This window comes from Arvicanthis niloticus, chromosome 20, assembly GCF_011762505.2.
Source record: "Arvicanthis niloticus isolate mArvNil1 chromosome 20, mArvNil1.pat.X, whole genome shotgun sequence".
Classification (NCBI taxonomy): Eukaryota; Metazoa; Chordata; class Mammalia; order Rodentia; family Muridae; genus Arvicanthis; species Arvicanthis niloticus.
The window spans coordinates 6323918-6612275 of NC_047677.1; the positions used below are offsets into that span (position 1 = coordinate 6323918).

The window sequence follows — 288358 nt, forward strand, 5'->3', positions numbered from 1 at the left end:
CCCCTACCTCCCCACCTGTGAAACTCGGGGCAGACCTGAGTTAAATAGGGAGGGAGGGGGAAAGGGCTGGGGAAGAATGCTTAATTGGCTCCGCCCTCTGGCCTTCAGGCATCTCATTAGTATGTAAATCTCTCTAGGGCCTGAGGCCTGTAGTCTCTGCCCTCTACCTGTGCTCTTTGGTCAGGGCTTCATTGCCCGGAGCATGGCTGAAGAGTGCAGGTCAATGGAGTTCCACGCTATGTGTTAGAAGCCTGGATTCTGGGAGCGCAGTGGAATGGATGCCCGTCCCTTACAGGCAATGGACACCTGTTGGGTCTCTGGGCTTTCCAGCCAGGGCATCTACCAAATCCAGCCATCCTATCACGGTCCTACACACTATGTATGTACACGCTTGGTACCCACAGAGACCAGAAACTGGTGTTGGATCTCCTGGGACTGGAGTTACGGATGTTTGTGAGCTGCTTTGTGGGTTCTGTGAACTGAACTTGATCCACTGCAGAGCAACAAGTGCTCCTAACAGATGAGCCATCTCTTAGGCCCTTTAATTTAAGTTTTTGAAACAATCGCTCATTGAACCTGGGGTATGTGGATTTTGGCTGGGCTGTGTCTAATGAGCTGCAGTGCCTAGCTTTTACTTAGGTACTGGAAATCAGAAGTCAAGTCTTCATGTTTGTAGGAGGCAATCTGTCATCTGAGCTATCTTCCCAGCTCCCACCTTCCCATTTGGAAGCCCTCATCACATGTCTATACTTTCCCATATTCGCAGGTTACTTAGAACAGCTCATATACTAAGAGCTGTATGGTTGCTTCTTCGATAAAAAAAAATGTATGTCTTCTCTTTAGACTGTCCACAGAGCAAGATGTTCTTGGGTTTGCATCAATGAAATTCATTTACAACAAAATGTAATTATCACTTGTGTTGAAATGTTCTTCTATTTACATTTTGTAAAAGCCAAACCCCAATAAAAGGTCATTTGGAACATTCTTAGGGGCATGTCTCAGAAACCTAAAGGCCGGGGTTGTATGTAACTCAGTGCTAAAATCGTTGCCTAGCATGTACAAGCCTGGAATGATGGTTAATAATGATTAGCAACTAACTTGACAGAAGCTGGAATCATTTAAAAGGCAAGTTTGGGGGCAAACCTATAAGAAACTATCTGGGTCAGCCTCTGGGAATAGCTGAGGGAGTATCTTGATTAGGTTGGGATGGAAGACCCACCCTAAAGCTGGGTAGCACCCGCTCCCTGGCCTCCAATCCTGGACTACACCGAGGCTTCCTGAGCATTAGACCCATCATTCTCTGCTTCCTAACATCAGATGCAACATGACCAGCTCCCTCAAGTTCCTGCTGCCAGCATTTATTTCCCTGTCATGATAAACTGTATCTTGGACAGTAAGCCAAAGTAAAACTTATCTCCCTTAAGTTGCTTTTATCAGAGAATCTTCTCAGAGTAAGACAAAAATAACTAATAGACCCAGCATGCACAATTATTATAGATTAGGAGGTTTATAAATTTTAACACTGTATTATGAATATTAAAGACAGGCAATTTAATCTATTGTTCTTGTTAGGGTCTTCTTGCTGGGGTAAAACAATCACCACAACCTATTTGGGAAGGAAAGGGTTTATTTTGTCTTACAAGTTAGAGCCCACTATCAAGCAGAGATCCTGGAAGGACAATGCTTGCTGACTTATTCCCACGGCTTGCTCAGCTTGCTCTCTTACACACCCAGTTCACCTGCCCAGAAGTGGCACCACCCATAGTAGGCTGGGCCCTCCACAACTGATCATTAATCAAGGAATCTGGCCACAGACCAATCCAGTAGACAGTTCCCTAATTGTGTTCCTTCTTCCCAGGTGATTCTAGTTTTGTCAAGTTGACAAAAATTAACCAGCACAGTAATGATGTATCATAGGCCTCGCTGTAGGTGAAAGCCAGTCATAGGCTGAGCCTAACTTTCCCAGTTTGTTTTACATGTTTGTAAAGCAGTTGCCCTTTGCAGAGAGGTCAGTATATAAGTGTATAAGCTGAATAGTAAAAATAAAATAACTTAGAGTGAAGAGCCCCATACTCGGGAGACCCTTCCTCAAGCCTCCGGAATCGCGACCCCCCCAAAATCACAAGAAACCATACCTGGATGCAATCAGCAGAGGTTTATTAGGGGAGGAGCCGGCGGTCAAAAACGACATGCTCTTTAGCTCCAAGAGCAGGGTTTTTGGCCACGTGTGGTGGGTTAAAGGGTCTTTTATAGCATGGGGTGGGGGGAGGAAGGCATTTTCGCGCGCTTACACATGATTGGATATTTCAAACATCAGCAACTTGCAGAACTGGCAGAACTTGTAGAAACTCGGACCTCCCAGAAAAGGGAGGGAGAGAGAAGTAAACACCAGATAGCCCATTACTCAGTTGGGCTTGTTTGGACTTGTCTGGGCACGCCCTTGCATGCCTTTATTTTTTTGTCACCCTGCCCCTGCAGGAGCTTAATATTTTTATTATGACTATATTTAACAAATTGTTGGTGGTCTTTGCTGACCATGAATTTTTGTTATTGTTACAATGCTGCTTTCAAATTTTGTTCTCACATTCCCTACTCCTTTAGTTTGGAATAACTTTAATCTTAAAGTTAACGATCAGTATCTTCTATCTTGTCTCTTATAATCTCATCTCTTTGTCTTAACATCATTAATTGAACAGTATCTATTTTAGTTTTAATAAAAGTTAGCAATCTATTTATGACACATGGGCCTAAACCTAAAAGTAAAAAAAATAATTATTATCAAGAGACCGGCCACAACAGAGAGTAGGGTCCTCAACCTCAAGGGCACTTATTGAACTAACTTTGTTGTGTCTCTCTATCTGTCTCTGGTCTAATCTTTCTCTAAGTCTCTGCATTGAGTCTTAGACTATCCCAGTGTGATCAGCATAAAAACAACAATCTTCTTTGAGGGCTGCATATAGTCCTCTATCTTTAAGAAACAGCAAGTCTAATCTTTTTCTGTTCTGCAGAACAATATCTGAAAGGGAAGTACTGATTGTTCTAAGGCTCTCAAATCTATATCAATGGCAGCTCTTAGCTATTGGAAATAACAGGGTGTCTGTATTAGTGTAGTAGTACCTGTTTTCATTTCTGCGGCCACTCCAAGTCTCAGTATGATAGCTAGGGTCAAAGAAATAGGCTCTCTGCAGAAGTGTCTAGGGCGTATCTCAAACTCACATTTAAAAATGCCTTCAGGGTGGTAATAAACCTAGGAGACTAGCTAGACAAGTACACAATAATCTTTGACCTCATCAAAGACAGAAGTAGATATATAAAGGGTTAATCTTGGACTGTAAACTCACCATTTATCATTTTTAGGCACTAAGTATCTGTTATCAGGACTCCTTGGGCTCTATTTTACTGACTAGGGGTCTCAAAACACCTTTTTTTTTTCTTTGTAACACACTTTTAAAGTTGTCTTCTGACTTTTTCACATTTTGTGGCACATAGCTGTCTATATATATATAAAATCACATATATAATAAAGAGAAATTGCAAAAGGAACAAATCTATATAACTCTAGATTCACATTTCAACTTCAATCTTGTAATCACAAGCTGTCATTTAACCTTGGGTGTACACACACTAAGTCCCACCCTCCAAGGCAGGATTTTCCCTGTGCCTCTGGGGTGGTCTCAGGAGTCAAGGCCTGCTGCTTTTTTAGCCTTGTAGAATAGCAGAAGACCTGGAGCTAAAGAGTAGGGGGTTGTTCAGGCATCTGGATCTTCTCCAGTTGGCATCAGTCACAGGTGGTGATGGTGAACTTTAAGGAGGTCGGATGGTCCACAGCACCAGGAACAGTCTTTTAGTACCCTGAAAAATCATTTCTCACACAAATGGGCATTCTGGGTATGGAGCAAGGACAAGGGACACTCTAGCCAGCGCCAGTTCCCAAGGGTAGTTTAATTTTAGGGTCCTGTATATTCTCTCTACCTGTCCTGAGCTTTGGAGACAATATAAACAGTGGATCTATAATTCCTGTCTTATCTTAAAACTGCTCTCTGATTTAATTACCTAGGACACTTGAAACCTCGGGAAGGTCCCTATTCTAGGCTGTTTTCTCCTAGGTATTTCTTGTTTATTCTAAGTCTTATTATTTCTCTGGCTCAGAACCTAAGGTCCCTTATACGCTTTAAGTCTCTCGGCTACTTGGTTGTACTCATATTTATAAGAGTCCATCTGTGTATTTAGCCTGGTAAATCCTTTGCTTTCTGGGGAGTATAGTTCTTCCTTCTTGTGTGCACTATTATCTCTTTTTTCTCTAGATAGTATCTGGCAGGATGGCTAGCAGTCTGAGTTCTTTCTCTTATTCTGTGCTTTAAGTGAGGCCATCTCTTAGGCCCACAACTGGAACAGGCTCCCATATCAAGACACTTGATTTGTCCAGTTATTGTCTCAGGCCACTGAGTCTCCTCCCTTTTGGTGTCCTGGGCAACGAGTACTCACAGTTGCTGGCTTCATCAGGGTTTTCTCTCTTGGTATGTAGTCCTGCAGACATGTGCTGTGGCAACAAAAGCATACCTGTTGTCCATGCCGATGTTGGTCTTCTTGTCAGCCCCAAGTTCCAAGGTTGTTCTCTGCACTGATGATCTCAGGGGTAGGGAGTCAGTCCAGATGACATTTGTGTCCACCACAGTAGTGCTGGCTTGCCTCTGACCAGCATGGAGAAAACTGCTCCCGTCTGTAAAACACGTTACCTCGGCTCCCGGCTGGAGTCAGTAGGTGAAGCCTTTCCTCTATCCGTGAGTTCTTGTCAGTTAGTTGCAGCCTGTCTGGGCCCCAATCCTGGGGAGTAAGTCTCAACCCAACAGAGGGTAGGAACAGTCTAGGATGACCATAAATGAATGGGATACCCAGCCCATCTCTTAGTCCACCATTTTCGGGTAGTCCATAAATATATTTTGGCCCATTGGCCTGGAGGAGGACCCTGTCTATCTTAATCGCTGTCTTCACACAGAGCTAATATCTTCACCATCTGGGATGTTTTTCAAGGCCTGGGATTTCTTGGCCCTGGCTTTTATTTGTTAGGGCACTCTTGGACCCGAAGCTGGCTCCTTCACTTGTAATGTGCACACTGGTTTTTTTTTTTTTTTTTTTTTTTTTCTCTAGACTATCTTTTTCACTCTTTTCCTCTAGACTTTCACAGCAACTTACAGTAAACCTTTTATTTTTTAATCTCTTCTCTATTCTTTTCTTTTAGACTTTCCCAGCAACTTTTCTCTACTCTTTAACCTTCTCTGACTTACTATTATCACCAATAATTTTAACCCTGTCTATGATCCCATCTATCTTATCTTTTTTTTTTTTTATTCTTTTCCTTTTTCCCTGATATAGTATAGTATACTTCCTAAATCTTTCAATGACTCATTTTGTAGTCTCTCTAGCCTCTGAAGCCTTGTCTACACTGACAGAATGTCTCTAGCTCTCTCAAGATCTGTCAATGGAATCTGGCGTGGGCCTTTGGGTGTCTCTTACCTTCTGTAACCCACTGTTGACCACAGCCTGATCAATTGATGGGGTCCCCATGTCTGAGGGAACATTCTTTTCGGTGTCTTCTCTTGTTTTCTACTCCTGAAGGCCAGAACCTATAAGGGTCTTGTGGAAGAAAGGCTCTTATCTTATTTATTACTTTAATTACCTGTAAAAGCAGTAAATAGTCTTTTAGGACTCTGTACAAACTAATGTATCTGTGAGGCTGCATGACTGCTGTTTACATTATATTAGAGACCACAACCTAATTTAGTCTGTAAACAGTACCTTGTCCACAGGTGTAATGTGAGCTCACCTCTGAAGCTCTAAGAAAGAAATCAAATCAGAACGAATAGCCTTATTTATAGCATTTCACAGTAAGGACTATTACGATGTTTAAAGGTTTACACAGTATTAACATTTTTTTTAAAAAGCAACTTGAGTTACATTTGACACTTATTTGAATTTAACTTTTAACAAAATAGAAACTTTGGTAGAAGTGATATATAACAAGAACAACAAAGTAAACATTTTTATGTCTAACATAAGAGCACAAGTCTTTACCACTTTTTTAATTTTATCTTGTCAAAACTCTCATCTTTGAATCAAATCTTAATAAAAATTTCATATAAATAATGAAATTGTCTCAAACAGTAATGGCTAGAAAATTTATCAAAACTGAAGCATGCATATATATATATATATATATATATATATATATATATATATATAGACTCAGGACAGCCTGTAACTTTTAAGCTGTAATTTTAGAAAAAAACAAAACATTTTTTTATTTATTAAACTGGGAAAAAATCATTGTCAACTTTTTTATTATAGAAGCTAAAAAAACTGTTGCCCCCCCCCCCTTTCTTTTTTTTTTTTTTTTTCTGCTTTCTGCTGGTGCCCTTCTCCTAGCCACAAAGCAGGGTGAATTATCAGTTTTTTTGTGTAAAAGAAGACTGCCTCACAAGTAAGTTTTAAACTAAAATTAAGTAAGCAGTTTTAACCAATTTTTTTTGTTTTTTTTTTTTTTTTGTTTTTTTTTTTTTAAACAATTATAACTTTCAGGTGAATAATCTTGCTGCGGCTGTTTTATCCAGCATGGCTCAAGGAAGATGTCTGTCTCCTCCGCCAGGTTTTTTTATCATCTGGGCTCTACCTATTTTTATAGGCAGCAGATGGAAAGCTGCCAATTTGTTACAGCAGCGACCTTGGGGTCCCCTGCATAGCCACACACACACTCAATTAGGTAGCTGTTGTATCCTATCTCCTCCGTAGCCTCCGCTAACAGCAGAGAAACAGAATCTTTTCTTGGCTATAAGCTGTGAGACAGGACCTGCTTGTCTTACTGCTCTGCAGCAGCACTCACCAGCTGCTCTATCTCTTTTTAACTTAGGATGTTTTACACAGTAATTTCAGTCCAGAAGGAAAGAAAAGAAACGACGATCGTCAGTCAGAGTCTAAGAACATATAAACTAAATAACACAGATTACTCACCCCTGCCACGGGCGGCACAGAAAACACAGATAGCTCACCCCTGCCACGGGTGGCATAAACAACACAGATATCGCACCCCTGCCACGGGTGGCACAGAAAACACAGACAAACACACCCGGCCACGTCGGCCAAACGCGACCTCAGACGGAGAAGCACACCACGTCTTCTCCTCCAGATGGAGACTCCGTCTCCCAGATTCAGAAACTCAACAGTTGAATCTCTCAACCGCCCGGCCGAATCCCTCGACCGTCAGATGGTCAAATCCCTTGACCTAGCTGGCTCTCCCAGCTCTTCTAGGGCGTCCCCTAGGGTTGTAGCCTGTCCTCGGGTCCACAGACACAGAAACCAAAACACAGAGACATAGACAGCAGCGCTGCACTCAGACACACTCTACTCATTGTCTCCTCTCGAAACGAATGGTTTACTGCCCCTCACGAGACAGAAACAGCTGCCAGTCCAAACCGAAGTGCACTTTTCAGAAACCAAATAATCTAGACAGACGGGCACAAACAACTTAGAAATCAAATAACTTAAACAAACCTAGACAAAACAGCACGCAATTTAGGCAACCCTATCACACGAGAAAGCAGACGATTTGGACAAAAGGTCACACAACAACTAGACAGAAAAAAACCGCGGTGTCCCTTTACCTCCCAGCGTGGTTCTTGGATTAAGGTGGTCGCATATCCCGGACGAGCCCCCAAATGAAGAGCCCCATACTCGGGAGACCCTTCCTCAAGCCTCCGGAATCGCGACCCCCCCAAAATCACAAGAAACCATACCTGGATGCAATCAGCAGAGGTTTATTAGGGGAGGAGCCGGCGGTCAAAAACGACATGCTCTTTAGCTCCAAGAGCAGGGTTTTTGGCCACGTGTGGTGGGTTAAAGGGTCTTTTATAGCATGGGGTGGGGGGAGGAAGGCATTTTCGCGCGCTTACACATGATTGGATATTTCAAACATCAGCAACTTGCAGAACTGGCAGAACTTGTAGAAACTCGGACCTCCCAGAAAAGGGAGGGAGAGAGAAGTAAACACCAGATAGCCCATTACTCAGTTGGGCTTGTTTGGACTTGTCTGGGCACGCCCTTGCATGCCTTTATTTTTTGTCACCCTGCCCCTGCAGGAGCTTAATATTTTTATTATGACTATATTTAACAAATTGTTGGTGGTCTTTGCTGACCATGAATTTTTGTTATTGTTACAATGCTGCTTTCAAATTTTGTTCTCACAAGAGCAGTTGATAAGTTTGGATCTTTCCTACCAGAGTCTCTGCTTGAGCACGCCTCTCCAGTTCTGTTAAATACTAAGTCTCTTTCTAACTTTCCACAGCTTCCTAATAATGTCTGATAAAAACTTGAGTAAATAAATCTAAACTGGTAACCCAAAAGAATTCAATTTCCCCTTTTCCAAGTTTTCAGAAGAATTGAAATGTTGCAAAACTTCAGGCTTATTTCAAAAATAGATAAGAATATGGGTCATCACACAAATTTGTACAAGATATGATTCCCTAGATGCCAAATACATACGGAAAGTTCTATCTGGTTTTATCCTGCCAAAGCACACAGACATTTCTAGGAAAAGTTCAAAGAAAGCCAAGGCTATCACCGTCCTTTAGTGACCCTGATGCCCAACACCAGTCGACTCAGGCTTTAACAGCATGCCACAAAAGGATACATCCCCGAGGGAGTATGAGAAAGCTGTATCAGTGTCAAGTAGAATGACTTTCCTTATTTCCTTTGTAACTACAGTGTGAGTGAGCCTTTGTTCCGGCTGGGGATGAGACTGGAGCCCTGACTGCAGTGCAGCCTGTTGGGCAAGGGATCCAGCTGTCCCAAGGCTTGACAGCTGTAGATTCCTTTCCTCACACTAGACGCTGTATGAATGGACAACATGTCCAATCCAAGGCATAGTTAAGTGGAAGGTTTTCACTATAGATGTGAAGGAGAAGATAGTCAGAGGCATCTGAAAGAGTCCAGAGTAGAGTAATAGACTGAACATGGCCATGAGAAGAGAGTAGGGAGAAAGTCATGAAGAGAAAGAGTGGACCAAGAGCATGAGACAAAAAGGAGGGAGCACAGCTGAAATAGCAGGGTTATAAGTGAGAAGGCTAGGCTGATGCCATGACAGGCTTCAAGTTGGCAGCTAAGGAGACTAGGCCTAAATCTCTATCTTCAAGAACTGGGCAAGTCCAGGTAAGTCCAGTCCTGCTACTTGGTCTGAGACAGCAGCAGTTTCCAGACTTCTTCAGCAAGTTTTCAGCCCCCACACCCAGGTACTGAAATGTCCATAGAGATGGACCCAACAGATTAACATAGAGGACACCTAACCCAGAATTCCCTAATGTGCTTTAAATCAGTTCTGCAAACTCACTTGGTTGTCACTCTATTCAGGTAGGGTAGTGGGAGAGTCCAGTATGCTGGACTTCTGCAGGATAAAATACTGCAGGTTAAAACACTCTTTGCGTTTACATACGATCTGAGTCTGGGATATCATTCTTCGGTGAATCATGGTCCCTTAAATAAGGAGAATAGATAGCTAGGTGAGGAAGCGCATGAGCTGGAGGAAGTTTGAAGGTGGGTGAGACAATGAGAAAAGCCAGGATACAGGATCACAGGTATTCTGAGGGAGCCTGGAAGCCAGCAAGAGCTTTCGCATGCTAATCGCTTAGTTCCTTCTGCCAGAGAAAGGGGAAATGACCCAACTGGTAGATGGGAATCAGCTTCACAACAACTGCCAGAATATGGGGGAAGGTGGAGTTTCCTCTGGACCTGACACAAACTATTTTCCTATAGTTAAAAGGGAAGAGATATCCAATGGGAATTAGTAAGAAACCCTGGCTGCTCAAGCAAAGTTCTGTTTTCAGACACACTCCTTCAAGGATGAGAACCCACTCCCTCTACAATGTGTTACTGAGGACTAGGGTCTTGCACAGGCTAGGCGCGAGCTCTACCACTGGACTATATGTGTAGTCCTCTTTTGTGGTATGCATGTGTGCTTCCTCCTTCAGGGTGTGAAGATGCAGATTCACACCAGGCTGAAAGGATGAACGGGTTGGAGGTGGAGCATAGAAGGGGTGGGTCTGCAAGATCCCAGTCCAGGTGGGAGTGAAAGCCAGAGAGGAGAGAAGGCCTTCTCCAAAAATTTTAAATAAAACAGATGATCTTAGCTTGTGCACATACCTTTATTTGGGGAAAGCTTGTATGTATTCACTTTATTCGGGGTGGACAAGGGCTATATGTGAACCTTAAAGAGTGGGAAGGAGTTTTCAGAGTGAACGAAGTCACTGGCTGGGGTTTAAAGTGCTGTGAATTTTTAGTTTGTCTGGAGAAGCATTCCAGGAATCCCAGGTACTTGCTGGGCAGGTTCTTATCCGCAAAGAAGTTGAACTTGAACTGGTAGGTGTTAGCATTCTGTCTAAGCTCCGCCCCACAGTTACCTGGCAACAGCCAGGTATGCCTGCCTCACTATAAAAGGAGCTGCTTGCCCCTCCTCTCTCTCTCTTGCTCTTGCCTTTCTGCTCCAGCTCTCTCTCCATTCCCTTCTCCCCTCTCTTTCTACTTGCTCATGGCCCACACATGACCAGCCTCAACTTCTCTACACACACTCTCTCTGCCTTTCTCTGCCTCCATTACCCTCTCAATGCCCTGAATAAACTATTCTATACCTTCGTCTAGAGGCTGGTCCCTCAGGGGGAAGGGATGCCTCAGCATGGGCCCACAAATGACACACCCTCTTCCCCCATACCTGACTTCACCTTTATAGAACATAACCCCCCCTTTATCTTTTTATAAACACATTATATGAAGCCATTCTTATCAGCAGTTGAACTTGAACTTGTAGGTCTGCCAAGGACTACTTGACCTTCCTGGGTAGAGGGTGTGAGGGCTCAGGCTCTCCAGACAAGGTCAGAGAAGGGCAAGCCTTGCTGGTGAAATGCATCCTCCACTTTGCACCAAGCTCAGAGAGCAATCTGGACCTGGTAGAGTGTGACCTTAATTATCAGGTTTTCCCCACCGTGCTTTTCACTATTATTTTATGACTGGGAAATTAGCTTGCTCAGACTGGCTGTGAACTCACTAAGTTAACCCTTGTCAAATTCTCCTGCCTCAGACCTCAAGTGGCTAGGCTGACAGGTGTACACCACTAAGCTTGGTGAGACAGTATCTTTTATTATGGAAACTTTTCTCCAGTTCACAACTGTTCAAGTGATAGAATCATGTGCCATATACTAGAAGTTTGGTGAGTAATGGGCCAAGTTTCTTGCTGTGGCTTCATAAAACCACGATTATGAAGCATTCATACTTGCAATGACGCTGATAAATGTGTCAGTGTGGCTTACGCCTGTGATCCCAGCACGGGGAGGCTAAGGCTGAAAAATGCCATGAGCTTGAGGCCAACTTGAGTTACATGTGAATTTCAAGCCAGCCTGGGCAAGACCATGTCTTAAAACAAGCAAGCAACAACAACAAAAATAAAATAAACTTCTCCTGCTCAAGGTATAGACACACTCAATACATATAGTTATGAACACTGTATAACACTTGATAGTAGATGACTGCTACTTATCCATGTACTTACTGTTAGTATTTCTTCTAGGTGCCACTCCACAGTTACCTGGCAACAGCTAGGTCTGCCTGATTCAGTATAAAAGGGGCTGCTTGCTCCTCCTCACTCTCTTCTCTTTTACTCTCTTCCTCCTTTGTCCCTTCTCTCCCCATTTCCCTCTCTCCATGTGTTCATGGTCGGCCTCTACTCCTCTCCTACCCCACCTTCTGCTTTCTGTCTCTACTACCCCCTCAACTCCCCTCCCCACACCCTGAATAAACTTTATTCTATACTCTACTCCTCCTATGTGGCTGGTACCTTAGGGGGAAGGGACGTTTCAGCATAGGCCGGCAGAGGCACCCCCTTCCCTCACACCACGCCATACCTTCACCAAACATATCCCTGGCTTCTTTGTGTGTGTGTGTGTGTGTGTGTGTGTGTGTGTGTGTGTGTGTGTGAGAGAGAGAGAGAGAGAGAGAGAGAGAGAGAGAGAGAGAGCTCATATAGTATAAGCTGGTCTTGATCTCACTATGCAAGCAAGAATGACCTTGGAATCCTGATTCTCCTACTTCATCCCAGCCTCCCTCATATTATGGACTAAAAACCCCAGCTAAAATAAGTTAGACATTCCTTCCTTAAAAAAACAAAACCCCTCAAAAGAAACCATGTTTGTTAGGAGCCGCAGTGAGCGTGACAGCATCCGCCATTACAAGATGGCGCGGGCATCCTGTGCTCCCACAAGTAAACAACTAACTGCGCAGGTGCAAAAGGCAAAAGTGCGCCAAAGTCACTGCCCATCCCGGGGCGTATTATGGGGTGATGAGTGAACAGCCAATCAGAAGTGAACACGCCACTCTAGGGTACATATAGCAGTGCCTTTCCCGGGCTTTGGGTCTTTGGGTCTTTCCGATTCTGCTGATACAAGAATAAAGCCTCGCTGTAGTAACCACCTGAACACTGCCTCACGTGTCTCTTTCGAGGGCGAAGGGGACTCGAAAAGGGGCGCGGAACACATGTTGAAGCCAGGCATGGTGGCACATGAACCTGTAATCAGGACTCGGAAGATGGAGGCAGGAGGATAAGAAGTTCAAGGCTATCTTCAGCTACAATCACTTTGTAAACCAGAATGAGTTATTGCATGAGACCCTATCTCAGAAAACAAAACATAACAAAATGGAAGCCATGTTGAATGACTGACTTGTATCATTTTGGCTTCATTAAGTACATTCAATGTTCACAAAACAAAACTGCTCAGTGATTTCTCAGTGGAAGAAATTATCACATCCATTCTTAATTAAAGGGTTCCTAAAGTCCATTAGAATCACAGAGAAGCACGAAGCCCTATGCCCCTCTCAGCTCTAGGTCACCTCCATCTCAGAATTCTGAGTTGGAAAGTAGTAGACAGTCTGCTTCAGGACCTGAGCCATGGACTGAAAAGGGGGCAGTCCCAAGCCCCATAGTATTCATTAGAGAAGGTTTTGCATCCTGAATCAAGAGGTGGAGAAATTTGGGAAGGGAGACAGCTCTGTTCAAAAGGGCTTGAAGATCGCAACTATCTGTGGGAAAGAGGGCAGAAACTGTCCTTCATTGGGGACTTGTTTCTTCATATCTATTTCATGTGTAAAACAACCTGCATGTACGTATGTACATGACTATACACAATGTGTGCCTGGTGACTGCTTAGGAATCAGAGCCACATTCACGCTGGGAACCAAACCCAGGTCTTCTGTTGTTGGGAGCCGACTTTTAGCAGAAAGCGGCTATCAGCTTTGCAACCATCTTGAGCCATACATATACCCTGACATGAGACTTGGATTACAATAGCCTACAACAGCTGAGCACACTCTGATAACATCTTGTTTTAGATACCCAGGACTTTCATGGGTGTGTGAGATTAAAGGTGTGTGAGATTAAAGGTGTGTAACTTAAGAGTGTGACTTAGAGATGAGATTTAGAGACAAGACCTAAGGGCACGATTAAAGGCATGACCAAAAGGCATGGCTTAGAAGTGAGACATATAAAAAGAGAATAATTTGGAGTAACAGAGATTGAGTACAACTAGGAACTAAGAACTAGGAACTCAAGACTTGGGACTTGAACTAGGAAGAGAGACTGAAGAATAAACGGGATTGAAACACACTCTGTCTGGTCTCCATTCTTCGAGTCCGTCCTCACTCTCTCTCTTGCTGAACCCCGACCCTAGGACCGAAACGGCAGCTTGGGCCGGGATACAGTGGATGACAAGGGTAGAGTGGAGAGGGCCCCAACATTTTTGGTGCTCGAATGTGGGACTAGTGTGGTTCTCAACATTCTGTAAGAGCAGTAAGTACTTGTAATTGCTGAGCCATCTGTTAGGAACTGTCACATTCCAGGACCAGGTGCACCCCCATTTGACTTCAGTGATTCAGTGTCCTCAAAAGTCACTGAATTCGACACATTTCCACTATCACCAATGAATCAAGTTGTGTACTCCTTATAAAGCTCCAGCCATCACAGTCAGCCCTCATCGCCTTGTTCTGCTGAGAGGCAACCTTCTCCCCCTCTTCCCAATAAATCTCCTGCATGTGGAGTCTGTTTCATGGTTGTTAGTATTCTGTATAAACTCCACCTTCACAGTTACCTGGCAACCGCCAGGTAGGCCTGGTCCACTATAAAAGGGGCTGCTTGCCCCTTCCTCACTCTCTTACCCTCTCTCTCTTACTCTCTTACTCTTAATCTCTTACCCTCTTGCCTCTCTGTCCCCTCCCCCCTTCTCTTCCTCTCTCTCTACGTGGTCATGGCTGGCCTCTACTTCTCTTCTTTCTCTCTCTTCTTCTTCTTCCATCTTCTTCCCCCCACCTTTGCCCTATCTCCTGAATAAACCTCCCCCGCTTGGAACCGTGTGGTCTAGAGTGATCTGTTTGCTGCACTTGGACGTCTGAGATAACAACACTGGTGCATTGGACCAGGAATCGAAAACTTCAAGAACCTTCATACTGCAGGCTACTGCAGCTGCTGGCTGCTATAACCAGGCAGGACCGACGCCATGTGGCCTGCCTCTACCACTGCTGCAACCGCCTCTATGCCAGGTGGACTCCATCGCCACTGCCTGCCATCACCGACCATGTGAATTTCCACCGCTGCTGCAGACTAACTCCGGCTGCGGCCCACCACGTAGTACTCCGCCACGTGGGTTAGGCAGCCAGACAGGCCCACACAGACCTCGAGGTTCCATTTTCCTGATACCAGACTGCATAATCCTGCAAACACACGCCGACATATTGATTGGTAAGGAGATTCCAATTCTCAGGAGGAACCCTAGACGCCCAAATAAGGCCTGGCCAGCCTTCCCTGGGCTGAGAGGTGTTGGCATTTCACTGCCCCAGTCCATATGACTGGCCTCCTAGCTGAACTACTACTTAGGACATTGGCCAATGGGTGACTCCCCCTTCAAAAGCAGTTTACAGTCTCCCCCCCAACCCCCAAGCTCTTGCAGCTGCCAGGAATCTTGGTACCAGGTTGAACTGCTTTCTGAGATCTCCACGAGTTCGCCGAGGCCCCTAGATTTTTCTCGTGACACCTGATTATCTAGGCTGTTGCCTGATTTATTACCGACTTTTCTATCGGGACGCCAATATGAATAGCTTGGTAAGCCACCCCCCCCCGTAACCCAATGGGTGCTACATTGTCTTCGACTGCACCCCAGACACCCCATTGGGTTGTCTCCTTAAAAACCTCAGATATCTAAAATTAACGCCTGATTTGAGGTCTTCCAAATTGATACATCTCTGCAATGAAGTCTGGACTCGGTATCCTCTAGATAATGGTTTAAAATGGCCACCTAATGGCACACTAGGCCCAGTCATTTTAAAGGGTCTTCATACATACATACAGCAGTCTGGTAAATAGAACAATTCCCTATATCCAAGCATTCATCTACTTTCACTCTAATCCCTCCATGTGTTCTGCCTGTTCCCCACCCCAGGATTTTTTTAGCCATCCGCCACTGATCAGAGAAACCATCCACATGGTCTCAAGAAAGACTTCTTGAGCTCAGAGCTAACCCTTTTCTTCCCTGACCCTCGTTCTAGAACTCCTCTTGGGTGAGACACTTTCCCTCTCCCCTTGAGACAGTTTCTTGATCGCAGCTGAGTACCCCAGGTCCAGCCTGGACAGACTGTTCTCTCTTTCAGGAGCACTGGCTCCAAGCTCTAGTTCCTAGAGTGTCTCCCCTAGGGGTCAGTCCACCGCCTGCTAACGTAGGCCTCTTCTCCTGCTCCTCCGTCATTTGAGGCCGGCTGTGACCATTTAGTTCAGCCAGTTTGCCTGAAAAGCAGCGGGTGCAGGACCCTGCTTGCTCCCTTCCCTACCTTGCCTCCTCCTGTCATTTGTGGCCAGCTGCAGCCATTTAGTTCAGCTGGTTCGCCTGAAGCAGCGGGTCCGGGACCTGGCTTGCTCCCTTCCCCTCTGTGTTCCTTAGTTCTGCTCTGGGTCTACTCCTTACATTCTGCCAGGGACCCTCTCTGAGATTTGTTTCCCCATGTGTGTAACCACCTGTGCAAAGGGCTTGGCTGCCCGCACATTCGAGGGAGTCTCTCTCTCTCTCTCTCTCTCTCTCTCTCTCTCTCTCTCTCTCTCTCTGCCCGGGACCTGTAAAGTGAGTGTTAGCGGTGCCTTCCGCCACAAGAACAGCTAACATGAACGTTGCTGTGATATGGAACTTGTGCCTGCTTTTCCTTGCCCACTACAGACTCTTTAGCCGCCAGAGGCACTGGGCAGTGACTTCCAGCTGCTAGTAGGAAGTCCCGCCCTGCCACCACAGCAGGACCTGACCTGCAGCACCAGTAGCCCACAGCCCCGACCCACCAGCAGTATGATTCTATGCTACTGTTGCCAGCTTTTTTGTTCTGGTCCTAGCCAAATGTTTCTTTGCTGATACAAGAATGTGCTTTTCTCTACCTACACAACCTGCCAAAGTTACTTAAGACTCTTTCCTACCCTGTCTTAATAGATTTTTTACTACTGCTATTAAATTCTATTCAGTTACAATTAATCCTTATTGGCTCTCAATCTTGTCAGAAGTCTGCTAATAATATATTTAAGTTTATAGCCGACAGAATTCCCAAAGCCTCTAACAGTTGACCCAAGATGGTTTCAGAAGACTTGGACACCTAGAAGATACAGCCTGGATTGCATGCGATGATACAGTCACTAACAAATGCAGTGGGCTAAACTGGATGCTCTGATTCAAATGACTTAGCTAAACTAAGGTAAGTAATTTTTCATGTCATGCGTATCCATTCCACAGAGAAAAAGCCCTGTGTCTTCTGCACTTAGAAGCCAAACTGACTTCACCCAAGAGACTATGGAGACCACGGGAACTGTTGGCTAGTGGACTCTGTCATTTTTTAAAATAATATATAACTGGTAGATTATTGTTTACTCTTCGACTTCTGACTACATTGACAGCTAAGCTTTCACAGATATTATCTGTTACCTCATTACCTAAACTCAGTTGCCATCAATTAAATGCTTCATATTTTCTCTTCTTGCTATGCCACTGTCCTAATATTATCTGAGTTTGTATAACTCTACCTCTAATAAAACATTCCACTATACTATCCAACAAAGGTTCATCTTAAAGACTGCTCGTGTTATTAACTCATGCTGTTATCTCTTTTGTAAACTTACAAGCTACAGGAAACCCACTCAGATCTACCTCTCATGGACCAAATAGATGCCATTCAGATAAGTACACCTGCCTAAATTTCCCACTTACTACCTATTCCAAAGGGTGGGATCCCTCCGGATTTCAAGTGTATATCTTAGAAAAAATTTTCTTTCCCCCAAATGTACTTAATCTTATTCCCTACATCTTGTCAAGTCCAGGCACATCCAGAACAGCTCCAGAGAAGCAACCTCTAGATGCTCCATCTCCTGTCACACACACACAGATGCTTCTACTGGACCTGTTCCTTCTGACCTATTCTCATATGGGCTCCATAGACCTTGAACAGCAGGAAACAGCCAACTCTCCTACGACCGGACAAACATCCCCCATACCCATTCTTCTAGGTTCCCCCTAGGGACACGTCGCCCCCAATGCCAGCAGGAAGTAGCCAGATATCACAACAACCCTATTCCTGCTTCACTGTCACCTCTTTCTAATTTTTCTTTTTTAATTAGACCAAAATGGGGGAATGTTAGTATTCTGTCTAAACTCCACTTCACAGTTACCTGGCAACCGCCAGGTAGGCTTGGTCCACTATAAAAGGGGCTGCTTGCCCCCTCCTCACTCTCTCAATCTCTTATTCTCTTACCCTCTTGCCTCTCTGTCTCCTCACCACTTCTCTTCCTCTCTCTCCACGTGGTCATGACCAGCCTCTACTTCTCTTCTTCCTCTTCTTCTCTTCTTCTCCTCCTCCTCTTCTTCTTCTTCTTCTTCTTCTTCTTCTTCTTCTTCTTCTTCTTCTTCTTCTTCTTCTTCTTCTTCTTCTTCTTCTTCTTCTTCTTTCTCTCTCTCTCTCTCTCTCTCTCTCTCTCTCTGTCTCTCTCTCTCTCTCTCTCTCTCTCTCTCTGTCTCTCTCTCTCTCTCTCCATGGGCCCACTGAGACATCCCCTTCCCCATACCTCTCCACACACCCACAGAACATAATCTCTTTATCTCTTTATCTTTTTATAAACACTTCAATGGTATGATGTTGATGGCGTTCCTAGGCCTCAAAAACTCTAATACCATCTCTCCAGCCCCTCAGTCAGGGACTTTAAAAAACATCATCTCCTGCCAAACAACACTCAGACACTTTGACTTGACTCTGTGCTGGTGCCCCCTTCTGTGGCCAAGTTCAACAAACGTTTTGCTTTTGCACATCGTTTAAATTCATCATTATTACAGAGTGAGGGAAGAGTCTTGTTTCTCACATCCAAGCATGGCCCTGCTGTTAAGTGTTGTTTGCCTGATCTTCACTGAGTAGTTTCCACTTGATTTTTGAGAGGAGGTTCTCCTATACTTAAGCATTTGAAAAAGTAAAATTTTTACTGTCAACTCAAATGAGAGCTCAAGAGCTCTTAATTTTGACCATCTTATTATACCACATAATTTTGACTGTGCTGGTTTTACTCTGTCTCAGGCAGTGTTCTTTGACTGGCAAAGTTGTTTCCATTTCAAAGTCAGGCTGAGCCCCACATTTCTAATTTCTAATTTCTAATTCTAAATTCTAATTTAGAATTCGGGCACACACTTTCTAAGGAGGTCTGGTTCTTGGCCAGCAGTGTTGTGCATGAAACCCAGCATCTAAGTCTTTCTTTGTTACTGCCTGCTTCCTCCCTTCTTCCTCCCTCTCTCTTTTTCCTTCTGAGTCTAGGTCTCATGTAGGGCAGTCTGGCCTACAACTTATTCTGTAGCTAAGGAAGCTGTAAAACTTCCTGCCTCCACATCCCCAGTGCAAGTACTGATGTTACAAGTGCGCTTGTCCAGACCCAGTCCAGGGATGCTAAGCAAGCATTTTAACAACCAAAACACCTTCCCAGCCCTGTAACCTCTACTCTTATCTGTGTGTCAAGTTCCAGCTTACAATTCAATCACAAATCTCCAAGTGACTGGAGATTAATTAGGTTGGCAGAAAAAAACAGGGAAGAAATCATTTTTACTTCCCGTAAGTAATTGGCAGCCCTGAATCAAGGGAAGAGCTATTTAGTGATACTAAAAAGTACAACATTGTAGCATCTGTCAGCAGATTTGAAACCAAGTCCTCACAGACCAGCACAGCAGGAGCTTCCTATCTTTAGTGCATCCCCCGTCTGCTACATCCGCAGCTGGAAAGGAAACCCTTTATTTCTGCGCATGAATAAAACAAAGCTGTGCTATCAACTGCCTGCTGCAGGCCAACCTGGAATCCGTGCTTTGGCCATCTGGGCAGCAGTTCATGTCTCTTCTCCATAGACTGTTCTGCCCTTGCATTGCAAGGCAATGAGTGCAGAACTACAAACAATCCCAGGTTGTTTCTGGTGGGTATGTGTTTTGATTTTGGAGTTAAATGACTAAGTTGCTAGCTATCTTTTGGGTGAAAGGGTCCCCTGAACAACATTAAGAAAGCAGCCCCTTCCTTACTTTCCCCCCCTTTGAGACTTGTCACAAATTAAAAGGAACAAGAGAAATGCCTCTCCAAACCCCACATTAGCCACACAAAGCCACTTCTGAACTACATATATAATTTTCAGGACAGATAAGAACATGCCAGGTGGGGCTCAGTGGCCTGCCTTGGGAACGACACTAGCAGGGCTAGCCACTTGGCACACTGTCAGCTGTCAAGAAAGTGGTACCCAGCATGGTCCAGCTTTGTGCTAAAAGGGCATGCTGATGAGACAATGACAATCACCAGAGATACTGAGGCTGCACTTAAGATTTCTGCCTATTCCTCATCTTGGTTTTCAATGCAATGAAATGGTAGGGTTTGCCCAGGCTCCTTAATTGCAGCAAGGTCATTGTACAAAATTATAGAATTTTCAGAGCCATTTTCTTTGAAAAAGGAGAATTAGCATGAAAAAAGAGACAGTCCAGGGTTGTGCCATTAAAACCATAGTCACGGAACAATATAAGCGGTGCCCCTGGTGAAATTTTGGTCTCTGGTTCTCAGACAAAAATCAGTTAACACATAACAAATGGAGCCAAAGAGATTCCTAGACAAAGGCACAGCTTTCCTTGGGGTTCAGGGACACAAAGTGAAGACTTGCCACCCAGGTCAGCACAGCGCCCTACCAAGCCATCCAATTGAATGGCAATTAAATCAGTGTTTCCAGGGAAGTAGCTTTTCCTTCCTGGAGGCTACGGTTATGTTAATGAATACCATAGGGAGACATTTAGGCAAATCCAGCCTTTCATATGCTGAAAATTCCTTTCAAGGTTCTGTGGTTTTAACTTCCAAAAGCTTAAGAATTTTACTATTTACTCCCTTGGGTCTGAGAGGAGAACTATTTGTAAAACAAATATTTTACTACTTGTAAAAGCTTCTGAGTTTTTGTTTTCTCTCTTTAGAATTAAAAACAAAACCTAAGAATCATAATGACAAGATGCTACTGCAGTGTGCTAAATACCTACCATCCATGAAACTTAGAAGAAATCTGATGTGAAAAACAATAACAACAACAACAACAAACAAACAAACCAAAAAAAACCCCCATAGCTGCTACCTTTTCCATTTATCTTGTTTTTAGTGTGGTATAAACATTAACAGTTAGTGTAAAAGTACTTGTAAGTTATTGACAATGGTTAAAAATATATGTTGGGGGTGGAGATACAGGAAATGGAGTCCTGATTTCCGATGGCTCAAAACACAGAGCAAAACAGGAATCCTCCAACTGACTGTTTACTTCCACCACAGACCACCCTGGCTTCTTTCTCAGAGGAATCCTACTGGCAAGCTCTGTGACTCATTTCTCAAGCAACCTCTGTTTGGTCCCAGGATGCTTGAATGTGGAGAGTCCCGTTGAAGTGCCTGTTTCCTCCAGCAAGAGACACACATGAGTCACAAGCTTGGGGTGTAACACACAAGGCAAGAGCTCAGATGACCTTTGTCACACTGCACTGGGATGGTGTGGTGCTTAAGGAAAAGCCCACTTCTGGAGTCAAATGTTCACTTGAATCCTAAGTGCCAGGTGAACGTTAAGCAAGTTCCTTGGCCTCCTTGAGCTTCCTTATGCACAGTGGCTAGTAACAGAATCCATGTAATAGACTTACTCAGAGGAGAGAATCGGGAACAAGCAGGTTCTAAGTCCTGTACACACAGATAAGTGTTGGGTCACATGTATCTCCAATCCTGTTTCATAGATTTCCACACTTAAATGGAAAGCCAAGCTGTTAAGTTTCAAACAGAGATACGCTGCTGAGGTGCCTATTTAATATCTCAAAATTTGAGTTCTCTCTGTCTCTCCCCTTCTGTCCATCCATCTCTGTCTCTCTATCTTCAAGGAGACTCCTCTGGCCTCGTCCTCTGAGACTGTCGAACTGTTCCCGAATAATCCTGCTTTTATATTTTTAATTTGGCTTGAATTGACCTATTACGTTGGTGGAAAAACCTATTACAAGCTTCCCTTAAATGAAGATATCTGCAGACAGTAAAGTCCCGATGTGATTCCTCCTTTGGTGTGAATGCAGTGACATTCACGTTTCTCTTCCGTAAGAAGTCAGCTTTAGATATCTGCTGAGAAATAAAACTACATTTGACACTGTTTGAGCATCTGAAATGGCAGGGCTATAGTAACACTCAAGGATAAGGGAGGATGAGTAAAGGTGAAACAATTGTCCAAGGCTGAAATAGGAGTTCTGCTACAGCACGGGGGAACTGGAGCTGCCGGACGGCAGAGATCTTTCTAGAACAGGTGATCTCTGACTAGGAACCTGATATATGAAAGGTGAGAGAGAGAGAGAAAGAGTGTGTGTGTGTGCTGCGTGAGTTTGTGAAGGAACAGGAGAGCCAGGGGAAGAGATATCAACACATAGAAAGCTGTACGAAGTGTTAGAGTATCTTGGTTATGAAATGCGACTCCTGAGTTTGAGAATGACCTGGCTGGTCACAGGAGAGTCTTGGCTTGGCAAGCAATTTTAGGAAGGACAGACTGCAGGAGACAGCCCCACACCCTGCAACAAGTTCCTCATTCCCAAACCCCTAACCTTGCCCCAATAAAGGGTCCCAGCTAGCTTTCTACCTAGGCAGATCCTTAAGTTTCCGGAAACCTCCACCCGACACCCCCTCCCCTTCCCTTGCTGCCCCTTCCTATGTCTTCTAGTAATCACAGTCTTGTCTGTTGAAGGTCAGACTCTTGTATCTTTTTCAGCCTTGTCTTGTCTCTTTACACTGCCTCAGAAATCTAACCGGATGCAGTTAGAGGAACAAACATAGGCCTAGAGATAGGGGTGGGGTTTAGAGGTAAGGCTATCTAGAAGACTGTCGAGTAAAAGCCTGAATTCCACACTACCATGTTTCTGCAGATGCTAGGACACAATGATTGGTTGATAGACTGATTGATTGATTTTTAGGTTTTGAGACAGGGTTTCTGTGTAGCCCAGGCTGTCCTGGAACTCAGAGATCTACTTGCCTCTGCCTCCCAAGTGTTGCCATTAAAGGTGTGTGCCACCATGCCCTACACAAAACATAACAATTTTTAAGATAAAAAAAATTATGACAATATTTAACACTATTTAAATGGCCTAGAAAACAGTGAAAGTTGGCAAGGAAAGAGGAGAGTCAATTAGTTTTTCAAGAAGTACAGGTTGATTCTCCCTTAAGTGCTTGGGACCAAGTGTCTGAGTCTAAGGCATCTGCATCCTAGTATTTGTATGGGGTTTACCAGCTTAGCATTCCTAATGGCAAACCCAGAAGCTAAAGAGCTCTGAAATCCAAAACATTTTAGAATCTTTTGTTTACCTATATGTGTATGGGTACGCATGTGTACAAGTACATTCTCACCCCTTGATGGCTCTCTACCATATATGGTGAGCTCATCTCTCACCTGAACCCAGACCTGATGGATTCAGAGAGTTTAGGTAGCCAATCTGCTCCAAGGGATTCCCCAACCCTGCCTCCTGTGTATGGGCTGCAATACATTAAACCTGGCATTTCCATTTCCATTTGGGGATCAGACCTGTGGCTCTGCGGCCACAGTGTACCTGCTGAGCCATCACCTCCTCATTCCCTCCTACTCCATCCCTCTGTGTCATATCGGGGAACAAGAAGTTCCTGAAGTGCAGAATTCGGGATACAGATTTTGATTGGGTTGCTCACTCCACCTGTATGTTTCAAGGTAAATGTATTCATTCCCAGAACTGGCTCTGCTATCTGAATTGAGTCTCTACTGTTTCATAAGCATAAATAAATATAGGATGAGCTGTTTTTCTAAAGCCTTCTTCTTAAAAACCTTCTTCCCCTTCCATCTCCACAGTTCTATTTGAATAACAACACATACTGGTTATTGAAAGAAACTTTGTGTGAAACGCCCCAGAATTGGTACAGTTTTGAGTAGGAAAAAAAAAAGTCCCAATTGGAAAAGACATTGAAAGGGGAGGCAAAGAAAGGTGATGCTGACATCATAAATCACATGTCTGAAACACATGCCGCTCACAGACCCAAATGTTGAAAAATGCTATAAAGATGTCTTCTAATGATTACAATCTATTGATTTAATTTTTCCATTTACTTGCTTTTTGAGGCATGGTTTTGTAGTCCAGAATGGCCTCAATCTTCCTTTGTAGCTAGCTGAGGATGACCTTGAACTCTAAGTCGCCTGCCTCTATTTCAAGTCCTAGGATTAAGAGCATGCACAAGCCGGGCAGTGGTGGCGCACGCCTTTTATCCCAGCACTTGGGAGGCAGAGGCAGGCGGATTTCTGAGTTTGAGGCCACCCTGGTCTACAGAGTTAGTTCCAGGACAGCCAGGGCTGCACAGAAAAACCCTGTCTCGAAAAACCAAAAAAAGAGCATGCACAAGTCACCAAGCCAAAGAGTACCATGCCAGGTATGGTGGCTGTTGAATGTAATTAAAGAACTTGAGAGACTGAGGCAGTAGGATTGCTGCAAGTTCAAAACCAGCTAGGGCTACACAGTTAATTCCAGGCTAGCTTAAGTTAGAGTGAGACTCTGTCTCAAGACAGATGGTTAAAAATGCAGTATCTGAATTTAATCACAAGGGACATCAAAGCAACCTAAACTCACAGGCACTGTACAAAATAACTGGGTAGCACTAGTCAAACTGCACAAAAGACAAACACAGGCCGAGGAACTATTCTTGATTATAGGAGACCAAGGAGCCGCAGCAGCTAAATGCTCCCCAGTCCAGATGAGAAAGAGAACATTATCCATCATTCTTCCTTCCTTCCTCTTCAGACAGTGTCACTATGTAAGTCTGGCTGTAACTGGCATGAAGACCAGGCTGTCTTGATTTTTTTGATTCCAGCTGATTCTTCAGCACAGTATCGGTCCATCCAGCAAAGCAAACCACTTTAGTGGTTGTGGTCTCTCAACTCACAGATCAAATTTACAGAGCTCTGCCTTGTCCCTGCTTCTGAGTGCTGGGATTAAGTACATTTTGTCTTAACTGTTGCAGTTTTTACTATTTCAAAGGCATTTGAAAGGGTCATTCTCTTAACACAGCGACACACACACACAGTACTGTGATAGTTTGGTAGTTTGTCAATTTGACACAGCCACAGTTATCTAAGAAGCCGGAATCATTTCTCAGATAGAAAAAAATGTCAACATAAAACTGACTTGTAGAAGCCTGGCAGTGGTGTTACATGCTTTAATCCCAGCACTTGAGAGGCAAAGACAGGAGGACCTCTGAGTTCAAGGCCAGCATGGTCTACAAAGCAAGTTCCAGGACAGTCAAGGCTACACAGAGAAACACAATCTCGAAAACAACTACAACAAAAACTGACTTGTAGAAAATTCTGTGAGGACATTTCCTTAATTAGTAGTTGATGTGTAAGGACCAACCCAGTTCATTTTCAATGGCGACACCCATGGCCAGATGGTCCTGTTGAGTATAAAAAAATTAGGCTGAGCAAGCCAGTTCCTGCCGTGGGTTCCTGCCCTGACACGAGTGACGGAGTGTGACCTGAGAGTTGTAAGCTGAAATAAACCCTTTTCTCCTCTGTGGCAGAAATTTCCCTGTCCAATCTATTTACAGGGGGAGGACTGTGATTGGACAGGGGAAAGGGAGGCGGAGCTAAGGGTAGCAGAGAGGGAGACATAAGGGAGAGCAAAGAAAGTGAAATGGAGGCAGACGTGAACCTGTTTGGCTTTAGTAGTCTCAGGTAGTTATGTATATCAAAAGTTAGGATAATTGGGATAACTTGTCTAAATTGGGTGGACATCTTGTGTATTGAATTTTTATTGACATATTAAATCCATTGGTTAAGTTATAAGCATTAAGAGTTTTGATTTACCGGGTGATGGGTGTGGTGGTTGATCACGGGGTGGCCAATCATGGCGTGGGGCCAGCATGGCTGTGAGGGAAGCTCTGGGACTCCGGCCCTGCCGGAGAGCCTGCCAAGATGAGGACACCCGGCTGGGGTAGGGCAGCCCAGTGATGCCAGCATTAGTGAGGGAACGTGACAGCTAAGCTGGGAGCCAGCCACATGCTTCTTTTCTAATACCTCCCGCTACATTCCCTAAGCTGCTTTCGGTCATTTTCTTTTTTAAATCATATCAACAGAAAGCCTAATTGCTGCGACAGACCAACCATGTTTTAGGGAGGACTATGGAAGAACTTCAGAACATTGGGTTGGAAAAGCCATTGAGTCTTCATAGCTTAATGAGCTTAGAAGACAAGACTATTGAGAGTCTTCTATTGAGAGACAAGACTATGTAGACGATGGAGACCTGGCTTGTGAAGTTTCAGAAGTAAGTTTGAAAGTACTTCGAAGATCCTTATCATGGCCGCTTGATACTAAATTAATAATCTGTGGTTCTGGTCGGCAGGGATGAAAGAGCTGGTTGTGATTAACGAGAGACCACAACCACTAAGTGAAACTTTGCTTTGCCTGGATAATCGGTACTGATCAGCTGGTGCTGAAGAATCAGCTGGGATTAAGAAATCTTTGGGTAATGTTTCCTCTAGGCAACAACACAGAAGCTGAGGTCCAGAAGCAGCTATGACTGTACTTTGTGCTGGCAGCTTAACGTCTAAGGTGTAGAGAGGTGGTACTGGTTTTAAAGGCATGAGGGAACAGTGAAATTGAGGCTTGGCATCAGATGGCAGGATAAGAGTTCCCAAAGTCTCCAGACTCCAGGAGACGCTATTAGTGAAGGTACAGTCCAATTGCAAGAGAGACCCAGAATTTGAGATGCCAGTAGCATGGGATTCATCATAGGAACAGAAGAACATAAAGAAGGCCAGCTGTGGAGTAGTTTCAGCCGGAGTCTAGGAGATAAGCTGTGTATGCTGCTGAGAGTGGGGCAGGAGAAGTGGCCTTCGAAGACAGTGATTGCGTGGCAGGCATCAAGTACCAAGCACTTTCCTCTTTTCACTGTTGAAATTTGGTTTTGCTTTGATTTGATTGTGACTGTGAACTCTTGAAATAAGGGTATTTAACCTAGTTTTTATTTGTTTTATATGAATGTAAAGAGAATTTTGGTTTCTTTAAAGAACATACAAATAAGAATGTTTTCATTTTAATCCCAGGTGTAGGATATGGGACTGCTTCAGATTGTCCAGAAGAATTGACTTAGAAGGGGTGTGATTTGCACAGCTAATTGTGTGTTGTTTGGAATTCTGAGAGCTTTTTACAGGGTATATAAATGCTAGGGTCCCAGAGGTGGTGTGTGAGGGGGTGTTGTTAGATGTTGTTGGTCTGTGGGTCCAAGTCCACTCCCCTGCTAAGTAAGACCCCACTCTTGGGTGAGGTCTGTATTCTGGGAGTTTGACTGTGCTTATTCCATGCTGCAGCTGGGGAGGGTGTTGGGCCATATAAAAATGCCAAGACATCGCTCTTGGGGTGGGAAAGTGCAGTCTTAGGTGTGGGAAAGCTGGAGTTGGTTTGGGGGTCCCAAGGCCTGCTACGAAGCTGAGGCCATGGGTTTCTCAGACTCTCAGACATCCAGGTGCTGCTGGAGTCAAGGAAGAGCAGAGAGTAGGGTTAGAGACTGAAGGCTGGGGACAGCGGCTAGCCGGGAGTTGGGGGGAGGGGTGCAGAAAGCCGAGCTCTGGCTTGTCCTATTGGCATTGTCCTTAGCTTGGCAGAGGCAGGCTTGGTGGCAGTTGTGGCTGGGAGCACAGTGAGGTCTTCTATGGGAGAATTAAGCATCGGCTCAGTAGCTGAATGCCTTCTCCATGGCTCCCCATGGCAGATTTTGATGGAGACAGTCCATGGTTCCAAACAGTTAATTGGTTGTTCATGGCAGAAAATGGATGCATAATGTATCCTATCCACTTCTCATGGTGGACCTGAGATTAAATACCTTTTGTAGAGAGGACTGTCTGGGAAGGGAAGCTTATTGGCTAAGCCCTCTGGGCCTCCAGGTACCTCATTAGCACAGAGAACTCTGTTTTGGGTCTATATGACCATAGCACATGTTTCTTTTATGTGAGGATCATGGTGCGTGATCCAAGTCAGGATCTGGCAGGGAGCAGGGAGTCGCCTAAGTCTCAGGTGTGTGCCCGCCGAGTCTCCGGGTCTCAACCTGCTCTACCTTAGCAAACTTCCTGGCATGATTTTACATCCCACATCAGTCAAGGTTTGTAAAGTAGTCATGTGCAAAGAAACAAGAAGATACCCTGAAGGCAGAGATCAAGCTTGCCCCAAGGAACTTGATGTCTTTCATCAGCAGGAAGCAGTCAAATGATGTCACCGGCCTTTCCAACTCCTGACTTTATTCAGGAATCTCTTTTCTTTCTTTCTTTCTTTCTTTCTTTCTTTCTTTCTTTCTTTCTTTCTTTTTTTTTTTTTATCATTTTTATTTCTCTTACCTAGTGTTAAAGGATTGAAAGGGTGGAAGAAAAAGTGTATATTTGTGTACCATGTACACACCTGGTGGGGCCTGAAGAGGCCAAAAAAAAGGAGTCAGATCTCCTGGAACTAGAATTACAGATGGTTGTGAACCGCTCTGTGGCTTCTGGGAATTCAACCCATGTCATCTGGAAGAACAATCAGTGCTCTTAACTGAGACTTCTTTCCTGCACCAGACTTTGGATATTTTAGAGAGACTTTGAACTTTTAAAGAGACTTTGAATATAGTCAACTTTTAAAGTATTTATATTTTTAAAGACTGTGGGACTTTTAAACATTGGAATGCTTTATATTATTAGGAACAAATGGGAAGAGAAAGGTTATAACCAAACAGTGATGTGTTTGTGTGTCAGGGTGAAAGGGGGACAGTTGTTCTGGTTAGTTTTTTGTTTTGTTTTGCCAACTTGACTGTGGTGGTTTGAATATGCTCCGCCCACGTGAAGTGGCACTATTAGGATTGGTGGCCTTGTTGGAGGAAGTGCATCACTGTGCTTTGAAGCTCCACCCAGTGGGAAAGTGACTCTCCTCCTAGCTGCATGGGCGAAAGTTTGTTCCTGGATGAAGATGTAGAATTCTCAGCTCCTTCAGCATCATGCCTGCCCAGACACTGCTGTGCTTCCAGCCATGATAATGGATTGAACCTCAGAACTCGTAAGCTAGCCCCAATTAAATGTTGTCCTTCATAAGAGCTGCCTTGGACATGGTGTCCATTCACAGCAATGAAACCCAACTAAAACACTGACAGAAGCTATAATCATTTGAGAAGAACCACAACTGAGAAAATGCCTCCATAAAACTGGTGTGTAAGGAAGTCTATGGGGATTTTCCTTCATTAATGATTGATGTAGGGGCCCAGCCTACTGTGGGTGGTACCACCTCTGCCTGTGTGGTCCTGGGCTATATAAAATAGCAGTCTGAGCAAGTTGTGCAGAACAAGCATTCCTTCCCGGCCTTTCTGCTTCAACTCTTGCCTTGAGTTCCTGCCCTGACTTCCCTGAGTGAGGAAATGTGATCTAAGAGTTATAAGCACAAATAAACCTTGTCCTTCCCAAGTTTGCTTTTTGGCCATGGTGTTTTATCACAGCAATAGAAACCCAAATGAAGACAAATATCTTCTAACTGACGAATGAACTGGAGAATCAGCCATAGTCATAACACACAACAAGCACCACCCCATCTTGTCTGCATAGGCCTTTTTACAGCAACCATCTCCAGTGTGTATTTGTAAAATTCCTATAAAATGGATGGAGGAGGTGGTATTCATATTTATTGAGAGCTCATTTTGTTGCAAAGAACATGGTGGCCCCCCCCACTGTTTGTGTGTGTTGCATTCCTGAGTGTAAGAGAGTTTAAAGAAGCCAGAGGTTGATGTTGAGATGTCTTTCCTTTTCTTATACCTTCCTTTGAGACAGAGCCTGAACCTGAAGTTCATTGAGTTATACTAAGTGACCATCAAGTTCCAGGACCACTGTCTCCACCATACTGGGGTTACAGGCACTTGCCTCCATGCCTGCCTTTTACATGGGTTCTGGGTATCCAAACTCAGGCCTATAAACTGCTTGTGCAGCAATTACTTTAACTACCAAGCCACCTCCCCAACCTCCTCAAAAATGTTAAAAATGCCCAAAGTATGATTCAAGCAATGAACCATCAAAAGTTAACTGGCCACTAATGAAACCTGTCCAGCTTAAGCACATTCACAATAGCTAACATGAGCACATCCCAAGAATGTGGACTCTTGGCATAGCTGGCCAATACTCATGCCAGAAAATGTTACTCTTTTTCAAAACATTAACCCTACATTTCAAAATACCAACAACTCTAAGTCATAATATCCATTACCAGTGGGTTTTTAACAATTAGTTGGTTAATGAAAAGTACTGAACTGTTTGAACTCAAAGAACCCAGCTGTTTCAGTCACATACGAAACTGCTAGAGGTGACATCTTTCAGAACTGCAGGAGTCATTCCAGAACTTGTGGTCCCTACTGAATGCACTTCTGTGGCCATTCTCTAACATAGCTACAGGTCTCTGGGACCCTGTGGCCACACAGCTGCTGAAGCCCCAAACCTTCCCAGGGATGGAGCAACTGGACACAGAACTGGCCCCTGCCAAGGCTCAGGTTACAGGAGGACAAAGTGTTTCTGCCTTCTCTTTCTGCATTCCCAGTGGAAGTTCAAACTGACCCGGGGTCTATTTTAACTCAGTTAAAGCATATGCCGGGCTAGTGGTTTCCGTCAAAGAAAATCTTTAAAGCAGCCACAAAAGAAGAACACTGAACATTGATAAACATGTTGTCTTAACATCGCTAACTAAATTACTACTTATCCCTTGTGTTTGAGAAAAATCGCTGCACAGCATGCTAATGGGGTGGTCCAGCTCAGAAGCCAGGGCTCATGCAGCACAAGGCAGCCTTGAATTGAGTATGTACTGAAGGATGGCCTGACCCTATTGCCTCCACCTCCCAAGTGCTAGATTACAGACCTGTGCTGCTTTATCCCCATCCCCCACCTCCCATTCACTGGCTTTGTTTGAATGACAGAGGGAAGAGCAACAGATATCTGTGTCTTTCAGCCACAAAAATATAGAAACAAATTCTTCCCTCAGTCCTTAATAATCTAGGCATGTAGTCCCTATCATGCTACCAAATCTCAGTGTGAATTCATTTATCTGTCGAATAGGAAATTAATAAGAGTTACCCAAGGATTCATGTGTGCATCGTAGAAAATGAGTCAGGGCCACTTATACCCAACACATTGAATATGCCCATTTTAATGAACACAAATCCTGTTTGTAAAAGACAAATACAACTTTATAAAGAAAAATAAACTTTAAAGAGTAATAATTATCTTTTATCACTATGCCAAACCAGAATTCAGTACCCATTTCTCAGTAAAGAACCCACATCTTTAAAAATTCAAAAAACCTAGGGTTGGAGATGTAGTTCAGTTGGCAGAGTGCTTATCCAGCATGCATGATCTCTAGCACCAAATAACTCAGGGATGGTGGTTCATGCCTATCACCCCAGTGCTCCATAGCCAATGAAATGGATGGATTATCCTTGGCTATAATAAATTAAAGACCAGCCTGGACTACAGGAAATTCTGCTTCCAAACAAAACAAAACAAAACAAAACAAAACAAAAACAAAAACAAAAAACAAAAAACAAAACAACAACAACAAAAAACCCAAAGAATCTAAACATATAGATGAAAAGATTTGTTCAAGATTTTTTCTTTGGTTTCCAATTATCTAACTGCAAGGTGTCTTCTGGGGCTTAGGATCAAAAGGCCACCATGATGGTGGATTAGATACTTTGCTGTTGCCGTGATTGCTGACAGAAGCAACTTAAAGGAGAAAGGGTTCCTTTTCCCTCACAGTTCAAGCTAAGTCTAGTTGCAGGCAGCTGGTCACATTGCATCCACAGTCTGGAATCAGACAGTGATAAATGCTCACACTTTAAAAAAAAAAAAAAAAAAAAAAATTCAGTGTGTAGTTTGGTAAATTTTCCCACCTCAAGGAATTTTCATGCCCAGAAAATTTGTCACCATATTGATTCCATATTCTGTAAAAGTTGACCATCAATATTAACCACCAAAGATGATTATCTCAGGCATAACCAGAGTACTATAGCACAAGAAACTGATTTTCAAAGGTTATTTAGGAAAATTCCCTTTATGCAGTTGTCCCTTCTCCTGAAAACTGACTTAAGTCTTAGGTGAGCGTTCTTCCCTAACTTCCTCTGTGTCTCTGCTCAGATGTTTCCATACTGGAAGGACCCACCTGACTACCCCATTGATATTATCATAAAACAGGTTCCTCCTGCTATAGGATTCCTTCCTTTTTGTTCTCACTACCTGTCACATTATAAATGTGTCTTTTCCCCAGGAGTAATCTCCATGACAGGAATTGTTTGTTCACAGAATATAACTCAGCTTCACAGAATGTCTAAACCACAGTTGCTACAAGTTAAGTACTGGCCAAGTAAAGGAATGTGTATGTTTTAGTCAAACATCACATTTCTGATTCAGTTTCCTGCAAGAGAGAAATTTAAATGAATCTCCTGAGACACATGGGGCAGACATATAATATCTCCTTTACTGTTTCAGCTTTCCAAGCAAGTGCATCTATGTTAGCCTGCATGCAAGTTACCCTGAGAGTTTACACAAATCAAGGTTCTCTTACAGATCCCCAGGCTATGCTCCTAACCCAACACACTGCCTGCCTTTCTCCCATCTCACTTTCTCTCATTCAGATCTTACATGTTTACAGATCCCAACACCCCTTCCTTACCATACTGATCTGTTGCACTGCTGAAGAGGAGATAGTCGGAAGTGCAGGTCTTGGACTCAATGTTCAAATCTCCCAATCTCAGAATCAGTCTTTTCCCCTTCGGGACTGTGATGATCTTTTCGCACACAGTATGATTGGGGTAAGTTCCTGGATAATTCTTAGATGTTATTGTGCCACTGTCCTGAGAGGTCACTATGTGCCCACAGCCATCACCTGGTAAAGAAGAAAGAACACAAGATGTAATTGGTTCCTACCAAGAGCAGGACTCTTCTACACTCTTCAACTTGAAACTTCTTCACTTTGTTTTTTGTTGTTGTTGTTGTTGTTGTTTTGTTTTCGTTTTCCTGAGAAAAGGAAGGGCTAAACAACAAAGCCTGTGCATGAATCATGCACTGTATCTCATTTCAAGATGTCCCATTTTTGGTCCCGGGTTTCACCTAATGAACTCAGGGGGTTTCATGCTCTGAATTAGATGAAGACCTTAAAAAAACATAAAATTTGTTTTCCTGGTTGTCTACCCTGCTCAAAAGACCCTGGCCTTTTACCACACATTTGTCAAGCCACTCTAAAGCCAATGAATAATAATTTATAACTTCAGAGTGATGCTGGTGAGTGAAAGATGTTCCTGATAGAATTTATATTAATACAGACAGGACTTTGTTTAGGTCCAAGTCTCTTAGCTGAACAACTATTCCACATTTATATCCCAATTACTGTGACTGTTATGGATCCAAAGATTTCTCACAGACTCAGGCAATCAGAAAACATCAATATTTTACTGTGTGTAGTGTTCTAGACATGGTAGTCATGGTCATAACTACTGTGGAATCATATAAAACCAGCAAGGGCTGCTTCAGGGAACTTGAGTCCTTCATTTGATAACTGTAATTCTAGGTGACATGTGCTTTATCTATTCTAGGTGACATGTGCTATATCTATTCTAGGTGACATGTGCTCCTAAACACAATGTTGAAAAAGCATGTAGGAGAAAGGCAATACATTTCCACAAATTTTATAAATAACTTGCTAAAACAAGAAGTTACCTTAAGATGATTTTGAATAGTAAAGTTTTGAAAAGTGAAGTGAAAACACATGTTTTCTAGGGCACAAGACTACAGGTGACCTGAACTGATATTTTATAGCACATTTGTAGGATAAATGAGGTGCTTCACTAATGTTATGCATATTAAGAAAAATATTAGTCAAGTTTCCTGACAAATGGGTTTTGCCAGGTGCCTAATGATGATCCAGGATTTTCTTTTCTGCCTCCTGCTGAGTGGAACTAAGAGTCAGGGTCACCCAAGAAGACAGGCACCATGCTCTGATTTAAAAAGCAAAACTCATCTTCAAATCAGTGAAAAATTGACAGCCATGATGAACTCCACCTGCTCTGGTCTTCCAGTGTTGTATAAAGGCAATATGGGGATTGATTCTAGGCCCTGCCCTGCCCTGCCCTGCTCTGCCCCGCCCCGCCCTTCCCTTCCCTCCACTCCCTCCCCTTCATCAATTAACCAACAGATTGCACTGGCTGATGTAACCAAATGCATGTAACTAAGGGCTCTTGAACCAAGCTAACTGCAAGATGAATAGACTGCATTTGGAAGAAGAAGAAGAAGAAGAAGAAGAAGAAGAAGAAGAAGAAGAAGAAGAAGAAGAAGAAGAAGAGGAGGAGGAGGAGGAGGAGGAGGAGGAGGAGGAGGAGGAGGAGGAGGAGGAGGAGGAGGAGGAGGAGGAGGAGGAAGAAGAAGAAGAAGAAGAAGAAGAAGAAGAAGAAGAAGAAGAAGAAGAAGAAGAAGAAGAAGAAGAAGAAGAAGAAAACAACTACTAGTGAACCTTGATGTCTAGGAAGGTAAGCTGGTGGGTAACAGAGAGCTACAGAACTTTCTGAGTATGGAGTTCATGAAACCGTATGGTTAACCAGGTATGGTAACACATACCATTAATCTAGCACTTGGGGAGCTGAAGCTTCAGGGCCATGAATTCAAGGCCAACTTGAGCTCTACGGTGAGTTCAAAGCTAGTGTGGGCTATAAATTATGACTCTGTCTCAAAACACAAAAACAAATAAAGAACAGGCATTAGGAAAAGATGGGCATCCTAGCTGGATACTGTTGGGAACCTACAGTAGGCAAGAGTTTGAGGAGTACTGAGAATGGGAAGCTAGAGGGAAACAGTTCCGGCCTCACAAAGCCACACAGGGTAGATAGGAGGAGACAAAACAGTGGAGGTTTGGAATCCAAGTGTTTGGAAGGCTGAAGCAGCCAGGGAGGCCAACACAATGTATCAGTTTGGTGGACAAGTTTGGGGTGATTGCTAAATTATCTGGGCTCTTGAGAAGCTGTAAGTATAAAACTGAAAATTATACTGAAGAGAGGCGTATTGTACAAAGGCATATAGTAAATCATGCTTTGATTTAACATTTGAATTATTGCCTGCTTTCAAAGGTTTTAATGAAAAACAAAATTTATATTTTTTATCAGAAAACTAGAAGCTATGTCAATCACATGATTATATATGTATATATATATGTGTGTGTATATATATATGTGTGTGTGTATACACACACACACACACACACACACACACACACACATATATATATATATATATATATATATATATATATATATATATATATTCATCCTCACAGGTCTAGAGAAATAATTACTAACCCTTTAAAGGGGGTCAACATCCTAGTCCCCCATCACCCAAGATCCCTGTTACTTATTTTTACTCCTTAACCTTACCTTTGTAGGTTGATTTTGAGCATCCAGAAAAGTCAGCCCTGGGGTAACAAGCATAGGACCCACAAAACGACCCACTATACATATAACTATCTCTGCTATCAAGAAGTAGCCTAGCCAACCATTTAAATGTTTTCCCTTTCCATTTTGTACAATTATTCTCTAAGAAGAGAAGAGATAGAAAAACTTAAAGATAACACAGGGCTGTTAGGAAGGCTCTGTATAAAAGCATCGACTCCCCAAAGTTCTCTCTCTCTCTCTCTCTCTCTCTCTCTCTCTCTCTCTCTCTCGCACGCGCGCGCGCGCACACACACACACACACACACAGAGGGGACACTTTATATACACATAACAGGAAGTTTTTAAACAAGAAAAGGAAGAAAGTACTATTTTTGCAGCCAGACGTCTACTGATTTATGTAGGGCTGAAATGGCATGCAGTTTGAAATTTGCCTTCAATACTTAATACAAAAGGGGAGGGAGAGGCAGGATAAATGAGAAGGTAGTTGTTGTGACTTGCTGGGAAGTTTGCACAGCGCTGAAAGATTCTAAACGTGATCAAAGTGACTGGGCTGGAGCTCAGTGGGACAGTGCCTGTCTCAGGCTCTGAGCTCAATCCCCACCACAGTATAACAGAAAATGTAATAAAGTCGATGTTTTAAGGAAACCAATAAAATCAAAGTTTTATGAAGTGTTGGAGTTTTATGAAGTGTTGGAGGCAGAGAGGGCTGAAGCAGGCTTGAGTAGTGGTGACAGCCAGAATGAACTGCCACCTGCCTAACTTCAAAGCAGACAGGAGAAAGAGAAAGAGGAAGCATGACCACAGGGCATCTGTCTGCTCTTCAAAAGCATCAGCAAGAAAATGTTTATCTTTTCCTTCCTTTGAACTGGAACTTAATTGCCAAAGCACAGGATGACCAAACTAGTACCTTTCCTTTTCCGCCCAGACAGAAACTGCCTTTCCCACTACACCGTATTTATCCCATGGTGGTCCCTTTACTATAGGCCTAAAGTCTGGGTACCAGTCAAAAGCTGCTGCCGCACCAGGACAATGACCAGCCAATCCCTTAAAACAATTTACAAAATAAAACTGAAGAAGGCTGGGAGTTCAAGGCCAGCCACAGCTACATAACCAGTTTAAGCCAGCTTAGGCTCGAGAAAGATGCTGGAGATGAGGTGAGTGAGAGGGGGAGTTGGAAGCAGATGTGAGCCAAGAATAAACAAAATATATCTTTTTTTTTCTCTTCTCCTCCTGATCATAGCTACAAGATGACCCCAAACAAACAAACAAACAACAGGACTCAGCACATAAAGACCATAGCTTCTGCAGCTGACTCCATTGCTAAGTGCACGATGTACAAGCACAGAGACAGGGCCATTACAAAGTTTATGATTGGCCCATAGAGGGCGCTGCCCTAAGCAAGTATCTTTGCTGCTTATGTGCCACCAGGGATCTACATCAGGTTATAGCAGGATGGTCTACAATGACCAAACAAATTCCCTCCACCAAGTAGGTTCCAGGAATTAAGTTTAGGCTGTCAGCCTTGGTGGCAAGCTCTTGTACTTGGCCAAGCTATTTCATTAGAACCCTCAAAGTGATCTGTACACAGAAGTGCATTCCCTCTCTCTGAACACTCACAAACAATAGTCATTAAAAAAGAAGAGTTAAGGGCTGACAAGATAGCTTGTTGTGTAAAGATGTCTACCCTACTGCCAAGACTGAGGACCCAGATTAAAGATGATGGGAAAGAATCAATGCCCCCAAGTTATCCTCTGATCGCATAAGATCAGATCGCATCCATCAGTACTTGGAAAGTGGAAGCAAAAGGACCAGGAGTTCTAGGTCATCCTTGGCTATGTACCAAGTTTGAGGGAGATCTTGACTTAAAAATGTGTGTGTGAAGCCGGGCAGTGGTGGCGCACGCCTTTAATCCCAGCACTTGGGAGGCAGAGGCAGGCAGATTTCTGAGTTGGAGGCCAGCCTGGTCTACAGAGTGAGTTCCAGGACAGCCAGGGCTGTGCAGAAAAACCTTGTCTTGAAAAACCAAAAAAAAAAAAAAAAAAAAAAAAAAAAAAAATGTGTGTGTGTGTGTGTGTGTGTGTTTGTATATACAATATATAATGTGTATGTCTAGTATAAGTTTCCAAGTATTTTCAGCTTATGTATTATACATTTATCTTCTTACATTTTTACAATATTGTATATTTATCGGTTGGCTATCCATGCTCACATGGCATGGCACATGTTGTGGTTTTGAGATCACAGAAAATGATATTTGGGAGTTCTCTCCTCCTACCATGTGGACTCTGAGAATCAAACTCACATCACTGTGCTTGGCAAGCAGCCGCTACCCACTGAGCCACCTCACTGGAACCTCGGCTTTTTCACGTGAACACACCCAAATCAGGAAAGCAATACAAAAAGACCAAATTCAAATGATTTCTGTGTGACAGTTAAGTGTACTTTAGCATGAACCAGATAGTATAGATGGCAAAATTGCTCCATAAATCAATAAGCTCAGATGTCATTAAAAATTCATGCTAGGAATGATGAAGCTCTCTGGCTTCAAGGAGTTCACAGTCACCAGAAAGATATTAACGAGTAATTTTTCTTTTGAGTCAGAGGTCCGCACATCTTAGACTAACCATGAAACTCACTGTAGAACTGAGGGTGGTCTTGAATGTATCCTCCTGCCTCTACCTCCACTCAGTACTGGGATTACAGGTGTGCACCCAATGCCTGATTTATACTGGTTCTGGGATGGAACCCAGGACTTTGTGCATGCTGGGTAATCATGCTGCCAACTGAGCAGCATTCCAGCCTTATCAAGTAAGGCTTGAGGGTAAAGCTTCGAGTTCAAAGCCATAGATACACACTTAACATCTATCCTACCTATGGCTAAGAACAGTCTTCTCGTCATTAACACTGGTCATTCAGGAAGACGAATATGAGATATTTTCTAAATAAGCTGAATCCTAGATCCTCGTCTACAGGAACAATCTTTTTATTTAGTCTATTCTAGTTCCTCCCAGTAGGAAAGGAAGACAGAACCTTCCTTAAACAGCCCCTTCCCTTTGATAAGATACATGTTTCACAAACAGAAAAGCAAATTAGGAGAACTTGTGGATTAGACCTTCTCTAAAAAAGAGAAGGACGTAGGAGAAAACTTGGTGGCTGGGGAGACAGCTCAGTCAATATGGAGCTTGCTGTGCAACCACAAGGACCTCAGTTCACATCCCCAGCACCCAGCTCAAGGCCGGCTATGGTAGCTCTTATCTGCAGTCCCAGTGTTGGGTGATCTCTGGAGCTCAGCGGTGTCTGAGTGGTTCTCAACCTTCCCAATGCTGTGACCCTTTAATACAGTCCCTCATGTTTTGGTGACCACCCCCCCAACCATAAAATTACTTTCTTTACTACTTCATAATTGTAATGTTGTTGCTGTTATGAATCATAATGTACATATCTGTTTTCCAATGGTCTTAGGTGACTCACCACCCCCTCCTCCCAAAGGGTAGCAACCCACAGGTTGAAAACTGCTGAATGGATGAACTTCAAGTTCAGTGAGAGAACCAGTCTCAAACAAACCAGGGGACTGGCACCATACACTTGTCAAAAGCCAATGAACTGTGAATCATAAGCCTAAGCCTTCAGGCAAGGTTAAGAGGGTTAGGGAATACTATTGACACTGCTAAATTGGTGGCTTGTCAAACTGCTTTCTGAAGGCTTAGAAAATACAGATAAGTGTTGCTCTCAGCCTTAGTATTTTTTTTTTTTTTTTTTTTTTTTTTTTTTTTTTTTTTGCAGAGGGCAAGGTCTAAAGGGCTGAGAATAAGTGACTAAGTGACTGCTTCATGTCCAGTCATAAAGGGATCATCTGGGGCTGGAGAGATGGCTCAGCAGTTATGAGAACTGACTGCTCTTCCAGAGGTCCTGAGTTCTAATCCCAGCAACCACATGGTGGCTCACAACCCTCTATAATGAGATCTGATGCCCTCTTCTGGTGTGTCTGAAGACAGCAACAGTGTACTCACATAAAATAAATCAATCAATAAATTTTTTAAAGAAAAATATTTATAAAGGGGGGGGGCAATTTATATCACTACCCCCAGGGCTCAGGGAACATAGTGAAAGAAGGAGAGGAAAGAATGGAAGAGCCGGAGGACGACCAGGAATTCCGAAAAAGGTTGTTTCTGGACAGGACAAAGCTGTTACAGTCATGAACTCACAACAGCTGTGGTTACCTGTTGTGGTTGTTTGAATGGGTTTGGCCCCCATAGATTCACGTGTTTGAACATTTGGCCATAGGGAGTGGCACTGTTAGAAGGTGTGGCCTTACTGGAAGAAGTGCATCACTGAATAGTCTGGCTTTGAGGGTCAGGCCCCGCCCAGAGTAGGTAAGAGTCTCCTCCTGGCTGCTTTCTAATCAAGATGTAGAACTCCCAGCTTCATCTCCAGCATCATGTCGGCCTGGATGCTGCCAAGCTTCCTACCATGATGATAAGGGACTAAACATCTGAAACTGTAAGCCAGCCCCAATTAAATGTTGTCCTTTAGAAGAGTTGACATGGTCATGATGTCCCTTCACAGTAATAAAACCCAAACTAAGTCAGAAGTACAAGTTGTGCACAAGATGGAGTTCATCAACATTCTAGTGTGGATAAGGGAGAGGCTTGTGAGGCCCCCTGGGGAAGGAGCCACTGGCAAATGATGGCTGCCATCATTTGAAGAAAAATGAATGGGAATCATTTTTCTTCAGTGCTATAGCCACTAGCAAGAAGTCTATTGGGCAGTAAATAGCGCCTTTCCACACACACTTATGCAAGCTACTCCAATTAAACTTAGTGGGACACACACACACACACACACACACACACACACACACACCACACACATATGCACATGGAGAAAGAAAAAGGGGGGATTCCAGAGAGTAGAAGAGAGGTAAAAGAAGGTAATGAGGATGAATATAATCAAAGTGAATATAAAATATTGTGAAGAAATAAGTAAATAAATACATATCTTTACAAAAGGTGGGCAATGAGGAAGCATGACATAGACTTCTAGTTTCCACATGTACATGCACATATGTACTTACACATGCATTCATATGCACACACACATGAACATATGCTAAACCTATAAGCATAGAAAGCTTTTCATGGGTTTTTACTTGTGGAAGAATTATTTGGGTAATGGGGAGTGAATATTGCACAATACAAATACTTTCAGACTGATTTGTAGTAGTTCCTAGATTAAAACCAGAAGCCTATTTTATTATGACCCATATGGATTTACCACAGTTTAGGCACACACACACACACACACACACACACACACACACACACGTACATGCACATAAACCACACAACAAACTTTATGGATCCAACCCTTCCAGTGGATGTAACCCACTGTCCTGCTTCCCAGATGATTCCTCTTGGCAACTCACTAAAAGCATACTGGTTTTGCCTCCTGAACCTGCATTACTGATCAGTTCCAACCAGTAATTTGGGAAAGAGTGCTCTGAGATACTGTGAGGCTGAAACCACGTCTAGAGACATGAGTTCATTACGGCTCCATCTGGGCTCCTCTAATATTCGAGTTACGACAGGTCTCCTCATACACAATCACCCAGGTGTGGGTGTGAGAAAACTGCTTCCCATGTCTGAGATCAAACGAGCTCTCGATGGCTGCAATCTTTTCAACCACAAAGGCAAGCTTGCAATCATTACCACATTCTTTGTCTAGTGGTGAGGCAGCCAGATTCCCAAGGTATCACTAATTCTGCTGTGAACCAGACTCTTAGAAGCTTTGCTGTTGTCCAACTGTGCTCACCTATGCTTTATGTACTGCCAAGAGAAATGGAGAAACAAAGCTGGCAAGAACCACTGCACTTCTCAACCTATGGCTTGTTACCTGTTAGGGGGGTCGGTAGACCGGCCCTTTCTCCCTTTCTCAGGTTGCCTAAGACCACTGAAAACCACAGATATTTACACTATGATTCATAAGAGTAACAAAGCTATAGTTACGCAGAGCAACGAAAACCATTTTATGGCTGAGGGTCACCATGGCATGAGGAACTGTATTAAAGGGTTGCAACATTAGGAATGTTGACAGCTTGGCCGGGCAGTGGTGGCGCACGCCTTTTATCCCAGCACTTGGGAGGCAGAGGCAGGTAGATTTCTGAGTTCGAGGCCAGCCTGGTCTACAGAGTGAGTTCCAGGGCAGCCAGGGCTACACAGAGAAACCCTGTCTCAAAAAAATAAATAAATAAATAAAATAAAATAAATAAAACAAACAAACAAACAAACAAACAAACAAAAGGAATGTTGTTGACAGCCACTGGCTTAGCAGGTAAAGGTGCTTGAGACAAAAGCCTGATGCGCTGAGGCTAACTCCCAGAACTCAGGTAAAAATGGAAGAACAAGACTCTACAAAGTTGTCTTCTGATAGCCACAAACCTGTGGATGGCAGTACACACCCCTATCCGCAATAACAATAACTTAGTTCAAGTTCTCCTTCCTCCCAACAGTAAGTGCTACATCCATTTGACAAAAAGATCCTGAAGCCATCTTAACAAGGCAGTCAAAGGCTGGCAAGATGGCTCAGCTAGCTGGTAGAGGTGCTTGTCACGCAAGCTTGGTGACCTGAGTTCATCCTTGGAATCCACATAAAGGTGGACAGAAAACTGACTCTATGAAATAGTCATCTGAGATCCACAGGGTGACATGGCATGAACTGCACACACACACACACACACACAGACACACACACACACACACACACACGTGCACACATGTACACTCACACACAGAAACATACACAGATACAAGAAATAATTTTAAAAAACTATAATATTTTTAAGAGGCTTCCTAACTCATCAATGATAGTCATTTCCCTGTAAAGAAATCTTTCAACTAAAGGTGTCTGTGTTCTCTTTCTTTCTTTCTTTCTTTCTTTCTTTCTTTCTTTCTTTCTTTCTTTCTTTCTTTCTTTCTTTCTTTCTGGTTTTTCGAGACAGGGTTTCTCTGTGTAGCCCTGGCTGTCCTGGAACTCACTCTGTAGACCAGGCTGGCCTTGAACTCAGAAATCCGCCTGCCTCTGCTTCCCAAGCGCTGGGATTAAAGGCGTGCGCCATCACCACCCGGCCACAACTTACTTCTAACAGTAATTCTTTAAAAATTTAAAAATATGGGGCTGGAAGATGGCTCAGAGGTTATTAACACTGGCTGCTCTTCCAGAGGACCTGGGTTCAATTCCCAGCATCCACATGGCAGCTCACAACTGTTTATAACTCCAGTTGCAGGGAATCTGACACCTTCACACAGAGACGCCGGCAAAATACCGATGCACATTTTATATATTAAATACCTATGTTTTTAAAGAATTTAAAAAATATTATTATTGTATGTGCATGTATGCATGTTCAAATGGTTTTTGGGGGGCAGAGCATGTCATGGTATGTGTGTACAGAGCAGAGGACAAACTCTGTGGAATTGACTTTATCCATCCACCATTTACACAGGTTCCAGGGATTGAACTCAGCTCTCTTAAATTCATGAACTTTTTTTTCATCTATAGTTGTTACACACATAATGTATATACATAGATATCCCTAAACACATAAACACCAACCTGTTCAGCCTGCACGATGCTGTTTGTTCTTGTGTTTTCAGGGCTGACCTTTTGGAATTGGATAACCAGTTGGTCTGCTCTTCCTACTCTCAGGATTCCTTAGTTACCTGAAGTTCGTTGTGTGGGGTCGAGGCCTCCTCTTTCCGCATCAGTGTTAGCACGTTTATTTTTGTCCCTGTTCGGCTCATGTTTAGGCAGCCATGTTGGTGAGACTTTATGGATGCCTATAATTATTTTCTTTAAAGCGACAGTTGTCTTTGTTCACAAAGGTGATAATAATCTAACACCTCAGGGAGCTTAAGGTTTTAAAAGGCAAACAAATATGTGTGTCTCAAATCTCATGTTAAGTTAGTTTAACTTAAAATACCCAGGCAATTATTTGCATTAAATTTGCCATTAATAAGTAAAAAAGAAAATCATATTTTCAAGAAACAAAATTACAAAATATCTTTATACAGCACATCCAAGAAGCTTACTTAGTGTTATTAAGTCAGTAGCATCTACTAACCAATGCCAGGCTGGGAAAATGGCTTTACCCAGGGGGGAGAGCAGAGGAAAAACAAAAATTACTTTGATGATTTGATTGCATTGATCACCACCAGAATGCCAACAGGTGCAACTACAATTCCATATATTTTTTAATTGAAAATGCAAGTTGGGTGTGGTGATGCTTGCCTTTAATTAACCCCAGCACTCAACAGGCAGAGACAAGAGAATTTAAGGCCAGCCTGGTCTACAGAGCGAGTTCCGGCACAGCCAGGGACATAGAGAGAAACCCTGTAGAAACATCATCCATCTTCCCCCTGCCCCCTACACAAAAGGAAAGCAAATGCTTTTTTTTTTTTTTTCCATATAATATATTCTGATCATGGTTTCCTCTCCCTCCTCTTCTTCCAGTACAACTAGCAAAATTTTCTAGCTTCTTTAATTACTTCCACATCTTTGAAAAGGCACAAAGATCAGGGATTATAACCCTGCCTGATGCAGACCATGGGGCTTTAGGTGACTTCGTACAATATACCTATCTGAGTTCCTTCTTCCTCAGCTATAGTATAGAGACAGGATGGTACCCACATCACAGGATCACCAGGAATATTAGACACAGGCACAGGGCTGGAAGTGATAGCTACGGAGGGTGCAGCCACCGGGACTGGAATCCAAGGCTATTCTCTTTATAGCAAGGCAAGGCCCTGTCTCCAACTAACAAAACAAGGAACAGAGGCAACAACACATTAAGGACTTCAGCTGGTCATGGGGCTCGGGAGAGAGGGGACTGAGCAGTTAAAAGCACTTGCTGCTTTTCTAGAGGACCCCAGTTTAAAATACATCTTTAAATTAAAAACAACAACAAAAAAATAGATGGGCATGTCTGGTGGCACGTGCCTGTAATCCCAGCACTCAGAAGACTCAGGTCATTGTTCAGTTCAAGCCCAGACTAGACCGTGCCTTAAAGGAACAAAAATAACCTCCCCCCGGCCCCCATCAATATTACATTTATTTATTTGTAATAAAATATGGAAGCCAGAAGACAACTTGTGGAAGCTTTCCATCTACCATGTGGATTACAAGGATTTAACCCACTGAGCCAGTGGGTTAAAGGGCCAGTGTGGAGAAGTGAACTTTTGTTTTTTAAGAGCTCTAAAAATGGAGCTAGTGAGATGACTTGGCGGTTAAGAGCACTGACTGCTCTTCCGGAGGTCATGAGTTCAAATCCCAGCAACCACATGGTGGCTCACAACCATTCATAATGAGATCTGATGTCCTCTTATGGGCTGTAGTGTACTTGCATATAATAAATAAATAAATAAACAAACAAACAAATAAATGCCAGAGGGAGAAGGGAAGGGAGAAAAAGAGCTCTAAAAATGATACTGAAACTGAACTATGTGATTTGACACTCAAAAGCCAGTGTGTGATACACACACACACACACACACACACACACACACACACACACAATTAGGTGACTGCTCCAAATACATTATTCACTGGCTCAACTGAGAAGTCACCCATGTCTGTGTATCAGTTTTCCTCATCTTTAAATTACAAGGTGTGGTTACAGATAAATGAGGCTGTGTGTGCTCAAACTGCTGAAAAAGTCAGATTAGAATATACTCCCCAGTATTTATCTAATGCCTACTTAATGCCAGGTTAGCATAGCCCAAAAGTCCTGGTATCTCTGGTTCTAGTATTTGGGGCATTGATATTGAGGTCATACCATCATCTTTGAGGAGTACAAGGCCAGATTGGGCTACATAGCAAGGCCAGACTGTGTCTCAAAACAAACAAAAGAAAAACAAGCATAGCAACAGCCATGCATTAGGAAGTCAAGCTGGGCGTGTACAGCAGCACATATATGGAATCCCAGCACTGAGATAAACTAACTTGCAGAATCCCTTCTTCCACTGTACCACGCATATGCAAAGGCCCTTGCTCAGTGAAGCCTGGACTGTTTCCCAGGGAACTCATTCTTCCTTGAGCATCTCCTGGGACCAGAATTCTGTGGAATACACTGGTGCCCTGGAGGAGTCTCTCACACTGAGATGGACAGAGAAGCCATCATAGGGCTTCTGGGGTTAAAGGGCCAGTGTGGAGAAGTGAACTTTTGATCTTTAAGAGTTCTAAAAATGATAAAATTTGAACTATGTGATTTGACATTCAAAAGCAAGACTTTTCCCACTGATGTTATTACTAACTTATAAATCTTTGGAAACATTACCCAAAGTTAAAAAAAAAAAAAAAAGCGCAAGAAGTTTCTTAATTTTATGGATGAAATCATAGGAAAAAAAAACCTGTTGTATAGAAAAAAGAAAAACCTCCAAAACAACATGTACTAAATATTTATTTTTTATCTTATGTATATGAATCTTTTTGCTTGCATGTATGTATGTGCACCACATGAATTCCTGGTGCCTGTGGAGTCCAGAAGAGGGCATCTGATCTCCTCGAACTGGAGTTTGAGCAGCTGGGGACAGAACTCAGGTTCGCTGAGGATTCAACCCGCTGTTCCTCCAATTGAGGACTAATCAAGAAATCTTGGCCAGATATGATGAAATGGGCCCATACCTTAGCATTAATGAAGCTAAAGAATGACCACTGAGAGTTCAAGGCCAGCCTGACATCTCAGTGAGATGCGCCCTCAAAACTCTGAAAAACAACCGGAGGAGGAGGAGATGAGGAGATAGAGGAGGAGAGCGGGCGGGCAGGCAGGCAGGCAAGTGGCATATAAGCAAGCAGGGGTAGGGCTTAGTGAGCATAGTGAAGCATGCAGAAGCTCCGGGGTTAGTCCCCCAAACTGCATAAATGGGCATGGTGGATGGGGTGGGAGTGGGGGGCTCACACATACAATCTCAGCTCTTGAGTCAAGAATATCAAGATTTTTAGGTCCCAGATTATGTTGGGATTATTTAGTGAGTTCCAGGGGAGTGAGTTCTGGATACATGAGATCCTACATTCAAAAATAAGTAAATCAGTAACTAAATAGGAGGAGGTTTCTAGAATATATGCTTTATTTTTTTTTCTTTTTATTATTTATTATGCCTACAGGTGAGGTCAAAGGAAAATTTGTGGGAATCTGTTCTGTCCTTCTACCATGTAGGTCCCAGGTACTTAGCTCAGTTGCTCAGACTTGATAGCAAGTACTCACTGCTTGGCTCACAGCTCAAGAATATGCATGCTTTCTAATGTTGATTCTACATTAAGTAAGATACCAGAAAGTATTCAAGTGACTTTTTCTGTGGAATCTAGATATCCAAGTATTCTCAAGTACAGAGCTACTCTGGATTACAGAGGTTGTTGTAAGTGTCCACATTTATCTTTCACATGTGCAAGTGATTTTCATTCTGTATTTATAGTTTTCAAAAAGTAAATAAGAAAGCTCAGTGTAGTGGTGAGAACTGAACTTCATCCAGCATTTTAGGGTTGTCTTAGGGTTTAACTGCTGTGAAGAGACCCCATGACCAAGGCAACTCATAACAGAAAACATTTAACTGGAGCTGGCTTAGATTTCCAGAGGTTTAGTCCATTACTATCATGGTGGGCAGCATGGCAGCACGGTGCTGAAGAAGGAGCTTTGAGAGTTCTATATTTTGATCCACAGGCAAAAGGAGATAGTATGTCACACTGGGCATAGCTTAACCATAGATAACTGAAAGCCTGCCCCCACAGTAACATTTATTTCAACAAGGCCACACCTCCTGATAGTGGCACTCCCCATGGGCCAAGCATTCAATCACATGAGAGCCATTTCTATTCAAACCACCACATTCCACTCCCTAACACCCCCCCCTTGTAACCATAACATAATGCAAAATGCACTTTGTACAACTTCAAACGTCCCCATAGTCTCTCAGTTTCAACAATGTTTAAAAGTTCAAAGTCTCTTCTTAGATTTGTGCAACCTAACTGTAAACCCCTATCAAATCATGATGATGGGGATGATGATGAAACAGATCACAAACTTCCTACGTATAACAGCACAGGTTATACAGGATTACTGTATCAAAACAGAGGGAAGAGAGGATAGTGAGGAAATACTGGACCAAAGCAAGACCAAAAACAACCTGGACGAACTCCAAGTTCTGCATCTCCGTGTCCTGTGTCGAAAATGCTCTTCAGATCTCCAATTCCTTTTGGCTTTGTTGACTGCAATATACACTTCTTTCCCTTGGACTGGTTCCACTTCCTGTTAGTCTACTCACTTCCCTCCGCAGGTATCGCAGGGTTCTGGCATCTCTAATCTTTTGGAGTCACTAAGGCAATCCAGTCTTTACCTTTACAGTCTCACACAATGAAGGGACAGCCCTGCCACACACCTGACCTCAGTGTCTTTCCTTCTTCGTATAGATTCCATAACCCCTTTCTTCTGTCCTTGTCTCTAAAGCCAGAACCACATGACCAAAGCTGCCAAGTTCTGGGGCTTGCTGGGGCTGGAATATGTCCCCCCCCCCCTTCAATTACATCTTCACCAACTTTCTGTTTTCAATGCTTTCCTTCACAGCTTGGGTATCCTGGAAGTTGCTCTGTAAACCAGACTGATCTTGAACTCAGAGACCCACTTGCCACCATCTCCTGAGTGCGGGCATTAAAGACGCCACACCTTGACCTCAACTGTTCTTTAACTCCTTTGCACCAGATGGAATCTTAGCTGGGTGGGGTTTTCCCCCAAGTTCACCACTCCCTTTTTTCTATTTCTTAAGCTATTTATCTTGAAGATAGGACATAGCTCCATTGGTGCCCCCTTTCTTCTCAGTCTCTGTTTTGTACTTTCTCCTTGCTCAGTTTACTCCTTCTCATCAGAATGTTTTCATAAAAGTGAACAGTAGTAACCACACAACAGGGTCCATAGTAGGCTGTTTAGAGATTTCCTTTGCTATTGTAGATAACCTAAATCTCTTCACTTTAGCCCCAGGCAGACTCTTTAGACAAGGGCAAAAAGCAGCTACATTCATCACCAAAATATCACAAGAACAATCTCTAAGCAACATACTAAAATTCTTCTCCTCTGGAACCTCTTGAGCCAGGCCCTCACAGTTCAAACCACTCTCAGCATCACTGTCTTCCATGGCTCTACTAGTACAGCTCATTAGGTGATGCTTAAAGCATTCCATTGCTTCCCTAACCCAAAGCTCCCAATCAACATTCCTCCAAACAAAAGCAAGCTCAGGTCTACCACAACAACACCGCACCCCAGCCCCTGGTACACTCTTAGTTACAGTCTTATTGCTGTGAAAAGACACCATGACCAAGGCATATCTTATAACAAAAAAACATTTAACTGGGACTGGCTAAGTTCACTGGGAAGGTTTAGTCCATTTTCATCATGGTGGGAAGTATGACAGCATCCAGGCAGACATGGTGCTGAAGGAACAGATAGTTCTGAAACCTGAAAGCAGCACCGGGTGTGGCTTGAGCCTAAAAGACCTCAAAGCCCACCCCCACAGTGACACACTTACTCCAACAAGGCCACACTTCTAATTAGTACCATTCCCTATAGGCCAAGCAACAAACACATGAGTCTATGGGGTCCATACCTAGTCAAAACCACACAGGTGTAGACGAAGGAGGATCAGGAGTTCAAGGCCATCTTCAGTCACACAGTAAGTTAAAGGTCAGCCTGTACTACATGAGACCCTGTCTCAAAGAAACAACGTTGGGCCATTGAGATGGCTCAGCGGGTATGGGTGCTTTGCTGAGCAAGTCTGATCTCTGAATCTCTTGAACTCATGTAAAGGTGGAAGGAGAGAACCAATTCCACAAAGCTGTCATCTGTCCTCCTTCACGCCTCCCCTTCCCAACAATAAAAAAATAAACAAAGTTTTAAAACAGCAACAAAATCAATAAGAACAAAAAAAAAAAATGGTGGGGGGGGAGGGGCGTTAATCACAGAAAGAATAGTGTAGGGGCCCTTGCCAAGAACCAGAATTTACCATGTAAATTCTAAAATATGACAGACAGAATATTCTACGGACTCTACACTATACATCATTTTAATAGATGATGACGACGGTTCACTTCATATGCATACACATAAAACAAGTAATATCTCAGATATCCAAGAACACACTCCATAGTCTAAAGCATCCTTCCAACAAAACACAGAAGAAGCCCAGTCCCTCTTTACCACAGATCCCTCCCATCACTGGTATCTGGTGTGTGAGGTAGATACAGTTTTGACCAGCATAACTGAGCCCATGGGACTGACAGAATATGAACCTATTTTAACTCTAAAGACCACAGAACAGAATCACTGTACCTGGCAGCCACCTTTGCCCAAACTGCCTAAGATCACTGAGTAACTGGAGAGAGGTTTAGGAGGCTGCCCAGGCTCCCAGTCCTGGGATTCATGCCTCTTTTTGCCATTTGCAGTTGCATTCTTGTGTCTTAAAATGACACAAGCAGCCAGGCTTATAGCCCACACCTATCATCTAATCACCCCAGAGGCTTAGGGAAAAGGATTGTTATTAAGTTTGTGGCCAACCTACGCTACATACTAAGTTCTACCCCAGCCTGGGCTACACTGTGAGGTTGTAGCTCAAACCAAACCAAACCAAACCAAGCCAAACCAAAACAAACCAAAACAAAATCAAACAAACCAAACAGACAGATCAAAAAAACAAAACAAAACAAAATTTGGAGAAAATAGTCATGTTTAATTCAGAGTTTCTTTTAAAAATTACATGAGAAATTATTACCCTTTCTTTTGAATTATTCAAGTACTCTTTACTAGACCAGTCAGGAAATTGTCTACTGAGAAGCATTACTTCACTTCCAGCAGAGGTCCTTCATTTTGCTTCCAATCATGTGGTCCCTAAAAGACACTCTGAAATGACGGGCTTGTGGGTTAAAACACTGTCCCTAAAATTTCACCGCTGACAATCACCTGGAGAGCTTGCTAAAGCTCAGGATTTGGAAATTTTTACATTTCTAAACATTCTTTGTAATAATTATCCTGCTGGCCCTGCCAAATGCACTCAGAGAAGGAAGAAGAAACTAAAAGAGTCCTCGATATTAATAGGGATTTTGAAATGAATCTTTTAAAAACTTAAAGTGTTTGAATTACCTGTCTGGGGTAGCTTTATCCGCAATTTCTACTCGTAAGACTGGAACACAGTACTGCCAACTTGCTGATACTCGTTCCGACTCAGAATAAGTGATGTGTAAGTCAACAAAGCACAACCACCAGGTCCAGAGCCACTCTGCTATCCATGAATGTCAACTACGGTCTGAGCAGACATAAATGACATGTATAGGGAAAGCCATCGTGTTGACTGACCAGAGAATAGCATCAGTGGGGGGAGACGGAGCATCTAGTAAGGTATAAAGCACAAGGCTTGAGGGGGAAAAATAAGCCTAAAAATGTGCTACCGTTCCAGTCCTGAAAACTGCATGGCCTTTGTGTATTCCGCAATTTGACTTTATCACGGTGTCACAGAAGCGAACGGTTAGCTATTAATTAGGATTTTTCAAGAGTCAAATGTGATTACGCCTGGGAGAAAACAAAGACTGTTAATTTAAAGCTTGGTTACACAAATTACCCTCTGGCATCGGGTTCCTCCAAAATTTCTTTAAGCAGCTCTCCCCTGGGCACAAGCATACAATGGTTTCCTTGTGTAAGCAGGGACTATGTGAAGGCATTTGGGATTGTAAGCAATGTCCCTGCACCCTATTTTACACGCACAAAGTGCATATGCTCAAGTATAAAGGACTCTGTCTTTCTAAATCTCAGTCTTTTTATAGCTTTCAAGATTACTGTAATTGAATTAGATGGAAAAACAACAACAATGTTGAATCAGAATGCAGGAGGGGTACACACCTGTAATCTCAGGATTTGGGAGGCTGAAGAGCCATGGCAGGTTGAAGGCCAACAAGGACTACAGAGTAGACCCTGTTTTCAAGTTAAAAAAAAAAAAAAAAAAAAAAAAAAAAAAAAAAAAGGGCCAGCCTGGAGAAACATGCTGGTAATCCTGGCACTGAGGTGGAAGCAAGAGGATCACACTTAAGGTCACCCATGATGACCACATGGCCAATTCAAGGCCAGCCTGAGATACAGGGGGTTCTATAAAAAAGGCTATAAATTTTACTGTTCTTCATAAATATTTATATTTGTATTTTGTTTCTACCTAATATTTAACAAAAATAAACACTAAACAATGCACCTCCATGACTAATGTCACTAATGCCTAATTATTACCCTCACATGACCTCACATATGCACACATCCATGTCTCTCAGGGGAGCCACTAGGTCACCTGCCCTACTTCCATGGCGGCAAGTGCCTAACTCACAGCAATTGTCCATTGGGTGCCTCAAAGAGGGCCCCGAAACCTCAGAGTGTCCAGAGCTGAACTTTGCTGTTCTCTGGAACACAGACATGTTTTTTGTGGTGCGGATCTGCAGTGTCTATCAAAGCTGGCTATTGAAGGCTTGGTCCCCAGTGCGGCAGGATTGGAGATGAGCTTCTGTGAACTGCTTAGAAGATGAGGGCTCTGGCTTCACCAATGGATTAATCCATGGAAGAATTCGTAGATTAATGACATCCTGGAAATGACAGGAAATTTTTGAGGTGAGGTCTGAAGGACACAGGTTCCCAGGGCTGGCTTTCACAGGGTGTATGGTGCCCCTGGTTCCTTGTTCATTTGTTTCTGCCTCCTGACTGCACTGTGAGTGCGTCTATTCCACCACATACTCCTAAATTCTGCCTCGCTACAAGCCCAGAAAATAACCCAGTGGTTAACCTTAGGCTGAAACATTTAAAACCATGAGCTAAAGTAAATCCTCCTCATGTATGTTCTTCCTTGTCTCCTGCTGGAAATGGCAGAGGGCTGGCACACAGGTGTTTCCTAAGGCTGTACAAACAGTGCCATATACTAATGCAGTTGAAAATACCTTTGTGAATTTTACTCTTTCTCTCTTCCTTCCAAACCTCAGCTGAGGTAGAGTAACTGCCCCAGCCAGACACTGACTCAGGAGATAGTTAATCTGAAGCCATTATCTAACAGACTCTGTACCATGTACTAGTGGTAAAATAATCAGTCTTGGACTCAGGAATTTGAGTGACTTCTCCAGCCAGTCCTTCATCCCTGGACAACGCCTCTTCAATCCTCACTCCCTCTTAAAATAAATCACAAGTCTCGCTTGGCTCTGGATTCAGTGTGCCAGGCCTCAGAGGTTCAACTTTATTTCTATTCTGAGTTACACACACACACACACACACACACACACACACACACACACACCATTAAATAAGTGTCCCATGCCAAGGGTGATATGTAGGAGGAGCTAAGGTGGGAGGAGTATGGAGAGGAAGAGGAGGAGTAAGGAGAGAAGGAGGAGGAGAGGAGAAGCTAGGTGATGAGAGAAAGAGAGAGGAGGGAACATGGAGGCGGATGTTCACATGTCTCCGCCAGTCAAAGATAGTTGATATATCTAGGTTGGGTATTGGGTTACACTTCTGATTGAGCATTACCAAACTTATAAAGCCTTTGATTAACATTTAAAAAAATGTATACAAGCAAAAAGGAGAAGGGGGCATGGGATAGGGGTTTTCAAGGAAGGAGAAATGGGGAAAGGGGATGGCATCTGAAATGTAAATAAAATATCCAATAAAAAACAAATTAAAAAAAAGTGTCCCCTGCCACACAAGACAAGCAACTATATAGTTTTTCATGTATACAAAACAAAAAATTAACATATGAAAGATGACATCAATGTGAGTCTTCCATGGTAGGAATTACTTCATAATCTAATTTTTAAGAATCTTCCTGGCCTCTAATGGCATTTAACCTTTCGTCCTTGGTGCCAGACTTCTCACACTTGAGCAAGTTCATTTTCATTTACTTGGTGTGTGTACATTCGAGAGGGTAGGTCATGCTTGCCTTGTTGTACATGTCAAAGCCAGAGAACAAGCTGTGGGAGTTAGTTCTCTCCTTTTATCATGTGTGTCCCAAGGATCGAACTTGGGTTGTCTTGTTTGGCAGCAGGCAAATTACTGGCCAAGCCGTCTCACCAGCCTGAGTTCTATTAAATCCTCACTCTCATACTGTTTGCCCACTAACAACTGTTGAGTCAGACAATCTCATTATTTTTCCATGTTCAGGTTTTGATTCTCAACCAGGCAGATTGGAGCCTCAGCAAGAGATGAGTATATGATTCTACCACCTTCTCACCCCATCCTCGTGAGCTCAACCCTACTCCAGGTACCGTTCAACACACAACCTTCTCCTGTACCTTACAGTCCAGTAGGAAGAAAGACACACACATTGATAAAAATGTAAATGGTCAAGTTCTCTAAAGAAAACAGAATGGAGGGAGGGGATATGGGGCTCTGGGAATCGGACAGGGCTTCCAGTGTGGTGGTTTGAATATGCTTGGCCCATGGGAAGTGACACTATGGGGGATCAAGAGTTTAAGGTCATTTTTACCTAACAAGAGAGTTAAAGACCAGCCTGCATTACAAAACAAAACAAACAACAACAACCAGACCAAGAGAAAAACAAACCAAAATGTTCAAGAAATACACCCCATAATTCCTCATAAATGATAAGAGGTCTAACTTTCAAAGTGTGGGTTTTTCATGATTTTCAACTCTATACCACAAAGTTAATGGGTTCAAACTTTGAAAAATTACCAAAGCCCATGAAAGATTATTCAGGGTTCAAATCCTGCTGTAAGGACATCCTGTGAGTTGCTGGCTAACTTCTTGAACATGGCTTCTTTTTTTTTTTTTGTTCCCAGATCTGAGGTACAACTGTGTTTCTGAATACTGCAAATCATTCACTCCACCAGAGCCAAGAGCTTTGGGCAGATTGTTCTGCTGGCACATTTCCTTCTGTGCTGGGCTTGCATGTCAAGGGCATGCACATAAAGCTAAGCATGCCAAGGGAGCTGGGCTTGGTAAACACAATGAGTGGAAGCAACAGATGCACCTACAGAAAAGAACTTCATCACACTTTCTTTTTACTCTCTTCTTTCCACTAATTAGGAAATGGCTTGGAAGTACCTCCTAAACACAAGGGGATTGTTCAGTTCAACTCAGAAGTCTTCATGGAGTGTCTTTAGTAGATGCTTATGGTGAGCACGACAGGGACTGGAACGCAGGCTGCAGGACTGGCTGAGCCTTGGGGCAAGGGAACTGTCCCTGGACAGATAAGATCCAGGAAGGTCAGCATGAAGGCACATTGGTGTAGGAGGTGCCAAAATAAACTTGTACTTATTATTTTAAAAAGCCACTTCCCGAAGATATCAAATATTAGCAGGTCACACGTCGACCCAAATGAAATTACTGATGAAGATTAGACAATAACAATACAACAGCAATAAATCATGAGTTGGCCGCGGCTTTTAAAGCAATTTGTAAGCATCCAGGAGATGTTCTTCAAAGTAACAACTGCTTGCTTTCATTTTTGCCAATATTTAAATCACCAGGAAGAAATCAGAACACCCCCCCCCCCCCCCACATACACGTTTTTGGTGAATCAGGATTTTTAGATTCCGAACATAATCTGCATGTTACAGTCAAGAACTCAGAGGAGACGTGGCTACCCTGCAGAAGGGCTGCACTAGAGTGAGTCAGGAAACATTCTGGGATGGATAACACAGAGGCTCCATCCCTATTTAAGGAACTATTGGCAGGTGGATTGCTGAGGGAAAAGGGTCATTTTTCTTCAGTGGTGTAAGTACTGGGAAATTACCCATGTTCCAGTGAAGCCTACAGTCACGCTCATGCAAGCAACTCAAATGAACTCAGTGGATTCAAACAGATGTGTTGGTTAGAGGGGGACTTGTTGGGCGAAAGAGGGGGTCAGAAGTAGTAAGAAAGGGCAATGGGGGTGAAAATGACCAAACTGCAAGTCGTATTTGTAGGAATTGTCAAAGAATAAGTACAGAATACCTTAAGAGAATTAAGGGCATTTTATCCTCTCGAACTGAGATAATAAGGCTGGATTAAATCCAAGCAAACAGATGGAAGCAAACAGAATCAATACAAATGAGCAAGTTATATGCCATATTGTTTAAAATTGTAAACACCATTTGAAATAGTTTATGGAAATACAGACCCTCAGGAGAGAGAGTCCCAGTGAACAGGCAAAAGAAAGGGACCGGTGCTGGGCAAGCACAGTGTAGAAGGTCTGATTTTAAGAAACTGAATGGGGGGGGGGAGGGCGGTCTGGAAAGATGGCTCAGTGGTTAAGAGCACTGGCTGTCGTTCCAGAGGACCTGAGTTCAATTCCCAGCATGAACATTGTGGCTCCCAACCATCTGTAATAGGATCTGATACCCTCTTCTGTTATGCAGGACACTTCTATACATGAAATACATAAATAAAGAAATAAATAAATCTAAAAAAGAGTTATATTATAGAAAAAGAAAAGAAACTGAATAAACAAGCAGCACCCATATAAAAGAATCAGAGCAGCCCCATGAGGCCACCAGACGCTAATACAAAAATGTTTGAATAATATCACAGACTAGCATCAGAAGTAACTTAGGTGGAAACAGTGTAGTGGCCCATGCCTGTAATGAAAGTCTGAGGCAGAAGGATCAATCACAAGTCTGAGGCCATCCAAGAGCTATAAAGTCAAGCCTGGGCCACAGCCAAACCCTGTGTGTTTAAACAAAACAAAACAGTACAACAAATAAATAGGATGAGGGAGCTCCAGCTATAAAGCTTCCATGGGTATTGGTAGCTAGGCAGATCCAGGAGACTGTGTAACCAGGAAGCCCCAAACTCCAGGAACAAAGGTCCAAGTCAATGTAGTAAGCTAAAATTTAAGCATTGAGAGCACAGACTTCAGATCTAACACTACCCAACTGTGGTGGCTTGCATAAAAATGGCCCCATAGGCACATAGGGAGTGGCACTATTAGGAGGTGTGGCCATGGAAGAAACCGTGCATCATTAGGGAGTGGGTTTTGGGGCCTCAGAATCTCAAGCCAGTTCACTCTGCGACCCGTGGAACAAGATGTACAACTGTCAGCTCGTTCTCCTGCACCATGTCTGCCTGCACACTACCATGCATCATGCCATGATGATAACAGACTAAACCTCTGAACTATAAGCCAGTTCCAGTTAAGCCTTTTCCTTTCTAAGAGTTGCCGTGGTCATGGTATCTCTTCACGGCAATAGAAACCCAAGCTAAAACACCAACCCCATAACTTGGACCCTGAAGCAAATCCCTAGACCTAAAATCTGTATAGACATTTATATTTATGAACACTTGAAAAATGTGTCCTACCATGTACTCCGGAAGATCACTGATGTGAAAACTACTTTAAAACTTATAAAAGCCACATGTGGTGGTGCAGGCTGCAATCCTAGCACTTGGGAGATAGGAGCAGGATTAGGATAGGAGCTGGAGGACCATAATTGGTTACATAGCAAGTGTGAGGATAGCCTTGCTACATAGTGAATTCTAGGCCATTCTGGGATACAGAGTGATTGAGACCTTGCCCCAAAAACAAAAAACAGGGCTGATATGTAAAGGGGTTTGCTGCCACGTCAGAGGACCTGAGCTTGATTCCCTGGAGTCCACTTGGTGGAAGGATTCCTGCAAACTGTCCTCTTATCTCCACACATATGCACCCAGAACCCAGAGAATAAAAAATGAGAGTCTAAAGAAAAACAACCCAACAATACTTTTGTAGTAAATATCCCAAACTTAAGTTTTGCCTTGGGTGTGTGAATTCCCACACTTGTTTGGTTGGTTGGTTGCTATTTTAACAGACTCTTGCAGTGCAGTCCTGCTTGGCCACACATTTACTATGTAATCCAGACTAGCCTTAAACTGAAGGCAATTGTCCTGCCTCTGTTTCCAAAGTGCCTCAGCTAAAAGTGAGTGAGTGTTCATTTAAAGTCCCAAACGCATAGGATGTTCCACAATAACCCCAATGACAGCATCTCCCATCAGTCAAAGGCAACAAGGTCTAAAATCTGAAGCTGGCGGAGATTCTAAACAATCATCTTCTGAAGTACTCACTTAGCCCAGGCAAGCCTTTTCTTGTAGAGGACCTGCTGGGAGGCCAACTCACAGACTACAAAGTGCTCTCCACCACTACACCATTGTCAGAGGCTGAGGAAAGAGGATCAGGCATTCCAGCTAAACAGTGAGTTCGAAGCAGGAAGTCTACAAAAGATCCTGTCTCTAATAAATAAACAAAAAGCAAGAAAGGAAACTAGGAAGAAAAAAAAATATGAATGAGCTGTGGCAGTTAAGAGATGACAGAGCTCCAGCAGAGGAGCAGTTCCCAGCACCCACATCAACTGGTTCTACTCACAGGGGCTTCTGTGCACTCACGTGCACATACCCACATTCGTAGACATAATTTAAAACAACGTAAAAAAATTAATAAGAAATAGGCAAAAGCCAGAAACAAATAAAACAGCCAACTGAGCTGGATATAGTGGCTTGTGCCTATAATCCCAGCACTTGAACAGGATCGCTATGAATTCAAGAGTAGTCTGTGTTCCACGTGAGTTTCAGGCTAGCCTGGGGTACAAAATAAAGCCCCGTCTCAAACAGCAAATATTAATAATAACAAGAAATTAAATAAAAATTTTAAAAATGGGGTTGCAAAGATGTCTCAGGGGTTAAAAGCACACACTGTTCTCTCAGAGGACCCAAGCTTGGTTCCCAGTACCCACACCTACCTGTAACTGCAGGTCCAAGAGATCAGACACTTCTGGTCTCTGTGGGCATATGTATTCAACATACCTATATCTCAACCCAGACACAAATACACACAATTAAAATTATCTGTATTATTTAAAACCCACACCGTTCGTAAAATGTTACATTTTTTAAACATCGACTTGAGAGAGTGTCTTCAGTTATTAAAACATTCAGTGGCTGGAATATAGTTCGGTTGTTGGAAGGCTTACCTTGCACAGAATTCCCAGCACCGCCAAAACCCAAAGAAAACACCACGTTTATAAAGCATTCATAAAATCTTACACAGTGCAAATCTAACTAACACACGGTAGACTATGTTACAGTAACTAAAGAAAATAACTACACTTTTGCTTTTTGTTCTTCATGCTACCAACATGTTCAATGTTTGGGTGAACAAATACATTGTTCAATGAAGAAAAATTCCAGCGATGAGTTAAGCTTCGATTTCTGTTCCCGCCCCCCAGAAAGCATAGCGGGGGCGGGAGTGGTATTCAAGTATTCTGCATAAACTCACTGCCATTAATTAACCCCAGTTACAGAGGAGCAAAGGCAGGAACGGAGAGAAACAAAAACCGAAAGAAACAAAACAAAAAAAAAACTACAGAAAGCTGGCCCGTCCTAACTAAGGAGAACTAATTAAAGCAGATTAATGAAGTAAAGCCATGTAGGGCTGGGAAACCAGTTTCCTGCTTTTATCTGGTGAACTGAGAGTAAATTCGGTGGCGCTGAAAGCCAAAGATCGACTACAGAGGAAAAGCAGCCTGGGCCGCAGTCGCCTCGCTCAAATACCCTTGAGGGTCCTCAAGGTTCCAACTCCGGTCGCCAGCCGGACAAGTGTGAGGCGGCGGGGGCCCGGTCTGCAGTCGGCTCTGAGGCAGCCCCGCAGGAGCACCCCCATTTGCAGGCAGAGATCGGGAGCTGGCGGGGCAACGCCGGGCGCGCACCCGGGGCCAGGCCACTAGCACCCGCCGGGAAGGGTCGGGAAGTCTCAGAACTAAGTGGCCGGGCGGGGACACCGCGAAGGCAGCCGGGGAGCAGGCGCCAAGCTGCCGGGCTCCTTTATGGGGGCGGAGGGGAACGGGGGAAGAAGTATCGGGGAGCGATTCCGAATGCACCCGCTGACTTCAGTCCATCCCCCGTCTGGCGGAGACCTCCCGCCCCTCGGCAGGCTCCTCCGAGGCCCACAGCACAGCTCTCCCGGAGCCCCGGGTCCCCGCGGTCACTCACCCAGCTCCTCCGCCTGCAACGGGAGCGGAGTGCACAGGGCGAGCAGCAGCGCCAGGACACCCGGCCCACCGGCCCCGGTCCCCATGGCCACGCCGGACTCCAGACCCTCAGGATCGGCCTTTCGGCCCGGCCCTACGCCGCCGCTGCCCGCTTGGGGCAGCCTCCTTCGCGGCCCGGCGCGGCGCGGGCACCCGGCACCAATCCCTCTGGGCGGCCCGCGCCCGCGAGAGGGCGTGTCCTCCCCGCCCCGCCCCCTCCCTGGGGTGACCAGAGGCACCGCCGGTCTCCCAAGGGTGGGGGGCAGTTCTGTCCCCATCTCACCCCGCCCCCACGCCACCTGCCCGGATTCACGTGAAAATGAAAATCAAAAGTTCACCTGGCGCGCAGGCCCGCGGGAGCCCCGCGGCTCAGAGACTCCGCCCCTCCGGCACTGTCAGCTCCACCCTAAATCTCGTCTGCCAAGGCTATACAAGGCACCTGAAATCTGATGGGATGGTGGCAGTGGCTCATAAAACACAGTTCAAGTTCATTCAGTCTTCATTCATTCATTCATTCATTCATAGTCTCTCTATCTCCATCTCTTCTCTCTCTTCATTCATTCCGTTATTTAACTCAACAGTCTACATTGCTGGGTGCTTAAATCCACGGGGCATTTGCAGAGTTTAGAAATAATCGCTCACTACAAATTGTATGTAACCTGTGTAACATGGAAAGTGTATTTGGAGCACATTTGGAGAGATCTAATTAGTTGGGTGGTGAGAAGGCAGCGAGGGAGCAATGCCCTCTCCGTGAGTAAAAGCAGAGAACTGAGTTCCTTTCCAGGTCGTTCAGAGGATTAAAGAATGAAAAAGAGGCTAGTCGTAGCTAGAGCTCGGTAGATAGGTGAGTGCCTGGCCAAATGTGGGAACAGAAGTGCAGAGTAGGGCCAGTAAGAGATACTGTAAGCTGCAGTGTCCTCAGAGAAGCCCGGAAAACTTCAGACTAAGCAGTGATGGAGGAGCCTCTTTGAGGTGGTGGGAAGGTCTTGAGAGAGGCTGGATGGACCGGGGAAGGGTTTGGAGGCCATTACTGAGTCGTTCAGTTGGGGTCCTGGCCGTGAAACTGGATAGAGAAAGGGTTAAGGACTGTCCCCTTTAGTTCCCCCTAACCTTCCTCTGCGAGGCCACAGCCTTAGCTCTAATTCTTGCACACCACCTCGTGGCCTCTGGGAATTATTACATCTAGAAGCGCAATGGGGGAGGGGGGTCGCTAGGCGGCTGAGGAAGGTCAGACCCTCCAAGGCCAAGTGATCTATGGAATCTTCTCCACTCCCCAACTCCAAGTCTAACCTGGCAGATATGGATAACTTTTTGCCTTAAAAACGTTCTGTTGTTGTTTTGAGGTTGAGGTTTGTCGTCTGTGTTGAGAGGGTTTCTCTTTGTATCCCTGGCTGGTATTGAGATTAGTAAGTAGCAGGAGGCTGACCTTGAACTTCCCATCCTTCTTCCCCCACCTCTCAGAGTTAGGGGAATACAGGCCCTCACATCCTGTCTGGTTTACACTTTAACTTTTGAGATTCACAGTGTGATTTGGCAGTGGACTTTGCACCTTCCTCTGTGGCAACCTCAGAGGAAAGAATTCCAGCTTTCCAACTGAGCTTTACTGAGATCTGAGTCCAGAGCCAGCCTCTGACTGGGACAGATTTACTTGCCTTCTGGTTAACTCTCCCCGGTTGTCATAGAGAGGAAATAACTATGTGTATAAAGATCTGGAGTGTAAAGGAGGTACTTAAACAGTAGGCTTATGTTCAAATCAAAAGTAAATAGACTTTCATGAAAATATTGAGTATCTTCACACACACCATAGAAAGTTACCTCGATAAGGAAACATTTACCAATTTCACTTTCTTGTTTCCTTTTTCCCTTCAAAAAATAATTTTTTGTTTTGCTTTGTTTGGGATAAAACATAACTTTGTAGGTCTGGCTGCCCTGGAACTCACAGATACTCACCTGCCTCTGTTTCCCAGATGCTAAGATTAATTTGACTCCCAAAAATTTTAATTAAAAATTTTAAAGTCACATTTTTATTTGTTTTGTGTGTCTGTGTGGGTCCACACATGTGGAAGAGAGGGGTGTTCGTGAGGGTTCTGTCTTTCCACTTTGCAGGACCCCAGACTTGAACTCAGGTCAGTCTGGCTTGACCCTTTATCTGCTGAGCAGCTCACTGGCCACGTCCTTTCTCTGAAGTTTATTTCTAAGAAAGTGAATTTGGACAGCTGCTGGCTGCCTCTAACAAGTTCATATCTGAAGACGACCAGGAGCTTTGTTGACCGGAATCCACTGAGTCAGGCGGGCCCTGGTAACCTTTTTCATCTCAGTCACTACTTTGATATGAATAGTTTTATCTTTCCATATTGAAATCTCCACCCAGATAAAGGGAAAGATTTAGGATCTGGAGGTGAGGAGGACCCACTAACTTCCACTATACCATCCTTTTCTCAAACACGAAGAAAAATTTCTCTTAAAAAAAAAAAAAACAAACAAAAACCACAGAGGTCAGTGGCAGGACTTCACTGACAGCCTGAGCTATAGCGTGAGGATATGTCTCAGAGAAAAAGCTCTGTCACCTCAAAGCTAGGTGGGGTGACATATGCTTTTAGTCCCAGCACTTAAGTACACGAAAGCAAACTCATGCCATAAAATGAAAATAAATTCTTTTTTGAACGATTTTTTTGTTTTTATTTTTAATGGAGCCACATAAGGCAATGCATAGCTTAAAAAAAAAAAAAACAGAAACAAAAGCAAATAAAAAAAAAACCTCTTTCATACAATAGAAATAACTTAGAGTAGTAAGAACATAGTCTGATCTCAACATTGACAGGAGAGGGAGGAATGACCTGGATGTAGCTCAGTAGAATGGACTGACAAATGTAAGTGTATAACCACTATTATATTTTTCTATATAATGAGATAAAGAAGCATCGCTAAACTGATATATCAAACCACAAATTCTTATATCAAGCGTATACCCCTATTTTAATCTTAAGAGTTCACCTAGATTTTTTTTCAAAAGGATTTTAGACTATTTATTTTTATTTTCTGTGTATGAGTCTTTTGTGTGTGTGTGTGTGTGTGTGTGTGTGTGTATACGTGTATGTACACTGTGTGTAAGCCTGGTGCCTAAGGATGGCCAGAAGAGAGGTCAGATCCTCTTGGAACTGGAGTTATGATAGTTGTGAGTTGCCATGTGGGTGTTCTGAATCAGGGTTCTCTGTACGAGCAGCATGTGTTCTTAACCATCACCTCTTCTATCCAGATCCTTCCTTTTTGACTTTTTGCTGTTGTTTTCCTAAACAGGGTTTCTCTCTGTAGGGCTGAGTGAGTCCCAGGGACTCACTCTGATGACCAGGCTGGCCTCAAACTCAGAGATCTGCCTGTCTCTGCCTCCCAAGTGCAGGAATTAAAAGCATGCACCACCATAGCTGGTTTCATTTTGATTTTTTTTTTTTAAATCTAAGGAATTATAAAATCCCCAACTAAGTTTCTCTAAGGGAAACAGTACTCACCTGGATGAGTCCCACAGTAAGGTGGAAAACAGTTGTAGGGAGGGGTCTCTCATCAGCGATTGACATAGCAATCCCTCTATTAACCATCCACTATTCATTGTGCGTATCTTATTGCAATGTATGCTTGCTTTCATTAGCCGTCTATTAAGACAGGAGAAGATAAGGTCCTACCTTATTTGTGCATATAATATATATGTCTTATCTTCCTTTAATAAGAGAAATTAAATAGAAATGCAAATCTAATATGTTTCAAAAGTAAGTAGAAAACTTCAAAATGGACTTTGGTTCAGTCTGATGACCTAGTCAATTTTATCTTTAACCTAGACTGACCCTGAGATATAAAATGTAATGGCCGTGAAGATGAGACCCCAGATATAAAATAGAAACCCTACAGGTATCTGTCTCCTGCTACCAAGCATGGACAGAAACAAAGTCTTACTGTTGTGATTTTGAGATAAGATCCTCTACAGTTTGTCCTGGATGTCTGATGTTAGCTTGCTATCTATCCAAGGATGGCCTTGAACTCTTGATACTTCTCAGCACTAACCCTAAAGCTCTACATTACCACACCCAGCTTCCCTGTTGATTAAAAACAAAACAACTTGTTGCTGATAGCCATTGGGAAGCCACCTTGTCTAGGTCTGGAAAGAATTCTTGAGTACTATAGGTTATCGTGGGAAAATATTAGCCTTAAATTTTCTTCCTTCTCAGCCTAGATACTAGATTTTTGGTTCTGGAGCTGTTCTCTCTACTCAGGCTAGCGGGTTCTTCAGCTTCCAGATGATTCTCCTGTCTCCACTGTCATTACATCAGCCCTTTTATCTATCTATCTATCTATCTATCTATCTATCTATCTATCTATCTATCCTTTGCCTCCTACCTTCACGGGGTAATTTAAACTTACAACATAGCTTCAGCCTTTATATTGGAAACTCAGTCTTCCCCTGACCACTTTGGGCTTCGGATGCCTAAGGGAACTTCGTATTGTATTCTGTTTTGAGGGCTTCAGTGTCAGTATCTTAATTTCCGACTATGTTATCCAATGTATTGTTTCCTTGTGTGAGAACTTTAGAATTACCATAAAATAAAACACTGGAAAGAATGTCCTTGAGTTTTTACATTATACCCAAATGTCCACAACAAGATAGAACTCAGTGAATATCTTGTTACATCCATGTTGGTCTACAGATACTGAATTAATTTTGGTGTCTGCCTTAGAGACTTGGCTTTAGCTTGAGTTGTGAATTTTCAGATAAGTTAGATGATATACTCTCTCTTCTTCATACTCACTGAAAGAGGCAAGTGGATAGTTCTTGTTCGAGGTGCCATTATGCTAGCTGGTTACCTCTATAAACCCCAAACCAAGACCGAACAAGATTTTTCCTATAAAAGCAAGAGTATTATTTTCAGATAGATTCGACCTGTCATATGAATTTGTTATCTCTGTTGACAAATTTATTGTACAACTTGATTGTGAAGCAAAAAAAAAAAAAATCAAAGTAAACTTTTCTAAGAAACACAGCTATATTATATGTGTCAGAGAGAGCAAATGGCAACCAGAAGGAAAAGTAACTTTGAAAATTTGAATTTGTGTGTGATGATAACAGTATGTGGTACCCCATACCATGTGTGTGTGTGTGCATGAGTACGTGCATGCTATGGGGTATGTGTGTGTGGATGTCAGAACAACTTTTGAGAGTTGATTCTAACCTTCCACCCTGTTCATCGTAGGGTCCAAACCCAGATTGTCAGGCTTGGCAACAACTGTTTTTCTTACCCAGTAAGCCATCTCGGTGACCCTAAAGATGTATATTCTGCATGTCTGGAGTGAGATGATGCTTACCTATAATTTCAGCACTTAAGTGGTAGAGGTTGTGAGATCAGTATATAAAGTGAGGTCATGACCACTCCATGGTATGGTTGAGGAGAAGATATGAGGAAGAATACAGTCAGAGGCATCTGGAAGAGTCTAGAGCAGGGAGAAATTAGTAGATTAAACACAGCCAGCAGACTGGACCTGGCCATTAGAGGAGAGAGGGGGAGAGCAAGAGAGGAAGAAGAAAGAAACAAGGAAAACAGAGAGAGGACCAAAATAGAGGGATGTCTTAGTTATGGTTTCTATTGCTATGAAAAAACACCATGACCAGGAATGGTTGTAAAGGAAAGCATTTAACTGGGAGTTGGCTTACAGTTCAGAGGTTTAGTCCAATGTCATCGGAGCAGGAAACATGGCAGCATGCAGGTGGACATGGTGTTGAAGAAGGAGCTGAGAGTTCTACATCTGGATCGGCAAGCAGCAGGAGAGACTAAGCACTGACTTGAGCATCTGAGACCTTGAATCCCACCTCCACAGAGACACACTTCCTCCAAGAAGACCATATCTACTCCAACAAGGCCACACCTAATACTGCTTTTCCCTATGAACCTATGGAAGCCATTTTTATTCAGACCACTACAGACAGCCAAGAGAATAAGGGGCAAGCCAACCAAGAGGGCTTGGCTGAAATGGTAAGTGCGGGTGTGGTAAGAACTGAGAGAAGCCATGAGCCCAAGGCCAGCATGCACTTTGGTATGCTAATAGGCACCACAGTCATCTGTCCCCAGTTTTGACAGTCAGAAGTTCAAGGGCATCTCTAGCTGTACATCACCAGCCTGCTTCAAATGAAACCTATTTTTAAAAATATTAAAAGCCAAGAACACACACCACACACACAAATTGATGTTATATAAACATTCAAGTAACCGTATTGACCACATCGATACTGTTGCCTACAGAAAAAGGAGAGGGCAGAAAAGATATGGAGTGCACAATAATTAAGGAGTGGCCTTATGTCCATATTCATTGTCTACTTTCCAGTGAGGATGGTTACACAGCTTTGGCACTGAAGGTAAAGGGGGGAAGGGAAAAAGAAACAAGTGGAGGCTGGTTATTAGAAACTGAAAGCTAGGCAGTCCGTGTAAACAAAGGCTGAGAAGCAAAGCCAATGAGAAAGACACTTGACACATGAGCAGCTTTCAGCTCACCCCCTTTGGAAACAAGTTCTCAGCATATGGGTCTACTTCAACTCAAGAGTTACCTATAGTCAGGAGGGTACATCATGCCTGCAGTTTAGTAAGTAACCCCACTAGGCCCCATGTTTCAGGCAGAGATTCACTATTGCCAGAATCTTCCTCAAATAAGCACAGACAGCAATGAGAGGTGAAGAGAGGAGATAAACCAGGCAAGCTCCTGAAAGAACTTGTTATCTGGTCCATTTTTATATTCTCACTTTATACTCTAAGACCACAAGGTGGGCAGGCAAGCAAGCAAGCTTTTATGGAAGCGTACATGCCAGTTAGCAAGTTGTTAAGGGCAATGCCACATTGTTGCAGCTTTTCCTCCAAGTCATTCTGTTCCAGGTAGCAAGTGAAATTATGTTTGGCAAACAGGCAGTACAAGCAGCGCTTTCAGTAAATTACTAAAAAAAAAATAAAATAAAATCAGTGTCTAAAATTGGTGTTTTCTATTATATCACTAGGAGGAGCTTCCTTCTCTCTCTGACAGGGTCTCCAGCTTCCCAGGCAAGCCTCAAACTTGTTATGTAGCAGAGAATGACCTTACATTTCTGATCCTCCTGACTTTCTGAGTGCTGTGATGGGAGGTGTAAGCCATTACTTGAAGCCACTATTTTATGGGTCAAATTCCGTAGCAGTTGGTGAGGAAGATAAGAACTGTTTATTAGGATCATCCAATTCATTGGCGTGCGGAGCCACCGCTCTGAGATAGCCTGGAGTTGCTGTCCTTCCTGACAGCCAGTTTCCCCACTGTCTTACCTTCTGGACCAATGTACTGCCTGGTCTCAGCAGAAAGCATGATAGGGGATGAGTGGTAAAGGCCATGTTCTCGCTCTCCCAAAAACAGGAAAGCAGTTGGTGGTGCCTCTTATCAAGACTGCTGGCTGGGTTTGTGGCTTACGAGTAAAACCCAGTTTTCAGGTCAAGCAAGCCAATTACCTAGGTTTCCCCAGCTACTTTCAATTATTATTATGTGACCAAGGTTATGTGATACTAGACAAGTAGAAGGGGCACAAGGGGCATGCTGGGGACATGGGAACAAAGGTCAGTGAAGAAATCAGTGAGGGCCAAAGAGCCCTGAAAACCCATAGCAATTACAGGGGATCTCCACAGCTCATGATTGATTTCCACTCAACATATTTGACTCGTTATATTCTTTTTTAAAGTTTATTTATTATATGTAAGTATACTGTAGCTGTCTTCAGACATCCCATAAGAAGGCATCAGATCTCATTACAGATGGTTGTGAACCATCATGTGGTTGTTGGGATTTGAACTCAGGACCTCTGGAAGAGCAGTCAGTGTTCTTAACCACTGAGCCATCTCATCAGCCCCTACTCATTGTATTCCTAATACACTGCCCCTTGCTTATGTGCTTGTTTATTGATTGGCCGATTGGGACCAAGACTCACATTTTCTACACTGGCCTCGAACTCACTATATAGCCAAGAATGACTATAAATCCCAGATCCTCCTGTGACTGCCTCTCATCTGCTGAGACTGAAGTCATGCCTTATGATGGTCCATTACTGTGTGTCTTAGTTAGGGTTTTACTTCTGTGAACAGGCACCATGACCAAGGCAAGTCTTTTAAATGATAACATTTAATTAGGGCTGGCTTACAGGTTTAGAGGTTCAGTCCATTATCATCAAGGCAGGAACATGGCAGCATCCAGACAGGCATGGTGCAGGAGGAGCTGAGAGTTCTCCATTTTCATCTGAAGGCTGCTAGCAGAATACTGGCTACCAGGCAGCTAGGATGAGGGTCTTAAAGCCCACACCCACAGTGACACACCTACTCCAACAAGGCCACACCTACTCCAACAGAGTCACACCTTCTAATAGTGCCACTCCCTGAGTTGAACATATACAAACCATCACAGTGTGCTTCTAGTAATTGAGCCCAGGGCTTCCTGCTTGCTAAGAGAGTATTTTGCCAACTGAAATACACCTCCAGTACCAAAGCAGATAATGAAATTAAGGTTTGCTTGTTTTACCTCTCAGCCCTGGGATTTGAACCTGGGAACTTTAAACATGCTAGGCAAGTATTCTACCACTGAGCTACATCCCAGTATATTTGTATAACCATTTTCTAAACTCAGTAACAGGCATGTACCACCATCCTCAGTTTATGCATTGCTGAAGATTGAACACAGGACCATGTGTGGAGCATCAGGCGAGCTACCAACCGAGCTGCATTCCCAGGCAGATTTATTTGAAACAAGGTTTTATGTAGCCTAACCTGGCATTTAACTTGCTATGTAGGTGAGAATAGCCTTGAATTCCTGATCCATCTGTCTCTACCTCACAATCACTGAGATTATAGGTATAAGGCTTAGGTTGTTACTAATTTTTTAAAATTAGACTAAAATGACATTTGAAATGGTTAACTTCAAGTATTTAAGAATTCACACATAATTTATATTCTATTTAATTTTATTTAAGTGTATCTCAGCAATAAAGCTGAGCCCATTTATTATGGTACTGTTCAAGTTGTCTTTCTGTTGCTAAGGTAAAAATACCAAACTTGGGGAGTTGTCATAGTCATTATTCTGTTGTTGTGAAGACACACCCCCATGACCATGACAACTCTTATGAAGAAAAAGTATTTAACTGAGGCTTGCTTACAATTTCAGAGGGTTAATTCATTATCAACTAGTGGAATATAAGCAGACACAGTGCTGGAGGCACTGAGAGTTCTACATCTAGTTCCACAGGCAGAGAGAGAGAGAGAGAGAGAGAGAGAGAGAGAGAGAGAGAGAGAGAGAGAGAGAGAGAGAGAGAGACTGGGGCCTGGCTTGAACATTTGAAACCCCAAAGCCCACCCCCAGTGACACACTTCCTCCAACAAAGCTGAACCTACTCTAACAAGGCCACACCTCATCCATGTCAAATAGCAACACTCTCCAATGCTAAAGCATCCAAATCTCAGAGCCTATGGAGAGCCATTCTCCTTTAAACCACTGCAGGAGGGAACTGCTTATGCTTCCATGTCACAGTCCATCACCGAAGGGCAGGAACTGAAGTACAGATCCTGGAGGGTGGAGAAGCTGCTTCCTGGCTTGTTCCCCGTGGCTTGCTCAGTTTGCTTTTTTATACAGGCCAGGACCTTCCTTTTTAGGGGTGGTATTGCTCACAATGCCTTGGGCTCTTCCACTACAATCATTAATCAAGAAAATATCACACAGACACTCTGGCAGGCCAGTCTGACAAAAAATTTAGCAGCACTGTGGTCTGCTGTCAAGTTCACTACCCAGCCCAGACTGACTTCCAACGCTCCATCTTCTTGTGAATATGTTTAGTTCAGGATAAAGACCTGCACCACCACACTTGGCTTCCAACTTGTTTCTAAAAATAAAATAAAATAAAATAAAATCACTTAATCATGTAGTTGATTCAAACAGACTTGTCTTCCTTCAGCCAGGCAGTGCCACACTCTGTTATAATGCACACTGGAAGTTGAGGCAGAATTGCTATGAGTGTTTGAGGCCTGTCTGGGGCTACTTTGGTGAGACCCTGACTCAGGCAAACAGTAAAGAAATGGCTAGAGAGACAGCTCATAGTTAAGAGCACTTAGGGGCTGGAGAGATGGCTCAGAGGATCTGATACCTCTTCTGACCTCCATAACCACCATGGTACATTGTATACATACATACATACATGCAGTCAAAACACACATATAAAATAATACATCTTAAAAATTAAAAAAGATGTATCTTTACTGTGACTCATTGTACTGAAGCTCTTATTGAATATACAGAATGCTATAAATGTATGGCGCATGGATATTATTTATTTTTCCAAGACAGGATCTCTATTCATCCCTAGGTGTATGAAACTCACTAGATAGACTCACTCAGAGATCTCTCTGCCTCTGGAGTTCAGGAATTAAAGGTATGTGTCACTGTAACCCACATACATGTTTTTATATTATCCAAGCATAGACTTTTGTCAGAAGAAACCAAGATAAATAGGAACGTGTAATAAATTTATGACATACACTTCACAGATTTACAAACATTTTTCCATCCTAGAATGATAGATCTTTTCTTCCCCGCACCCCCTTGAGACAGAGTCCCACTGTTTAGCCCTGGTTGGCTTGGAATTATGCAGACAAAGTTGGTCTCATGTTCCTGCTGCTGCCTTCTGAGTGCATCACCATACCTGGCTTATAGTAATGTTTTCATTTTGTCTCGTTTTTTTGACACAGGATCTTACTCAGTAGCTCAGGCTGGACACAAGTTCAGGTGCTGGAAGTACAGGTATTGTGTGAACTGTTACATCAAATTGCACACATATGGGGGTGAGAGAGCTCAGCTGGTACCTGTGCTTGCCACAAAGCCTGAAGATCTGCGTTCCATCCTGGGAACCTACATGGAAGGAGAGAACCAACTCCTCCAATTTGTCTGTCTGTGATTTCCAGGCACAAAGCCCACTGGAGCACTGTCACCAAGCCCACATTAAATAAGTAAATGTAACGAGAATTATTAAAAACCAAAACCACAGGGGCTGGAGTATCAGCTCAGGGCACTCAGTTGCAGGAGGTTTGGGGGAAAGGGGTGCCTCTGTGGGTCCATGCTGAAGCATCCTTTCCCCCTCTGAGGTGCCAGACACATGATTCAGGGCATGGGGGAGGGGAGTTGAGAGGGCAGAGAGAGAAAGAGAGAGAGGTAAAGAGAGAGAGAGAGAGAGAGAGAGAGAGAGAGAGAGAGAGAGAGAGAGAATGGGGATAGTTGAGATAAAGGGGGGAGGGAAGGAGGGAGAGAGAGAGAATAGAGGAGTAGAGGCTGGCCATGAGCATGTGGAGAAAGAGGGGGGAGGAGAATGAGGGAAGAGGGAAGAGGGTAAGGGAGCAAGGGCAAGAGAAAGGAGGGGGCAAGCAGCCCCTTTAAAGTGAGACAGGAGCACCTGGCTATTGCCAGGCAACTGTGGGGCGGAGCCTAGACTAATCTGCCAACATCTACTCCTCCAAAGGTCAATTCCCAGCAACCCCATGGTGGCTCATAATCATCTCTAATGGGATCTGATGCCTCTTCTGGTGTGTCTGAAGACAGCCACAATTATATAACATATATAAAATAAATAAATCTAAAAAAAAAATAGATGTGTGTCACCACGACCTGATGAGACACATTTTTAAAAATTTATAAAAATAAATCTTTAAAAAGCAAAACCAAAACCACCCGTAGCTAGACACACAATGCCTCACACAAAGAACGAACTAGCTTTCTGCTCCCCTCCCGTTTTGTGACTGGGCAGCTCAAGCTGGGATTGCAGGTGTGAGCCACCACACCCAGACTAACTTCTTTCTAATACCTTTCCCTCAGGTAGCCATTGTTATGTTTGGAGTGAGTTCTTCCAGTAAGTTCAACATATGGCTTTGAGTTTTACTTTAGGAACGTTGCTGGTTAAGTGTTATTATTATATCATAGTGTGCTGGCCATCATACAAATGAAAACTTGAATACAGATACAATTTGGTTTAAAATGTGTGGTATGAACTTGGAAGAGGTATGAATGGACTCTTTGATTTCATTCTTTTGCACAAGAAAAGCTGGTCAGGCTGGTTTTTCTCGGGGTTTACGTAGTATTCCTGGCACGGCTCGTCTTTCCCAAAATTCTTATCTACCTTGTGAAAACATGCTTTGTGTTAACTGTATATTTTTGCTTGGTAGTTCTAGGGCAAATAACTTTATTATATTTCTCTTTGTAGGAAAAAGGCCAAACCATCTTGTTGCTCTGATGGGATGAAAGCAAGAGCCATCTCTGGCAGTCAGGAAATACTTTTCATTTTAAACCTAATTGTTATGTAATATATATATATATATTTGATACTTGATACTTTCATGTATATACATCATTACATTTTTCTCATTCTTCTTTACCTATTGTCCTCTTCCATCCCTCCTTGCTCCTTCTGTTACCCTTTCTTCCCATTCTCATGTTATATACACACACATGTATATATACATACACACATATAGTGTCATATATGAGACATATATATTTCTCATGTCATATATATGTATGTATATATGTATACTTATATCTTCATGTATACTTATATCTTCAGATCTAGAGCTGCATATGAGATACAGCATTTTCTTTCTTCTCCCCATCATCTGCTCTTGTTTTCCTCTTTCTCCTTCCCCCTACGTGTTTGGTCTTCATGCCATGTATATTGGAACATGAGAAGCTGTAGAAATGGACATTTAAAATCTCAAAACAAGTTTGGCGTGGTGGCTCACACATGTAATCCCAGTACTCTGGAGGGTACCAGAGGAGGCTTGCTGTGAGCTTGGGACGAGCCTAAAGATTTTAACCTGGCTCTGCTTCCTGACCACAAAGTGACACCCTGGCCTCCCACTCCTTTTGATACCTCCAATGTCAGCATAGTATATGTCCTTTTGAATTGGGCTCACAGTTAAACACATTACATTGGGTCTCAGAAGATACTTTGCAATTAAACAAACAAACAAACAAACAAAAAACCCCAATTCTGTTGTGAATGCTGGAGAAAATGTCTGGGAGTGGGTCTTGAGGTCTAATAGTTGGTCCAGTCTCACTTCGTGGTCACCCTCTTTGGCTGTAGATGCATTGTGACCAGTTGGCTTCCTGCTTGTCTTGCCCTGTCCTTCCTGTCATGATGAGACGTATCCACACTCTGTCCCCACATAAATGTAAGCCAGAAGAATCCCTTTCTTACTTAAATAACCTTTTGTCAAGTATTTTGTTACAGGAACAAGAAAGAAAGGGACATAACCAAGTGTCCTTTAGAGGAGATGCAAACTGCCCTGGCAAATAAAAATCTCCAAGCATATTTCTTCCCAACAATAAAAGAAAAGAACTTAAATTTGTAAGCCAAATGGTGTGGTGCATGTCTATAATCCTAGCTCCGGAAAGACTGTAGCAGAAAGATCAGCAGTTCAACGCCTGCATCTGGAACCCAGTGACTTCTAAGTTGGTCTGGCAAAAAGTCAGACCTGCCACACAAAACCAAACCAAGTCAGAAGACCAAGGCAACAAACAGAAAGCACATATTCTCTCTGGCTTTCCTAGATTAGGGCTCCGTTGTCTCTACGCTTGGATTTATTCCAGCAACGCTGTGAGAAATGTCTGAGTCCACGCAGGCAAACACAAGCTGCTAAGATGAACTGCAGAGTCGTGGAGAGGAAAGCGCATGGCTACAGGAGGAGGAACCATCAGGCGCCTTCTATTCCGCAGCCATTGTGAACCTTGCGGGGAAAGGAAAACAGCACAAGACTTCCCTACATGGTTCAGATTGGGTCAGTGTAGGAGAGGCTGAACCGATGCTCAGTACAGAGGGCTTGGCTTGTCCAGTGTCTCAGTCGGCTCAAACGTGGCTTTGGATTGCCCCACCCCCTTCTCCGTTAGTATATAGACAAATTAAAATCGTTCCCAACTCCTAACTCTAAAGCTGGGAGAGGACCACAAGTCTGTAATCCCAGTACTTGGGTAGCAGAGACAGATGGATCTCTGTGAGTTTGGGGCAGCCTGGTTTAGAGTGAGTTTTAAGACAGAATTGTGTAGAGATCCTGTCTCAAAAACCCAAATCCAAACCCAAACAAGAGACAAAGTAAATTCCAGCTCCAACTGTTGGCAGGGAAAAAAAATATACACTTCTTCTAAACTTTCTTGAGCGAACACACACACACACACACACACACACACACACACACACACACTCCAGCGTACACACGTGTATCAAGCTGGTAGACACTGGATTTACGCTAACAGTGCCTGAGCAAACCCAGGATTGTATTTGTCTCCCCCTTTCTCTTTTATCTGTTAAGAAAGCTGTAGAAGGGAAATGGTCCTGGACTTATCCCAACATTCAGGAGCCAGAGGTAGGTGGATCTTTGTGAGATCTAGGTCAGCCTGGTCCTACATAGTAAGTTGTAGGCCACCAGGGCTGCATAATGAGACCCTTTCCCAATGTTAAGAGAGAGAAAAAAAAGTATTGTAGGAGGGGTTTAGCATTCAATGAGAGGTTGTTCTAAGATTATTATTATTTTTTTTTTACAGACTAAGAATTTTGGGCCAAATCAGGCAGTAGTGGGGCATGCCTTTAATCTCAGCTCTTAAGAGGCAGAGGTAGGCGAATCTCTGAGTTTGAGACTAGGCTGGTCTACAGAGTGAGTTACAGGACAGCTAGAGCTACACAGAGAGACCCGTCTTGACAACACCATCACCATCATCAAAAAGGAAAGGAAGAAAGAAAGAAAGAAAGAAAGAAAGAAAGAAAGAAAGAAAGAAAGAGAGAAAGAAATAAAGAAAGGTAGAACAAAAGAAAGAAAGAAAGAAAGAAAGAAAGAAAGAAAGAAAGAAAGAAAGAAAGAAAACTTTGGTTCAGTAAGATGTCTCCGTGTGTAAAGATATTTATTGTCAAGTTAATCAGGGTGGAATGAGAGAGTAGACTTTGGAAAGCTTTCTTCTGCCTTCCACACAAGAGCTGAGCCACGGCAAGGCCTGCGTGCATATTCATGTGTGTGTGTATGTTCATGTGTGTGTGTGTGTGGTAAGGGGGGCATGCGAGTGGAAATTACTTTTGTAAGTAAGGAAGTTACTTTTTCTTCTTTGCATATGTGTATCAGACCTGTGTGGGAGCCTTTGGACACCCCCCAAAATGGACATCTCATCTCCCTGCAACTAGAGTTACAAAGGGTCATAGTCCACGATGTGGATCCTGGGAACTGAAGATGGGTCTTCTGCCAGAGCGCTAGTCACTCTTAACCAATAAGCCTTTTCTTAAGCTATTTAAAAAATCCTCTTTTTTTTTTTTTTTTAAATTTGAGACAGAGTACCATGTAGCTCAAACTGGTCTCAGCCAAAAGTGATGTTGAATTTCCCATCCCTCTGCTTCTACCTCTCCAGTACTGTGTTTATAGGCATGTGGCACTAACACCCAGTTTATATGGTGCATGCTAGACAAATACTGTATCAACCAAGCTTTGCCCCAGCCATTTTATTTATTTATTTATTTATTTATTTATTTATTTATTTATTTATTTAAGTCAGGGTCATGTGCTGGGATGTATAGACATTTGCAACCTAAATATCCTATTTTGGTATGTATATATTTGTATAACTTAAATATCCTATCTGGGGATGTACAGGCATGCTCATCCATGCCTGTGTTAAATGAAAGGAGAGGTAAAGGAGTCCACAAAATGTCATGAGCATGTGCAGTACAAAAGGTGATTTTGTGTGTATGACAAAAGGCTGAAAATATTTAATTTTGTGATGTTAAGGCATCTATAATTCTATGAAATTCTATAATTCTGTCAGAAAAAATCTTTACGATGTTTTGTAAAAGACTTGAATCAATTATAGTCATTGGGCTGTTTGTTCAACTTCCCTGTCTTTTCTTCAGCGGAGTTTGGAGATGGACAGTAGTTATGGAATAGGAGGAAGCCATTGCTCTCATAGGCCATTGCCTCTGTAAGAGCACATAAGTGACCCAAAGATGTTTTATTAGTTCTGCTTTGAGTCTCTGGAGTGCTACACTGCCACCCTGTGGAGCTGAGACTTTCAGCGTGAGCAAGGTCGGCTCTGCATAGCTAGTACTAGAAATTTACACAAGATGCACTCTAAAGCAAGAACACAGGAAAATACCATGTTTTGCCAATTATGCAAGAATTAAGATAAGGATTGCTTTCTGCAGGTAAATGGAGGTATATAAAATAATAAGTTACCTTGTGAGTCAGTTTCTTTGAACATTTGCTTGAACAGAAACCATAAACCTCATGAAAGAAAGAAGTGGGTTTTCTGTTTTCTTCTGCACTAAGTCCCAATAGAGGATGACCTCATGTTTCATTTTGTTTGTAATTAAACATTTTTCAGAACCCCACGTGTGGGTACTGGGAGAGCTCCAACAGTTGGAGCCCAATCAATTTCCTTAAGTTCAAAATAGGTGTTGTGTGATGCAGGGATTCAGACTTCTTTTGTTTCTAACAGTTTGTTACAGACGTAAGGGAGCTTATATAGAATTCTGCTTAGAATAATAGAACGCCCGGAGGCATTAGCTGTCAATGAATCTAACGTGGGGTGTGGTGGCTCATCTTCACTTGGGAGACAGCAGAAGGAGGATCAAGAGTTCAAGGCTAGCCTCAGCTACATAGAGAGTCCAGGGTCAACCTTGAGACTGCATAAAAGCCTGTCTCAAAATAAAACTAAAAGAAAAAAACAAACAAACACTAAGAACTCAGCAGATCTAATGTTATTAGCAACATGCTAAACTAACCAAATATCTGTCGATCTTTGAGTAGACAATTGAAGGTGGCATATTCACATAGAAGAATATTGTCAGGGCTGAGGACACATTTCAGTGGTACAGGGTTTGCCAACATAAATATGGCTCTGGGTTCAGTCCTCAGAACCAAAGAAAATGAAAGGAAAAAATATATTTTAACAATAAAATGCAATGAAGTTCAAGCATGGGCACTCTGTGAAAGAACCTTAAATATTTTATACTAGTGTCCGGAGAAATGGTTCAGCGGCTATGAACACGTACTGGCTGATCTTCCAGAGGACTTGGGTTCGATTCCTAGTGTCCTCATGGTGGATCACAAACATCCATAACTCTAGTCAGAGAATCTGACACCCTCTCTGGCCTCCTTGGGCATAGGAATGCAAGTGATGCACAAATATATATGTGGGTCCCCTGCCCTCGTCAGTCATTGCATACTGGTGGTCTCAGGATGCTGAGGAGACGGGGAGCAGGATCTCAGGTGGTAGTGAGTATGAACAACCCGGGTAGACTGTTTCAGAGGGCAGCTCATTTATTGAAATAGTGGGACTAGTTCATATAGCTCGAGCTGTGGGTCAGGGGCAGGACGAGGAAGGAAGTGCGCCAGTGGGCCCAGTGACCTTCCAAGCTTATCAGTTAGATTAGCAGACTGCAACTCACAAGATTTCTGAGAAGCCAGTTCTCTGGTGTAAAAACCGAAGTTTAACTAACTTTATCATGAAGTGGCCTTTGTTTCTATAGGTTTGAATAGGCCCAAGCCTGATTTGGGTATGAGGTAGCCCCTCTCCTGCCATGCTCTCTGAGAAATATCTAAGGTATCATCTGGCTTGGGAATTTAAGAAGTGTATTTGATCAAAATAACAAATATACCCAATAAGTTATAATAAAACCAGTATACTCAGTGAAAGAAGCCAGACACAAAGACCACATATTATATAGTTGATTTATATGGAATATCTACATTAGATACATTCATACTGTTTACCAAGGACTAGAGGCAGAGGGAATGAGATGTGTTGGTTAATAGGTTAATAGGAATCCATTTCTGTTTGGCTGATGAAAATATTTCAGAATTTGACAATAGTGCTTATTATATAGCTCTGTAAATTTACTGAACATCACTAGACAGTACACATTAAATAAGAGAACTGTATGGCATGTGAATTATATCTGGAGAAAGGTTTTCAGAAGTGAATAAATACTGGCCATCATGCTCTCACTGTGGCCAACTGTGAGCAAGAAAGAAGCTTCCAAGGAAGCAGAATTTAAGAACATAATTTGACATGTATGTCAAAGTTTTTACAACTGACTTACAGGTCTATAAATTAGTGACAATTGGAGAGAGAAAAGTAACCAGCATTGTTTTTCACAATTGACTTTCAGGTCTGTAAATTAGTGACAATTGGAGAGAGAAGAGAAGCCAGCACTTTCAAATACAACCTCAGTGTGCTTAGAACTGGAGACTTCCTGTCCACAGGTACATCTCAGTTCAGCTTCCGGCGAGATCATCCTGCTGTCCAAGGCTCCATTGCTCACCCAAGAATCATGTTCACCAAGTTGAGGTGGAGTGACAAAGGAGAGGTGGTCTTATAGAGATATGGTAGATGTTCTCAGACACTTACTGATGTTTTACCAGGCACTGACCAAGCTCTGAGTCCAGGTGAAGGAGGGGAAGACACTCATCTCAAGTTATTCTGAGATATTATTCTGGTTGACTCTTACTGGAAAAGAGTTTGCACCCCCAGGCTCTCAAGAACTAGTCAGGGTTTTGCATGACGGGATCTCCAGTGTTCCAGAGGTCAGAACATAGACAAGATGTGATGGCCTCAAGAGTCCTTTTTTTGGGGGGTGGGGGGAAGGGAGATTCCTTTCTCTTTGTGTTTTCCTTTAACTAAAAATCACACTTATTGGGGCTAGAGAGATGCCTCAGTGATTAAGATCACTAGCTGCTCTTCCAGAGGACCTAGGTTCATATCTTAGTACCCGCACGGCAGCTCACAATTATCTGTAATTAACTCCAGTGTCTTTTCTGACCTCTGTGGGCACTGTGTGCTCAGTGGTACACAGACACAGGCAAACACTCATACACATAAAATAAAAGTAAGTAAAATCCCCAAAATTAAGTAAGCTGCATTTACTAATTTACCTATGTGTGTCCACATGGAGGTCAGAGGGACACAATTTGTGGGTGGTTTTTCTTCTTCCACCATGCTCTGGGTATTGGTAACAAGCACCTCTACCCACTGAGCATCTGGTTCTCCTGTTCCTTTTCCCGCATGCTGTTTGTTCTTTAATCATCTTTTCCCTTCTGGCTACCCACTGAGCATTATTGTTAATACTATTGATCCATAGAACTAGATTATGCCCTGTATTTAAAATGCAGTCATTTTTTCCCCTAGTGCTCCAGAGCATGGGCCATTAGCACAGGCTTTACAGTTCAGCGTTGGTCTTTCCTACCGACTCCTTCTCTATTTCATCAAATCATCTTTAAATTTCATGAGCTTCATAAGGCAGGTGCTCATCACCCTTAGGCACTGGTTATTGCAGGGTGGTCCATGGGTTTTGCATGCTGGACACTTGTTTCACATGAGCAAAGTCATTCTTAGAGAGGAGCCTTTGAGGTGAAGGGCAACATTCTCCTTAGTATTTGTCCCCTGACATTGCTGTTTCCTACTCTTTCCTGTCAACAGTCCCCCCAATTGAAAGTCTCCACATGAAAGAATCTATGGGAGGAAAAACATGGAACAGTTCCCAAATGCCTCAGCGTGGCCTGAACTCAGACCCCCAAGACGGTGTCACGGCACTTCTGCTTGGTGCTGTGCTTAAATGTGAAGGGTGCTGAGGGGACAAAGAGTATGAGAATTTGCTCATTTCCAGGTAGGTGTTCTTGCCAGAAAGAACCAGCCACAGTCCCAAGTAAGTTTCAGGAGAGGGAAATGAAGTGTGTTTGCTGTCATCATCCAGGCTGATACTAAGGTGAGTCAAGTTACTGCAGGACAAAATGTATACCTGGTTGGAAAGAAATCATGCAGAACTTACCCACAAGTCATTCTGAGAACTTAAGAGGGGGGTTGAAGTCACTTCCACAAGAATGAGGAAAGAAGAGAGCAGATGAGAGAAAATCCCAGTAGATCCTCTATTGGAATTTGCTACTATATTGAGCCTGGAAAAATGTATATGAACCCAGTAAGAAGTAGAACGTACCCCAAGTGTGGTGGTATACATCTGTAACTCTAGCACTTGGGAGGTACAGACAGGAGGATCTGGAGTTCGAGGTCACCCTCAACTACACAGTGAGTTCAAGTTTTGCCTTCACTACAGGAGACCTTGTTTTAAAATAAACTAAGCAATATTAACAGATTTTTAACATTAATAATTAATCATGCTGCTATGCCATAAAACTAGAGTGATTTATTAATCTATTTACCTGAGCTGAGAAGAAAGCTCTAAAAAAAAACCATCAGGCATGCTGGCATGTTGGTGCTCACTAGCAATTCGGCACCTAGGAGGATGAAGCAAGAGGATTATTATGCGTTCCAGGTCAACATGGACTACAGAGGGATAGTGAGATGAGTCATTGGGTACAGGTGCTTGCAGAAAGAAAACATGAGTTTGATCCCAGGAACTCATGTAAATATGGAAGGAGAAAACCAACTCCACAAAGTTGTCCTCTGAACCACATGTATACTGTAACAAACATGCCACTGTACATACATCACACACACACAAACACACACAATGATGATGATTATGATAGCAATGGTGATTGATGATGATGATTGATAATGATTGATAATGAGAAGTGGAAACTTGGTTTCTGTGGAAAGTCAACTATGTCAAATAATGTTTTGCTGGGGCACAAAGTTGCAAGGATGTTTTGTTAAAACAGACACACGAAAGAATGTGTCTCTGAAGCAGACACAGGTGAGAGGATGCATGATTTTCAGAAGGATTATTAATAGCCCCTCAGATCGAGGGAGCTCAAGCATTGGTTCACTTTGCTCCTCCTCGTTATTCTTTGCTGGCGACATGCATGTATTGGTCTGACTTATATTGTGTTGCTGAGCTTCGCTTGTGGTGACTCATAGAGAGAAACTTGCCCAAGAACTTCTCGAGAGGTTACTGATGCTTCTTGCTGCTTTTGCGGACTCGGCCTGGTTGGCAAGCCTCGAAGTTTCTTCTGGATTGAACTTCAGTTGCTGATTTGTGTGTGGTGTCTGCCTGGTGGACTGAGAACAATGAAGATTGGCATTGCCCCAAAGAATTAAACAGGTATACTTCCCCCGTATCCTAATAACCTTTCTTTCCTCCTACCTTTCGTAGGTGGTGGGCTACAGGGGAGGTTGAGCCCTTATTAAAGTAGATTGAACAAAAATTATGCCTACAGTGATGGTGATGATGATGTTTGATGACTGCTGATGGTTGTTGATGATGATGATGAAGAAGAAGAACAACCCAACTGGGTATGGTAGCATGTTCTTTTAATTCAGCACTTGGTAGGTACAGGATTGGGAATTTAGTGATTCCTCTTGAGCACATTGTGAGTTTGATCTGAGCAAAATAAAATCATGTCTTAAAAAAAAAAAAACCAACAAATAAAGACAATAACAAAGCAACAACAACAACAACAAAACTAACCAAACCAACCAGCCAACCAAATCTAAAAACATAAAACCAAAACTGAGCATGTACTGTGTGGTGGCACTTTCCTGGAATCTCAAAATTTGGGAGGCGGAGGGAAGGAGGAGGAGGAGGAGGAGGAGGAGGAGGAGGAGGAGGAGGAGGAGGAGAAGGAGGAGGAGGAGAAGGAGGAGTTCAAAGCTAATCTGGGCTATAGATCAAAACTATGTCTCACCAACAAAGTAATACCTAGGTTCAGTAGCTCATGCCTATAACACTAGCTTTTGGAAAGTACAGGCAGGAGGATCAAGGCCATTCTTGGATATATAGCAAGCTCATCGACAGCTTGGGATATATGATTTTTGTTTCAAAAAACCTAAGGAAAAAAACAGAAGTAAAAGAGAGTGAAGGAAGAAAAAAAGAGAGAAAGGAAAGAGAGACGCTCAGATAAAAATAAACTGTCTAAACAAGCAAGCCATGAAATGAGGCTTTGAACAGATATTTTGGTGACTGCAGATATAAAATCAACTAAAACGGTGGATCAATGACTTGGGTGGCTGATATACTTTGTGTCATAGACACTATAGATAATACTGAAACACAGACCATAGTGCTATGGCCAGGGTACTGTAGTTAAGTAAGAATGTTTATATGTGTATACACACACACACACACACACACACACACACACACACACACACACACACACACACACACGTGTATATGTATATATGGTCCCATATATACTAGACAACACCCTACCAAAGAAACTGCATCCCTACTCTCAACATTAAATGTTCACTTATACTATTACAATGAAAGTCAGGCTACGGTAGCCTTGCCAGGTTTGGATCTTGCTATGTAAATCTTGCTTGCCCTGAACATGTGGCCTGTGCTACATGAGACCTTGACTCAAACAAACAAAAAGCTCTGTGTCAACCCAGAACTCACAAAGCCACTAAAACCACTGTGAGTGATGAGTAGATTTCAAAAGAAGGAAATTAAACTTGGATATACTAAAATTAAGAAGTCATGTCTTTGTAAAGTCACTATTGCAGACCTCCTCTCTCTCCATGAAAACTTTAAAAATAGCAACCTTAATAGATGCTTCAAGGCAGTTTACTTCTGGCCCTAGGCATGTAATGATTTATTTATTTTTTGTGCATTGGTATTTTGCCTGCATTGGTGTCTTGTATCATCTGGAACTAGAGTTACATGTAGGTGCTGGGAATTGGACCCAGACCCTCTGGAAGAGCAGCTAGCGCTCTAAAGCACTGAGCCATCTTCCAGCCCCAGGCCCTAGGCATGTAACAGGCTGCCTAGCCAGGTTTCTTAGCAATGCTGTGGCTAGAGCCCAGATCCTCTGGCTTTGCTCTTGCCTTCATTTGTTCTGTTGCCTGTGAGCCATCCTAATCTATACAAAGAGTTTTTGAACAGGAAAGTAAACATTGCATCTTTCTATGGCAGAAGGGTTTTGCAAGCATTGTGCATTGTGAAATTTCATTGTTTCTATGAGGACTGAATGAAAGCTTTGTCTCAAATAACCCTGGTAAATAGCGGCAAGTTCATCTAAAGGGACTGAAGAAAGACATGCAGGCCTTTTCTGAATCTGGTCGGTGTCCTAGTTCTTGTATGTACAGAACTTGTGTCATTTACAGAGGCTTTAGGACTGTAAAACACAATGCTTTGCTCTCATCTGCTCGAGCTTTTTCACTTCTAAGTGGTCCAAGGGCTCTCATGAAAGCATGTGAGTATCGAAATCCCTTCACCAACTATAATTAGCGAAAGAGAACAACGTCAGGTCTTTATTTGAGCAACAGAAAAGGTGAAGCAGGGGACAAGAAGAATGAAGTACATGACACCAACTAACATCGTGTTCTACTGCCTGCATTTGAACTTTGAGAACTATCTCTGGATTCATCAAAAACTGAACACTGTTACTATAATATTATTTTTTCCAGAAATGAGAACTATAATGGGAGTACTTCTTCCTCAATTTTAACAAATGTGTTAACATATTTAGGTAGACATCATAAAAAGATGAATGGGTAAATTAAGAATGATTCTAAGATTCCATCTTACACCTGTCAGAATGGCTAAAATAAAAAAACTCAAGAGACAGCTGATGCTGACGAGAGTGTGGAACAAGGGCAACACCCTTCTGTTGCTGCTGAAAGTGAAAATTTGTGCAACCACTGGGGCAATCAATTTGATGGCTTCTCAGATAATTAGGGATAGTTCTACCTCAGGACCCAGCTATGCCTCTCCTGGGCATATACCCAAAATATGCTCTACCATACCCAAGGACAATTGCTCAATTATGTTTATAGCAGCTTAATTCGTAATCACCAGGAACTGGAAACTATCCAGATGTCTCTCAACCGAAGAGTGGATAAAGAAAATGTGGTTCATTTATACAACATACTATTCAGCTATTAAAAACAAGAACATCAAGAATTTTGCAGGCAAATGGATAAAACTCAAAAATATCATCCTGAGGTGACCCAGACCCAAAAGGACATGCATGGTATGTACTCACTTATAAGTAGATATTAGTCATAAATTACAGGATAACCACACTATATTCCACAGACCCAAAGAAGCTAAACAGGAAGGAAAGCCCAAGGGAGAATGCTTGAATCTTACTCAGAAAGGGAAATAAGATAGATATTGGAGGTGGATGGAGAGGGGGAACTGGGAAGGAGATGGTAATGGGAACAGGGTAGGGTGGGTGAGAGGGGGTATCAGGTGTAGGGAGAGCCAGGAGAGAGGGCTGGGAGAATGAATGGAAATCAGTGACAGGTGTGGGGCAGAACTCTAGGATGTGGCAGAGACCTGTGATGGGAGAGACTCCAGGGAGTCTATGAAAGTGACTCCAGCTGAGACTCAGTGGTGGGGGATATGGAGCCTAGTGCGGCCAGTAGGACTCCCAGTGAAGAAATAAGGACACCAACTCACCCACAAAACCTTTAACTCCAAATTTGCCCTGCCCACATGAAGTGCAGAGACAAAGACGAAGCAGAGACTGATGGAATGGCTGGCCCAACTTGAAACCCATTCTGTGGACAAGAGCCAACCCCTGACACTATTAATGATGTTCTGTTATGCTTGCAGACTGGAGCCTAGCATAACTGTCCTCTGAGAGGCTCCACCCAACAACTGACTGAAACATACAGAGACCCATAGTTGAACATCAGGTGGAGCTTGGGAAGTCATGCGCTAGAGTGAGGGATAGAACTGATCCAGCCCGATGGGTCAAGGACACCACAAGAAGACTTACAGAGTCAACTAACCTAGACCCATGGGGGCTCACAGAGACTGAACCAACAACCAAAGAGTATGCAGGCACTGGAAATAGGCCCCCTATACATTTTTAGCAAGTGGACAGCTTGGTCTTTATGTGGGTTCCCATGACAATTGAAGCAGAGGCTGTCCCTGACTCAGTTACCTCCCATTGGATCCCTTCTATCTGGACTGCCTTGGAGAGGTTGGACTTAGTCATGCTTGGACTGGATGTCCCAGGGCAGGGTGGTACCCAAGCAGGGGGCGAGGAGGGAGCTTCCCTTTCTCTGAGGTGACAGGGAGGTGGTAGTAGTGGGGGAGGGATTTGTAAGAGTGGGACTAGAGTAGAGGAGAGAGGGGTGGCTGCTACTGGGATGTAAAGTGAATAAATAAATTAATGAAAAAATAAAAAAGAATATTCATGGCCAGGCTTGGTGGCACACTCAAAGGTCAGTATAATAACTGCAGACAAGGGTCCTTGTCTAAAATTAAGGAATATTCACTACAACACCCAACACTATGGTAGGTTGACATATTCACAAGTTTCATGTATTATGAGTTTTACAGGAATATATATCCAAACTTCATTAGAAAAACAAATAAATAGATAGATAAATAAATGTTTACACAGACAGACCATGAACTCTTAACATACATGGCTTCAAGTGCAATAATTTTTAAGAGCAGAAATTTGAAATATTCTTATTTTTCTTATTTCTAGATCAACACTAGTGTGCAGTTTTTATTTGTTTTGGGATAAGCTTTACATAGCTCAGGGTGGCCTCAAACTCACTATGTAGCTGAGGTGCCCTTGCACCTGGGATTGTCTTGTGTCTACCTCCCAAAGTTAGGATTGGAGGTATGCACTACCACACCTATCTTGTAAATCAATGTTTTTTAGTTTAGTTTTTGAGTCTATAATAAATATTCATGGTACAAAATTTAAATGAGTCAAGATCTCCCGCTTTCTTTTTGATTATTCACATACATCATGGTAACTAATATTGAAGATGTGTGATTGAGGAACTGGTTTTTGTGTGTAATTGAAACTTTTGTATATTAAAACTATGAAAATGATGACTACTTTTGTGGTGGAAGATCGTCTTTTCCAGAAGTAGAACAATAATTGCTAACATGTTTTTCTGGAATCTTGTGTCTCTTTCATATCAATAAGACAGGGGCATAATTTCTCTCTTCCAAAATCTGGGCAGGTGTGTAACTCTGGTTACCAGTGGAATGCAGCAAATATGACTCCATGATTTTTAAAGACAGCACAGCTCATGCTTACACACACACACACACACACACACACACACACACACACACACACACCCCACACACATTAGTTTTTTTAAGACAAATTTCTCTGTGTAACTCTTGCTGTCTTAGAACTTGTAGACCAGGCTGGCCTCATCCTCAGAGTTCTACCTGTCTCTGCCTCCCTAATGCTGGGATTAATGCTCCCTAATGCTGGGTGTACATCACCACTCCCCCACTCCTCTTGTATATATATTTGTGACAGAGTTTGACATAGCCCAGGTGGCTTCAAAGTCACCATGCAGTCAAAACTGGCATTGAATTCCTGATCTCCTTGCCTCCAAATTCTTAACTCTGGGATTATGGGCCAGTGCCACCATCCTTGGCATACTCTCCTGCCTCAGCTTCTTGAATGCTGAAATTATAGGTCATGTCACCAAGCTTGGCTAATTTTTCTTGATGTGAATAGATATAGCAAATATCTTTAAACACACAAGTCCTGATACTCTTTTGAAATTATGTGCTCATGAGATTGCAAAACCCAGAGCAAACACTCAATCTTCAAGTTATAGCACATTTTCATACCCCCAGCAATAGTCAAATAAATGAATGTCTTAAGTTTTCAGGCCACATTTGGTGGCCTATTTTGTTAGTGAAGTAAAACTTACAAGTGTTGTTTATGCTATCAAGACAAAAGGCACTGGTGATTCAAGTGAAGAAAATTAAAGATTTATGTATTGTAATTTCATGGGTATGAATATTTTGCCTGCATGCATATATGTGCACCATCTGTATGCAGTGCCCATGGAGACCAGAAGAGGGGATCAGATCCTATAAAACTGGAGTTACAGATGGTTTGAGCTGTTGTGTGGGAGCTGTGATCAGAACCTGGGTCCTTTACAAGAGCCTCAGGTACTCTTAACAACTGAGTGATCTCTCTGTGACTGCCACCAAATACAGATTACAATTTTAATTTGTAAGAGGGTAAAAATTATTTTCTTCAGAAAGATGTACAGATTCCTATAATCAAGAAACAGAGTAGCTGAATATTCTGTTCTTTATTGAGTATTTCTGAAAAACACAGCAGCCTAACAAAGAACACGTGGGCAGAAGGGGAAGATTTCTTTTTTCTTTTTATTGGTTATTTTATTTATTTACATTTTAAATGTTATCCTCATCCCAGTTTCCCTTCTGCAAACCACCTATCCCATCCCCACTTCCCCCTGCTTCTATGAGGGAGCTCCCCCACCCACCCACTCCTGCCTCCCTAACATTCTCCTACATTGGGGCATCGAGTCTTCACAGGACCCAGGGCCTCCCCTCCCACTGATGCCAGATAAGGCAATTCTCTGCTCCACAAGCAGCTGGAACCATGAGCACTCTTTGGTTGGTGGTTTTAGTCCCTGGGAGTATGTGGGGAGGGGTCTAGTTGGTTGCTATTGTTGTTTTTCCTATGGGGTTGCACCCCTCTTCAGCTCCTTCAGTCCTTCCCTTAACTCTTCCATTGGGGTCCCCATGTTCAGTCTGATGGTTGGCTGTGAGCATCCGCATCTGTATTGGTCAGGCTCTGGCAGAGCCTCTCAGGGGATCAGTATACCAGGCTCCTATCAGCAAGTGGTTCTTGGCATCAGCAATAGTGTCTGGGTTTGGTGTCTTCAGATGGGATGGATCCCTAGGTGGCACAGTCTCTAGATCACCTTTCCTTCATAGAATCTCATAAAATTGAAAAGCTTCTGTAAGACAAAAGACATTTCATCAGATCGAAATGGCAACCTATAGATTGGGAAAAAGATCTTTACCTATCCTACATCTGATAGAGGGCTAACATCCAATATATACAAAGAACTCAAGAAGTTAGACTCCGGAGAACCAAATAACTTTATTTAAAAATCGGGTACAGAGCTAAAAAAAAAAAATTCTCAACTGAGGAATCTCGAATGGCTGAGAAGCACTTAAAGAAATGTTTAACATCCTTAGTCATCAGGCAAATACAAATCAAAAGAACCCTGAGATTCCACCTCACACCAGTCAGAATGCCTAAGATCAAAATCTCAGGTGACAGCAGATGCTGGTGAGAATGTAGAGAAAGAGGAACACTGCTTCATTGCTGGTGGGATTGCAAGCTGGTACAACCATTCTGGAAATCAGTTTGGCGGTTCCTCAGAAAATTGGACATCGTACTACTTCAGGGGAAGATAATTTTGTTTTAAGAAAACAAAATTTGGGTGGTTAAGTATGGGGTCAGTCACGTCTCATGCTTGTTTTATTGCAGTCAGTGTTAACATTTACCAAGAAGACATGCAACTGCAGACAAGTCCTCATGTCTGTGTTGCTGAGAACTTGGGTCCCTGGCTAAAGATTAAACAATATTTGCTATTGTCGACTGAAGACAGAAAGGCAGCTCATTTGCCACTTCAAATTGTTATTAAAGAGACCATTACTGGGTTGGTGGGATGGCAGTGAGTAAAAGCACTTACTGTCAAGTCTGATGACCTGAGTTCAACCCCTGGAACCCAAGTGATTGAAGGAGAGAAGCAGTTCCCACAGTTGTCCTCTGACCACCACACACTCACTGTGGCACATATATACTAAATATAGTGATAACATTAACAATGATAACAATTATAATAAAACCACTATCGCACACTTGAAATATGGAGGCAGGAGAATTAAAAATTCAAGGTTAAAGCTGGGTGTGGTGGAGCATGCCTTTTATTCCAGCACTTGAGAAGCAGAGGCAGGTGTATTTTTGAGTTCAAGGCCAGGCTGGTCTACAAAGTGAGTTCCAGGACAGTAAGGTCTACAGGGAGAAATCCTGTCTTGAAAAACCAAGAAAAAAAAATTCAAGGTTGGATTCTAATCCCAACATTTGAGAGGAAAAGGTAGGTGTATCTCTCTGAGTTTAAGGCCAGCTTGGTCTACATTGTCAGTTCCAGATCAGTCAGGGCTATATAGTAAGGCCCTGTCTCAAACAAACAAACAAACAAACAAACAACAACAACAACAACAGAATTCAGAGTTGGGACCTGGGACATAAATTGGTAAAGTCCAAGCCCAGCATGTTAGAGGCCCAGGGTTTGATTCTCAGCGCACCAAGAACTGGATATGGTGGTACTCACACCTGTAATCCCAGCATTCCATAGGAAGAGGCAAGGTGGTGGTGGTCATGGTGGAGGAGGAAAAGGGGGAAGAAGGGGAGGGGGAAGAGGAGGGAGAGGAGAAGAGGAGTACGAGAATAGATGACTCAAAGGTTAAGTGTGCTGCCTGCTCTTCCAGAGGTCCTCAGTTCAATTCCCAGCAACCACATGGTGGCTCATAACCATCAGCTAATGAGATCTGGTGCCCTCTTCTGGCATGTAAGTGTACACAAAGGCAGAATTATCTATCTATCTATCTATCTATCTATCTATCTATCTATCTATCTATCTATCATAAATCTTTAAAAATATGGAAGAGTCAGGAGGGGCAGAAATTCAAAGTTATCCTCAACTACATAGGGACTTGAAGACTAATCTAGGCATAGGAAATTCTGTCTGGGGGCTGGGGGATGGTGTAGAGAAACCAGAGTCGATCTATCCAGAATGACTGAATTCTGTAGCTTGCAGATTTTAAATTCTTTGTTGTAGCTTCACTTGAACTTTGTCTGGGTAATAGACCCATAGAGATTCTGTACCATGTACAAGGCACTATACTTGTAAGTATCTTAGTTCTCTATGGTGCTTGGGTTCTGTCTCAATATACCTGATAAGGCAGTGTTTTAGTTAATATGTAGTAAAATTCTGAGAGTTCTTTAACAAACTTCCTTGCCTTGAACTTGGCCTCAGAGAACATGTCTAGTAGCTTTCAGCTTCTTTTTTCTCTTTCAAAAAAAAAAGTGTTTGGTTTCAAAACATTCCTATTTTCTTCTCTAACTCACTGCTTACTATTAAAGCTTCCAGTTTTTAAAATAGTTATGAGATACGGTTTGCTAAGCATGCACAGTCAAAACCCAATTTCCTGCATAGCTCAGTCAACCTCAAAGAACTGCGGGTGGCTGGCTGACCGACCTAAGTGTTCTGCGTCAGGATTGTGTGGCCCGGCTGGCTGGAAAGCAATCTAAGTTCCTGCTGTTTATTTTGCATGTGGAGAGCTTTTCCATAATCTAACCTTTAGCCAGGGAACGTCTTTCATCATGGGAGCAAAAGGAAGCTGAACTATAAAATAGCTTTGCTGTGATGTTCCAGGCTATCTAAAATCCAAAGGTCTAAACTACCGGCCTCAATATTCTTTTAAGAGAGAATGATATTCTAACAAAAACCCAGAAAACCCACTAGTCACACTTGCAACTGAAGTATGAAGCCTAAAGAATTTTTAAAGCAAGATGGAGATATGAGGGCACCAGCTGTGTAGGAAGCCAGCCCTCCTGAGTGATGAAGAGCATCCACTGGCTCACCCCGAAACCTGTGAACTTTGTGGTCCTTGGGTGCATATGGATCTCTGTGGCGCAGGGTACAGTTCTGAGCAGCTGCCTAACGTCCTGTGTAACTAACCTGGTAAGTTTCACCGACTTTTGTCTTTGCAGAGATTAGAACACAATCCCACTTGTAACTCACAGGTTTGTTTTCTTTTCATGACAAGGTCGCAAAGAAAGCTGCTTCTTGTCCCCTCCCTTTCCCCCTGAAGGTAGGAGAAATATATAGCTTCAAAATATAAGGAAGAATATTTTATTTAATTGTTTTCAAGTTCTAGATTTTTCAGGGGGAATGAGAGGCCTTAAATAAAATCAAATTTTACAAACTGTAAAATATTCTACTTAGTAATTTACTATAAATTATTAATATTTGTTTAAAATATAAAACAGGCTTTTGGTACACTTTAAACTTTCTGTTTCCCAGTTAGTTAGCAGTGATTGTATTATGGATGGATTGCTCACTAGGAAGCAGGTGCAGAGGCTAGATACACATTTTGTGTCAAAAGACAAAATTATTTATGTCTATTTCTTCCTAAGAATTCATCAGGTTTGACTAATCAGTTTTGACATGAACATTTTTTCTTTCTTATTGTTGTCCCTTTTGTCTGTATTGTCTGATATTGCCCCAAAAGTGACTTAAGTGTGCTTAAAACAGCCATTACGTTTATTTTTAACTTTTATATTTATAAATTAACTTGAAAAACCAAAAGCTGTAACCAGGAAGAAATGCATTGTTCCTATCTAAGGGTTAAATAACATGATAGATTAGGTATGTCATTTTGTACCCTTCTTATAAAGTAACAAAGTGTCTAACACTGTACTCATTCTTAAACTGGAGTATTCAAGGTAGAGCTATCTAGAAGATTAGAAAAGGGTGTTACACATATATGTTTTAATTTAAGTAAAGCAGTAGGTTGTTGCCCAGGCAAACTGTAGATAGTAGCAATTTAGAAAGAGGTTACAGAAGTCTTAGCCAAAATCTCATTGCATAGGATGCAGACAGGTTTGCTTTGGCTTTTTGTAGTTATGCTACAAACTTAGAAGTAGAAATCAGGTATTGTGAGGGAGGCCGAGGCAGGAGGGCCAGGAATGTCATGCCAGTCTAGCCTACAGGAACTGTATGGGACTACAGTCTTCTGCCCTAAAAGAAACCTCTTCATTCACTTCCTGATAAGTCAATGGATATGTGGCAAAATATGTACATATGTCTATACACATATGTTTAAATGATAAAGAGGAAAGAATAAAGACTGGTAGTTCTTCTGTCAGCCCTTGATATTTTTCTCAAACATATCTTGACATGTATGTTGTGTGTATATATAATTTTTTTGAGACAGAGGTTCACTTTGTAATCAAAGTTGGTCCCAAACTCCTGGCAATCCTCCTGCTCCAGCCTGCTTAGGATTAGAATTACAGTAGCAAGCTACTATGGCTGGCTTAAACGTATTTAGAATTTTACATACAATCATTTCATTTCACCTTATATTATGGATTTCCCTTTAGATCCTGAAGTCCTTTGGAATAAGGTCTCTGACACATTTAGAGAGCTCTATCAAGAGCGCAGACCACTGCAGGATGTCCATTTCCTTACTCTGGACACTGACTTTGATTATTTTTGCAAACCACAGTCTTCATTTTGTTTCTCTGTCTCCTTATTGTTGCTCTCTCTGTGTGGGCTCCATGCCCTCAGGGTTTGGCAGCCCGAACAGACAGTCAGTTCCTTTGTTGAGCTGCCTTCCTGTTCACCACCTACAGAGGAGGGCACAGCCCCTGAGGTGGCCATTGTAAGAGACACAGTCTGCTGGTTTGACCAGTAAATGTAATAAAGTGTTCTGAGCTGAGCCTCCCACGCAGGTTTGGGAGGGACAGAAGTAGGTGGATGGACAACTGAGCGTCGCCACTGTGAGGCATGAGAGACTCTCGCCTTAGTATTATTCCCTGCCATCCTTTTTAATGTGGGCATTTGCTGTGAAGGACATCTTTGCTATCTAGATCTTGAATAAAAGAATGTTAGGATTAAGTCAAGCATGGTGATTCATACCTATAACCCTAGCAGTCAGGAGGCAGATGCAGAATCAGGACAGGTTTGAAACCAGCCTAGGCTAGAGAGTGAGCTCCAGGATACACTGGGATACAGAGTGAAAGAGACAGTGAAAACAAGCCAACCACAGAAAAGAATGTTAGAATTGCTGGGAAAAGCCTGAGCTCTGTGCTTGAGCAGTGGGGATTTTGTGTTGACTGAGAGACTCTGTGTGAGCTCAATATATTACTGGCCTTATATTTCAATCCTAGATGCCATGTGCTCGAGGAAAAAAAAAAGTCAATCTTCTCAAGACTATTAACATTATGAGATGGCTTATAAAATAGAATCAATCAATCAATCAATCAATCAGTCAAACAAACAACTCTCCCCCAAAGATTCATAGTCAAATAAGTTGTAGAATTGCATTTTGCTGTAGATCCTCAGGCCACAGCAGAAATTTTTTTAATGGTTTATTTTATGTATATGAGTACACTGTTGCTGTCTTCAGACATGCCAGAGGAGGGCATCAGATCCCATTACGGATGGTTGTGAGCCACCGTATGGTTGCTGGGAATTGAACTCAGGACCTCTGGAAGAACAGTTGGTGCTCTTAACCACTGAGCCATCTCTCCAGCTCCCACAGCAGAAAATTAAAGGCTTAGATTTATCACAATTTTCTCAGTTTTAAAAATGAGTTAACAACTGAGGACTAAGTTCAGGACTTAGCAGTGCCAGTTCTATTCAGTAGACTCTCTGGAAATCTGTATAACCCCAATTTTGCAGTGACTGGAGCTGGAAAGTCAACAGGGTCAGTACGATGTGACCAGTGCCCTCGGGGACATTGCAGTATGCTGACATGCTCATGTTTTGATCACTAGACAGTTAAAAATTATTCATGTATTGTATTGTAGTTTCATAGCATTGACGAATTAGACAATAATAATGATACAGCTTAAAATTTACCAACCAGGAACCGACTAAAAGACTATTAGAAAACACAAGCTTCAGGAGGCTGCTCTGTTTTTTTTTTTTAAATCAATTTTTAATGTTTTTAAATTTTTTAATGTTTAAAAATTAAAAATTAAACATTAAAAATTTAATGTTTAAGCCAGGCAGTGGTGGTGCACTCCTTTAATCCCAGCACTTGGGAGGCAGAGGCAGGCAGATTTCTGAGTTCAAGGCCAGCCTGGTCTACAGAGTGAGTTCCAGGACAGCCAGCGCTACACAAAGAAACCCTGTCTCGAAAAACCAAAATAATAATAATAATAATAATAATAATAATAATAATAATAATAATAATAATGTTTAAAAAATCAATGCCTTTTTTGTATGTCAACATAAAACATTAAAAAACAACAAAACCAAGATAACTGGGTTGGGGTGCACGCAGGAGAGGCTCCTTAGTGGTTAAGAGTGTGCACTGCCCTTGCAGAGCCCTCAAGCTTGTTTCTTAACCGAGGCTCTAAGCCAGGGTCTAACCCAGCCCAAACCCAGGTTTCGGGGCTCACAACTACTCCAGCTCCAGGGAAATCTGATTCCTCTAGTCCATGATTACCTGTATTCGAGTGCACACTAGAATCCCCTCCCCACACATAATTTAAAATTATAAAAAAACAAATCTTAATAAGATAATGGAGTAATTCTCAAATTCTGTGCACCATCTAGAAGTGTGCATAGCTTGTTTTCATGTAGAAATAGATTGGCCAGTAAAAAGGAAAACGATCCAAGTCTAAAGCTGTGTACATCAGGAGTGAGGGTGAAGTTGACAGTTCATTCTCTGTTGCTACTTATTTATTTATTTATTTATTTACTTATTCACTTTACATCCAGATTGCAGCCCCCTTTCCTCCCAGTCCCACCTCCCAAGACCCTTCATCCATCCCTCTTCCCTTCACCTCTGAGAAGGCAGAGGTCCCCTCCCAGGGAAACCAAGCCACCCTGGCACCTCAAATCACTGCAGGACTTCCTCCTCAACTGCAGCCAGACAAGACAGCCCAGTTAGGGAAGCAGGATCCAGAGGCAGGCAACAGAGTTAGGGGCAGCCCCACTACAGTTGTTTCGGGACTTGCATGAAGATCAAGCTGCACTTCTGCTCCATATGTGTGTGTGTGGGGAAATAGTTTCAACCCTTGTATGCTCTTTGGTTGATGGTTTAGTCTCTGGGAGCCCCAAATATCCAGGACAGTTGACTCTGTTGATCTTATTTTGGAGTCCTTATCCCCCAACCCCATTTCCCTAATCCTTCCTCCAATTCTTCCCCAAGACTTCCAGAGCTCTGTCTAATGTTTGGCTGTGGGTCTCTGCATCTGTTTTGGTCAGCTGCTGGATGAAGCCTCTCAGAGGACAGTTATACTAGGCTCCTGTATGTAATCTAGGCTGACAGATACAAACATAACCTGAGGCTCCAGGGTAGTTGAAATAGGAAGGCGGGACAACCATGTTGTCCAAAGAGATTGTTCAGCACATTTCCCTGAAAATTGGAAAAGATTACTAATGCATTTATTTATGTCACTCTCACACAGGGTACCTATGTTTCCAGGCCAGCAGTGACAAATATAGTGGTCAACAATGTCTTCATATGTAGCATCATTGTGATTAGGCTTTGACCCACAAAGAGGCATCAAGGTCTCACAGTGTGCCCCTGTGAATCCACACCCTGTGCAGTCATTGGAGATGCACAAAATCACTTAAAACAGGAATATGATTAGCTGCAGAAAAGAACTTTAGGGCTAGTGAGATGGCTAAGTGGGCAGAGATGTTCGAGCCAAGCCTAGTGACCTGGGCTCAGTCCCCAGGACCCATATGGTAGAAGGAGAGAACCCACTCTTACAGATTTGGCTATGACTGCCACATCTGTCCTGTGACATGCTCAAGCCACCACCCAATAAATGTAATAATTATAAACTGCCAAAATGCATGTGACAATAGTCAACCTCAGGTCAAGCAAAGAACTGGAAAGGGAAAACTAATAAATTATTTCTGCTCTTAGCTTGATAAAGAGATAAGTATTTATGAAAAATGCTCATGGTTAACAAAGGTGTGGGTAAGCTGGGGTCAGCATTCACTATAGATTAGGAGGTAAATTATAACTTTAAAGGAAATAATTTATTAATAAATATCAAAGATGATTTTTTTTTAGCCCTGCACATCAAAAGATGATTTTTTTTTTTTTTAGCCCTGAACATTAAGAAACTTATTTGAGATTATTCGATCAGGAGTCTGTGTGAAAAGCTGCATATAGCAAGCTTGCACCAGGTGAGGCTAGATACTTAAAAGCCTGCACTGAATTGGAATTTTTATTTTTTTTTATTTTTTTTTTTTTTTTGAGACAGAGTTTCTCTGTGTAGCTCTAGCTGTCCTGGAACTCATCCTGTAGACCAGGCTGGCTCAAACTAAGAGATCCCCTAGCTTTTTCCTTCTGAGTGCTAGGACTGAAGGTGTGTGCTACCATTACCTGGCTAAAATTCTTAAAAAATTAAATCTATGTGTTTATATTTGGCAGTGCTGTGCTTGAACCTAGAGCCTTGCGAATGGCAAGCTAGCGCTGTACCACCGGGTCACACACCAACTCTACTTTTTAATTGATATATAAAAACATAAAAAATTGTTTTATAGTAGTGCATTATTTGATTGAATTTTCTCAGAATGTTATGAGTTTAATCTTTTTCATTTTTTTTTTGTGGAGAAGTTTTTATTCTTTTTTAATTATTTATTTTTATCTTATACGCCTTGGTGTTTTGCCTGCATGTGTATCTGTGTGAAGGTGTCAGAACTCCTGGAGCTGGAGTTACAGACAGTTATGTGTTGCCATGTGGGTGCTTGGAATTGAAACCAGAAGAGCAGTCAGTGCTCTCTTAACTGTTGAGCTGTTTCTCCAGTCCATAGTTGCTGTTGTGTGTGTTTGTGTGTGTGTGTGTGTGTACTTGCGTGTTTTGAGTCACAGTCTCACTCTCTGGCCCGGAATTTGAATCAATCCTCTTGTCTTAGACACCTGAATGCTGGGATTATAGATCTGAAGCACCCTAAGTGGATTATGTATCAGGTATTAGTCTTCTTATACTTGGGATGAGAAATATTAAGTCAAGCATTTCTCTTAAGGAGCAAGTATATGTTAAAATGAGTTTAAATGCAGAGCAGGCCACTTAGTGCCATTAGTGAGGGAGGAAATTGATTTGTTCCAGCTCAGGTGCCAGAGTAGAGAAGGCTGTGCCAAGGAGTAAGTGTTGCAACAGTCAAGAGGGGCTGTGATGTGGGGCCATGTTTGTGGGCTGGAGGTAGATAACTGGAGCAAGTGGAGCTTTGCAGGAAGAGCTGAAGGTCCAAAGTTCGGAGAAAGAGGCCGTAGGGTGTTTCTAAGGAACATAGCTTGCCTGTACCTCGAAATGGGAACTCAAGCAGTTTAACAAACCTCTTTGGACCTCAGCTGTAAAACAGGGTTAGTTATAGACCATGTTTTGTAGGGTTGTTGAGACCGCTTATTGAGATGTAGCATAAAATGGCTCTAAAAGTACCTGAAGTAGGAATGATTCTATAAAGGTGAGCTCTAATGATTATGAGAGGGACAGTGAATGAATGGAGGTAGGGAAAATAGCTGACACAATTCACTTCTTCAGAATACCACAAAGGATCCTCCTTGCCCAAAGCACTTGACTGCCATTCTGTGCAGCTGGCTGAATTTCCTCTCTACAAGCGACACCGGGAAGCAGGCTTGTTGCTCTAAGGCTTTGTGGCCATCAGGAGTCTCCTGCTTCTGTTTTAACATGGACACAAACTGAACTCAGCATCTTCTATTTTGCCTCTATAAGTTCACATAGTTTTTGAAGGGATGGGGAGATAATAAATTACAAATCAGTTATCTTCTATTTGAATTCATATCATTAGGATTTAATCATCCTTTAGGAATCAAAACTTCATTTTGAACAAGTTCAGGGAAGCGAAGTCCTATTAGACATTTAGAAGCCTGGTATGGTGGCTCATGCTTATAATCCCAACACTGTAGAGATAGAGGCAGGGGATTAGGATATTAAGATTAGGAAGGCTCACTTACTCCCTGTCTACCAGGGCCAGAACTACTGTGCTGCCTAGGCAAAGTTCGGGGCCTGCTCTTCTGAGTGCCATGTGGTCCCCAAGAGCTGCCTGGATCAGGGATGTTCCTAAGTTCTCTAGTGGTAATTTGAGCCCCGGGCATTGATACCCCACCCTTGCTGTTGCATAGCCACAGACTCAGACATGGCCCTCAGCAACAGTTGGGGCTTGGGCCTCACCATGGCCCCAGATGGTGGGACTGGCCACTCCTTTCTACACTCAGGTCTCTAGTTCCATCTGTCTTCACAGTGCTCAAGCTGCTCCGGTTCTCTTTCTTTCCCATCTGACCACCGCATACTCACACATTGTGGTGGCTTCCACTGCAGCATGGCCAGAGAGCTGGCAGGCCCCTGGGCGTTTGTACCATGTGGATGCCTAGTGTGGATGCCTAGTGCCTGCAGAGGCCAGAAGAGGGCATCAGATTCCTAGGATCTGGAGTCACAGGTAGTTGTGGCTACCATGTAGGTACTCAGAATCGAACCCCATGTTTTCTAAAAGAGCCAGTCAGTATCTCTCCAGTCCCACAAATGCCTTCTTAAAAGTTTCAAATATGTGAGAAATGAAGAGAGAAATTGTGTGTTTGTTTTGTTTGTTTGTTTTTTCAAGGTAGGGTTTCTCTGTGTAGCCCTGGCTGTTCTGGAACTTACTTTGTAGACCATGCTGGCCTCAAACTCAGATCCACTTGGCTCTGCCTCCCAAGTGCTGGCATTAAAGACATGCACCATCACTGCTTGGCTGATAATTTATGTTTTATTAAATATGACATTCCAAATTTGTGGAATTACTCAGTAACCCATAGTTACTAGATAATAAAAAAAAAAAAGAAAGAAAATTGAAAATAGTTCTTTTTCTAATTCAGGAGACCTAATCCACAGGTTCACTTAACTCGCCATGACACTCTGTTGTCCTTTCAGAGCCAGGTTCTCATGCCTATCCTTGCAGATGCTGTGGAATTTCTAGGTACTACATATGTGATTTGCATCAGATTAGATGACTTGAAAACACTTGGCAAGTCACTCTACCATTGGGAAACATTCCATTCCAGGAAGACTGTTTAAAAAAGTGTAATGGTACATTGGTGGGTTATTGATGGTATTGATGATGTTGATGGTGTTGATTGTGTTTATTGCTCCTTCTTCATCGCAGGGCAGGCAGCGTGACAGTGGCACACCTTACAATCTGAGTGAGGCGGTGAGTCATCATTTCTATTGTCAAGAACTTGCAGTCTGTGTTGGTTAAAAAAAAAAGGAATATTGGTCTGTTTTATCACAATAAGAGTAATTGCTAAAGTCTCAATTACTCACCTTTGGTGAAAAAAGTTCTATTGAAAACTGAGAAGCCTGAGTTATAGAATTCATTAAAAATGAAATGTGTTAAAGTAGAAAAAAGTGAAGAACTAATACACACTCATGATTTTCGCCTACACAGGTGACTTGGGATAAATTACTTAATATTTTATCATTTGATGTCTGATGACAAAAGGTTGGGCTATACAGCTCTTGTATCTTTCAGCAATTATGTTTTGTGGTTTTATTACTTTTCTGCACGTAGATTCACTTATCCAACAAATGTTTATAGGCTCAACGCGAGTATGTGAAGGCATTGGGCTAGGTGGAAGAAGTGTACAACTGGGACTTGTGTTTGAAGGAACCACAAACCTTTCAGACACATACATAAAACCATGAACAGAAAACATAACAGTGTTGTTATTATGGGATAAATAAGAGGTCACATAGAAGATCAGTGTACCTCACTTGCCTGTAAGGCCTTCAAACTAAGAGGAAGAGCTTTCCAGTACAAAGATTTTTAGACTTTTTCCCACTTGAGACCCTTTTTCCTCTAAGGAGATATCACATGATCTTGGTGTATATGGGAAAATGATGTAAATCTTAATAGGAGAGAGCTCAGTGGGAAGAGATGCCAGCCACTAACTTGACCAGCTGAGTTCAATTTCCAAGGCCATCATGGTTGGAAGAAAAGAACTAACTCCTGTAGGTGGGCACTTGGAACTGAACCTAAATCTTCTGCAAGAGCAATAAATGCTCTCAACCATTGAACCATTTCCCTCACCCTTTAGTCAAATATTTGATTCTATAAGATGTATGGCATCTTTAGCATTTTCCAAAACTGACAGCTATTTTGATTTTATAATTGTCAATGCTAAAATACATTTTTGTATAAACATGTAATATAAAATGGTGGGCCACTTCAGAAATGATTAGGAATTCTCTACTAATCCCAAGTCAGAATTCAAAGACCAAATGTAGAAAAATTAAGTTTGTTCTTTGATAATTATATACATGCATATAATATATCTGATTATTTCCTCTTCCCTTTTCCCATCTCTGTTCAAACTCTATAAATCCCCACTTACCCATAGTCTCTTTCCTAGATCCATGACTTTCGGTTTGGTTTTGGGACTCATTTAGTGTAAACATCTATGTGACTGTTGGATTAGAACTATTTATCCTTTCTAATGCTGATCCTCTTTAACGCAGTTCCTTATGTTGTGGTGACCCCAGGTATAAAATTATTTCATTGCTACTTCATAACTTTCATTTTGATGCTGTTATGAATCATAATGTAAATATTTGAGATGAAGGATATCAGCTATGAAACCCCCATGAAAAAGTCATTAGACTCCCAAAGAGGTTGTGACCCACAGGTTAAGAGCCACTGCCTTTTCAGGCCTGTCATTTCCCCTACCACCAGTTTTTGACCAGGTTTACAATTGTACACTTTTCTAGAGAGACCTTAAATCCATTAGAGAGGAATTATTTATCCCCACAACAGTAGTACCGCTACTGCACAAGTGGCCAAACATCAACTTTTAAAATCAAGAAGTCTAACAATATAATTTAAAGAAACACTAATTTGCTACTTCATGTTGGATAATTGTTTTATTTTTCTTCTGCTGTGATCAGAAACCATGATGAAGGCAACTTATAGAAGAAGGAATATATTTGGGGCTTTCAGTTCAGACTGCTAGAGTCCATGACCATCATGGCGGGGAGTACAGCAGTAGGCAGGCATGGTGTGGAGCAACAGCTGAGAGCTCCTATCTTGAGAAACAATCGCAGGGCAGAGAGAGCCAGTCTCCTTCAACAAGGCCACACCTCCTAATCCTTCCCAAACAGTTCCACCAACCAGGGACTAAGTACTTAAGAATATGAGCCTATGGGGCCATTTTCATTCAAACAGAAATGATGATAGAAAATTATAAAAGTCACTTAAAAAAACTTAAATCATTATGTTTTTATGAGAACAGAAAACTTTGTATAAACAACTTGGAAAAAACCCCAATGCTATTCATACTATAAAAGTCCTGAATCTGAGCTGAGTTGAGTTCCGGAGCATTCTCTGATGCTATGTGATGTGTCAACACACATGTTGTAAAGTGTTCATATCATGTGCTTAGAAGTGAGGCTACAGAGAAGTCATACAATGCAACATGGGTGAGTGCTTCTAGAAATATCTTAGATTCATTACATATAGGATTCTAAATTAATTTTGAACATTTAGAAATCTTTTTCCCTTGCCAATTTTTTATGACTCCTCATTCAAGAGAGACTATGACTTATAATTTAAGAAACAGTGTTCAGCCAGTTAAGATGATGAATCTGCAGTAAAAAGTACTTGCCACTAAGCCTTATGACTTGAATTTGATACCTTGAACTCACATGGAAGAAAAGGAGAATTGACTCCAAGAAACCATCCTCTGATATCCACATCACACACACACACACACACACACACACACACACACACACACACCACATACACACACACACATAATAAAAATGAAGCTGCATTATAGAAAGAAGAGAAGGTGAAAGCATAAATCAGATAGAATGAAGTGTGTGTTAACTGTTATACTAACTTGCCCAGGAAATGAGAATGTTGGATACCATACTTGGCAATTTGGTGTTGATATACAAGACAATGGAGAAAGATGAATTAAAATTAAGGGAATGTTATGGCCAGGTGCTTTATTTTTAAAATAGAATTTAACTATGTAGCCCTGGCTGGCCTGAAACTTGCTATATAGACCAGGCTAGCCTCCAGGTCATAATGATCCACTTGTCTCTGTCTCCCAGTATTGGGATTAAAGTTGTAAGCCACCATGCCTGGGCCACATTTGGTTTTTAGAAAGATCTTCTCCAAGAGGCAAGTGAGAGGGGTGGTCCATGAGCTTTTGGCAAGTGGTGAAGGGCATATTACAGCCGAGACTACGAGTCTAGAGGCCAGAAAGAACTTGGGTCAGCAGGACTGGAGGACGCCCTCCATGTTCATGGAATGAGGGTGAAGAGTTTAGAGAAAAAAAATGTCTGGGATCTTAGTTTCGGCAACACCAACATGCAAACGGGAGATGCGCGGTGTGAGGGACCCTGTGTGTCACATGCTGACTCTGTAGGGAGAGGAAGGTGCAGGTGTCTAACGAGAGAGGGCATGGCATAGACAAAGTGGGAGGCATGAGCCATCTGTGCACCAGGAGACCAGGACAGCCATAGGATGACATTTGAGAGCAGCTTTGGCATAAAAGCAGCCATAATTCAACAGATTTAAAAATGGTCTACCTAGTAGTTTTGACAGTTTACCTTGTTGGGACCCCTGGTTTTGAGTCTTGCTGGTTATATGGGCGCAGATGGAGACTCATGGTATGCTTCTTGTTTAGCTGCCCTGGACTTTACCTGCTGCCATCTATCTAGTGAACAGGGTATTGGATGTTCTTAAGGGCTTTATCCTGTCCAAGGATGAACTTCACTCTGTTTCCCTGCCAGCTTGCAGTGAGCCACACTGTGCTCCAGCCTGTCTGCAGATATATAGCTCTGATTAAAAGTCCCACTCAAATCCTTGAGGGGTCTTAGCTTTTTCAGTAGAGTTTTATTTCTAAGATACAAGGTGGTACTTTTCATTCTTATGTACTTTCCAGGGACAAAAAGTCTCATTTCTCCATTCACAGCTGTGTTTCATCTCTTGTAGTGCATCCAAGGATGTCAGTTTTGGAACTCTGTAGATCAGGAAAAGTGTGCTTTAAAGTGTGTAAGTATTACTTTTTGTTACATATTTTTAAGACAGGGTCTTGTGTAGCCCAGGCTGGCTTCAAACTCACATGTAGCTAAGAATGATCTTAACTTTCCGACCTACCTCCATGATTACATGATTATATGATTACAGTCATGTACCACCACATCAGCGATGTGGCTACCAGGGATTGAACCTGAGCCAGCAATCTACCAACTGAACCATATCCCAGCCTCCTAATACCTTTTTTTTGTTGTTCTTGTTACTGAGCCAAATTATAACTATGGCATTTTTAAAAGGATATTAAAGTTGGTTTTGGCAATCCAGGTCTGTGGTCCAGTCACTCCAGAGACAGAAGTAGGAGAATGCCTTGGTATTTGAACCCAGCCTGCGAAACAAACATCATGAGTCTCTATAAAAATATAAACTAATTCTCTACATATACACTTTCATATTTTTTCTTGTTTTGCCGACCTCAACAATAAAAGTTTTTATGCACATACCCACTTGTGGCTTTGTGAATTACAGAATACAATTTTGCAAAAGGAGGAACATTTGACATCTGGTCTGAGTTATTCTTACATATCATTACAAATTGCAACTTAATTATTTGTCTAGTTATCTGTTTAATGTAATTTATACCACTATGTGAGTTCCTCCAGGGTAGAAAGCACTCTACCATTTTTACACCATTTTTCCTCCATTGACCAGAGTGGAACACAAAGCAGGCACTAACTAACTCTTGCTGAGTGCATGAGTGGGGATACCATTTGTTTCCAGGCAACCATTCAGGAAGCCAATGAGGACAGAAGAACCCGCTGGCTTTGTTAGCTAGAGCTATTGATGGCTTTCAATTTAGTCTGTCTCTCTTGAGCTTCAGCTGCCTTCCAGTATGCTTAGAGTTTTCTAGTAGATAACTCACTTTATTATTCCTAGTGATGCAAACATATTTTTTGAGCTATTGACACACTGGTTTACCTATACTCTCTCCCTCTCCTCCCTCTCCCTCTCCCTCTCCCTCTCCCTCTCCCTCTCCCTCTCCCTCTCCCTCTCCCTCTCCCTCTCCCTCTCCCTCTCCCTCTCCCTCTCCCTCTCCCTCTCCCTCTCCCTCTCCCTCTCCCTCTCCCTCTCCCTCTCCCTCTCCCTCTCCCTCTCCCTCTCCCTCTCCCTCTCCCTCTCCCTCTCCCTCTCCCTCTCCCTCTCCCTCCCCCTCCCCCTCCCCCTCCCCCTCCCCCTCCCCTCCCCTCCCCCCCCCCTCCCCCTCCCCCTCCCCCTCCCCCTCCCCCTCCCCCTCCCCCTCCCCCCCCTCTCTCTGCAAGGTTTCCATATGCTCTTGAATTCGAGACCCTCCCGCATCAGCCTCAAGTGCTGGGATTACAGGCATGTGCCATCATGCCCACATGAACTCCTATTTGTTAGTTTTTCTGCTGATTAATACTGTTGGAAAAAAATTCTGTTGGAGGAAATGCACAGCTGATTTACTAAAGTTATCTGTGACTTTCACGACCTTACATAACTTTTCTTTCTTTCTGTTTTTTTCAATGCAGAATGACACATATGCCACTATTTGTGAGGTGAGTTCACAATCACTTGCAAAGAAAATATGTTCAGACCCAAGTCTGTATTCTTAGACTGCGAAAACCTACTAAAGGAAGATGAAGAAAATTTCAGTCACAAATCTATTTGTTTATTTCTTTCTATGGGAAGGGTTTAATGGGAGAATCTAATCCAGTCTTGGCACAGACACTTGCTGTTTTCTATATCTGTATGTCTATGTAAGTTTTTATTAATATATATGTGCATATATACAAATTCATATATGTATATGTACATATATGTATATATGCATTCACACATACACATACACATATATAAATAAATGTATATGTACATACACACACATATATGTTATTTATTTTGTGTTTGTGTTGGATAGGTGGATGTGTTCATGCACGTGTGTGGAAAATCAGAGGACAATTTGCCGGGGTCGTTCTCCCCTTCTGCCACATGGGTTCTTGGATGGAAATCCACTTGTCAGCTTTGCCGCAAACCCCTTAAATCACTGGGCCATCTTTCTCCAAACACAGAGTGCTCTGCCATACATATTTACATCACATTAAATGAGACATGTTAGGTCAAGTGTGGTGGTGTACATCTGTATTATGTACACTTAGAAGGTAGGGGCAGGAGGATCATACAATCCAAAAAATAAAACTAAAGAACAGAAAAAAAAACCCCAAAACAAAGAGAACCCTTTAATTCCATTCCTGTATTAGCCAAAATCCTTTGCCAACACGTTGAATAACGTTTTCTTCTGCTTATCTGCTAAGAAGTGCATTATTTTTCAGTTTTAAAACCTGGGAAGGCAAGATGGCTCAGTGAGAAAAGGAACTTGCTGCCAAATCTCATGGCCTGGGTTTGATACTAGGAAGCCACATGGTGAAAGGAGAGAATTGACTCCTGTAAACTGTCCTATGATTTATATCTTTAGGCCATGGCATGAGCTTCCACCTCAATGAATGAACGAATAAATAAATAAATAAATAAATAAATAAATAAAATAATAAAAGTGTTGTTATGCTCGACCTAGGTGCCCTGAAACCAGAGCTGAAACTATGTTACCTTTCCCGTAGCAGGATATGCATGATTACTCATGAATAAACATCAAGGCAAAAATATTCCTTCTTAACAGGAAGTGAAGCTATACGCTGGGGCTTTAAACACTCAATAGTCAGTGGCTATACGACTTTCCCTGCCAGGGGTAGAGTTGGGGTTTAACTGACGTGAAACAGAGTGAGAAATTTGTCCCAAAGGTGAACAGATGAGGATTTCCCCTAATGAGATGGAAAAACCAAATTTCCTCAGAACCCTATTATATGATTAAAGCAACATTCCTTTTAAATGACAGCCATTAGAAGGATCGTGCCAGTCAGGGAAACAAAGGAGAGTCTCACATGTCAATCATTGTGCTTCCTGTTGGTCCATGCTTATATAATGTGATTCTTTTTCTCCACAAGAGTTTTAATTCAGTTATCCATACCTTTTGGAATCAAACACTTTCATCAGGGATGTTTCTAGCATGGGTGCTTTGTATTATGTAGTCTTTGGAGGTAAAGCTTAGAAATGATGACTTCGCAGAATAGAACCTAGAAAATGGCGATACCACGTGAGCTGCAACATTCTCGATCATTTAAAACGTAAAGTGTATCTATGACAATGTCTTAGCCTTTTGATGGAGGGTAAATGCAAACTTCCTTATTTCTGGGAGCCTTTTTTTTTTTTTTTTTGTATTTTATAATTTCCATTTGACAGCCTCACTGTCCCTCGTCTGACCCAACCTGAGTCCCTTTCCCCACATTCTCTGTGCCAGACACCGTGGCGTCAGCTCTTCTATAACTGTAGACGGCCCTTTCTGAATCTAGAGGTTTATCTACGCCACGAACACCATCACAACCTCTGCTCCTTCTACTTGCTCAAGTCTTAGTTGAGAGTCACCTCTGTACTGTTCCAGCTGATCACACTAAAGGAAGCTTCCTAGTCACACCCCGTGGCTTTGCTCTTCTTGCTTCTTGTGCCTGTTGCCCCGACACAAACCAGTACTACCATGCTCAGCCACGTTCCTTTTTGTCTGAGGTGTTTGCTTTAAACTTGTCATTCATTTATTCTATATCCCTTTCTAAGACGGTGTAAATTCCGCAAAAGTAGGAAACTATGTTGTTTGCTTCCATGTTCTTATAGCCGAGAACAATACTGAGAACAAAAAAAGAAATTCAATAAATATTCTTGAGTGAATGAAAGCTCTTTTAGAAAAGAATGTTGCAATTCACATGGAGGTTACAGGGGTGTTTCTTCCTTGTGCTTAGAAAATTATGAAAGGTGCAAGCAGCCTATGAGCCAGTCTGGGAAGCCAAGGGATAATAAAGATGGTCTCACTACTATGGGCAACTGATAGTGAGGATAGACTCGAATATGGCAGTTGGATGAGGTCCTTGGGCAGAAGAGTGTTGGCAGCCCAGTATCCTGGAGTAGATGGTTATAAAAGTCAGCGGTTCTCAGCCTGTGGGGCATATCAGATATCTTGCATATCAGATACTTATATTATGATTCCTTACAGTAGCAAAATTACAGTTATGAAGTGGCAACTAAATAATTTTGTGGTGGTGGGGTCACTACAATATGAGGAATTGAATTAAAGGGTCACAGAGTTAGGAAGGTTTAGCATGGTCTGGCTTAGTTCTGTGCAGTGTGAACTGCTTCGAAACAACCACCTCTATGTTCACCCCAGGCACCTTAGGCTTGGGAAATGCTGGCTGCCTTCATCCTAAAGTCTGATGTTGCTTTGCCTTCATGAGTGGGGTAGCATTGCTGATAGTTTAGCCTCCACTTGGGATAATGTTTAAACTCTTAGATTGATGAAAAGTTTATTCTATGTTTCCCCTGGAAAAAATATACAGGAAAAATAGGGTCACAATTTCCTTTTTTTTTTTTTTTTCCCTAGATGGCCTATATTTTCAACCAACATACATTTTTAAACAAAGTCCTTTGTTTTTTGAAAGAAAAATGCTCATTTTTTGAAATGCTTCTGTTGCCTGGTGGTTTGTACTTTCTCCACACTGGGTAGTCTTGCTAAATGAGCTTTACTCAAATCTCCAAAGAGGATGTGACAAATAACTGAACCTTTAAGTTAAACAATCCCAAGCCCAAAGCATGGTATTTGAATTAATCCTTAACTAAGCAAACCCAGGCTTATCGGTCCCTACTTCCTTTCAGTGCACAGTTCAAACATCTTCAAGTTAATATTTGCATGTTACCGCTCTTTCTTCCAGGGCAGGTGCATTGTGCTATGGTTTCTGCCATCATCCTAAGAACTGACAGTTCCTGGTATTGCAATTATAAACTAGAGAATACCAGGAAGATGGAGCACAGCCTCTCTAGATTTTTACAATGTGTGCTTTCCCCCTATGGGTTTCTTTTCTCTGCAGCTAAGGGTGAAAAATCCCAAGTTGTGGGTAATTTGGGTTTCAGTCCTCAAATATGTACCCTGCTTTTTGCTTTAATGAGATAAGGTGTCCATTGTTATTAGGCTGTTGGAGACCTTAAAAGTTAGCATTGGTATGAAGATAGCCATTAGAATATTGAGTATTGTATAATTGGTAGTCAATTTTTAATTCTATGGATAGTAGGAAAAATACTACAAATAGAAAATAAAATGCATTATCTTGAGCTGGAATTTTAGTTTTTCAGATCATCAAAAAACTTTGACCAAGATAGTAAAAATAAAATTGGACTATTAAGTTCAGAGTTTTTTGTTTGTTTGTTTTTGTTTTGTTTTCCTCAAACTATAGAATGACAGGGCCACAGAATGAATTCAATAGATCAAGAGTCACCAAAATGAAACAAAACTAATTAAAATGTATAAGGCACCCTGCAGGGTTTCTTCTTGGAAAGAGGAAAATGTTCTAAAATCAAATTGTGTCAACGATGACTCAATTTTGGAAATTACTAAAACCCGCCAGAACTTCTGTACGCCCTAAACGAGTGCGCTCTTTCTCGTTCTTTTTCTCTCTCTGTTTGAGACAGGTTCTTATATAGTATAGGCTCCCCCACACTTGTTGAGTAGCTAAGGACGGCCTTGAACTACTGCCTCTACCTGGAAAGTGTGTGCCACCTCGCCTTACTTATAAAGTTAGAGAAGGCATTTAGGTTCCTGATTTTGGTTGAAGTTTATCAGCAAACATGGCACCGAGGCTGAACTGACCCATGCCACCTGTCTTTCACAGAGGGAGTCCTGTGAGGTCGGCTGCAGCAGTGCGGAGGGGAGCTATGAAGAGGAAGTGATGGGTAAGAAATCACTGCCGATAATCTCTGCCACCTGGGATTTATTCCCATGCAAGGCTAAGGAGCGTCTGTCAAACCACACACTCCTGCATCTCAATAGCATAGAAAATGTTTGTCTATGAGACTTGCGTGGCTCTCACCTGTAGAGCTAGCACCCAGAAGGCTGAGGTAGGATGACTGCAGCAAGTTTAAGGTCAGCCTGGGCTGCAGAGTCCTGTCTCAAAAACCAAAAACTGTCTCTGCCAGTGTTTCTATATGAAAAAGTTCTGTCATTTCAAATACTAAGGCCATGCTGATGAAGAGCCAGTAACCTCTTGTAGATAAAATACAGGAAATGTGAATCATGACTGATACTAAGGGCAGTACTTTGTCTTCAACATCAGACTGTCTGTCTGTCTGTCTATCTGTCTATCTATCTATCTATCTATCTATCTATCTATCTATCTATCTATCTATCTATCCATGCATTTAAGATAGGTTCTCAGGGCCCAAATGGCCTTGGGTTTAATATGTAGCTAAGGGAGACCTTGAACTCTTAATTCTCCTGCCTCTACTTCTGTTCTCCTGGGAATAATGTACCACTGTACTCAGTTTTATGGGGTTCTTGGGATCAAATTACAGGTTCTTGCGCATGTTAGGCAAGCACTCTACTGATGAGCTACATGCCCATCCCAAGCCCTGTTATCCTAATGAGGGGCACTACATCCTGGACAGACTGACTTGATATCAAGGAAGGCTGCTGTTTGGATGAGCTGAAGGTATCAGAATAATTTATTTAATGTGAAGTACATTGTTCAGCTAGTAGTTATTCAAAAAACTTACTATGTGGGTGTAACTCAGAAAAGGCAGGAGGAATTTGTAAGTGTATAGAAGCTAAGCCTCCCAGGGCTGGATTTGGAATGGGTGGAAAGCTTGTGTGTGTATATATATATATATATATATGTGTGTGTGTGTCTGTGTGTGTGTGTGTCTGTGTGTGTGTGTCTGTGTGTGTGTGCCTAAACAAGTGGCTTTGCCCCAATGCACTGATTCTCCAGTGATATCTGATGTGCCAGAACTTTGGTAAGTCAAGCCTGCATGTTCCATAAGCTTTCATTTCAGAAGCTTGTGTTTACCCCACTGGCTGTTGGGAATTTGGAGGAGAGCGTTGCTTGCTGTCTTAATATACTCTGCCCTTTAGTATCTCATAAACAAAAGAAACAGAAAACTATACTCTATTTCTGTAAAGGGGTAGAGCTGTGGCATTTTTTCCATCTTTGTTGTGAAGATTAACTATAGATAAAATCTGTATTTGTGACTTCCAAATGGTACATAGAAGTACCCCAAAGACATAACAGAAGCACCCTAGGGCATCATAACATTCTCAGAGGGGGTTACAGGATAGTTTCAGTCCCAAGGGATACAGGGTGAGTGGACATCCACTGGATGCTGGTGGCTCTGCTGCTCAGTTATGGTTCATGGAATAACAGGAGATCCCACTGTACTCTTTCTATGATATCATAGTTAATAAGGCTGAGACTTTTGGTGATATCTAATATAACAAAACTTTCATAAAAAAACTAAGTGCAAGACAGGAATCCATTATGGCAATACTCAATTAGATTACCCACACCAGAGAAGTTATGAAGTATTTAAGGGGCAAATGATTGTCATTAACATACAGTAACTTTTATTTAACGGTGAAATAAATATGTAATTTGGCCCTTTAAAATGTCTGCTCTTTAAAGTTTCTAAATTAAATTTATTTACTTTAATTTTGAAAAGATGTATTATTTTTAATTATGTGTATACGTGTGTCCATGTGTGAGTTTGTGCATATGAATAAAGGTGCCCTTAGAGGCCAGAAGGTCAAATCTCCTGGTGGTGAAGTGACACCTAGTTGTGAGCCATTAGGCTTGGGTGCTGGGAACTGAACTCAGGTTTTTTGTAAGATTATGAGGTGCTCCTAATCACCGAGCCATCTCTTCAGTCCCTAAGTTGTGTGTGTATCCGTGTCCTAGCATGCTTGTGGAGTTTAGAGAGCAACTTGTAGGAGTTGGTTCTCTCCTTTCATCGTTCATGTGCTGTGAATTGAACTAGGGTCCTTAGATTCAGCAGCCAGCGCCCTTACCGTCTATGCCATGCTGGCAAGATCTTTTTGCTGCCTCGTTGTAGTTGTTTGTTCTAAGAGAAGACTCACCTGTAGCTTAGGCTGGACTGAAACCCTCATTGTGTAGCTGAGCCTTAGACTTGGCAATCTGCAGCCTGCCTAAGACTCATGAATGTTGGTATTATAGCTATGAGGTACCAGGCCTGGCTAATGTGCCACTGTTTCAAGAATCTGCTAAGTTGTTAGGATACACACAGTTCTGAAATCACAATGTTTAATAGAGCAAATGGTCAGAGAATTCATTTGTTCCAAAGAACCATAAAAAATTTACTAAAAACCAAGAATGTCAGAACTGAAAAAGGTGTAAACCTGATTCATAACTTTAAAAAAATGTTTTATAATTATATTAGCAGCTTAGTTACATACATTTCCCAGAATATAAGATAATCAACTTTTTGCTTAAATTTCTCATCTGCTTCTGATCTGTGCAATATGGCTTGCATGATGGATGGGTCAAGACTAGGTAAAGGGCCCATACACCTAGGTCTGTCTATAAGTAAGTGGGGCCCCAAAAGAAGACTGAGCAGTCTCAGAACACTGTTGCTTGCTTGAGATAAAAAGAGAAAAGCTACCTTGAATATAATTTATTGCTCAGGTGTGTTATTGAGCAGGAGAGAACTGGACAAATCAGGCACATCCATCCACAGGAGTGATTAGTGAATGAAATGTTTCCTCCCCAGAAAGCACAGAGCTTCCTACAGCACCGTTTGCATCTTCCATTGGAAGTCATGGTGTGACATTACGATGGAACCCTGCCAACATCTCTGGAGTAAAATACATCATTCAATGGAAGTATTCCCAACTTCCAGGAAGCTGGACCTACACAGAGGTAAGTAAAGCTATTTCCTTATCTAAATGAAGACATTTTGTCCCTAAATTATTCGAAGCTCCAAAATATTATGCCTTCCTCACCTGTGGTTTTGGTTTGCAAAATGTCAGTTGCCTGTGCTCAAATAGTTCTTAAAATGTTTAAATGAAAAATTATTTGAAAAAAATAAAGGATTGAAACCAGTTGTGGTGGAATAGGGATACAATCCCAACACTCTGTGGACTGAGGATTGTGAGTCTGAGGCCAATCTGGGCAAGCTTCCATTGGGGGTTCAGAGGAATATCTCCCATAGATAAAGAAAATGACTTATTGACATTAATGCATTCTAGCACAGATTAAGAATTATGGTTGGATTAAGTGATACTTAATCTCTGCTACTCTAGGAGAAGCATATATTCTGCAAATATAATTCCTTCAGCAGAGCATCATAGAACCACTTTTACTATTGATAATTCTCTGCCTTGCCTTTAAAAGGGATTCCAGCTTGGGTGAAGGGCAGAAGGGAGATTCTCACAGGGGTATGTTCTAATTTAGAAATGTAGGGTATGGTAGCCTTTCAGGATGGCCACTTTCAGGAAAGCATGAGCAAGTTTATAAAAAGAAAAATTCACCCAAGATACCAAATATAGTAACATGAGAATATTCAAGTAAATTCTTAGGTTAAGTGCTGAATAACTAAAACCTTAGCTTTTCTGTTTTGAAGAAGGGGAAGATGGTGTGAATAGTGCCGACTGATGTTTAAAAGCTCAGCTCCTGGTCTGTTTCACAGCCAGAAGGATCTGGGCAGCCCCATCTCCAATGGCTCACCTGTCTTCCACAAATTAACCTGAACTCCATGTCCCAATGGGGCAACAGGTGTTGACTTTTGTCTCTTCTGTATCTAGACTGTGTCCAAGCTCTCATTCACAGTGGAACCCCTGCATCCATTCACGGAATATATTTTTCGAGTGGGTTGGATCTTCACAGCCCAGCTGCATCTTTATTCCTCTCCAAGTCCCAGTTACAGAACTCATCCTTATGGAGGTAGGCATATATATATATATATATATATATATATATATATATATATATATATACACACACACACCACTTGTAACATAAGGACATGATTCTGAAGCTTTGGTTTCATTTGTTTCTGTTTTAAGCAATGAAAGAAATGGAGTCCTTCGGTATTCCATGTGTTCATTGAGCTTTTAACTTTGTGCCTGGTAACATTTACAACTCTTCAGTGATCAAAACAATGACCCCTGCTCTTGCTGAGTCCACATTTTCTTTAAAGGGAAATGTGGTCATGACTTAACATGTAAGGGGTGTTGGTTAGTTATTGTTAACTTGATACAAACTAGAATCACTAGGAAGAGGAACCTCAATAGGAGAACTTCGTTCATCAGGTTGGCCCGTGGCAGCATTTTCTTGATTAATGGTTGATGCGGGAGGGCTCAGCCCACTGTGGCTGATGCCACCCCTGGGTGAATGGTCCAGGGTTGTATAAGAGAGCAGGCTGACGAAGCCAAGGGTAGCAAGCCAGTAAGTAGCACTTCTTTGCTTCAGCTCATGCCTAAGGTTTCTGCCTTGAGTTCCTACCCTGATTCCTCTTTGTGATGCGCTGTAACTGTAAGCCAGAATAAACCAGTTCTTCCCCCCAAATACTGTTTTTATCAGTGTTTGAAGGTTTTAATAAAAACCCAAACTAAGACAGAAATTGATCTTAGAGAGTAGACTGTGACAGACCTGGAAACAGGAATATGCCAGTGTGTTGGAGTGAGTGAATGAGACACTCACTGCTGGGACAAAGGAGGAGCTGTATGTTTTACTTTAATCCACAGCACTGCAAGCATGGCCCTAACCCAGCATCTCATCTTAGGCTCTAAGGGGAAATGTCAGAGAATAATCAGTAGAGGTGGTCATAGAATCTCTGAGACCTAATTACCAAAGAAATGACACTCATGAAGGATGGAGACCTGCCCCCAACTAATTTCATCAGGTTGCCAGCTCTAGTTCATCTTCTGCTGATGAGATACTCAGATACTTATGTTCATAACTACTGCCTTATATTCCCTTTGGCCAAAAGAATGATATGATTTTAGTTGGTATTAGTGCCCTTTTCCCTTGGGCTATTCCAAAGAGAACTCTATCTCCAACCAAGAGAAATGTTTATCAGACAAGTTATTACTTTAAAAAGAGACAACTTGTGTGTGTGTGTGTGTGTGTGTGTGTGTGTGTGTGTGTGAGAGAGAGAGAGAGAGAGAGAGAGAGAGAGAGAGAGAGAGAGAGAGAGAGAGAGAGAGAGAGATTTGGATAGCCATCCTTTCTTGCTGTGTGTTGGTTTTTAACTTGTTTGAAATGGAGCAGATCATATCTGAGTGTTGACTCTAATGAGTTGCTGTTGACATACTGATTCTAATTCAGTGGGAGGTCATTTCTTTTTTTCCTTTCACATAGAAGTACACAGAGGGAAGGAGAAACACCAAGATGTTTGTGTCTGCTAATGATTAGTGTGAGAGTTTGGGGGGGATTGTATCAGAGGAATGCTATGAAGCTTATGGAAAGACCTTCTAAAGACAATCCAGTGTGACAGATGAACCATCTCACTCCTACTACTTCTAGTCCACCAATGGGGGGCAGAACATTTGCCAAAAGTGTTCAGAAGGAGAGAACTCTACTCAAATTCAAAGACATTAAAACACCATTCTGTGGAGAGAGGAGATACACTATTCCATGGGGCTAAGATGCAATTAATAGGTGGAGACATGGAACAAAGTTGGGCTGGTGAATCATTTGTTGGCCTTTCTGCAAGAAGCATGTAGAATCTGTGGGTAAATGATTCATCATTTAATTCATGTTCCCTTCATCCACAGCAGGGGTACGGTGTGAATGAGGTTGCCAGGCAGGGCTCTCAGGGACTTTGGAGGGCTGTAAAGGAGGTATCATCTAGATTGTTAGGGCAGATAGTAGTACAAGAGAGGCAGATCATTCCAGTTCCTGCTTATCTGAAGCACATTTTCATCTGGAACTAGTTAGGCCATAGCTCATGAAGGAAAAAGCCCCATGATGTGCTTTGGTCATCTTGTGATAATTACTGACTCTCTTTGATGCAGACTCTCCTCTTCTCATGTGCCTTCCTCCCACCGTTCCCTTAAAGCTCCAGAGGGTTTTGACAGCTCTTTGTCTAGGAGATAGGTTCTATTCAAGTCTCCGATACTGTGTTATTTCATAAGTTAAAATTGAGGAAATGAAACAGTCTTAGTATTGTTCAGTACTTAGCTGGTATGATTAAGATAGCAAGAATTCCAGCTCAAAATTTCTAACTCCCATCCCTCAGTCACATTTTTCAGTATTAATCAAAAGATCTTATTTCTGTCACCTTTGAACACATTTTTTTCCTTATTCTAGTCTAAGAGCATAGAAATCTGCACTTGGCACTCTCACTGTGTCATTCGTTATCTCCCCAGTTCCAGAAACTGCACCTTTCATCGTGAACATCGAAAGCTCCAGCCCTGACACTGTGGAGGTCAGCTGGGCTCCACCCTACTTCCCAGGTGGACCTATTTTGGGTTATAATTTAAGGCTGATCAGTAAAAATCACAAATTAGATTCAGGGACACAGAGAACCAGTTTCCAGTTTTATTCTACTCTTCCAAACACCACCTACAGGTAAGAGATAAACAGAGAAATAACACCAGCCTTAATGCAGGCATGCTGATGATTTAGGGAAGCTGGCTAAAACTCAGTGAAGTGTATTCGGAGACATGCCACTGACTCCATTCCATTGTGCTGAAGTTGTACTTTTTCTCAAGTTTGCATGTGTATTAGATCACACAGTTCTAAGCAAAAATGTTTTCAATATGTCAGAGGATACTTATAAATATGAAGCAATAATAACATATATACCATGGCTATAATTTGTTTATTTAATCAAACATGAAAAAAAATGAGGAGGTAAAATTCTGTTAGTGGTACTTTTTATTAACCACCGAGGATTATTTTATTGTTAACCTCTCTGGCATTTACTAAGACTTCTTCAAACACGGGGGAAATGGAGGTCATGCAGATAGCTGAGTTTGCTTTTTGACCTCAGTGACCCTCAACTGGTCCGTGGGGAATGCAAACAAGGATGTGATTGATGGTCTCAAGGTGCTGGGCAGTGGCTCTGAGTAACTAGATCTACGCACTACCACAGGGTCTTTAAATAGAATCTCTGTTGCCCCTATATTTATCTCATGTTCACAACATGCCATGTGAAACACATCTCTCCAAATTGTTTTTGGAATAGGTTTTCTATCGCAGCAGTCAATGAAGTTGGTGAGGGGCCAGAAGCACAATCTATAATTACCACTCCATCCCCAGCAGGTATGGTCTAGGCTTCTCCTTTTTGTTACATACGGATAAATGTTGACTGGGGTAAAGGTCAGAGTTCAGAGGTCATATGGAAGTCCTCAAGATCCCTTAACTTCATGCATGTTCTTTTTGTGGTACCTGATAATTTCTAATTTTACATTATTCTACATATTTGATAAATAGGTTAGATAGACAAATATTAGGATGTTGAGGTTTTGAGAAACAATGAAAAAAGTAAGCATTTTAAGAAAGATGGCTTCAAACAAATTCTTGGTTTTAAAAGTTTAAATCAATAGGCATGGTAATTTGCATTCACAAATTGAGGAGTTACATATAAGCTTTTTTATCTTGACATTGCTTCACATGTATATTTTTACATCAGACATTTTCCCAGGCTGCTTTAATGTTTTAAGTATATATAAACATTAAGACTTTAAATATTAACTTTTTGAAAATTTCAGTCTGTGGAGTTTTCTTATTTTTTGTAAGTATTCTTTTTTGGTCATTATTATTATTATTATTATTATTTGGTTTTTTGAGACAGGGTTTCTCTGTGTAGCCCTGGCTATCCTGGAACTCACTCTGTAGACCAGGCTGGCCTCGAACTCAGAAATCCACCTGCCTCTGCCTCTCAAGTGCTGGGATTAAAGGCATGTGCCACCACTACCCGGCTTGGTTATTGTTTTTAAACAATTACCTTGAGAGGTTGAAAACTACTGGTACTTACAAGAGCAAATGCTTTCTAAGAAGCACTGGCTAATTTTTTGGTAGAAATGAGTTAAGAGTTTTGACTAACTCAAGGACCCAAAATCCCTTTAGAGTGTTCTCTACTTTCAGAACTCCATCTGCTGACTTGACTATCCCTCGCCCCAATCTGCATACAACTATGCCAGAGGTATTAGATGTCATTTATTATCAGCCAATATTTTTTGGCTGTTCCTAGACTCTAGGAAAAGAGAGGTATTCTTGTCATGCAGGAAGCATGTCCAAAGGAAAAGCTAAACATAGAACAAGGTTTAGGTTGCTAGTGATTATTGCTTACATTTATTCATTGTCTGGGAAGTGTCTATCACCAATGGACCTTGCGTTAGTTTCCAGACGAACAGGATATCAGAGCTCTGTAGCCTTCACATTTTATTTCAAGACTTTTTTTTTCTGCTTGAAAAAGAGAAAAGTTGAAGGCAACACCTTCAACATAGCTAGTGTTATGATTTAACTTCTATTGGAACAAGGATGTTAAGATGGTGTAATATGTCACATGATATGTTCACAGAGTTCTACTTGACTGTCATCATATTTTCTACCCCAGCCATGGGTTTATGGAGATTATGCCACAGTTGCATAATGTACTCTAAAGTAACTCTAGAAAATTTGGTCAGTCTTTATTTTTTTTTTAAGTGCTATCTCCCTTGTGTAGAACTAAAACGTTTTGTGTTGGTTTGTGTATGGTTGATCAGTCTGCCTATAAATCATGTTTTTTTTTTTTTCAGTTCAAGAAGAAGAACAATGGCTCTTTTTATCCAGAAAAACTTCTCTAAGAAAGAGGTCTTTGAAGTACTTAGTAGATGAAGCACATTGCCTTTGGTCAGATGCTATACATCATAATATTACAGGTCAGTCTAACAGAATCATGTCTCTTTACTATAAAAAGAAATACTTGGAATTTCTGGAAGAAAACGTTTGGAATAGGGGACTATTAAAAGTTGCTCTTGGATCCCAGAGCTAGGTATGGTTCATCTGTTTCTAAGTTGTTGATCACTGGGATCCCATAGATTCCTGAAAGGTTGTAGGATATTGTCAATGCTCCTGGTCATCCTCCAGAACTTGATAGAAGACACAGTTTTCAAAGACACCCATACTTTAGTCATAGAACATGGAGAAATCAGACCCTGTACTGGCCTGGAAGCTTTATCCTTTCTGGGTAGCTTTCAGAGTGCCGAGATGGGCAAAGGACACTTCAGAGTGACTATTGGAAAACTGTCCTCTGGATAAGCAGTTGTGCATATGAACTCAGTGAATGTGACCAAATGTACGAGACCTAAGCAAGATCAAGCCAGAAAAATTCTCAGCATGAATGGGGGCGGGTTCAAAAATCTTCTAAGAGGAGCTATTGACAACTGCTGTCTGTGGGGAGACAGAGAGGGACTGTCCTTCCATGACCCCCGAGACACTGCCCATATCCAGAAGTGGCTCTATCTCCATGCACATACTGGCAACACTATGGGGACACAGAGGGATTAGAAAAAGAATACACAACGAAAGAGTGGTTGGGATAGAGGAAGAATCAACAGGGGAGTGAATGGGGGATAGATTTGATCCAAAGACATTTATGAAACTCTCAGGCAATAAAATAATGTCCAAAAATGCTTTTGTGTCTAGGGATGTAACACAGATAGGGCATGTGCTTAAACATGTCTGAGTGAGGCCTTGGAGAACTTCTTCAGCAAGAAACAAACAACCCTATATCAAGTCCACTCTACCCCTAAGTTTTCCAGTGTTTCTAAAGTTTACTCTCTTGAATATTTGTGGACTATACTATTCTAAATTCTCCTAGTATTTTTATAGACATTATGAAAATACCCAACATATTTGTACATATAAGTTGAATGTACTAGAAGAATTTAGAAGGATACTTTTATATTATATGAACTTCTATTTGACTTTAACAAATATTAATGACAAGTTTGCTTCAGTCTAAGTTTTTCTGTCCCTAGAGACATTTAACCACATTTATGTGTTTGCTTGGCTCTTCTAGGAATATCAGTCAATGCTCAGCAGCAGGTGGTTTATTTCTCAGAAGGAACCATCATATGGATGAAGGGGGCTACCAACATGTCTGATTTGTCTGACCTGAGGATTTTTTACAAAGGCTCAGGTCTAGTCTCTTCTATCTCCATAGACTGGCTTTACCAAAGGATGTATTTCATCATGGATAAACTGGTTAGTTGGAGTGAATATGACTAGTTAGTTGGAGGGAATATGACTAGTTATCAATACTAACGAGCATATCTGGTGGTATCCATAGGCTTGTCTCACTGATTACTGACTTTAGATACTAGATTAGCAATGAATAATGGACTTAATTTATGAAATGGTCTACCTTTGACTTAGTGGAAGCCAGTTCTGGTCTACTATTAAGTCATCATTATTTGTGGCTTTTCATGGTTACAAGTTTTTTTATTAATGATAATTTATCTGCTTGTTGACACTGTGTGAGATTGCCCATCATGGGCAAAGTCCACTGCAAGCATCTTTAATTATGTGGTAACCTGGGTTTATTTTAGTGGGTCTCTGAAAATATGTCAATACTGGAATCTTTGAGAAGATATTCTCCCTGTGTTTCCAGTTTTCATTTTATAAGTGCATGTTTATTGCAATGAACAAAGACATTTGTTCATGAAGCCCAGAAGCTCTTTGCACAAGTTTTAAAAATAATTGGGTACCTCCACAAACCAAGGAAAGCATACGTATTATTGGTGCTAATAGAATATAAGCTGATTAGGACATAAGAGAAATGTTTCTTTTGGTTTTTAAATACTGAGAATTTTTGTGTAGCCTTAGCTGGCCCATTATCCACAATCTTTCTGCCTCAGCCTCCTCAGCTTTGGTATTACAGCTATGCACCAATTAAATTCCCCTTAAATGCATTTTTATAAGTCCATAGTCATTGTCACAATTTCAAACACTGAACTGCACAGGCAGGAAGTACTTGGCGGCTAAGATGAATGCAGTCAGACATTAATCCTATTGGTGTATTTTTTTTTCTTCTAGGTATATGTCTGTGACTTAGAGAATTGCTCAAATTTTGAGGAAATTACTCCATTCTCTATTATTGCACCTCAGAAAGTTGTGGTTGATTCCTATAATGGGTAAGTGTTAGCCTTGTAAACACGAGTTCTCTTCCACTGGCAAAAATCTCTGTGAAGCTCTCTTATGAACAGAACGCTATGACACCCAAAGAGTCCATGTGAGTGCCTCATTTTAGGTCAATTTAATTAAAATTGCTTTCAAATTTGGTTGCCTCCTCTTCTACAGCAAACTACAGTTACATGTTAATGACCTTTTGTTAGAGACCTTGGGACCACGACTCTAGTCCAAGACTTGACTCTACTTTATGATGGGAGTCAGCACCTCACTGCTCTCGTTAACAGCCACTATATGAAGCTACTTCCTTATGTGCCTCTGTAGCTGAGCCATACAGCTGTATTTCGTCTCCTGGTCTAGCTCTTCCATCTATCAGGAGGCTGACTTAATAAGTAGGCTGCTAAACATCCATCCTCATGTGATGGGATTTGATGGTTGAGAACAAGTACACACTTCAAGTATAAGACTCCTTTTCTCTGATATAAAAAAATGAAACAGACAGCAAACAAACAAACAAACAAACAACAAAATCCCCACAGATTTGGGCTCAGTCATGCTGCTTGGTTGCAGTGAGCTCCTTAACAAGCAAGTCTGTCTCATTACTTTTGACAACAAGCTGTATCATCCTGAGAATGAAATGAAGACACTTTATGTTAAATGTTCATGAGTGTGTTTTGACAAAACTATAGAAAGTTATTTTCGGGGTTATTTCTTAAATATGACTAAAAGCAACAAACTCTTTACTAATAAGGATGCCCATTGTGAGTAAGATTAAACATTTTTTTTCCTTATTGTGGGAATAAATTGGTTTTCATTTTAAATGAAATAAAAACTGCAGAGCATATTTTTTTTCTTACATTGACATTCCCAGGAAAAGATTTCTCATTGTTAAAGTCAAGCTTTCCTACCCATATTCTTGAAAACTTTAGGAATTTCTTGTGTGTGTGTGTGTGTGTGTGTGTGTGTGTGTGTGATGTGTGCATGCTTTTCTGTGTGTGAGAGTACACATGATGAATGCATGCCACAGAGCATACAGAAGGGCACATGTGTGGTGGTCAGATGACAACCACCCCTAGTGCTTGTCCTCACTCAGACAAGTATCCTGTTCTCTCTTCGCCAGCTGGCCTGTGAACTTCCAGGGATTCTCAAGACTCTCTCATCTTGCCTTAGGAACATAGTCATGCTCCTGCTGCAGGCTTCATTGGGGTTCCAGCTATTTAAACAAAGGTCCCTGGGCAGCAAGCATTTTTACTCACTGAGCAATATCTCTAGCCATGTAAATGTATTTTTTTTTTCATTTTAGGTTTTAATTCCTGAATTATAAATTTTTTTTGAGCTTCTGATTCTCCTGTCTCCATCTCCCAAGGTTTGGGATTACATGTGTAGACCATGATGTCTCGCTTCATGAGGGATTGGGTATTGAACTCAGGCCTTCTTGCATGCTAGGAAAGCAATTTACTAAGTGAGCCACATCTCTAACCCAAAGTGTAGGTTTATAAACCAAACCAAACCAAACCAAACCAAACCAAACCAAACCAAACCAAACCAAACCAAACCAAACCAAAGAAATAACTCCCCAAACACCGTGTTATAGGATAAGCCCTGTGGACTTTCTAGATCTTTTTAAATAATTTTTTTTGAGACAGGTTCTCAATGTAGCCCTGGATGGGCTGGTACTCACTGCATAGGCCAAGCTGGTCTCATGGATACCTGCCCCCCTCTGCCTCCAGACTGTAGAGTCAAAGGCATGTACCACCACAATCAACCTCCCGATTTAAAAAAAAATCACTTTATTGTGATGAAGGTATTATATTGCAACGAGTCTGCAAATAAATACCAACCACTCAAATGCTTGCCCAGCACCAGGCTCTCCCCTGCTCCCCTGCTCTGAACTATGCAGTTAGGGTGGCTATTCTGAGTAGTGGAGCTTCACAAAGGGTTTTATATTTCCACTATTAATTACATCTTTATTTGCTTTTCCAGCACAAAAAGGAAAGCTATGACACATTTGAAACTAGAAAAAAATTATATATATATGATTCATGCGTCCTTTTGACTGCATTTCATCCTTCCTCATATTATGATGCTGCCCTTTCTTAGGCTCCTTTTTAAATGTTAAACTGCACCTACACTCACAGCTGTTTATGCATATGTACGTACACAGTACGCTAGGATCCACATATGAGGGAGAACAGGTGCTATTTTCTGTCTGAGATTGAGTAACTCAGTTTCCATACTCATCCATTTTCCTACAAATTTCATGGTTTCATTTTTCTTGACAACTGAATATTATTACTGAATAATATTAAAAATATCCCATTTGGTATGTGTCCCATATTTTTATTATCCATTCTAGATGGATTTCACTTCCTTGCTATGACAAGCAGTACAGTAATAAACACAGGTACAATATCACTATGGTTCTCTGGAATACATACTCAGGAGTGGAATACCTGGATTATATGGCACTTCTGTTTTTAACTTTAAAATTGTAAATGTAAACTGATTTTTATAATGGCTGTATTAATTTGCTTGCCTACTGCAATGAATAAGTGTTCCTCTTTTTGTATTCCCTCTTCAACATTTGTTGTCAGATTTCTTGATGACAACCATTTAGACTGTGGTAAGGTGGCATCTCAACGTAGTTGTAAGTTGCATTTCCTTCATGGCTAGAGATGCTGAACACTTTAAAAATAGCTACTGGCCACTTGTACTTCTTTGGAAAACTGTCTATTGGACTCATTGGCCTATTTATTGATTGGTAGTTCTATTTCCTTCGTATTTGTTTTCTGCAATTCTTTGTAAATTCTTGATTTTTACCCCCCCCCCCTTTCTGAAGTGTGGCTGGTGAAGATTTTCTTCCTCTCAGGGGGGGTGTCAGCTTGCTCTGTTGATAGTGTACTTTCCTCTGCATATACTTTAGAACCATGTAGTCCTGTCTACTGATACTTGGAGCTAGTTCCTATTCTGTTTAGAAAGTCCTTCCCTACCCAGTGTCGTGAAGAATATTCTGTTTTCGTCTAGAATTTTCTATTTTTAAGTCCTTTTTATCCATCTGAGACAGGTGTGTGTGTGTGTGTGTGTGTGTGTGTGTGTGTGTCGCTTACTGTCCTAAAACTAGCTCTGTAGACCAGACTGGCCTCCAGCTCCCAGTGCTGGGATTAAAGGTGCACCACCTGCCTCCAGACTGTTGGATTTAAAGGCATGGGCCATCACAACAAACCTCCCAATTAAAAAAATCCACCACTGTGTGGTTTTTAAAGTTTTAAATGAAAAGTTTAATTATTAGCCACACCACCTGAATGCACCCAGTCCCGTCTGGTCCAGGTCTGATTTCTTTCCTTTGTGAGGGTCTAAGAGCATTTGGAATGTATGGAATGCTCTGTTGGTGGTGGCTACAGAACATAAGTCATTCTGTGGATAATGAGCTTCACTCACCAAGTCAGCCTTCCTAGGATAGCACAGTGAGATAATCCACGGCATCTCTTTCCCACTAGAACAACATGGATTTATGCTTAGATTTTTGAAGCAGGACCTGAAACTATCATGAGAATTAGGATTTATACTAATTTGTTTGTACTTAGCTTGTTTCTAAGCTCTTTCTCTCAATAATCATTTTATCCTAGGGTAGATCCTTTTGCTAGACAGGGAAGTTGGGACACAAGTTGATCCAGTAATCATATAAGCTGCTTGTCGATGAATCAGGATAGGACCCACTGCATCAGGCCCTGCCTTCTGGTCTTCTTTACCATGACAGGATAGTTTCTATAAAAATCAGCGTGCGTCTTTCAGCACATTTGTGGTCTTACAGGAGATGTAACATGTGCAGCCGTTTGCAGCTGTCCTGGCGTTCACGGTTTCATACTTCATGCAATTAGTTTTGCACCATTGCATCATGCCCTTGAGGAGTTTCAACTTGACATGAACCTTGACCCTTCCCTTCATCTCAACCTCTTGTGTTCTCCCTCCCACTTCTGTCTTCTTTTTCTCACTCTTCTTCCTTCCTTTCTTTCCTCTCCCCATAGTGATCCGGGATGAAGCTCTGCTTTCTTCCCTGCCACAGTTTGAGGACTGCACTTCCTTAACCCAGACCACTTTTCTTTAAGGTTCTCCAGATAGGTTTAACAAGTTTTGAATTTCACAGAGTAGACAATCACGAGCCATTTCGTTTGTTCACTACCGTTCTCCGTTGATGCAAACAGTCTTGACTTATATCTCAAAGTGAGTTTGTGTCTCAGGGTTCTACCTTAGGCTGGAACATGGGCACAGTTTTAAAGATTTGGGAAGATCAATAAGAGGAATGAGTGGACTGAGTAATGAGAAGGAAAAAATGACTTAATAGTTGTGATGCAAGTTGTAATGTAAAAAGATATGGGGTTATGACAAAATATATTAAACTGTATGAACTCACTAGCATCTATTTTCACAAACACAAATTCTAAATCATCTATAAATAAATGATTTTATATACCAGTTAAATTAAAAAAATAGTTATTTTCTATGTGTGAGTGTTTTGCTTACCTGTATGTCTGTGCACCAATTATATGCCTGGTTTCTGAGGGAGCCAGAAGAAGGGTATCATATCTCTTAGACCTGAAGTTATTGATGGTAACTATGTGGGTGCTTGGAATTGAATTCAGGTCCTTTAGAAGAGCAGCAAGTGCTCTTAACTGCTGAACCATTTTTCTAGTCCCATTGGTTAAAAATTTACTTTGATTTTCTGTTGAATATTGAGCCATGTATTTTATTTTTCCATGTTATAAGATTACCTGCTCACAGCTATGACTAGACCTCACATAGGATATACGTCTTCAAAATGTATTTATTTTATTTTTGTGTGTGTATGTGTGTGTGCATTTGAGGACAGGTCCCTTCAGAGGTTATTTGCTTGAAATCCTCTGGAGTTACAAGCTGTTGTGAGCGGGTACCCTGTTGCCCCCTGATAGGGGTACTGGGAATAGAACTCCTGTTCTCTGAGGTAGTAGAAAGTACTCTTAACCACTGAGCCAACTCTTTAGCCCCTTGGACATGCATCTTTATTTATTTTTTTTCTTTTTCTTTTTTTATTGAATATTTTATTTACATTTCAGATGCCATCCCCTTTCCCCATTTCCCCTACCTAGAAAACCCCTATCCCATGTCCCCTTTTCTTTTTTGCTTTTATACAATTTTTAAAAAATGTTAATCAAAGGCTTTATAAGTTTGGTAATGCTCAATCAGAAGTGTAACCCGATACCCAACCTAGAAATACCAACTATCTTTGACTGGTGGAGACAAGTGAACATCAGCCTTCATGTCCGCCCCCCCCTTCTCTCTCTTTCTCTCTCTCTCATCACTTAGCTTCTCCTCTCCTTCTTCTTCTCCTCTCCTTGCTCCTTCTCTTCCTCTCAGTACTCCTCCCACCTTAGCTTGCAGAATAGTCGACTGGTTATATCTGCTTAGACAGAGTAATCAGCCCTTAATAATTCTGGATCACTAAGGTCTGTCAGATGACTCTGGGCCAGAAGGCTGAAGATTTGATGCTCCAACGTTCTGTAGTATAGAGAGTGTCCAGGTGTTCAGCGGTCTCTATAAATTGGCTAAGTTTTAGAAGCTATGCTTTGTGCTTCCCATAATTTCAGTTAACTCAGTCATTCTGGATTTCTGACAGGGTTGAAAACTTATAGTCTCATCGACAATCCTGGCTATTTACTTTGAGAGAAAAGATCTGAGTGGTTGGTTTTCAGCTGACATTCATTCTGAAGCCAAGAAAAAAAGCCAGGTTCAGAACTAAGTGTTTTAGTTAGGAGAGATGACAGAGGATCTGGTTAGTCAACAAAATGATGGACTGGGTATTAGGACTATCTTGTGCCTCACTGGTACAAATAGGCATAATTATGCTCTAATTGTATTTTGAGACATGCATCTTTAATTCTTCTGCTGGCTTACTTCTCTTGATAGTTGGGTTGCCCTGCTCAGCATCTTTGATCACTTGTTGGGTACTTCTTTCCTGTTTGCAAAATGAAACACTTGTATTTGCTTGACTCACTTATAGACAGATACCATCAAAAGCTTAGGACACTTCAGATACAAAGTAGTCTTGTTAATTGGAACAAAATACAAATGGCTTAAATGTTTTTTTTCTTTCTATTTATCATTGTCAATGTATGAAAAAATTTATTGTCAGAATTTGACTTAAGAATTTGGATAGTCTAGAGGAAATGTGTTTAGAAATTGTGTGTGTGTGTACTTGTCTGCTTGTGTACACATGGTGACTAGAGGTCAAAGTTGGGTGCCCTCTTCTATCATACTTTGCTTTTTGTGAGACAGTCTCTCACTGAACCCACAGCTTGGCATTTTCTGGTAGGCTGGTTTGCCAATGAGCCTCCAGGATTTACATCCCCACTCTCACTGGAGTTTCTGGTGTGCACAGCTGTGGTTGGCTTTTACAAGGCTTCTGGGGATCCACATTCACCTCTTCATGCTTACCTGGAAATACTTGACTCACTTGACGATGGTTTAGAAATTTTCTCCAGCCCTAGCTATGTGAATTTCACATAATACGCTTACCTCTCAAATCTTCAGAGATACTTTTTAGTCTTAACTCTGGTTCCTCATAAAGTCCCTTAGAAGCATTAAAAGACGGAACATTATAAAAGAGGATGGAGTTCCCAACTTCTGACTGTAACCAGTAGAGCATATGTCCAGCTCTGACCTTTGTCATTTTGCCCCTTGGGAAGTCATGGTACATGGTACTGGTTGAATAAAGCAATTAGCCTGGAAGGTTACAAAGCTACCCCTGTGCTGATTTATATTAGGCTTCTTTGTCTCCCTGTCAGGTATGTCTTTTATCTCCTGAGAGACGGCGTTTACAGAGTCAATCTCCCTTCGACATCTGGCAGGGACACCAAAGCTGTGCATATTGTGGAGAGTGGCACATTAAAGGACTTTGCAGTAAAGCCACAGTCCAAGCGAATCATTTACTTCAATGACACTACACAAGTCTTCATGTCAACGTTTCTGGATGGCTCAGCTTTCCACCGGGTCCTGCCTTGGGTCCCCCTTGTGAATGTGAAGAGCTTTGCTTGTGAAAACAATGATTTCCTCATCACAGATGGCAAGGCCATTTTTCAGCAAGACTCCCTGTCTTTCAATGAGTTCATCGTGGGATGTGACTTGAGTCACATAGAAGAATTTGGGTTTGGTAACTTGGCCATCTTTGGCTCCTCTGTCCAGTCGCACCCTCTGCCAGGACATCCACAGGAGGTCTCAGTACTGTTTGGTTCCCGAGAGGCCCTTATTCAGTGGAAGCCTCCTGCTCTCGCCATAGGAGCCAGTGAGCATTTATCTTGCATTTATTGTTAGACTTGTAGTAGGAGGGTCTTCATACTCCATGGGCAGACCACAAAAGAATAGCCCATCCACTTTTGGACATATGAGATGTATTGGCTTTCTAGTTTGGTGACTAGTCAGGTGGATGCACACTCCAGCTGGGGGCTTGCATGAATTCCAGCCATTCCCCAGAGTTTTTTAAAACTTGACTCTCTATCTCTGGACACACAGAATGCATATGGTAGCAAGCAAGTAGGCTCTGGAACATTTTAGGGGAAAAAAAGGGTGTCTTAGTTAAGAGTTTATTGCTGTAAAGAGACAACATGACCATGGCAACTCTTAGATAGGAAACATTTAATTGGGACTGACTAACCATTCAGAGGTTTAGTGCATTATCATCATGGTGGGAAACATGGTGCATACAGGTAGATCTGTTGCTCCAGAGGTACTTGAGAGTTCTATGTCCAGATGGGCAAGGCAGCAGGAAGAGACAGTGAGCCACCAGGCCTGGTTTGAGCTTCTGAAACCTCAAAGCCCACCCCCAGTGACACACTTCCTCCAACAAGACCATACCTCCAATAATGCCAGTCCCTATGAGTCTATGGGGGACATTTTTATCTTTTGCATTTATTTACTTATTTATTCACTTTATATCCTGATCTCTGTCCTCTTCCCAGTTCCCCACTTACACAGTCCCCTTTCCTACCCCTCCTCTTCTCATCTGAGGAGGGAGAGGCCCCCTCTGGGTAAGAAGCCACTCTGGTATATCAAGTCACCGCATGATTAAGCACATCCTTTCCCACAGGGCAGCCCAGTAGGGGAACAGGATTCACAGGCAAGCAACAGGGTCAGAGGTAGCCCTGCTCTAGTTGCTGGGCAACCTACATAAAGACCAAGCTGCACATCTGTTACATATATGTGTGTGGGTGGGGGGTAGGGCTAGGTCCAGCCCATGTATGCTTTTGGTTGGTGGTTTATTCTTTGGGAGCTTATGGGGGGCCATTTTCATTCAGACCACAGCAAATGATAAATGATTCCAGCTTTGTGAACAGATGGTCTCTGTCATCACTGCTGAACTTTGTGCTGCCGTGGAAGCAGCTACAGACCAGCTGTAAATGGATAGCTGAAGCTGTGTTTGAGCATAACTTTCCTGACTAAAACAGGCAGTGAACAGCTTTGCTCTGTGGATCACCCTTTGCCAGCCTCTGATCCATGAGTCTGTAATATTTAGTAAACTTTGACAATTTTTAACCTCATGCAAGCTAATTATGCCTGTTTGCTCCATACCTCCAACAGTAGCTGAGAATGAGGGTTGGAGATGTAGTTCAGTTGATCAAGTTCTTGCCTACCACACACCAAGCCCTGAGTTCAATCCCCAGCAATGCATAAACTGGATGTGGTGGGACACACCTGGAATTCAGGAGTTAGAACTAGGAGAGTTAGAAATTCAAGCTCAGGCCTGGAGAGACCCGAGCTCAGGGGTTAAGAGCACTGACTGTTCTTCCAGAGGTCCTGAGTTTAATTCCCGGCAACCACGTGGTGGCTCACAACAATCTGTAATAGGATCAGATGCTCTCTTCTGGTGTGTCTGAAGACAGTGACAGTGATAGTGTACTCACATAAAATAAATAAATAAATAAATAAATAAATATTTTTAAAAAAGAAGTTCAAAATCAGGTCATTCTCAGCTATGTGGTATGTTTGAGGCTAGCTTGGGCTACATGAGGATACCTCCTCCTCCCAATCTTTCACACACACATTGAGAATGAATCGGCAGGCTATATTTTCCCCCCAAGTTGATTTTGCTTCCCATAATTATGTTACTTTTGTTTTTTTTTTTTTAAATTCAGAGCCTGGTTATACCTGGTAGTGTTATCCAGAATCCCTCTAACATGTAGAATGACAGTCTTAGCTGGGGATGGTGGCACATATTTATAATCTTAGCTCTTGAGAGGTTGAGGCAGGAAGATTTATAAATTCAAGGCAAGCCTGGGCTACATGGTGAAATCCCAACTCAAGCTGTTTTTAAAAGTACACTCTCAGAGCCTTACTTGCTGGAAATACTGTCTCCTTTCATAAAGCTAAGGAAGTGGCTTGGGAGGAATGGGCACTCTTGTCACCTTTACCATCCTACTGACCCAGTTAGTAGAATAAACACAACTACTAATTGCTTTGCTTTTGAGATAGGTTAATGATCGGTTTTTGAGACTTCCTTGGTCTGTCTTCATGGTGTCATTCTGGACAATGACAATATTTAACTCTTTAGGTCCTTCCGCCTGGCAGAACTGGACTTATGAGGTCAAAGTTTCCTCCCAGGACATTCCTGAAATCACTCAAGTTTTTTCAAATATAAGTGGGACCATGCTTAATGTACCCGAGCTGCAAAGTTCTACAAAGTACACAGTTTCTGTGAGAGCAAGTTCTCCTAAAGGCCCAGGTCCCTGGTCAGAACCCTCAGTGGGTACCACCTTGGTCCCAGGTAAGATGTTATGGGTCTAGAAAGTGATTTGAACAATAAGAGCGTGGCCTGAGTGTCCTTTACAGTTTCTTGCTTCAAATGTTATCAAAAGATAAGAATGAGCAGCGTTGATCTCTTGAGGGTGAATTTTCAGTCTGAGATCAGGGGATCAAATAAACCATTGTAACGATTTGTATTTCTTACCTGATATCTCATACACTTCAAGACAGATTTGAAGAACACTCATTTTCATCTTCATTGATTTCTTCTTAGTTTAGTCTTCTATTAGGTCTTGGAGAATTTGAAAGGTCTATGAGTAACTTGGAATTTCACTATCCTGGCTGGAAGAAATGCACATATATATGTATATATGTATATATATATTCATATTTATCATAATTGCTTCTGGATTCTCAGAATGAGATAATAGAAAAAAGTCACTGTGGGTAGGGAGGGTGGCTGTGGTGATAGCTGAGTGACCACAGGTCACTGGTATGGCACGGTGAGTCACTCTTATAGAGGTTGCATGAGTGTGTCTCCCTCTTTATATTATGTTTCAAATATTTATGTAAAAATAAGAATAACATGTAACAAGATAGATGATTCTACTAAGCAGATGAAATTGCTTATGTTATTCTGTAATAGTTTCTCAAAATGTTGATATTTTACGTTAAAAAAAAGCATGCTCTAGTTGGGTGTGCTGACACACATCTTTAACCACAGCACTTGGGAAGCAGAAGCAAGCAGATCTCTATGAGTTTGACGCCAGCCTGGTGTTACATAGAGAAACCCTGCCTTTAAAAAAGTTATGCGTTGTGTGATATTTCTTTCCTTTTATTTTACCGTATAGCTACCGAGCCACCATTCATCATGGCTGTGAAAGAAGACGGGCTCTGGAGCAAACCACTCAGTAGTTTTGGCCCAGGAGAATTCCTGTCCTCTGACATAGGAAACGTGTCAGGTAGACACCCTCTCTCATCCAGGTGTAGGTTCCTACTCCTGTACCTTGCCAGGTGACTCAGCAAAGAGAGAACACTGAGTTCCGGCTACCAGGGCAGCCATGACACAGGGGTTTTGCCAGTGCTATTGTTGAGAAAGTTTCTTAGGTAGGGATGTTATTAACTGTGACGACTTCAGAAGGGCTTCAACTGATGCTCATGAGTTTCAATGTGCCAGTATTGTCCCTCAAGAGCCACCTGTCTTGCTCGGCTAAGACACACTTTCTTAAATGATTTGCTGCGGCTTTGTTACAGGACTAGAACAGGGAGCTTGCTGCATAGCATTTTAAACAGAGCATTGGGAGAAACTGTTGACGGAGGAGGACTTTGAGCTTGCGCCAGGGCACGATTGCTGGAAGTGTTCTTTCTAAAGTGGTGTGACAACGATCTTGCCTGAAGACGATCTCTTCTGTAGTTACCTACTTATTTTGTATTTTGACTTGGTCCTTAAGCTGACAACAGCATTTCCACCCAACAAGACTAAGGGTGAAGGACTTAGTCCTTCTTCTGGACTAAGAAGGTCAGAGTGATGATAGTGGAAAGAGTGTGACCTGGAGTTGTTTGCAAACTTGGTTCCTTCTTGATCTTTGAGGCCTCAGACAGAACAGACAGTCTCATGGGATCTAAGAAAATGATAGTTTTCTTATTTGCCATCACTGCTTCGGGAGTTAAATTAGATCACAAAGCACCTCGGACAATGCCAGACAGATGTTCTGTGTGGTTTTGTTCCTCTTCCAGGACCGAGGGGTTGAGATTCGGAGCTTATTTTACTGAAATACTCTTTTTAGTGTGTGTGAGACCATAAAGCTCTGGTTGGCTTGGGACACTTTATATAGAGCAGGCTGGCCTCAAATATGCAGCCATCTAACTGCCACCAACTCCCAAGTACTGGGCTTAAAGTCCTGCCTGCACCACCACAACCAGCCCTTACTGAAATATGCTTGATAGACCTGTAAGTTCTCATGAATAGCTATGCCAGTACAATAGTTTACAGGCATCAGGGTGATAGACTCATTCCACTTCTATTAGCACACATGGAGATAAGTGCTGTTTGTTTGTCTCTGTTTTGAGATATGGATTGGTACAACAACAGCCTCTACTACAGCGACACAAAAGGCAACGTTTACGTGCGGCCTCTGAATGGGATGGATATCTCAGAGAATTATCACATACCCAGCATCGTAGGAGCTGGTGCTTTGGCCTTTGAATGGCTGGGCCACTTTCTCTACTGGGCTGGGAAGACATATGTGGTAAGTGAGACCCTGGCACCTTGGGTGCTCTAAAGTAAATGCCTGCCCATTTCAGTGACTTGCATGACAGTGAGCCATTTCTCCAGGCCCGGGGACGAATATTTTAAGAATAAAAAATACAACTCCTGGCATGTAATATATACTCAATAATTATGAGAATTAAAATCAGGGCAACATGTAATAAAGAGGAGCAAGGAGAAGGCTCATCCTCTATAAGACATGTAGACCAGTCTGGTATGAGATCTAGTCCAGCCATGGCTACCTAGAGAGACCCTGAAAAAAAAGAAGGTATTCATAGGCATGCTGACTGGATATATAATTATGAATACTGAATGTTTTAGCTCAACTTACTTCTCTTAGGCCAGAAGAGTTCAGATATAAATCAGTTCTATGGAGATATTTTGCCATGTCTGTTTGCTGCCAGTTTCCAAGGCTTTAGTTAGCCAGCACCACAGACTGCTGATAAATGTCTGTGGTTGAATGAGTAAATGAACATATGAATGAGGGAGAGAACTTACTAATGGTTGGATTTCACCATTCAGAAATGGTGATGCCATTTGAAAAGAATTATCTGGCAATACTGTCATGTTTTCTAGATCCAAAGGCAGTCTGTGTTGACGGGACACACGGACATTGTGACTCACGTGAAGTTGTTGGTGAATGACATGGCTGTGGATTCAGTTGGTGGCTATCTGTATTGGACAACACTCTACTCAGTTGAAAGCACCAGACTCAATGGAGAAAGTTCTCTTGTACTACAGGCTCAGCCCTGGCTCTCTGGAAAAAAGGTGACAAAATAAAAATAAGATGTAATTATTTAATGACACTAAGTGGTCATTCTATCGTAATGACAGTGCTGCTTCCACTTACTTTAGTTGAGGTAGAACTAGAATGAGATCACCATAATAACTAGCATTTCCCTACACCTTATTTAGGGGTCAGAACTGATTAATTACTCAGTTCAGATATAATACAGAGATTTTTGTAGTTTGCCTTATCCTGAGTGGGTCCACATTGGGCACTGTTTTAATGTTAATACATGTATACAATGCACTCTGATTCCTTCTTTATTCATTTCTCTCACATCTCTATCAATCCCCACTTGTTCCTATCAGTTGCCTTCTTAGATTCATGGCTTCTGGGATTTGTTTGGTGACTGATTTAATTTATCCAGGACCATCGGTATCTCATTGGGTTGGAACTGTGTGTTGGAGCCAAGTGGGATCATGAATGGATACATAACTAAAGGCAATGTTCCTTCTCTTCCCAAATCTATAGAAGCCAATAGTTCAATGGTGAGGGGTAGGGGCCCCTGAGTTCATCCTCCATGTGTGCCCGTTGAAGGGCACATTCTTGTGTGAACTGGGTGTAGGCATCCTTAACTGTTGAGTTCATGAGACCAATCGCTGTGTTTCACCTAGAAGACATCATTTGATAGCTTTTGGCTCTAACTTCCAGTCGTTGCATTCTTTCTACCTGTGTTATGAAACGCTACCTGAGCCTCAGAGGACATTGAATACATGTCTTGCAAAGGGCTGAGCAATCATTTCTAACTTATTCTCAACTCCTTGGGCAGCCATTGACCTCTACATTTTCCATTGTTTGTAGGTTTAAATTTTTCAAAATCTACTTTAATTAGTGTTCTTAAATGCTTCAACCTCCCTTCTAGCCCACCAGAGGTAGCAGAGAAAGAAGGTTAATAGGAAACAGGGTTGTGGACTTGTTTAGAAGTTGTACTTTGGGCAAGTCCAGTCTTTGTTGTCACAATATCAGCAGTCCAATTGAGTAGCAAACACCAAACACAAATCAGCAGCAATACTTGATCCAGCAGAAACTGCAAGGCTCCACTGAATTGGCCCTAGTCAGCAGAAGCTACAAGACTCAGCAGAATATCACACGAGAAGTGAAGACAAACGAAGACTGTGTGTGCTATGGACACCTCCACTATTCTCAGCTATTTGGAACACATCTATAAAAGCCAAAGAAAGCAACAAACAGAAAGATCCCTTCAATAGTTTGTCTGTCTCATGCACTGTATTTCCTAGAACAAACAGTATTTCCTCAGGGCCCACCTAGACAGATATGAAACTAAGATGCGGGTTTCAATAAGAAGACAAAGAAAAGGTAATAATGGGTAGTTTTCACATTTTACCTAGCAACGAGGCTTTATATACACTTGTTTATCTAATTATAGCATAGGAACACTCTGCATGTATACATCTTTACAAACTGTGTCAGAATGCTTTTGAATGCAATCAACAGAAAATACATTAGTTATTTTTAGTGTTTTGGAGAAGGGGTAGAGTCACACACAGCTTAGGCTAGCCTTCGACTTTCTATGTAGCAGAGGCTGTCCTTGAACTCCTGGTCTTCTGGCCTCCACTTTCCGAGTACTGGGATTCCAGTCATCTGACCCTTGTGGCAAACTGGAATTATGTGGGGGAATTTTAAAGCATCTTTGAGATTCAGTGTCACCCCCAGGGATCATAATATGATAAGGTGAAACCTAGTAATTGAGATAAAATTTCTATTGTTCAGTATTCTCAGGGAACAACTGGTTTAAGCAACAACAAAAGTCTCTCCCCTGTGTGACTAAAGAGTGTAAAGTTACAGCTAGTTTTAGGCAAGGCTTGATGCAAATTCTATTTCAAACTGAGCAGCTCAGGAGTGGGTTAGGAATTGTACTCTGTAAAAGTTTGGGGTCTGCTCAGCTGAGAACCACACTTTGAGACCCACCAGAACTAAGTGCATAAAACGGAATACCTGGTCTTTCTTCTGCCTTTTAAAGAATTTTAGGGGATCTATGTATATTTCCATAAAGTATATTTATATGATTTCGATATTGAGTGAAGGTAAAAATCCCTGAGTTCATTATTCAAAAGATGTTAAGAAGTCTGTAGTTAAAGTCTGACCTATTCACAAAGGTATATTTTAATCTGTATTTGATTCACTTTCTTCTCATTTTTGCAACATGGAGAATTGAACAGATGTTTTCATGCATGCTAGGGAAGTACTGTACAACTGAGCTATGTCCTCAGGCCTGGCTCACTTTCCTGCCTTATTTTCTGTTCAGGTTATTGCTCTAACACTAGACCTCAGTGATGGGCTCCTGTACTGGCTGGTGCAGGACAATCAGTGTATTCATCTGTACACAGCTGTTCTTCGAGGATGGAGGTAAGATGATCCCTGGAAGGCTCGAAGAGAATGCCCTGTCTGTCTAAATATGTCTTTTTATTTCCTGAAAAAGCCCTGATGAAAGGAGATAGGCTTCATCTATACACAGAATTTTTGGTATTATGCTCATTTTTATAAACAGTTAAATGAGCGATTATTCTTTGTATTCAGGCTTGCCTTCTGCTTGAGTATTAACCTATACCAATAGTAAATTCATTCATTCACAAAGCGGAGTGGGCATAATCACGTGGGCATGCAGACTTTTATTGTTGTTTTTGTTGATGGTTTTATGTGAACTGGATTTCAGGTGAGATGACTGAACGAAGTTATTAGGTAGATCAGAAGGATGTTTTCCCAGGCCAGTTACTATTATGTGTATCTGTGGATTGGAGTTCTTATAAATGTTAGAATGGAGCCATTCATCCTGGATAAACATCCACAAATTCTTTTGTCTTTGTCTGTCTGCTTTTCCAACCTCCTCCGATAGACTTTCTTCTTCTTCTTCTTCTTCTTCTTCTTCTTCTTCTTCTTCTTCTTCTTCTTCTTCTTCTTCTTCTTCTTCTTCTTCTTCTTCTTCTTCTTCTTCTTCTTTTTTAAAAGCAAACTTATAATTGTGCTGTCTCCAGTGTTGGGTTATTGTAAGTCCTTGGTGACTCAAAGACCTCTGTATCCTTTCATATGGCCTCATTGAACCTTTTGAACAAATAGCAATTTTTGACCATTATTTTGTGGCATTCTTTCTGGATAGGACCTTTTTCCTAAGGCATGCAAGAACTTAGCACTAGGTCTTTCTTTCTTGACTGCAAGTGTTATGGAAACATAAAACAAACTACATGTAAACAATTTAGGTTGTGATTGTTAGTGTTACCCAGACCCCAAGGATTTGTTCAAGCCTGAAACTTTTGTATATTCTTGCAATATATATATATATATATATATATATATAATTATTAATAATAAGAAAATTTGGTTTAAGTTTGGTAATTTAAGAAAAAATTTTATAAATCTATTTAATATGAAAGTAAGTAAACATGTTGAAAGTTGTTGCAAATTTCTTTTTCGGTTATGTGTTCACAGATATGCATGTATTTATTTAGAAGCACATAATTTCATGAGTGCTTGTATCTCCTAGTCCTCCCTCTCAGTCCAGATGCACATTCATTGGTATTATGTTTTAACAGTGGTGGGGATGCTACCATCACAGAGTTTGCAGCCTGGAGTACTTCTGAAATTTCCCAGAATGCACTGATGTACTACAGTGGTAGACTCTTCTGGATCAATGGCTTTAGGATCATTACAGCACAGGAAATAGGTCAGAGAACCAGTGTGTCTGTTTCGGAGCCAGCAAAATTCATTCAGTTCACAATTATACAGACATCTCTCAAGCCTCTACCAGGTACAACATTTTATCTATATCTATTGCTTTCATGCTTCTCTTCAATAGATATTTTGATAGATACTCTCTCTCTTTCAACATAAGTAACTCTTAAGAAGAAAATTAATTTTTTATTTGTATATGGCAAATTTAATCTTAAACAAAATTATAGCCTGCAAAAGTTAAAAACAGTTCTAAAGATACTTTAAAAGAATGGAAACATTTGACATTTATTTGTTTGTTTGGAGACAAGGTCTTGTGTAGCCAAGATTGACCTAGGAGTCATTTCCTAGCTGGGACAGTCTTTAAAATTCTGATTTAAACTTAAATTCCTCTGCTTCCACCTTCTGGCAAGATTACAGGCATACACCACCAAGCCTGGTTTTAATTCTAAGTATTAGTAATTTCTGCTGGGTTTCCATGATTCTGTGCTTACTTTTCTTACCATTTCTTTCTTTTTAATTCCACAGGAAACTTTTCCTCTACTCCCAAGGTTATCCCAGATTCTGTTCAGGAGTCTTCATTTCGAATTGAAGGACACACTTCAAGCTTCCAAATCCTGTGGAACGAGCCCCCTGCAGTGGACTGGGGCATCATTTTTTACAGTGTGGAATTTAGCACTCATTCTAAGGTACGATGCTGGTTCAGTGCTATTTCCTGAAGGACCTTCCTCATCATGTAGCCATGTACATATGGTTTGCACACTTAGCCAAGCACACCTGTTTGGTTGTTTTGTCCCAGCATGTGGTTTCTAAGCAAACCCCACAAGAACACATGTGAACACCCTTGAGAAAAATGCACAGTAGTCTCTGGTCAGTGATAATTAACAGTTCTGACTCGGGTTTAACTGGTTTATCTCAGAACCATAACCATGATCAAAATTTGCATGTCTAAGATTTCAAGTCTTGATTTTAGAAGTAAACCAAAATTTAGAAATTTTTGTTGGTTATGAGTATAAAAATTAATATTTTTTTTCTCTAAAAATGTTTTGTGCTTGTATTTTAGTTCCTGGCTATTGAACAACAGTCTTTACCTGTTTTTACTGTGGAAGGGCTGGAGCCCTATGCCTTGTTTAATCTTTCTGTCACTCCTTATACGTACTGGGGAAAGGGCCAAAAAACATCTCTATCATTTCGTGCACCTGAATCAGGTAAATTTAAAAAAGAAAATTAAAACAATAATAAACAATTTTTTTTCTTTGCCTGGTCTGGAATGGATAGTTAATACTAGTTAAAATAAGTTTCACTTTTATAGAAGTGTATAGGTTCAATGATCCTTCAATGACTTTGTGGAGATTAGAATAGTGAAATTAAATCCTTAAATATATTCCAAAGATGAATAGTTGAAAGATTAAGAACTATTGTTTTGTACTGTAGTGATATTTAAGAGGCAAAATATGCTTCAGGAATGTCTATAAAGCATCTTACTAGATGGATGGGCTCTGAAGAGCAATAGGTATTAACAATGCTGGCAACTCAGGGTTCTGAGGACAAGTAACTGGCATCCAGATTTTGTGCTTCTTAGAAATATATTTGAAAAAAAAAACATCAGCCTTATCTGCACAGGTGTATATCTCTTTGAAGTATACCAAGAATACTTACAGGCACCACACTTACATTAAAAATGTATTACCACCTATGCTTGATCCCCACATAGCACTAAGGTACACAAGACAGGTGTTATAATCTTGACTGTGGAAGTGAGAAAGGAAGCCCACTAGAGACTTGTGTGGAATAGCTGCTGAGCGGCAGGAACCTAATCCAGAGTTTTTGCTGGAGTTTCATTAATCTCACTGAAGGCATTTTTTGGCAAATATTGGTTAGTGATTGTATCATACTAATTTACCTTCTATAAACTTCTGGTAGAAGACCCAGCAAGTAGTAAGAGTTCAGTAGACAGAGAGATCCACTCAGAAGTGAACTTTTTATGGCACAATTTATTCAATAATACTTACCAATGAATCTCATGATAGGAACATAGTGGAAAATGGGCAATATTCTGCCCCAGGTAGCATTTGGATCAAGGTAGGCTTTAACATTGTCTTGGGCTTCCAGCTTTGGTGGTGCAGTTCTGTGGACATGAACTTGATTGTATCCCCGAGGGGATCCTCTAGAGGCCTATGACATCTGACAGATATTGAGAGTAGTAAGGAAGAATAAAGGGATTTGGTCCAAACCTCAGAATATTTGTGATATAGCAAACAATTATTTAGGCTCCCTGATCGTTATTAAGTCCTAGAATACTTCCTCTTAAGTAAGGAATAGGAATAGTTTATTTTTATGGAGTGTGGAAATGAATATATCTACTTCTAGTATAATAGAAACAAGGCCATGATAACCAAATTGAGAAACATGGACTGTAGCAGTCAAATAATGTTATAAAATCGTCAACTCTGTCAACATACTTCAAGTATTCCCAGAAGAGGGAGATGTACATGAATTGATGTGATTGCAAAGGTTTTTCAGTGCAGAAACATTAGCTGGATTGTGAGAGATGGTGTGAGAAGAGATAGGTCTTAACTACTGTTAGTTCATTATCATCATAGCAGGGAGCATGGTGGCCCACAGGTTGGCATAGCCCTGAATCTGAGAGCTTAATGTACTGATTCATGGGCATCAGGGAGAAAGAGGGACACTGCACCTGGCATGGGCTTTTGAAACCTCAAAGTCTGTCACCCCAAGTGGCACACTTTCTTCAACAAGGCCACATGGATTCTAACAAGGCCATACCTCCTAATTCTACTATGCATTCAAATATATAAGCAATATAAATATATATTTATATATATTTATATTATATATATTTATAAATACATAATATAATATATAAATATATATAATATATAAATATATATTATATATTTATATATAATTTATATATAAATTATATTAATTATAATAATAATAATATATATATATCCAAACTACCTCAAGGTATCATATGATAAGAGATGTACAGTGTAAAAGGAACTGCAGGTAGAATAGAGGTGTGAGTGAGGAACACTAGGAAGCAATGGGCCCGGAAATGGAGAAGGTGTGAGACCTTGCCAAGGACTTTCAAGACAGAAGAAGGATACATAGAATAGAAAGACTCAGGAATGCATAGCTTGGTTCAGCTGTAGCATAGCTGAGGATGGAATGCTCAAGCCATACTCTTGGGAGATCTGTTAGCCAATTCCACCACTTTCTGCTTCCTTTAAGGTTAGCATAATGAAGGTCAGAACCCATATATGCTGTAGTTTACCCCCTGAACTGGGTGAATAATCATTGCCTCCCTTCTTAACAATTAACATCAGGTAAACTGCTCTAGGATGAGAGTGGACGTTATACTTTCTTAAGAATAACCAGTCACCTTCCATTTGTTTGGGGGCACAGATGAGAAAGATGAGCTTGAATACTAGTAATAGGACATTGGGTAGGGTATAAGGACATCTTTGGATAGGATGTAAGGACATCATAAAGACTGTGGAAATATTAATATGGGCTTCTGAAGAAAACTGTAGATTATTACTCTAAAGTAGAGCCTTATGAATGAGAACAATGAACTTTAATTTTCTGGAATGAGAAATGCTTTTTGCCAAGAGGTCCACACCATGATCATGGGTTATAAAATTCAGCCTTGTGGTACATCTTCCCTGTCTGTGTGTCTACTCTTCAGTTCCATCAGCACCAGAGAACCCCAGAATATTTATATTGTCAAGTGGAAGATACACCAAGAAGAATGAAGTTGTGGTAGAGTTTAGGTGGAATAAGCCTAAGCATGAAAATGGCGTGCTAACCAAATTTGAAATCTTCTATCATATATCTAACCAAAGTGGCACAAATAGATCAACTGAAGACTGGATGTCTGCCAGTGTTACACCTCCAGTGATGTCTTTTCAACCTGAGGCCATGAGTCCTGGGTATACTGTTGCCTTCCAGGTAGGAGAGAGAAAGCAGAGATAGACACCCTTTTGATTTTTAGAAGTTATTTTCATTATTTTAAATCATGTTCTTGCATTTCTGCATGTACATATGCACACATATGTGGAGGTGCCTATAGAGGCCAGAGACACTGGATCCCTGGAATAGAGTTACAGGTAGTTGTGAGTCCCCCCGTGAGTACTGGGAACTGAATTTGGGTCCCTGAAAGAACAATAATTGCTCTTCATTATCTCCCCAGCTCCTGGGCTTTATAATCTTGATTTTTTTTTTGGTTGGGAGTCTAGCATTTAATGGCAGAGCCATCTTTCCAGCCCTGTGATAGAAATTTTAATAGTGTAATGATGGGTGGCTGCACTAAGACTTCTTACCTTGGCCTGGTGGTGGTGGTCCACGCCTTTAACATCAGCACTTGGGAGGCAGAGGAAGAGGAATCTTTGTAAGTCCAAGGCAAGTTTGATCTACAAACTGAAGGACTACACAGAGAAACCCTGTCTCAAAAAAACTAAAAACCAAACCAAACCAAACCAAAAAGGAATTTCTACACTGTTAATAATTTAATTTCACTGTGAGCAGAGAAATCAAGTGGTCAGAAATACATAGGGCAAAGAGTACAGCTTAGGTAAAGGATATTTTGACAACAGTCTTGCATTCAGAGTATTGTGTTTGAGTACTCATAGGCTACCTACCATGATCAATTGCTTTGTACTTATTATCACAATTGATCCCTGGGCCTGTCAGCTAAGTCCCAAGGCTGTTTGACTAGGCAATGATACGCCACATAATCCTGACCCAGACTCTACTCCTAGGTAGCTATGTGGATCCAAAATGAATGTATATAAAATACATACTTACTTTCAAATATAAGGAGGCTTGATTATTTTCTCCTTCTAATCCTCCTTTTAGGAAGTATAGGCAGTTTAAACTACCATAATTTATACAATTTTGTGTCTGTTAACTATTTTATATAACCTGATCTTGGAAACAGTTGAAGACCATGTATTTATTTAAAAATACTTAATTGATGAGTAAGCATTGTATATGTTTCAGGTATGATGACTATTGATTAGTTCCAGGTGTGGTGGCTAGTGACTAGTTGTGCCAGTAATGGGGAATGACTGACACAATCAAATTGATCAGTACATTAGCACACCTGTGTTACATAATAGTTCTCCACGCAAAGGAGATACTTACCATTCTTCATTTTTTTTACATCAGAAAACCAACTGTGGGTACAGCCCAATATTTTCTCCCTCAGTCATTTATTACAATATGCTTAGACATTAACGATGACTTCAAACTATTTATAATTAATATTAAGTGTATACAGTAAATATTTTGTAATTTATCAGTCACATAATTTACTGCTAATGAGAACATCTATGAATATATTTTTACTTTTTCTTCCTTTTTCTTTCTTTAGGTTCGAGTCTTCACATCCAAAGGGCCAGGGCCATTTTCTGATATAGTAATGTCTAAAACATCAGGTATTTGTTATCTAAAAATCTATAAATGACAATTTAAAAGTATACATTTTTTATTGGTATGTTTAAAAGTAGGAATGGCAGCTCTGGGTTAAAAATTAAAGTCAGATAAAATACTTTTTTTCCCCCACACCGAAGTAGTCTGAAGAAACTTAGAATCAGAGGTCCTAAGAGTTTTTTGTTGAGCCTGACATGTTAGACGGACCTGAAGTGGCCCATGGATTTTCAACATGGCTGGTGGTTTCTAACCTGAAGCTTGTTTCTTATGTGTACTGTCTGTTTTTCACTTGCAGAAATCAAGCCATGTCCATATCTCATATCTCTTCTCGGCAATAAGATTGTGTTTCTAGACATGGATCAAAATCAAGCTGTGTGGACATTTTCCCTGGAGGGAGACGTCAGCACAGTGGGGTACACAGCAGATAATGAAATGGGGTATTTTGCTCAAGGGGACTCACTCTTCCTTCTGAATTTGCACAATCATTCCAGCTCCAAGGTATTTCCCTTTGTGATTCCTTTGAAGTGAAGGATGTAATTAAAATGGTTGGCCAATGGGGAAGCCTTTGAGATTAGAATGGTTGAAATAGCAACTAAATGTGTGGTAATTTAGCCATACATAAATACAGAAAGGGTTTGTGCATGTGTTAGTCAAGACTGGTTATTGGGTTTAAGGTACAGTTCTTGCTTCTCGAGCTACTGAGGATGTTAGCTTCTTTTAGAACAAGTATCTGAGAGAATCAACCTAAAGAGAAAAGAGAAAGTTTTCTTTTGACTCAGTTTTAGAAGCTTCATCTACAGTCCTTTGGCCTTGTTGGTTTGAGCCTGTAGTAAGCACGTACTTCATGGTAGGTAGTGCCCCGAGCAGTTCAGCTGTTCATCTCTTATTCAAGAGAGGACAGAAAGAAAGAGGCCAGAATTCCACAGTCCCATAGCCAGTGACCCCAAGACTCCTCATAAAGCACCCCCTTTAAAAGGCTTACTTCTCAATAGCTGCAAGGTTTGGACCATGTCTTCAACACATGGGCTTGTGAGGGTTGGACCTCCTAGATCTGAACTCTACCAGGAGACAAAACATTACAGTCCTTGATCTTCACAAAGCGTTGTGACTAATATAATGTTGTGGGGAATATACAGCGTGAAAAAATGGCTAGAGTACAGTTATCTCAACATAGAATGAGTGAGGCTTGGTGTTACAGACAGGTTCAATGAGTAATGATATGAACAGTTAAGGAAGTGCACAAATGGATGACCCCTCTTCTTGTCTGTCCCCCATGTTAAGCTTTTTCAGGATGTGCTGGTTTCTGACATTGCAGTTATTGCTGTTGATTGGATTGCAAGGCACCTCTACTTTGCTCTGAAAACATCACAAAATGGAACACAGATATTCGATGTTGACCTTGAACACAAGGTGAAATCTCCCAGGGAGATGAAGACTTGCAAAAGACATACAACAATAATTTCTTTCTCTATATATCCTCTTTTAAGGTATGAATATCTTCATTGCAATGAAAGATATATAGATTTTAATGTAGTATCACTGCTTAATATTGGAAGCTAACGATGGAAAACTAAGATGCTTATTTTTTTGTTTTGTAGAGGGGATCACATAGTGCATACTGACACTGAACTGGCTGGGTAGCCATTGATGACCAGAACTCCCTCCCTAGCTTCCTGTTTTAGCTACTGGGTGCCAGGACTACATGGTTGGGAGCTGCATTAAATTATAATAAATAATTCTGAGCCAAGATTGGTGGTCCAGATGAGTCATTCCAATTACTCAGAAGCCAGAGGCAGGAGCATTGTGGGTACAAGGCCAACCACCGTGATTTAGTGAGACTCCCTAACTCAAAATGTAGAAAATAAGAGTAGGAAGTAAGTCTCAGAGATAGGATTCTAATCTAGACTCCAGGCTTCATCTCTAGCATACACATTTTGATTCCCACAACTAACAGTTAAGCTTATAATCTTAACACACATTTAAAATTTGACTAATACACAGGCTAATTAGCAGAAGGAAGAGCATAACCAATTTTTATATGGGTGAATTTTATAACAGTGGCAGGTGGTAAAGACAAGATGTAGATGTGACCAAGACAGGATGGGCTTCACAGGAGGCCAGCAGCTGTGGCCCAATGAGAGCTCTTCTGGGTTTGTCTATCTTCATAAAGTTCATACCTTCATAATATAGTCTTCAGACTATATTATTAAGCAGCTGAGTGTCAATTTTTCTAGCTTGGAAAGGATGCTTTTAATTGTACCAAAAGCATGGGCATGAGCCATTTTGAAACTAAGTTGTTTATTGGCATTAAGAAACAGAAATAGACACCAGTTCTTGATGAAGCTTGGTGAAAAAAAGTTATCTTTGATTGGGCTCTGAGGAAAGAACTTGCACCAGGAGGATACTGTGCCATCAGCATGGGCAAAAGAGACCCCAGCAAGATGTGGACAAAATGTCCTGGTAGGACTTCTTTATGCACACCGACCAAGAGGAAGACAAGAAGCACCCTAACTCCTCAGTCAACAAGTCTAATATCTTTAGAGCCCAGGGTGTTGGCTGTAACACATTATTTAAAACAAACAAACAAACAAACAAACAAACACCACTGGGCATCACTGAGTTGGACTTCCTGTGACCTTCTCTATTTCAGAAGGAAGTCATTTGATGTTTGGAAATAATTACTCCCAAGGCTGCACTTGTCTTCTTATGCATGGTTGATCTTCGTTAGAAAGTAATATTTGAAGTGACATGTTTTTCTTCATTAAGTTAAAGGAATGTTCCCCCTCTTCCTAACAGTCGCTTGTATTGGACAGAAGTTTCAGATCTGGGCCATCAGATGTTCTACTGCAATATTAGCAATCACACCTTGCATCACGTTCTGCAACCCAAGGCCTCAAACCAGCATGGAAGGAGCCAATGTTCTTGTAACGTGACAGAATCTGAGTTAAGTGGGGCAATGACTGTGGATACCTCTGACCCAGACAGACCATGGATATACTTTACCAAAGGGCAAGAGATCTGGGCCATGGATCTGGAGGGATGTCAGTGTTGGCAAGTCATCATGGTACCTGCTATCCCTGGTAATGTGTTGATGTATTCATATCTTCTCCTCTTCTTTTTGATGATAGGTTCCACGTAACCCAGGGTGGCCAGAAATTCACTCAATAGCCAAGGATGCCTTTGAACTTCGATTTTCCTTCCTTTACCTCCCAAGAGCTTGGATTACAGATGTGTGTCACCAGGTTTAGTTTCATGAAGTGCTGGCTATCAAACCCAGTAGTGTGTGTTAGGCAATCTCAGTTGAGCTATATTCCCAGCATGTATATCCACATTTATAACAGCAGTTTCTCTTGTCCGTTAGAAAGGGCTTGCAGAGGTTGGGGAGATGGTTCGATTAAACAGGGAGATCTCTATGTTTAGGAGAATTGATGAACTCTGGGTTCATAAATTATAATCTTAGCTTCCATAGTGGCACATGTTTTTAATCCCAGTACTTGGGCGGTAGAAACAGGCAGATCTCTGTGAGTTTGAGGACAGTCTGGTTTATGTAGTGATTCCAAGACAGACAGCCAGGACTACATAGAAAAATCCTGTATAAAACAACAACAACAACAACAACAACAACAACAACAACAACAACAACAACAACAAACTAGACCAAAATAAAACAAAACAAAAACCAAATTATAATCTTAATCCTCACAGTATTTGACTAGTCTAAAAATGGGCTAGTTACTAGAAAGAAACCCATAGCAAATTGACCTCTGGCCTCTTTATATGCACACAAGTGCACACAAACGTATGTGCTCACACTCATGCATACATACAGAAGCATAAACACATGTATATATGTATATACCATAAGAGATCACAAAACAAACAAAACAAATTTAAAAGGAGTATTATTGCAGGTTTAGATAAATTGATCAATCTGCAGAACTTTTTTTTTTTTTCAAGCACGAGGACCTAAGCTTGAGTTTCTTCTACATACATCTGTAATCCTGCAGTGGCATGATGGGAAGCAGACAGGCAGAAAGGCAGAGAGGCAGAGAGGCAGAGAGGCAGAGAGGCAGAGGCTGGTGAGTTACTAGAAGCTCATCAGTCAGCTAATATAAGCTATTTGGTCATGGTCCAGACTAAAGGAAGTTGCAATGCCAATGTTTACTTTGATTTCACTGGGTCCAAAAAAGGTGAGAAAACATTGTTGAGCCAAATGGCATAACATACTTTTTTTTTTTAATGTTGAAAGGTTTAAAACTTCGCAGTTTTCTTAGCAAAAAAGTAACTTCATATATTATTTAGAGCAGAAAACTTAAGGTGCTTAATTCTATGTTATTTTGTTTAATTTTTTATCCTTTAATGTTTTCTTTGTGTTTTGAATCATCAGGAAAAAGAATCATTAGCTTAACCGTGGATGGGGAGTCTATATATTGGATCACGACAACAAAGGATGACACACGAATTTATCAAGCAAAGAAGGGAAGCGGGCTCATCCTCTCCCAGGTGAAGGCCCCTGGGAGTAAGCATATCTTGGCTTACAGTTCAGCTCTGCAGCCTTTTCCAGGTAATAGAGTCGTCCACACAACATGCTTGTTCCCTTTCAAGGCTTTCTGTCCCTCCAGTCTCTGTTAGGCCCTCACTTCTACCCAACAAACAGCCTGCCTGCTGTTTACCCTGACTCACAAATGTACACAGCTTGGACTGCAGTAGGCAACGTTAGAAATGGGAGCCTATGACCTGTTCTGTCCACTTGTCCTCCATCTCTTCTTTGTGGTTTAGGCCTTTCAGTAGTGTCAAAAGCATTGCACAAAGCCTCTGCTCTCTTGCAAAGTCAAGTACTGTGTTTGTAGATCTATAATGTATTATGTATTACATACTAAGATTAAATAGACTGCCTTGTAAGACACATTATAAGAAGTTCTTTAGAGAGAAGGAAAATGACTTGGGTCAGAAGCTCAGATCTATGTTATGATAGAGGAATTTCAGAGAAGTGAGTAGTGGAAGAAAACAAGAATGATTATTTTTCTTAGTTGTTCTAAATGTAAGGTTGTTGACATTAATATCAACAGTGATTTTATTATGCCGTGTGTGTGTGTGTATGTGTGTGTGCTTATAATTGTGTGCATGTGTTTTTACAGCTACAATCCTTGTCTTTTAACTTGGATAGGAAATAAAGAGCACATTGAGTGAGGAAGGAGAAATAACACAGTGTTCACCTACAGATGACGTGATCAACTACACAGAAAATCTGGAAAAGCTAGCAAGAACATTTCTCCCAAAACTCACAAGTTATCTGGCAAGTCCGTAGAATGCTGCAAATTCAATTTTTTCAGAAACAAACAAGTCAAATTTGCAATAAAGTGAGACTATTTGTGTTAGCAGCTCCCCAAATGAAATACTTGTACATAAATCTAACAAAATATTTACAAACCATAAATGACAAATTCTACCAAATTCAGGTGGGAGTACTAAAAAGAAAATGAAGTAAATGTTCCGAGAGATTACGTTCATGGATATGAAGTCAAGATGTCACTTCTCCCTAATTTGATCTGTCAGTGCAATACAGTCTTTCAGCATCGAGGAAACAATCTGTGGTATTGAGAAGCACACTGTAATGTTTGTATGAAGATTAAAAAAGAAACTAACATAATATCAAAGGAAAAGTATAACATCAATAAGTATGAACTAACCTGAAGACTATCTACAAAGTTATAGTTATCAAGGCCCTAAGGCATTGAAAGACAGTGAATATAACTAAATAAACAATAGTGTAACTACACAGCTTGGAAACAGATCCTCATAAACACAGTCAAGGAAATCTTTGACAAGGAAATGTTGGGGATAAAAGTAATATAATGACGAAAGGAGAATATTTATAACAAGTTAAGTTAGAAAAAACCTTTTAATCAACATAAAAATTAGTTCATGGTGAACTATAAACCTAAAGGTTTATATTTGGAAAAAAAAAAGAGCCATGAAATTGTAAAAGATGTGGAGAAAACACACAAGCATAGAGGCAATGAAAGAAAGCAAACTGAAAAGATCTCCTCTCCTATTATATGACTGCAACTGCATGACATTCTGCAAATGCAGAAATCACAGCCACAGTGTGTTGATTGGCTTTATCAACTTGATACCAGCTAGAGTCACCTGGGAAGAGAGCATTCCTCCATTGGGGAATTATTTCTATCAGACTGGCCTGTGGGTCGCCATCTTTTTCTTCTTTTATTGAAAATAGTTTTTTTCTCATATAAAATATTTTGGGTACAATTTCCCCTCCCTCTACTTTTGTCTCCCATCTGGACCCACCCCTTTTCTGTTTCTCAGCATGTTCTTAGCTGCTATTTGACGTAGGAGGGTCCAGCCCACTGTGGGTGACACCATCCTTATGCAGGTGTGTCTGGGGAGAATAAAGAAAGCAGGCGAGCAAGCCAGAGGAAGCAAGACAAAAACAGTGTCCTGTTTTAGCCTCTTGCTTCAGTTCCTGCTGTGGCTTCCCCAAATAACAGACACCCAAATAACAGGGTGAAGCCAAATAACCCTTTCTTTTCCTAGCTGGTTTTGGTAAGGATTTTTCATAGCAACTAAGAAGAAAACTAGGACAGACAGGTAGTAATGGAATCAGTGGTCACTGGGGTTGAGGAGAAAAGGGATATGTAGGTAGAGCACAGAGTGTATTTAAGGTAGTGAAATGCCTCTGTAGGATTCTGTAAGGGTAGGACCATGCCATAAGACATTTTCTAAATCATCAAACATACAACATTCAACAGAGAAGCCTGATATAAACTATTCCCTTTAGGCAATAATATTTTCCAGTAGGCTCATTGACTGTAAATCAGATGGTGCTTTGAGGGGCGTTATTGGTAATGAGGGAGTCTATGCATTTATTGGAACATATATGTGAGAGCTCTCTAATTTCATATCAATTTTGCTGTGAACCCCAGACTGCACTAGCAAAAAATGTTGATTAAGAAAAGAAAATGCTAGGCCTTTGCCTGCAAGCATAGCAGAATATTATTAATAGTGTCAAGGATTGGTCCTCTCCCATGGAATGGGTCTCAAGTTGGACCAGTCATTGGTTGGTCATTTCCTCAATCTCTGCTCCATCTTTATCCCTTCACACCCTGTAGGCAGGATAAATTTGGGGTTGAAGGTTTGTTGATCAGTTGGTGTCCACCCTCCACTGGAAGTCCTGTGTGGCTCCAGGAGGAAGCCACTTGATCAGGGGTTGGGGGCCTACAATTGGAATGTAAAGTGAATAAATAAATAAACGAATGGAAAAGTTGATACAAATATGTGAGCAATTAGTAAAATAACTCAATTAAAGACTCCACCAAAACAATGAAATATTCAAAAATTTAAATTTTGTCTGCATGATAGTTACATGTTCTGAATTACAGAGTTGGGCTTTGTAAGTCAAGCAGAAGAGCAAATTGTAGCACAAAATAAATACTAGAGTATAAGCTTGTGGTTAAACAAGGAAATAAAGCAACCAATGTGCACGGGGCGGGGGGGGGGGTGGAGGAATGAAAACAAGATGCAATCTCTGTTTGCCGTTGAAATACAGCCCCAACACATACCTAACAGAAAAGGTCCTAAGGTTAGCATGAGTTTTTACTACAGAAACTCATTACAGTCTAAGATGCTATCAGTGTGGAAGCTTCCCCTTTACCCAGCTGGTCTTTGGGAAGAGTGCTTTACCCCCATCTGCTGGAGACTTTAGGCAATTACTAGTTTCTTTGCTTCTTCAAGATGTAAAGGATTTGAAAAATGGAACAATGGAAGGAAGATGGGGGGGGGGGGTGGACAGGGAGTAAAATCTTTCCTTCTGTGCCAAATGACATTTCCAACATTTTAATATATCTACCATATTAGTTGAATAAAAACAAATAACATTACTCTTTGAGTAAGTTATTTTGCCCCATTTTTTCCTAATATAAGGATCACATTGCTTATTTAGACCAGAAGTTAGCACAAATGAATAGCATCATGTGACTGAAGAGGGGCCCATTCTGTATCATTAGTGAAATCATCTTTCTCCAAATCCTCAGGCCTTCCCAGTGTCCTCAAAGTTAGAATCAGGGGTTGTTTGTGCACCCCCTCTTCTCAGGAATCAAAGGTGTAGGTTGAGCTGAGTATGCTTTGCTCACTTTGGAATCCAGAACTGGAATCTCCACATTAGGGTCATTTCCCAACAGCTTATGATCTATGATAGTAGATAACATTCAGTTGAAACGTGGAGCATCAGGAAGTAGAACGATACGTAAATATCTGTGAATTAGAAAACTCTCTCTGTAGCAAAACTGGAGTCACCTTCTCAAGAGCGTGGAGGTGTGAGCTCAATCAAATATTTGGTGCTTAGACATTCCTCTTCTAAGTTTCTTGTTAGATGCAAGGGATGCATTTATAGTTTGCAAGCACCAGTTAGTAAAGATTGTAGCTAAAATGTATCACTCTCTCTTCTGGAACTCTGGGCAAGCCCAGTCTGAGATTCCAAAGCTCCACATTCTACTGGTGGACCAAGCAATAAAGTATCAAACTAAAAATGAATGTGTCTAGTGTCGTGGTGGAAGAACACAGGTCTGTGGTGGGGACACAGACGTCATGCTCTCCCCTGTGTTAGAGCAGAGTCAGGGCTTCCCTAGAGATATGATACATGAAGAAGATCATTCCAGACTGTGGAGGGAGCCTCCACCAGGGGACAGACAGGTGGGAACCTAGCATAGCTTGCAGACAGTACAATGTGAGCAGAATAAAGTGTAACTTTGCAGAGTTAAGAGTTGTTGTCAAGAGATAAGACAGAACAGTGGACAGGAGATGTAAACTCTAGTAGACAATGGGACAATGGGAGTAGGTAGAGAATTGTTAGGTTTCAGATTGATGATTGATGTGGGAGCCTATTATAGGTGATGCCTCCCTTGGGTGGGTGGTCCTGGACTGTATAAGAAAGGAGGCTGAGCAAGGTACAAGGAGCAAACAAGTGTTTCTACATGGCCCCAGTGTCAGTTCCTGCTTCCAGGCTCCTGTGTTCAGTTCCTGACTTGGATTCCCTCAGTGACAGATTATAAAGTCTGTACAGCATAAATAAGCCCCATTTCCCCTTAAAATTGGTTTTTAATCGGTGTTTTATTACAGCAACAGAGCAGCAAACTAACACAGAAATTGGCAGCCTCTTCTAGGCCGAAGCTCCAAAATACACCTGTAGTTCCCTCCAAGAAAGGCTGTCAATTCGACAAGGAGTCAATTCTACTGGGTAGTTTATGTCAACTTAACACAATGTCACTGAGAAGAAGGAACCTCAGCTGAGGAATTGCCTCCAAAAGACTGAGTGGTGGCCATGTCTGTGAGGTATCTTGTCCATTAGTGATTGTTATAGAAAGGCTTAGCCCACTGTGGGAAGTGCTACTCTTGGGCAGGTGGTCCTTCCTGGGCTATACAAGAAAGTAGATGGAGTTACCCATGAGGCTCAAGCTACTAAGCAGTATTAATACATGGAGTTTGCTTTCAAGTCCTGCCTCCATGTTTCTGACGTGGTTTCCCTTGATGGTGGATTATAAGCTGCAAGCTGAAATAAATCTCTTCCGTTGCTTTTGATCAATGTTTTCTCACAGTAGCGGGCACAAGCTAGAAGAAAGGAAACCGTCATTGTGCTGTGGTGTGGATGGGCTAGAACACACATTCCTTCCTATTCCTATTGTAGTTGATGTGACTGCTGCTTCCTCAGGGTTCAGGGTGTGACATATCTGGTTGGGTGTTGTACGTAGGTACTCTCTCATGCCATCAGGACCGTGATTTCTGGTTTTCCTACATTTTTTTTTTTTTTTTTTTGAGACATGGTCTGTCTAGGTACTTGAAGTTAGTCTTGAACCCATTATGTCATCCAAGCTTACCTCAAACTCTTTTTTTTATTTTAATGCCTTTATTAGCATATATTAATTATACACAGCAGTGGGCTACATTATGGCATTTTCATACACGTACGTAGCATACTTTGATCGTACCCACACAATTCCTTCTCTTAGTCTTTCACTCTTGCTAATATTCTTCCTCCTCATCTACTGTTTTATATGATTTTAAAGTTTTTTTTATTTACTCATGTGTGTGTGTGTGTGTGTGTGTGTGTGTGTGTGTGTGTGAATGCAGGTGCATGCTTGTCATGATGTGTTTGTAGAGGTCAGAGGACAATTTTTAGGAGTCCTTTCTCTTTTACTGTGGATTCTGGGGATCCAACTCAGGCTGTCAGGTTCGTAGGAAGTGCCCTTACCCTCTATGCCATCTTGCCAGACCCCATCCCCTAATTTTCTACTTACCTGTCTTTTATTTTTTTTGTAAACCAATGAATTTCACTAGCGTTATTTACAGTTGTATGCATCAGAGCATGTATACTTATCGGTGACCCTATCACCAAATAAAATATCTCCTTCTTATCAACCATTATTTGTATATAAATCTTTATAGAGACTCTATGAGCCTTTCGCACTTTAATGACTAGGTGTGAACACGTCAAATTTTGTGATGATCCTATGCAGGTGGTCACAGCTACAGCGAATTTAAGAGTGCAATAACATGGCACACACAATTGTTAGCATCAAACCCTTGACCCTTTTGAGCCTCTGCCTCCCAAGCGCTTTTATGACAAGCATGTGCCACCATGCCTGTAATAAAGCCTCAAGCTTTGCTAGTATGTCTTCTAGTAAGTTCTTACAAGATTGCTCTTGCTCCTAGTGATATGGTGGCTGCATCTTAGTCAGGGAGATATTGAGGGTCAGGGATGTCTTGCAGAATATTTGCCCTTCATTATCAGCTAGGCAAATGCCACTTTGGAAGGTTCACAAAGTAGACACCTACCAAGACCGTGCAATTGCACTTTGGAAGATGAGTTTTCTCTGGGTGTGCTATCCTAAACATAAGACATGTGAGTGTAGAGAAAAGGAGGAGTGCACGGAGGAGGATCGAGAATAGTGTGCCAAAGCCAGGGTCTCAAAGTAGACACACTATCAAAAGCCTCTCATATTTATCATTTCAATTTAAAGTTCTGTGTACTTCACAAAGTTGTCTCTAACATTTGCTATTACCCTTGTTAGATGAACCTACTATTCCTTTTTTCTTATTGTTTTAGATAAAGGATATCTGTCTCTAGCTTCAGATATGGTAGAAGCAACTATATTGAATGCCACCAACACCAGCCTCACACTCCAATTACCTCCAGTCAAGACAAACCTCACGTGGCACGGTATTACCAGCCCCACGTCAACGTACCTGGTTTACTATACAGAAGCTAACAGGGCGAACAGCTCTGACAGGAAATACAGAATGCTGGTAAGCCAGGAGCTGGCTGCTTTTGTCTCTATAAGATGCTCTTACTTGATGTAAACCTTTTAATCATGTGTTCTGACAAAGATATTTTAAGCTTCTTTGTTTAAAAATTTTTTTCCAGTCAGTGACTGATCAAAGCATATTGGTTTCTAGCCTTCTTGCCTGGGAATAAGTTCAACATTAGGGAAACTTATTAACACTAGCTATGGGTTGTCATGGTAACTGTTTCTTGCAGGTCCCGAGAGAACAAAATTTATTTCCCTCTGTAATTGTCCCCAAGAGTGATAGAGCCTTTTCCTAGGACCTAGTTGTGTGGAATAGTAGACATGCAGTAGACAGTGCATTCATTTTTTTTCTCTCTGTCTCTGAGACATCATTTTACTGTATAGTACTAACTGGCAGAGAACTAGCCCCATAGCCCAGGCTAGCCTTGTGTTTACTGTGGGATGCCTTGCCTCTGGTGTAATATATGACATTACAGGCACATATCACTGTGCCTGGATGTAGCTGTTTCTTGGATGAATGAATTAACACTATTCACCTCAATACCAGTGTATTTGGTTGCCCTTTGGTCATTAGCATAAAGGAATAACCTGTGTTCCACATTTTCCTTTGTAATTGTTTTATTTAACCAATTTAAAGAAGGGAAATTGACCATCAGCCTTAGGCATTAGATACTGTGTGTTGCCATAAAGTGTACATTATGCTAAAGAAGCTATGTCACAGTGCAGGGCATTTTTTTTTGTATTAGACCAACTATAGTTTCCTGTCTATAAATTGATTAAGCCAAGTGTAAGTCAGGTACTCTTCACCTTGGCTTCACACAAGACATCAGTCAGGATTTCCAAGAGTGGTACCCAAGCACATGTACAGAAACCTTGGAGGGTTTAAAGCACAGGCAGCATTGAGAAGCAGAGCCTCCAGGATGTTGCTTAGTCCAAAAGACTTGATTTCTGAGAATGTTTAACTGCACTTATTTGATCTTTCATTATGTTCACATAACTTTGCAAACTGACAATCCCACATTGCGAGACAACGAGAATAAAATGCTGTTTCTCGTCCGGATCTCACCACCTTGTGTGTGTGGGAGTCATTCCATATTTGCTGAGAGTAGCCAGCTAATCATCTGTCACTAATTCATGGAGACAGCAAACAAGTCAAGTCTGTTAGATTAAGACAGTAGTATCAAGCAGTTCAGAATAACTGTTTTCAGTCATTTGTATGAAATACAAGAATTGAATAGTTAATGAAAAATTCAATGACAGGAATCACAGGAGAATGTAGCCCGGATTGAAGGTCTGCAGCCATTTTCTACGTATGTGATTCAGATAGCTGTGAAGAACTATTACTCAGATCCTTTAGAACATTTACCTCTGGGAAAAGAGATTCAAGGAAAAACTAAAAGTGGAGGTGAGTTATGGGATGCTGTAGGATTCTAGTGTGGAATTCTATGATATGCATAATGTCCATGTCTGTATTTTTCTTCTGAACTCTAAGTAATCACCATTATGGGGGTGCTTAAAGTTCAATAAGAACTGTGAACTCTGAGAAAACACCTGAGCGACTTGACCCTGGCTCTAACCCTTGACAGGACTGAGTCCAGCAAAGCACAAAGAAACTAGAAGGTAAGACATCAAAAATGTAGATTGACCAAGAAGCACATGCAGTGTCACTCTCCTCTCATGTAATCAGAGGTTTCTGCATATGTGACAGGATAAGAAAACCAAGATATAATGTGAATTTTGCCCAGTGCCCTGGGGCTTAAAATAATACAGCCTCACAGTCTTCGAAATAGAAGATTGAGACTCCGAAGGCTGGAAATCGTTTCTCTCAGCTGTTTTTGATGGTTGTCACAAAGCTTTCTCGAATTTCATAGTTCATCACTGCCTGTAGACTTGATCTGGGGTCAGAGAATGATTTGGTCATTAGGCAAAAATAGACAACATCTTTTCAGGCAGCCTGCTCACTTCCCATTATGTAAGTGGCCAACTTTCCTTTGGGCCTCTGTAACTCGCTCTGCTCACATGATAGCACTGTTCCTCAACTGACTCTTGTTTCTTTCCACCACCTAGCGATGTTGCAATGTCCCTTATCCTTCAATACTGTTTATTTCAGTGCCCGGGGCAGTTTGTCATATCAACACAACAGTGCTGTCGGACACCAGTCTCCATGTATTCTGGACAGAGTCGCATAAGCCAAACGGACCCAAAGAGTCAGTCCGCTATCAGCTGGTTGTGTCATACCTGGCTCCAATTCCTGAGACTCCTCTAAGACAGGGTGAATTTCCAAGTGCCAGGCTTTCTCTACTTGTCACTAAACTATCTGGTGGACAACTCTATGTGCTGAAGGTATTAAGTGTCCTGGGCACATTTTTTTTTTTTTGTTAATTGGTTATTTTATTTATTTACACTTCAAATATTGTCCCCCTTCCAGTTCTCCCTTCTGCAAATTCCCCATCCCATCCTGCTCCCCTTTGACTCTAAGAGGGTGCTTCCCCACCCACCCACCCACTCCTACTTCACCCCTCTAGCATCCCCTAATGCTGGGGCATCAAGCCTCCGTAGGACCAAGGGCCTCCCCTCCCATTGATGCCACATAAGGCCATCCTCTGCTACATATGTAGCTGGAGCCATGGACCTATCCATGTATACTTTTTGATTGGTAGTTTAGTCCTTGGAAGCTCTGGGGGGGGGGGGGAGTCCAGTTAGTTGATATTGTTGTCCTTCCTAAGGGGGTAGCAATCCCCTTCAGCTCCATCAGTCCTTCCATTAAACTCTTCCATTGGGGTCCCCAGGCTCAGTCAGATGGATATCTTCATCTGTCTTAGTCAAATGCTTTTGCAGAGCCTCTCAGAGGTCAGCCATGCCAGACTCCAGTATGTGAGCACTTCTTGGCATCGACAGTAGTATCTGGGTTTGGTGTCTGCAGAAGGGATGGATCTCAAGGTGGGGTGGTTTATACATGGCTTTCCCTTCAGTCTCTGCTCCATTTTTGTCCCTGTGTTTCATTTAGACAGGAACAATTCTGGGTTAAAATTTTGAGATGTGTGGGTGGTTCCATCCCTCAACTGGGGACCATGCCTATCTACTGGAGGTGGTCTCTTCAGGTTCTATATCCCCTCTGTTGGGTATTTCAGCTAATGCCGTCCCTGTTGGGTCCTGGGAACCCCTGGCTTCCCTGTTGTCTGGGACTTTCTAGTGGTTGTCCACTCTGCCCCCCCATTCTCCACCCCCTACTGCTACATATTTCTGTTCATTCTGCTGACCCTCTGGACTTCTCTCCTATCTCTTCCCATACCTGATTCTGCTCCCCTTTCCTCCCTCCCTCTTCTCTCCCTCCCAAGTCCCTCTTTCTTTCTACTTCCCTGTCCTGGGCACTTCTAATTGCCATATTTAAGATCATGTTCTGAGAAAACTAAGATGCTTTTTCTTATTTATTTATTATTTATTTTTAACAAAAAGGTTCTGGCCTGCCACCCGGAGGAAATGTGGTGTACTGAGAGTCATCCTGTCAGTGTCAACATGTTTGACACACCGGAGAAACCTTCTGCCTTGGTTCCAGAGAACACTAGTCTGCAGTTAGATTGGAAGGCTCCGTCTAACGTTAACCTCACCAGATTTTGGTTTGAACTCCAGAAGGTAGACTTTTGATGCAAATCCTTGTTTTATGATCTGCAATAATCTGGAAAATTTTTTTTGTATGACTAGAATGTTCTCTTGTAAAAATCAACAATGCTTGCCAACATTTATTGTCTCAGATTGGCATGAGAAGCAGTAAATTATCCGGGTAAAGTTCTGTCCAAAATAGCATTCAAGGTTCAGTTTGCTTTGAAGGGATGGCAGTGTGACTCAAGGGTAAAGGTGTTTATTGTCAAGCCTGAGGTCTTGAGTTTGATCCATGGGACTCACAGAGAAGAAGGAGAGAATCTGTTCTCACAGATTTTCTTCTGATTTCTAGACACAAGTCTTGGCACAGGTGTATCTCCACTCCCACTCCCTCCCACATTAAATAAATGCAATAAAAATGTGACTTTCAGAAGACTCATATAGGGGCTGGGGATATAGCTCAGGACTTAAGAGCTCTGACTACTACTCCAGGGGACCCAATTCAATCCCCACATGGCTACTCACAGCTGTCCCAGGGGATCTGACTCTGTCTTCCGGCCTTCAAAGAGAACCAGGAACATACATGGTGTATGGACATAGATTCAGGCCAACCACTCTTACACATAAGATTATAAGAACATGTAAGTCATCTTACTGATTTTATATTAAGTAAAATATGAATTATTAATAAACTTTATTTATATGTTTTCACCTTTAAAATCCATCACAATGGGATGTTTTCTATGAAAAATATACTAAGCCAATGAGCAAAAAGCCAAAACCAAGTTTAGAAGTGTGCTTTCAACATTTAAGTAGGGTAGAGCAACAGAAGAGGATGAAGTGTGAAGCCGCTTTATTCCCAAACAGTTTACTGTGAATGCATCAAGTTTAAAATGTTTCTTTATTCAGAATTCTTGATGATTTATTAAATCAACACCGAAGCTGATGTTTAAGATGTCAGTTAACTGGGCCCTGTACAGGAAGTTCACACTGGCTTTCACAGTGCTGCACCAAGAATAGATTATTAAGATTTTGTAATTGTTGTTTGCTGTTTTTACCAATGCTTAGTTGTGCACATGTCTGTATGTTCACAGGCTTATGTAAAGGCTGTTTGAGACCATCTTGTTTTGGAGTTAAAGCAAATTAGAACTGTAGAGATCTTACATTTAAAAACAAGTCAAATTGTTCCCTTTTTGCACATTTATTTTTTGAAACAAAAATTTAATTGATTATTTAATAATTTACTACATGACCACTACATATTTGATAGCGTTCACACCATTCCCCTCTCTTACCTCCTCCCACTTCTTCTTGACAATTTCATAGATGGATATTTTCTATTTTGACCTCATCTCTCTGCCACTCCTCTTTCTTAGGCCCTCCCCCAGGCCCCCAGAAATCCCCTTTCTAAAACATCCTCCTCCTCCTTTAGAGTTTATCTTAGTAACCTGCTGAGTTTAAGCAGGGTTGCTTTCTTGTACACAGCATGGAGCTATTTACTGGATCGTGGTCAACTCACCTGTGTCTCTATTCTTGAAGAAAAATAACCCCTTTACCCAGGCAACCAATAATTATGAGTAGCTCATCAGCTAGGGGAGGGATGCCAAGTGTCTCTTTCCCACCTGCGCTCACATGTTGACAATGATCTTGTTCTTATTCAATCCCCTTCTGCTGCCCTCTGTGTCTGTTTCTTGTCCAACAGTAGCCCCCTCTGCTTTTATGTCACCTACATTCCACTGTTTCCTTAAAGTTTCTCCCTCCCATGTCATGGTCTCTTTTCTCTTTGTAGGTTTTTAAAATGTACTACACACACACACACACACACACACACACGCATGTATATCATATATCATATATATATACATAAATGTATATATATCATACACACACATGTGTGTGTGATTTTACTCTTTTTGGATAAGAGTGAGGAAATAGAGGATCAAGTACTGAGTATTGAGTATGTAGCCTTTTTTCTTTTTTTTATACTGAAATTGTTTTAATGACTTACCTATTTGAAGTGATGACTTTATAAAAGTAAAAATAAATTGGAGAGATTGGAGGGTTATTCTCTTTTGGACTTATAAACTTAATTCAGTTCAGTGTAAAGTCAAGGGGAGAGGATACTGCTGCTGCTTCTCAGATTGGAGAAGATGCGAGGCATAACACTGGGTAGGTAACTCATTGTTGGGATGAGAAGACACAGACTGAGATAGATACTATAATGAGTCATATGCCACCAGTGAGGGCATGTCTGCAAAGAAGAGTCCCAGGGCTGACACACCCCTAGAACAGTTCTACTTGGGTGATGTCCACCCAAGGAAGGAGCATGAGTCATTAAGTCAACCGTCCCATTGCTCAACATCTGGGGAGGACAGCAGACAGGGCCCTCCTGGTCCAGTCCTCATGGCATCAAGGAAGTGAGTTCACTGCTACACTTTCTCTGTCCACCTATTTTTTTCAGTACAGAGCCATCATGGACCACATTGAGAAAGCCATGAGGCTACTTGAGTGTGTGGCAATACACACTTTTAATTACAGCTTGTGGAAGGAGGTAGGAGAATCATGAGTTTGAGACCATCCTGGACCATATACAGCAAGACTCTGCTCTTGAAAAATGACATCATGAAGGTCACAGTAGTCCTTTGTGTTTATGTGATCATTTGTAGTACAGGTGCAGGAACAGAATGGAAGGCTCTGCCTCTGAACGGTGGATAGATGACCTCCAGTTGGAAGCTCCATCCCTTTTGAGCAACTTGAACTTGTCTCTTAATGACAAGATTGCTGGCAACGATCCCATAAACCCACATTGGGACTCTTGGAGGATGAACAGTGAGGGAAGATAAAGATCCCTTTTAATTAAACTTTTCTTTATAAATAGAAGAACAATACGGTAAAATTTGTCATTATGACACACTTTCCATGCCGGCACAATAAAGACATCAGAACATAAGCTGAGGATTTATTTATTTGTTTGTTTTGAGATAAACTTGTATCCAGCCTATGCTAGTCTTGAATTTTTATATAGCCAGACATAACCTTTGACTTTGAACTTCTGATTCTTCCTTCTGTCCCACCTTCTGCATTCTAGGATTAAGGTGTACACCACCTCACCTGGACTGTGATGTTGGGGAGGTGCCGGTGCATTATTATTTTTTACTTCTGTCCCTATCCGAGAAACAACAATAGCATCTCCTTCCCCCTGAGTTTACATTGAACTGCATTAGGTTTACTTAAGTCCAAAAGAGAACAATCCTTCAATCTCTTCAGTGTAGCCTTATTTTTATAAGGTCACCATTTCAAATAGGCAGCTCATTAAAACAGTTTCAATGTAAAAAATATGTATAATAGGTAGGCACTTTACCAACTTAGCTACACTCCCAGACCCCAAGCTATTTTTTATCTGTACCCTGAATTACATAGATTTAAAAAAAATATCTAAAAAGTGTATTTAAGTAGAAAACATGCCATTTAAAATTGGGGGAAAATTTGGCTTGTTTTAAAAGAAGTCCATTGAATTGTGTTTTTCCTCTTTGTTTTATTTTGTTTTCTACTGAAATTACATATTTCTGAAGTTTTGATATATAAGATACTATAGGCTAGACAATCTCCAAAACTGCACAGACAGCCATGCAGTCTCTCTGGGGTAGCCTTTACCCCTGCTCTTGTTAGCTTCTGACAAAGGGATGGTTCCAATTCCCTGTGATTTTTTTCTGGGATAGCCCACTAGAGCAGCCAAGTTAGTGGTCTGGCCAGAGTTCACTACTGCAGTGAGGCCAGTCAGCTGCCAGTTCTCCAGCAAGTGCTCCCAATAACCATCTCACCTGCATTTTAGGAGCCTTGCTGATGCTGTAGATCGCTGAGTCCCCTAGTCCAGTCACTAAAGGTAATTTATATACCATATTGTTAAGAAGGCGGGACCTAACTAGTTAAAGATTTTAGCTGGAAGTAAACACTCTCTCTTTCCCTCCTTTCCTTCCTCCTCCCCCTCCTCTACCCTGTCCTCTCTCCTTATTCACCTTTCCCTCCCTCTTACACACACACACACACACACACACACACACACACACCCACACACATTCAGCTTGAATACACATTGCATTGAATGGTCTGCTTCATTAAGCCATTTCATTATGTGTCAGTGGGATCGTTATATTCATGAGTTCAGTGCAAGCAGTGCCTTGAATAACATTTCTGCTGCTTACTATTTTATTTCCTCTCTTCTTTATAGCACCCCCTTTTTGTAACACGGTGGTCTGTCTCTTGAAATTGCAATAGAAGATATTTCTAACTTTAACAGAAACTAGTGTAAAGTGCCTATTTGATATAATAAGACTTCATGAGGGCTGAATGAAAAAGTAGATGCAGAGGAGAGGTTATTTATGGAAACTGACCTTAGGAAACATTTCCAAGGGAAAGACACTAAGAACTCTTGACAAAATGCCATAGCCTTTGTCTTTCTTATTTGTATACAAAAGCAAAACAACAACAACAACAACAACAAAACCCCACTCAACATTGTCAAGTAATGTTTTTTAAGGACCTAAATAGAAAGATTTCTTAAATTAATTATTTTATTTATTTACATTCCAAATGTTGCCCCTTCAGGGTCTTCTCTCCCAGAGTTTGTCACCCCTTCTTTCTTCCCCTTTGCCAGGTGAGAGGGTGCTTCCCCTGCTACATCCCCCTTCCCTGGGGCATCAAGTCTTTACAGCATCAGGTGCATCCTCTCCCACTGAGAACAGACAAGGCAGTCCTCTGCTACATATGTGTATATGTATGTGTGTGTGTGGGCGTTCAGGGACCAGCCCATGTAAACTCTTTGGTTGGTGGCTTAGTTTCTGGGAGCTTTGAGGGTTCTGGGTTTGTTGATACTGTTGGTTTTTCTATGGGGGTGCTATCTCCTTCACCTCCTTCAATACTTCTCCTAACTCTTACACAGGGGTCTCAAACAGAAAAATTTTTAAAAAGTGATTTCACACAGAGAAGAAGCTTCACTTAGTTGAACTTAATAACTATCATGTGTAAAGTGGAATGAGAGGGAGCTTTCCTGTACTTAATGTCTAACCTGACGTGGATTGTGTATGGTGGGCCAGAGTTTCCCTTTTCGGAGGAATTTAGGTTCCTGGGGATGTGTATAAAGCATAGTCAGCACGTATCTGAAGACAGTGTTAGAGAAAAATCCCAAATGTTTTGGCTTGTCGATGGACTTCAGCAGAGAACCAAAGCATATAACATGACAAGTTTAAAGTGAACAAGTCCCTGTACTTGAGGATCTCCTTGTGTGAGTCTGTCCTTGTTCCTCTACTGTGACTTCCATTCTTAGCCATCCGCCTTAGCATGAGTGTCCGCACCTAGGGAGAGCAGCACGTCTCAGCTTTGAATCTCCATTGGACAGGCTTAGGGACACTTCGGTTAAAAGGGGCCATTCATCTAATTATAACCTGAGATAAGAAACAACGGGGCTATGTGTGATAAGGGTAATGATTGGCACTAAACAGTGTAAAGAAATTCTCACTTTTAATGTAAACAAATTTATGTAAGTTTTAATCAACATCTTCTGAAGAGTTTCTGAAAAGAGTAAAAATCTTAGTTATACTTCTTTCTTCTAGTGGAAATATAATGAGTTTTACCATGTCAAGGCTTCATGCAGCCAAGGTCCAGTTTATGCCTGCAACATCACAGATCTACAGCCTTACACTCCTTATAACATCCGAGTGGTGGTGGTCTATATGACAGGAGAAAATAGCTCCTCGATTCCAGAAAGCTTCAAGACAAAAGGTAGGCATTAGCATATATTGTTAGCACGCATTATTACCTAATACATGAGCATATATGTGTAATGAAAACATCTCTGCTCTTTTCTCCTCTCTCAATTCCACCAATCACATTCTAGAAGCACACATTTATTTTAAGAAATTATATCTATTTTCCTTTATATATGCTAGTGTTTTGTCTGACTCTTTATATGTATACCTTCCTATGCAGTTACCAGGTTCCAATGTTAGAAAGAAGAGGGTGTTGGACCTCCTAGAACTATATAGTTACATATGGCTGTGAGTCACCACATGGGTACTGGGAACAGAAACTGGATCCTTTATATGACTAGCAAGTGCCCTTAACCTCTAAGCCATCTCTATTGCCCTCAAATGTTTTCCTGGAGAGCCATTACTATGTCTGTAGCATAAGTGAATAAACCGAGGAGTTAGGAGTCATTACAGGAAGGAGCAAGAATATACTGGCTAGGGTTTGTAGGATCCTGAGATGGGCAAAGCTATTTCTTTTTTCAGTTTTCTGATATCCTCTTTAGCTATTGTTTTGTAGCAAGAACTATATTAAACAGAGTAACTGGATGCCCAAGAAATACATACAAAATAAATTTTATAGTCCAAATGATAAAAATGAAGAAATAACGGAGCTGGAGAGATGGCTCAGTGGTTAAGAGCACTGGCTGCTCTTCTGGAGATCCGGAGTTCAATTTCCAGCAACCACATGGTGGTTCACAGCCATCGGTAATGGGATCCAATGTCCTCTTTTGTTGTGTGTAGAGACAGTTACAGTGTACTCATATACATAAAACAAATACATCTTAAACAAACAAACAAACAGACAAACAAACAAACACAAACCAAGCCAAGTCCTACAATTCTGTTTGACTAAGATTCTGAACACCATAACTCCAGGTTGATTCTTGAAAAAGTATAGGGCAAAGTTTCCAAAAGTGTGACTGTTTTAAAATTTGTATTTATCACTTATTTTGTATTGAGATAAGAGATATGATTAGTGTTAGCCCACTGAGTAGCCTACCCATTGTTAATGAAAGGCTCGGATATTCACGTAAAAATATGTGCTTCATGGTTGGGGAGACAGCACTAGCAGAAAAGTGCTTACCAGGTAAATGGGGGATCTGGGTTCAGTTCCCAGAACCTGTACCAGACATCTGGATGTGGTAGAGCATGTGTAATCCTGGTGCTATGGCATGTGGACACAGGTAGATCTCTCAGACTCCTCAAGCACCCAGTCTAGCCCGGTGAACGAGTACTAAAGCAATGAGTAATTCTCTCAAAAAAGTAATGTGTGTGGTAACTGAAGACCAAAACTTGAGGTTGACCTCTGGCTTCCATATAAATAAGCACTTGTATACATACATACACACACACACACACACACACACACACACACGGGGGGGGGGAGAGAGAGAGAGAGAGAGAGAGAGAGAGAGAGAGAGAGAACTTTCAGAATATTTCTTTAAAACATTTATCATCTTCAGCATATTCCAGAGAAAGATAACTAATGCAAAATATTTTGTATCTCTAATGTGTCTGTTAATTCTCTGTTTATTTCCATCAAGCTGGAGTCCCAAGCAAACCAGGCACTCCCAAGTTACTAGAAGGGACTAAAAATTCAATCCAATGGGAGAAAGCTGAAGATAATGGGAACAGATTGATGTACTACACCCTTGAGGTCAGGTACGAGTCAACTGGTGCCCTTGAGGTCAGATAAGTATCAACCAGTGCCTGATGTGTCACAAGAACTAAGCAGTCAGTTACAAGGTGGTCAAACGCAATAATTCTGTCAAAGTACATTTATATAGAAAAATGAATCTTTACAAATTTTCCTACATTTCATGATGTTCTTTGCTCATTTCCTAAAGTCAGCCTTGACCTTCTTAATTACAATACACACCATGTCACTCTGAGAACTCTGCAACTGCTCATTCAAACTTCACAGAAGCTACTCCCTAGAGTTTACGCAACTGATATTTACTTAATATCCATTCTGCTTATGAAGCTGGGCTGACGTTTGGTGTCAGACAATGAGTGTGTGTAAACCGATAAATTTTGTTTTGGCAAAGTTGGATTCTCTTAGGTGAAAACTGGCAGATAGATAGGCATTCTTTTTTTTTCAGAGTCTGAGACAAGGGAGATGATTGAAATGATATGAAGTCAATAGGTCTGCGGGCTTTTCTGTCTGATGTCAACAGATGAGTGTGTTTCCAAAGACTGAGAATCTGCTGTCGCCTAAAACCAGCAGCTGAGAAGCATGTGTACCTTCAGACCCAGCCAGTTTGCAGAGTTCAGTGAGGGAACTGGCCCAGAAGGACTGACCTCGTGCCAGCCCAAGGGGAGAAATCCAAATTCCAAAAACACTCCACTCACAGGACTATGAAGCCATCTTTAAGAGGCTCCAAGGACAGAAGTCACTTCCATAATTATAGTCCTGGCAACGTGCGCTTTGGGTCTATTTTTGCTTTGTCTTTACTCTGGCATCCCTAGAACCTCAGAAAATTTTCTGCTCATGTTAGGAAATTCTTTGGGCTACATTTTTAGTTACAATTTTCAAGAAATAGTTTGTCACTGTTTTTCATATACAGTAAAACATGCTTAAGAACTATCTTGGCTGCCTTTGACTTTACCCTTGTTGGGACTCCTTAGTGTGTTCCCCTCAGTAAGACCATAAGTGTATAATTTTACCTAAATAGCCCTGGAGCTCCATTATTGCTATTATGATATCAACACTATAGGGCAGGAGGAAGTGTGGTCATATGATTAGCTCTAAGTTATATCTTGAGAAAGGATACTCTAGTTAGACTCTACACTTTTTTTAACCTCTCCCTCCCTTCCACTCATACATACTGATAATTTTGGTGGCCGAACTACTTGTCTATGCACTAACTTATTAAGTATTATAATATTGTCCTTGCAATTTAAAATTCTACATGTTATCTAAATATGGCATAAGTCAATTACAAGTGACATAGGAGACAGAAAAATTAAAAAAATATATATAAGCCAAGTATGGTATTCACACCTGTAATCCAAGAACTCAGATGGCAAGGTTGGAAGGATCATGTGTTCAAGGACATCCTGTCTGCTGAAAAAGCTCTATTTAAAAAACCCAACCAACCAACCAAGCCACCAACCAACCAACCAACCAACCAACCAACTAACCAACCAACCAACCAACCAACCAAACAAACAAACAAACAAACAAACAAACAAACAAAAAGACTAGGGAGATGGCTCAGTGGATAAGAGTACTGAGAAAACATAAGGACTTGAGTTTGAATCCCTAGACCCCACATAAAAAGCCAGGTGTGGCTATGTACATGCCTATAACACTGTCCTATGACAGGTGGATGCAGCTTCACTGGGGCTTGCTGGCTACCAGTCTACCTTCAGGTTTAGTGAAGGCAGAAAGTGATGGGGCAGGACACCCAATGTCTTCCTATGTTGTGGACAATAGTGCAGGGCAATATACACACATGCACATATACACCACATATACATGCAGAAAAGAAAAGAAAAGATTAAAAATGGAAAAGGAAGAAGTGCAAAATTTTGAACTAAAAACTGTGAAGTAATTATGTGTTTGGAGATGAGCAATTCCCTGCATTTTAAACAGTAGGAATGGGGATCACCAGCCTTTTCTTTTTGTGGGTTGAATTGGTTTGCTCATGACTCACTAAGACTTTAATAAACATACTGTGTTCTGCAGCAAATCGTGAAGCAGAGGTAATGTCAAGGGTTAAGTGTATGATAAGTAACTAGAAATAATAACCCCACACTGTTTTATGTATGGTCAGTGTCTATTAATCTACTGTTTTGCAGAAAAGGCGTTTCAAATGATTCACAGAACCAGAGTTTAACGTGGAAGGCTGTGTTTAATGGGTCCTGCAGTAGCATTTGCACATGGAGGTCAAAAAACCTCAAAGGAACATTTCAGTTCAGAGCAGTAGCTGTGAATGAGATTGGATTTGGAGAATATAGTGAAATCAGTGAAGATATTACACTAGTGGAAGGTATGTTAACATATCTGTCTATACACTAATTTATTACACAAATAATTAGTGCCAAAGATAGATACACACTTAGTGTTAGCAACAGACATAAACAGACAAGGTGGCTGAATAACCAACCATACAAGCTACTGAATGGTTCAATTCATTCGGTGTATTCTTCTTAAACTTTTATATTTTTGCTTTGATTTCTTCTGGTTTTATTGAGATGGCATTTTTCTGTGGAACAGCTCTGGCTGTCCAGGAACTCATTTTGTAGAACGGGCTGGCCTTAAACTCCTGAGAGCTGGAATTAAAGGCATGTGTCACCATGCCTAGCCTTAAAACTTCATTCTTATCACTTCTCAGTAATAGGTGGTCACTCCTGACTGTCTACCATCCTAATTCCATGCTCTTACACAGACTTCCAAGAGTGTCTGTTATCTGCCCTCTGTCTTTTTGGCCATGTGTAGTATCTACTTGTTACTGCTCTCTTTTACCTGAGAGACTTAGAATGACTCTGTGTCTTTCTTCTTATCTATTTGTTCCATTTCGTCCTACCTTTGCTTATGTATTTCTTAACATCTATGTACTAAAAAACAAAACAAAACAAAACAAAACAAAACAAAAAACCCTGACCAGAGTCAGCTTGGGGATATATGAGTTTATAGTTAGGTTATAGGACTCAGGTTATAGTCCACAAGCAAGGGAAGGCGAGTCTGGAACTCAAGATGGAAAGCCAGAGGTAGGAACTGAAGCAGAAACCACAGAGAAAAGCAGCTGGATTGCTTGCCTCTGAGCTCACATCTGGCTACCTTCCTTATGAATCCTGGGCCCAGCTGCCTGGGGTTGTTGGTACCAGAGTGAGCTAGGTCATTCTCCATTCATCAGAAACTAAAAAAAAAAAAAAAAAAAAAAATGCCCACACAGACATACCCATGAACATCTGAGTGATGCAATTCTTTAATTGGAGGTCCATCCATTTTCTTGGGTGTGTCAAGTAGACAACAAAACTAGTCAGGACTTATAGGCTGGAAACTTCAGTGGCACATTTGATATCTCTCTCTCTCTCTCTCTCTCTCTTTCTCTCTCTCGTCAACAACTTCAATTGATTTCAATTGATGTCAATTTCTCTTTTTAAAAAATTACATTTATTTCTTTGCTTATGTGCATGTGTGGACATTTGCCCGCCATAGTAATGTATGTTCAGGTAGAGAACAACTTCTAAGAGTTGGTTCTCTCTTCCTACTTGGGTCACAGGGATCAAACTCCAGTTAGTAGACTTGGTGGCAAACACCTTTACCTTGCTTGCTTGCTGGCTCATCATCTTAATTCCTCACTGATCAATTCTCACATCTCTATTTTTACATTGGCTTTCTTGATTTAAGATATCCTTTCTTGTCTGTGCTCTCAGCTTAACCATACTGCTGACAGTTTAGCTCATGAACAAGACAAATACTTAGCCCATCTTTGAGTGATGTGAAATGGCTCCACTTACTGATTTCACGGTGGCATGTAAACCCTCCTAGGACCAGCCCCCACACTGCCATGTGGTTCATGTTCCTAGCATCTGTCCATGTGATGAAGCTTTTTCATTAGGTCTTTGGCCTTATTTTTCCTTCAGCCACAAAGACCAGCCTACACCTCCCATGAATCCCTTACTTGGGGTTTCCCTTTTGCCACTGGTGCTGGTTAGATGATTCTTTTTCTGAATAGACTTCATCATGATCTTTATTTGTATGCAATATCACTAGAATCTTTATGTCTTTCACTTTCTTTTTGTTTTTTTATTAGATATCATATTTACATTTCAGATTTTATCCCCTTTGCCCCATTCCCCCCCCCATCCAGGAACCCCCTATCCCATCCCACTTCTCCTGCTTCTTGCCCCCACCTGCCCCCCACTCCCACCTCCCCACCCTTGAATTCCCCCCCAACTCAGTGTCCAGCCTTCATGGGACCAAGGATCTCCTTTCCCACCTATGCCCAACAAGGCCATCCTCCCCTACATATACAGCTGGAGTCATGGGTCCCTCCCTATGTGCTCCCAGGCTGATGGTTTAAACTCTGGGGAGCTCTGGTTCATTGGTATTATTACTCTCCTCATGGGGCCACAAACCCTTTCAGCTCCTTCAGTCTTCTCTCTAACTCCTCCATTGGGAAACCCTTGATCAGATCAATGGTTAGCTGTGAACATCTGCCTCTGAATATGTCAGACTCTGGCAGACCTCTTGTCAGCATGCACTTCCTGACATCCACATCAGAGTCTACCTTTGGTGACTGCACATGGGATGAATACCCAGGTGAAATGGTCTCCAGATGTCCTGTCCTTTAATTTCTGTCCCACAGTTTGTCTCCATATTTTCTCCCTTGAGTATTTTGTTACTCCTTCTAAGTAGGTCCAAGGCACTCACACTTGGTCTTCCTTCTTCATGAGCTTCATGTGGTCTGTGAGTTAAATCTTGGCTATTTCAAGCTTTTGGGCTAATATCCACTTATCAGTGAGTAAATTCCATGTGTGTTCTTTTGTGATTGGGTTATCTCACTCAGGATGATATTTTCTAGTTCCATCCATTTACCTAAGAATTTCTCAAATTCATTATTTTTAATAGCTGAGTAATACTCCATTGTGTAAATGTACCACTAAGTCTGACTTTTCATACTTTCACTGTATTCTTGAAGTGATTCTCAGTTTATATGACCTGTGTATTTCTCTCTCTCTCTCTCTCTCTCTCTCTCTCTCTCTCTCTCTCTCTCTCTCCACGCACACGCCCTCTCTCTCTCTCTCTCTCTCTCTCTCTCTCTCTCTCTATCTCACTCACTCGCTCTCTCACTCTCTCTCTCTCTCTCTCTCTCTCTCTCTCTCTCTCTCTCTCTCTCTCTGTGGTGGTGTGTGTGTGTGTGTGTGTATTGAGCCCTGGACTTTGCACATTCAAAGTAAGCATTCTATCACTGGCTACATTTTCAGTACTGTAACATCAAGGAATTTAACCTCATTTATTTCACTTATTGATTTTACTGTAAGATCCCCTCAGCCCCTGAGATAGGGTTTCTTTGTGTAGCCCTGGCTGTCCTGGAACTCACTCTGGAGACCAGGCTGGCTTTGAACTCACAGAGTTCAGGAGGAGTGCCTCTGCCTCCTGAGTGCTGGAATTACATGCGTGCACCACCACCACTGGCTTACTTTTAGGTTCTTACTAGCATATGTTAATTATGAATACTAATAAGTTTCATTGTGACATTTTCATACAAATATATATTTTGATCTTAGTAACCACATCAATACTTTCTCTCATCCTTCTGCTAGTCACTAGCCTTTCACTTCAAGGCCTAAGTTAAAGGAGCCCATTGTCTTGCACAGTTGATATACCTCAGGCAAAAATAAACTATTTGCCCTTTATACATACATGTCACACAAAGCTTCAATCATTCTGGGCCATCAAGATGACTCAGTGGGTAAAGGCACGTGCTGCTAAGTCTGATGGTTTGAGTCTGCTCCCTGGAATCTCCATAATAGAAGAAGAAAATCATTCCCCAGTTTACTGACCTCCAAATTCGAGTCCTGGCAGGCAAGTACATGTACATACACATATAGGCATCACATATACACAAACACGTAAGTAAATAAATGCAATATAAAAAAAATGTAAAATGTCCAGGAGAGCTTGCTCAACAGTTTAGAGCACTTGCTCTTGTAGAGGATCTGGGTTTGATTCTCATCACCACATGGTGGTTCATAGCCATCTGTAATTGCAGACTCCCTGGGGATTTGATGTCCTCTTCTGGCCTCAACAGAAACATCATGCACTTGGTACACATATATACGTGAATACAGAACATTCATACACATAAAATTAGAAGCCATTATACGTATTAATATTATAGTCAGCCTTGGCTAGACAATTTCTGAAAAGACCAGAGAAGTAGATGGTTTAGGTTTCACAAGTTACACCTGTTCTCTGTAGCTACCTGTCCTCCTCCTCCGCCTCCTCCTCCTCCTCCTCCTCCGCCTCCTCCTCCTCTTCCTCTTCGTCTTCCTCTTCGTTCTCTTCCTCCTCCTGCTTCTCTTACTCTTCTTTTCACTTCTTCCCTTTTCTTCTTTCTAAATTTTTTTTTTAAATGTAAAATGTATTCTTAGCTCATGGGAAGTTTTAAAAAGCTACAGCCAGGTTTGTTCCATAGGCTGGAGTTTGCCAGGCTGGGGCCTGTATGCTTGTTTCCTCTGTAACAGCATACCACCAAAGATACTCAACCATATTTTCATGTTGGTATTCCTTAGACTAGTGGCTATGGAAAGAAATGGGTTTGTGCATCTAATGGAAAATAATGAGTATCAGCTATTTTTAATATATGAAGATAACAATTTCTTTGTCCCAAATTCCTTAAACTGATCATACATTGTTGTTGTTTTTGTCATTGTAAAGTACATTGGGTGGGTATGGTTCAGTGAGATGATAGTGACATAGAAAAGGGGGACGCAGCGACTTTGATTTCTGCTGGGTACACACTCTCAACATTGTTGCTTGCAAACTGCCAACTGCTAAGCAACCATCTCATAGAAACTTGAGAGGAGCAGGCTTTTGCTGGCCTGTGTGTGTGTGTGTGTGTGTGTGTGTGTGTGTGTGTGTGTGTGTGAGATAAATGGGAGGGACAATTTGGGTTTTTGTGTGAATTAATTTCTTTTCGAACTTCCATCTTTAGATGTCTTTTGGATAACAGAAACAAGTTTTATACTTACTATCATAGTTGGGATATTTCTGGTTGCTACAGTCCCACTGACCTTTGGTGAGTATCATAGATTTTACAAGTGGGTAATAAATTGTTTATTAGATCATACTGACTGATTTATCTTTCAGTGTATCTAATTTAATACATGAAACATAACCTTATTAAATAAGTTCATAAAGTTCACAGCATTGCCCCTGGCTGTCTTTTCTTAGCCACCAACTTCTATGATTTTTTTTTTATTTAATCAAGGGATGTGCTAGTTTTCTTTCACATAAAGGTTTATTTTGGCTCACAGTTTTGAAGGTGTTGGTTAATGATTAAGTATCCTTGTTGCTTTGGGTGTGCAGCAGCCCTTCATGACAAGAGTGTGATGTAGTAATATCCACATCTCACAGCTAGAAATAGAAGAGAAAGAGAATGGAGCTGGGGTCCCAGCATCATCTCCAAGAGCATGTCCTCCATACAAGAAGTCCTCCCATTAGGGCCTAACCTCTGTATCCCAAAGATGTCAAGCTGAGGGCTAGGCTTTAACATGTGCACCTTTGAGGAATACTCTGGACACAAACCTCACCATGGGGCAACTATCTCATGGCTAATACAGCAGAATATATAATATGTACTTAAGATATAACTATTTGTGAAGATACTCTATTTTAGCTTGCTGTAAAACCGTGCTTGTTTCTGAGTGGCTATTTCAAGTGTTCTGTGACTTGTAGGTTAGAATATAAATAAAAGTAACCATAGATACAAAAATAGTGTAGGATTAATGGTAGGCTACTGTGAGTCACTGGTTGGGATAGCTTTGGTCCCCAAGCAGACAGCTCAATTTGGAATGAATAGGGCCTCTCACAGGAGACCAATTTCTGGCCTGTGGGACTTATTCTTGCTTTTTGATGACTCAAAGGCTTACTTCAAAACCCCGTTCATTTACAAAAGATTGAAAAGCAGCAGAGTTAGGTCAGATAGCTATTTCCTATAATTTATTTTATGTTAATATGTTGTTATTCCTTAAAGCTCTCCAACTTTTTAATGTTTAATTACAATATAAACATAGAAAACCCAAAATAGATTATGAAAAGTTGGGCCCAGAGGGGTATCACCATGATCATACATTCTGGCTTATTCCTGTTGTATAATCAATATTGACACATCACATTTGTTCAATTGCCTACACGTCTTGGTTTAGGTTATAAGATACGTGAGCTTTTCATGTACTGTTGATACTGAGCGTGCTCCCCTACACAGAATACCAGAAAAGGAATTCTAACACACATTCAGAAAGCTGTGGCTTATTGTGTTTAGTAGAGAAAGTTACAAGGCAAAGGAAAAGCTACAAACCCAAGGTTAGATTCTCTCTTTCTTTCTAAATAAATAAATAAGTAAATAAATAAATATAGATACATTTAATTAAATTTCCCAATCAATTTTTTTTCTCCAGTGTGATTGGAGGTAAAAGGTTTCAGGCAACACTTCGAACCTGAACTGAGGTTTCATTTAAAGAAAAATCCACCCAGCCATTTTCTGAGTGGGAACCCAGAGATGGACCTGGCTACGGAGTCCATCAGCCTGGCCAGTATTAACTAAAGCTTGCTTCAAACTTGGAAAAAGAATCCACCCAGATAACACATATGAATTCTTCAGTTAAGAGGGGTAGCTAATCTTTTGTGCGGAGCCTGCTAGGATTTTAACTTGTGGTTCCAGGGAGTCTGCATATGGCCCAGCTGATGCCTCTAGAGTTTCATATCTGACTGTGGTATATGTGGCAGTTGGCATAGAGGCTTGTCTGCTTGTCTGCTTTCTGCTGGGAGGCATGTTACACAAGGGAAACTTCATCTCACCTTTGCTTGTCTATTTCTCCATCACTACTGCTTGGGCCCATGACTCTAGTGGATGAAGATGAGACCATTTCAGTGTTTTGTGTGCTTTTGAGACATTCTGCAGATCTCTGACATTCTCAGGACGTGAAGGTCTTTATTGTGCTTGGAATTTGTGGACTTTGGGTGGAGCTAAGCTAATTCAGGTTTTACTTTTGTTGGTGGCATATGTGGTTTTACCAGTAGGAATGTGTGAGTGCATGAGCAAAGACTAAGTTATTAAAATAATGAAAAGTAGCAATTCTCCAGGAATTGCATTGTGCTGAGGGCTCTGTAAAATTGAAACAAAGGCTTAAGTAAGTACTGGCAGTCTGTGGGTTAGTGAGAGGCTATATCTGATATGCAACACGAACCTCATGCCAGGAAAAGAAGCTACAAACTATTCTCAGTGACTCCAGGAGCTTGTTCTTTAATAATGGAGGTAAGACATACATGTTTGAAAAGATGCATCAGGATGTTATGGCATGAGATGTAGGTTACAGTGACATGGAAGAGTGCTGACAGCCACAGTTGGACTTTTAGGGTTATTGGCAAGAGGTGAACAGATTAGCAGAAGAATAAGGCAGAGTCTCTCAATGAGGATGTCTGGATGAGAGTGTGTGATGCGTAGAAAAGCGCTTTGTTAAAGATGCTGGAAGCCCTCCTGTGCAGTCCCCCAGATGGAATGCTACTTGAGTAAAACTATCAGATATGCAAGGAACTAAGAAAAAAGGTTGACTTTTTAAAATTGATTTTGGGGGGTGGGAAGCAGAGCTGACTAAAGTGTAGAATAGGCTGGTCTGGAATGTGTGCTCCTGCTGCCTCAACCTCCCAAGTACTCAGATTCTAGGTGGGCACCCCATGCAAAAGTTCAAATTTTAATAAATCATTTCCAAAGCATTTTTGATGATTTTGATGTCTGTAGTCTTACTGACATAATTGTATTTTAATCTTTATCAAAGACTTTTTTATCATTATGAAAGCTGAGCATGATGTGGAAAGGGGGGAATACAAACCACAAGTTCTACAAGTATGCAGGACCAATGCTGCTGTTTATTACAGACATTTTCTACATACTACATACTACTACAGACATACTTTCTTTTGTATTTCTGTCTCTGAATTGCAGTGAAAAAGTATCAGAGTTTGAACAGTGCTGAGCTTTCGTTTTTGAGGCGGCCACCCAACTCTGGGAAAGCTAAACATTGCAAAGGAGCATACGTCTTTCATGTGTTTGCATATATGCATGTGTGCTTATGTGTGTGCATGTACATATGTATGCACATGAGTGAACACATGTTCATGTGAGTGTGCATGTGTGTGCGCACACATGTATATTTATGTGTGGAGAAAAGGGGTTAAGATCAAAAGTCTTTTTTTATCCCTATCTACTTTATTTTTTGAGACAGTCTCTCATTGAAGCTAGAGTTCACTGATAAGGTAGGCTGTTTGTCTTTCAGGTTCCCAAGATCTGCCTGTCTCTGACCTCTACCTCCAACACTGGGGTTATACATGTGTGCTACATACTCAGCATTTAACTGGGTGCTGGGGATCCAGACCAGGTCCTCGTGCTTGTGCAGCAAGTGTTTTGTTGCTGAGTCATCTCTCCAGCTCTGACATACACATTTCTGCCTTACACATCACACTGCTGATGTTTTACACTCGATCTTAGCCAAAGGGCTGAGAGATAAACTGGAAGCATCTTAAATGTGCTTAAATTGTGTTGGAAGCGTTCCTTCAGATCTACTGGAGTGTGATGGCAATGTCTGGATGCACAGGATTGTTTCATTAATAAATATTTTGCAAGTTTTAGAACTTAGTTTGGTTCTAACTTACAGATAATTTTGAGAAGTGCATTCTAATGGCATACTTCAAAGTTTATTTGTAGTTGTAAGCAATATAGTTAATTCTGTGTTTAAAAGTGTACGACTTGTGTGGCGTTTGTATGGAATTTTACCCAGATTTAATTTAAAACTTTTTATCACAGGAATATTTTAAAATCAAACTGGCATCCTGCCAACAGTGTTTAGCCATACATGTGTCTTTAAAACACACTACCATTTTTTTAAGGGGAAAAAGTAATATTTTACTTAATAAATTGTCTGTTTTCTTTGTAGTCTGGCATAGAAGCTTGAAAAATCACAAAGCATCCAAGGAAGGCCTCTCAGTTCTCAACGACAACGACAAAGAGTTGGCTGAGCTTCGAGGCCTGGTGGCTGGAGTGGGACTGGCCAATGCCTGCTATGCAGTACAGTATGTGGCCCAGGTCATCTTCTTGAATTACACAGGCAGAGTGTGGGCCCAGTAACAAGGGTGTCCACGTAGTCCCACATTTCCCAGGGATTTTCAGGTGTCATTGTCAGTAACATTTGCTGCTAGTCTCAACTATGGGTTGTGACAAAATCATGAACTATATGGTTATCCTATAAGAAAAATAGAGACAAATCCATTGCCTTCCGTTGTTTAATTTTGTGACTCAAAAATCAACTTAAGGAGAAATTATTGTGAAAAGACCATGTGGTAATGTAGTTAACTGAACTGGCAGAAGAGACCGAGGAAGGGAAAATTCTAAAGGGCTTGCATGTATCTTATTATTCCACTGTAGAAGCTGTATGATGATCACTCACAGTGTCTCTTTAAGACAGATGAGTTTAAAACCTTAAGGAAATAAGAAAATTAAGGAAAAATAAGTATTTATTTGCAAGAGATACTATGTCATACTCTCTGTAAAAAGAATCCTATGGTCATAGGCCTTGCCTTCTGAAATCTACAAAACAGGATTTATTTATTTTTATTAATCATTTATTTATTTGCATCCCAGATGTGGTCCCCCTCCTGATCCCCCTTTCATACTTCTTCCCCCATCCTCCTTCCTCTTCTCTTCTGAGAGGGCACCCCTCCCCCCACCCCCATAAACAGAATTTAAAGTAGATACAGACATGAATCAAAGCAGCTCTTCAGAAGTGTTTTTGTTGTTGTTGTTGTTATTTTTAGAAAACACTGTGTATCTGATATTTAAGTTTCTTCCTGGGCCTGGAGAGATGATTCAGTAGTTAAGCGCATTGGCTGCCCTTACAGAGAACCAGAGTTCAATTTTCAGCACCTATATGCCAGGTTATAACTGTCTGTAACTCTAGTTTCAAGGGACCAGACACCCTCACACAGGCATACATACTGGCAAAACATCAATCGAAGTGCATAAAATAAAAATAAATGAATCACTTTTTAAAAAACGATTCTTGCAAAACTAAATAAAACAAAACAAATCTCAATGTGTACTTAATTTAGATTAAGTACCAACATCACAATCTTCCCAGGTGAAGACTGGACTTTTGAAGGCTAAAGTAGTGGTGGAGGAGCTGACTTTTTGGCCATAGTAAATCCTGTTTGGCATGAGAGCAGGTATGTGAGACAGATGAAGTGAATACTCCAGGGCCCAGCTGCTTCTGTTGCTATTTTCTTCATCTGTAGTAGCTTTTCCATAGATCTGCAACCTAGAGCATTTTATAACTCCATGTTTTGAGAGGAGCAGCTGCCATGGAAGCCTTGGGGTAGCTTCTGCCTTCATGCTTCTATAGAAATGTCAGTGTCCTGTAAAGTGACATGCTCTGTGTAAAAGCGGAGAGAGTAAAAGAGTGTTGGGTCATGGAATTCCCCATTACCCTATTAGAATGTGCAAGGCCACCAAGCACTGAGATCTCTCAATTTCTTTCAAATACAAAGATGTAAACCTAAGGCCCTTGGGGGAAAACAAACATACTGTTATTTTACAGTACTCTTCCAACCCAAGAGGAGATTGAAAATCTTCCTGCCTTCCCTCGAGAAAAGCTGAGCCTTCGCCTTTTGTTGGGAAGTGGAGCTTTCGGAGAAGTGTATGAAGGCACAGCTGTAGACATCCTAGGAGTGGGAAGTGGAGAAATCAAAGTGGCTGTGAAGGTAATATGGATCTCCAGATCCTCTCATGGATATGACTACATAAACATCCAGGGCTACTGGTTTAAAAGACGCCTTCTAGCACAGTTAGCAAGATGTGTTGTATGTCTCACAACAGAATTTCCATCTACTTACTAATAAAGAAATGAGAAAAGTTTAAGGTGATGAATATGCTAGTGGCCTGGATTTGTCCCTTACCCAATGGACATAGAACTCAAAACATCACATTATACAGCAAAATTATATACAAATAGTATGTCAACTAAAAACTAGGATAAATCTGGGGCTGGAGAGTATGCTCAATGATTAAGAGTACTTGTTGCTCTTACAGAACTTGGGTTTTGTTCTTAGAACCTACATGATGGTTACAACCATCTATCTCCAGGTCCAGAGGATCCCAACACCCTTTTCTGACCTCCAATGACATCAGGTATACATGTGGTACATATACATACAAGCAGACAAAACACTCACACACATAAAATAAAATAAATGAACATTTAAAAACTGAGACAACCCCCAGAGTTATTAAATAAACAGGCTGGCAAGCCAAGGATGGGTAAGATTCTTCACAGAGCCTTACCAAACTAAGACATAAGTACATTGCTTTTGATAATGCATATTCCATGATGGGTAAGGAAGGCATTCTTGGCAGAACTACCTAAGACAGGGTCAGTCTTGTTTATGAAATGAAAAAGGGGGAGAGGTGGAGAGCTTTGGGGGCTGCTTGACAAGAATCTGACATGGGCCAAGGACAATGAAGTGGGCTTCAGGCAGGAATCTGATATTAGGCTAGAACAAAGAAGTAATTTCAGGCAGAAATCTAAATGTTAGGCTAGAACAAGGAAGCAGACTTCAGACATGAAAATGACTTTGGGCTAGGACAGAAAAGTAGGCTCAGATATTTTGGTCATCCTGATAAACCCTTAGAAACAGTAATCATGAGGTTTTGTTTATTACCTTGCTTGTTTTTTGACTATTGGTGTTTATTGTCTTGCTTGTTCCTAGACTATTTGCAGCTATTGTATTGCTAGTTCCTCAACCTAGAACCTAGAACTGACCTTAATACATGCATGTAATTAAAATGGTATAAAAGCAAAAAGGAGGAGGAGGGATGGGAAAGGGGTTTCTAGGGAGGGGAAATGGGGAAATGGGATCACGTTTGAAATGTAAATAAATAAAATATTCAATAAAAAAGAGAGAGACAGAAAAAAACTGAGACAAAATTTAAAGAAAAGTGTCAGAATGTAGAAATCTGTCATTAGCTACAAAAGCTTATTTCCCCAATATTTTCCCCATTTCTTTTATAGGCTTTTAAAAAGGAGAATATATTCAGGCTTTATGTTACTATTAAGGCTAACAATTGCTGGGCAGTGGTGGCGCAGGCCTTTAATCCCAGCACTTGGGAGGCAGAGGCAGGTGGATTTCTGAGTTCGAGGCCAGCCTGGTCTACAGAGTGAGTTCCAGGACAGCCAGGGCTATACAGAGAAACCCTGTCTTGAAAAACAATGAAAAAAAAAAAAAAAAGGCTAACAATTAGGTAAGACCTGGCAGAGTTTAATTTCTCATTAAGAATACTCTGAGAGGGGGCTCCATTTGTAGAGTATTTGCCTAGTACTTCAAAAGCACTGAATTTGAGACCCAGCACTGCATAAAACAAGGTGTGCTATGCATACCTGTATTCCCAATAATACATAGAAAAAAAGCAGGGGGAATTGAAGTTCATGGTCATGTTTGGCTGCATATAGATTCAGAGGTCAGCCTGGGCTGCATCAGATAGCTTCTCAAAACAGCAATAAGAATATATTTCACATGAACTAGAACTGTACAGTACATTCTTAAGGTCTCTGTTGCAGCTGGTGAATTCTGACCTTGGAGCTCAATCAACGTGAGTAAATATGTAAACAAATGAGTTTTCCCCACTGAGCTTTACTTATAACCATTGAAATCTGAATTTCCTATGTCATGAGATAGTATTATCTTTCTGATTTTCCCAACCGTTTAAGAGCATAGAGGCTGGTTTCAGTCTCCGTGTTGTACTGACATAGTCGACAGAACTATGGCATGGGTTACAGTCTGCACCTGCCCATAGGCCGTGATTACTACCAAACATCTGACGAATTTTTAGGGAAATACAACATGTACTCTCATATTTTGGTAACATTTCCTTTCGACAGAGGACTGAGCAATCTTGTATGATTAAATATTGTGGTCACTATTTAATAGTGATTTCTGCTTTAAGGATGACCAACCTATGTTGGTAAAAATTCTCTGCATTTCCAAATTATAGGCTTGAAAGTTTCTTTAACTTCCTCTGGTCTGAGCCCATTAAACAAATATTTATTTTCTTATGTGCTGAGATGACTACTGGCCAGCACTTGTGCCAAGTGAGAGTTGCTATTTCTGAAATCCATTTTTCACTTCATTCTTGCTTGTTGTCTCATAATGACAGCGTGAGTGCCAAGAATTAGGAAGGCATTACCTCCTCATTAGGACCAGGGAGAGGAGGTAGGATCCTTTATACGTATTGTTAAGGAAGGGGGAAGTTTTCTAGAAACCTCTCCACCACACCAGTTTCTCTCTTATGTTTCATTGCCTGGAACTGAAACTTAATGGCAAAGAGATTGGAGAACCAGCTCAGGCTGACCTCCTGTGATTTATTAAAGAACTAACCCAGGCTGGACTCCAGTGGCTTATGGCAGAGAGACTGATGAACTAGCCCAGGCTGGCCTCCCATGATTTACGACAAAGAGATTGGAGAACCAGCTCATGCTGCCCTCCCATGACTTATGACAGAGAGATTAGAGACTTTCAGAATTGATTCTCACAATTAACTTACATTTATTGAATAGTAACACGCAACTTTCCTCCAAAAAGAAAACAATCCAACCCAACCCAACCAACCAACCAACCAACCAAACAAACAAACAAACAAAAAAACTAGAAAGAACTAGGAAGTGATTTCAAGTAAGGTGGGAAAGCAGATACTGAGAAGAAAACCTGAAAATATCCTGACCCATTAATGCCCAAAATAGTGTTTTAAATTTTTTCTATAGTTCTATATATGGAGAGAGGGCTCAACCATTAGGAACACTGGCGACTCTTCTAGGAGATCTGGTTTTGATTATCAAAATTCATATGTCAGCTCACAACCATTTGTCACTCTAATCCAAGGGGCTCCAGTGATCTCTTCTGAATTCCACAGGCACTGTGCGCTCGTGTTGTACCAACATACTTATAGGCAAGAGACATACACATAAAGTAAATAGATAGTATAGTAATTAAAAAATCCCACAAAATAAGAAACATTCATTTTTCAGAGGGACCTTACATAATTGTTACTCAACCCCTAATCTAGTTCACTGAGATAGTCTTGATTAAAAAGTAGCAATAATGGTAGTTTTAGAGACCACACACGGTAGCAACAGGTGAGCACAGATCATATGCACATGTATATCTGTTATTTAGTTCCAGATATCAGAGTAGATATTGCAAAAACAAAAACAAAAGCAAAGCATAAGAAAACCAAAAAAAAAAAAAATCAAACACACACACACACACACACACACACACACACACACACACACACCAACAAAGAAGATGAAACAAGCAACAAAACAAAATAAAACAAACCTTGTCTCCACTAATACACTGGGTTCCCAGTGTCTGATTTCTGACTTGCCTCCATTTCTTGCAGACCTTGAAGCAGGGTTCAACAGACCAGGAGAAGATTGAGTTCCTGAAGGAGGCACACCTGATGAGGTATTGCATAGCTCAAGCAGTGACTTCCTCTGACAAGTATGGATTGGAATATCTCCTTTCTCTTTGGACTTTTAACACCTCAAATGACCCCGTAACAATCAGATCATCCTGAAAATAAATGTGGACAAAAAACTTTAAAAGGAAACACCCCTGTAGCATTAAATATTCCATAGAAGCCAATCTTCAGAGCCTGGGTAGGCAGTTCTCAGGCAAACTGTCCTCCCATCTCTCATCTCCAATTAAGAGTATATTCTGCAAGCCAATTCTGAGGCTCTTTTGCTTTTACAACGTGCCTATTCTTAATGAGGGATAACGGGTCAAACAGACCCAGGAAGAATGTTCTTTCATGTGTTCTGATATTAGCAAGAATGTCTTGCCTAGGAACTGGTCGGCCAGGTTCCAGCAGGTGGCAGTCATGAGAGCTACTCAAGGACATCTTAAGGAGAAGCAGCAGGAGGCAGAGGCTCATGGGAAGTCAAGCTGGGTCCTCTAGTGAGACTTGGGCCTTTCTCACTCTGGTGTCTTCACAACCCAGAGGCCCAAACCTGAGGATCTGAGTTGTTTCTCTGAAAGGGAAAGGACATTTGACACAATTGTGATGACACAGACACGCTTTCACCTATCTCTTGAAGAAAGCTATTAGTCAAAATTGCTTTCTTTTCGTATCATAAAACCCATATAGTGAGAAACATTATTTCTTCTAAAACCCCTTCTATTCTACTCAGATGCACTGGCCACTAGGGGTTGCTGTTAGACGTCCATGTTAGAAGTCTGACCATAGCTCAGAACAGACCACTCCAGCCCACACATTTCCAAGGAGGGGAGGTTTATTCAGGAGATAGGGCAAAGGTGCGGGGAAGAAGATGGGAGAAGAGAGAGGAAGAACAGAAGTAGAGGCCGGCCATGACCACGTGGAGAGAGAGGAAGAAAAGGGGAAGGGGGAGGGGACAGAGAAGCTAGAGGCAAGAGAGTAAGAGGGTAAGAGATTAAGAGATTAAGAGAGAGAGGAGGGGGCAAGCAGCCCCTTTTATAGTGGATCAGGCCTACCTGGCTGTTGCCAGGTAACTGTGGGGAGGAGCATACCTGGCTGTTATCAGGTAACTGTGGAGGTGGAGTTTAGACAGAATACTAACAGTTGCCATGTTCCATCCTGAAGGCCAGCACGGGACAGAGGCAAGCTTTTCTTCTTAAAGTTAGTGAGGCCTTTGAAAGGATGCTCTGGGCAAAAACTGCTCTATTCCATGTAGACCCCAGCTGGGACCGCTATCACTGCCATGTCATCTGGCTTGTGTCTTTTTACTTTCCAGCAAGTTTAATCACCCCAACATTCTGAAGCAGTTGGGAGTCTGTCTGCTGGATGAACCCCAGTACATTATTCTGGAACTGATGGAAGGGGGAGACCTTCTAAGCTATCTGCGCAAAGCTCGGGGCACAACGGTAGGTAGGCGGTGTCGTCTGCAGTTTTGGCTTCCTAATGCAAATAGCTAGAACTTCCTGTTGATTTTCTTCAAGTTCAATGCACAGCAGCTTTAGCTGGTGGGAGAAACTCTGAAGGCAGCTATAAAAAGAAAGTGCACGTCTTCTTCATGTTAGATTAGGATAATTAGAACCCGGAGCTAATACCTGAGCCTGATTTTAGTACTTAATGAAAAAACAACCTCTTATAAATAGAAGGGCACGCCCACCCCAGCATAGGAATTACGTGGAATTACTCTGTTTATCCCCAAATTTATTTCCAATGTTAAAGTCTACTAACCTTTGCTGTTGGATGGATCTGCTGATCTTGATCTTGCTGGGATCAGGGATAGCTTGTCATCTTCAGGATGACAGAGCTATTTGGATTTTCTTTTTGCTCATTTTCCCTCTTTTATTGAAAGTAGATTTTTTTTCTCAAATTGTATATCCTGATTACAGTTTCCCCTCCCTCTATTCCCCCCAAGTTCTTCCCTTACTCCCCTCTCCCAGATCCGCTCTCTTTCTGTCTCTCATTAGAAAACAAACAGGTGTCTAAGGTATTATGATATGATATGATATGATATAATAAGATAAAAACTATCAGGAAAGAACTGGACAAAACAAACAGAAGGAAAAGAGTCCTATTGACCATTCCTACTCCCCACTGACCCAATGGCACGAGAATCATTCAGAGACCCAAATTCAGTAATCCCATTTAAAAAAATTCTACATGCAAATGATCTATAGTGTGAAAAGTGATAAACAGACTATATGAGACAAGGAATTTCCGAAGATGCAGATGCCCTCAGTAGACATTGGAGGCTTCCTGTTGCCTATTCTCTCTCCATCACTTACTGTTAGTCTGTTTCTCCAGTGAGGCTCCCTTAAAGGAGACTTTGATTTTCAAGCAGTTATCAATTGGAGATAGCTTCTGGGTTAAGGATAGAGGGATATGTCTACTTCCCCTTTCAGCTCTAGGGCCTCCATCTGATGCAGATCCATGCAGGCCCTGTGCATGCTGCTATGGTCTCTGTGACTTCATGTGTGCATCAGTCCTGTTGATTTAGAGGTCTTGTTTCTTGGTGACCTCTAACGAGATCTAAAACTTATTTTGGGTGAAGCCGAACTCTTGACTTTATGCATCCTCTGTCATTCCATCTACCCAGTGTTCTGTTTGCTCTCCTCCCCCAGACATCTACCCCTAAAACCCTGCTCTCCAAGTCTCTTGATGGTTCCAGGTCATCCACCTGTCTCCAGTGCTCGGCACACTGTAGATCCAGGAACTATTCTGGCATGCTGGATGAAGCTAGGAAATCACCTTTCTGCAGGATCATACTTTATACCTTGGATGAGAAGACAAGAGGCAAAGCACTGAAATTTAAAGCTATAGAGTTAAAACACTCATTTTCTTTTTAAAGCACCATATGGCTAAGCAGAATATGTAGCAAGGTGAATAGTGTAAAAACCAGGAGGCTGTGCACAGTTTCATACACACTTCCAAGCCTGCAGATGTCTCTTGGTACTTGCCTGTTTTCTCCAGTGCTCTGATTATGCTGGTGCCTAGTGTCTTTTCAGTTTGAAGGGAAATCTATGCACTTTCTAAGATGGAAGAGACTTTAACATAGACTTCCTCACACACCTGCCTCACCACACACAGGAGGGGTTTTTCCTCATTCTCCAGTGGTTACTGGACTTTCCCAGTTATCAGTATCCGTGTTTGCATCTGTGTGAGGTTTCATCATTGCATGCAGCTGAGTGAGCCAAGTATCATGACTGGAGAGCTTTATTTCATTCTCCTCATCTGTGGGCTAGTTTCTACGCACTATGTGGTGTTTTCCTTGTCATTTGCTTTTTTTCTATTTACTCTCTGATGGAGTTATATAACTTAGAATGATGACTGAGCGCTTCAGTTTATTTCTTGAACACTTCCTTCCTGGAGTCATTGCAGATGCGTGCTCCAGGATAGCCATAGTTCGCTATCCTGGGACTTATCATACTCATTATGGAAAACAAGATGCTGTTGGGTGCTGTGTCCCATATGACAATACCACACATGCTCCATCCCTTTGTGATTATTCCTTTGTGACCAGTCATCTTCATATATGAGTACTCAAAAGCACTATGCTAGAACCAGCAGCTTGGATCACTTTCTTGTTTCTTGTTGCTGGGGTGGCAGCATAAATATTAACAGCAGCGAGGCCCAGAAATGGTTGCTTAGCTTTTCACTCTGGGACAGTAGCACTGTTACCCATGAATTGAAGCATTGAATCAAACACTTCCTATTTTATTTTATTTTTTTTTTAAGTTTTGATTTTCTAGGATCATACTGAGATGGAAAAGCATGAAAACAATTATGTAAAAGTAAACCTGATGCTTTCCAAATGTAGTCAAATTTGTCTACTTCTCTTTGGGTTGTAATGGAAGAACAGTGGAGATTGTGACTTTTACTCTAAAGGAACTTTTCACATGGCATTTTATTAATAAATAGCGTATGGGAAATTTCAAAGTCCTTGCAGGTAGGCCATAGTTACACATTGTCTGTGTCTTTCTATGTCATTCATGTAAGGGAGAAAACAGGAAAAGCAATTAGCATGGAATACATTGCTGGAGCATGGAGGAAGGAGTGTAATTTCCCATTGGGAAAAGCTGAGGTAGCTTACCTGGAAGACTTAGTATGTTTTGGACAAAACTAAGGAAGAATATGTAAGTTTAGCAAACATTTCTTCATTGAATGATGAACATTTGCAGGGATAGACCTTGATTAAGCTTTAATATGGCTAGAGAGTTCAGCAAGACACAAGTGGCAGGTGATGGTAGCATCTAATGTTAAGGGGGCCAAATATGGGGTGAAGGGGTAACCCAGCTTGTTATAAGGGATAAGAGACATGGTTAAGGATTCAGGCAGGCAGCATTATGGAAATTGTATTAGAAGAGTAGTCATAACCAACATGAAGTTTAAGAGAGTCATAACGTGTTTACAAGTAAAGTGGGGTTTGCCCATAGTATTCTGTTCACACAATAGCTAGTCAGCCAGTCAGGATATCTGACAGGATTAAGACATAGGCCATGACATAAGAACCTAGTACCATGACATAAGGACCTGATTTAGAAGGGGTATCACTATGTCCTTGCTATATATAGGCTATTACTTATCTTATTTTCAATCTTGAAAGGTCAGTTGTACTAAATTTATTTTATATATAAGAAAATTGTCTTCTTAATTAATTTAAGCAAATTCAAGGAATTAGTAGTAGAACTATATTTCAAATCTACAGATATAGCATTCGTATATTTCCCCCTTGAGCTTTTGTAATCCAAATAAATATTCCTTTAGGACAGCAGGATATAGTTGGTGAGTGAACCATGGGTAGAAAGGAGCCATGGGGCCATGATGGCATTCTGTCCTAGAATATGAAGATGACCTCCACTTCTGTGACATGAGCAAAGCAGTGGGGCAGCACTTGACAGCACCTTTGCACAAGTAATTGACAGAATGTAAGATCATGTGGGGTTGGGAGTCATTGAGATGCTAAGTGAAGGTTGTGGGCACTATCAAGAGTAGGGGTCTATTCTAGCGAGGAAAGAATAGTTTGGAGAAGAGAGGGGGGTTAAAAAACACAGAGCAGATGTAAGGAAGGGCAAACAGTTGAAAAAACTAAAGTGCAGCTTCTGAGAGGAGAAGCAAAGGGAAAATTAATGGGCATATAGAGTCTGATGCAGCCTGGGGCTGCCATGAGGCTGTGCCCAACATCTGATAATCCGGTTCTACAGGAAGTGAGGCACAACCAGGGAGTTAATGAAAAGACAAGAGGCTGGACACATGGGAAGTCTTTGGATGCAACAGATTAGGGATGATAAAGGCCTGGACCAAGGTAATTGCAGGGATATGGAAAGGCTCAATGTATGACCATGGCCTCCAGGCAGCAACTTGGAATTTTCTCCATCTGCTACTAATAAAAATTTTGACTGGCTTTTGTTTTCCACTAGAATTCCTTGCAATGAGTATAAGCTTGTCTACACTTGTGCTGGCTCTTATAGATAAAAAGTAGTCTAGAAAGATAATATTACTAACAATTTACATGGGGGGGGGTCTTATGAAGAACAATCCTATTGTCCTGACTAAAACAATCAAAAGGCATGAAACCAATCATTAACCTAGCCAACACGGGTTATTATTTTTAACCGTTTGTTGATAATTCTATAAGTTCAGACACTTTAATTTATTAAGTACTTATTGTATGTTAGCAATATTATATGTCTTATTTTAAATCTTGAAGACACCGTTGTACTAGGCCCATTTTACATACAAGAAAAGTGCTTAATCAATAAGAAAACTCACCTATTGGTGGCAGAACTAGATTTCAAATTTATAAACATAGCTTGCTACCATGTATGTTTGTATGTTTTCCTCTTGAGTTCTTGTAACCATAACAAAATTTCTTTAGCACATCATACACTCGTGTACATAGTCACATATGCATATGTATTCATATGTATTCATACATTTGTGTATGGACTTTGTGACAGGCAGAAAATTACATATAATGTTTCCTCTATCTCTTATAGTTTCATGGTCCTTCACTCACCTTGGTTGACCTTGTAGAGCTGTGTGTAGATATTTCAAAAGGCTGTGTCTACTTGGAGCAGATGCACTTCATTCACAGGTACAATGAAATTCTGGAAACAAGATTATTGGGTAGTCACATGACAACCATGTGTAGTTTGGGTAGCCTACACTAGAGAGTTAAACACATCCATTACTTCAGAGTGCCAGCATTATTGTAAAGGGTCTCTGTACTAGTTACTTTTCTCATTGCTATGAGAAAAGCAATGTGCAACAAATGTAACTTGAGGAAGAGAGGGAAGGCTTATTTTACTTATATTTTGAGAGAACAGTCCATCATGTTACGGGAGTCATGGCAGCAGGAGTGTGTGGTGACTGGTCACATTGAATCTGTACTCAGGAAGCAGAAGGAAATAAATGCTGGTCCTTCCATGGCTTTCCCATTTTATTTAATCTGGGACCATACCCTATAGCTGTCCACAATTAGAGTGGACAACTAACCCAATATGGAAACTTCTTTACAGACATGCCCAGAGATCTATTTCCTAAGTGAGTCTGGATCTTTTTAAATTGTCAATCAATATTAATCACCAGGTATCTCTCTTCTTTCCAGACCTTCTAGCCTTGTGTGATCTCTGGAATACTTGTTTATTATTATCAAATGTAACTTCTACTTTAGGGATCTGGCAGCTCGGAATTGCCTTGTATCAGTGAGAGACTATACCAGTCCTCGGATAGTCAAGATTGGTGACTTTGGATTGGCAAGGGAAATATATAAAAACGATTATTATAGAAAGAGAGGGGAAGGCCTGCTTCCTGTTCGGTGGATGGCTCCTGAAAATTTGATGGACGGAATCTTCACTTCTCAGTCTGATGTATGGTGAGCTAAATTGGACACAGAATAATGAGGGCAAAAACTTAAATATCTGCATGTCTATTTTAAATTGTATTTTATTTAGTTTCTCTCTCTCTCTCTCTCTCTCTCTGTCTCTCTCTCTCTTCTGTCCTCTATCTCTTTGATATGTGTATATGCGTTGTAGGGATCTCTCTCTGTGTGTCTCTGTCTCTCTCTGATATTTGTATATATGTGTGTAGGAATCTCTCTCTCACACACATACACACATAGGTGTATGTGTGTGTGTGTGTAGGAAAATTTAGTGACTCACCTGAACCTAGTGGTCCAGGATAACTATTATAGATCTTAGATCCTTTGCACCCCTCTCTCAATTCTTTCATCATCAATCTTAAAATTCTATATGAAATAGACTCATTTATTTCAAGCATTTTGCTATTCACCAAAGGTGTATATATTTGCAGCTATGGTGTATACAAAGGTTTCATATTGGCAGAAATGGTACATATCCATAATGTTCATGTGCCCCCAATACCCCCCTGCAGCGGATGTCATCACTAGTTTATAAATAGACTTGAAATCATGGATCATGAAAACATGTCGGACACTGGGAAAGTTGGTTTTGATTATTTGAGTTTTGCTTGTTGGTTCCCCGCTTTTGATTCGAGCTGCTAAAAAGTTTGTCGATTTGTTCAGTGAATTTTAAGCCATAGGAGAAATTGTATGGGAGAAACTTTATCCTTAGCAACCTGTTTTCATTTATGATTCTTCTCCATGTTTGTCATCATTTCATCTTCTTCAGATTTAGGTTGGGGGAGGAAATGGTGACAAGCTCTCCTGCTCTCCTCCATGCTTGTCTGCTTGTGCTTTTTGTGTGCTTGTATCTCTGTGAACATGTGCTCCTGTGCTGCACGGAGCTCTGGCTCTTTGTATCTGTGCTACCATGCCAAGCCTTTTTTTTATCATCTTTGAAATGTGGTTCATCCACAGAGTCTTTCTTGTTCTACTTTTTCTTAATATTAACCTCCTTTTAAGTCTCCTATTTGCTTTTTATAAGGCCAATAATGCCAATCACAAAGTAGCCCCCATAGCCTCAGGAATAATGATGTTGGAGAAGCTACTGTAAACCTGATGTTTGTAATAAATATAATTAAAGGGAACCCTTTAACATCCTAGGTCCTTTGGAATTTTGGTTTGGGAGATTTTAACTCTTGGTCATCAACCTTATCCAGCGCATTCCAACCTTGATGTTTTAAACTATGTGCAAGCAGGAGGGAGACTGGAGCCACCAAGAAATTGTCCTGATGATCTGTAAGTTAATTATGTTAACGTAAGCACCCCCAAAACAGAAACATGTGCATATGCAGTCTTAGGGCTCCCTGGTATGGCTTGTTAAAAGAAAACCTGGGATTTATATATTTGTACATCCCACATAAAATATAAACTGAGGGTGGAATTTGATTTAGTCAATACATTATGGTTTTTTAAAAATATATACATGTTGAATTTTACTTCAATACAAAATCTTGAAGAGTAGAATATATTTGTAGTCATAGTAAGTAAATTCAAATAAATATCTCTCTCTCCATGTGTGTGCATGTGTGTGTGTATATATAGTTCTTCATTTTACTTTGAGAATCTTTATTTGCATACTATCTTAATCTTTGCCTTAAAATAGTGTATTACATAAAAATATATTAGTTAAAAGTTCAATTGTGTTTTTGATGTAGCTTATACTGATCAATGGGATACAGTACTAAAAATTGTATAGACATATTTGTTTATACACTTAACACAAAATTACTGTGATATACAGTAATACACAACTATATATAATGTTGTACCACACAATAACTTGGTCAAACTAATCCTGGCCACTATTGAGTTCTAACAGTAACCCCTCAAGTGCGAGTGATTTGAGCTTAATTACAAAATAAAAACAATTCAGCTATGCTGAATACACATTCACTTCCCAATATCAACAGAAATATCTGGCCATGTAACTTTTTCTAAGGGGTGTTTTACCCAAAATGTTTATAAAAAAACAAACAAACAAAAACCCCCAATAAATAATGAGGAAGTATTACACATACACCTGCTAAGCCAAACATCACGTGTGTACAGAGGTCTTTATGCCAGGGCCACAGCTCTTGTGCATCTTGGAATGTACTCTGGATGAGATGGTAGAGGCAGCAGTCAGATGGCCAGCCAGCACGTAATAAAGTGCTAAACTGTGTGGTACAGACAAATGCAAAAGGAATTAGCAGTATGCGGATGCACACCATGGCTGCACTGCCTTGACTGCACTGTGTTATTTTGAGGACTATTTAGACGTGAGCCAAAGAATGATTCAGAGCTGGGCACCTTGGTTGGCTGTTGTACTGGGGAGTGTTTCTGCATTATTTCAATCTTCCAGCTAAAAGATATAATTTATCACAAGTGGCTGATTCAGCCTTGCAACCTTTCAGACATGTACACAACCAGGCCACATTTGATAGCAGCACCTTAAACTGAATCCTGAGTCTTTTGGGGGGGACAATGGGAAAAAAATCTTTAACTTAAAGAAATTATGCCAGACATTTAATTTAGGACTAGAGGGGAGAAAATAAGTATGTCCAAACATGTAATACATTTTAATTACACAGTTGGAAAACTAATCACTATTTTCTACCTCCTACTCATATCTCAAACACTCAGAAATTCATTCTAGAATTTTAATTACACAATGTGTTCCTTATGCTCTTATAATTGTGTCTTTCATGTCATTACCTTCCACCAGGAGGATGCAACATGACTCATAATAATCATGCAATACTTTTGAATAGGCTTTTAAGAAATGGATTATTGAATTATACTTTTTCCCTGTGTTCATTTATTTTTGTATGATGGAGCTGAGGGCAAGTTGATTTGTTGTATCTCAGATTTTGCTATATTCAAAGGTATTAAAATTCAGGAGGGGGAATAAGTAATAGAATGCTTTTATTAGGAGTCTGGGGAGAGGATGACATTTTGTATATTCTCAGTAGAATGCAATATTAAACTATTTTTTTTCCTTTTTAAAAATCAAAACCAGATTTTTTTTTCATATGACATATTCTGGTTATGGTTACCCTTCCCCAACTCCTCCCAGATTATTTCCAACTCCCCACCCATCAAAATCCATATCTGTTTTGATTTCTCTCATTAGAAACAGACAGCTAAAAGATGTCGTAATGAAATAAGACAAAATAAAAACAAACTAAACAGATTCGGCCAAAAGAAATGCACACGAAGTAGCCTTCAACGAAAAGCACAAGAGACACAAATCGACGCAGAGGCACACACACAACACATACAGATTTCTCATAGAAACCATCCTATATAGGCAAAAGACCTGTAGGGTAAGAAAAAAAAAAAGGCCAAAACAAAGCATTATTGGAAAAAGTAAAAACAAATAATCAAAACCCTCCAAAAATACCATTGAATGTTGATGTACTTTTTATATATACTTTCCTGAAACCAAGATTGCTCATTGGTGGTTTTGAGATTAATTTGAACATCATTTAAAAAGTGAGCAATAGTTCCAACTTCATGACTCTGCAGAACCCTGGGAAGAGTTCAGAGCCACCACAGAAACAAGCTGTACTGGGAAGCAGAGCCCTCGTGCCATTCAATCTGGCCATGGCCTTAAGTTGTCATGATAAAGATTAACTACTCTCCTTGGAGCCCAGGAGGAACTAAGTTTTATTTGAAGTGCGGCTCTGAGATCACAGGCCCAGCTTAGAGGCTGAAAGTCTGTGCTGAGCCACATTGCACCTTCCACTCACCACCTAAATACTCAGCACCTGGATAATTCCTGGGGCAGGTGAGCTCTGATACCCCGCTCTCCTCAGCTATTGCTGGAATGTGGAGTTCAGAGCACTCCTGTACTCTGTTTGGAGGCTCAGGTGTACAGAGGAAAGCCCAGTCAATGGTGTTCTCTCTAGACTTTACTGTGAACAACCACCACACCATTTCTGTGAAGAAATAGGATCAAAGGGAAATTCTGCTGTAAGCAAGAGCTTTTTGGGGCCCTGAGATGGACACATCACAATGGCAGACTTGTTGCAGAGACCCTCAGATGTAGGACATAACAATGGCAGGCTGGGGAGTTGTAACGTTATTTTAACGCTTAAAAATATTCAGCTCAATTATAAGTCTCTCTGGGATTGGACACAATGAAAAGAGGGATTCTTGAACTTTGTATTTTATGTGTTTTATTTAAATAGTTACAGACACTTGCCTGCTTAAATGTAAAAGATGCTGACATTTTCCTCTGTTGAACTTCAATGACTTTGTGAATCCAAGGACTGTAATATGCATGAAGAGTAATACTGAACACAACTAACGAGTCTCATGCTATTTTGGAACAAAACAAAACAAAAGCAAAGATGTAAAGAAGATCAAAGGATCACATTAGTGAGTGGAGGGATTTGAAGCCCAATACGTAGCCAAATGAATTACTCCAAGTATAGCGGGTTCTCTCCTAGAATTAGAACAAGCATCCCACACAAATTTAGACAAACCCAAGAAATAGCAAATGCATCTAGGATAATGCACTTGGGTATTTGTCACTGTGCCTTTAGAGGTATGTAATGTACAGTACTAAGCACTGACGTGAACATTGGAAAGAAGACACCCCCAGCTGCAGCTGTAATTGTTAATTTACTTGAAAGACCTGAGTAAAGCTTTCTTAGGATTATTAAATTCTTAAAAGCCTCTTCATTTCATCCCCTTGCCAGTTTATTGCTTGCTATTCGAGCCTACATTCTTTACTTTTAGATGTTGCAGCTTTATGTAACTCCTCTCTCCTCAGTCTATGTCTGTTTCCAACTCCCAGGACAGACGGTTCTTGTATATCATGTTTTGGCCTCTAGAAGGTTAAGACTGATGACTAAGGCAAGTTAAAAGCCTTCCTAGATAAAAACACTGAGCATACCTATGTAAAGAAATCATGTATATATAAAATAAGAGGCACCACTTCTGGAGGGCAGAGTAGGTGTGTGGGTGATGGGCAGTAAGTATCAGCCCTGGGGATGGCTGCCTTGACTCTCTTCTCTCTTCTTCCTCTTCCTTCCACGCCTCCAAGTAGTGTCCATTAAATAGGTTGCAGATAGGATAAAACTTTGTAACTGAAGTGTGATGGCTTGACATATTTTGTCAGAATCTAGGCAATCATCTCTATTCTCAGAAATGCTGCCTCAAGAATCACTTCATTTTCTCATCTTAATTCTTAAGAAAATGTCTAGATTAGCCATCCAGATTATATTTTAATTATGCCTTAGGATCCACAGTCTGCTATCAATTATAATCTTACCTGTAATGCTCTAGCTGTGAAATGGATGGGTCAGCTCTGCACCTAAAAGGCACAGATTATAAACGGGCAGAGGAGGTGATAGATTTTGTCATTCATTTTTTAAAATCAGATATGATTCTAACAAAGTAAAAATAAAGAGAAGTCTGGCATTTTGTAGCCAGACCATCCATCCCTTGAAGGCACCAGAACAGTCCATAGAAAACATCGAATGTTGTTTTCTCAGAATACCTTGACACTTAGCACTAATGTGGATTTGACCTATATATCTAGAAATGAAAGAAATTCAAGTGGAGTTTTTATTGTACTGTATTCAAGACTGCATTGTAGTTCCTAAAATAGATAAATACAATACCTATAATGACTTGCGGGTGATTGCCGTCTAGTGCTTGAATATAATTCTGTTCCAGTCTCATTGTCAATGACTTAGTCCAAATTATAATATTTCTTAGCCTTTGGCCAGTAGCTTCCACCTGACTCCTGTACAATCCAATTGCCGCCTGTCAGCTAGAATGGTTCTTTAAAGGTGCAGAGTGTATACCTTAAGACCTCCGATAGCTCCTCTTGGTTTGCGAGACTTGCAGGATCCTGCTTTCCCTTCTAATGGCATTTCATTCTTCCACCTCCAACCTTTCTTACCTTCTTGCAGATTTTAAAATGTGCCCAGATCTTTCCAAATGTAGGGCTTTGCACATGCCATCTTGTATTGCCTGACTTCTGCACATACCCTGATCCAATGATTAGCATGTTCTCTCCCTACACGTTCACAGGCTTAAGTGGCACCTGTGCAGAAGGGCCCCTCTTTCTGTGAGAAACTCACCAGAAATATTCCCATCCACTAGAACATGTGTTTGCTTTCTTTTGTACCTTTTGAAGCACATAACACAATTTGAATTACATAAATTTTCTATTGATGTAGTAGTGCTAATACTTTTAAATATTTCCCAGTTTATATTTATTTATCCATCCCTCTGTGAAAATCAAAAAAAAAAAAAAAAGAAAAGAAAAGAAAAGAAAAGAAAAGAAAAAAGAAAGCATGTACTTGGTCGTACTGTCTTCTAGACATGACGGGGAAGCTGCAACCATGGAATCTTAACAATACCCTTGCCTAAACAGGAACTGCTCAATTTGATTTCTGAACATGGACTGGAAAGTTTTCTAAGGTCCTACCCCTAGATGAAGAGCTACAGGAATCAACAGCTGGTGAGAGAGAGTCAGCTTTTTCTAGGAATGAGCACCTTAGCCTCAAATGGTCAGCCATAAACACACACACACACACACCCACGACGCTAAATGAACTCCATAGGTACATGTATGTATACATGTGTGTAACAATAAAATTTTAAAATAGTTATTAAAATTGTATTGCATATAATAAAATGTTATTGTGTGTAATAAAACAATAATTTAAATTTAAAATAAAACTTTAAAAAGAAAAGTTTATAAAATTGTTGAGAAGGAGTGGGGAGCATGGGAGGGGCTGGAGAAGGGATGGAAATGGTGTATACATGGTACTCATGTATGAAATTCTCAAAAATAATTAGATGTTTGAAAAGTTTGTAGCTCAGAAAACCAGTGATGGAGGTGGCAGAGCTGACCAGACACTTAGACTCTTATTAATGTATTAACATATAAAATACCAGTCTGAGCCACTGAAACAATGTTAACTATTACACTGTTAAAGAAATGAGCAGAAGCTTCGTTGCTTGTAAGTTTTGGACTAATGTGGGAAGAAGAGAACTTCATAGAACTTCAAGGCCAGGAACAACACTGCTGCCTTCACCTTTGCGGGGATGACCCAGAGAGCATTGAACAAATGATCCCCCACTTTGATACGGGAAGACTGATCTTTGTTAAGAAGGTAGAATGGCGGCATACCAGACAGAAAAATCAAGTTTGCACTTCCAGACTTCCTTTGCTTCTCATATGCTGTGAACTCTTTGTTCAGAGTTAGATATTTACACAGATAGCCTCATGTGGGGCTCCAGCAGAAACAAGTGTGGTTTTCCTGATATTTGTCTACAGTTCCAAGTTATAACAGAGTCATAGAGAAGCCCAAGCCTAGAGACAACAGACATCTTGCTCAAGGAAGAGGATCCCTGAGACCCAGCAGAGCTACCAGAGAGTCTGTTGTGGATGTAGGATGGATGATCAGTTCTGGAGGCTAGGAAAGATCACTCATGGTGGCGGTACACACCAATACACAGACCTCTTTCTTCCCTGGCAGATACCATGATACTATGTGGAAAGAAGGGTGGGACTAGCTCAGAAATGAGACAAGCTAAATTATTATAGAAAAATGTGACCATTATTTAAAAAGATGTTTTAGAGTGGTGAACTGAATTAGATCATATAGGACATTATCTTAAGCTATTATTTTCTTTTAGGTGGGAACTCTGTAAAAGATCTAATTAGAGATAATATTTAGAGAGTTACCTCTCCCACCCCCATTCATTTGATTTGCAGTGTGATAAATTGTCACTCTTTTTCATTTACCACACATGTCACCTATGAAGACAAAAGCCCTACTTGTGGAAACCCTAGCTCCAAATGTTATGCTGGTGTAAAACAAGTGTCTAATAAACCTACAGTGAGTCAATGGATGCATGCTGTTGAGTGCTGTATGGGAAAGGCAATTCAGTCAACCTGCTACGTATGTCTGGTGAACTGAGAATGTCCGAATTATTCTTTGAAGTATATGAGGAAATAATCCTGAGCTCAAATCTGGGTTCCTTCTCTCATTCTGCTACTGGACATCTATTTAGCCTGTAACGAACCTTAGATTTTGTTATGTTGTTCTGTGAAGTTAAAAAAACAACCCCCATGCTTCTTCAACAGTTTTTCCTTGATCTGCTAAATAAACATTCCTGAGCGTCCATATACCCATCTGTTAACTTAGATTGACTACCACTGAGATAATGTCAACATTTGTATTAAACATGGGGAGCTGGATACAACTCTGGCTCTCTAACATGTCCTTTCTGGGACTATCAGTTGCAACATTGTGTCATCATGTACTTTCTCATCTTTATCCATATGTCCAGGTGGAATTTAATGTCCCAATGCTGGGCTCAAGAACCTGACCAAAGACCCACTTTTCATAACATTCAAGATCAGCTTCAGTTCTTCAGAAATGTTTCCTTAAACAATGTTTCTCACTGTGGAGAAGCAGCTTCTGCCAGGGGAGTCATCAACAAAGGCTTTGAAGGTGAGATTGCTTCTGTAGAATTTTCTCCCCAGTGTTACAATGTTTTTCCCAAGGTTACAATGGAATCTACATAGCAGGTACTTTAGAGTAGGTAATAATAATAATAATAATAATAATAATAATAATACGCTGGCATCATCATTATGCTGTTTGTTGTGAACCTCTTTGGAAAATGCCTTGTATTGTGTTTTAAAATTAAAGAAAGAGATTATACTAAGGTAGTAAAAAGGAAAGTTTGTATGCTGGGCTGTTTCCCTTCTGTCTGTTCATGGCCTCCCTACCTTTCATCAGTTGTATTTCAACTGCAGAGTTGAGTTTAGATAATTATAGACTTTCTGTTTATGGCACATTATCATCATTGGTCTCTGCAGGGCTTCTGCCTTATTTTGTTTATCTCTTTAGTCCGTTTGTCTCCATATTCTTCTCTGGTTCTACTTCCTCCATTCACCACCCCCACCTCCTGCCAAGCAGCCATTCTAATTACTTTAATGAACATCTTTCTATTTGTATGTTTTCCGAAAAATATGGAGTTTGGTATGCATGAATGTGAGGGACTGGCACTACAAGTTGGTGGGCATAATAGGAGATAACAGAAAAGGAAGGAAAACCCCAAGGTAGTGTTGTCATGGAAACCCAAAGTACAATGAGCAGCTAGTGAAGGATTGAGTGGGTGAATTCTACAAAAATAGCCACTCTTCCAGAACTTACAGTTGATCTGTATTTTATTATTTATTTAATTATTCTAAATTTTTTTTTGAGACAGGGCTTTATATAGCTCAAGCTGGCCTCACACTCTCTATGTAACTGAGGATGGCTTCTGCCTTAATTAGGGTTTCTATTGCTGTGAAGAGCCACTATGACTATGGCAACTCTTATTTTAAAAAATGTATTTAATTGGGTCTGGCTTGCAGTTCAAAGGTTTAGTCCATTGTCATCATGATGGGGATGATGGCAGCATGCAGGCAGATATGGTGCTAAAAAAGTAGCTGAAAGTCTGTATCAGATCCAAAGGCGGCAGGGAGAGAACTGTCACACTAGGCTTGAGCATCTGAGACCTCACAGCCCAACCTCTGGAGACATACCTCCTTCAACAAAGCCATACCTCCTAAAAGTGCCACTCACTATGGCCCTATGGGGGCCATTTTCACTAAAAACCACCACAACTTTGAATTAGAAACCTTCTTACCGCACTGCAAAAGTGCTAAGATTAGAAGTGTGATGGGCTCTACTTGCAATATATTTAAAAAAATTTATGATCAGGCTAGCCCTTCTTGTCCTGGGAATATTTTATTCCTGCCCATTGTGTTAAAGCTTATCTTTAACAACATCAACATGTTGGCAGCTATGGCTTAAGCTTGAAAGTGGACCCCCAGACAGAGTTATTAAATCAACAGGCTGGCAAGCCAAGGACAGGTAAGATTCTGCACAGAGCCTTACCAACCTAAGACATAAGTGCATTGCCTTTGATAATGCATATTCTATGATGGGTAAAAAAGGCTTTCTTGTCAGAATGACCTAACACAGGCTCAGTCTTGTTAACAAAATAAAAAGGGGGGAGAGATGGAGAACCTTTGGGGCTGCTTAGCAAGAAGCTGACATGGGCCAAGGACAAGGAAATGGGCTGCTTGACAGGAATATGACATTGGCCAAGGACAAGGAAGTAGGCTTCAAGCAGGAATCTGACATTAGGCTAGAACAAAGAAGTAATCTCAGGCAGGAATCTAAATATTAGGCCAGAACAAAGAAGTAGTTTCAGACAGGATTCTAAATTTTAGGCTAGAACAAGGAAGTAGGCTTCAGACATGAAAATGACCTTGGGCTAGGATAGAGAAGTTGGCTCAGATACTTTAGTCATCCTGATCAGCCTTTAGAAACAGTGACCACGGGAGTGTTCATGTAACTGGGCTTAATGCCTTGCTTTTTCTTTGACTATTTGTGTTTATTGCATTGCTTGTTCCCTGACTATTTGCATCTATTATATTGCTAGACCCTCAACCTAGAACTGACCTTATTACATTCATGTAATCAAAATGGTATAAAAGCATAAAGGAAGAGGGGGTATAGGATAGGGGTTTCTAGGGAGGGGAAACGGGGAAAAAGGATGACATCTGTAATGTAAATAAATAAAATATCCAATAAATAATTTATGTTTTTTACTCATGGAATCTTTCCTACCAGGTGTGATATATATATATATATATATATATATATATATATATATATATATATATATCACAGAGGATGCTTCAGTAGGCCTGAGAGGTTATCTTTTTCTAAGGCTCTAATAGAAATTTCCACAGACCTATTAACAGTTAACCTGTGAGGCTAAGAGAGGAAACAAATGATGCTGACATCAAAGTATCTTCACACACGCTTAGGGTTGTGCCTCAACAAAGGGCTGTATAGCCAAGGAGAACAGACGAGCTTATTCTGACTGCTTGCTAGAAATCACGCATCATTTTGGTTTGATTATACCCAATAGATTTGAATACTAGATGTTGTCAGAGATGGTTGAAATTCTAAATATGAGCAATAAAGTCCAATGTAGGGGCCAATTTCTAAAATCCCAGCACTTAGTAGGCAGAGATCTTATCACAGTTTAAAAGGCAACTGCATCTACATAGGGGGTTCCAGGAAAGCCAGACCTTGTTTCCAAAAAACAAAATGAAACAAATAAATATCATTAACAAAATCAGAGTAGACAGTGGACATAAGCATGCAGAATAATAAGGCAGGAATCATTAACAGACAAACTATAATGATCTAAAGAGTAATCTGGACTGATAGAAATCTAACTGTAGTAAAAGAGAAATAATTTTTCTGCTGTTTGAAGTTAAGGAACGGAAAGAAGTTCAGAACCACTAGAATCTTTGACGCCCAAGATTATGATTGAAGAAAAGAGGCAGGAATGAGAGAAGAAACCCAGTGAAGAGTGAGGTTTGCATATTTGCAAAACTGTAAATGCTGAAGCAGTTTCTGTAAGGCAAACTGAACATAATCATTATTTACAATATGAGAGAAGTAATTTGTTACTTTGCAGACTAATGAGTGTACTTAACACAGCGTCAAAGGTGTCTGTCTTTAAGAAACCAACAAAGGCACTGGAAGGACTTTTTCCATTTTTTTTTTTTTTTTAATGAAGCACTGTAGGATTACAGCAATAATAGCAGCAATGCCATGTCTATGCTCTGGTTCTGGTTCTACTGATCAAATGGGGGGAAGGAGGTTGGAAGGGGAGGTGGGAACAAGAGAGAGAGAGAGAGAGAGAGAGAGAGAGAGAGAGAGAGAGAGAGAGAGAGAGAGAAATTAGTAACGTATCTGGGCACCTAGTAAAAATATCCCAGTGACTTCATCCCAACATTTGTGTAAACATCACCTCACCAGCTCAAAGAGTTCTACAGGAAACAAATCGCAATGCCCTGTGCTGTTCTAAACATAGCCAGTCAGCCGGCATATGTCTCGCCTCTAAATACCCTGTCTTACTCGGAAGTTTTTATTTTAATATTTCCCTCCCAAAGAGGTTCCTGAGTGCCTGCCACCTTTGTTCAGAATATTTGTCTTAGTTTTGATCTGTAGGTTTTTGTGGTGAATACTTTTTGAAAAGAAGTATCAAAACAACCTTCTCCATCACCACCATCGCTCCAGAGCTCTTTATGCAACAAGATGTATTAATTGCTAAAAGCTTGCCAGGGTCAAGTTACTAAATATTGCTGCCAGCTCTCTGAACCAATGAAGTAGGTAGTTAATGGTTTTTCTTAGGCACACAGAAGTATAATTTGCAAAAAGAAATTTATTTGTTTCATATGACTAATTTTTTTTTATTCTCTCAAACTCATCAAAGCAAAAATAATTAAAGTTATGCTTGGTGGAAGCACTCCAACACACTGTTGAATGGATTAAATGGATGTCAGTGAAACAGCTAAGAAGAGTGGAGAGCTGCAAACTGTAGAGTTACCCGTGTGGTTTCTCTAAGCCTTTTAAGACTGTCTTAATGAAGAGCAAGTCCACTGGAGCTGCTGAATGACTCAATGTTAAAGATATTATTTCTTGATGGTTTCTCTTGCTATTATTATAGATAGCAAGTTATTTTTTATGTCTGTAGTACATACTGGCAATACCCAGTTAGTAGAAATTGGGTTGTCCCTTGGTATTCAGAATTTAGGTATTAGGCAAAGTAGGCATCTCATCAAGGGTCCACTGTTCTTGCTGATTCTCACACAGCATGGAAATTGAAACCACCTCTCAGAGAGACACAACAGGACACAAACTCATTCTAGCTGGATGCCCTTAAGCATGTCACTGAACTCCTTCGTGCCTCATCTCCCTCATCTGTTAAATGCAGACAATAGCACTACCTAACCAATAGAAAAAAATGAGTTAACACATGACTATGGCTTAAAATATTGCTCAGTGCATAACTAGGGCTCTATAAGGGTTAACTTGAACAATACTCAAAATAACTACTACTATCCTTCATGTCACCATCCTCCTCCTCCTTTACCTTGCCACCCAACTTATCCAGGTGTGCATTCTTTCCCTTGTGTGCACTGTTGAAGGTGACCAGCCACATTGGAGTCCTGTTGTTACTTCACTGAGCACAAAGGCCTCTCAAGCCTTTTTCTGGTCTCTCTTCTGAATGCTGTTAGAATAACCATGCAGCTGAGCCAGCACAGGGATAAAGGAGGATGCAGGCCTAGTGGCACAGTCATGTTACCCCTGAATTTGGGAGGAGGCTGATACAGAAGGGCTGTGAGGTCAAGTCTTACAGAACAACAGGGACATACTTTAGAGGTACATGACTCAGGGAGCATGCTTAAGGCCCTAGGTTCAAATCTCCTGTACTGTGGCAAAGAAGAAAAACAAAACAAAACAAAACAAAATGGAAGAGCTATGGACGGTGTTCTTATTTAATCTGTGTGTCTGCTAGAATCTTACCTCATTCATGGGTATTTTGTAACCGCTATTTAAAACAGCAGCTCATTTGCATGCTGTTATTAGGCCCTTTCTCTGCCCCACTGCTCTCCATTGTCTACTGGTTCACTGTCCATCTCTTTCCATCTGAATGTAAATTTTAAAGAGCAATGACTCTCTATTACAGATAAGCAGTGCATGCTTCACTCCTGGTAGACTGTATATCTTATATATTACCTTAACAAGCAATGCCTGGCGTGGGGCTTCTAACTTTCATCACAAGGCAGTGACCTGCTTCATCTGTTTCTCATGTATGCAGTATCACACAATTTTATATAGTCTTTTATGTAATTACACATCAGCACCTACAGTGACATGTCTACTTCTCTTCTAGAGAGCCATAGACTAAAGGACAGGGAACATGTGCTATTTACATTTGTTTTTGTAACATTTAGCTGTCTTCATAAGATAATGCCAAGCAAATTTTATATGTATATATAAAATATATATTATATAATATAATCATATATATATATATAATTTGCTTGGCATTATCTTTATTTTATATTTTATTTTATATTTTATATAAATATAATATATGATATAATATATCATATACCATATATATCATATATGACATATGTGATATATCATATATTATATATCATATATCATATGATATAGTATGATCATATATTATATAACATATAATATGATATATTAGATATATCATATGATATATATCATATATCATATATATTTAATATATTATATATTATATATTATATATGCATATACATACATATATCCCAGTTCATAAACACACACATATATGTATATATATGCATATATATTTATATATAATTACAAACAAAATAAGTTAGGCAGACACTGCAGTAACTTCTATACTCTCTCACAGGTGAAGATGATGAAGTGGTTGCTTTGAATTCAGATGACACGATGCCAGTGGCGTTGATGGAAACCAAAAACCAAGAAGGATTAAATTATATGGTGCCTGCCACAAAATGTAGCCAAGGTGAGGGAAGTTATGAGGGTCCTCTAGGCCCTAAGGAATCTGGGTTGCGTGATCTGAAGAAAGACAAGAAGCAACCACGGGCAGACAAAGACTTCTGCCAGGAACCACAGGTGGCTTTCAGCTCTCCTGGCCAGTCCGAAGGCCTGAATTATGCCTGTCTTGCTCACAGCAGACATGGAGATGTGTCTGAATAATAGTGTCTCGTAGGAAACACAGCACTGAGATCAACATCGCGTTAAGTTACTTGCAGAAAAGAATAAAGGTGTGGTGGCAGGCTAGACTCTGAATTGACACAGCGAAGTTTCTAAGTTCTGATCTTGGTTCCAACAGCCATTTGGTTTCATTCTTCGATCTCTTTACCAGTGATCTAACCTTCAGTGGATTATCAGAGAAACCTTTGTGTGTGTGGAATCCCAGGACAAATCTTAAGTCTGGGAAGAAATCATTACTGTCCCTCTCCACTGAAGCCCTTTCCTACGGAGCACTGCCCACCCTGCTGTGCAGTAAAACATCTTCCCAAACAGGTAGTGACAGGAATATGTTCATGCAAGGATGCAGATTGGAGTGCAGCAGGCGTCTGCTGAGGACCACCTGAACTGCAGATTACCTTAAAGAGGATGCAGGAAACAATTAGAGACACATACAGGAGGGGGCAGCCCGTGTGCCCTGAGAAATCATCTGTCATGCTATTATTCCAATAAAGTATTCCCTTTAATCATCACTGTAAACTCTTTTGTATTTTGGGAGCTTGGATGAACAGCTTAGGCATAGCAAAAAAAAAAAAAAAAAAAAAAAAAAAAAAAAAAAAAACGGGACCACAAAAACCTCTGGATCTTAACGTTTGACATTTTGTGGTCTTAAGGTGGCACAAAAATTCTCTTGTGATTTAAAAAATGATTTTTAATCTATTTTTTATTTTGTGTGTATGAGCGTTTGCCTGCCAGAAGGCACATGTACCACATGCCTGGTGTCCTCAGAGGCCTGAAGGGTGTGTTGGTGTTCCTGGAATTGGAGTTACAGATGGCTGTGCGCTGCCACAGTGGGTGATGGGAACTGACCTGCATTGCCCAGAAGAACAGACAGCTCACCTAACCACTGTCTTGTGATTTTTATGCCATCATGAAAACGAAACTAATGTAAGGAGTATTTTTGGGAGAAGGGCCTGGGATACAGCTCAGTGAAGAGCACCTGACTAGCATGAATGAACCCTGTGGTTGTTCCCAGCACCGCACACACATGCGTTCACACTCACTCATCATTTGTTTTGTCAGACCTATTTTATATTAAAAATCTAGAGTAAATTATCCTTAAAACCAAATGTTAGTGATTGTACACTTTTAATTCAAACTTTTTAATATTTATCACCTGCATAGAATAATAAACGACTACAGGAGAACAACCGAAACAATGCACAGGAAAACACTTTGCTTAGGGACAAGTTGGCCTTAGCAGTTACACAGTTACATCTTAGGCCTTGAGTGGTGCAGTAGCTACACCTATGTTTCTAGCCTATGTCCTCAGCATTAGGGGCACACCTTCCACCTCTGGGGGTGGAAATCAGAGAGAATAGCAAAAACTGGGTATGTTCTGGGAGTCTCTTGGACCAACCTGGCCAACAACTGAAAAGAGAGCTTCCTGTGTCTGGTGTTGGGATTTTTGTTAGGTGGCTTATGGCTCTTGGAGAGAGTATTATCAGATCAGATGAGAACATTTTCATTTAAACTACTTAATATTCTATATACAGAATTATGTGTGTTATAGGGTTTCTACAGACAGCTAATAGTATGACTCCTTAGGACATTTTTAGACATTCTTACTGTGATTTCCCCTTCCTTACTCCTTTCTTCAGTACCCTCCCTTTCCCTAACTTCAAGCTCTTCTTTTCTCCATTCCCTTACTCAGAACACGCGGACCCTGCTACTTCTCTCTCTACTGTTTCCCCGACTTCCTACCCCAGCACTGGTTCCCTTTTATTTTCCTGTTTTCTGCAGTTACTCCAGGATATGCGTTCACATCTGCAGACTTGGAGCCTCAGGTGAAAGAGAACACGTGCCATTTGTCTTTCTGGGTTTAGGTGACCTCACACAAAATGATCTTTTCTAGTTCTTGCAAAGTCTGAGAATTCATTTTTCTTTACAGCTGAATAGTATTCCATAGTGTATATATGCCATATTTTCATTATCAAACAATATTATTATCTGATTTTATTTTATTGTCAAACAATATTATTGTTTTACATTTTTCATTAGTATACAATTGCATACATTTACATTACATTAATACATTTACATCTACACTAATATTTTACATTGTTGTTTTTATTATCATAATTCTGTAGTATATCTTAATATCTGGGATGCTAAAATCTCTGACATTCTTCTATTTTTGTTCATTATTGTGTGGGATATCTGGGGTCTTTTGTTTTTTTCTATTTCTGTGAGGAACAAGATGAAAAGTTTGAATAGGATCACTCTGAATCTGTAAATAGCTTTTGGTAGAATGGTCATTTTCACACCACTAATTCTACCAACCCATTAGCATAGGTCCCTTTCCTTTTCCACTTTCTTCAGAGGTTAAAAGTTTTCACTGTAGAGGTCCTTCGCTTCTTTAGGTTTATTTCTGGTTATTTTGGTTTCTTTGAGGCTGTTGTGAATGGGAGCATGTTCATGATATTGTTCTTGATATGTTTGTTGGTGGCATTTGGAAAAATCTATTGATTTGTGCAATTTGATTCTGTATCCTGCTACATTGCTGACTTGTTTTATAATTTCTAGAATTTTTTGGTAGAATTTTGGGATCTATTATACATAGTATGTCATCTGCAAATAGAAATGGTTTGATTTCTTCTTTTCCTATTTATATCTCTTTACTTTTTTTTCTCTTGCCTTATGGCTCCAGCTAGTACTTGAAAAACACAATGATGAAAAGAAGTGGGATAGTGGGCCTGCCTGTCTATTTCTGACTTCAGTGGGATTACATCAAGCTTTTCTCCAACCAGCAAAAGATTAACTCTGGGCCTCACATACATAGCTTTTCTTGTGATGAAGTATGTTTCTCTACCCCTACATTCTCCAGAACTTTTATTATTAATATATGCATTTATTGAGATTATCATGTGATTTTTGTCTTTAAGTCCATTTGTGTCATTTATTGTGTCTATTGACTGTATATGTTGAACTATCCCTATATAAAAGACAACTTTATCATGGTGGATAATCTAAAGAGAGAGAGATGAGAGAGAGAGAGAGAGAGAGAGAGAGAGAGAGAGAGAACCAGTGCTAACATGAATAAAATATTTTCATGTATTAAAAAAAAAGGAAAAAAAGAAAAGGAAAAAATTCATTTCCAAGATATGACTGGGAATGTTAGAAATGGGAAAAGACAGTACAGTACTTGCAAATACATAAGCCATGAATGGTAACATTTTATATGAAATATCTGCCTTGGTAAATTTAATTTCCATTTAAAATTGTTTAGGAAAAAGAAAAAGTGTTTTTTTAGAAAAGTCTAAGTATGCTGAAAATGAAAAGTACAACTCATAGGGCTGGATACCGGGCTCAGTGGGAAAAATGATCGCTAAATAAGCAAGAGGATGTGAGTTCAGGTCCCCAGCACCCATGGAGAAATGCTAAAGTGGCACTGTGTCCCTGAAACCCCAGCACTGGAGGCAGAGGCAGGAGGACACACAGAGCTTTCTGGACAGCCAACCTAACTGAGACAGTGAATTATAAGTCCAGTGGAGTCTCAAGCAAAGAAATGGAAAACTAAAAGCAACCAGAAGAGACCAAGGACTAACTGGAAAAGACAGCAGGGTGGCCTCCTTATATGCCTGTGTATGATCATGTGTGCCTCCCTCCCCCGCACACCTCTCTCTTACAGTTTAGCCTTATCAACTGAACAAAAGTTTACCTAAACAAAACTAACACGTTGCTATAATTCTAGTTAAAAGGCTTTACTCAAGGGCTGGTGAGATTGCTTAGTGGTTAGGGTGATGGCCACCACCAAGCTTGATGACCTAAATTCTGTCCCCAGGATCCACATGGTGGAAGGAAACAACCAACTCTTGCAAGTTGTCCTGTGCCTTGCAAATGTAGGAGAAATGAAAGTTTTACTTAGAAGATTCTCTAGGAGGCAGCCTGGTTTCCTGGCCCACTCTCTCTCCTGCTGTCCCATCTCCAGCTTTGTCTCCAGTAGAAATTACTCATTTGTTGGCTGTCTTTTGTTTTCCTAAGCGCCCTCCTCAGGACCATCTCTTATGCAATGCTGTGTGTGGGTCCCTGTTCCAGAGGGTTTCCTATGAAGATCTCTGGCCCGGTTAGGGTTAGGTCGGGGCCAGGGGGATAGAGTGCAAGCAGGGAGGGGGAGTCATCTCTGCTGTTGCCTCCCAGTCACTCCCAGGTGCTGCACCTGTCCCTCTGAGCTGAGCTGGCCCAGGCTGGACCAGTAAGAAGTGGAGGGGAGGGTCCTGAAGGCACTTCAGGAGCAGATCTCTTCCCAAGTGTTACAGCTCTTTCAACAAAAACTCTTGGACACTGGGAGGATTCTCACACACTTTTACTTTTCCTGAATAGGGCACTTATATACAGTTTTGGGGTGGGTTAGGGTCTGGCAGCAGATAACCCCAATTGGCTTGGTCTGAGAGCTTGGAGATACCTCATCTACATGTGGGAGAGCCTGAGCTACTATTCCTAGTGACTAATGGCCATAGACCTCTCTGTGGGAGGCCCTGTGGAGGGCTGAAGCTAAGTGAACGGAACCAGGAGCCAGGAGCAACGTTGAACGCCTTCTGTCCCATTAGGGTCCTGGGTTCGAGGCCTGTGCTCGACCAGATACCTAGCTGCCTTTCACAGCCCACTGCCCCACACCTGTGGACAAGCCTACTGCTGACCTTGGTGTCTTTATCTCTTGTTTCTTAGTAACCATGCTTATTTATGTTGTTTCTATATATTTACAGCAACGAGTTCCAATTTTCCTGAATATAGAGTGACGTTTTTTTTCCCCCTCTGGATATTTTGTAAGGAAAGATCCATGTTTAGTATGTTGTCGGGGACATTTCAGAACAGTCCCTGGCCAGTAGATCATATGGGGTCATGAGAAGCCAAGAGGCCTCAGAAAGAGACTTCCAGTTCTGGGTTATCTCTGGAGACTGAAATAGATGGGTTGAATTTGTTGGTGTGGGGTTGCTTTGAGATGAGACAGTCTAGAAGCCCTTGAAGTGATGGCAAACGTACAAGCAGGGAAACTTATTTTTTTCATTCTCAGCTTTTCCCTAGTGTCAAGCCCTCAGAGTGGCCCGTACGGTTTAGTATTAAGGAGCTCCTGGCTTCTCTCTGACACCTTCTCCCTGGGTTGGTTTACTTCTTAAGTTGGTCAGGGATACATGGTACCTGAACCACTACTCCCACGCTTCATTGTATTCAACCAGAAGAGTTAAGAAGCTGAACATTCCTTCTCAACATGAGTGTAAATACGTATTTTGGAGTATGTCTATCCAGGTTTTTATTTTTTAGCATATATAAAAATGAAACATATATAATGCTAATTAGGTACCATGTCATGTTTCCATACATATACACATGCCTACTGTCCTCTAGATTTGTTCTCTCATGTAAGCTTATTTTTATATCTAGAGTAATTGTGGTGCTCTCTCTCAGTTTCATTTATTCAGTATTATTACAAGGTTTCCTCTCATGTCACTGAAAATTTATCATAAATGTTTCTAATTGTTGCATAAAATTCCTTAGGATGGATATACTGTAATTTCTTGCTCCTTTGAAGACACATATATTCAGCTGTCAACCATTCATTCAGTGAATAATTTTTGAGTGTCCAGCAGGTGTTTTCTGGGAGGGAGTAACACAAGGACATCTCTGTCTCTACAGACAAGATACATTGACACTCTAGTTAGAGGAGATGAAGTAATCAAAAAAAACCACCAACAGCTGAGGAGCAAACGTGGCATGCCAGTGTTACAGTCTCCAGATGTCACACACTCAGTGATGGGAGGACTGTTGAGAAAATCCTAAAACAAACGGTGGGGATATTTGGAGGGTCCTCTCCCCCTGACAAAGACTTTGGCTTACCAGACCCCTTCTGATCTCTCTGAATGTATAAGTCCACTCTCCAAGGTAATGGCACAGTCTTTTGAAGGTAAAATATGAAAGTAGCCTGCCTCTTCCTTCCCAGCTACTCACTCACCTGACTGTAGGAATTAAATTCCAGCAGAGTTTGATGCGCAATGGGCTGCATCTGAAGAAGGGAGTTCTAAGAGCTATCCAACATGTGCTGGCAGTTGCTAGGGAACTGTAGGCTTATATTGTTCAAAACCTACTTTAATAAGGGTTTTCAAACACTTCAATCTCCCTTATAGCCCATGGACCAAAGGTATGGGAGGAAGATGGCTAATAGAATGAGGGGGATGTGGACCTGTTTAGAAGTACTTCTTTGGGGGTGATTCCAGTCTTCATTGTCAGCAGTCTAGTCCACTAGCCAAACAGCAAACAAGAATCAGCAGTGGCTGAATCCAGAAGAAACTACAAGGCTCTGCTCAGATTGGCACAAATCTGCTGAAGTGGCAAGAGGTAGCTAGAACTCCACCAGAAGTTCTTTGGTGTACTTCTGTCTATGAAGTCCCAACAAATGAAGATCAGTGAAGAAAGTAAGGTAAACCAATGCAATAGTGTTGTCAGCGAAGACTAGCGTCAGCAAAGCCCAACAAAGACCAGCGTGGAGAACCAACACCAGAGCATTGGATATACTTATACTCTTTCCAAATTTCACATGTCCTCTCTAGCAAAACATCACATGTCCTTTTAACAGTCTCCAGAAAAATACCATGTGTCTGTTCTCAGCAAAACATCCTCTCATAAGACAGCTTCCAGAAAAAAAAAAAAAAAAAAAAAAAAAAAAAACCCACCACATGACACAACTTAGTTTCCCACAAAATCAAGAATTTCCACTTCAGAGAATTGTAGAGAGCAAGGGAAGTCTTGAGTGGATGTGTGCTGTTGACACGGGCATAGCCATGTCAAAGACCCCAGTACCTTACACCTGTGGGCCTTGGAAAATCTTTCCCAGGTGAGGCTTAGAGGGAAGGCAAAGCCTTCCTCTGGTCTGTGTGTAGATGTTGACCTTGTATGCTGAAAATATCCACCATAGCTCTCCCCTCCACATGTTCACTCCACAAGACAGTGACAGTGACTGCTACAGTGACTGCTCCTACTGAGAGTCCTAAACTGCTTCCTTGTACTGCTATATAAAATAATCCTGCCTCTTTGTTCAGCTCTCTCTAAAAATAAAAATAATAATAAAAAAAAAACCCTGCATCCTTGTTGATCTGTATAGGAAAACTGTGACACCTTGGTTAGCTGTAAGCAGTAATCCCACCTCCTTGTTATGTAAGAAAAACAAGCTGAGCTTCCTGGGTGCTGTGGCTTTTCCATCAGAGCCCAGATCATGCAATCCCAGCTTTTCTGTCCATGTATCTGTGGGCCTATAATTTCTTCATTCCCTTGTTTCCCCTTAGTTAGGATTCTCAGGACCCAAGTCATGCAAGAGTTTGGCATGGGACATTAGAATCATGTTCTAAATCTGCTTGGTTATGGTAAGACTATACAAGCAAAAATTCACTCACTGGGTGAGATTTTCCATGAACTGAATATGAATTTCATGACCTGGATAAAGATCCAAGGAGATGTGCTACATGTGTGGCCTTGGAAGTCTGGAGCCAATGACAGCCAGTGCTGTGCCCTGTGGAAAGGAAGAAGAAACAAAAGGGTTGAGAGAAGTAGGGGGGCTGGAGTGGGCATGTTGTGCGAAGTCCGAAGACCTCCTCAAATACTGTAATTTACCAGTTACTGGGATGTTAAAGTAATTTTTAAAGTGTCCGTTTTTCTTTATTCCTCGCTAGCTCCCAAATGAATGAGACAGACTATAAGATTTATTTGATTAGCTCTACAGCACAGTTTCAGCAATTACTAATCTCCTCTAAGCTACTCTGGCTACCTTCCAGCCAAAAACCCTAGGATACTTGCATTTTTAGTATTGATCTGCCTTTCTGTGCTTCATGTGTTGTTCCATGGTGTCTCCAGGACCCTCTCCTCAGTCAGTTGCTCAATCTTCTCTTCATCTTCTCTCTTTTCCCCTCTCTGGAGTCAGAAGTCCAATCCTATAGTCTTTTCTGCTCAGTTATTATTGGCTGGTCAGTTTTTATTGACAAATAAGAGAATAAATTGGGAGCAATGTTTACACAAACCTGAGACAGAAGATTTTTAAGAGTATTACAATGCCACGTTGCAACTAGATATGGGAACAGAGACATCAGCATTTGAGAAAGACAATCTCACACAGTGCACAAAAACATTATGCCTATACCAGGAAATGCTAATAAGAGGGGCAACTCTGCAAGCATCATCAAGCTGCTCAGTGATCAGCTACATCTGCAGATCACAGCTGACGGCAGGAGGCAGCGTCCTCAGAGTTTGTGCGGCTAATATCCATAGGCATGATGCAGGCTTGTAGGGATGGCGACCAGATGGCTCTACCTGACCATAAGGAGCCATGTGACCCCTGTGAGCTCGTAAAAGGCTATTAAATAGTTTCAAAACTACATTGGCCCTAGGGCATAATAGGACAGGTGGTATTTAACATCTCTACTTAGTGGAAGTCTATTAAGCAGGGTTCTAATTTTTAAAAATATTCTTTATTTTTATGTAATATGTATGCATGTAAAAATTTGATTGAAAATGGCCCTAGTACAACTTCTCAAAAGAGGAGGGGAAGGAATAATGGGGGGAAGGACTTGTGTGAGGGGATACTGGAGGGGGGTAGAGGAGGGCTGATATTAGGTTGTAAAGGAAATAAACAAACAAACAAATAAATAAATAAATATAATAAAAAGAAAAAAAAGGAAAGAAAATGGCCCCCTTAGACCCATAAACTCCCACTGTTAGGAGGTGTGGCTTTGCTGGAGTAGATGTGACCTTTTTGGAGGAAGTGTGTCACTGGGGGTGGGCTTGAGGTTTCGAGCCAGATCCAGTTTTCTTCTCTCTTCCTGTTGCCTGTTGCCTTTGTATCCAGGTATAGAACTCACAGCTATCTCTCAAGCACCATGCTGGCCTGTGTGCTGCCATTACAACAATGGACTAAACCGCTAAACTGTAAGGCAGCCCCAAGTAAATATTTCCCTTGATAAGAGTTGCCATGTAACATCTATTCACAGTGTAATTGGTCATACCCTAACTAAGAGAGTGAGTATTTGCTCACAAGAATGCTTGTGTGACTGGTGCCCATGAAGGTTAGAAAATGGCATTGGATCTCCTGGAACTAGAGTTACAGGTGGTTGTAAGTCACCATGTAGGTGCTGGGAATTGAACTTGGGTCCTCTAGAGGAACAGCCAGTGACCTTAACCACTGAGCCGTCTCTCCAGCCTGAGAAGTATAACTTAACAGGATAAATAGATGGGAAAAGATTTGACAATTTTGTATCTATTGTGTTTTTATCGCATCATTTATTTGTATTTGTAAATGTATGGACATGCAGTACAGCACATGTGTGGAAGTCAGAGGTCAGCTTGTTAGAGTTGGTTCTCTTCTATTCTCCTATGAATGTCCCAGCAGTCAGTCGGATGTTGTCAGGCTCGGCAGCAAGAGATTTTACCTGCTAAGCCATTTTATCAGCATTAGTGTTTTGGTCATACCCACCCTTATTCCTCCAGTGTATCCCCCTCCCACTCTCTCTGGAATCCTTCCAGAAAGATCCCAAGTCAATATTGCAATGACTTCTTGTCTCCTTACCTTGTCACCCCTTAGATACCTCAATGGTTAATCTTGGTTGTCAACTACATTGAGTTGTAGATGAACTAAGAGACAAGCCTCTGGGCCTGCCTGAGAGAGTATTTCCTGGAGGGATTAACTCTAGGGGGAAGTCTCCTACCTTAGTGAGCAGCACCTTCTGGTGGTGCACCAGATAAGAAGTTTCTGAGGGAAAAGCAGAAATGCTTTTTGCCTGCCTGCCTTTGCTCCTTGTCAGCAAGTACATCTACCATGTGGTTACTACTGTTACCATTCTTCACTAGCACGAGAGTCCAGCTTCTTGGTGTTTCCAATGCAGCCAAATACTAGTCAGTCTCCAGGAGTCTCTCAGCCTTTCCCCTAGCTGTTCCACTTCTACCTTGATTTCTCTCTCTCTCTCTCTCTCTCTCTCTCTAGACATGAAAAAGGATTTATTTCTAAAATATTTTATTTTATAACTTCATATCTGTGATATTTTCATTACATTTTATTTATTTATTAGAGAAATAGAGGAGAGTCCATATATGAGAGGAAACAGGATATTTATCTTTCTGAATCTGACTTATTTCATTGAGCATGATTTCCACCCCAGCCCCATTCATTTTCCTGCAAATGAGATAATTTCCTTCTCCTTACAGCCGAACAAAACTCTGTGGAGTGTATGTACCACATTTTCTTTATCTGCTGGTGAAAACCTTGGCTGGTTCCTTTATTGTGACTTGTGTGGTAATGAATGAGGATGTGCAAGTGTCTCTGTGGTGTCATGGCTCTGCTGTCTTCAGGTATACCTGAGAGTTATGATTCTATCATTTGGTTGTTTTACTTGTAATTTTCAGTGGGTCTTATATACTGATATCAACAGTGATTCAATAAGTTTGTAAGTTTACTTACATTCCCATTAACAGTGTATGAGTGTTTCTCTTTTCCCACATCCCAGCCAGCATTTGCTGTTTGTAAAGACAGTCATTCTGATTGTTGGTGAGATAGAATCACCCATAAAGCTGGGTTTTGCTGTTTGTTGTTGTTGTTGTTAAGGCTGGGTTGTGGACTAGAGAGAGGCTGGTCTTATCTCAGTGGTTAAGAATCTAGTCCCCCTACCATACTGACAGCTTGGTCCTCATGTGGGACCTCTAACAGCAGGAGCAGGGGCTGTCTCTGACTCTGTTGCCTGCCTTTGGATCCCTTTTTCCTAGCTGGAAAGCCTTGTCTAGCCTAAATAGAAGAAGATACACCCAGTCCTACTGCAGTTTGATATGCCAAGGTGGTTTAGTCTTAGGTGTAGGGGTGGGGATTGGGTTTCAAGTTGGTGTTGGGTTTGGGTTTTGGGAAGGACTAGGAAAAGGGGTATGGGTTGGAGTTGAGGTTGGCATAGATGTTGGGGTAGAGGTATGGGTAATGTTAGGGATGGGGTGGTAGCAAGATTAAGGGTAAGGGTGGATGTAAGTGTAATGGTAAAGGTAAATTTAAGGATTAGGGTTAGGTTTAGGGTTAAGCCTCCGTGGGAGGTCTTCCCTTCTCTGAGGAGAAAGGAAGGGAGTTTAGGGGGAGAGGAAGGGAGAGGCAAGGATTTCTGAGGAGAGGATAGAGGGGAAGCTCTGACCAGGATGAAAAGTAAATTAAGTGATTTATTAATTAATTAATGAAAAAAGAACACTTGTTTCTGCAGAGGACTTGAGTTCAGTTCCTAGCATGCACAGTTGCTCACCATCTGTAAGTCTGATTCCTGGAGATCTGATGCTCTCTTGTGATCTCCCTGGGTACCAGGCATGCACATAACACATACATGTATACACACACACACACATACACACACACACACACACACACACACACACACACACACACACGGTACATACGTACATGCAGGCAGAACACACACACACACACACACACAAATAAAATAACCTTTAAAAGAGGCAAGGTCTCATGTAGCAGAGGCTGGATTTAAATTCCAGACCCTCCTTTCTCTACCCCCCAAGTTCTGGGATTATAGGTGGGTACTATCATGACTACCTGATGTTATGTTAATGTACATTTCCCTGTTGGGTAAAGATTAACTTTTTTTCCAAATATTTATTGGACATTTCTTCTTCTGAGGATCTGCTATCCACTTCATTTGCTTACTTGTTTAGATGATTTTGTTTTCATTGTTCAGCGTTTGGCATTCTTTATAAATTCCAGATAATCATCCTCTGTCAGATATGTGGTCTGTGAAACTTTTCTTCCATTCTGCAGCCCCTCTTCTCCCTCCGGTGATGGTTTCTTGCACTGTGCAGGAGCCTTTTAATTTCCTGCACTCTTGTCTGTCAGTTCTCTGCATTATTTCCGGAACCATTAGACTCCTTTTTAGAAGTGGTTTCCCTATGTCTCCTCTGGCAGTTTCGAGTCTTCTATTAGGGGCTTTGATGCATTTGGAAATGATTTTGGTACAGGGTGAGAGATAATAAACTTTTCTTGTGTGTGCTATTCTGGCTTTTTAAACACAGGAAATATTGTAGCCTATGTTGTATAAATGGGAATGATCCTGGAGAGAAGGAAGAACAAAGATGCAAGAAAAGAAGGCACTGCTGAAATGACGTCTTTGAGTAAAAGACACACAGTCTGCTTGTGTATGGGAAAAAATGATATTTGACACTATTTGACTCCTCCCAAGTATGACAGGCTCTCCTGAATCCTTGCAATAAGAGGGTTTTCTTTACTGAAGCAAACTTTCAGATATTCTTCCCTACCCCCCTTTTTTTTTTAAAAAAAAAACTTGTCCCCGAAATCTCAGGTCAAGCTAGATTTTAAAATTTGTTCGTTCACAATTAAATGGAATATTTTAATGCAACAACTTGATTTTTTTTTTTTTTTTTTTTTTTTTTTTTTTTTTTTTTTGCAATAGTTGAGGGTACTTGCTCAAGGTGATGACATCAAGTTTAGGGGAAAAAATGTTAGGCGTCAACAGTGAGCAAGAAGACTGACTGCAGCACCATGCCAGCCTCCTCAATCCTGAATTAGAGATGATGTCATTAGTTAAGTTCCAAATAGACAGCAGAGATGAATGATGGTAGGAGTTTCCACAAGGGTGTGGTAAGCTCACTGTGCTCTAGAATGGAGACAGGCTTTGTGGAAGAGGAAAACCTTACATGTTTGGAACAAGTTGCGGATAAGTGACACATGAGGATATATATATGTGTGTGTGTGTGTGTGTGTGTGTGTATGTATATATGTATATGTATATATACACACACACACATATATATATATATATATATATATATGTATATATGTAGGTGATATATATGTATGTGATGGAAGGTGGAAGCTTACAAAACCCTTGTATGAGATTTAAGGAACTACTGCTCTCATCCAGGGCAGTAGACAGCTGTAACAACTATGTTTTGATAGTCTAGAGATTTCCGGGCTATACATTATTGTCTGAGGTGATATGTCATGGTGAATTTATACCCTATCAAATACAAGGATATGGCAGCTGTTTAAAGTTCTGCAGCATATTCCTACAGCCATGAAGGACCAGACAGTGCCGGGATAGAGCAAGAAACCAGAAGATAACATGCAAGGCGTTTTGCTATTTTCTTGAGTTTATTTCTGACCCTCTTATCTCTATCTCCCAAGTGTTGAAATTGCTAGGCAAGCACTCTACTAACTGAACAACACCCTCAGCCTACAGTCACCTTTACAGTTTATTCTAGTGAGAATATATGCAATAGAGTTCAAGTTAGGAATCCTGAATAAGGGAGTGACAAAAATTAAATGCTTGTACAAACCCCACAAAAATGTATTTGGAAGCATAATGATTTGAGAATGTAAATACTGTGAAGTAGATAATTAAAAAGCATGGACTGTCTTCCCAGTGTTTGCTGTCCTGCAGAACTGCAGAGTTAGTGGCATGTGTATGTTCTGCCTCATTCTCCTAAGACGGAACATCTATATTAACTGGTGATACAGGTGTATATCACAACTGTAAAACCATGTTCACTTTTCCTTTTTTGTGTTTATTACATTTTATATCTCAAGAAAAACAAAAGAGATTGCAATATTCTCTGGTGAATTTTTAGATGTTTCAGTCCTGTTCATAATGATATGATTCTTTAAATACCTAATGGCCAAACTCACATTTTCAGTGAAAAAAGGGTTATCACTTTGGGCTATAGGCTAAATGGTTTGGGGTTGTTAAGTATAAAATCATGAATGATTTTTCTGGCTAATTCAAATTGAACATGATTTTCAATTATTAGATGGTGAGTTTATATTCTCCTGACAACTGGGAGAAGATAACATATTAGTTCTTCCTTAGGGTGTGGACCTGTTTCCCTCATCTTCTCTACACTATTTTTTCTAAAAAACCTGGGTTAAGAATGTGGCGTTTTGCTTTGTTTGTTTCATTTTGTTTTTCAAGATAGGGTTTTGTAGCCTTGGCTGTCCTGGAACTCACTCTGTAGACCAGGGTGGCCTTGAACTCAGAGATTCACCTGCCTCTGTCCCCAAGTGCTGGGATTAAAGACTACACTGCTTGGCTGAAGAATTTTTTTTTTAGACATTCTTGAACAAGGAAAAACAAATGATATGCTTGTAATATGTTTCTTATCCAAACTTGTCTGTCAATGTCATTCTGAGTGTAGGGAAAATACTGTCTGAGGGAAAAAAAAAAACAAAACCATGATGTCGGAAAAAAGAAACAACAAAAAAACAGGCAGAATTACCCTAACGACAGTGCACGTCTTAGGCAGTATTTTCAAAGACACCAAGGAATTCTGTAAAATAGCAGGCACATTGGGAAAAATAATTCATATGATGCCTGAGTAAAAATATCTTATTGCTTTCTGGGAAGGATTATCAACTGAGAAAAATGCAGAAAGAAAAAGAAATGAGAGTATACTTAGCACAATAAGGAGCAATAACAGAAAGTCATTAGGTTTTGTTTTCCAGCCCACTCTTCAGTAATACCATTTTTGGCACTGGGCCGATGAATTGGTTTTAAAGACAAGGTCAAGGCTGTCGTGTGAGAACTGAGTTTGTGACACGTTTGTCAACAATTCTAATCATAAGTGTTATTTCTACCAAGTGTTCGCTTAAAAGCTTAAGAGCCTTGGCCTTTTTCTCTCTTGAATGAAAACTACTTTTGTTTGAAGTATTTTAACGAAGCTTTCAAATGGTAAAGTCAATGAAAACATTTCCTATTAGTAAATGCAGAGAGTATAAAATATAAACGCCAACATAAATGTTGATAAAATTTGCTAATTAGTAACTAGAATATTGGGGTGACCCAATTATTGACAAGGAATCAAATCATGGTTTTGGTTTTTAAATTCAGTGTATCTTTACTGTCAATTGCTTTTGTATAAGGATAATTGTATACATTCATTTATATATTTTTGACAGGAAGTAGAAATTATCATGAAAAGAGTGGACTGGAAAAAGTAGCTCATCAGTTAAGAGCACTTATTGCTCTTACAGAGGACTCAGGTTCAATTCCCAACACATGCACAGTGATTCACAAGCACTCATGACTAGTTCTAGGGGATCCAATACTCTCTCCTGAGCTCCGTGGGCACCAAGCATACATGTGGTGGCTATGCATGCATGCCTTGCAAAACAGTCACATGTAAAGTTTTATTTTATTTTAAAATAAAAACATTTTTTTATAATAGAATGGCTCATGAAAAATCCTTTTACACATTTTGAAAAATCAAAGCTAGAGTTTCCTAAGAAATAATGAAAACAAAACGAAATAAAAAACATGTTTAGAGAAAAAGAATGAAATTCTAGCAAAGCAAAGATATTTGTCTGGATGCCTTAGCTAAAGGAGGCTCTTTTTTAACCAGCACATGGGGAAACCTCCCAGAAACACTGCGGTCCGAAGAAAAATTAATGCTCTAGTGAAAATATTAGTTTTGGTTTGATTTGAGTTTCGGATGCACAGTAACATGCTTTATGAAAGTAATGGATATTCGAGTCAATTGTAGGTATTTGGGCTCACATGTGTAACTGTAAAGATTAAATACAAGTTCTTTGGCAAGAACATTTGATTGTTTTCCTGATGGGAAGTTTGTCTGTGAGAAAGAGAACTTGGCTCAAGAGAATCAACTGTAAAGTTGGTGTCACTCTGCCTGGATGCAGGGCTTGGAGGTCACAGCCAGAAACAACTGAGAGTCCTTCTGGGAGCCTGCTTTGCCTTTTTAGGCAATGAGGGTCTCTCTGTGTTTAGGGTAACATGATTGACAGCTCTACTCCAGCTCCAATTAGCACTCTATAATTTATTGGCTTCTGCTTTGAGATTATGTGCTAACTTCACAAATATTTCAACCATGGAAACAGCAGCTATCAAGTGTCTGTTTCCCAATCCAGCCCATTGGGGCTACAGTGAAACACAAGGAAATAATGGTACAGTTGGTTTGTCAAGAGAGAATTATCATTTGTGTCTGTGCCTGTCTGACAGCAAGAGGTCTCCGGTTTCATGTGTGTGTGTGCATGTGCGTGTGCGTGTGTGTTGTGTGTAATATGTGGATGAATAAGTTTTTCTGTGAAGATTCAGGGATATACTTTTTGTATTGCCAGACTTCATTTATACATGATGGGGAGGAGCCAGTTTCAGAAAATATGAAAATCGTTTGCTAAATCTTTTTGCTCTTGTGAATATTGTGCCTTCTGTTACTCACAAATGGCAACTGTAGTAATGATGCAGTCATTATAATTCCAGACTTTAGGAATATATGTTAATATATAAATTTCTAGCAAGGAAAAATAGAACATGGGTGCAAAGAGTTTGATAATCAAATATAAACCACTTGGGTATGTAGCAGTCAACAAACGAATTAAAGAGTTCACCTTATTTTTCAGTTTTGTTTAAAGTCTTCCAAATGTCTTTCCACTTTTCTCTCATGCTGTGACCTCATTGTATGAATTATTTGAAAATGAATTCTATGGAAATGACATTGACGTGTAAAGCCAGTTTTGTCCTCTTTCCTGTCCCTCCAATTCAGTGAGCGCCTAATAAAGACAGCTTGTTTGTTTCCTATGCTGGGATATGCTTGGCTGGCTTTATATAAATGCAGCTTCTGAATCTAAGCAGAATGGAAATTAAAATAATGTCAAAGAGTTTTTTCCTCAGGATCAAAATGGCACAGAAAATACAGCATCCACCCAGAGCAAGGGGCCAGAGCAGCCTTTAACCAGGGAGTGTGAGTTCAGTCACCCACCAGCTCCCAACTAAGCTGGGAATTAATCATGTCAGAATATGCCACACATTGAAATAGAACTTCAAAGGGGAAATGAGATGGGCTAGCAACTCCTTTTCAGCTGAGGAATAGAGTGGATAGAGTTCCCCTAGCTGGCCGAATGCATTCTCAGCCAGAGGGCAATGGGTAGCAGGATTACTTGGTGGTGGACAGCAGTCTCTCCCCTTTTCATCACCTCTTCCTTAGCTCAGGCCAAGTGCACAGGGAAGGCTGTGGGTGAGCTGGACAGAATGCCAAAGACGTGATTGCTGGCAAACCTAACCTTTCTCAGACCCTCAATCAGGTGTAATAAGACAGAAATTCCACCCTTGACTTCTGTCGTGCCATCCTTTGTTTTCTTATATTTCTTTCTGCAACAATTAGAACTTTGGGGGACCCTATTAATATTAATAAGACAAGCATGCATGTTCTTATTTTACATTGAGACATGGTGGCCTTAACAGCGTGCCAGCTAGGGTTATTAATTCCAAAGTTCTTGTCAGTGCTCTTGTTACACAGTAGTTCTAGATCTAGACTTGCATGTCTACTTTAGGAAGGTATAAAACAGAATGAAGCAGTGTTCTCTGCCAGGTTGCTGGAGCCTGGGCTGCCTCAGCAGTCTGGATGGGCTGGTTAAGACTGTCCCAAAGGCCAGTTCCAGTGAATGAGTCTCCTCACGAGCAACCTGATATTCGGGTCAGAAGCAGCTTAGGTGGTTTCAACAATCCAAACCTTGTGGCTGTGGAAATACTCCCGTGGGTTGTGATCACAACCCTCAGGAATGTCAGTGTAAATGGAGCACAGGTAAAGAGCCGTTTCCAGTGAGTGGGGTGTACACAGAGAGGAGGTACCTGGCCAAGCAGGCTGCTCTGCCTTCTTCTTCTATGGCATATTTAATGGCGGATTCTGAGAAGCACACAGGGACCTCATGCATCCTATTTATGCTTGCATTTACCAGTGACCCGTGCCAGTGGAACATGGATTAAAAAATCCACAGAGAAGTCCAAAGTTAATTTTAGTTATTGCTTCAGTGTCCAGCCCTCAGTCTCTTGCAAGCCTTGTTTATGTTAGGTGTGAAGAACTTGAGAGCAGCGAAGGCTGTTAAATACTGAAATGAATTAATACTCAGCTGCTCTGTCCTGGAGAAGAATAGAGACCTGCGCCAGGCAGAATAGTTAGTTTAAAGGCAGTGAATGCCTTTGATGGAGTTTAGATCATGCCTAGGGACAGCTCCTTTGAACCCCAGGAGTCTACCTGTTCTTCAAAGTCTGTACCTTTCCTTCTCTGCCCCTTTCCCTTCCTTCACTATTGACTGTAGATGAGAAAATCAGCTCACATCTGAACCACAAAAAGAAAGAAGAGAAGCAGCAAGTGAAGGAGCCAGAGTTCAGCTTCCTTTCTTGCCCATCTGCATGTTCATCTTGACTCTGCCACTTAGACACTTTATGATGGAGAAAAGGCCTTCCCTTCTGTGTGCCTCAGTCACTGCCCAATGAGAAGGATGTCATAATCAAAAGTACTATCAAAGATGTTGGCTCTTACATGATCTAACCGATCCACAAACCTCTACATCAGTTCCTGGTGCACAACAATCAACTAACATTACTCATTTTGTTTATTTTTCTACCTGCCTAAAAACAATGGCATCATTTTCATGTTCAAATTTACTTTACAGCTTTTTAAAAGACAGAGAAAGTTGGAAGGGCAGCTGACAGGCTTGAACTCTAAGTATTGTCTTTCACTGGTTTTTAGAGTATTATCCAAGCTATGCCATCTGTGCCTCTCACATTTCTATGGTGGCCGAATAAATGATAAGATATTCATGCCTTATCAATGTACATCGGGCAACTTGAGCATAATACAGATAATCTCTCTAGGCACTTTAATGCAAAAGTACAAATAGTTCTGGCATCAAGAACAGTAACAAAAGTGCTATCAATTTAAAAATTTTCGCTCTTTTGATTTGGCTTCATGGCTCATCTTTTAAATATAAAATAACCAATGTCTAAAAAAAAAAAACAACAACAACAACAACAAAAAAAAAACACACTTTAAACCAAAGGCTATATTGTCTAGAGTCTAGGATTTAAGAACTACAGGGACACTTTCCTACAAAGTGATAAATCTGTAGCAGATCAAATGGTCTGTCATGTGGCATCTCCTCTTCTAGTTTTCTGAATGCTGATGTATGAACTCTTAGCTTATTTCAGCCATGGTTTCCTCATCTGTCAAACAGGAGTGTGTGGGGTGATGGCAAACCATACCTAACTTGTCATTCCTAGACAAGGTGAAAGACAGCCAGTGTGAACAAGAATTCAGCAGTCATTTGTAAAGACTGCATAGCTCTCTCTCATTCTCTCTCTCTGTCTCTCCCTCCCTTTCTCTCTCTCTCTCTCTCTCTCTCTCTCTCTCTCTCTCTCTCTCTCTCTGTCTCTCTCTCTCATCCACACACAACCTCCACAAGATTTCTGACATCAGATCATAATCCTATGAATTATTTTATTCTATTAAAACTGAGACATTTATTTACTTTACAAAGCACAGTACGCTCATAACACAAAGGCTTCTGTAAAGTTCATTTCTTCTTCCTCATCTTCTCCAGCTCTGCCCCACCTTTCCCTATTCCAGCACAAAAGTTAGCATTCACAACTGAAGAACTGAAGAGATTGAGAGAAATATTGTTCTTGTTTCCTACTCCATGGATTCCTCCTCCCCTCGTGATTCCTAGCTTCTCCTATGGAGACAGTTGGGGAGGGCGGGGCTTGTCTCCTGTTTGCGTTTTCAGTGGAGACCAAGAGAGGGGCGGGGTTTGTGAGAACGAAGGCTAAGCAAAATTTCTTTTTTTCGTAGCAAAACGATTCTTGTGAAAGTGAAGCGATATATACGTGGTTATATATAATCTGTCCAGTACGATCACAACTGTCCTGCTAGACACCAAGAAGTTCCACCTTGGTCGATGTATTTCTGGAGTTTTAAACAGCTGTCTTCCAACAGCTGCATTCCAGTAAGACTTGGGCAGGTGGCTCTAGATCTGCCACTTGCCACTCATATTCAGACAGAGGCTTCCGTGCTTACGGTTCACAGGAAAGAGTGTGTCTTGTCTGGAGTCGGTGCTGTGGTGAGAGGATGGGCAAGGTGGGAGCTGGAGGCTGGGTTATAAGAAAGAAGTCTGGCATCTTTGTATTTCTTTATCACGGTTTTTGTTGCAAATGTACCTCGAAGCATAAACAATATCCACAGTGTTCCTTTCTCTCCTTCTAAGAGAGCATACAGTGCACCAGCCAGCTAAGCACTCTTACCACAGACATTTCCAGTGTTGCAGCCAAAAGTCATTAATTTGATACAATATTTTTGTAAATGTGGTTTTTGGTTTTCCAAACAGAAGGGGAAATCTGAAGTCTCTGCCTTCCTGTGCTCTCTTCTCCACTGGGAGACACAGCTGCTGAGCCCCCACTGCTGGTCAGAAGACAGAAGCAGGAGAAGAAACTGGGGCTCAGCAGGTCGTCTTAGAAGATGTGTACCACTGAGGAAATAGCAAGGAGCTGCAAACAAGGCAGAAACCCTTACAAACCCACTCAGCTCTGGCTGACACCAACGGAACTTACAGGAAAGAGAGCAGTCTGTCTAAAACCCATACAGATGCTTGCCTTGGTCCAGAGTTTGCAAACCTAAAATTAAATAAAGAGAAGATGGAGTAGTGGGGAGGGGACAGGATATTTAAGGAGAAAAAAAGAAGACAACAAAACGCACCATTTTCTTGTGAAAGTTACACACTTCGTCTACAGGCTGTGAAAGGTAAAAAGCAAAGCATACGGAGGAAAGCCGAACCTTCATCCAAGGAAAGGGGGCAAAGGGCAAAAGACTAGTCAATAATTGGGTTTATTTTAAACATTTGTCATTTGCTCTAAAAATCAAAAGGAGAACAAACCATCCTCCCATCTCCTACCGCTCCAGATCTCTTCAGTTCTCCTCGGAACGAATACACACGTTTGAAGTTCAATTTCTAGGCCAGCCATCTAGCCTTTTAGCATTACCATCAAATTCAGTCTAAAAGATGTAAAAGACCTACATAATTTAGCAGTTAAGGTGCTGTAAGAGACCCCCCCCCCCCCCCAGTCACAGGTACTCTGGATCAGCGCTGTGCAGCAGCAGTGAAATACAATTGGCGCCGCAGGCATCACACGAAGAAAGAACAACAGAGTATTTTAATAGTGCATTTTATTTAACCCAATGTAACCAACAGGCAACCACTGGACATAATAGGACATGCAAACTCAGTATAAAATGTTAACGAGGTGAGGTTTTACATTATTTTCTTTTTCATTTGTGGAAATCCAGTGTGTATTATGTCTGCCCACATCACCATTCATCCTAGCCACACACCGCAAAGGCTCAGTAGTCACGTGTGGTTAGTGGCTACAACCCTGACCAGCTCAGACTACAATCTTTCTTTTTTCCACTGAACTTTATTCAAAGAACAAAAAGAGTCCTCCGTACCACCGAGCCAGGCCGAGGGCAGGGTGCTACTTTCTAGAGACATCTACCCGTAGAAACAAATGATGGCATGCAATCTCTCAGCCATATGGTCCTGGGGAGGGGTGGGGTGGGATCTCCCAAGTAAAGTCGGGGGCCGGATGGGCGCGCTCGGAGCTTAGCCCAGAGTCGGGTACAGTGCCGGAGGGGCAGCGGGGAGACTGCACTCCCTCCTCCGCTTACCTGAGTCCACGCTGAGACCCAGGCTCTGGGCCACGTCCCCCGCGGGGCTCACGAAGGGTCCCCCCGGCCCAGCCCACGGGCTGCCTGCCGGCTCGCCCTTGGCCGCGAGCTCGCAGGGAGGGCTGCCGGGAGCGGGCGCCGAGGCAGGGGCTAGACGGCCGGGGCGGCCAGAAGCTGCGGGCATGAGCAGCGGCCCATAGCGCGGGTCGAAGTGGGGCGCGTAGACCTCGTGCACTGCTGGTCGCGGGTAGGCAGAGGCTTGGGCTCCCAGGGCGCCGCCCAGCGCGTAGGGATGGTGCGGGTGCGCGTGGTGCGGGTGCGCGTGGTGCCAGTCGGCCGCGCCCTGGTGCAGGTGGCCGTGCAGCGCGGCGGGAGAGTAGGGGTCGGTGGCAAAGGGCAGCTCCGAGTGCGCGGCGGCCAGAGGACTGCCCAGCGGCGCGGGCACCGGAGCCTGGTACGCGCTGTTCCAGAAGGAGGCGGGGAAGCTGCGCTGGCTCATCGGGAAGGCTCCTTCTGCTGCCAGGGGCGGGAGGAAAGCAAGAAAAGAGTGTCAAGGCGATCGTGCCAGTCCTACCCAACAGGGGGACTAAGGGTCAAGGGTGGGTGGGAAGGCCGCCAAAGGACAGGACCCGCAGCCTTCGTCTCTGGACGCTCTTCTAAGGAGCCTTCTGAGGTTGACAGTGAGGCCAGGGTATAGAGAAGTGAGACCAGGAGGATATCTGGATCACCCAGCTGATGGAGGAGGATTTAAGGAGTAGAGAGCTGGCCCTCTCCCCCAGTGGAGCAGGGCAGACTTCCCCTTTCCAGGCTGCAGCCCTGCATCCAGCTGAGGACCTTTGTCTCTCTCTGTCTGCGGCCTAGCTATCTCACACTACCATCTCTCCTGTTCCAATCCTTCTTGCTCCAAGCTCCCATTCAAGGTGTCCGATAGACTGTGGGACCAAGGATAGACTTCCAACTCCTGTTATTAGTGGTGTTCTTGGATGCTGGCAGAGGAGGGGGGTGAGCAGGGGGGTTGTGTGGGGGAGCACCCACTCAGAAGCAAAAAGGGAGAGGGGATGGCGTGAAGAACTTGAGGGGGGGGACGAGGAAAGGGGACAGCATTTGAAATGTATGTAAACAAATAAAATAATTTGATAAAAATATTCCCCTTCCTGCGATAATTCAAGATGAGTGAAGGAGGTATAATAAAAGAGCAACGTGTTGTTTGCACAGACAGCTTTTAAAAGCAAGTTTTAAATAACAAACGTTCTGATCAAAGCTAGGATGACAGAAATAATAATAATAATAATAATAATAATAATAATAATAATAAACTATCAGTGTCATTGTTAGCTCTCTAGAGCATGATAAGAGAAGAGCTCTTAGGTCAAATTTGTTGCCTTGGGTAAAGAAGTTCAATTCAAAGCCCTTTTTATCAAACCCCTCTTCTGGGGAAAACGTAGACACCATATATTGGAAAATCTAAAACAAATGGCTTGGAAATCGTATGCTGAATGGCGACCAAATGTCTTGCTAAAGAGAAGGTAGGTAATGACAGAATAAAGGGAGCGTTTGAACTCCTGTCTAAGGACTTACGCAAAATGCCAGATGTTATTATGGAAATAGCGAGGAGGAATAAGGACTGTCAATCCCGCTCAGATGACACATGAAAATTAGTTTTCTTTTTTGTACAACAGACAAAGTTGTCACTTCTCAGCTCAGCTACACAGCAAAGACTAAAGAGTGTTTATGGATGATTTCCTCGGTGTTGGTAGGAGAGGAAGATTGCTGTGTTCGTAGTTAAAGCAGATGTCTGTGGGGAACGTTGAAAAAACACTAATGTGTTTCGTGAGTTTGTTTCTTTGCCATGCCACTGGCTTGCATTGTAAAGAATTTCTGCCGTAAGATTTCTTAAATATTTGAAGCCTGGCAAAAGGTTGGCTAGTTTTAGGAGGTATTCTCAAGCAGATTTTACTTGTAGGGAGGTTTGATGGGCAAATTTTCAGAAACTGTGAGGAAGCCTTGGAGATTGTTGGTGAAGGTTCTGCTCCATCCGGTGGGAGAAACCTCAGGTTTCCACAAAAACATCCACAGACATTCCAATTTTTGACTCTTCTAGCTTTCTCTGGGGAGGGCTAGGAGGCCAGGTGTTATTCTAATTTTAGAGACCTGTAAATATGGACCCGAAAGAGGCTAAGAGACTTGCCCAAGGTCATATTGCTTGGAATTGGTAGAGCCAAAGTACCAATTGTATGGCTTCCAATTCCAAGGCCAGTGTCCTTGCTACACTGCTCCAGGCCACGGCTTTCCTCTGCATCTATAAGAAGAGCGTGTACCCTTTCCCTTTTGAAACCTCTTCCTGGTTCTTGCCCCCCTCCAATGCTGCCTTTCACTCCCTCTCTTTGGCTGTGCAATGCTTTGGGGCCCTGGAGGTCGACCTCGGGAAGGCAGATAACCCTTCACCTACTCTTCTCCACGGGGTCCCACTCACCTCTCCAGGGTCCAGAGCTTCTGTGTGCCTTGCTGCTGGTACAGCTTGGGGTGTAGCTGCTAGGTTGGCTAAGGGCCCTACTGAAATGTTCGTCCACCACAGAGCTGATGTCCCCCTGGAAGTAGGTGAAGAGGACACATCTGGAGTTGATGTACTCAGCTTCGGGCGGGCGCTCTTTCTCTGGGCTGCCCTCCTCTTCTTTGACACTGGCTGGGGTTTGGTTGGAAAATGAGGAGCTCCCACTGGCACTGCTGCTGGGGCTGGCGTTGCACTCTTGGGCTTCCTGCATTTTTGAGTAGTAGGCTACTTTCTGTTCAAAGAAAGAGTTAAACATCAATTCACAAGAGATGGTCAATGTAGGCACATCCCTAACATATCCACTAAGTAGCTGGTGTCGCTGTCTAAGCTTTGTGCCTGCCACATAAAACCACCAACCAATGGCAAAACAGCTGCCTCTCTGCCAGCAATACTCCCTAAAGAAAATTTGCCCCACTTGATACCCTCTATCCCCAGAATTGCAGCTGACCTGCAGGAAAAACTCTGAAAATGCTGGAGTGAAAAATCTCAGAAGACAATCAATCAATCAATCAATCATCAACCAATCAAGCCAAGAGAAGAAACCAAACGGAACAGAGGGAAACCAAATCCAACTGTAAGAACTGTAAGCTGAGTTCGACTTTAAGAGACTTGCTCAGGTCAAATGGACTTCTAAAAACAGACTGTAAGAGCAAGGGCACCCATGTCAAGTTGGTAACTATCCTCTACAGGAGAAGTCAGAGCAGAAGCACTGATGCAAGATTAAGCATCCTCAGAATGACACAGAAAAACAGCAATGAGAAACAGAACCTACATTTTAAAACCAGGAATGAAGTACCACAGAAAACAAGAAAGAGTTCCAAAATCACAACTGGGGAGATGTGGATCTTTTTAAGTGGAAGTAGGATTTTGTTATGTACACACACACGCACACACACACACACACACACACACACACACACACACACACACAAATCTCCAAAGTTCGAGATAGTTGTTTTCATTAGTTTGATTGGTTTTGACCCAAGGTATCTATCAGACAGCATAGGGTGGCCTGCATCTTGCCATGTAGCTGAGACTGGCCCTGAACTAAGATTTTTCTGTCTCAGCCTCCTGAGTGCTGGGGCCACAGGCATATTCTCTGTACTTGCAGTTTTAAAACATCATTTAGGTAAGGAAAAGTTTGCAAACGACTAGCACACTGTCAGCATCTCCAAAAATGTTTAGGACAGAAATTATAAAAAGGAGCCTGAAAGAAGGTTGAGCCCTGATGCACCACTGAGGAACTCATCGAAACTTTAACACCAGATGCAGCTACTGAGAACATTGCCTTAGAATTGAGCCGCAGACTGGGTATACTGATAAATCATTCTGAAGGCAGAGATGGCCTTGAAAGAAGGGCAAAGTCTTACAGAGCGACATTTAATATAGTAGACAGGTCTGGGGTTCAGGAGGAGAAAGGACCAACTAGCAAAACCTAACTATCTTTCTTCTCTGTGCAGTAGATGGTCCCATAGTGGGGAAGGACCGCTGAGCTCAGAAGCTGGGGCCAAAAGATAACAGTTTCTAACATCACCACACTCCAAATGCCACATTCCCACTTCATTGACAATGAAAAGCCCTGGCGATTCCTAAGTCTAAGACTCCAAATTCTAGGTTGGAAAGTTGGTGAGGGGGGTACTTAAAGCGAATTTTACTTACTTCATCATTTTCATATTTCGTTGAGATTTGCAAACAAAATTGTTTAAAGTATTGACACAAACATTACAGCACATTTCAGCGTTTTCCAACGGGAAGACCGACCGGGCACGTACTTCAGCCTGGTCTAGACTTCTGCCCCAGGTGTGTGTGCTTTCCCTCTTTCCCTGGAACACTGTCCTCAAATTCTGCTACCTTCGCCAGGAACACGGAAGGAAACACTGCTTAGCTAGACGCACAGCTCAGGGAAAACAGAGACCTACAGAAGGCAGAATCGAATGAAACCGCCACAGTTTGCAGGAGCGGGGTTAAGCGCTCTTTAAAAGAGACTTTGGGTTGTCGATTCTGCCACTTGGGTCCCAGAAAGGCTAGTTCCTGGAGCGGGTCAACTACCCCAGAATAATGCTCCCTAGAATTCTGTAAAAACACAGACCAAAAGGCCAAGGCAGTCTGCAAGTTTCTGATGATAAGGAATCCACCAGTTCCTCAGCTACTTAGCCGGACCAGACCGCCTGAGATCTGACTTGAAAAAGCCGGCTTTTGATTTTCTTGTTGTTTTTATTTCTCCAGTCAAGACCAAAATTCGGATTTCCCTGCATGAGCTTTGCAGGAAGCTCTTTGCACCCGCATCAGACCCTAAAAAGAAAATTCAGTCTAACTGATCTGGGAACGACCTGGGTGAATATCCGCACGCCTTAGGTGCTGTCTCCAGACAGAAAATGCACCAGCTAAAGAGAATTAGTTAATAGCGGTCGCAGCGTGCAGCAGCGCGCAAGGGCCCGGCATCCCGGCGTCTTTGGTGCCTGTCTGTCGCCTCTGGAAGCTCAGGCGACCTTTCGGGTGGTACTTTTGTAGCTGTGTGTGTGTGTGTGTGTGTGTGTGTGTGTGTGTGTTCCACCGGTTCCCGCCCCATCCGGACAAACCCGTACCTGGTGGTAGGGAGTGTAGGCGGCTGCGAAATAAGGCTGCGGGGGACCGTAGACCTGGTACATAACATCCAGACAGCTCATGGCTCCCCGCCGCGGAGGCAGCTGAGTGGTTTCTCATCAACGCTGTTTTGGCGAAGCCCAAGGATGCTGCAGCGGCGAAGGCGGCTCGCGAGCCCCGGAGTCATGGGCCGCGGGGCAGCGCTGGGCTGGGGATGCGGCAAGCTCGCTCCCCTCTATCTCGGCGGTTCCAGCCGGGCCAGCGCTCCCGGGCAGAAGCGCCAGGGCTCCCGCTAGAGCGCATTTAAACCCCGCAGAACTCGGCGCGCTGACGCTAAGAGGGGGCGGGGACCAAAGGACAGCGACGCGGCCGAAGAGTTTCCCCGGACTCCCTCGCTTATAGCTTGTGTCCTAGGTGCCGGAGACGGAAGATCGCGAATGTGTGTGGGGTGGGGCAGGCTTCCCTCCTGGAGCAGCAATTTCCTAGGGATTTCCCCCTTCCCTGGTTTCTACGTGGGACAAAGACTGCAGAGACACAAAGATAGACAGGAACAGTGACAAGCTGGGTGCATGGCGGCAGAGTGCAGAAAAGTCTCAAGCAGTTCTTGAGGCTGAGGTAGAACCTCTGCCCGCAGTTCCTGATCCAGTATGGGGTGAACAGGATTATCTTGAAATCTCCTCGTTAAGAAAGGAGTTGCGGAACTCCTCCGGGAAGTGGTCGCAGTGGCTAAGACCCGCAACTTTTCCCTCTGTCCCGTCTCCTTTGCCCTCCAATCCCCACCCCCGCAACTCTCTCCAAGTTTAATTCTGCTTTCTTGGATCATTTCTTTCTGACTATGGTTCGTTCCCATCTCATTCTCTTGGGTGCTTTTCAATGAATCAACTCGATCCACACGGACAGTGCCCTTTCTGTGCAAGCTACTTTCTAAGATTCTATGAGCTCCCACCCATCCTCCTATGCCTGGCCAAGCTCAGAGTGTCCACCTGGCCTTTAAAGGGCCTCAATATTTAGAGCAAGGACTCCTTGGTTCTAAGTCAGAGTTCTTGGGCTTTTTCTTTTCTTTTTTGTTAGTTATAAAAGCTGTGCTGCTCAGTTTCATTTAAGGCAAAACAGTGTGGCCTCCAGTTGTGAACCATGCCCATTAGTGGTTCCTTTTCTTGTCTGGTGCTGTCCGGCTAGCGACTAGCGGCTAGCGGGGTGGGCTCTTATTGCAGGGTAGGGTGGGCTGTTCCTAGTGTCTGCTCTAAGTCTCACCAGAAACCCTTGGGGGAGGAGGGAACATCGTAATGAAATCCTCCCTCTCCTCTAGTGTAAAAGTGAACTGACACAAGGCTACCTCCTTGGCAAGGTCAAATGGCAAAACTTTTGTTTTTCTCTTTCAGAAAGAACCTCAAAGGACCTTGGAGGTCCAGTCTTGGGGCCTCAGGCGCAGGTGATGAGCTTTGAGAACCCAGTACAGGCACCATGGATGGATAAAAGTGAACCCTTATTATCTGTCAGTTTAAACTCAATAACAGCAACATCCTGGGTTCTCACCCAGGCTATTGAAGCACAAGGAACTAACTTTTGAAGACAACTCTTTTTAGAAACGGAGCATTTGAAATCAAATTACTTCTGTGTTTGATTCTGTTTGCATTTTCCAAAACGGGGCTCCCATTCAGCTTGTAAATGGGAAGCCATCCCGGGGGATTCCTCAACTAACTATGATATAGTGTATTACAAATTAAAATGTGAAAACTATACTGGATGGTGTTCAAATGTATAATCCCAACACTTTGCAGGCTGAGGAAGGAGCATCACCTGGTTTTGGGGCAATCTATTCTATACAAGTTACCATTCCCGAAGACCAAAATAAGTGTACATACATATAAATTACCTCCCAGTACAGTTTTTAGGAGCTGGGCCAAGGTTGGCTTACCCAAGTGGGTGGGGACACTCTGGAGCTTTGCACTGTGGAGGTGCACAGGAGACAGAATATCCCGTACAAGTCTCTACTACTCTTTCTCAGAAGAGTTTCAGATGGCATGCACTATGCTCCAGACCTGTTACTCCTACTGCCCATTGGCTGGCCACAATCTGCTGGATGCAGGAGACCTTGCTCCTAGATGGCATACATACTTGCTTCAGTTGGGCATTGACTCAGCTCGGCAGGGTAGAGGCTGGGAGTTAGCTCCTGCCACAGGTCTAAGGACACCTGAGCAGGCCAGGTGCCAAACAGTCGCTGCACCAGTGAAACAGTTACCCAACTTTTGCTGCTTCAGTTCAGCTCTATATATTCAAGTCTCCAGGTCATCTTTGAATGCAGAGGTTCCACTTTCAAAGAACCCTTCTTCAGAAGGCTCTGCAGAATGGAGAAGCCAGCGATTTTGCTTGTGCAGAGTTGGTGTGTGTGTGTGTCCGCATCTTTTGTCTTCCTCACCTACCCCTTTAAGAGTAAGAGTCTAGCTGATGGCGTCCCTCCCTTCTCCCTCTCCTTCCCCCCTTTTCTTTTTTACCTTTGAACTTCAAGAAAAAAAAATCACAACTTCCTCAGGTCCAACAAGGCCCAGTACATGTTGTATCTGAAAAGGATCATGGAAAGGAGTCCATTGTACTAAGAAGGAAATCACAATGTAGTTATCCCAGGCTGCTTTTGGTCCACAGGACTCCATCCCCTTTTATAGGAAGTAGTTTATAAGAATCTCTGTAAATAGTGATGGTCCAGGAATTTAGAGGAACATAGGGAACTGGGTTAGTGAGAATCAGTCTTGAAATTAGACAGGAGAACATTCCCTTCCACCCAAACCATAAATTAAGAAAAATTAGGAGCTTTAGAGATCAAAATACATCCATCAGTGTTTTCTTTCTGAAAAGACTTTCTGGTACATGACGGTGTTTCTCAACTCCACAGATGGACTCTAGTGTATGATGAAGCACAAAGTAAACCTGGGTACCTTAAACCTTTTATTATCCCAGCTAGTCAAGGAATGGAGTGGAAGAAACTGCGTTTTGGTCCAGAGGCTTGGGGCTGGTCTACCGATTAAAGAAAGCTAATGTTCCCTCTCATGACAATCTGTTGAAATGCTAGGATTCCACCAAAATATGTCCCCTATGTTTTATTTTCATCCCCCCTCCTCTGTGTGTATGTGCATGCACTTGTGTGCATGTGTTTTTGTGTGTTTTGCTTGCATTTGTCTCTGCAAATAATGCGTGTATCCTGTTGCTGCAGAGGTCAGAAGAGGGCATAAGCCCTCCAGAACTGTGTGGGTGATGGCAGGGAAGCGAACTTGGGTCCTCAGGAAGACCATTAAGAACTCTTAACCATGAAACATCTCTCTAGGCACCCAAAATGTCTTTTTAATACACTAGTTCGCCAAGTCACAGTGAATCATACTTGAAATCCAAGTACTCTAAAAGACTCATGCAAAAGTATTGCCAGGACTTTGTGGTCAGCCTGGGCTGTAGAATGAGACCCTACATCAAAAAATAAACTGAAGAAAGAGCTTCCATCTAGTCTGCAAGTCTAACATTATCTAAAACTGTAAAAATAAGTCTCAAAGACAGTATATTAAATCCTTTTGAGTGCCCACATTGGTCAGAAGGGAGTGAGATGCCCTGGATCTGGTTATTGATGGTTGTGAGCCACTATGTAGGTGCTTTGAATCAAACCCAGATCCTCTGCAACAGCAATGCATGCTCTAAACTTGCTGAGCCAATTCTCCATCCCTGAGATGCATGTTTAGAAAGGACACATTTGAAATGTAAATAAATAAAATAATTAATTAAAAAAAGAAAGGACACATGAATAAAACTAGATGGGCAGACCACGCCAGGCCCTCAGCTGCCTGTGGTTTGTTGGGCTCCTAAGAGCTGGCATCATTTGCTGCCTTATTCTGCCAACCAGAGGGCTGAACACAATGGTAATCTCAGAGATTTCCCTCCCTAAAGCTGTCCTGCCACTTTAACTGAAAAGAGATGTGTTTGGATTTAGGAGAACAGCTGACAAGATTTGGTGGATTCAAGCTGTTAATAATATTAAGTGAAAACATTTCTGTAAAGCTGGGTTTTTAGGTGTGATATGCTACCTATAAATCACAGCCTACTAGTGGAACATCTAGGTGGTGAGTTCATTTTAAAGAAGTAGTATGAGGAAAAAAACCTCACATACCTTGAAGCCTTACAAAAAAACAAGGGGAAAAAAGGATTCAATTATTTTTATAGAAATTTAGAATACCTCCTAAGAGTGTTCAGAAAAGTCATGCATGATCAGGCCAGATGAGTTCTTGAGATTACTTGATAAATAAGTAGAAGTTTGGGAACACACACACACACACACACACATACACACACAATTGTTTGAGAGTGTTAAATTTTACCTGCCTCATATTTTTGAGACTACTTTTATGTAATTTACAAATCAGCTTTATCTTTGGTGAAATAGCCCAATCTTTCTGAATTTCATTTTTCTTTAAGTTTCCTTAACCTGCTATGAATGGTTAAAACTGTATTTATCTTTCATAAATGAATTATAATACATATGACTCATGCCTTCAAAAATGCTGGGTTTCAGGTAGTTACACATGCAATTGAGATAAATATATTTTAAGTATTTTGGACTGCCGTATTTTTCAAAGAGAAAAATCTTAAAGAAATACACATTTAGATACAAAGAGTAAATCAGAGAGCATACATCAATCATTTGCTGATAGGAAGAGGCTGTTTTAATATTTGCTTTCACCTACAAACTTAGTTTAAGCACCTTTGATTTCTGGCTGTATTCATTTCTCTTCTCATTTGATGGTCTAGAGATCATCTAGAAAGTACCATAGTGTGACTGTCATCTCATTCTATACAGGGATTCAGACTGGTGATGCTTGACAGTATTGGTGTTGATCAATTCCTAAACTTCTGCATATAAACATCACTCCAGTAGGGTGCTGAAAAGATTAAAAGGCAGTCATAGTTCCAACAAGTAGAAGGTGAGGACATCTTGGAGTGACTTCCTGTTTCATGTTCCAAGAGGTCTCCAAACAGCTTCTTAGGAGCTCCTTGGCACACATGGAAGAGTTTTCAAGCAACAAATGGGATACTTGTGCTGTCTGCTTTTAGTTCATTTTTATTATGACTGGTTTTAAAATGAATTTAATTGTGATATTAATAAAGTAAGCTTGTCTCTGTCTAATACACACACACACAGATATATATATATATATATATATATATATATATATATATATATATGGTGCAGTATGACTTTGCTGTTTTTGTGACCCTTGTAGAATATTCTATGCCAAGCAAAGCAGATAACACTTTACATTTTTGTTCTTAACTTCATGATATCAGTGCTATGTATCCTATCCTGAAATGAAAGTCCAGTTGTTGATTGTGAAATCCAGACTTCACTTAAGTGGCATTGTATCTTTCTTCAAGAGCAGTACGAATCAACCAAGTACAGAGAAAGGAATCAAACCATAACTTTATGTGAATTTTACCCAAATAAGATGTAAATTTGAATGAATTGTATACCATTTTAAGCCTCATGTAGCTCTTTCTACAACGAGATCAAAATGGACACTATTATGAAAGATGATAGAAAACTATGTGTTTCTCTAGTTCTAATTCTGTCGTGGAATTTTTGTTTTTTGTGATAAATAAGTGAATAAAATATGTTTGATACCAAAACTGTAAAATTTAATGTGAAGCTTCACAGGCTTCGTTTTGATGCCAATTCTGTTTATAAATTTATTAAGTTGAATAGACTTTGGGTCTATCTAGTTATTTTAGTGTGTGATGTTTTTATTCATTTACAAGTTTCTTTAAATAATGAAGTTTATAAAAATAGACAAAACTTGGGAAATTGCCAGTTGTCCAGATAATTTGGAATGAGACTCAGCTGACCATGAGTGTATAAAATACCAAATTAAAAGGGCAGGTCTCACAGGAGGCTTTCACTAAAGGAAACGTCTTTCCTTCCTGGAGAAATACTGTCTGTCTTCTAGGCAAAGTGAATTCTTTTTCCAAACACATGTATTCCAAATATGACCATGACCTTAGGAATGTCTGAGTACTTGGACGTATTTAAAGATGGTCATTCTGCAAAGCTTCAGAATGACCACATGCTCTCAACCTGTTGCCTTCTCTTTCATTTTGAGTCCTCACTGGGAAAATGAATCTGAAGCTCTATTCTACAGTCATATGTCTGGCTTTGCCCTTGGGGGAGAGCTATTGCAAGACCTTTGTTATTTTTGGTAATGGAAGTAGGTAAAACAGCCTGTAGTAATGTAATAACTATATTCCTAAATAACTACTGTTAGACAAATAAGCTGTGTATTTTCACTTAAATGAACAGCCACAGGAATTGGGAGATTCATGAGATATGGGGCAATGGACACAGTGTTTCAGTTGAGCAGGAAAAAAAAAACATTTTGCAGAGATCTATTGTGGATCATAGTAACTACAGTTAGCAATGATGAACTGTATACGTAAAAAGTCCCAAGAGAAACCAGGATGTGTTGGAGTGCTCTTTTAGTATGCACAAGGTTCTGGGTTTGAACCTCAGCTTTTTAAAAAATCGCAAACAAAATGGATTTTAAAAGTTTTTTTTTACCACAAAAATTTAAATTTATAAAGTAATTTAAAACGATATATCTTTAGCCACTTCAACATATATTAAATATAATTTTCAAAACATCATGCTTGAATTTATGACAAAACATAAAAATTTACCTGTCAATTAAATGTAATAAATGAAGTGCTACATTGAGGCAGGAAACAGGACAAGTTAAAGAGAAGTAAAGATCGATTTGTCTTAGTGGCAGACCTGAGGACCAGAGAGAGTTGACTTCAGCAAGAAGAAAATTCCAATGGTAGGTGACAGAAAGATGACATGTTGAAGTACTTGTTGTCAACTAGCTATGTAGGCAAGAAGCCAGATACTAGATAGAACCCCCAAGGCACAGAAGGGAGGAGGGGAGGATAGACTGCTGCTGGTTGCCACCTTAAAACACATGAAGTGTCAGATCTGATCCCTGGGTGTCCATAGTTCTAAAGGTCACATATTTTTGGAACACAGCCCACTAGTCTCATTTCATTGGACATTGCCCTGCCTCCTTTGAGAACTAGCAAGGCAGACTCAACCTGATGAAATGATCTTGTCTACTCTTAGAGGACACTGAGAGCAGAGTGACATGAGTCACTATCAAGAGATCAGGACCCCAGCCTTGGTGTGGAATGGGGCTCCATCAGTTCTCCAATTATTTTGATGTACAATGAAGAAAATGCACTAGTCGCTCTCCAGAGACATTTATGGTACTGGTCTTGGAAATTGGAGTACCTACCGCCTTACTTGATTGAAAGTAATATATAGTCTTTATTAACATTCCCAATGTGAATAGCATGTCTACTCCAAAATCTTTCTTGAAGAATAGTACATTATAAACTTGACTTAGAAACAAATGGTTTGTGTTCTTATCAAGCAAGTACATATTTCTTACAAGGTTTGGCAGGCATAGCCAGAGAGCTTGTAGAATTCCAAGGAAGTACAATTTAAGAGAGACCTGCATCTTTCAAGCTTCAGATGCATAAAGTTGATATCGCTGGTGCCCAGTAATTGAAAGAAAAATTGTTCACTGTAGTTTCCTTCTGTGAGTGTCAGATAGCATGTGGTCAAGGATCTGCTTCTTTTGCAAGAAAACAAACTTTCTGAGCCTTCACAAACTGAGGAGAGAAAAATCCCTGTCACTTGTGGCTTCAGTATTTCTCTTGGCTTCTTCTGTCCATGGATTTTTGGGTTTGCTTTTCTTGTGTCCCATAGTTATTTGTACATTGTAGTAATTCTCAATTTTTCCTTCTTTAGCTAGGCTTGCATGAAGTATTTCCTCAACCTTGCCCTCCGTCCTTGATATTCTTCCTTCTGCTTGGTTGGGTCTATAGCTGATGCATTGCACTGCATATTTTTATTTTATTCATTGACTTTTTAATTTTCAACATTGAGAATGTCTGCCTATAAAAGTTTCTAGATCCTGTTGCAAGAAGTGGCTTGGTGAGCAACAGCAATTATAACTCCTCTATCTTGATTCCCAGCTGATGGAAAATGAAGGAAATCTACTTCAGGGTAGGCAATAAAGTACAGTCTAATATGAAATTCCAGGAACACAGAGCATATCCTATTGAAGAACATGGTCTTTTTAAAGCTCTTCTATGCCTGAAAAATAGAGTTGTTAAAATAGATCACCATACCAACTTGATCCACTGGATTATCATACCAACCAATCCAAGGAATTTTCCCATAAAACCTTTGTTGTAAAAGTTCAGCTCCTTTTAACTGTCAGAGGATTAGGTTTCTGCTTGTAGTAACTGCTCATTTATGTTCCTCAGCTTCTAACAAGGACTTTCAAAACATTTTGCTTCACACATTCCACTCCTATGCAAACAAGACAGGCTTCAAGTGAGATGCTTTTCTTGTCAGGGTTAAATCTGAGACATAAGTGCACTTCAGAATCTAAATGGAGTAGAACAGGTATGTGAATCGTGCAAGAGCGACCTAAGTCACATCTCTAATTCCAGCCTAACTGCTGAGTTTTCTAGGAGAGACTGAAGATTTACCACTTACGGACACTTATTCATTCTAATTACAGCTGATACCCAACTAACTATCACGGGTGTAAATGAGGTGTCAAGAATTGGACAAAATGTTCCCAACAGAGCACTGAAGTATTTCTTTGTATGCTTTTTTCTTCTTCCATTTTAAAAACAATTTTTATTAAGGTATAATATGCACACTTGCTTTATGCAGGATATAGATATACATTTTTTTTTTGCAATTACATTCAGGACTTTAATCCTCACCACAATAAGATGTAGAGTAGTTTGATCACACACAAATCCAAACAAAAAATAAACCAACTCCCCCAACTCTTCAAGTCCATTTGTAGTCAATCCTTACACTGTCTCTTTCCTAGAAAATGATAGCTGATGATATGTTTTCTGTCTTTCCCGGCTGTTGTGATCTGTCTTTTGTTAGGATGCCTCGTTAGTAGAGCCATGCAGGATATAGCTTTACTTGTGTGGCTTCTTTTTAATGGTATGTATTTGAGAATCAGCCAAGTTGCAATGCTTGTTCATTTTCTGTGTTGAGGCATATCCCACTGTAATGAACGTTTTACTATTTACTTGTCCATTCACAGCTGAAATGCACTTGTATAGATACCCATGTCTTTAATTCCCAACAGGTTATTTCCCATTCCAAGTTGTCCTTAGGGGTAAGACGTGAACTGTTTTCTGATTTGATATTAAGCCTTTCTTCCATTTGTGTTTTCCTTTTCTAACAGGACTGCAATGGCTAAGCAACAGTGCACTTGGTTTTACAGAAGCAATAAAAAGTGTTCTCAATAGCATGAAGTGTGTGAATGCTTCAGCCTTGAAATATATACCTGCCAAAGCATTTAGTTTTTTAGCAATCATTCAATTGGTGACAATCTCAAAATTCCAAATCCCAACTTGGAGAGTGTAGATCTCCATCAGCTGCCAAGTGCTGTTGGTGGACTTGATTGTCATCCTGTAGCCTTTTGTGATTTGGATGCCAGAGTTTTATGATGATTAAGAGCAAGCACAGCATGTGTAGCAGTGACTTTTCTGTGCGACTGAAGAACTTCTAAAAGGTGATACACATTCACTGAAGGCAAAGGTGAAAGCAGGGTGTGCATACAGCATTCCTGAGGAATGCAGACTGGCATTGGGAAGAGAATCAGTTATTGTAAGATACCACACTGCTGTCTAGACACGACTATGGGTCATCATTACCATAGGAAAACAAAAGGGAGGTGTTTGTGTGGGAGGAAGGAGACCAGTAAAAGTAGTGTCTTGTTTTGGGTTTTATTGCTGTGAAGAGACACCATGACCATGGCAACTCTTATAAAGGAAGACATTTCATTGGGGCTGACTTACAGTTTCAGAGGTTTAGTCTATTATCATTGTGGCAGGAAGCATGGCAGTGTCCAGGCAGACATAATGATGGAGAAGGACCTGAGGATTCTACATCTTGATCTGCAGGCAGCATGGAGGAGACTGTTTTACACTGGGCATAACTTGAGCATAGGAGACCTCAAAAGCCGCCCCCATAGTGACACACTTCCTCTCATAAGGCCACACCTATTCCAACAAGGGCACACCTCTTAATAGGGCCATTCCTCATTAGCCAAGCATTAAAACACATGAGTCTACTGGGGACATTCCTATTTAAACTACCATAAGTAGGAAGGTGGACAAGGAAAGGCAGTGGTGGGGACCCAAACAAATAATGACACATGTCCACAAAAATGCTGCAATTATTTCTATGATTTTGTACAGTAAGATAAAAATTAATTTAAAAGTTGGAAATATTAAATCATGATATGTAAAAAAAATTTTGTACAATATTGCCATTTTCTTGTAAATTTACTTTTTTGTGACTGAGTCTCATAAGACCAGGTTTGCCTCAAGCTCAGAGTTCTGCATCCCAAGACTTTGATTCTTATAACTTCTTATACTCCTTTCTCTCTTTCAAATTCATGTCCTCTTTTTATTTTTTTTTAACTTGGATATTTTCTTTGTTTATGTTTCAAGTGTGATCCCCTTTCCTTGCTTCCCCCGACCTTGGAAACCTTAACCCTAATAGCAACTCCCTATCCCATCCCCTCCCCCTGCTTCTCTGAGGGTGTTCCCCCTCTCACCCACCCATGCCCAATTCACTGTCTTGCATTCCTCTACAGTGGGGAATCGAGCCTTGACAGGACCAAGGGCTTCTCCTATTGATGCCGGGGTTGTCTCCCTTAGTGATTTCTTAGTTGTTTCTAGTTCCAGTTTTAGATTCTGAATGGTTTTGTTCAATTCCTTCACGTGTTTGGTTGTGTTTTCTTGTAATTCTTTAAGAAATTTTTGTGTGATGGAGTATCCAGGACTTTCGGTTGTGGGAGAACTGGGTTCTGATGATGCCAAGTAGCCTTGGTTTCTGTTGCTTATGTTCTTGTGCTTACCTCTCGCCATTTGGTTATGGCTACTGCTACCTGCCTTGGCTGTCTCTGGCTGGAGCCTGTTCCTCCTGTGATCCTGGTTGTGTCAGAACTCCTCAGACTCCAGCTGTCTCTGGGATCCTGTGATTCTGGGATCCCGTGATCCTGAGATCCTGTTGAGTCAGAGCTCCTGGGAGTCTAGCTTTCTCTGGGTGTTGCAGGGGTGGGTGGGGAGCCAGAGCCCTGGGTTTGCTCTAGGCACAGGTGCAAGCCAGTAGGAACCTGTGCCTCTGGCTGGGTGGGAGTTTGTGTTTCCCTGGTTTCTGTGGGGGTCCCAGTTATGCTGGGTGTTGGGAAACATGCTGTGGCCTCAGCTACGATCTTGAGTGTGTCAGTGCTCCAGTGCTTTTGGGTGTGTCTGATCTCCTGGGAGTTGAGCTTCCTCTGTGATCTTGGGATCCTGGGCATTTCAGAGCACCTGGAAGTCGGGACACCCTCTGGGTGTTTTAAGAGTGGGTTCCTGAAGCCGAGCCAGTACCCCAGGTCTGCTTCAGGTGCAAGTTCAAACCAGAAGGAACCTATGCCATTGACTGAGCGGGATCTTATGTCCCTGGATCCTGAAGGACCCAGCTACTCTGAGTTTTGGAGCAAATGTTATGGCCTCTTCTGTGATCCTGGGCATGTTAGAGCACCTGGGAGTCGAGCTTCCTCTGGGTGCTGTGGGACTGGGTGTAGAGCCAGTTCACCAGCTCAGACTGGAAGGGGCCTCTGTTTCTTTAATTGTCATCACACACACACACACACACACACACACACACACACACACACACACAAATATCTATCTATCTATCTATCTATCTATCTATCTATCTATCTATCTATCTAGATATAGTTTTAGATATAGATATAGATAGATATAGATATAGATATAGATATATAGATATAGATAGATAGATAGATAGATGTAACCTGCTCAGTCCATATAATGTTACTTATATGTGTTGTCACGGCTGACCATTTGGCACTGGATAACCAGCTCTTCTCTGGGGAGTATTATTTCTCCTGTTCTCAGCATTCCTTCATTGCCTGCAGTTCTCTGTTAAAGGTTGAGGCTTTATTAATGTTCCTGACTTCCACATTGGCATGCTTCTTGGATTTACCCTTGCTCAGGTCGTGTTTAAGGTATCCATGTTGGTGAGTCATTATGGGTATAGTTTCTAATATCTCAAGGGGACGCAATCTCGTAGCAAATTTCCTGAACCTCTGGCTTTTACAACCTTTCTACCACGTATTCTGAAAAGATCTTCGAGCTTGAGGTGCAAAAGTTGTGGTGTAGAAACACTGGTTAATACTGGGCTCCACAGTTCTACATTTTGATCAGTATAGGTTTCAGCAATGGCCTTTGTCCATGGAAAGAGAAGCTTCCTTGATGTGAGGTGAGCACCACATTTATCTGTGGGTATAAAGAGAGATATTTAGAGTGGGAAAGAAAACGCTCATTTTGTAAAGTGATGGTTATGTGTTCTCCTTCAAGATCCATACTTCACTAACCCTGGGTAGTTGACTAGGTTTCCATTACTAGATATGGTACTCTCTTGTTGAGTGAGCCCAAGTCCAGTTGGAGAGCTGTTGGTTACTGCCAGGGTATGTGTGACATTACTGCACTCTTAGGTCTAAGGTGCCTTGCTGATCATTGTTGTGATTCATAGAGATCATAGCTGGGTAATACTCATAGTTACTTTTCTTGCATTGGAAGTGTGCATGGTACCTTCTAGTACCATGAATGTTAGTCTTTTATAGACCATGTTTAAAAACTGTGTGTGTGTGTGTGTGTGTGCACGCATGTGCAAGCATGTGTACTTGTGAGCACATGAATGTAGTTGCCTGTGGAAGCTAGAAAAAGATGCTGGCTATCCTGGAGCTGGAGTTACAGATGGTTATGGGGAAACTTCTGGAGCTAAGTGTCTCTGCAAGCATGTTTAACCACTGAGCAAACGTTCTAGTTCCTATTGTTTTTATTTTAAAAATTGTTTCTACATTTAAAACTTTTTTGTGTGATGGGAATTAAATCCAGATATGTGGAAGGTAGGTGTTTGCTCTACCAGTGAGTCCCACTCTTGGTCTTAAATCTTTAAAAGAGGGAAACTAAGGTTATATCTTTTCTGGAAAATTTTGCCAGTAGTATTTGTAGTAAGCCACAACTCACATCAATAAGTGGTGTAGTGAACATTCACTGTTATTTTATATCCTGGCAGTATACATTACTTTTCCTCAGAGATTTCTGTGTTCTGTCTTGATTTTTCTCTTGTATCAGATCTTGCTTGAATTAAATTTAATTCTTTTAACCACTTCTGTCAGAGTACCTGTTACATGTTTGGGAGTTCTTTAAAATCACATTGGGCACAGTTCATCAGATATCTTACCTTTGAGCAAATCCAGAAAATGTTTTATGCAATGGTTGTCTGGTTCTCTATAAGCCATTACTCTTTGCACAAGTAAGGATATATCTCCTTGTAACACATCTAAAACATACACTGTTAGGCAGAAAGAAACCACCCAGTTTCCAGCTAAATTCTCACTTGTTCCCTCTCATCAACCCATCAATATTATTTTTACTATCTCCTTTCTGAAAAAAGGGAGTGCAGTCTGGGGTCCTGGGGACCTGCCAAAGCTGGTTCTCAGGTTCTTGGGCACCCAGGCGCTGCTGGAAGCCACGGAAGAGCTGAGAACAAAGTGGGGGATCACGGAATGGACTGGGCCATGGCCAAAGGGGAGAGAAGAGAAGTTCTGACTGCACCCGAGGGGAGAGAGTCCTTGGCTTGGTTGGCTGGCTTGGCTTGGCTTGGTCGCAGGTGGCTTGCTTGGGTTGGTGGTCGCCTTGGCTAGGAACACAGAGAAGTCTTTTGCGAGCTATTACTCGAAGCTGGTTCCATTATTCCCCATGGGGGATCCCAATGAACAGAAACAGTCCATGGTTTTAAGGCTTTTATTGTCATGGCAGAGACATGACATGAGTAAAAACCATTCCGCCGTTTCTCAGGGCGGGCCTGAGGTTATACCTTTTGCAGGGAGGAGTGTCTGAGAAGGAAAGCTTAATTGGCTAAGCCCTTCTGACTTTTAGGTACCTCATTAAAATAGAGATCTGTCTTGAGGCTTCCTGACCACAGGTCATTCACGTCCTCTGCCTGTAGAGGGACCAGGGGGGCGTTGCCCTAAGTGACTGAAGGACACAAATCTATGGAGGCCTGCAGCATCGTGTCAGGAGCCTAGTGTCTGGGGGCATGGCAAAACACCTGCCATCCTTTAGGGTAGCCTGGGGTCACTGGGGTTTCCAGCCTGTGCTAGACCAGAAACCAGGCCTCCTTTCATGGTCCTACACTTCTGCATTACAGCTGGCTTGAGTTGTATGAGCTGTGAACAGGGCTGATAGCATGAGAGCCATGGATACATGACATCTCAGACCTTGTCCTACTTCTCATAGGCTCAGCATTGAAAAGGAGATGATTCCATGCTTTTTGTTCTTGTTTTCCAAGGCTTTTCAGATGTGCCTGTGAATGTAAAAATATTTACATGTATAAAATACTATACATGGCTCCCAGTGAAGGTGTTCATTATTAGTAGCATAAGTTTTAAAAATTAAGGATTTGAAAGACACGAGTAACACTGAGGTACAATACTGGAAGGTCATCCTAAACAAATAAAGGAATGGGCTCATGTTGACAGTGTCTGAATAAGCATGCAATGACTGCTTGTTTGATCATTTTTAAGTTTCCCTATGTGAAATTTCATGGCTCCTACGGACCCAAGGCTACCTATGAGCATCTCAAATTAGCCACAAGACAGCAAATGAGCTTCTTTTCTTGGGTCTCTACATCATTTTCTTGGCTCTGTATTTCCCTGTTATTTTCCCAAAGTTTGTGTTGTGTAAAGATGCCGAAACTTTGGGCCCCTTCAGTTAAAGGATATGGAAAGTAACTGCACATGGAAAAATGCAAGGCATCTGGAAATAGTGCCCAGAGGATGTAATGAGCCCTGGTGACCAACTGGCTGACTGTATCCTGTTCTCTCATTCTTTTATTCCCCCCAGACACCTTTTTTTTCCCTTCCGGCCCTGTGTAGTAATGACTTCTTCATCTGGCACCAGCACTGCAGAAAGAGTGAAGGCCTTCCCAGGCCGCATTGGTCATGGCCTGTTTCTATTGGTTGGAAGGAATGATGGACGAGAAGCAGATGCTGTTGTCTGCCTGGCTTCATTGCTCAGTCTCGAGAGATTATTGATATTCATTAGTGGCCAGTCAGCTGCTCAGTAGAGGGAGCACAAGATCAATACACTGGCTCTCAGAAGGCAGTAGTGCCTCCGTTTTGTGCATGTAATGCTAGCATCTTCATAGCTGTCACATCAAAACTTGAGGCCAAATATACTCTCTGAAGTCTGCACTCTCAGAAAGGCAGATATGTAAAATTCACTAAATCTCCCTATTTCACAGTTTCTGAGATGAGATGATACCTCCTTCCTAGTCACTTTCTCCTGATCAGCTGAACTCTAGTTCATAGATTTATCCAGTGCACTGTTCTTAGTGCACGCCTGGCAAGTATTGAAAGCTCCAGTTTGAGTAACACTGGCCACAGTGATTAGAGGGTTGCAGGATGTCTAGTCAAACCTTTTTGATTTTTCTTAAATTCTTTTTGGGGAGGGGCGGAGAGACTTCCATTGTGGGAAATAAGTCTGTCTTACTAACCACCAGTTTGTATATAAATCTATGCTATGTTTACAAAGATAAGGTATAATTATGAGAGTATTGTTGGGTTTAGGTAGGAATGGGGGTTGATCCAGACCCTATATCCAGTTCATGTGTAAGTGCACAAGCCCGAGCTGGATGCGGCTCTTTGCTGAACAGCTGAGTAGTATCTGCTGCAATTCAGTGAAAATCTTATTAGGCAGAAGGTAGATTTTGGGATTGACTAAAGGCAGCAGCTGCTGTCATCCATCACTCTCTCCCTGACCAATAAGAAGAGTGTTAGACTTGCCTGTGGGTGAGATGGGCTGACTGCTAACTGAAAATGAGGAAATGATTACTCAGGAGTGCAAGAAAAACCTCTGCGATGTCATGATGGAACGCATGAATAAGTCAGTCTTTGTTAGAACAAATACTTTTTGAATTCAGAAATATTTTGCTTGCTTACAACCTGGCCCTGCCTAGTAATTTCTTAATTTATTAAATGATTGCATGGTTTACAGTCAATATGTTATTTTGGATTGACACAGCTCATAGGACTGCCTAAATATATCTTTAATGTTGAAGATTTTGGATATAAAATATTAATTGTTATGAATTAAACCTGACTGATAAAAATAGAATAAATAAACTTATCTGTTAATAAAGTATAAATAAGCTGAGTTAATATTTTCAAACATCACAAGAATAAAACATTTATTTTTTTTTCTTTGTATCTGTGACCCCTCTGAAATATAAAGGGGAATAGAACAAACTGAGCTAGTTTCAGTGGAGAAAAATACCAGCTGTTCAATCCTGATGACCTGAGCTCCATCCCGGGAAAGCTATTATAAGACACAATAGAGTACATCTGTAATTCAATCCCTCGGTTTCTACAAGATGAGAGGAAGAGACAGGAGACTCTCCTGGAAGCTCACATGCCAGCTATCATAAGGTGTACAGTGGCAGAAACAACAGAGTCCCTGGGACCCACATAGTGGGAAATGAGAACCAACCTCTGTAAGTTGTCTTCTCACCTCCTCACTCATGCCATGCCAAGTCAAGACCACACACATACTCACTCAATAAATAAGTATAATAAAAATGTCTGCTTATAAGCAGATGACCTATACATTTTAAAATGCAAAATAAAATGATAATGCAGCAATTTTACCCATAAACCAGCAACATTGTAGTATACTTTAGTCATAGTCTTTCTCCTCCCCTAACTCCTTCCAGATCTTTCCCACCTCCATACCCACAAAATTGTGTCTTTTTCATCTCTCTCAAAACAGCAACAACAAAAAACAAAAACAAAACAAGCAAACTAAAACAATGAGATAAAACAAACAAAGAAAATCTCTTAGAATCCATTTTGTGTTAGCCAATTATTCCTGGACATGTGAGTGCCTTGGAGTGCGGTTGATACACCCAGTGATAGTTCAAAGGGAAAACTGATTTTCACTTTGCCAATAGGTATCAACTGAAAATTGCTTCTTGGTTAGGGGAAGGACTTTGTGTTCACTTTCCCCTCAGTGCTGACATTTTTGTCTGATTTGAATTTCTGCAGGTCTTGTGCATGCTGTCACAGTCCTGTGGATTCATATGTATATCAGTCCTATCCTGTCTGGAAGATACCACTTCTGACTGCTACAATCTTTCTACCTCCTCTTCCTCATAGATCCCTGAGCCTTGAGAGGAGGGGTTTGAGAAAGATAACTCATTCAGGACTGAGTGCTGAAAATTTCATTCGCCACACATTGTCCACTTGTGGGTTTCTGTGTTAACACCCATGTTCTGAAAGAAGCTTCTTTGATAAGGGTTGAATGATGCACCAATCTATGCATATAGCAATGCACCATTGGGAATTATTTTATTGCTGTGTTCTTGGTTACCTCACGCAGGATGATTGTTCCTAGTTCCATCCATTTACCTGCAAATTTCGTCATTTTACTTGTCATAAAAGCTGATTAATATTCTATAACAAAAAAGTACCACACTTTTAAATATCCACTCATTAACTGATGGACATGTAGACGTTTTACAATTTTTGACTCATGAATAGAGAAACAGTAAATATGGATAAACAAGTGACTCTGTAGCAGGATGCAGAGACCTTTGTCTATATACCCAAGAGAGGTATAGTTGGATCTTGAGATATACCTATTCCCAGATTCCTGGGAATCACTACAGTGCAATCCATGGTGGCTGTAAAAGTTTGCAGTAGTATCAGCAATAAATGGATGTTCCCCTGTCCCACATTCTTTCCAGCAGGAGATGTCACTTGATCTATTGATTTTGGCTATTTTGATCGGGGTAAAATGAAATCTCAGAGTGGTTTTAACTTGCATTTCCTGATGACTAAGGATATTAAAGATTTGTGTTTTTTTTTTTTTCCCAATTTCTGTGAAGAATTATGTGTCTCAGTTGTTTAGCTAAAATGCCAACTATTGTACTGAATAGTTATGGAAAGAATGGCTATCCTTGAATTGTTCCTGCTTTTAGAGCAAATACTTTCTCTCTATTTAGATTGAGGTTGGCTGTGGGCTGGCTATACATTCCTTTCATTATGTTGAGTTATGTCTTTTGTATCACTAGTTTCTCCAGGTCTTTTATTATAAAGGGGTTTTGGATTTTTGTCAAAACTATTTTTAGCACCTAATGAGATGATTGTGTGTGTGTTTGTGTGTGTGTGTGTGTGTTTGTGTGTATGTGTTTGTCTTTGTGTGGTGGATTACATTTACTGAATTATATATATTCAACCATCTCTGTATCTTTGAGATGAAACCTACTTGATAATGATACATATGCTCTAGAATTCATAAATATTTTATTGAGAATTTTTAATTTTATGGTCAAGAGGGTTATTGGTCTATAATTTTTTTTTGTTTTGTTGGGTTATTGTGTGGTTTTGGTATCAGGATACTAGTGATATTATAAAATATAAGTGTTTTTTCAGTTTCTCTATTGTAGGATAATTTCAGGAATATTGACACTAGTTCTTTGATAATAAGGGAGAGTTCTGTGCTGAGTGTATCTGGTCATGGGCTGTTTTTAGTTGGGAGAGTTTTGATCACTGCTTCTATCTAAGTGTTATTGTTTAAATTATTTATTTAATGTTAATTTAACTTTGGAAGGTTGTAAATACCAAAACACTCATCATTTTTAAGCCTTTTTTTCCAGTTTGGTGAAATACAGATTTAAAAAAGTCCTTATGATCCTCTGAATTCCCTCAGTGTCTATTTTAATCTCTAATATATTAAATTGGTTCTTTACTCTCTGTTGTTTGAGTTGCTTGTAAATTTTGCTAATTTTTCTCAAAGAAACTACTCTTTGTTTCAATGAATATTTATTTGTTTGTTTCTATTTTATTAAGATCAGTCTTAAATTTAGTTTTTTTTTTCTGTCTACTCTTTCTGGGTATTTTTCTTCTAGTTTTTCTAGAGATTTCAAATGTCTTAAGCTATTAATAGGTTACCACTCCAAATTTTTTATGTAGGTCTTTAGTCTATGAAGTTGCTTCTTAGAATCAACTTTGCTGTGTCCTGTACATTTGAGTATGTTGTGGTTTTCCTTTTTTCTTTTTCATTTAATTATAAAATATTTAAATTTCCTTCTTGAGTCTTGACTTAATTTTCATTTAGTTCTGAGTTACTCAGCTTCTATGAGTTTCTTTTATTGTCAATACCCAGTTTTAATCCAAGATGGTCAGATAGGATGCAGAGTGTGATTTCAGTTTTCTTATATCCATTGAGATTTGCTTTGTGTCTGTGCATGTTGTTAATTTTGGAGAAAGTTCTATGAGCTGCTGAGAAGGTATACTCTTAGTGCATTAATGGAATGTTGTATAGGTGTCTGTTACGTCCACTTTATTTATAATGTTGTTTAATTTTGGCATTTTTCTGCTTAGTTTTTGTCTAGATGACATGTCTGTTTGCCATAGTGGGGTACTTAAATCAGCCACTATCACTGTGTTACAGTCAATATGAGATTTTAACTATAGTAGTGTTTCTTCATGAACCTGAGTGCATTTTTATTTAATACTTAGAGTTTAATACTTAGAGTTGTAAAATCTTCTTCATGGATTTTCCCTTTAATGAAAATGTAATATTCTTCCTTATCACTTCTGATTTATTTTGATTTGAATTTTTTTTTTTTTTTTTAAGATACTTGCTTCTTGGGTCCATTTGCTTGGGATAGCTTTTCCCATTTTTTTTTTTTTTTAAAACCCTGAGGACAGCCTCGTTAGTGTGGTGTGTTTCTTGGATGCAGCAAAAAAAAAAAAAAAAAAAATTGGTATTGTTTTTTAATTCAGTTTATTACCTTGTGTCTTTTAATTGGTGATTTCTAGGTTATTAACATTGAAAGTTATTAACAATCAGTGTTTATTATCTGATAGTATTTTGTCATGGTGGTGTGGTTCCTCCTTGCATTTTGACTAACTGCTATGGAATGATTTATCCCTTGTGTTTTTGTGGATGTGGTTAACCTCTTCAGACTGACATTTCTTTTCTAGTGTTTTCTGTCTACAGAGCTGAATTGGCAAACAGAAATTTCTTAAACTTGTTTTTATTGCGATAGTTTTGCTGATTATAGTAACTTGGGCTGGCATCTGTGGTTTCTCTGTGTTTGCACAGTATCTGTCTTTTTATTAATAACCTGTGAGCACTCAAGGACATAAAGCCAGAATAGCTATAATGGAGGAAAGATAATCAGAGAATATACACATAGTACTGGTGTACTGCATGGATTGCCACGTCTAGGATTGAAACTGTCATTGATTCAGCTTTTGTGAACATTTGTAACCAGTAGCTATTAGTTGAGCTCTTCTTCAAGCCTTATTTAAACTGAAACAAGTTACCTGGCCCAAGATAATAATGGAGTTATTTTTGGTGTTCAATCACTTAGGAACTCAGTTCCAATATCTGCTTTTTTAGCTATTGGAAGACTCCTTAACAGAACCTTGGATTCAGGAAATTCCTAGAGTGTGATCCTGGGGGGCTTAATGACTTCAAGGGAGTGAGGAAAGCAGGACTACAATGAAGGCCAGGGTAAGGAGGGATACAGTTGTAATGAAGACCTCACCAAATCTAAAAAGAGATCTAAAACTGATAGTCCTTCACAGTTGACTAGAAAACTTGGAAAATGAGCTGATGGCTGGAAAATGATGGGTGCTCTTGGTAGCTAAAGCCAACAGCAGAAGGCACCACATTAAAATAACACTCACCAGCAGAAATGGGCAGGATTGGGATACTGTATCCATATAAATCCGAAATGTTCTTTCTAGGTTAGGGGTGTGGTTTTGAAGTGGCAGCTTAGTCCCAGTACCAGTGAAACTGCCTCTGTTTCACTAAGATGTGAGCAGGAGGTGCCACTGCACACTTAAAAAAACTCTTCTAGATTTTATTTTGTGTGCATAAAGATTTTACCTGCATGTATTCCTGTGTACCACATGTGTGTCTGGAACTCACAGAGGCCAAAAGAGAGTGTTGAATTACTTGGGATTGGAGTTACAGACAGTTGTGAGTCACCATGTAGGCATTGGGAACTGAATCAAGATTCTCTGAAGGAGCAGTCAGTGCCCTAGACTGCTGATACACCTCTTCAAAGCACATCCCCCCTCTCTTTTGCCCATGTATAGAGAAAGCCACTCTAGCAATCTCCCCCCAAACAACTCTTTTGCCCATGTATAGACAGCTACTCTACATGCTGTGCCCACTCCTCCCCCGTCCTCTTTTAACATGCTTTCATCAAGTATTTTGTCATGGCAATGAAAAACTAATTAACAGAGATACCAAAATGATATAAGCCCAGGTGGTAGCCATTAGCCATAGGAAATAAGAAAGTTTCATTCATTTTAATGAATAGATTGAAATTGACCTATAGTGAGACTTCCTGGAAGTAGGATGAGATGTATGCGTAGTAAGAAAATGCACTGTTGTGATTTTTTTCATGTCCTCTAGAATTTACACTGGAAACGTAATCCTCAGTGTAACAGTACTGGTAGGTGGAGTTTCATGGGAAGTGTCTAGGTCATAAGAGCTCTGACTCCCAGAATGAGGCAGCAGTAGTTGAGTGGGGTCTTCTTCTCCATCCTCTTTCTTGTTTTCAGTGTGGGAACATGGTATTCCTCCTTAAGAAGATTCAAGGTGCTGGGGCAGACACCTAGCTGGTCTGTTCCTTTGAAGAAACCATATCCTGAGACATCCTAGAGGAACCACTGCACTCAGAGCAATGGGTAAGAACCCTCTCCCATTACACTACACCCCAGAGCTACATCTGAGAGCTTAGGGCAGTCAGGACCCATCATCCACCCAAACCCCGATCCTCCAGAATACCACTTCCCTTCTGCCCCTCACTTGGTCCTTTTGGCCGGGGCAGATGTTGGGAGCCGACTTTAGTAGAAAGCGGCTAGATCAACTTTGCAGCCATCTGGAACCATATACCCTGATGAAAGACTTGGTTTTCAAAAGCCTATAACAGCTGAAGCACACTCTGATAAATATATTGTTTATCCCACATAGCTTGTTTTGCTGTTTAGTGACCTCAGCTGTATGGTGCACGTGGCATGAGTTCATGGGCTCCTGGCAGGGTTTATAAGCTGCGTCCTGGAAGGGATCAGGGGCTCGACATCGTGACTACCAACTGCTAAGCATCCTGAGTAAACTGCTGTGAGAAGGAACTGGTTGTTCTGTGTCTTAATTCCTGCGGGTCAGGGGGTCAGGGTTGGCTCGGCACAGGCAGACACCTAGCTGGGCTGCCCCTGTGGAGACATCATATCCTGAGACATCCTAGGAGCCACTGCACTCAGAGCAGTGGACACCTAGCTGGTCTGTTCTTTTGAAGACACCATATCCTGAGACATTAAAGAGGAACAACTGCACTCATAGCAGCAAGATTTCAGGATCCCAGAGGTGGCCTGAGTCCCAGGAGTTCTTCCATCCAGGAGCTCAGGATCACAGGTTCACAGAGACATCTGGACCCTAAGGAGTTCTGACACAAGCCAGATACCTGGAAGGACAGGCTCCAGTCAGAGACAGTGAGTGGAGGTAGTGCTAGAGTTAAACAGATGGCAAAAGGCAAGCACAAGAACATAAGCAACAGAAACCAAAGTTACTTGGCATCATCAGAACCCAGTTCTCCTACCATAGCAACCCCTGGACACCCCATCACACCGGAAAAGCAGGATTCAGAATTAAAATCACTTCTCATGATGATGATAGAGGACTTTAAGAAGGACATAAGTAACTCCATTAAAGAAGTACAGGATAACACAGGTAAACAGGTAGAAGCCCTTAAAGAGGAAACACAAAAATCCCTTAAAGAATTGCAAGAAAACACAACCAAATAGGTGAAAAATTAAACAAAACCATCCAGGATCTAAAAATGGAAGTAGAAACAATAAAGAAATCTCAAAGGAAGACTACCTTGGAGATAGGAAACCTAGGAAAGAGATCAGGAGTCCTTAATGCAAGCATCACCAACAGAATACAAGAGTTAGAAGAGAGAATCTCATGTGTAGAAGATACCATGGAAAACATTGATACAGCTGTCAATAAAAATGCAAAATGCAAAAAGCTTTTAATCCAAAACATCCACGAAGTCCAGGACACAATGAAAGATCAAACCTAAGGATGATAGGTATAGATGAGGGTGAAGATTCCCAATTTAAAAGGCCAGTACATATTTTCAACAAAATTATAGAGGAAAATTTCCCTAACCTAAAGAAAGAGATGTCCATGAATATACAAGAAGCCTTTAGAACTCCAAATAGATTAGACCAGAAAAGAAATACCTCCGGTCACATAATCAAAACATCACTGTACAAAACAAAGAAAAAATACTAAAAGCAGTAAGGGAAAAAGGTAAAGTAACATATGAAGGCAGACCTATAAGAATTACACAAGACTTCTCACCAGAGACTATAATAGCCAGAAGATCCTGGACTTATCATACAGACCCTAAAAGAACACAGATACCAGCCCAGACTACTATACCCAGCAAAACTCTCAATCACTATAGGTGGAAAAATCAAGATATTCCATGACAAAACCAAATTTACACAATATATTTCCACAAATCCAGCACTTCAAAGGATAATTGATGGAAAACTCCAACACAAGGAGGGAAACTAAAACCTAGAAAAAGCAAGGAAGTAATCTTCCAACAACCCCAAAAGAAGATAGCTACACAAACATAATTTCACCTCTAATAACAAAAATTATAAGAAGCAACAATAATTTTTCCTTAATAGCTCTTAATTTCAAGGGACTCTATTCTCCAATAAAAGGACATAGACTATCAGACTGGATACATAAACGGCCCAGAATTTTGCTCCATACAGGAAATGCACCTCAGTTACAAAGACAGACACTACCTTAGAGTAAAAGGATGGAAAACAATTTTCCAAGCAAATGGTCCTAAGAAACAAGCTGGAGTAGCCATCCTAATATTGAATAAAATCGACTTTCAACCAAAAGTAATCAAAAGTGATAAGGAAGGACATTTTATTCTCATCAAAGGAAAAATCTACCAAGATGAACTCTCAATTCTGAACATCTATGATCCAAATGCAAGGGCACCCACATACATAAAAGAAAATTTACTAAAGCTCAAAGCATACATTGCACCTCACACAATAATAGTGGGGGATTTCAACACCCCACTCTCAGCAATGGACAGATCATGGAAACAGAAACTAAACAGAGACACAATGAAATTAACAGAAGTTATGAACCAAATGAATCTAACAGAATCTATAGAACATTTTATCCTAAAACAAAAGAATATACCTTTTTCTCAGCACCTCATGGTACCTTCTCCAGAATTGACCATATAATTAGTCACAAAACAGGTCTCAACAGATACAAAAAGATTGAAATAATCCATTGCATCCTATAAGATCACCACGGACTAAGGCTGGTCTTCAATAATGACAAAAACAATGGAAAGCCCACATACACGTAAAAACATAACAATGCTCTACTCAATGATGACTTGGTCAAGGAGGAAATAAAGAAAAAAATTAAAGACTTTTTAGAATTTAAGTATTCCACAAAATAAAAACAGAAGGAACACTACACAATTCGTTCTATGAAGCTACAATCATGCTCATACCTAAACCTCACAAAGATCCAACAAAGAAAAAGAACTTCAGACCAATCTCCCTTATGAATATCAACGCAAAAATACTCAATAAAATTCTCACACAACCGAATCCAAGAACACATCAAAACAGTCATCCACCATGATCAAGTAGGCTTTATTAGTAGGCAGGGATGTTTCAATATTCAGAAATCTGTCAATGTAATACACTATATAAACAAACTCAAAGAACAAAAACCACATGATCATCTCATTTCATGCGGAGAAAACACTTGAGAAAAATTAACATTCCTTCATGGTAAAAGTCTTGGAAAGATCAGGAATTGAAGGTCTATACCTAAACATAGTAAATCAATATACAGCAAGCCAGTAGCCAACATGAAACTAAATGGAGAGAACCTTGAAGCAATCCCACTAAGATCAGGGAGTAGACAAGGCTGCCCACTCTCACCCTACCTATTCAATATAGTACTGGAAGTCCTAGCCAGAGCAATTAGACAACAAAAGGAAGTCAAAGGGATACAGATAGGAAAGGAAGAAGTCAAAATTTCACTATTTGCAGATGATATGATAGTATACTTAAGTGACCCCAAAACTTTCACCAGGGAACTCCTAAACCTGAAAAACAACTTCAGCAAAGTGGCTGGATATAAAATCAACTCAAACAAATCAGTAGCCTTCCTCTACTCAAAGGATAAACAGGCTGAGAAAGAAATTAAGGAAATGACACCCTTCACAATAGTCACAAACAACATAAAATACCTTGGTGTGAATCTGACCAAGCAAGTGAAAGATATGTGTGACAAGAACTTCAAGTTTCTGAAGAAAGAAATAGAAGAAGATCTCAGAAGACGGAAAGATCTCCCATGCTCGTGGATTGGCAAGATTAATTTAGTAAAAATGGCCATCTTGCCAAAAGCAATCTACAGATTCAATGCAATCCCCATCAAAATTCCAAATCAATTCTTCATAGAGATAGAAAGAGCAATTTACAAATTCATTTGGAATAACAAAAAACCCAGGATATCAAGAACTATTCTCAACAATAAAAGAATTTCTGGGGGAATCACCATCCCTGACCTCAAGCTCTATTACAAAGCAGTAGTGATAAAAACTGCATGGTACTGGTACAGAGACAGGCAGGAAGATCAATGGAGTGGAATTGAAAATGCAAAAATGAATCCACACACCTATGGTCACTTGATCTTTGACAAAGGAGCTAAAACTGTCCAGTGGATAAAGGACAGCATTTTGAAGAAATGGTGCTGGTTCAACTGGAGGTCAGCATGTAGAAGAATACAAATTGAACCATTCTTATCTTTTTGTACAAAGCTCAAGACCAAGTGGATAAAGGACCTTCACATAAAACTGGACACACAGAAACTAATAGAGGAGAAGGTAGGGAAGACCCTCGAATACCTAGGCACAGGGAAAAAGTTCCTGAACAGAACACCAATGGCTTATGCTCTAAGGTCAAGAATTGACAAATGGGACCTCATAAAATTGCAAAGCTTCTGTAAGGCAAAGAACACCATCAATAGGACAAAGCAGCAACCAACAGATTGGGAAAAGATCTTTACCAATCCTACATCTGATAGAGGGCTAATACCCAATATATACAAAGAACTCAAGAAATTAGACTCCAGACAACCAAATAACCTTATTTTAAAAAATGGGGTACGGAGCTAAACAAAGAATTCTCAACTGAAGAAAATTGAATGGCCGAAAAACACCTAAAGAAATGTTCAACATTCTTAGTCATCAGGGAAATGCAAATCAAAACAACCCTGAGATTCCACCTCACACCAGTCAGAATGGCTAAGATTGAAAACTCAGGTGATAGCAGACGCTGGCGCGGATGTGGAGAAAGAGGAACACTCCTCCATTGTTGGTGGGATTGCAAGCTGGTACAACCACTTGGAAATCAGTCTAGTGGTTCCTCAAAAAATTGGACATAGCATAACTTAACTCCTGGGCATATACCCAGAAGATGCTCCAAAATATAACAAGAACATATGCTCCACTATGTTCATAGCAGCCTTATTTGTAATAGCCAGAAGCTGAAAAGAACCCAGATGTTCTTCAACAGAGGAATGGACACAAAAAAATGTGGTACATTTACACAATGGGGTACTTCTCAGCTAATAAAAACAATGAGTTAGAGAAATTCCTAGGTAAACGAATGGAGCTAGAAAATATCATCATGAGTGAGGTAACCCAATCACAAAAGAACACACATGGTATTCACTCACTGATAACTGGATACTAGCCCAGAAGCTTGAAATACCCAAGATTCAACTCACCGACCACATGAACCTCATGAAGAAGGAAGACCAAATGTGTTGCTTCAGTCCTTTTTATAGAAGGAGTTACAAAATACTCAGGGGAGCAAATATGGAGACAAAGTGTGGGACAGAAACTGAAGGAGGGGACGTCTGAAGACCATTCCAACTGGGTATCCATCCCATGTGCAGTCACCAAAGGTAGACACTAATGTGGATGTCAAGAAGTGCATTCTGACAGGAGCCTAATATTGCTGTCTTCTTAGAGGTCTGCCAGAGTCTGGCATATTTAGAGGCAGATGCTCACAGCTAACTATTGAATTAATCAAGGGGTTCCCAATGGAGGAGTTAGAGAGAAGACTGAAGGAGCTGAAAGGGTTTGTGGCCCAAAGAGGAGAACAATAATACCAACGAACCAGAGCTCCCCAGGGTCTAAATCACCAGCCTGGGAGCACATAACCTGGGTCCATAGTGATGGACCCATGGTTACAGCTGTATACGTAGGGGAGGATGGCCTTGTTGGGCATAGGTGGGAGAGGAGATACTTGGTCCTATGTAGGCTACATACTGAGTGTGGGCGAATTCGAGGGTGGGGAGGTGGGAGTGGGGGAGTGGGTGGGGGTACATCTTCATAGAAGCAGGAGGAGGGGTGATGGGATAGGAGGTTCCTGGGCAGCGGGTGTAAGGGCTAAGGGGATAACTTCTGAAATGTAAATAAAATATCCAATAAAAAATTTTAAAAAAGAAGATTTAAGGTACCCTATTGGAAGCAGATAATCTGGGCCTTTATCTGCTAGCACCTTGATTTTATACTTCCAAGCTACCAAACAATGAGAACATATGTCAGTTGTTTAAAGATCATCTACTCCATCATATTCCGTGACTACAGCATAAACTAACATGGAACCTATGTGGAATTTATAGCAAACCTCAATAGAGACCTATGGAATTCTGGGAGAACAACAGAACCCACCAAATAGCTTTTTGTGATGACGTAATGAGATAATGTGTGTGCATAGTATTTAGCTTATGGCTAGGTCAATAACAAAAAAATCTATATATGCTAGCTGATACTACTTTAGGAAAATAAATATATGTGTCCAGATAAACTTATGTAAAATATTTATTGTGGCATTATTTTTTTGATAATAAGAACAAGACAACCAAATGTATAGCAATAGAACATTGTTAAGACTAATAAGATGTCATGTTAGATGGCTGTTAAGAATCTATTTTTCTTAAGAGGATGTATTGACACTGGATAACACTGAAGAAGATAGGTTGCAAAACCATCTACCTACACCTATGTTTACATCTATTTTTATACATCATATATATGTATTCACATATGTACACATGCATATAGTTCTAGATATATAGTATATATAATATGCATTATAAATTATTCATATGATTTTTAGAAACACACATATAATTCAAATTTTATAAAAGAAAAAGGTTAGTTATACACAAAAACCTTGAAGGAAGTTTCCAATTGTTACGGGTAGTTTTCCCACTCTTACTTACTGGGCTCTTTCCCTGGTATCAGAGGAGATCATTTTTGCAGGCTATCATTGGAAGAAAATATGTTCTAAAGCAAAGCATCACACCCTGTCACTCAATGCCTTGTCACTCATTGGGACTTCTATGCCTTCTGGACTCTGCTGATGTCTTTTGCTAAGCAATTGAGAGAAAGAGATGTGAGATGAAGAGAAAAGGAGCAGAGAAGGAGGGCTATGACTGCTGTTCTTTAAGGTGTAGTCTATCAGCAGCAAAGACTGTGAGCTATTAAGATGTGGGATTTAACAACAGGGATGACCTCAGCTGTTACTCACAACACTTGGGATATGGAACCTGAAGAGGCCACCTCCACTAGCCAGGCAGGAACCCCCACGAAGCAATAGAGACACCAACTTACCCACACAACTTTCAACCCAAAATTTATCCTGTCTACAAGAAATGCAGGAACAGGTGATGGACCAGAGACTGAGGGAATGGTTTACTAATAACTAACCCAATTTGAGACCCATCCTATGGACAAGCACCAATCTCTGACACTATTAATGATACTGTTATGTTTGCAGACAGGTGTGTAGCATGGCTGTTCTCTGAGAGGCTCCACCTTGTAGCTGATTAGACAGATGAAGAGACCCTAAGCTAAACATTGAATGGAACTTGGGGATTCTTGTGGAAGAACTGGAGGAAGAAATGCAGCCCCAGAAATGATAGGAACTCCACAGAAAGACCGACAGACTCAACTGACCTGGACCTTTGGGGTTCTCAGAGACTGAACCATCAGAGAACATGCATGGGCTGAACTTAGACATTCATGCACATATGTAGCAGATGTGCAGCTTGGTCTTCATGTGTTTCCCAAACAACTGGAGCAGGGGCTATCCCAATAGCCTGCATATTCTAGCTGGGCTGCCTTGTCTGGTCTCAGTGTGAAGGATGTGCCTAGCTTCATAGACTTGATGTGCCTGGATGGAGGAATACCCTTGGGGAAGGGCACCTGCTTGGAAGAGAAGGGGGAAAGGAATAGGGGAAGGATTGTGAGAGGGGGTGACAGGGAGGGGGGCAGTGAACAAGATATAAAGTGAATAAGCAAAAATAATAATAAAAAGATGTGGGATTCAGAATGCCAGACCACCTCTGCAGAGTTTCACAAGGTGTGGTTAGAAGAGAGGATCTGGGAAGGGGAGTAAGAAGCATGCATCCAGGGGCATAGTTTAGCAGAATGAATATTCTTTATAAATTTTAGTTTTCCTTTCAAATATCAGCCAGCTACCCTTGGCCTCCTCTTTGTCCTTCAGAGTCTTCCACGTGGCCACACTTTCGTTCCTTCACAGGACACACGCATGTCTTTCAGTGCTGTTCCCCTGTCCAGCACATGCTTGCCAGCTCTCCTTTAATCCCTGCCTCCCAGAACTCTGCACACCCAGCGCTCCACACATTCCAAGGGGTCAGTACCCAGCACCCAGTGCTCTTTCATCATTAGAAGACCAGACAGTTGTTGCTAAGCAGAGTATACAGGGCACAACTGTAGCCAACTGTCTAACTGAAGATCACGCCTGGTATTTCTCAGTTTGCATGGATTATGAGTGGGGAAAGCAAGGATTTCCCAGTTTACTGCAGAAGCTGGTACATCTTTGTGGCTTGTTATGAAAATGGTAGCCATGTTCTATGACTATAATTTTGCTCAAACCAAAAGAAGCAACCTTCATTACACACACACACACACACACACACACACACACACACACACACACACACAAACACTCTCACTCACACACACTCACATACATGTTTATGTATTAAGAATAAGCATTTAGTTTTCTGGGTTAAAGTCACAATAGAAGTAATATTGACATCATCTTCATAAGCCATGTGTTTGGATTGGATTACCAGTGTCCTTAGTGCCAACTTTTATTCTATTTAAGCAAGTGATCCTGAATTAAGTGTGTATGTCTGTAAAGCACAGAGGTTATCTGAAATAAAATAGAGAAAAATTAACTTTGCACGGGTGTCAGGCATGGATTCAGGTACTCTTCTGAGGCTTGAACACTGTCTCTGTGAAATGAAGGTGAGGGAGGCTCTTACTGTGAATGAAAATGGGTGCATGTATGTAAAGGGGCTTCTGGGCATGTGTATCAAACTCACCCATTTCTCAGTCGTTATGAGTGCCTGTCTCCTTCAAATAAATTTCCATTATGAGCGCTTGAATAGCTGGACTTTATTTTAATCTGAAAATTGCTGTAATTAATATTTACTTCTGAAATAATAGTGTAAAATTTGTGCAGTGAGAAACATGAGTTATTTGTAACCTTTCTAGAATAATTTCCAACTTTCTCAAGCTAACAACAACCAAGTGTCATTGGTTATGGAAAGTTTGCCTAAAACCTGATAAAATAGTTCATTCTTCAAAATTTTTTATATGTATGATCAAATGTAAGACTCAATTTCCAAAATCTCAATGGTAAATGGATAAGAAATGGGATAGGTTTTAAAATGCCAAATGCAATATTAGTTGAAGTAGCCATTGCTTCAATACATTTTTGTTGAGTAATGAATGCATAGTGAATTTCAGAAGGCACACTGAAACTCTGTCCAGCAGGGATATGTACATGCGGAGAGATTCTCAGCTTCCCCATGGTAGGTAACAGAAGAGCCTCAGACTCCTTCTCTTGTGGCTGACGGGCTGCTGACATTTATTGGATGCTGCCTGAGTGCTAATCACCTCACTCATTTACATCCTTATCTTTCATTTCTCTCCATCGTGCCTCCCAATGGGCTATTTCTGAACTGAATGGGAGCAGTGTCTCTACAGCCTGAAGAAAATACACGCACTTCCCATGGACTTTTGGGCAAATTTACAAAATGGTAATTGGTGGTGGGTAGATAGGGAACTCGGCAGGCAATAAAGAAGAGAAGAGGGGAGAGGAGAGGAGAGGAGAGGAGAGGAGAGGAGAGGAGAGGAGAGGAGAAAACCAAACTAATTGACTCATTTTGAACACTGTGAGACCAGGACTTGAGAGGTACTAAGGAAGGGAGTATGTACAGGATATTCATCATGTCCGTGTGACACGGATGAGCCTCTGCAGTGTCTCCTCATCTACAGTTTGCCCTTCTTTGTGTCATTGAATCTTTACCCCAAGTCTTTACCTTTAGATTTATTGAGCTATAATCAGAAAACTGTTTATATTTAACACATGTAACTTGTTTTGATACTCAATGTGCATGGTGAAAGTACTGAAATCAAACTAATAAGTCATCTAGGTTGCCAGTTTTCTCCTTCCTCCTTTCTTCTCTTCTCCTTTCAGCTCTTTGTCTTCCCTTAAAGCTTTTCACATGTCACACACCGTATAGTCTGAGATGTTTTCTTGAGAAGAAATAGTGGGTAGATGAGGATGCTGACAAAACTCTAGTCCTATCTCTTGTGCATTCCCCAAGGCTTTCAGTTGCTTCCATAGCAAAATAATATTCACCTTAGAGGGTTGTTTTGAATTTCTGGTTTTGAAAATGTTTCAAGATTGCAAATAAAACCTCTATAGTACCTCTGTTTTTGAAAGGGGTCCCAGATTTGGGTTATATTCTGTTACGGTTTCTCAAAATTCCCAATGGTGTTATTTTGGAATATGTGTTTTGTAGATGATGGCATATTAGATATGAGAGGCCAAGGCACGGCGTGTAGTCGATTTCATATGTATGGTTGTTCCAAGTTCACTGGGTTGGTGGTCTGACCTCCTAGTAGATGTACATACATGACATAGTCTGGGGGGGGGGGCGGAATCATGGATCCTCAATATGGCGGCAAAGAAAAACCCATGCAAATATTGTTAGTGATGATGGTAGCAGCAGACTCATCTCACACAGCAACAATCAACCATCCCAAAATAAATGTCAGCTGTGGTGATTTGAGTGAGAAATATCCCCTCTAGTCTTGGGAGTTTGAACGCTTGCTCCTCAGTTGGTGGTGCTGTTTGGGAAGGCTTAGGAGGCATGGTCCTGTTGGAAGAAGTATGTCACTGGGTGCTGGCTTGGAGAGCTAAAAGGCCTCCTGGCACTTTCAGTTTGTTCTTTCTTCTTGGTGCTTGTGGCCGAGATGTGAGTTCTCAATTCTCGATGTCCAGCTCCAGCCACCATTCTATGCCTCCTCACTATGATGCCTGAGATATCCTTCTGGAATCACAAGCTCCAATACACTATGCTTTCTATAAGTTGCCTTGGTCATGGTGTTTTATCACAGCAATAGAAAGCAAACAAAGTCATACATGAAGAGATACATGAACTTGTCATTATATATATATTTTCAATGTATTCACATTTAAGGATAAAGTTTGAGTTATATAAAATTCTTCCATGAGCAGAGTCAAATATTAGACATATAGTCTGTAAGAATGTTCTAAAACTTATGTATAATTGTTTGTGGGTAATGAAACATAATGATATAACCCTCTGGAGACATCTTCAACAATGTCTGTAAGTTTGGGTCATAGAAAACATTATTCTGAAAATTATAAAACATTATTTGTGATCTTGTATTTGCCAAGGATAACTGATGTTGCTTTTAATTATGTTGTGGAAAAACTACATTTGGTGCTGAGAGATTGCTCAGTATTTAAAAATTCATACTACTCTTGTAAAAGATGCAATGTAGGGAGACTCACAACTCAGCTGCTGGTGAACCAATGCTCTCTTTTAGACTCCTTATGGTATTTGCACTTTCATGTGAACCACTTACACACATATATTCATGAGAGTTTTAACAAAGTTAAAAGCTTTGCTTAAAAAAGTTAAAAGAAAATTTAAATTCCAAAGTGAGTCCTGTTTTTAATCTTTAAAATGAACTTGTAGAGAAATGACCTAAGTAAACTTTACAATCAATAAGAGATCATGTTAATAAATAAAATATTATTTATTTTATTACAAAATTATGACACCAAAATATACATTTGAGATTTTATTATATTTATCTGTATTGTGTGTGCATGCATGTGTGTACTTGTGTGTATGTGTGCGTGTGTCACACAACACATATGGATTCTCTTCTATGGTGTGGGTACTAGGTGTTGATCTCAGATTGCTGGAAAATTTCTTTACTTACTGAGCCATCTCACTGGCACACCCAAAATATATTTTTCTTGCTTAATAGTTCATATTTCTAGTCATACACAAATATATATATGTATATATGTATATATGTATATATATATATGTGTGTGTGTGTGTGTAAAGAAAATAGCTTGATATGTCAATATCTTTAACTGTTCTGCTTTTAAAAATATGTGCTCAATTTTTTCTTTTATGTTGGATCCTACCAATGACAGCATACCAGCATCTGCTACCTACACATAAGCAGCTTACAGACAGACCTTTCTAGTACCAGTACTATTGGTGTCCACGTTCTCCTGGTTATACTGTGTTTTCTGCTTAGGTTACCCTTCCAACCTCTTTACCTAGAAGGATACTCTGTATACTTTCATACTCATTTCTACCTATAAAAATGCTCTCTACATGCCAGGCAATGGTAGTACACACCTTTAATCCAAGCATTTCGGAGGGAGAAGCAGGCAGATCTCTGTGACTTCAAGGCCAGCTTGGCATACAGATTGAGTTCCAGGACAACCAGGGCTGTTACACCAAGAAACCCTGCCTCAAAAAACCAAAATCTCAAAACAACAACAACAACAGCAAACAAACAAACAAGCTCTCTATAAAACTTTACTATACATTAATCACAGCTTATTTTGTCCTATCACTGGCTATTTGTTTGACTATTTTTTTTTTTTTTTTTTTTTTTGCTAGAATCAGACCTTATTGAGGACAACCCTATTGAGGACAAGGACCCTACTTCTTTAATGTCTACTAGCACATATGCCCATGATTTTCAAATTCTGATGAATGAAATTCCATGAGTGTATATTCAGGCTATGTTCAAAGCATTAAGAATAAAACCAGTCAACAGTGCAGAGATATTGAGCTGAGATAATGACAAGTGTGACTCTAGATTGTGTGGTTAACTCTGCAAGTGTCCCTGTTACTGCTTCACTACCAGATGCCTTAAACAATAAGCATAAGTCATCCAGACACACAGGGAACCAGGGAAAATAGCACAATGAGGGAAGCAGAAGGGATGACAGGGACAATGACCCAGAGGCAGGACATGAGCTAAGGGACTCCTGAGCTTTGGAATCTCTCTGGTTACACACTTCCATCTCTCTGTAGGGAACTAGGAGTGCCAGTATGTGCTACGATGCTGGTACTGGGGATTCTGGGGATTTGAACTTAGATTTTCATACTTGTAAGAAAAGCACTTTTACCCATGAGCCATCTCTCTAGATGCATGACTTAAACTATTAAAAAATAGTCTGTTTATATCTTTGATTTTTAAGTAACCACAGCTAATGAGTATGCAATGATTTTATGCAGGTCTTTTCTGTTCTGGTTCTCTATTTTTCTCATTTCTGGTTCTTCTGACTAGTTTCCTTTTTTAAAAAATACTTAGTTGAAAATAAGTTTTTTATACAATATATTCTGATTATGGTTTCTCCTGCCCACCCTTCCACCTGTGGTGGATTGAATGTGCTTGGCCCAGGGAGTGGCACTATTAGGAGGTATGGCCTTGTTGGAGTAAGGGTGGCCTTGTTGGAGGAAGTGTGTCACTGTGGTAGTGGGCAATGGGATCCTTCCCCTAGCTGCCTGGAAGTCAGACTTCTGTTTGCCTTTGGGAAAAGATGTAGAACGCTCAGCTCCTCTAGTGTCATGCCTGCCTGGATGCTGTCATGCTTCCCACCATGATGATAATGGATTGAGCCTCACAACCAGTAAGCCAGCCCCAATTAAATGTTGTCCTTGGTCATGGTGTCTCTTTATAGCAATGGAAACCCCAACTAAGACAATGCCCACCCAGCACTAATTGATCTCAATGGGTTATTTGTAAAAAGAAAAGAGAAAGAACGGGCCATGAAGCAAGAAGGACTTGTTGGGTGGGAGTCTGGGGGAAGCAGGAGTGGAGAGGAAATGAATATGGTCAAATTACCTTGTATACATCTATTAAATTCTCAAGGACAAATTAAATATATGTTAAATAAGTTTTTGGTCAGAAATATTTTTTATTTTGGAATTTCTTTCCTAAGAAATAAATTATTTTAGAACTGTTAAAAAAAGACACTGCCCACACACCTTTATGCCTTTCCTTCTCCCTATCTTAGAAAACAAACAGAACAAACAAACAAACCAGAATAATAGACAGTGTCTGGAATAATAGTACTGTTTCCTTGTCTTCTCTCTCCTCTGGCTCTCACAATCTTGCTACCTCCTCTTCAGCATAGCTCCCTGACCCCTTGGAAAGGGGTTTGATATAGACATCCCATTCAGGACTGAGTGTTCCAAGGTCCTCTCACTCTGCACATAGTGAGAGATGGGACTCTGATGGCCCCATCTGCTATAAGATGATGCTTCTCTGATGATGGCTGAACAAGACATGGATCTATGAGCCTTTCAGGATGTTGCAAGGAATCCTTTTATTGTTAAATTCCTCCTTCAGAACAATAGTATTTGGTTTTGAGCCTGGGGGACTTTTTTCTTTTTATCCATTTCATCTTGAGTCTTACAAGAAGTTAGCCACAAAAATAGTAAATGTATAAGTATGTGATTTTTTTTAAAAAGTTGAGCTCTTTAGATTATTTTAATGTGTAACAAAGTTCTGTGAAGTAGAATGAAGATTGTAGAGAGTTCAGAGACTTGGACATCCATTCACATTCAGACATATACAGATACAGAGATATCTGTTATAAATTTACAGATAATTATCTTAGTAAAAATGCTTCTTTTACTAATAATGACAAGAAAAAGAAGAGGGATGAGGATAGGTGTTTATATTTCATAGAAAAAAAAAGTCCATATGAGTTGGTGACAAAGAGTTAAGAAGTAAGGAATTTCTTTTCTACAGTAAGAAAGGAAGTATGACATGTCATATGCTGAGCATGTTAAAGATGTAGCCTGTGAATTTTTAACAGGTTATTAATGAAATAGTATAGCAAGATGAACTGCATTAAAATATTTTTCTAACCATTCCAGAAATTATGGTCCAAGTTGGCATGCCAGGGCTGGTAGGTCATGAACTTTGACTGTAGCTCATATTGCTGGAAGAGACATCCTCCTCGTTAGTCTCAGGTGACAGTTCACTGTACAGGAGGGATGCACTTGTAGAGAAAAAGAGAAGAAGGAGAGGAAGATTTAGCACTGCATATTCATGGGGCAAGAAATTCCACCCTAGCTTCAGTGTGTGTTGGCCTGTTGCCTGGGCTCTTGTTACACACATGACCATCACCCTTCTGCCTATTTCTGGCCTGGATTTGGAACTTGGTGGCTAAGCAAACCCCAGCTGGAGCTAAAATTAGGGAGCAAAACTGTGACAAGACATGCTTACCACCAAAAAGAGATGTCTGTTCAAGAAAAAGTGGATTTGCTTATGGATCAACAGGAACCATATGAATCTTCATTGCTTCTCTTAAGTATAAACGGAGTTAAACAGGAAGACTAGACTACATCCTACGTTACTATAGCACCATAGCAACCCAGTTTCTTTGTAAATGGTTACATCTACATGCTGGAAAGTTTTGGATGTAGAAGAGATCGAAAGAACTGCTGACATGGACAGTGAACCACACAGCTAACAGACAGAACTAGATGGTTTAGATCAATGTGGCTTTATATTACAGAGGTGTCAAAGTTTGAGAACTTTGATGTCATGGCAATAATGAAGCAGTGTTCTCAGAATCATTTGACAGATGTGATTGCAAGGATGAACATGAACACTAAATCAGTGGAGCAGCAACATCAGTTCTTTGTATTATACCACACGTCTTTCATCCTTATAGAAATGTTCCAGAGTGTTCTTCAAATGCCTCGTTACATAGCTTCTGACTGCTCACTCAATTTGAGCATATTATGAGAGAATCAGAGAATGATTTGTTTTCCTGTACTTAAAAAGGATAGGCTTTTAAAAATATAACATTTTATTAATTATTTGAGGCACATATAAAATGTATTTTGATCATATTTATCCCTATTCCTTCTTTTAGCTCCTCCCATATTAATTTTCTACCACCTCCCTAATCTTCCAACTTGATATCATCTTAAAAAAAAAAAAGAAACCAAAACCATGGGGCCTATTTTGTTCTGCTCATATACTTGAGTGTGGGGTCATCCATTGTTGCATGTTTGACCAACCAAGGGCCAAGTCCTTAAAGTGGGCAGATGCTCCCTTTTCTAGAAACCATAAACTGTTAGGTTTGGGGGATTGTGAAACACTCCTCCTTCCAAGGACATAGACTCTATTTAAAAAGGCAAGAAATAAACTCAGAAAATTACAACAAAGAGAATTTATCAGTAGTTTGAGATAATTTAGAGATTTGCTTTAAAAAAATAAAGTAAGGGATTGTTGACTCATTAACTGTCCCATGCTTTCTTTGCCCAAGCTGAGAACTCCACAGAAGCAGTGTGAGCCAGGTAGAATAGCATGGCCGTAAAATATTGTTTTAGGCATATTATTTCTAACAGCTGTAGTGGAGATTATCACCACAAATTAAGGTTCAGAATGATTTGTTTAACCTTTTAAAACAAACAAACAAGCAAACAAAAACAACAACAACTAGTTCATGCCCCTTCTATATATTCTCAGAAAACGATTTTGTTATTAACTCATTATATTTAAATCAAACATTATGCCTATATAGAGAGGTGTTTCAAGACAAGTGCAATCTGACATGGTTTCCCCCAGCAAGACTCCCTTTCACCTGCCTTTTACTTGTCTAGCTAGAAGTCTCTCACTGAGGACTCAGTGTCATAAGTCTTGAATCCTGGAAGCTCCTCTCTCAGAGCATGCTCTGCGTCTAAGTATGGTCAGTATGAGGTAGCTGTCACTTAGAGCCCTTGAGAGAAATTAATGGCTGACTACAGAGGGCAGAACGATAGGACAGATGGCTGTCACCACCCCCCAGGCTGAGAGGCTGCAACAGACTCCGGGTCTGGGCAAATACCACTGTATGTGGCATACACTTGTTTCTTTGTTAAGCCAGCCTCCTCTGTGAGCAGCTGTCCTTCATTGTTTGGTTTTCAGGAGGAGTTGTTTCCTTTTTCCACACACATTTTCTATTTGTTCCAGTTTGTGAATGACTCAAAAGAACACATTTTAGGAATTTTTTAATATACATCAAATCAGAAAGGGATCTTGCTAGTGGTTTGTTAAAAAAAAAAAAAAAAAGTAAAACTTCTATTTCTAAACAATACAAAGAAAATGGGATACTTTATCTAAATTTTGCAAAAATCACCAGCTAAAGACATTGAATATCTGAGGTTTATATCCAGCTAACATTGACACATTATTAGAATACAACGAAAGACAAAAAGGGGGTTAATATGCTAAAAATCACTTGCATTAATAGAATTGAATGATTCCTGAATTTTTGCATTTTTCAACAGGTTTGAGTCAACTAAATATCTCACACATGCAATGAAACTTCCAGCCCAAGTGGGTAAACAGAAAGGCCATGAAAACAACATTGTAAAAATTTCCCATAATCTTTTTTCTCTTCTTTCACCTTCTTGGCTGACCTTAACTTTCACTGCTGCTTTGTCAAAATACCTCTGGGGTTAACAGCTGGCTTCTCAAAGGAAAGAGTGGTTTAGATTCCCAAGTGTCAAGGTCATGCCCCAGCTGAGTAATGCAAGTAAAGTGGTTCACCTGCACTCTATTTTGGGGGGGGTGTTGGGGAGTTATAGAGGAAGGGTTCAAGATAGTTTGTCTGTGTAGAGCTGGGTGTCTTGAACTTACTCTGTAGACCAAGCTGGCTTTGAACTCACAGATATCCACCTGCCTCTGTCTCCGGAGTGCTAGAATTAAAGTTGTATACTACTAAACCTCGTTGTTTCTTTACAAAAGGATAATACTCCTGAGTCTTGAGACCACATTGAGAAAATACCTTTTGTCCCAAACCCACCCTCTTGGTGCTGTTACCAGCTGCTTCCGTTTCTCAGCTCAGCTTTCTGTTGCTCTAATATGTACAACCAACCTTGCATGATACTGTAAGTGTACTCCAGATTCTTTCTACCTTTCTGCACACACAGTGACTGCATCAAAAAGTACACCACTATAATTCTGGATTGACTGAACACTAATAAGTGTCTGTGTATTTCTTGGAGAAGAGTGACAAAGTAAGCGAAATAATAACCAGAAAGATGTTGATACTAATTTCTGTGCATAATAAATATGGGGCATTTGATGAGGCTCCAGAAATGTAGGAAAAAAGAGAAGTGCACAAAACAAGGGTATTAAAATTTGCTGTTGTGGCCCTCACAACAATCTGAGAGGACCACAAACCTATGTCTCCAATTTTGATCAATTGCTATTTGCTTTTTTCACCTTTACTGTTTTACAATTAAACAGTGAGGTTTTCTAGAGTAATAAGAGATATTTGGATGAGTTGTATGCAGAACCCAACATGAGAATCTAGCTGTGTTGTGTTAAGACAAACATTAAAAAGACTCAGAAAAATTAGAACACTGTCACATTTTTTTCCAATGGAATAACATTCCTTTGGAAAATATAGTTATATTCTATAAAATATATGACATGTTAGCATATGACAAATTCATTATTTTGAATAAGTTAGTAAATCAGTATCCTAAATGCATCAGTTTTCATATCTAAGATGCTAGACATCAATAAATACAGCCACTCCAACAGAAGCTCTTTTGAGTTTTCAATAGTGTTTAAAAAGGTAAATAGAAACTTGGCTTCGTGGCTCACATGAGTAGTCCTAGCATATGAGGAACAGAGGCAAGTTATTATGTCTGAGTTCAGTGTAATCTACATAGACCTCCAGGCCAGCCAGGGCTACAGACTGAGGTCTGGTCTCAAAAGCCAAAACCAAGCATGGAGGAAAGGAAGTCCCACCCCTAGCTGAGAAGTTATTGGATTTGATTGACTGTGAAAGGGAAAGTCAGCATTCTTCAATGGAGTGACACCTGGTTCAGTGATCACATGCCAGGGCAGGCCCCACACCCCAGAGCAATCAATCAACACAAACTAGACACCAGGAGGAGATGTGGAAATAGGGTGAGTAGATAAGGATTTGGGGGAGAGTGATGAATATGACATTGCATAAAATTCTCAAAGAATTAATAAAAAACCCAAATACTAGTTTTAAAAGGGAGACTCGGGATATGGCTCAGCAGTTAAGAGCATTTGCTGCTTTTACAGAAGACCCAGGTTGGGTCCCAGCCCCTACAAGTCTATTCATAACCATCTGTAGCTCCAATTCCAGGAGGATCTGAAACCCTCTTCTGGACTTCCTGGGCACTAGGCACATAGATACATGAAGAAAAAAATGCCCAAATACTTAAAATAAAAGTTTAAAAATATTTTTAAAACATTTTGGAAAAACTCTGAAATGTTGAATGTATCTTAAATAAGGTTCTCTTTTTTTTTCAAACCAAAATTCCTTTACACACAACTGCACAGGAATTTGATCAATCAGATTCTTTTATCTTGCAACTCCTAGCCAAGATCTCACATGACAAAGCAATAGAAATACCAAAGTCAGAGAAGGATGAGGTAATAAAAGGATATAAGGGGCAATTAAGGGCATAGGACAGTTTAGTGGCATAGAGAGCAGCCAGAGGTCACCCAAAGGCCTGGTCCCAAGAGTGTGGAAGACGCCAGACACCAATGCCCAAGAGCTCTGTGCTTCTATGTGTCTGCTCCAGAACAGAGAATTCTATACACCTGAGATTATCTGCAACTATCTTCTTATTCTTGGCTAGAAATTAGGCGAAACTCCAAACAGGGCAAGAAATTTAATGATCAATATTTCTGATCCAGTTGATAAGAAATGAAAATGATTTGTTAGGAAAATGTTTGAGGAAACTTTTTAGTCTATTAGTGAAATTTAGAGGGCATAGAGGAGTCTGACAGAAGTATGAAATCTGAAAGTTACAAAAACAAAAAGTGAATTATGAGAAAGCAAACAACACAGTACACTAATGGTATCTGACAAGATTGAGAGACAATAAATATACCAGGAAAGAAAACACTGGAACAGTTGAAGGTATGATCAGGCACTTCTCGAAAGCTGCAAAAAGCTAAGTATGTGAAAGTATGTTGAACACTGGCAGTAACTGGGGGATTTCAACAGAAAGGGTATTTTTCCCCACTCTGACATAAATATATAACCTTGGCACTGGAGAGATGGCTCAGCATTAAGACCAGGTACTGCTCTGTACCTGTAGGGACCTGAGTTTAGTTCTTAGCACCCATGCAACTTCAGCTCTAGGCTATCTGGCATCCTCTTCTGAACGTTGTGGGTGTCTGCACTTACATGCACATTTCTACAAATAGACACACATGTACACACAAGTAAACATCATAAAGATAAATCAAAATGAATAGACACCCACTATTGCCATGGGCCTGGAGAAATAACTTTTTAAAATGAAGACTTTTTAAAAATATAATTACATAGAAACACACCAATGTAAAATAAAATCTTTGAAACAATTAAGAAAATTTAAAACTTGGACTTAGTGCTACATGTTATTGGGGGATTGTTATTAATTATTTAGATAGTATCTAGACTGTGGGTTGTATCAACTAAGCTGCCAAAAATGCAAAGGACATGTGAAATGGTAGGTTATCTAAGATGAGATTTCTTAAACATTTCCCACACATGACCCCTTTCCCACTGGAGAGACGTATGTATGTATGTATGTATGTATGTATGTATGTATGTATGTATGTATATGTGTGTGTATGTGTGTATGTGTGTATGTGTGTATGTGTGTATATGTGAGTGTGTATACATAAACATAGACATACAAATACAGGTATGTTTGTCTGAGCATGGTGGCTTTCTCTTGCTTTTCTTTCTTTTTAAATTGAAACGAATTTTTTTTCTTCTGGGCAGTGGTGTTGCAAACCTTTAATCCCAGAACTTGGGTGGGGGGGGCGGGGGGCAGAGACAGGCATATCTCTGTGAGTTCCAGGCTAGCCTGGTCTACAAAGTAAGTTCTAGGCTAGCCAAGACTACACAAAGAAAGAAACCCTGTTTCAAAAAACAACAAACAAACAAACAGACAATTCTTAAATATAATGTATTTTGGTCATGGTTTTTCCCTCGCACAATTCCTCTCAGATTCTCCTTACCTATCTACCCACCCAACTTTATGTTTTCTTCTCTGTCTTGGAAAATAAACAAACACCCTCCCAAAGACACACACACACACACACACACACACACACACACACACACACACATACACACACACACATATACACACACACACACACACATACACACACACACACACACACACACACACACACACACACACACACACACACTCCCCCACTCCCAGACACACAAGAATAAAAATCAAAATGTACAAGCAAATTAAAATATTCAAGAGATTTTTTTGTGATCCTGGAAATGTATAGAAAAACCCTCATATTAATTAATAAGATGTATATATCATTTTACTATTTATCAGACATAAAAGATATTTGCATACTTATGAAGTACCTGCTTATTTTAACATAAAAAATTCAATGTTGGCTAGATATTTGATACTGCAAAGAGTATTAGTCACTAATTCAGAGCTGATTGATATTTTGATTTTATTAGATGAATCTTCTGTAACAGTTTTTAAGGTATATTTGATTTAGCTCTTAAAAAGCAAGATAAGGAATACAAGCACAGGAGTATGAGCCTATCATCCTAACACTGTACAGTCAGATGCTCGGAGATCTCTACAAGTTCAAGGCCCGTCTGGTATGCATAGCAAGTTCCTGGTCAAACTGATCTGCTGAACAGTTCCAGGTCAGCCAAGGTAGCATAGTCAGACTTTATCTCAAAAAACAAAAGGAAGTGGACGTTGTGTGTAATTTTTAAAAAAGCATGCTACCGTCTCCCAGGGAGCTCGGCCAACTCTTCCGACTTAGCTCTGAGAACCGCTACCACCAGCCTCACTCCCAATTTTCCTGTTCCTCCCAGCTAGCTTTGCCAAGCTGCCAACAACTGCCCCGCCTTCTCTCTTTCCCCTGCCCACCTTAGCTCAGCTGAAGAAAGACACTAGACCGTTTTATTATTTTAAAAGTTGCCAGATAACACAAATGTTGGGCGAAGAATTTCTTGTCCTAACCTTATCAGCTAGTCTATTCCAGCCATCAGCTGGTGGAGGAGGCTGCTGTTTCCGGTAGCCCTAAAACCTTACAAGGCGGTTGTGTCCAGTTCGCTCCAAAGCCAGGTCCGACTCAACTTTCTTTTTCCCTGTGTCCCTTCTCTTCCCCCTCTCCCTGGGACCCGGAAGTCCCACCTTTTTCCTTTTGTCCAGCAATTGGCTTCTGACTCCTTTATCGACACAATAAAGAACCAATTAGGGAATCAATACCTCCCTCTACAGGTCATCTTTTCTGTCCAATAAAAAATAAAAACTTCTTCTTACAGATAGAAGTTGAACAAAACCGTAACAATTAAGTAAATTACACAGTATGAATTACAAATGACATCAATTTGTCAATTTAGATAAAGCACTGTACCATCTATCCCAACTTAAAAAGGCTTATAATTTTACATTTGAATTATGCCTTGGGTTTTAGTTTGTATACCATCTGAAAACCATCCTTTCAAATCTATATCACCTCTTTCAATGTTAAACAGTTGAGTTGGCTATGAGGCTCACTTCCCTCTATAAGTGGGTTGTGAGAGAGGAGGCTTCCATGTGGCTGTTCCTTGGGTTATTCTTCCCTTTACTCTGATTACCCTCCCCCCCTCCCACTGTTTGAGCATCTCTGTCCCCAGTGTTTCACCGCACTATTTGCTATCCTATTTTGCTTTCCTTAACCTGTCCCCCTGAAAGGTCTCATTCTAGTTTCCTACTTCAACTTGTGTTCCAAGTTAAACACCCCCAAAACACACCATTTTCAACTGTTATCCATACATGAGAGTGAACATACAGTGATTGCCTTCCTAGGCCTGAGTTCAGTATATACCTCATTCAGTATAAATGTTTCCAGTTCCATTCCTTTACCTTCATATATGTCCAGTTTTCTTGACAGCAGCATAATAGTCCATCAACTACATGTATATTATCCATTTATCTATTGATGGGCACCAGATTGACCTCAATTCTAGCTATTATGCATAAGGCAGCAACGACCATGGATGTGCAAGTAGCTCTGTAATAGGATAGTTATATCCTATATATAATAGCTCAGGAGTGGTATAATGTAGGATAATAGAACTCGTGGGAAATAAAGGAGGTGCAGGAATACTGAGGACTAAAGGAGTGTGTTTGGGGAACAGGTGAAAGAAGGAGGTATTAGGTGGGGTCAACAAAAACTAAAGGCTTATGAAAAAGCCACATAGACAATCACATGCTAGTAAGCTAATTTTAAAATATAACTTTAAACAGCAGGAATGACAAAGTCCATGGAGAATCACTCTGCATATGTAGACAGTGTTGCCTCATGTTATGTCTCTATTGCTGGGGCAAAACATCATGGCCCAGGCAATTTATAAAAGAAAACATTTAATTTGGGGCTTATGGTTTTAGAGAGTTAGTCTGTGTCCACTATGTCAGGGAGCATGGAAGCAGGCAGGCAGGCAGGTAGGGATCACAGTGGAGGAGTAGGCACGAGGGGGAGAGGAAGAGGGAGAGGAAGAGAGGGAGAGGGAGAGGGAGGGGGAGGGAGGAGAGGGAGGGGGAGAGGGAGAGGGGGAGGGGGAGGGAGAGGGGGGAGAGGGAGAGGGAGGGGGAGGGGGAAGGGGAGGGGGAGGGGGAGGGGGAGGGAGAGAGGAGAGGGAGAGGGAGGGGAGGGGGAAGGGGAGGGGGAGGGGGAGGAGAGGGAGAGGGAGAGGGAGAGGGAGGGGGAGGGGGAAGGGGAGGGGGAGGGGGAGGGGGAGGGGGAGGAGAGGGAGAGGGAGAGGGAGAGGGAGAGGGAGAGGGAGAGGGAGAGGGAGAGGGAGAGGGAGAGGGAGAGGGAGAGGGAGAGAGAGAATGGTGAGGGCTTTGAAACCTCAAAGCCCACCCCAGCAACAGGTCTCTTCTAATGAGGCCATACCTCTAAATCCTTGAACAGTTCCACCAACAAAGGACCAAACACTCAAATATATGAGCCTATGAGGACCATTCTCATTCAAACTACCACATTCCCAGAACTCTTTGGTTATTACATTAAAATCACAGTGCAAGACTCGGGATACCTCCTTAAGAGTTATTGGTTGGGGAAGCTCTAGATAGCTCCAAAATAACACAGGCTGTTGCCCTGCCCCTGGTTACTGAGCATAGCTATATGGTAAGACCTTATCAGTAAAGGCATTGCATACTTTGGCTGTAGGACATAGAGAAATCAGCCTTCAACTGGTTGGCTCACTTTCGTTGTGATGGGAGAAGCAAAGACATCAAAGGTCTTATACAATATTGACTTGCTAAGAAAGTGTTAAGAGCTGAGCCAGAGGATGGAGAAAAATGCTGTTAAATGTGACACTGCCGTCACAATCATGCGTCCCCAGAGGACCCAATGCCCCTTTCCTGGTCTCCACTGGCACCCACACACACATATCCTAAACTGATACGTATTAATGAGCAGTCCCTTTTAGAAAGAAAAGGAAGTAGAAATTGAGGACTAGGTATAGCCATTTATTTTATAAAAATCTAGAGATCTAGTTCTAAGGCTGTTCACTAGAGGGGATTATTAACTCTGGCCTGGAGTTCTAGTCCTCACCGTCATGTGAAGGCTTCAGCCAGGGCTCATTTAGGAGGACATAAGACACCGGAGCTTCCTTTGGCATTCCTGGCCAGAGGACCAAGCCAGTTTCTGGAACTGCTGCTTTGGGTTCCTGCCCTCAGCAGCCTGTCTAGTTTTACCATCTGTTGTGGTCATTGCCCTGTCTGAAGAGTTAAACTTAACTGACATTTAGGGAACTGGGCTTATGTGATGTGAGTGGGCTTACTGGGTGTGGAGAGGCCTCTCCGGCGGGGCCATCTAAAGGAAAGTGCACGGATCCATCTATATCACAGCCAAGTGTAGAAAGTAAAGACGAAATCGGGGAGAAGAGGAATTGGAGTCCTTAGAGCAAAGGAAATGATGTCATCCTGCCAGGACTAGGGATAAATACAACACTGTAAGATCTAGGTAGAGAACCAGGGGAAAGCAGCACAAAGGGCATTGTTAAATGTCTGAACTGTGGTTCATTAGAACCTCTAAATAAGGTCAAAAGAGCATGTATTTATTGGGCTTTTGGTGTGTGTCTGTGTGTCTGTGTGTCTGTGTGTCTGTGTGTCTCTGTGTCTGTGTGTGTGTTTGGGAAGGGAGAGGATGTCTTCAGTGCAGAACTCTGTATCAAACAAACCCAAGATTTACTTTTAGGCATTTTGACAGCTGTTGAAGCGGTCAGAATCACAGTGTGAGGTCCTTCTCGGGTGGCTTCTAGAGAAAGAGGGAAAGAGGGAAAGAAAAGAGACTTAGTTTCATTAGATTTTAGGTTAAAAACCATTAAGCTTTTAATTCATCTGTCTACAATGTTGAAATTGAACTAAGGTGTGCCATGTGGGTAGCAGCTTCCTCTTTAAGAAGAAGTTTATTGGTGAGAAATAGCTGTCTAAATAACATCTCATAGAGATTTAAGCCTAATGTCTGGGAACTGTGATCCACTGGACTACTGAAAATGTAAGGACCATTTACTCTGTGGTTAGAGATTCTTTTGAGGCATTTAAGATCATGCTGGTAGCCAGAACTATGCCTCCACTTTTTTTTATTGTCGATGACAGTTTGGGGATCTGGTCCCTAGGAGTCACTTAGGAGGAATCTCTTAGCTGTTTGTGGATGAGTCAAAGGCTTACTTGACCATGATTTCACTGGGGGAACCATCGAAGACTTCTCCCTCTGTGCTGAGTCTCTGATTTGCAAAATGTATACTTGTTGGTTAGAGTCTCCTAGGGTCAGGGTTCCACTGCTTCCATGAACTTGCTAGAGCTACCAGACCTTTTGAGACACACCCTGATGGTCTTGTGGGATTTGGTCCATCTGTCCTTCTCAAGTGATTTTAGGGTTAACTCTTTAGGAGAGAAGGGATTGTAATGGCTGGGTTTGTGTGTCAACTTGACATAAGCTGGAGTTATCACAGAGAAAGGAGCTTCAGTTGAGAAAATGCCTCCATGAGATCCAGTTGTAAAGAATTTTCTCAATTAGTGATCAATTGGGGAGTGTCCATCCTGGGTGGTACTATCTCTGGGCTGGTAGTCTTGGGTTCTATAAGGGAGCAAGCTGAGCAAACCAGGGGAAGCAAGCCAGTAAGGGACATCCCTCCATGACCTCTTCATCATCAGCTCCTGCTTCCTACGTGCTTGAGTTCCAGTCCTAACTTCCTTTGGTGCTCAACAGCAATTTGGAAGTGTAAGTTGAATAAACACTTTCCTCCCCAGCTTGCATCTTGGTCATGATGTTTTGTGCAGGAATAGAAACCCTGACTAAGACAGGAATGTTATTGTAGCATTAAGCACTCATTTAGGGGAAAGCCATTTCTTTATGATAAAGAGGATGGCATCTTTGCCTGTGTACAGACCTCACATTCTAGTTGAGATGGTCAATTAGGAGGCAATTGGACCACCTCTCAGGAAGGTAGAGTCACCTTAAACCATACCAGAGAAATTTGAGGAATAAGTTTCCATTTAATTAAATAACATATTTTCATTACCAGAAACCCCACCTCTAGTGGAGTTCTTTAAGCAGCTGCTACAGGGTTCTGTTAGGTCTGCCTGCCTTCAATGTATAACTTTTTGCCCCTTTCTTCTCCCTGTCTCTTTTATTCCGAGCCTAAAGTATGTTTTCTCTGGCACTTTAGGCATTTTATTCTTTCTCTGATACTCTCCCCAACTCAGCTCCTTTCCACTCTGAGGCCGTGTGCAACAAACATCATGGCTTTCTCTCTGCTTCTTCTCCATCTCCCTCCTCCAGGGAGCTGCCCAACCGGACTGCTTGTCCTGGAATTTTTCCTTCAAAGTTTAATAAAATTATCCTTGTTTTCCTTGTAAAGGGGGGTAGAAATTTTTCCATGCTTGCTGTATATTCATCAGTGTTTACTGTATTTCTCCCTCTCTCCTCTCCTGTCTGTCTGTCTGTCCATCTCCCCTTCTCTATTCATCTCTAACCTTCCTTGCTACTTGTTGCTCCAATGATTAGATTTAGCCAGCTCTGATTTTTATGTCTCATTTTATCTTTGATATTTTAACACATATATGAAGTTCGATGTCTGGTTCATCTTTATATTATTTTCTATAATCGAGTGATTTATATAAGCACGCTCCTCAAGTGTCTTAGCACCCCACTCCTTCCCCTTGTTTCACAGACATCTGGCAGTTTTCAAATGCCTTTGTTAAAGAGCATTATTTACAGTTAACTCTATGAGTAGTTTGTGACTCACTTTTGGTTATTTTGCACTGCATCAGTCTCCATTTTCTAGGTGTGTGTGTGTGTGTGTGTGTGTGTGTGTGTGTGTGTGCGTACAGCATTACCAAAGTGTACTTAGTGCTAGTTCTGCTAGGTGTGAGGTAGTATAGGTTAAAACTAGTTTTCTCTAAAGTGAGGCATTGTATAAACCTCTGCAATGGAAGATCTACTTGTTTCTATGTGGCTTATGTGGTGGTACTTTTAACACAGGCGGCTGGGAAGTGAAGATAAATGTCGTCTACAACAAACAGGTTTTCCTTAATGACAGTCATTCTGAGTAGTGGAAGAATACCTCAAATGCATCACTGCCGATGTGTTTAAAGACAACTGCTTATAGAGGACACAGTTGAGAGCACACAGTAGTGAGGGAGACTCAGACTGAAATACAGTAGGAAAGCCACATGCAGCTGATCAGAAATGCTGTCTGAGAGACAACAGTAGAGCCTACCTAATAATAATAGTCATTCTTCATTCTCAACTAACCCATCATTTTATTCATTTAGCCATAATTCTTTAAGATGACATGTTAGTTTTTAAGTTTACTTCAGCATACCTTAGAATGAGAGAAAAAAAAAAAACTTCACAACTTAAAAAAAAAAGAATTTTGTGCAGGGTGTTGTGGCATTTTAAATCTACTTTAAATCCAGCACTTGGGAGGCAGAGGCAGTTGGATCTCTGTGAGGCCCAGCATAGCCAGGGCTATGCAGAGAGATCCCTTCTCAACCAAACCAAACCAAACCAAACCAAACCAAACCAAACCAAACCAAACCAAACCAAACCAAACCAAACCACAATAAATAAAAAAATTAAAAAAAATTAAGGGACTCAAACAGATTTTTAATAATAGGACTTCCCCAGCCTTTACTAAGCCAACATCGACCACTAATGTCCTGGTATGGGTGATGTGCTGAATTTCTATAATTTATTTTGTTGAGAAATATGTTTTCCTCTCTTCAAAAATACATTCTGTATAACCTGAAACACCTGGCATTGGTGGCTTAGATGAGACATATTTAGTGTCTTGTGAAACTTACTTTTAATTTTACTTCTTGGACACATTCACTATTAAGATATAAGGAGAACTGATAACTTTTTTTTGAGTTTATAACTAGTTTTTGTCTCAACTTATGGAATAGACAACAGGATCCTGACCTGTGGGAATCCTAGTGGAGCTGGCCTTAAGAAGAAGGTACTGTGTTGGGGGATGGTGGTGGGAGATGGCTGGGAATGAGAATGGAAATCGGTGGGGAGTGTCTTTGGGACAAGCTGGGATAGGGAGGCTAAAGGGAGTCTATGAGGAACCCTAGTTGAGATTACTACCAGATGGGGGTATAGAAGCTGAAGTGGCCACTTCCTGTAGCCAGGCAGGACTTCCAGTGGAAGGAGGGGAACATCAACTTACACACAAAACCTTTAACCCCCAAATTTGTCCTGCCTCCAAGATGTGCAGGGATAAAAATGAAGCAGAGACTGAGAGAACTGCCCCCGACACTATTAATAATACTATGCTATGCATGAAGACAGGGGCCTAGCATAGCTATCTCCTGAGAGGCCTCATCCAACAGCTGATGAAAATAGATGTTGAGACCCATAGCCCAACATCAGGCGGAGTTCTGGGAGTCTTGTGGAAGAGTGAGGGATAGAAATGGTCCAGCTGGAGGGGTCAAGGACACCACAAGAAGACCTACAGAGTCAACTATCTTGGGCCTATGGGGGCTCACAGAGACTGAACCACCAACCAAAGAACATGTATGGGCTAGACTTAGGCCCTCTACACATTTGTAGCAAATGTTCAGCTTGGTCTTCACATGGGACCCCCTATCAAATGAAGCAGGGGGCTGTCTCAGTCTCTGCCATTGGATTCCTTTCCTATTCCTGGACTGTCTGGTTGGACCTCAGTGGGGGGAGAAGGTGATTATTATTCCTGCTGGGACTAAATATCCCAGAGTGGGGCGGTACCCAAGTGGGGATTCCCCTTCTCTGAGAGGTGGGTTGGGGAAGAGAAGGTATCCTAATGCATTAGGCAACAATGCCCTTTTCTCTGGTGGCCACATGGGGGCGCTAAAATGGGTGCAAAGGTTTCTAGGTTTCTTTACTTGAACACTTTATGCTCTTTCTTTCTTTCTTTCTTTCTTTCTTTCTTTCTTTCTTTCTTTCTTTCTTTCTTTCTTTCTTTCTTCCTTCCTTCCTTCCTTCCTTCCTTCCTTCCTTCCTTCCTTCCTTCCTTTCTTTCTTTCTTTCTTTCTTTTTTTAATTATTACGAGTGACTTCATGGCCTGTAGTAAAGCCATTTTTCCCTGCTCATTTAAACTAATACTAATGTTAGTAAACAGAGATGAAAAGAATTGTCAGACCATTGCCTCTACCCAGCCACAAAACTCAGGTATTTATTTGGATGATATCTATCCACAAAATTAAGAACCCTTTGGGGACAGATTTTTACATTTGATTTTAACCGGCAATTGTTAGAAGTTGTGTTTCAACATATTAGGAAAAACAGAGGTAATACTTAAAATGTCTTTTTTGTAATATTTTGTGTATATTAAGGAACATAATATCTCTAGTAAAAATAGTAATTCCTTTCCTTTCTCTTTCATCTTCCTTCCTTCCTTCCTTCCTTCCTTCCTTCCTTCCTTCCTTCCTTCCTTCCTTCCTTCATTCCGTTCAAGACAGGGTGGGCCTAGAGGCTCTGGCGTTTTCTATGTAGGCCAGGCTATACTTGAACTCACAGAGCTCCACCTACCTCTGAATGTGGTGCTGGGATTAAGGGCATCTGACACCACATGCCTGGCGCTTAAAACTGTAATTCTTAATACAAGCACTGTGCCATTCTCGGTTCCCTGAGGTGCATGTACACTTTTCCTAAACTGTCTCTCCCAATCACTTTGTCTGCAAACAGAGCTAAAAATAATGTATTTTGTGGTTTATTATTCTTAGTCTCAAAACATAACAATTTGATCAAAATGCCTTTATTAAAATGTTATTCAGCTTTAATTAAAATTGTTTTCAATTTCTCCTTCAGCTCTTCCCCTTGTAGTAATATTGCCCCAGACTGCATCTGAAGCTGACGCTTATTTATTTCCTCTGATCTACAATATTCCATTGAAGAATTTGTACCATAAATTAATTCTCTCACTTAATTTACACTTGAGTTTCCCCTTAATGTTTTTCATATTCTTTGTTTTTCTTTGTATGGACACCATTCACACTTCTATGCAATAACAGATCACAAATTCAAAGTTAGTTTCTATACATGTTAATTCTTCAGAATGAAGAATATATGCATGCTTTTACTAAAACAAAAGAAACATTCACTGTACTAAAACCAAGCAAGGCTGTGGGCTGGCAAAATGGCCCAGTGGGTAAAGACATTTGCCACCAAACCTGACAACCCGAGTCTGGTCTCCAAAGCCCATATGATGGAAGAAGAGAATTGACTCTTGCAGGTCTTCTGACCTTCATAAGAATGGTGTCATAGTTGTGCCTACATATACACACTCCTACACACCAATAAACATGTTTAAAAGCTTTAATGTTATTTCAAATGTTACCCTGCAAGTGAATGAGATCCTTTATGCCTTTGAAACTTTTTAATATTCTTAATTTCATCAATTGTATGCATTAACAATGTTATGTTATTGAACGTTTGTCTACATTTTTTTTAGTATCTATTAAAGTTAAACATATATTATAGGCTTATTAGACATGTTAAAAAGGCCTTTCCTCATTTTCTTTTGGAGAGATTGTGTTCTTCCTAGCTATAACTCTCTGATCAATTATATGGACATTCTATTTTTTAAGTCTCTTGTGGTGTGTTTTGGGAAAATGATATTAATTTAAATTTCTGAACATGCCATTTTTTTTTTTTCTGAATGAGTTCTAACCACTTATCTATGGCCAGATAATAGTTAGTAATGAGACCTATTGTTGGGTAAGGATCAATGCTAGATAGAAACTTTTGTTTCTTTCTTGGCTTGCTTGTTTTGTTAGGTTTTATATCCTATCTTTCTGCCAGGTAGGAACCTATCTCTCCTGCTCAACTGTTTTGTTCTATTCAGGACCTTGAGAGCTGCACCCACTACAGAGGGCAGTCTGCTGTTCATACGCAGTGACTAATTCGTCATCTTGGTCACACATGCTCTCATAGACACACTTAGCATAAAATTTGATCAAGCACCCAGGCTCTTTATGCTCCAGTCAAGTCAATTATCATGAAATTATCACATCCACTCATAGCTTTTTAAGGGTAAATATGTTCTGAACAACATCAATGCATCATGTTACTTTGCATGTAACTTCTTTGGTATGGTTTTGTTATTATATATTAAGAATTTTTTAAAATGTAATTTTAAAATCAGTTTTAGATTTATAGGGTCCTAGGTTATCTGTATACTGCAACACAGTTCCCTTCACTGTAAGTATTTTACACTATAATGTAACAATATTGGTTCATTTCTACTAATCCAAGCTCATATGTTCAACTTTTCTGGATTTTTTTGTTCCAATCTCTATACTATCTCAGTGTACTTAGTAATTATGTTGTCTTGGGCATCTCTAGGTGGTAACACAGCTTTTTAGATTTCTTTTATGTGTTAGATTATCTTGATGGGTTGCAGGGAGCTTGTCATGAAACGTGGGCTTTTCCATATTGGAATTCTTCATGTTGGGGTGAGGTTATATATTTTGGACTAAAAGATCACAAAAGTAAAGCATTATTCTTATATTACAGACACCATACCCACTTCCAACACAGTTAATGGTACAGATTCCAGGCATGTAGCTGATGCTGGATTTTCAGTTTTCTCCACAGTGGAGTTATTCATTTTATTCCTTTTCATGCTGTGCTATTTGTAAGAATGTCACTCCGTGGAACTTGGGTTTAGGGAGTGGGGAGTTGTGCTTCATGCCTTGATTTAAGAGTATCTATAAGCTGGTGTATAGGAACTTTGCTGGGTAGATGAAACATGGAGACACTAGGCTGCATTTACCCTATACCTGCTGTCCTGTGATAGGTTTGAGAGAAGCACCAATACTCTGCTCAGGGGGTGGAAAATGCAGCCTAAGATGTGGGAGGCTGAAGCTAGGGTTCCCTGACTCCCAGGCATTCAGACGCTGCTAGAAATTACATGGAGTTGGATCGGCATCAGCTATTGTCCTTAGTTAGTAGTGATTGTCTGGGAGCATGGAGGCATCTTCTGTGGAAGACTTAGGCAGCAAGGCTCTGTAGAAGAAGGCCTTCCCATGCTGGTTCTTGATAAGAAAGACAGTCCTTTGTTCCAAACTGTTTATTGATTGTTCATCATGGAAAATGGATGCATACCACCTCCTCAGGGTAGAGCAGAGATTAAATACCTTTTGTAGGAAGGAATGCCTGAAAGGGAAGCTTATTGGCTATACCCTCAGGGTCTCTAGATATCTCATTAGCATGGAGAACTCTGTTCTGATCTTCAGGACCATAGGTCTCTTTCCTATGTAGGGAGTGGAACAAGTGTAACAAGGGCCTGGTTGGAAGCAGGTGAAGCTTCTGCTATCCTCTGGTATGAGGTTCTTGGGCTTCCAACCTGCTCAACCTGACCAAGTTTCCTGGCAATTACCAGGTTTCCTTGCATGGTCCACTGCCCCATACAATTTGTCTCATCAGGATTCATTTATTTATTCCAATTGGTATCAATTCATGGATGCTGATTTTATATACTTTAGCCTAAAATCTTATACTGTTGTATTTTATTGTTCAAATTTTGATCATCTCTGTGTGCCTGTGTGCATGCATGAGTGCCTCTCTCTCTCTCTCTCTCTCTCTCTCTCTCTCTCTCTCTCTCTCTCTCTCTCTCTCTCTCTCTCTCTGTGTGTGTGTGTGTGTGTGTTTACAGTTGTATGGAGGCCAGAGGACAACCTTGGCTCTTAGTTTTCAGGAATTGTTCGCTTTGTTCTTTGAGACATTGCTTCTCAATGGCCTGGAAGTTACAAAGTAGACCAAGCTGGCTGGCAAGTGAACTGTAGGAATCTACCTGTTTTCACTTCCATGGTGCTGGGATTGGCAAGCACATGCCACCACATTGGGCTTATTTACACTGGTCCTGGGAATCACATCCAGGTCTTTATGTTTGTTCACTCATCACTTTACCAATTGAACCATCTCATCAGCCCTTTGAACACGATTTGTCATTTGTTGTTTAAAGCATGACCATTGGGAATTCTTTTAGTTGCTCCCAGTATCCTTTCAGTATGCCTAATTAATGTAGGTCTCTAATATTTAAGTCAATGTCTTTTGAGCATTCTTTATGTCACACTTCATGTGACACTCCAGCATTATCTTGTATATTTTTATGCCTCAATTAATTTGACAAAGAAATGCTTTCCTGCCGGGCGGTGGTGGCGCACGCCTTTAATCCCAGCACTTGGGAGGCAGAAACAGGCGGATTTCTGAGTTCGAGGCCAGCCTGGTCTACAGAGTGAGTTCCAGGACAGCCAGGGCTACACAGAGAAACCCTGTCTCTGTCACTACTACTAAGCACTTTAATAGACCAGTAAAATACATATGTGGACACTACCTTAGGTGTATACAGTTAACTATAACCATCTCTGTCTGTAAATGTATTTCTATTTAGTTAAATAGAAGCTCCATTCAAACCTATTACAGAGGGCATCACTCTATTTGCAAACACCATGCTTAAAGTAAGAGTCCTTACCATCCACCAACCTTTATTTGTTTAATAACTGTATATGCACATAGTGGTGTCAAATTCTCAACACGTTTGCCCCGTGGAAATCACATCATCAACTAGAGCATGTTAACATGTTCTTCCTCCTGTCTTTAGTTGACTTTTGTGAAACTACTGGATGCAGAACCTCTCCTTCTTACTCCTCAAGTTCAGTAAAGTTGTTTTATGTGTTTATAATTATTTTATTCTCCTTTTTGACCTGCTATTACTCTTAATTTCCTAGGTGTTTTTCTAAAATTGACACACGGTGAGCTTCATTCACTGCTCTATAAAGTTCTACAGCTTTTGAAAATTGTATAGTGTTCTTTTTCCATAGGTATAGTTTTATACAGAATATTTTCACTACTTTACAAGTCACCAGTGCTTTACATAGTCAACTCAACTCTTCTCTACTCCTAAGTCATGGATTCAATTTAGGATCATGCTACCTATGGTATGTAGGGTTGTGGGTTCCACGTCTGCTCTACCACAGGGCTCAGCAGCTTGGGGAGGTATGACTCAGGAAGTTTTGGGTGTTGGGCCATAGGGCAGCCCCAGGACACCACTCTGGGGGTGGGGAAACACAGTCTGAGTTGCAGGACTTCCGGAGCTGGCATTGAGTGTCAAGTCTCAGAAGAGCTGAGGATGGAGTGGGGGCTTGGCGGGGTGTGGGGGGAGAAGTCTGGGATACTCTGGCTGGTCCTGTAGCAGAGGCAGCAGTGGGCTTGAGCATGAGCTTGGTGGCAGTCGTGGCTGAGAGCTCAGAGAGGCCGTCTATGGGAGATTAGATGGCAGCTCTAAAGGCGATGGCCTTCTTCATGGCTCCCCACGGTAGATTCTGATGAAAAGAGGCAGTCCATGGTTCTAAGGCATTTATTGTCATGGCAGAAAGTGGTTGAGTAAAAGTGTACCCCACTTCTCAGGGTGGGCCTGAGATTAAATAACTTTTGCAGGGAGTAATGTTCGGGAAGGAAAGCTTATTGGCTAAACCGCCAGGCCTTTAGGTACCTCATTAAAATGGAGATCTGTCTTGAGCTGACATGACCACAGGTCCTCTACCTGTGAAGGGGTTTGGGGCGTTGCCCTTACGTGACTGATGGCCTCAAATCTATGGAGGGCTGTGGTTAGTGACAGGGTCCCGGTGCCTGTCACGGTGCCCAGGAACAGGCAAAATGCCTACCATTCCTTCCAAGTCTCCAGGGTTTCAACCTTAGCTCAACCAGGAACCTGGCTTCCTTTCTCTGCCTCACAATGGTAGGCTGGCCCCCATCTCTTGAATGCTGGGGTTGCAGATATGCACCCCCACAACTAGCTTCAAGTCACTCAGGAGCTTTCATGTTGATCTTTTCCGTAATACTTTATAGCTAACACGGTGTAGACTTTTCATATGTGTGTTTACATTTAATTGTATACATGTATTTTTTTGTGGGTTGATCATTTTTTTATCATTGAGTAAAATATGCCACTTTATGCATGTATTATAATTTGTTGATTCGTTCATCTGTGGAAAGACATCTTGGCTATTTTCAGGGTTTTTCTGAGGCTACAAATGAAGCTATTATACAATTTATATACAATATTTTCAAATCAATTGAATAATATCCAGGGACATAATTTCTGGATCATATTAAGGCTATGTCTATTTGTGTTTGTATGAAATTATCAAACTATCTTCCAAAGCACTAAAAGCACTCGGAATTCCCATGGTTTTTCATCACTGCTAGTATTTGGCTTTCTAGATACTGAAAATTCCAAAAGGTGTCAGGCATCAGTAACGTGTCATGGTTGTAGACAGTGTTTTAGAGACTGAGCTAAATCAAATAAACCTTTATTTTAATCTCTTAGCTATTTTTTTGGTTAGTTTATCTATATGGCATTGTTTTCAAAACAATTTCAGTTGATTTATAAAAATATTTTATTTGAAGATATATATGTATGTCTTTTTATGTTGAAAAGAATTGAAACATTAGTGTTAACTATAGTAGAAAGAAAATTAATTTATTCCTATAGAAGTGTATTTAGATAATTTGTCCTCTAAAAATTTATCATTAACCCAAAGATTGGTTTTTCATCTTCTCACAGGATCTGCTCATAGAGAGGCTTTTAGTAGAAGCTCAAAGCAGTATGTTTTCTTATTTAAATTAAAAGTATTTTGCCAAAGGCCAAATTCATGGAAGATGAAATCAAGATATTAGCATAACACTTCAAATGGGGGGATCAATTAAAAGTGAATTATACAATTATCAAGGGGCAAAGTGTAGATTAACAGAAGATCCTGTGCTCTTCCTTGATTATTAAGTGTATGCTGGATAGTGAATGGACTCACTCAGCTCAGAGAATATAGTTTTGAATCATTATTATATTGTGGTAGATACTAGCTACTACTGAGATACTAGCTACAGCAGGAAAGGGAAAAAGATCCCAGCTCTTTGGGAGCTTCTAGTCTGCTAAATGAATTTGGATGGTGAATGAATGAGTAAGTACTATGGCATTCTTACGTGGTCAAGTCATAAGCTCTTGTGGTCTTGAATTATTTGAATGAAATACTTGAAATTTTATTTCACCATATGCTACTTGTGCTTTAACTGACACTTTTTTGGGGCCTGCTTTTGGAATGGTTCTGCCTTAGACATTTCCAGGCTTGGAGATGTGTGTGGCTGCTGTCTGAATGCCCACACCCAGATAGTTTATTTAATTTCGCTATGGGGGCTGCAGGAAAGTTGATTCTGGAATGGATGAATGGTTTTTTACTTCTGTCAGGTAGAGCTGCTGATCTGTTGTTCTTCAAGGTTACCCGGAAATACGAACAAATGCAAATATGAAAAGGAACTCTCAGTTTGCATAATTCTCATGTGAATCCATCAGTAACCCTAAATGCCTATATGTTTTTCAGCTTATTTGAATGAGTCCCAGGCTGGGCTATTGCCTTGGTTTTGTATGTGATGGTTTATTAACACTGTTAGTTGATTAAACATCTTCAACACTCAGAGTAAATCAGTCATGTTATCTATTTGTATTTTGGGCTTCTGTTTATGGGTGGAGTGTGCCAAACATGCAGACTAAATGAAAATATACCCTGCAGGAACCATGCAAGGCATTTCTGACAACAAGCTGCTATGCTGCGGGGAATCCAGGGAATCTGTGCTTCCTGCACTGTGCTAGGAGCTTCTAGCTGGGGTAGAAAGTAGGTGGTGGGAGAGGAATCCTGTGTGTGGATGGCTGTCATTCTGCTCTGACTTTCAGGGTGAGGGAGTGGTAGGCAGTTTAAGGAACAGATGGGTGTCCCTGGGCCTTTGAGGCTCGTAGAAGCAATTTTGGCAGTGTGAGTTATAGCTGGCTTGCCAAGCTCCTCCCCCATTGAACTTTCAGTTCTGTGAGTCTGAGGAGGTTATTGGCTCTCTAGTAACTTGTGTCTGCCCCATTTTATATTCTCCATCAAATCTAAACCACAGAAAGAATTCCTGGTTGCTGGTCCATTTCAAAGATAGCTCTAGAGCCTGTGAAGGACAGGATTGGGGGGTAGGGAATGGATAGATTTGGCTAAGAGGAAAGTGTTGAGATGATTCAAAGGGCTCCTGCTGACAGAGCAGGGGTAGCTTGACCTTCTGTAGGCCCACGTAGGCAGCCTCCTACTGGCTGTTATTTTGGGTGTTGGAAAGCCTGGCTGCCTCAAAATATCTCTCTGCTGTCTTGCCAGGTTCTGTAATTCCCACCATGAGAATCATCCTCTAGTTAAAGCATTGTGTCTCCTGGTTTAGTGTATAATCAGCCGGGCTACACAGTTAACCCATAATTGCCCATTAGCTTGCAGCCTTGCTGCAAAGAATAGCTACCAGCTGTTGTAACCCAACCCTACTTTTCTAAGAGAAGCTTTTTCACAGCCTCTTCACATAAGTGATTGGAAATGGTGCCTCAAAGCTCTGGGTTGGGAGTGTCATGGCTTCTGTGGGAGAAGCCACTATGGAGGGATGGTGTCTTGACTCCCTCCTTGGAGGTCACCTGAAGTTATATTTTGGTTTCTAAGAGGAATGTGGAATCCAAATGGAGTCAAATAAGTATATTGAAGTTCATGGTTTATTGATCAAATGACCTTTGGCATTTATTTATTTTTTTGCTTATTTATTATGTATGTGTATGGGTATGTGTGTGTGTCCTGAACATACAAGGAGGTCAGTGGATAGATAGCTTGTGGGAGTCAGATCTGTCCTTGTATCATTTGATTCCAGGAATTGAACCCAGGTCATCAGACTTGGCAGCAATTGCCTTTACATGTGAGCTATCTTGCCAGCCCCAACCTTGCCTATTTTTAAGGATGCCTGTCTACCACATATGATTTAATGTTTGCTCAAAATATCCTATTACAGGTTAGGAAAGATGCCTGATGTTTTCACTGTAACTACTCCTTTAGACATGGGGAGGACGTGTTAAACGGCAAGCCTGTTAGGAGAAATGTCTGGGAATTCTTTGAAACTGAGAGTATTCATAATCAGCCCATGTCCCAGGATGGCATAAGGGGAGGTGTGGAACCCTGGTGTGCCACAGTGAGGTGGGCAACATTTCCTTACACAGTGCTGGAACTGCTGTTGTAACCCAGAAGGTTGTTTTACAAGGTGAGTTAGCTTCCTGGGAAGTATGGTCAGAGGGTCACAAGCTGTCTTTACAACATTAAATTCTTAGGTTGCCTTCCCATCTTCTGCT

At 41.1% G+C, this 288358-nt stretch overlaps 3 protein-coding genes and 1 long non-coding RNA gene across 6 annotated transcripts in view; 2 read left to right on the plus strand and 2 right to left on the minus strand.

Annotated features, from left to right (window-relative positions):
* Positions 1–59324, minus strand: part of Dcbld1 (discoidin, CUB and LCCL domain containing 1) — a 97159-nt gene extending 37835 nt beyond the window's left edge. Inside the window, exons 1-2 of the mRNA XM_034524830.2 lie at positions 59095–59324; positions 32324–32536 (exon numbers count right to left, since the gene is read on the minus strand). Of these exons, the coding sequence (XP_034380721.1) occupies positions 32324–32536; positions 59095–59179 (298 nt within the window). The 5' untranslated portion in view covers positions 59180–59324. The remainder of the gene's footprint in view (positions 1–32323; positions 32537–59094) is intronic.
* On the plus strand, positions 34089–54629 carry LOC143435295 (uncharacterized). The gene is made up of 3 exons (XR_013105448.1): positions 34089–34172; positions 53296–53395; positions 53934–54629. It is a non-coding gene; the product is annotated as an uncharacterized LOC143435295 (long non-coding RNA).
* Positions 59325–89181: 29857 nt separating the features above from the next.
* Ros1 (ROS proto-oncogene 1, receptor tyrosine kinase) lies at positions 89182–201748 on the plus strand. Of its 2 annotated transcripts, XM_034524422.2 has the most exons (44): positions 89182–89651; positions 97824–97868; positions 101661–101720; positions 103250–103276; positions 107483–107543; positions 110370–110518; positions 111403–111541; positions 113971–114172; positions 114792–114868; positions 116347–116469; positions 117612–117796; positions 118628–118725; positions 125539–126035; positions 128298–128510; positions 129340–129450; positions 130559–130737; positions 131334–131525; positions 133811–133911; positions 135093–135307; positions 135757–135917; positions 136292–136436; positions 138944–139206; positions 140630–140693; positions 140984–141186; positions 141970–142175; positions 143485–143768; positions 145076–145252; positions 151808–152007; positions 153270–153414; positions 154120–154352; positions 155466–155642; positions 161219–161387; positions 162958–163075; positions 165218–165408; positions 170086–170169; positions 174083–174218; positions 175739–175901; positions 179596–179660; positions 180968–181097; positions 185682–185779; positions 186359–186559; positions 187709–187843; positions 194909–195072; positions 200903–201748. In XM_034524422.2, exons 1-44 carry the CDS (start codon positions 89529–89531, stop codon positions 201211–201213), a joined length of 7020 nt encoding a protein of 2339 aa, XP_034380313.1. In that variant the 5' UTR covers positions 89182–89528; the 3' UTR covers positions 201214–201748. The 2 variants fall into 2 exon arrangements, 1 of the variants encoding a protein (XP_034380313.1); XR_013105219.1 differs by lacking the exon at positions 200903–201748 and having other exon boundaries at positions 186359–186554; positions 194909–195054.
* A 20495-nt stretch (positions 201749–222243) lies between these two features.
* Positions 222244–228186, minus strand: Vgll2 (vestigial like family member 2). Of its 2 annotated transcripts, none has more exons than XM_034524561.2 (3): positions 227884–228186; positions 225221–225530; positions 222244–223260 (listed from the first exon to the last, which is right to left on the minus strand). In XM_034524561.2, the coding sequence occupies exons 1-3, from the start codon at positions 227962–227964 to the stop codon at positions 222683–222685; spliced, it is 969 nt and encodes a 322-aa protein (XP_034380452.1). In that variant the 5' UTR covers positions 227965–228186; the 3' UTR covers positions 222244–222682. The 2 variants fall into 2 exon arrangements, with proteins under 2 accessions (XP_034380452.1, XP_034380451.1); XM_034524560.2 differs by having other exon boundaries at positions 222244–223263; positions 227884–228183.
* Between the last annotated feature and the right edge of the window lie 60172 nt (positions 228187–288358).

Excerpts from the sequence above, each read along its gene's own strand:
- Ros1 (XM_034524422.2), top strand. The coding sequence starts at position 89,529 with ATGAAGAGCATCCACTGGCTCACCCCGAAACCTGTGAACTTTGTGGTC. Across the intron at positions 110,519-111,402 it reads GAAGCTGGACCTACACAGAG|ACTGTGTCCAAGCTCTCATT; the intron begins GTAAGTAAAGCT and ends TTCTGTATCTAG. Across the intron at positions 114,869-116,346 it reads TACCACTCCATCCCCAGCAG|TTCAAGAAGAAGAACAATGG; the intron begins GTATGGTCTAGG and ends TTTTTTTTTCAG.
- Vgll2 (XM_034524560.2), bottom strand. The coding sequence starts at position 227,964 with ATGAGCTGTCTGGATGTTATGTACCAGGTCTACGGTCCCCCGCAGCCT. Across the intron at positions 225,531-227,883 it reads CCTACACTCCCTACCACCAG|AAAGTAGCCTACTACTCAAA; the intron begins GTACGGGTTTGT and ends TTCTTTGAACAG. Across the intron at positions 223,264-225,220 it reads AAGCTCTGGACCCTGGAGAG|CAGAAGGAGCCTTCCCGATG; the intron begins GTGAGTGGGACC and ends CGCCCCTGGCAG.